General features: G+C 40.4%; 2 protein-coding genes across 4 annotated transcripts; both read left to right on the top strand.

Annotated features, from left to right (window-relative positions):
• Window positions 1-24353: 24353 nt before the first annotated feature.
• On the top strand, window positions 24354-125012 carry ANKRD17 (ankyrin repeat domain 17). Of its 3 annotated transcripts, none has more exons than XM_026653336.2 (34): window positions 24354-24475; window positions 57356-57509; window positions 58092-58248; window positions 62761-62908; window positions 63420-63567; window positions 66308-66541; window positions 69212-69306; window positions 74054-74291; window positions 74864-75055; window positions 75704-75813; window positions 77697-77784; window positions 79214-79341; window positions 80106-80249; window positions 81195-81297; window positions 82876-83631; window positions 91251-91396; window positions 93749-93860; window positions 94090-94235; window positions 96147-96289; window positions 99225-99438; window positions 100829-101004; window positions 101909-102071; window positions 104325-104420; window positions 106650-106766; window positions 107898-108069; window positions 109063-109510; window positions 110407-110562; window positions 110824-110973; window positions 111499-113153; window positions 116090-116287; window positions 117575-117823; window positions 121057-121232; window positions 121810-121974; window positions 123621-125012. In XM_026653336.2, the coding sequence occupies exons 1-34, from the start codon at window positions 24422-24424 to the stop codon at window positions 123678-123680; spliced, it is 7491 nt and encodes a 2496-aa protein (XP_026509121.1). In that variant the 5' UTR covers window positions 24354-24421; the 3' UTR covers window positions 123681-125012. The 3 variants fall into 3 exon arrangements, with proteins under 3 accessions (XP_026509121.1, XP_024052565.2, XP_026509122.1); XM_024196797.3 differs by having other exon boundaries at window positions 91248-91396; XM_026653337.2 differs by lacking the exon at window positions 82876-83631 and having other exon boundaries at window positions 91248-91396.
• A 7165-nt stretch (window positions 125013-132177) lies between these two features.
• On the top strand, window positions 132178-146003 carry LOC112104482 (cytochrome c oxidase assembly protein COX18, mitochondrial). The gene is made up of 6 exons (XM_026653297.2): window positions 132178-132561; window positions 136746-136846; window positions 137852-138015; window positions 139755-139876; window positions 141712-141819; window positions 143438-146003. The coding sequence occupies exons 1-6, from the start codon at window positions 132250-132252 to the stop codon at window positions 143609-143611; spliced, it is 981 nt and encodes a 326-aa protein (XP_026509082.1). The 5' UTR covers window positions 132178-132249; the 3' UTR covers window positions 143612-146003.
• The last annotated feature ends 77930 nt before the right edge of the window (window positions 146004-223933 follow it).

Raw genomic sequence — 223933 nt, 5'->3', positions numbered from 1 at the left:
TATTAGAATTCATGACTATTAAATTTCAAAAATTTAAAGTATTCTTATATTCTTTAATTCAGTGATGGCTCTTAAGCATTTTCCTGCCTGCTGAAATATTTCCTTTTTAATCCCATTGGAATCTTGATTTTTTTCCCCCTCTCCTGCCAAAAAACTTTTTTTTTTGTACCCAAACAAATTTCTAATTTATTAAAGGAGATTTAAATATTATGGGTGGGATTTTCGAAAGCGCTCAGGGTTGGCCTGACTCTGTTCCAACCGTTCAGTGGAAACAGAGTTGGGCTAAGTGTCGTCTTGATGACAGGCGTAATCATTTTTAAAATTTAAGTTGTACAAGATAATTAGTAAAACAACTATCAGGAAAAAAAATTACTGTTCAGCTGCTGCTTTTATTGAACTAATGTTGGAGTGCGTGAGACAATTCTGAAAAGGTAGGTAACAAATTGGAAACGGCTTTTTTTTCTCAGAGCTGTTGAACTTTATAGCTTCTTAAGGTAAAGTGTCTTTTGTATTTATGGAGAAGCTCTAAAATTTTAAATCAATGTTTATTGGGATAAGTAAATTGTTCAGTTCGAAAGTCACAACATTTTTCAGTCTCACAGCTACAAAGACCACATCCTTGTTATGCAATCACAGCTGGCAGAGGAAGTGCAGTGGCAAAGGGAAGAGGCAGCAGAAAAATTAGACCAATGGTAACGTGTTCAATCCTGGAGAAAAGTCTGTTCACTGTGTGCCTGTCATGTCACTCCACTGAAATGACAAAGGAGAATAGTTATAAGACACTCAAAAGTATTAACATGCTGTTTTCAAGCAAATGAAAAGGATGGTCTTGTGGTTAAGGCCCTGGACTGGGACTCCAGCAACTGGATGTAATTACCAGCTGTCCTTCAGATTCCATGTGTGACCCTGAGCAAGTCACTTAATGTTTCTCAGTTCCCCACATGTAAAATGAGAACGGTTATAATAACTTTCTCTCAAGTTAGATTGTAAATACTTTGGAGCAGGGACCCTTTTATTGTGCAGGTATACGTTGCCTAGCACCACAGGTCCCTGATTTTGGCTAGGGTCTCAAAGTACTATCATAATACAAATACTAATGAGTGAGTGGGATCGAAGTATGTTCTAAAGGCATTTTTACTTAAATTTAATGGTCCCCAGATACATGAACATATGACCTCTGCCTGTTTCAATCACCAACCGAAGTGGTGATGGGCATAACCGTGTGCAGATATTTTTCTGAAGCAGCAACTGAATAAAAAATTTTCAGAATGATAGTGGTAAATTTTCATAAGAGCCTCTTTCAAGCGTCCATTTGTGCATGTCCAAAACGGTTTATGCCGGCATGTGATTATTTTTGACAAGTGCAAAATTATTTGAGGGCACTCCTAAAACAGGCATGAGTGGGTGCACTTTAATGAAAGTTATACTGGTACATAAGAAATTGTACCCGCAGAACCCATCGGGTTCTGTGTCTGTACATCTGCGAAGTGCAGACATGTATATTCGCACAGACTCGGCAACACCTGGAAACAAGAGGCGAGTTCTTTAACAGAAATGACTGGAATGTCTGTTGTACTCCATAATTTTTAATAGGTCCTTCCTTATTCTGGAAATACGCAGCTTAGTTCTGTCTCTGCAGACATTGTTTCACTATATTAATTTATGACCAGAAAACCTGTTGCCTGATAATTCTGTTCTTCAGCAACTTTTAGTGGTTTCGGTAGGCAGTACTTGACTTTTTTTTGTTTTTATAATTTTGATGAATAATATCCGTTTATTTTTAAGCTTTTAATTTTTTTATCAAATTAAATTTAAACAGTTGCGTAAAACTATGAGGTTTAAGTTTTTTATTTTTTTTATTTTTATCAATTTACATTTTCAAAGTTGCAGGATTTATGGGGGGCAGACAAAAATTATTTAATGAAAGTAGAAATTGAGATTCAGAAAGTTAAAACTTTAACAGTTAAAACACAAATTGTGTTTTATTGATTATTATTGATGGAAATATTTTTAATCAGTTTGTGTGTATACAGTAAAATCAACATTTACTAATATTTTACTGTTAAATATAATCTCTCCAAGCCTACTTAAAACCTAACGTATATAAATGCATTTTATAGTGTTGTTTGTAATGAATGTTCTTGAATAAGCATTTGAGGTTAACTCAACAATGTTTGATACTGTAACATAAGAACACAGATAATGTGCATGTATTATGTTATAGTACTGTGACTCTAAATCCGAATGTATTTTTTTTTAAACAGAGCCTGTCTCGTTACATTAAAATCTGAATAAAGATAATTTACTAAAAGTTACAGCAAAGGTCCTCTTCCTCTGATGGTAATAGTGAATTGTTCTTAATACAGAAACAGTTCTGTTCCACAGTATGATGTGATCCTTCCAAAAATATTGAAATGCTTAACCACTTCAGTGTGAGCAGCATGTGCTCTAATATCTATCCTGTCTACAAAAATGAGACCTCTTTTATATGTGCTGTTAAGTAGACTCTATCTGCCTTTTGTTATCATAAGTAGTAAATATTTAGTACAGGCCCGGTATCTTTTATTTCAACACCTCAGAATTCTACCTCACTGGAATACAAGTAGCCTCTGTCAGGCCGTACCTGTTTTGCTTACTTCAATTTTATAAGAAAAGTGAGAAGAGAAATTAAGTTCCACACTGCACAGTGTTACTTTTTTTTTTAAAGGGAGTTTAAAAGCAAAGGCATGAGTGGGTGATCTAGCCATAGGCTTTGTAGCTCTTTCAGAACATCCCTTTGAATGGATGAAAACATTGGAGCTGAGATCTTAACCTAGAAAACAGCTTCCCTTCTAGTGACAGGATCAACCAAAAGTGGGAGATCTCCAAGTTTTAATTCTAGGTCCTGTCTCTGGTGTTAAAAGAAAATGAAATTGAACCTATAATCTTTAAGGTTCTTTAAAACCCAGTTATCAGAGGATTTCATACTCCTAGAGTGTGTATTGGGGGAGAGAGTGGTATGGGACTGGAATTGCCAAGACTGGTGTTAAAAAGGGTTGTATGTCGAACTTTGAAAATCTTAACCTGGTGTTCAGTACAATAATCAAGACACAGTGTACTCTGCTAAACTGCACTGAACTTTTCTTGTAAGGTTCCTAGATTCTGCTGTATTTTGGAAATTATTTCAGGCTGTCTGTGAGCTCTGGATGTCAACCCTGCATAATGTCACTCAGCTTATCGTTTCGATATCTTTCCAATCATGAGGTCAAAATATTTCCTTTAATGAAACCTGAGAGTCTGGAGCACGTATCTGCAGCAGAGTGTGATTTCGGTGACAACGTTGCTATCCATAGAACAGTGGAGTACACAGTAATACTCATTAGAAGTACTTACACATTGAGGCTTCTGTGGAAACATAAATTTACTTCCTCATAATACCATGTGAGATAAGTAGTGTTGCTATTTTTTTTACGGATGGAGAAAATGGAGGCATGAAGTTAAATAACATCAAATTTGCTCAGTCACTGAGCAGAGCCTGGATTAGAATTTGAGCATTTGAAGCCCCTAATCTGATGATCAGTTAATTGGATCATGGTGGCTCTTAAGGTATGTCTATGGTTACGGTGGCATGTAGCCTGTAGACACGGCACGTCCAGCTAGCGTGTGTATAAATTCGGGCATAGATGGTGAGGTGCTGCTTCGGCAAGTAAACTAGAGACACGCCAGAATTTAAGGGTGCATGGCTCTCTTCGTGCCCCAGGCAGTGCTTATCGTATCTACACGGCTTGCTGACGGAGCCTTTCCTCACCACAGTGAAAGGCTCTGGTGGTGGGAGTGGCAGTGGGGAAAGGCTCTGGCAGTTACCCTGATAGAGCACTACCCTGCAGCTTCCCCATGCCAGAACTAACCTGAGTAAGGGGAGAGGCTCTCAGAGAGCAGAGGAAAAGCAGGTGCATTCACTGAGGAGAAAAGATAAGCTATCCTCTTGTAGTAGATTAGAGTATTTTTTGCCTTAAATACCATATTTTCCCCCCACCCCGGGCACAAATTCATGCAAACAAAAGCCACCCTTACAGATGCAAGAAAGATTTGTGTTGTTTGAAGGTATTATATAGCTGAAGGGCAGGTCTACACTTAAAACGCTGTAGTTAAGTGAAGATGCTACTGTGCTGATGGGAGAGTTTCTCCCATCAGTGTAGTTAATCCACCTCTGGAAAAGGCGGTAGCTACAGCAATGGGAGAAGTCCTCCTGTTGACATAGTGCTGTCTACACCGGGGGTTAGGTTGGTATTCATAGATTCATAGATTCATAGATTCTAGGACTGGAAGGGACCTCGAGAGGTCATCGAGTCCAGTCCCCTGCCCGCATGGCAGGACCAAATACTGTCTAGACCATCCCTGATAGACATTTATCTAACCTACTCTTAAATATCTCCAGAGATGGAGATTCCACAACTTCCCTAGGCAATTTATTCCAGTGTTTAACCACCCTGACAGTTAGGAACTTTTTCCTAATGTCCAACCTAGACCTCCCTTGCTGCAGTTTAAGCCCATTGCTTCTTGTTCTATCCTCAGAGGCTAAGGTGAACAAGTTTTCTCCCTCCTCCTTATGACACCCTTTTAGATACCTGAAAACTGCTATCATGTCCCCTCTCAGTCTTCTCTTTTCCAAACTAAACAAACCCAATTCTTTCAGCCTTGCTTCATAGGTCATGTTCTCAAGACCTTTAATCATTCTTGTTGCTCTTTTCTGGACCCTTTCCAATTTCTCCACATCTTTCTTGAAATGCGGTGCCCAGAACTGGACACAATACTCCAGCTGAGGCCTAACCAGAGCAGAGTAGAGCGGAAGAATGACTTCTCGTGTCTTGCTCACAACACACCTGTTAATACATCCCAGAATCACGTTTGCTTTTTTTGCAACAGCATCACACTGTTGACTCATATTTAGCTTGTGGTCCACTATAACCCCTAGATCCCTTTCTGCCGTACTCCTTCCTAGACAGTCTCTTCCCATTCTGTATGTGTGAAACTGATTTTTTCTTCCTAAGTGGAGCACTTTGCATTTGTCTTTGTTAAACTTCATCCTGTTTAACTCAGACCATTTCTCCAATTTGTCCAGATCATTTTGAATTATGACCCTGTCCTCCAAAGCAGTTGCAATCCCTCCCAGTTTGGTATCATCCGCAAACTTAATAATCGTACTTTCTATACCAATATCTAAGTCGTTAATGAAGATATTGAACAGAGCCGGTCCCAAAACAGACCCCTGCGGAACCCCACTCGTTATGCCTTTCCAGCAGGATTGGGAACCATTAATAACAACTCTCTGAGTACGGTTATCCAGCCAGTTATGCACCCACCTTATAGTAGCCCCATCTAAATTGTATTTGCCTAGTTTGTCGATAAGAATATCATGCGAGACCGTATCAAATGCCTTACTAAAGTCTAGGTATACCACATCCACAGCTTCTCCCTTATCCACAAGACTCGTTATCCTATCGAAGAAAGCTATCAGATTGGTTTGACATGATTTGTTCTTTACAAATCCATGCTGGCTGTTCCCTATCACCTTACCACCTTCCAAGTGTTTGCAGATGATTTCCTTAATTACTTGCTCCATTATCTTCCCTGGCACAGAAGTTAAACTAACTGGTCTGTAGTTTCCTGGGTTGTTTTTATTTCCCTTTTTATAGATGGGCACTATATTTGCCTTTTTCCAGTCTTCTGGAATCTCTCCCGTCTCCCCTGATTTTCCAAAGATAATAGCTAGAGGCTCAGATACCTCCTCTATTAGCTCCTTGAGTATTCTAGGATGCATTTCATCAGGCCCTGGTGACTTGCAGGCATCTAACTTTTCTAAGTGATTTTTAACTTGTTCTTTTTTTATTTTATCTGCTAAACCTACCCCCTTCCCATTAGCATTCACTAGGATAGGCATTCCTTCAGACTTCTCGGTGAAGACCGAAACAAAGAAGTCATTAAGCATCTCTGCCATTTCCAAGTTTCCTGTTACTGTTTCTCCCTCTTCACTAAGCAGTGGGCCTACCCTGTCTTTGGTCTTCCTTTTTCTTCTAATGTATTGATAAAAAGTCTTCTTGTTCCCCTTTATTCCCTTAGCTAGTTTGAGCTCATTTTGTGCCTTTGCCTTTCTAATCTTGCCCCTGCATTCCTGTGTTGTTTGCCTATATTCATCCTTTGTAATCTGTCCTAGTTTCCATTTTTTATATGACTCCTTTTTATTTTTTAGATCATGCAAGATCTCGTGGTTAAGCCAAGGTGGTCTTTTGCCACATTTTCTATCTTTCCTAACCAGCGGAATAGCTTGCTTTTGGGCCCTTAATAGTGTCCCTTTGAAAAACTGCCAGCTCTCCTCAGTTGTTTTTCCCCTCAGTCTTGATTCCCATGGGACCTTACCTATCAGCTCTCTGAGCTTACCAAAATCCGCCTTCCTGAAATCCATTGTCTCTATTTTGCTGTTCTCCCTTCTACCCTTCCTTAGAATTGCAAACTCTATGATTTCATGATCACTTTCACCCAAGCTGCCTTCTACTTTCAAATTCTCAACGAGTTCCTCCCTATTTGTTAAAATCAAGTCTAGAACAGCTTCACCCCTAGTAGCTTTTTCAACCTTCTGAAATAAAAAGTTGTCTGCAATGCAGTCCAAGAATTTGTTGGATAGTCTGTGCCCCGCTGTGTTATTTTCCCAACATATATCCGGATAGTTGAAGTCCCCCATCACCACCAAATCTTGGGCTTTGGATGATTTTGTTAGTTGTTTAAAAAAAGCCTCATCCACCTCTTCCACCTGGTTAGGTGGCCTGTAGTAGACTCCTAGCATGACATCACCCTTGTTTTTTACCCCTTTTAGCCTAACCCAGAGACTCTCAACACTTCCGTCTCCTATGTCCATCTCTACCTCAGTCCAAGTGTGTACATTTTTAATATATAAGGCAACACCTCCTCCCTTTTTCCCCTGTCTATCCTTCCTGAGCAAGCTGTATCCATCCACACCAACATTCCAATCATGTGTATTATCCCACCAAGTTTCAGTGATGCCAACAATGTCATAGTTGTATTTATTTATTAGCACTTCCAGTTCTTCCTGCTTATTACCCATACTTCTCGCATTTGTATATAGGCATCTAAGATACTGGTTTGATCTTTCCTCCCGGTTTTGTCCTGACCCTCCTTTCTCTCTGCCAATATAGCCCACACTTCCTCTCGTCTCCGACCCATCTCCCAGGTCTCCATGTTCCCCACTTACCTGCGGGCTTTGCTCACCTGTCCCCGTCGAACCTAGTTTAAAGCCCTCCTCACTAGGTTAGCCAGTCTGTGTCCAAATAGGGTCTTTCCCCTCCTCGAAAGGTGAACACCATCTCTGCCTAGCAGTCCTTCCTCAAATAGCATCCCGTGGTCTAGGAAGCCAAAGCCCTCCTGGCGACACCATCTTCGCAGCCAGGCATTCACCTCCATGATGCATCTGTCTCTGCCCGGGCCCCTACCTTTGACAGGAAGAATCGAAGAGAATACCACCTGCGCTCCAAACTCCTTCACCCGTACTCCCAGAGCCCTGTAGTCACTCTTGATCCGCTCAGTGTCACACCGCGCAGTATCATTTGTGCCCACATGGATGAGTAGCATGGGGTAGTAGTCAGAGGGCTGGATAATCCTCGACAATGCCTCCGTAACGTCTCGGATACGGGCTCCCGGCAGGCAGCATACCTCCCGAGATGAAATGTCAGGGCGACAGATGGGCGCCTCCGTCCCCCTCAGCAGAGAGTCTCCGACCACCACTACCCTACGTTTCCTATTCGCAGTGGTGGCAGCAGACCTCCCAGCCTTAGGGGTACGAGGCTTCTCCTCCTTTACTGTAGGGGGTGATGCCTTCTTTCCTGTATCAAGAAGAGCATAACGGTTACCTATTACCACAGCGGGAGGGTTCGGAGCAGGGGTGGAGCACTGCCTGCTGCCAGAAGTAACCAGCTGCCAGTGTCCACCCTGAGCCATCTCCTCCTCCACCAGTGGTGTATCAGCAGTCCTGTGTCCTGGGACAGCTACCTCAGCTGTCTCCACATGGACACTGTCCAGGAATTGCTCGTGGATTCGGATGCTTCTCAACCTAGCCACCTCCTCCTGTAGCTCTCCCACCTGCTGCCTGAGAGATTCCACCAGCAGGCACCTTTCACATTGGATGGTCCCCTCAGCCTGGATAACAGTAAGTGGAAATTGCAAGTTACAGTCTCTGCAAAACCACACCAGGATCTGGGTAGAAGCATCCATGCTCAGGCGCTCTGTCTGGCTACAGGCGCAGGTGGAGGAGACAGAAGCAGTGCTGGCACAGGTGTTGCGGGTCTTCCTAACCATCGTAAGCCTCCCTCTGTCAAACTCCCGTCTGCAGCCCCCTGTCCGCTGAAAGGGTTGTTTAAGCAAGAAGTTTAAAGTTTTAAAGGGAATAAAGGGAAAACAGATAGAACCGGCAAGGGACCCTCACCCCTTCCCACTCCCCTTCCCAACTCCCTTGCGAAACTCCCTGTTAGCAGCCCCTGGTCGCTTGTGCGCTGCTTTATAAAGCCCTGGCCTGTATGAATGCCCCGCCCACTGAGTAAGGCTCAGCCAATTACCAGAGGCTTCCTGGTTTCAAACCTTCCTTTGAAGCTCACAGCTTCCAACTGTCAGCCACAGCACACGGTCCTTCAAACAACCAAACAAACAAACAGACTGCCAAACACAAGCTCAGCACACAGCAAGTAACCCCCAAACACAAACAAACACACACTGCAGACAGTCACTTACCCCAAAAGGGTGCTGTATTGCTCCTCCTTCACCTGGAGAACTCCCTTGCGAAACTCCCTGTTAGCAGCCCCTGTTCGCAAACGCTGGTATAACTGTGTTAATCCACACCTCTGAGCGACACCTGATGTAAGTATATAGTGTACACATGGCCTCACTAAATGTGGTGTGCCCCTTTACCTTGCATATATTTCTCTGGGGTTTGCCTAAAGGAAGGTTATTGTTGCAAGCTGGTTGTGATAAATAGAAAATGTAGAAAAAAGAAGGTAGATTTTTATTAAGGGTATGTATCTTGAGACATTTGATTTGTACATTTATTTTATATAGACTGAAAACTCTTTGGGGCAGTGGCTGTCTGTAAACTGTAGCTTTGGGGCAGTATTGCAATATAAAAAATCCCAAGTTCTAACCTGTTTAAAGCTGTTCTTCAGGGGTATGTTCTGTTGTTTATTTTGCTTTCTTGTACACAAAAAGGAACTGCCAATTTTGTAACCCCTCAGCAAGAGAGTGGTCCCTCATTTTTTAGAAGAGGAGTTGTCCTTTGCTTTACTTTCATTAAGATAAAATACTGAGTAGTGCAGTTGATGTCAGAATATATTTTATAGAGTTATTATATGGTAAAACATAAGGTTGGCTGAACTTGAAAAGCCTTACGCGCAACTCAGCGGCGTTTCTGTCTGTAACGTGATAACTTTCAAAGGTTGTGTGTGATATATTCAGAACTTTCAGGAAATGTTCGAGGAATCAGTGGCCAGAACCCATATGATTTTTGGGGAAAATCAGAAAGCCAGAGTGAGGAAGAGGGACACGTGGAGCTGTTGATAGCTGTTTCGCATAGTCACAGCTTCAAGTACCTCTGTAATTGTCTATAGATCAAATTGGTTGATGGTGCCCTTTAATGGCTTCCAGCATAACAATACTTCATGTCATCTCTGCCCCTCTTCCAAATAAAGTTTAACATGTTGATACCCTGAGTGACTTGTCTCTGACAAGGTAATGGTGGGGGGAGGGAAGAAGGAATGGGGTATGCATGCATGCATGCAGCTCCTATCATGGAGGGGTGGTATTGGGCATCCTGGTATGATGGAAGGGGGTCACAGAGACCCTGGCATGGAGGGAAGGGAATAGGAGGGCCCACAGAGTCCCTGGCATTGGGGATGTTGCATGGAGTCTCTGGAATGGAGGGAGATTGGGAGAGTAGGACATGGAATGGAGCAATGCAAGGAGCCCTTGGAGCATGCAATAACCTCGGTCCGCTGAAGCTATCAAGTGAGTGAACCCCTAGTGTAAAGTAAAACACTCAATTCTGAAGCATTTTTACCATTGTAAGGCTGCTTTTCATGTTGCGGGTCCCTGATTCAGAAGACTTGGGAAGATTTAATGCCAAGGATTGTCAGTTTGAGCTAGTACACTCAACATAGACGTAAGAATTTATTCCATCCCAGGTAGAGAGGGATCTATTGAAATGAAATGCAACGAGGATGTTCAGTTTGCCCTGCCTTTGAACCCCTGGAAAAGGTATCAGACTGAGTGCCTTTGCCATGAGCATAAATCCTTTGTCAATGGATTCTAGTAAAAACAGTGCCAAATACAGTAGGGCAAATTCAGACTTGGGGACAGATGCCGCCGCCTCCTCCTCCTTCTTAGTTTGCATTTCTGCATTTTCTATCTGTAGTCCAATTTCTCTGTAGTGATATAGAGCTGTACTCTGGCTCTTGGCTACGCTAGAATTATCATACAATACCTCAAAGTAATGGATTCTTTTGTGTGGTTTTATCAGAATGTTATAGACTTGGTTATTTAAGTATTTCAGAAACTGCTCTTTAGCTGAATAGAACTACAGGAATTCTGGATCTGAGGCTCTTTGAAGGAAGAGAGATTGAGTTTACACTAAACTCAGGAGTCAACACAATATTTGGCTTTGGCTGTAATTCTCAATACAAATCCTACTGTCTTGTTTCCAACCCATTGTTCTCTTATCTGCTGCAAAGCTATTCTTCCACAGCCGAAGCATTCCAGTAGAACACAGCAACTAGCAAGAAGACATGGAATGTTCTAACTTGTTAATTTTCAAGCTGCATTTTCAACTGAGATCAATAGATATATTTGACTTCCAAAGAAAGAGACAGTACCTCATATTTACTATAGAAAGTGTGAAGGGTTGATAAAGGGCATTTTGCTAACTGTAACTGATCTCTGAAGGCGTGGTTAATACTCACTAAGGGAAGAATCATGGTAATCATCTGCCACATTTTCTCACTGTCTACTTTTGCAGTGGAATTGGGTTAGCAGGAAACATTTAAAGAGTAGATTGCCAGTGTTTTCCTTGGCAAGTGTAGATTAGCTGTTGTGAATTGTCAGGGAAAAGCATATTAGTAATCTATCAGCCTATTATCAAGAGCCATGTTTGAACATGGTTCCCGTTGCTTCCATTTCAAATTTCTCGAAAGACAAGTCTGTTTTTATGTAAGAGAGCAGACTTTTATAGGCATATTCATGTATTGTCAAAGAAGGGGCACACAACTGGACAAGAAAAAGTATATTAAGGAATAGTTTTAGAGTAAAAATATTGAATACGAGATGAATGAAAATCTCAGCATAAGTTTTATGTAACTATTTAAAGTGCATACACAGCATGGAATGAAACGGGTACATCTAGGTAAATAATAAAACATGTAGAAATTAAAATTTTCATGCTTGAGTTAGCCCATTTGAACAGGCTGTTTTGAAGGTCATTTTCAATCCTTTTCATAGCGTTTTTCAAAATAAATGATTATCTGAGCATTCAGAAGTTTGTTTCCATACAGACAAGAGGAGTGGGATGAAATAAAGGAGGGGGCGAGACTGTGAGCACATACTAAACTATGAGTAGGGTATAGATAAGACGGTGAAGAGGAAGTTAAAAGTAGCAGACGTAGGTGGCTAAAAAGTTAAGTTGATTTGTCTGGGAAAGTGCAATGGGGGCATTAAGATGTATTGATCACAAGACTAGTGATCAAGTTACTGTGTGGTAAGATGGGAGCAAGATATATTGCCGTTTTGGTAAATTTATACTTTGTTTCCCATGTCCTTGGTTTTTGTGTGTGTGTGTGTGTGTGTGTGTGTGTGTGTGTGTGCGTGTGTGCGCGCGTCTCAAAGGCACCCAAACTTTAGATAGGTGTCAGTTGTTGTGGTGTTTGTACCAGATTGAAATCTGAATAACTGGTGAAAGGAAAATTGGCTCAGTTATTGTTACTAACATCAATAACAGTAACCAGCTGAAAATAAAATGGTGGGGTGAAATTCAGACTGGGAGGTATCAAAGTCCCCGCTGTAATATGGAGAGACTCGGAAGGCACTCTTCTGGAGTCCATTCTTGCTGAGGTTAGAGGCAGTTGCTTTGCAGCACTTGGGGCTGGGTGACTTCATATTCCACCCAAGTAATGCTTGCAGGGGTTATGTGTGACATGAATAATGATATCCTGTAGCACGTAATTTACCCTTTGGTAAAGGTAAGGGAAATTTTCTGACAAATGCCTGTACATTTAATGGTAGAGATAAAATATAACTAGTTTCCTTCCTGAACTTGCTCTTGACTAAGAATCTAGGTTCTTTTTAAAATATATTCAAATAAACAGTTGTTAAGTTTACTAACTTGAAATCAGTCAAAATTAATCTTATATATCCCTCCCACAGAATCGTTTCATGTGTACAAAGCCACTAAGCACGGGACTGGGTGGGTTTCAGGAGATGCAGGTTTCATTCTGGCTCTTGACTTGTTCTGATGTTTTACAAGTGCTGTTTGGTCATTCAGACTTGTGTCCACTTAAACTAGTAGTGTGAAATAAACAAATTGTTAAGAGAGCCCTAGGTTGGGGGAATTGTTGTTTTTGATGCTTGAGGTATACTAAAAACTTATTCCATATTTCTTCTTCTTTTTGCTGTATGAAGCACTGTCCTGCCTTTTTAGTAGTTTGCATTCTATGCTGCCTACTAAAATGGTGACACACAAGTTCATGCTAATGCAGCTATAAAACTTATGTCAGACACCTGAGTGGGCTCCCAGCATATTCTTCCATCTCTATCAACCACCAGGCATGCTGCACTCCACTGGCATTTCCTCTGTTTGGACAGTAAAAATCAGGTGTGCAGTTGTTTAAGAAACAAAACTATAGAATTAATTTAGAGACTGGTTTACATTTTTAATTATAAATTTTATTGAAATTAACATACATTCGCTTTCCCCTCCTCCATACAATAATTTTAAAATGAAGTGTGATTTTTAAATTCTGGAAATCATGTATAGCAGGGGTCGGCAACCTTTCAGAAGTGGTGTGCCGAGTCTTCATTTATTCACTCTAATTTAAGGTTTCACGTGCCAGCAATACATTTTAATGTTTTTAGAAGGTCTCTTTCTATAAGTCTCTAATATATAACTAAGCTACTGTTGTATGTAAAGTAAATAAGGTTTTTAAAATGTTTAAGAAGCTTCATTTAAAATTAAATTAAAATGCAAAGCCCCCCAGACCAGTGGCCAGGACCCGGGCAGTGTGAGTGCCACTGAAAATCAGCTCGCATGCCGCCTTTGGCACCTGTGCCATAGGTTGCGTACCCCTGATGTATAGATACATAAACTGGAGCAGAATAAACTATTGGCATCTAAGAAGGAAATGGTCTTTAAAAAAAAAAAAAAAGTCATAAAACATCATCACACTCAAACACATTTTCACATACTGAAGAAGTTGTAATCTGTCTTGTTACTGTTTGTGACCAGTACTGCTTGATCAGCTGTGAATAGATGACATAATCTGCTGTCCAGTGTGCTTTTGTGGTATAAGAGTGGGAATTGTCTGATCAATTGTTAATAAAATGCTTACTTTTCAGAGCCCCTGTATCTCTCTACTTCAAGTACAAACCTAGAGCGATAACACTTCTGATAATGGAAGATTGAAATAGAAACTAAACCTTTTTTGAAACAGTTGACCAGATATGTTTAATGCTCAGACCTCACCATATGGTCTTAACAGATAAAATAACAAACTACTGTTTCTTCCTTCCACCTGTTCAGTTCCCTGATGCCCAGTAATTTTCCGTTCAGCGATATACTAATTTGTTTTTTCAGTTTTTGTTCAGACATTCTACTAAATTTGTTTCCTGACCCGCCTTCTCCAAAAGCGCCTCCTTTTACCTGTCTCACTGAGAAATCTCATGAATAAAGACTTTCTGAAGTTAATAGGATAGGCATGGTTCAGATGAGTGTGCATGTGTTTGCAGTTTCCTTATTTTATGGAGCTTATGTTGTGACCTGCTTAGTGGCAAGAGGCTGATTTTTCTTAAAGAATGGATAACAGCAGATGAGATGACTGAATAAATACAATAGTAGAAATTATCCTTCATAGATAAGGGGAAATACAGTAAGGTAACTTACAAGAGTGATGAGATTTCCTTCTCCAAAACATCTTGATCAAACCGCTTTTTTTACATTCTACCAATATTAGAACAGACTAGTTACAAAAATAACCATTAAATTTGGACTTGGAAATTAAGACTAAAAGTACTCAAGTTTACCTTTGCGGAAGGAATTGAGTTCCTTTATTTCCTTCTCTATGCTTAGTTAAAAGCAAACTGCAAAGACTATGTAAAGTTTTTTAAAAAACTAAATGATTAAAAAGCAGAAGCAAGTTTTTAACTAGTCACTCATTTCTTGTGGTTCTGATACTGTGGGTTTTTTTTTTTTTTTTTTTTGTCTTGGGAACAGAAGTGTGGAACAAAACTTGAGCGTTTTGCGCAGGGACACCATAAAATATTGAAGTGGATACCCAGTTTTGCCAAATAAGACATACAAAAATTAAAGAATTCATGATTTATTTTCTCCTTTAACATAGGTGACTAGTTGATAATGTTTATTCCTAATGTGGGATAATTCTGTTTTTTCATAAAGGCCTAAGGAGTGGTTAGTGTTGCAAGTTTGAATTCTTCCTCTCTAGACTTATGAATTAACTTAGTTGCTAGTTAAAGCTACGTTTAACCTATATTAGTGTTTAAATAAAACTACACATCCTGTGAATTACTTGAATAGCCTTTTAAGTGGCATTTGTGCACTGAGTATTTTGAAATGAACCTGTACATTTTTGGAAATTGTCATTTAACATGTTCATACCTTTGTACTGAAAATAGGTGGTAAGTAAACAAGAAACTTTCTTTAAAAAAAGTGCAGATATACATAAATGTAGATTTAAATCAATATGTCATTAAATTCCAATCCTGCAAGTGAATCTGAAGTCGGTAGGATTTTGCTTGGGTCCAGAGATTTCTGTGTAGATCAGCTTGCAAGATTGGGGCCTTAGATTATTACAAAAATGTAATAATGGTTTAATCTGTGCAGTTCACTTAAAGATGGAAAATAATGAATCTTGCTTCTTCCCAAGCATAAGGACTAGCATACAAATCGAGAGGTGGGGGAGGAATCAGGACTTGCTTTAGTGAGCAAGGAAATAGAATGCTAATCATTGTCTGCTTTTAACGAGCAGTTGGCTACTAAGAAACTACAAGACTTTGGCTAATTCCAGTTTTAGGCTTTTTGTGTTTGAATTCTATACATATTTTGAAATTATTTTTGGCTATAACTACAAATCAATGTTTTTCTTTACCATGCGTTTCTCACATAGCTAAAATCAAAACTTGCCCTCAATCTGAGTAATATTTGCTTGTTTTAGATTACAGCATAGCTTTCTATTTTGAAGGAGGATATGGACAGAGATCTTAAATAACTGGAACACTGTATTGTTCTTCCTTGAAATACTCTAACAATAAATAGGGACTGGAACCTGTTGAATCCAGGTGCATTCTGTATATAAAACGCTTCTGAAGTGGTGGTGTTGAAGGTAGCTTAGAAACAAGGAAACTGAAAACACTGTTTGGTTAAAATCTAAAACTTTTATGGGTAATAATTGAATCAACTAGCAAGTCTATGGAAAATTAATTAGTGAACTTTCACTCTATGCATCTGAAGAAGTGAGGTTTTTACCCACGAAAGCTTATGCCCAAATAAATCTGTTCGTCTTTAAGGTGCCACCAGACTCCTTGTTGTTTTTGTAGATACAGACTAACACGGCTATCCCCTGATAATTAGTGAACTGTATATCTAGTTCGTGATAAATACAATAATGCAACATTAGGGTTGAGAATTTCAATTCCAAGCTAAGAAATTTAGAGGGTAAAGGATTTTTGCTTTTTTTAAAATTATGATCAGCGCTCTATGGATAATGGGTTTGTGGTCAAATTGTCTGTCTACTTTTTGAACAAGTTATTGAATAATTTTACTTCGGATTCTAAAATGTTGTTTGAAAAAATCTGTAGGCCATAAGATTATGAAGTCTGCCTTTAGCATCAGAGTTTATGAACCATGTGTAAACTGTTGTGGAAAAGTCTGTCTGAATCTGCAGATCTCTCACTGCTACTGTTATGGGATAAGTGTTAGCTTCTTTCGTTCATCTGAGCTTGGTGTCTCTGAAAACTACTGATATTTAAAGTGCAGTTCTCGTAAGTGATTAAGAAGACGCCATTTTTATATAAGCAACAGATCTGTGTTTTAGAATCCTTTCTACTTCTCACTGACAAAAATAAGTTTTACAGGTTTTATTCTTGTTTAGTTCTTCAGAGCCAGCACAGCGAAGCCTATTCCTGTTTATGCAGCATCCTTTGAATTGTTTAGAATTCCAGTTATTTACAGCAATAAAAACAACGGGGATTCACAGATTCCACTTTGGGGACAATTTTGCTTCCTGGTTTTAAGTGTTAACAATTTTAAAAAAGTTGATTTTAGCAGAAACATCAATATAATGTGCTTATCCATCATGGAATATTGAGACACATATGGGGTATGGTGCAGTGGGGTAGCTAGTGGACAATGAAATGTTTATGGTGGCCCTGCCACAAAACATTTATTTCTGCCCCATCCACAAAGAGTGGAGTAATAAGAGAGGCTATGTATCCCTTCTCTGATGTCTAAAGCCTCCCATGCTTTTCTGGGTTCCAAAAGCTGCAGCTGTCAAAACGTCCTGGTTTTCCTGTAACGTCTACAATGCAGTCTTGTATATCAGTACAAAAACTTGTGGTCTATTGACAGACACATTTGGAGCAATGTAAATTGAATCAACTATCAAACTACACAGTGTATTATGTACTAACTTTCATATTTAGTTCAGTTAAAAATATTACCTAAATAAGCCTCAGTTTCCAGTTTTCTGTGATGAAAGGTCACAAAGTCTTTTATAATAGCAGCACCCAGAAGTCCAAAGCTGGATTGGATCGCCGTTGTGCTGTATGCTGCACAAGTATGTGGGTCTTGCCACAGATATTGGGTCCAGGGTGCTCCAGAATATATGGATTTTGATCAGAATTGGGTCTTCCCTTCTGTGCTCACAAAAGGAGGTGGTGTTACTGGGATGCAGCTTGCAGGGGCTTGAAGGGAGGGAAGCAAACAAGCTAACATTGAAGAACCAGAGATCCAATTCCTCTACACTGGGGACTGAATGTGTAAAATGTTGTTTGTAAAGTGGCTGTGGCTGCGGTAGCCTCAAGAAAGATACGGAGACTTTCTGACAGATTGCAGTTTATCCCTTGCATACATCCCAGGAGGAGTGGGCATCCCTGTCCCTCTCTGACTTCCTTGTTCTTATCCATTTAAAATGTTACTAAATGAGGGACTACCGAGAGAGAGCTGGACGGGGCTAAGAGGTGGTGAGGAAGGTCCCTACTGCATAGCATAATTTTAATAAACTGTATGACAGTGACTTTGACTAGCATTCAATATTGCTAATACTATAAGAGGGATTCAATTTTATGCATTTGGGTTTTGCACAAAGGAGTTGTATCAAGTTGCTTTGTAGCAAAACACATTTTTATAAGATGCTTGAACGTTCTCCTAAACCAATTGATATTGTGTGATCACACAGACTTGTTACAGTTCTACTGAAATACTGTGCGTTTAAAGCTGCCCTAAAACGATATTTTGCAGTAAAACTTGTTTGTGGAAAATGGAACTTGGTGTGTTTCATGTTTCATGATTATTTTACTTAATGTGATAAAGTAAGGCTATATGGAAGAAAGTGAAAGATGGCATATGGTCAGTTGTTGTGTTTTTTTAATGAGGATACTGGTCTACAGAATATTGGCATGGACTACAGTTGCAGTCTGTGTGACTTTGAAATGAGCAGTTTTAGCAAATACTTAGTGTATTTGTGATATTAGTATAAATTTGACTTAATCATTAAAATCCATGCCCCATGTCCCCACCACTTGAATTTTGTAGATTGTCCATCACATACATGTGCGGGGGAATGTTTATGTAAAGTCTGGATTCTGCAGAGCACTGAAGGTGATCTGCATGTTGTCTTACAGAATTCCTGTTTTTCTCCTTTTACAGGGATATTACTATCCGTGATCTTTCAAGGGATGACTTCAGACTCTCAAATCTATGCCTTGCTTTCCCTTTGCCTGGGAAAATGATAGTCTTTTGCAAGGAAGCCTGGTCTGTAAGGACAGATAATATAGGACTGGTGTGTTTTACAGGGAATACTGTGTAAAATTGAAAACGTTACTCATGGTTTCTCTAAAATGTAATTCACTTTTTTCTACTTCATGAAAATTTCTACAGTGTATTGGGATAGCATGTGCCTGATTTTCAGCAGAAGCTATTTATGTTGCCCGTTTAGGTGTTCATCAGTTCTACTTAAGGTGTCCAGGAGACCATGCAGGCAGAAGCCCATTCTGGAATCTTTGAAAAAGGAAGTATGCCAAGTTGGTTGCTCTGGCTTTCCACTTAAGGCACGATCTTGGATCTGATCTCCAGGATGCGTACATAAAAGAAACCTAAATGCCAGAGGCAGCTGGCAGTCCCAAAAGCCTTGACTTAAGCTCAGTATTCCTCAATTACATCATGGAATTTTTACTATAATGATTGTGATGACAACAGCTCTCCAGAGGGAGGGATGGGCTGTGATGCATAAACATCTGGTTATTTTAAATAAACTACTGCAAAGCCAGCAGTTTACAGGCTCTTCCAAATTTCTAATTTATGTGGACTGATAATGAGCTTTCTCTCCTTGTCACAATTCTACACACACGATGCAGTTTGGTTCCTTTAATAGGAAGTGCTTGTGACCCAATAAAAGGATTATTAATAGGAAAGAATTCCATAGAGAATAGCTTTTCCCTAGTGCTTCTAGAGGACACACATAAACAGAGCTTGAATTATTTACCCAAAACCCTTTAGTGAAAAATACCTGCACCCCCAGACTGACAGCCATATCCCCTACGATTTAAAGGAATAAAACAGTGGTGTACTGTTTTGTGTACTGTATTTTAAGTTGACATTAATGAGCTTCCTATTGTTTTTTGAATAGCAGAAAAGATAATTTAATATATTTGACAAAATCCACTAGTGTTAATATAATTGCTGAATGTTTAACTAACTGAACAGCTGGCAGAATACAAAAGTGTTCATCGAATAAGTTATTTGATGAATAGCAATAAAATTCCTCAAGTAATATAGTGGCAGAGTACGATTTGACCAGCCCTACTTCATTTACTTTTTCTACCTTTTCCTTTTCCATTTTTACTCCACTGTTTCTGCCTTACATCTCCCCAGTTTGATTTTTTTTTCACCGCTTCCCTTCTGCCCCCTCCAAACAAACCCTTTGCTTAACTTCTTTTCTAACTTATCCCATCAATCTCTCGCCCATTTATCTCCACACACCCATACATAGTTCTGGAAATTACCCAACACCTGTAAGGCAGAAGATAGATGTACTAGCTTTCAGATGGAGAAGTTGTCCCACGCTATTCAGCGGCAATGACCATGTAAGAAACCAAAAACCACTATTTCCAGCTGCTAGGTTTTCAGTAAGGTGCTATCTCTTGGATCTTTCTTTGTGGACTCTTTTATCTTTCATATCTGTTTCTAACTACTAGATGTCTATTTAAAGCTCCTCTCCCTACCCAACTCTCTCTGCCTCCTGGAAGAAAAAGATAATTCTTTTCCCCCACTGCTCCATTAAAGAGCATCCTGACTTCTACAGACTAGAGAACCACTGCACATCTCATAATCTCCTAGCTGCTGCGATGGGGTGTGTGTGTGAGGTTTTATGCACTCCTCAACTCAGCTTTCTGCCTGCTGTGTAGTGGGGAGGAATGTTGAAAATTCCTCCAGCTTTCATTTTTGAATTACCACACCACCAGTAATTTGATTCTTATCAGTTTCACTGCTGCTCACCAAGATCTGGAAAACAGCAGTGAAAACTGACACAGGTCAGTTTCCGGTTTTCTGTAATGTGGTTGAAGATCTGAGCAGCAGCGGAGGCCCTAGAGTTGTTTGCAGACTTGAAGACAGTATTGCATTGGTTTAATATTGGTTTTTATTCAGAAGTTATTCTGCATAGCCGTGTGGGTGAGAAACTTTTATTTTAAATGAAAATTTAGATTCTGCAGAATGTGATGACACTTGTGAAAATTTCCTGCTCTTTATAGGTGAGTGGATTTTTCAAGCCACTTCATGCAAGTTCTTAAGATGTCAGTGACACAAGGGTAGTTAATAGTGCCATCACATCTGTGGATGAGAAGCCAGTAATGATAGTCTTCCTTTAGCATTGGTCGCCCAGTTTCCTGAGCAGCAGGAATACCAGGTACCATTGTTTAATCTCTTTTGATGGTTGGAGGAAGGTTCTAACTAGAGGGAATAGAACTGGTGGAACCAGAGTGGCTGCATATACTAGTAGATGCCAGCCTCACCACTGGAGATACCTGTGTAAGCATTGTGCTGGTGTGATGATTCTGGAGGTAAGCAGAGATGGAGACTCTAATAAATACTAGCCAGAGTCAAGGAACAAGATCAGGAAGCATCAGCGCAACAAGGTCCAAGATGAGGAACGTTTAAATGGGAGATACTCCTTGACTGAATTCCAGGAGCAAAACATTCTTTTGGAAACTGAAAGATTTCCACATCATAAAGAATGGAAAGCAATGAGTTAATAAACATGGGATTCATCCACAGTAAGAGATCACGTATTCTAAACTCCTTTATCTTGTGGTAGTTGATGGGGGTATGTAGAACACTCACTCAGTTGAGTAGAATAAGTTGTTCCCCACTCCCTACCTCCCCATACTGCAATCCTTGACAGCAGAAAACAGTCACAGCTCTGCTCTACACATAGATTCCCTAACAAAAGCCTTTTAGTTTAAGATCAGAAGGGACTGCTCAAATCATTTGGCCCAGGGTTCACAAACTTCACTTCACTGCGACCCCCTTCTGACAACAAAAATTACTTCACGACCCCAGGAGGGTGGACCGAAGGCTGAGCCCGCCCAAGCCCCACTGCCCCAGGTGTGTGATGGGGGGCAAAGCCTGAGCCCCACCACTCTGGGCAGGAGGGCCAAAGCTGAAGCTCAAGGGCTTCAGCCCCAGGTAGGAGGCCTGCAACCTGAGCCCCGCCACCCAGGGCTGAAGCCCTCGGGCTTTGGCTCTGGCCCTGGGCAATGGTGCTTGGGCTTCAGCCCCAGGCCCCAGCAGTCTAAGCCAGCCCTGGCAACCCCATTCAGAGGGGGTCGTGACTCTCTTTGGGGTCATGACCTGCAGTTTGAGAACCTCTGATCTAGTCTAACCTCCTGCATAACACAGGTAATAAAATTTCACCTGCAATTCCTGTAACAGATAATTTTTTTACTGTATAAGTGAACACTGTCAAGCCCCAATAACTTGTGATTGAACTAGAGCACATTTTTTAGAAAGATATCCCATCTCAATTTAAAAAACTCAGTGATGGGAGAATTTACCACTATCTGTGGTTAATTTTCTTTCTTCCAGTTAGAATATTTCTAACTTCATTTTCCAGTCATTAGGTTTTGTTAGACCGACTTAAAGATCTCTTGAAAATAAGAGCTTCTCCCTGTGAAGGTAGTTATAGATGTGATAGTCACCTCTTTTGATTAAACTAGTGAGCTCATTAAGTCTCTCATTAAATGTTAGTGGATTTTTTCCCAACTTCTAATAATTTTTGCAGTTCTTTTCTGAACTATATCCAAATTTTCAACATGCTTTAAAAACTACGGATGTTGGAACTGGACATAGTGAGCTCACAAATACCTTATAAAATAGGGCCCTACAAAATTCATGGTCCATTGTGGTCAATTTCACAGTCATATGATTTTAAAAGTCGTAAATTTCATTATTTCAGCTATTTAAATCTGAAATTTCACTGTGTTGTATTTGTAGGGGTCCTGACCCAAAAAGGAGTCGTGGGAAGGTCGCAAGTTGATTGTAGGTGGGTTGCAGTATTGTTACCCTTACTTCTGTGCTGCTGCTGGCGATGGTGCTGCCTTCAGAGCTGGGCAGCTGGAGAGCAGCGGCTGCTGGCAGGGAGCCCAGCTCTAAAGGCAGAGCCACTGCCAGCAGCAGCACAGAAGGAAGGATGGCACAATATGGTGTTGCCACATTTACTTCTGCAATGCTGCCTGTAGAGCTGAGCCCTCAGTCAGCAGCCACCGCTCTCCTACTGCCCAGCTCTGAAGGCAACTCAGACGTAAGGGTGGCAAAACCATGACCCCCCTACAATAACCTTGTGACCCTCCCCCTGCAACACCCTTTTGGTTCAGGACCCCCAATTTGAAAAATGCTGGTCTCCCCCAGGAAATCTGTATAGTACAGGGTAAAAGCACACAAAAAAACAGATCAGATTTCAGAGTCCTTGACTAGTTTTTCATGGCTGTGAATTTGGTAGGGCCCTACATATACAGAGGAGAGGTAATATTACCTTGATCCACAGTTCTAAGAAAAACACAAAAAAGCAGATTTTGTTAGAAATTCTACTTTATATTAATAACCTCAAAACAGTATGCAAATCACACAAACAACCTTAACGCTGCCTCTGTAGCAACACCCTGAGAACAACCAGAAACTGAGTCAGCCTCATATATCCATTACACAGATTCATTCTTTCTTTGAAGATGAATGGAATGCATGTAGCTATGTTTCTTAGAACTGGCTAAACTTGTTGGCCCAAGGTATATTTCAGTTCTGTAATGGGTCATGAGTGAATGAGAAGCTTAGTGGCAGTAGTTCGGTCTGGTGTGTGGGAAACCAAGATACACTTGTTAGTCTTTCGCTAACAAAAAGAGCCAGACACTAGCAGTCCCCTGGCAATGTTTTTGTAGCCGTACCATCCACACCTTTGTACCTTATTCCTTGCTCTCTCTTTGTCCACCTCTTAGGTTTCCTAGTCTTAATTTTCCACGCTTCCATTTCCTTTTCTTTTTTCTCATTTAGACCTCAACATGGTCCTAGCTGTGCACACATGCTCTCACCTCTGCCCCTCCACTGGCCCACCACATTGGTTCTCACAGTGTAGTTGCTCCAACTGTGGGGAGAGGATTTAGACCACCCGGAGACCCCAGCAGGTGCCACTGCAGTGGCTAGACTTGGTATTCAAGTAGAGACTAACTTCTCCAGGGGGACCTGGTACACTGGCTGAGAGAATGGTCTGAAAGCCCCATTGGGGACTACACAAGTGTTGGGGTGGCATGGAAAGCGGGGAGGGGAGAGGGTCCCATGCGAATCCATCTGAAATAGGCTGTGCAGTCTCTGCACTGGCTAAGAAACAGCAGCAATTCCTAAAGCATCCAAAAGCACATTGCTGTGCAATAGCCCGGCATAGCAACATCCTGAGGTAGAGCTGGGCAAACAAGCTGATGTTGGGGAGCAGGCGATGTGCTCATTTCAGCCTAGTTAGAGGGGGCAGCTTATTGTCCTGTTGTTGCTCAACATCTCTGCTGGATCAGTGTCTAGTGTTGAGACTACAGAAAACTTTATTCAGTTTTTAGAAGAAAGTGTTTATAGGTTTAGATTAGAGAATTTTTAGCAGGAGAAACTTGCAAGCAGCCCCATCTCTTGGGACTTTTGTAAGGAGAGAAGAAGCTGATCTATAGGGAAAAAAATACTGAATTCTGAGCCATGCTTGGGAAATGAATTTAAAAATTCTGTTCAGACAAAAACAAGAATGAAACTCAGTCTATTGAATTTTAGCTCAGAAGTCTTCCTACAAAGGTCAGAAGGTAGGAAGACTTTAAACTCCTAATACATTGAATATGAATCAGGGTGATTGCTTGCTCCATACTTTACTAAAGATTCATTCTAATTTTATTATGTTGGGATTTCCTGAGCCTGGTGTTAATGTCTCAGTAAGCACTGTACTGATACAGCATCTATTCTACTCTATAAACTTTTGCTCCAGATAAATTTCTGTGCTACAAAACTGCAACCCCTTAGGTTTAGTGAATTTAGGAAAGCTGACGGGTTGGATTTCCTCTATAAAAAAGTTGAATTCATCTGAAACATACATGCTTTCAAGATAGCGTTGTAAAATAAGGTGCCTTGCTTACTTCCTTTGATTAGGTTATTTATCTGAAGGGTACTTCCAGAAGAGGGCTGCTGTGACTTTAAACATCATATTCAGTCACCCCTGCTCAGTTGGTAGGTGCCTGGTTTGCAAGCAGTAAAGCCTCTTTCAGGCATGTATTAGAACATTCCATTTCCTGTTCCCTTGCTGACACAGAGGAGTGTTCCTGCTGGCAGTGATCTAATCATAGTGCAGTAAGAAACATGGCAGTTTGATAAAACATGGTGGAGACAGAGGCTGAGATGGAAGCATATGTTCTAGAAGACATCCTTGAGGTAGGAGTTGATTTACAAACTGCAATGAAATTGAAAGCCAGAAGAAAGAAATCTATCAACGGGAATATGCTTACGAATTACTCAGTTGAGGGAGGAGGGGAAGAGAAGTTATGCATTTAAGCAAGGCACACAGTCCTTGTTCTGTGAGATGTGCTGCTCAGATGGCTACTAAATTAGCTGAGAATTAGTATGTCATTTGTTTGATTATAAATTATAAGTTGGGGGTGCATGGTAGAGAGGAATAAAAGAAAGAACCTCAGACTTCATAAAACGCCTGCGTGCTTGTGACCTTTAGATTAACTCATTAAAAGGTGGGGTCTGCAAAGCAGCTTGCAAAGGCTTTAGTATCCTATGTCTTACACAATTAATTTACATAAAGTCCTGAAAGTGCTTATATTTTGCTGGTTAAAGAAGCTGCTTGTTTTGTTTGTATCTATTATAAATTATTAAATGATGAGAATTGCTAAATTGCTATATATACTTTGGTCCAGATTGGAAATAGTTATCTGGCTAAATACAATACTTTTTTTTGTTTCTAAAGAGAATCAGGATATTTATAAATCCTGAAATGCTAAATTTTGGTGATTTCCTTATCAGAGCATGAAAATATATAATTTGATATTTTACTGTTTTAAAGGATCACAATTGTTAATCTGATTCATTCTTCCTTTGTGTGTATCTCTAAAGAGAAACTATATTTATGTTTTCTGTCTGTTACTGAGTAAATGTTGATCAGTTGAATTTTATGCAATCTAAAGATGAAGGGAAGAAAAAACCATTTCTGGTTTAATTGGTCTAGGTTAGAATACGATATTGAGTTATTGCAGATTTTTAAATACCAGTTAGATTTGCAGATCTGTTTTGTAGACTAATAACTCCAAGGAAGGCCAAGGATGTGATTGATTATTTTCCCTTTAACATGTGTGGTACCGGTGTTGAGAATTCTCAATTACTATAATGCTGCTGTGGGAGGGGTTGGGGGAAAGAGGGAGGAGAGAGGCCTCCTGCGCATTATAAAGTGCTGCATGATCAATGAGCATTTTCTGGAGCCCTTGTGTGTGCTTGGAGCTGACATTGCAGTAAGATTCTTATAGCTTCTAGCTGTTCTGCAGAATGAAAACTGATTGTGCTGTGATTCTTTTATTTCATCATTATTTCAATCCACTCTTGAATTGAATATGCAATAGAGATACTTAATTTCTACTACTGCTTTCTCTCTCCACCATTGAAAATATTTGTGGCCTCGTTCTATTTGACTTTCTTTATAAAGAACTAGATTCTATTTCATTAAGTAAATGACAACTCCCTTTTCTAGCTGTATCTCCAAAATGCTAATTAAATCTTCCTAGCAATACCCATGTGTTAGCTTTTCACTGCTCCTATATTTGTTTTTACGTTTAGATTAAGCCTGATGTTTTAAGCAATATATTCCTTGGTAATTTATAGAATATGAAAGTGAGTAGGAATAATAGTTCAGATTAATCTTTTTTTGATTCCGTAATTCCAGCTTTGTAAGCAAAAATGCATTAAAATAGCCTTTTATCCTTACTCTGGATATTTTCAAAAGTTCAGTACACTCAAGAGTTCTATCAATAATGTACATTTTCTAAATATTTGGACCTTTGGGTGATGTTTATTTTTGGCTTAAAAGGATTTCAATTTATATTCATGAAAACATTTGGTATCAATGTTAAACTAGTTCTGGAAATTATAATGAGGTTAACTCCATTGTTGCCAGACTACACACACATCTCCATAATAATTTTAATGGATCATAAATTCAAATGAAAAGATATCTGGACTCGTGCATTTCCCGGACAACTGATACATTGAAAGGGGCTAACTTTTTTTTCCTATTACGTATAAAATATTTTTGCTTAAAATGTGTCATTTGCTTTCTTTGTTAGAGGTAGGGAAGATGAATGTGTGAACTATAATGTGCCTGATCAAACACATTATGTCTTCTCCATAATTAAGCTAAATATTTAAGTGCATATGTATCATGTGAACCAAAGAGGAATATATATCTGTATGCATTAAAGATTAAGTGGATTACTGAGAGGTATTTAAATAAAAATCAAAACTGTGCTGTATCCATAAAGTAAAATGTTGTAATTATACACATATATTAGATGAGTGTATCAAGTTATTTACTTTGCATAAATTCATTGTGCCCCTCTTTTTTGGTAATGAAACAAATCCTGTTGATATGCTTTGACCCAGTTTCTCACTGATTTTTTTAATCAGCTTTGGCGAGCTTAAATCATAACGCTTCAAAGTTACTGTGTTTGTCCAGAATTACTTGTGTATAGATACTTTTAAACTTTATACTGAGTTTGTAATAGTTCATTTGGAAATGCTATGTCAATATGAAATGCTTCTTTCAGTAAATGTTTTTTATAAATTTTAAGTATCTTTTTCTGGTGCTCATTCTCTACTCAAGTTCAACAAACTAAAAATCATAAACTCATTAATGAACCTCATTGTATTATTTCAGGAATTAGATTGGCTATGAATAATCTTTTTTTATATATTTTTATTTGAATTATAAGATGGTACTACAATTTTTTTAAGACTGATTTTAGTTCTAGGAGAAATTGGAATTTTTTATATTTAATCATTTTCTTTAGTAAGCAAGTATTTTTAGCTATATCTTTGAAGGTATAGAATTTCAGTTCTGCGGGAGAACTGATTTCTACCTCTGTATTAATAAAATGTGTTATATGTAAGAATTTGTTATTGAACCTTTCCTATTTTTAAAGCATCATTTACTGTAGGAGAAACCTGAAATTTTACTTGTTTCATATTTGCTCACACATGATACGGAGTTGAAAAATTCAAAGATCCTACTAAGTTTGGGTGAATAACAGTCCTGGGGTGAAAGTTTGCCTGACATAAATTTAGTGCTATCCTATTGAAGTCATTGAGGTTACATGGGGATAAATCAGGGCAGAATTTGCACATTGGTCTACATGTAAAATGTCTAAGGATCCATACTTTGTGAAATTTCAGTCCCATGATAAATATGCTGCTTTCTCAAACTCTTACTATTAATTATTAAAGATGATGGGAATTTTCAGATTTGGCATATTTTAAAACATGAATCTATTGCTTGTTTTTCATAACTTATTACTAGGGCTGTCGATTAATAGCAGTTAACTCACGCAATTAACTCAAAAAAATTGATCACGATTAATCGCAGTTTTAATCGCACTGTTAAACAATAGAATGCCAATTGAAATTTATTACATATTTTGGATGTTTTTCTACATTTTCATCTATATAGTACTCTGTATTGTAATTTTAATTACAAATATTTGCACTGTAAAAATGATAAAAGAAATAGTATTTTTCAATTCACCTCATACAAGTACTGTAGTGCAATCTCTGTCATGAAAGTGCAACTTGCAAAGTAGATTTTTTTGTTACATAACTGCACTCAAAAACAAAACAATGTAAAACTTTAGCGCCTACAAGTCCACTCAGTCCTACTTCTTGTTTAGCCAATCGCTAAGACAAGTTTGTTCACGTTTACAGGAGATAATGCTGCCTTCTTCTTATTTACAATGTCACCAGAAAGTGGGAACAGGCGTTCGCATGGCACTTTTGTAGCCGGTGTTGCAAGGTATTTACGTGCCAGATATGCTAAACATTCGTATGCCCCTTCATGCTTTGGACATCATTCCAGAGGACATGCTAATGATGATCATTAAAAAAATAGTGCGTTAATTAAATTTGTGACTGAACTCCCTGGGGGAAAATAGTATGTCTCATGCTCTGTTTTATCCACATTCTGCCAAATATTTCATATTATAGCAATCTTGGATGATGACCCAGCACATGTTCTTCATTTTAAGAACACTTTCACTGCAGATTTGACAAAACGTAAAGAAGGTACCAATGTGAGATTTCTAAAGGTAGCTACAGCACTGGACCCAAGGTTTAAGAATCTGAAATGCCTTCCAAAATCTGAGAGGGACGAGGTGTGGAGCATGCTTTCAGAAGTCTTAAAAGAGCAACACTCCGATGCGGAAGCTATAGAACCTGAACCACCAAAAAAGAAAATTAACCTTCTCCCAATTGGCAACTGACTCAGATAATGAAAATGAACATGCTTCGGTCTGCTCTGCTTTGGATGGTTATCGAGCAGAACCCATCATCGGCATGGATGCATGTCCTCTGGAATGGTGGTTGAAGCATGAAGGGACATATGAATCTTTAGCGCATCTGGCATGTAAATATCTTGTGACGCCGGCTAAAACAGTGCCATGAGAATGCCTGTTATCACTTTCAGGTGACATTGTAAACAAGAAGCGGGTAGCATTATTTCCTGCAAATGTAAACAAACTTGTTTGTCTGAGTGATTGGCTGAACAAGAAGTAGGACTGAGTGGACTTGTAGGCTCTAAAATTTTACCTTGTTTTATTTTTGAATGCGGTTTTTTGTACATATTTCTACATTTGTAAGTTCAACTTTCATGATAAAGAGATTGCAATATAGTATTTGTATTAGGTGAATTGAAAAATACTATTTTTTTACAGTGCAAATACTTGTAATCAAAAATAAATATAAAGTGAGCACTGTACACTTCGTATTCTGTGTTGTAATTGAAATCAATGTATTTGAAAATGTAGAAAACATCCAAAGTATTTAAGTGGTATTCTATTGTTTAACAGTGCGATTAATTGCGATTAATTTTCTTAATCGCTTGACAGCCCTACTTATTACTAATCAGCACATGAAAGTTTGTGTTTAAATAGGTTCTATCAGATACTGCAATGGCCTTTGTGGCACTTATTTCGGGCAATAAACTGATGTCAGAATCAGGGTAAGTGCCTCACTGCGACATTGAGTGGGTTGTTTAGAGGAGTGGTGAGGGCAGCATTTTTTTACCCTAAACCAAATAGGTAATGATAGTAAAGGAAATACTGACCAAGCAAATCTTAGTATGCATTTCAAGCCTTGTTCCACTGTGAAATATCCCCTTGACTATATTGATTAAAGAATCTTGTGGTATGCAAAGTCTGTTCCTTGTTTTTTGTGCTTTTGTCTGCTCATTTCTCTAAACTGTTTATGGGCAAGGTTGTTTCAAATAGAATCCTGATTAACATTTTTTTCCCCTCCTGTGGTTTAATGAAGCTCTTGTAACCAGTCATTACTTCTGCTTCTGAATCATTTGTAGTTTTAGATAGGGTTTTAAATTTCAGCTGCAATATTTTGGATATGCTGTGCTGAAGGGAATATTTTGGTATCATGCTTTTCTTTAAAGATACCATGCTCACAGGGTTTTTAGCCTGGGAGCACAAGATCCCACTGTAAGACAGGGGCCCTGTCCCAACTGGGCGGCCAGGACCTGGTAGAGAGAATCCCAGGGAGCGATATCTTTAAAGAAGCAAAATAGTAGGTAACTTTTTTTCCCTCACAGCTACAAGAACTCTTTTTATGCAAAATAAACTAGAATTTTAGTCTAACGTGGATGTGCTGCAACCTTGACTCAGATTTGGATATAGTTGCTTAGCTCTGAGGCCAGGTCTACACTACAAAGTTTTGCCATTAGAGTGATGTTGGTTAGGAATGTACAAAAAATTACGCCCTGACCTGACATAGCTGTCAGCAAAAAACCCTGTGTAGACACATCGTATGCTAACAATGACTCTTTTGCCACTATAGCTAAATCATTAAGGGAGATGGTTTAAGTATGCAGGCAAAAGAACTCTTGCTGGTATACGTTGTCCCTCTGCTAGTGGGCTTTGCTGATATAGCAATACTGGAAAAGCCTTTTTAGTGTAGACTAGCCCCAAACTGCAGCAAGCTCAGTATCCTTTCAGGCAGCAAGGAAGAGGTCATTTAGAAAGCCATTATAGGAAGAGTGATCTTGTGGTCTATACTGGTCTGAGACTTGGGAGACCTGGGTTCTCTTCCTGACTAGGATTCAGACTTTCTAAATCATTTTCAGTCTAAGCGACGTGCTCATATTTTCAAAAACAGGTGCTGGAAGCTTAGCTCCTGAATCTCTATGTAGCCACCTACCAAAATCCCTGTTTTTCAAAAGCACTAAGTTCGAAGCAGTTCCCATTGACTGTGCTAGGTTCTCAGCACCCTTGAAAATCAGGTCACTGGCTTAGGCCTTCTCTAAACACAAACTTTCACTGGTTCAACTGAATTAAATTGATCTGGGTGAAGTGCAACTTTTTATGTGTAAACACTCTTATTTTGATTTAAGTGCCTTGGACCTTGTCTACACACGCTTTGCACAGGTTTAACTAAATTGCTTTAGCCAGTGGAAGCTACTGTGTGGACTGCTGTTTTGGTGGCTTATTTCAGTTTCACTTAAACCTTGGCTTGAGCTGAACCATAACAAAGCACTTCTTCAAGTGTTGGTCCCTGTGTGTATTCCACTGTGCGATAGGCCTGCACTCCATGTGCCTGAGACTAGAAGACTCTTGTTAGGAGTGTCCATTGGGTCTGTGCCTGTACTCTTTCGCTTCTTATGCTTTGAACCGAGGCTATAAGGGGTGGTTTGGACCAGCCACCTCTCCAGTTCCTTCTTACCTCCATGTGGTCTGAGATGGAACGCTCCAATGTCCTCAGAGCTCTTCTTTAGACTTCATCTGTACACAGTTTAAAATAGTTTCTTATTAGATAGTTTTGGCTGTTTTAGTTTAGACAGTAAGCAACTAGGGAGTCCTTCCCTGCCCCCTTCTGGGGTTACTTCTCCTCACACACACCTTTTTTCCTGGCATGGACATCAAACTATGCCCAGGATACTGGGATAAAAAGCTGTGTCTCCTGCTCAAGAGCTTTTCCGTGATGTCCACCAGAGGTTCTCGTACTGCCTGGGTGAAGTGTGCAACTCTGACAAGTGTAGTATCTGCCATTTCTTTCCCAGCCACACCTGCCAGGCATGAGAGTTAAGGCTTAGGAAACATCTAATGGAGTGGCAGATGAGACCCCAGTTTGACCTAGACTGGGCAGCACCCTCATCCTCACCCATGCCCCACCATTATGCAACAGATTGCCTTTTGTATAGCAAACTAGGTGTTGATGAGCCATAGTTTGGAGTCCCAAACCAGCCTGACTGTTTTGAGGCTGTAGAATCTAGCCTGTGCCCTGTGCCACCATGGTGAGCCTTCTAAAAGTTTTAATATAGAATAAAGGCCAAACTGCTTGATCACCTTGTACCTAGTGGAATGATAGTTAAGTGAGGGATGGGGAGCATTTTATGCTACTTTGGATGTAAAATGTATGGTATGACCATACAAAGGAGAAAAAGTAAACCGCTCGCTGTAACAGAGCTTTAAAAAAAACAAAACAAAACAACCCTTGAGTTTTGTAAATGTGCATTAAGCTTACAACATTAAATTTACTTTTGATCACTCAGAATTTAAAACAGATTTTAATTTCTGTATTCGCAGTTGTCACTTGTACCTCTTTATTTCTGTATTAACAATTTGTAGCATCCTATTTCCCTTTTGTTTTCCTTTTTTCCCTTCTACTCTCAAATGAACAGATCCTTTTCAGATCCTCTTTTTAGAGTTCTTTGGGTTTTATTCTTTTAAAAACTTTTTCCTATTAAATATCAGCCCTGGCTGCTGATGTGCCCAAGCATTTGTTCTTTCTCTCTGCAGTTCCTATATGTACTGTCAGCCAGTTTCACAATTTGTATGGGAACAGTTTCTTTTCCTAATCCTGGCAAATACTCTAGCAGTGGTGTATTAAGTCCATGATCAAATGGATTGAAGGGCTGGGCCATAATCATGACCAATCCCTGCCCCCAAATTATTCAGTATTAAGTTAATAGGGCTCTTAAGTTTTGTGTAGCATCTCTGGAATTTATTCATAGCTTCAAAGGCCGGAAGGGACCATTGTGATCATCTAGTCTGACCTCCCATTTAACACGGGTCGTAACGTCCCCCAAATTTTGTTGGTTTAGAAACCCTCACATTTTAAATAGCGCTCTTTTCTCCAACTTCCATTTTACCCAGCAACTTAATTTGATACAATGTTTACATCATTATGTTGACAGATGTTTGTACAGCACTTTGAACATATAAAGAGCTGTGCATTTAGCAGTATACAATGACATTAATAAGTTGGTTGTCAGCTGAGACTGAAGTAGAAATGGACTTTATATCCTAATGCACAGTCAAGCTAAGGCTGGATACATTGCATGTATCGCATTTTATTTTGAATCAAAGTGATGATTGCATAAATAATTGTCATCCAATGGCCAGGCATGCTATAGCTTTCCTTTGGTTAAAGTAACGAGTCTCGCTCATGTCACAGCTACAGTGCTACTTTGTTGAGCAGGATGAGTTTGTTCTGAGGTCTTTTTTTTCCCCCCAAGAGCAATCTGGACTTCAATTTTTCAAACAAATATGATGCTTACAAATGTAGAGTTGAAAAATTAGTCTGAGGGGGAGGGGAGTAGAAGTTGTGGTGCCTGACTTGAAATTTACTTGACATTTACTAGCAGGAGGGACTAATCCTACTAGTTATAGGTAGTCAATAGCAATCATGTTCTCCTTTCTCCAGCCCCCTCTGATACCTCCAGCTCCCAGAAAAGGAGGGAGCTAGGATTTCTGCCCGTATACTTTTCCTGGTCCTTGCTTGGAGGCTCATGATTTCATAAATGTCTGGCTAGTAGTTGTCTACGCATAAAATTAAATCTTTACCCCTGCAAGCTGCTGGAAGGGAGAAAAAAAAATCGTATGACCTCTTACACATCCGCCAGAACCTTCTGATTACAACACCACCTCAGAGTTTACAGGTTGGCGTGAGTGGTCGTGTTTCTGGTACTTTACGCCACTACTAAAGCCACCTGGCTGGCTTGCAGGGGGTTTGGTTCTTTACCACTCCTTCCCCAGCTTTCATTTTGAGCCCTCCCTCTCCCCCCAAGAAGTAACTCCCTATGACTGCCTCTGTTGCCTTGATCACAGCTTTCCTCTGTCCTCAGTGACAGTAGGGAATTGACAAGATACTTGACAGATTCACTGAAGCTTGCAAGACTCTGAAAAGTGTCCCCGATATTAATTTTGATCTCTTGCTGCTTGACAAAAACGAGGGGAAACAAACTGGAGCAGTCTGCCTGCAGACTCCTAGGGGATATATTGCATGGGTTTGCAATTGGTTTATGTTGGCAAAGTTTTTGTGACTCTAAGGATTTTTGGAACACTGGTCCAGATTTTCAGGAAGGATTGATTCTCATTTTTGCCTAAGCCTAGACACCCCCACCCCTTTTTTTTTTAATAAGACCTGGTGGGTATTGAGCACTTTTAAAAATAATTCCCCAACTCTTTTAGTTTAACAGGAATGATCTGCAGAAACTCAAGGTTTAGGTCCATTCATCTCATAAAAGCAAGTTTCTGTCACTGGGGTAACTACATTTTCCAAGCGCTGCAGCTGTCTGTCTCAAGGTCAAGCTGCTGATGCTGTCCATCAGCACATCTGGATTTCTCTTTGTCTAACCTGGAGCTGAAATAAAAACTGGTTCTCTGCCTCAATTTACTTGTAATCATCAAATAGCAGTACTTTTGTGCTTTAATTAGATAAGTGTATACATATATAATTAGCCATGTGTCCTTTTCCTGAGGATTTTATGGGTTTCACCTGGCAAAGTGAAGCCAGAGGTGGAATTTCTTGAAGAAGATTGGACAAGCATATCGGCTGCTTTAGCCATTTGGTGGCATTTTTGAGGTGGGAAAGTTGTCTGTTTTTATCAGTCTTGGAGAAACTCCCTGCTGTGAGCGTTTATGGTGTAGAAAGTCTTGGGGAGAGTTTATAAACTTTGATAAGACGCAATCTGAAATAGTTTTTTCATGAACCCATTGTTGCTTTCCACTATATAGTAGATATAATATTGATTTTTTTTTCCTTTGGGTAAAACAAAGCTTTTCTAGTGGAAAATTTGTTTTGTGGGCTTGGTTACTTTACTTTAAAGCAACAACTATATTTTCCTAATGTCTGTGACTGGTATCTGACAAGTTGCATTATAAATCTAGAATAGTTACCATTAATAAGCGTTAATAGTTCTGGATGACTGCATTTTTACTTGCGCTACAGTATAAGCACAATCTTCTGTTTTCCTCTCTCAAATCTACTATATTATTTCTTGGCTCTCCTGTCAGGAGAAGTGTACAGGGCTTTTATGTACCTTAATTTATTTTAACAATTTCTGTTTTATCTTTGCAAACTTTAATTACATCTTTCAAACTTCTAAGGAAACAGGCATTTAAGTTCCCTTCTTACTTTAGCTCAGGCAGCTGCCATTTTTCCTACATACATTGACCATCTTTTCAGCTCTCTTCCTCTCTGGAATGTGCTGGCTGTGTATACTAAAAGGAAGTGACATGCTAAAAAATTGTAAACCATATAGTCAAAACCCTCTCTGTTTTATTGCCATAACATCAGAACATTTGGGAAGAAAGTCTGGGGTAGCTGGCTACTTAAATTAGCAATTGTTTTTGCTGTTTGCGGGGATAGTGGATGGTGAGTGCTTTAACCACAGCCTGAAGCAATAGTGCAAAACCGGTTACTAGCTTTTAACATATCTGTAGTAATAGATAATTTAGACAACAAACATTTGAGTATTCAGTGTGGATCTCCCTGTGCCTCCTTGTGTTCCCGTGGGAGGGCATTAATGGATAATGTGGCAGTGACTCTTCCCCAGTTCCCTCTTATTGCCTGTGGTAGCAAGATGGAAACTGGGGAGTGTCTGACCACTAGTTTCTAGTTCTGGATAAAATCTAGTTTCTCTCATCTTCCCCACCCCCTCACAAACTCTTCTGACTGTTTGACATGTGACCACTGTGATCTGTGTTGGCCTGACTGGGCTGAGTATTAACCGTTATACCTCCCTGTACCACAGACTTCAAGCCTGTCCAACCTGTTATGGGCTAATTTTCTTGAAAGATTGACACAGCAGGTGTCTCCACTGTCTAGGAGAGGAATGTATACTGAGCAGATGTTTGGTATGCTTATCCTTCTCTGCACGAATGCAGAAGATGCAAAGCTGAAACGCCATCTTCTGGAACAGTCCATGAACAGCTCATCAGATGCTGAGGAGATGAGCTCCAGAATTCTGCTAGTGGACAAATCCACATCATCCAGCGCTCTGTTTAGTAGACAAGCAACACTGAAGATTAGCATGGAGAACATGGCCGCAAAACAGATCTCAGCATGAACAGTATTGAAGTTGGCACCAACACCTCAGGTGCCTAAGTCTGGCACCGAGGGGGTCCACGCCAAACACAGAAATGGAGCTCAGTGTCCTCCCATAAGGAAAGACATTTTAAAGCCTCTGGAGAGAAATCCACCAGGCCCTGAGGCATGGCACTGAGGGCTGGAGAGAAGGAGCAACCACAGCTGACCCTCTGACACAGACCCTGGCTCCGGTGATGCATGCCTAGTCATCTACACCTACTGCAGAGGATTAGCCTAGGAGAGAACTGGGACAGTCATCAGTGTCAAAGCACCTACTGGTACAAGTTCTGCTACTGAAAGTGGCAAACCTTTTCTGTCTTGCCCTAGAGGAAGTCTACTTCTTATCACTGGGGCATACGTTCTTTCAGTAGAGAACCCTTTCCTCTGAGGTGTGTGGTCAACACCACAGAGAAATCTGTTTTCAGGTGGGGATTCTTGTCAGTTTGTTGCTCACGGGATTCTGAATAACAGCTGTGAACAAACTATCCTTGCCATTGTCTTTCTGCTGCTTAGAAAGCATTGAGCAGGAGAAGGTGTCGGCAGACTCAGGGAAAGTGCACCACATTGGTTCACATTTGGAAACCATAAGCAATTTTTTTCCTAGCCCACAGAAGGAATCTATTTTTCTGCCCAAGATATAGACATAGATCTTGTTTGTACCTTGAACCTCTCTGTGCTCCTCCTGAATTCTGTTGGAGCCCCCTTGCCTTGATACAATCATGGCACATCTAGGCTCTCAAGCCTATGAGAGAAATCTGTGGAATTCCTTGTCACTGCTGGATCAGATAGAGCTGTTCCTTAAGTGTATGAGGGGAGGGGGCACTAGAGCAGTGTTTCTCAGCGACCGGTCTGTGGACCGGCGCTGGTCCCTGAGATCTCCTTGATGTAGTTTAGGAAGATAGCAAGCCAGTCTCTGGCATCAAAAGGGTTGAGAAAAATGGCACTAGAGAGGCCTTGACTTGCTTAGGAGTCCCTGGAAGCAGCTTCAAAAATATCTTTTAACTTGGAGCTATACAAGAGAGGTTCTTACACAAGCCTAATAGCTCTTACCTCCCAGGGGTTGGAAGGGTTTTACTTTCTCATCCTACCGCATAGGTAGGTTATTCAGATCTGCAGTACCTTTGACCAGGAATTCACTGAAGAAAATCTGACCCTCAGACACTTCTGTAACAAGAAAATCCTAGAGATCTGTCTCCCAGGACTATCTCAGTGTCTCTCTTAATTTGGAATAATGGAGAAGGCAGGGTGAGCGCATGACTGTTGCAGTCTGTGTAATACCAAAAAGAACAAACTTTTTCTTTTGACATCTTTTAAATATATGTTTAGGCACACATTGTGTTCTAGTGGATAAGGCACTGGAATGGCAGTCAAGAGGCCTGTGTTCTAATCCTGGTTGTACCACTAACTTGCTCTGACCTTGTGCAAGTCATTTCATCTGTCTCTTTCCCTTCCACTTTTTGGCTTGGCTAGTAAGGCCTCTGCTGTACACTTGAAAGTTGTACCTGTATTACTGTTTAAGTGGTGTGATTTACCAAAACAATTAAACAAGTATAGCCTCTTTTCCTTCCCATATGAGAATAAGCTATACTGGTAAAAACACTTTATATCAGGGTAACTTTGTCAACCCTAGGAGGATTGTACGGCTTTAACTATACCAAGGCCATGTCTACACTAGAGAGCTTACAAGCGGCACTACTGTACCAATGCAGCTTCGCCCCATTAATATCTCCCGTGTAGCCGCTCTATCTGAATGGGAGAGAGCTCTCCCATTGACATAAGTAAGCACCCCAAACGAGCAGCAATAGCTATATGGGCAGGAGAGCCTTTCCCGCCAACGTAGCACTGTTCACACTGGCGCTTCTGTTGGTGTAACCTGTGTCGCTTATGGGGGTGGTTTTTTTTCACACCCCTGGGCTAAATTATACCAACAAAAGTGCTAGTGTAGACATAGCCTGATATAGCTAAAGCAATGAAACTTTATGTATAGAGCAGCTGTTAGATTGTAAGCACTTTCAGGACACAGATGAGCTCTCACTGTGTGTAGAGTACTTAGCACATTAGAATTCTAGTCTTGGTTGGGGCCTCTAGGGCCTACTGCAGTATCAATGATAGTGTATGAGTTTGTAAGCCTTTCTTTCACTTACAAAATTAAATCAGGGCCTAAAACCTGGGAAGGGCAGAACTTGGAGAATAACTTTATCGCATGACTTTAGGAGTGCTGTAGAAGCATGAATGAGGCCCTGGAAGGAGGAGTTGTGGTCAGTTACAAACCCTGTAGTCACTTTCAGGGACAGGGCGGAATGTGGACAAGCTGACTAGGCCACTGGGTGATCAGCTGACTTATACCAGTATATCATAGGACAGCTAGAAAATATTAACTCTATCTATATCAGGAACTTGGAATCAGAAAACCTTAATGTCTTAAATGCTTATGCCCTCTGAATGGAAGCTTTCCAGGTCTCTGTGCTGCTGGAAATTGCCCCATGGAAATCTGAGTATGCTCTGAGTTTAAAGATAAGTGAGGAAATATCTGTACCATAATAAACAGGCATATTAAGACGGGAAAAAACACATGTGGGAGGAGTAAAGGGACAAAGAGAACATTTCCCCATCCTCAAGGAATGAGGCGTTGAAGGTTTGGGCTCACCTGAGAGAACTTACTTTTACCCATAGGAATCAAAGCACCTGTCTTCCACCTCTGGATGAGGAGAATTTACTGAGTTAAGCAGCTTTCTTGTACAGACTTTGCTGAACCCGCTTCTGGATCTCTAAGGTTATGTCCTCACTACCAAAAAAAGGTGTTTTCTACACTGAGATAATCTCAAAGTAAAATCCAAGTGGGGACAAGGCTCTGTAGTTTTAACCTTCATGTAGCTGTAGAGGTCAGCCTTATACATTGAGGTTAAAACTTCAGTGTTTTGTCTTCATTAGGATATTACATTGAGGTAACTAATTCAAAGTAACTATATTGATGTAAAAACAACTATTTTCACTGCCTAAAGATGCAGGGACAGGAAGTTTCTGGAGACAGTGTGACAATGTTCTCCCGTAACTATCATCAAGCACGTCTCTTAGCTGTAGCAATGTAAAGAAAGAGTAGGAAACAACAATATTCTATAAGAAAAGTAGTTGCGCATGAAGGATAGTGCTCAGGGAAAGTTAGGCAATCTCTGATTGTTCTAAACAACCCCATACTCTCATTTATGGGAGTTAAATGTCTTAATCCATTACAGGAAAGCCTCAGGGAGTGACACAGAAAATGCCTGCTCGAAGAGCTGCAAAGATTCCATGATAATTCCTCTTAAAGGAGGGCTGTATCAGGAGGCGAATTTAGAAAACAGGGTTAATCAAAATAGGGAACATTGTTTCAGACTGAGGCCTGATCTACACTTAAAATTTAGATAAACATGGCTGCAGCACTCAGCGGTGTGAAAAATCCACATCCCCAAGTTCTGTACTATGTTGACTAAACTCCTGGTGCAGGCACAGCTAGGTGGATGAAAGAGTGCTTCTGTCAATCTAGCTACCATCGCTCGGGGAGGCAGTGTTCCTCCAGCAACGGAAGAACAATTTCTGTCATTGAGGGCTATGTCTACACAGCTGGGTTGATGGCAGCATAGCTACAGCAACGTCCCGTAGTGTAGACATGGTCTTAATGTGTAGGCTTTGACAGAGGAAACCAACTTAAGCTAAACTGAAATCGGGCACTTCCTGAAATAAGTGTGTGCCCAGAACAGTCTTGTACCAAAATAACTCAGTGCAAGTTTGTGTGAAGACCCTGCCTTAGATAGACCACTGATAAAGCGGTCAGTTTACGTAGCAGCGTGCTCTGTTTATGCATTAGAGAATTTATCCATTAAACCTATCCATGCAGTATATGATCAAGGCCAGAGGCACCGACAGGGAAACCTGGATGGAGGTAGGGGAGAGAAGCTGCTTGGAAAGCTTTCTTTTTATTTTTCCTTTTTTCCCCTCCTCCCTGAGCTCACTTTTCCAAAGTTACTCACAAGCTTTGTCTTTGTCTGTAAGGTAGGATGAGGGAGGCACAACACCACTAATGTTAGTCCCTTTTAAGTAAGCCACAGTGGACTAAAGAGCTCTTTTGGGGCAATAACAGCCTTCACAGGAATAATGGTCTTAACTGAAGAGATCTTGTAGGTCCACCTTATAAAGATGGAGTCAAATCTATTGTGCTTTTCTATAGGGATTTTATGCAATTTAACATAGCCGTTCAGAGTGGACTCTTCCTTCTACTGAGCCATTCAGTACTCACTACCTGCTCCAAAGAGTTAAGTGTTCTTTCTAATGGGGAACCTTGGCAGGTGTGTCTCAGGCCTTGAGATTTGTTTCTCTTTTGTATAACCAGCACCTTAAGTGTAATCAAAATCTGAGTGTCAAAAGATTTGGATTCTGAGTCTCCAGGAGTCCAAGGAAGAAGATTCACACACTGCCGAGGAGGAGGCAGAGACCTTTAGTTTTTAGATCTTTGGGGAGCTTTGTTGTTGTTTGTTCACTAGAAGGGAAGCCCCGGGAGGACAGAGAAGAATCCAAAAAGCCATTTGTGTCTGTTAGGAGGGGCTTATTCCCAGGATACTGTAGTATATCTGAATCAAGTGTCTAGTTAGCTAGAGGAGTCTCAGGCTCCCTCCAAGAATAATCCTTATAATAGCTGTAAGGAGCTGGTCACGGACTGTAATATGACCACACAAACACTCATTTAAGCAACATAAATCTCCAAGCAGACGAGTGCTGCTTGACAGGACAGGTCTGAGAAGCCAGGGTTACTGGAGTCCAAATGTGTTGCTGGATTTGGGTGACCAGTGCAGAGGATGAGGGCAGCAAGTTCACAGGTGCTAGGTAGATCCCCTTCAACTAGTCTGGCCACATGCCTTATATTTGTCCGTGTTTGTGCTAGACTTTACTCTGTAGAGAGCTGACTGGTCACTTCAGGTAATGAAGGCTGCATGAGGAGATTAAGTCTATCCACGTAACATCCCTCCCTGATCAGCAGAGACCTCAGATTGGGCCGTCTCCTGATGTTTTCAAGTAGCATAGCATGTCTCCATCAACGTTAACATTCTGGCTGCAATGTTAATCCTGTGGACCGTGGTCCAGGTAAGGACTGCGGGTAGGGAGTGGAGGAAAGGGAGCAGGATAGTAGAGAAAGGAAAACTCCCAGCAAAACCCAAGGGCTCACAGCCTGACTTCTCCAGCTTGGCACACAAGTAACAGATTTGCTGTGATGCCTTCCAGGGCTCATTTAGGGAGCAGTTTGAACACCAGAACTAAGAATGTTAGCAGCAAAAAGGGCCTAGGTGGGTGTGGTTAACCTGTCAATCAAGCTCCAGGCTAGCAGATTCTTTTGTTACTGGAAGTACTGTATATTGTCTTATATTCAAATTGTCCATCTCAAACTAAAGCTTACATTCTGCAGAAATTGGTTATTTTGGCAAGCCCAAAGACAGTTTGCTATGATGTTTCCTAATCACCATATAGCCCTATTTCAAGCCCTATAATAATTATAAAATCTTTCTCTCAGATTTATGTTTTCTGACTTACCCATAACTAGGGCCCTACCAAATTCATGGCCATGAAAAATGTGTCATGGACTGTGAAATCCGGTGTCCCACTGTGAAAACTGGTGTTTTGTGTGCTTTTATCCTATACTGTACAGGTTTCACAGGGGAGAGACCAGCGTTTCTCAAATTGGGGTCCTGACCTAAAAGGAAGTTGCGAGGGGGGGGGGGGGGGGTCGCAAGGTTATTTTAGGGAGGGTATTGCCACCCTTACTTCTGCGCTGCCTTCAGAGTTGGGTGTTCGGAGAGCGGCAGCTGTTGGCCAGGCACCCCGCCAGCATCCGCTCAGAAGTAAGGGTGGCAATACCATACAATGCCACCCTTACTTCTGCACTGCTGCTGCTGGTGGCCCTGCCTTCAGAGCTGGGCTCTTGGGCAGCAGCTACCACTCTCCAGATGCCCAGCTCTGAAGGCAGGGCTGCCTCCAGAAACAGCACAGAAGTAAGTGTAGCAGTACCGCAACCTCTCCTACAATAACCTTGCAACCCCCCCTTCCTCCCCCACACACAATGCCTTGTTGAGTCAGGACCCCTACAATTACAACACTGTGAAATTTCAGATTTAAATAGCTGAAATCATGAAATTTACAATTTTAAAAATCCTATGACTCTGAAATTGATCAAAATGGACCGTGAATTTGGTAGGGCCCTACCCATGACATTGATTTAAATTGCATATACCAGGTTTGTAAATCTGTACTGATACAGGATTGGAGTGTAAGCATATTAAATAAAACTTACTTCTCCTAAAAGCGTAGTCCAAATTTTCATTCAAAGGGATGATGGGAGGCAGTTTGAGGGGAAAAAATAATCTTGCAAGGGTTCAGCAGTTTCCTAAGAGTAACATCATCCTGTTGGGCACGTGGGATCCTTCATTGTATTCTTTGTCCCCATAAATATGAAGGTGGGGCTGGGGAACTGTCTGCCCGGTTTAAGGAGTGTCTTACTAATTATCTGTGTATTTGGACAAATATTTCTTAACTGCAAAAGTAACTTCAGCAAGAAAGCTTCATGTGTCATGTATGGACAAGCAAATAATTGTCTCACACGAGCACCAGGATATACTAAGCTTTTAGAATTTTTTGGATCATCCTGGTAAATTGATGCCAGAAGCTTGGCTTCATTTCATTGGTGCTGCTGTCTCTCTCACGGAATAAGAGCTGCAGCATGTCAGACTAGATGGGTGGTGTATTTGAGATGCAGAAACAATTGTTAGAATACAGCTATTTTTCCTCACGACTTGACCACCTGTGTAGCTGTTGGTATCTTTTTCCTTGTACTCAATGGAGAGGAGAGATTTGTGTGCATACACACCAACACTTTCTTTTTATATTCAGTAGAAACGGTGACACTGCAGTAATAATGCAGGTGTCCCTGCAGCAGGAGGGCTGTTGGTGCCAGCCATTGATGCAGTGTTATACCACTTCAGCATCACAGTCTGACCCTCCTGCTTTCCCCTTCTCTGTCAGCAATGAGAAAAAATATGCATTTTGGAGTATATCAGCGAAATAGATTAGTAATATGCAAAAAAAAAAACCCCATCTCACACTTGTTAAGAATTTTATACCAGCACAGTTCCTGCTTGCCGGATCTTAGAAGTGTGTGAATAAGAAAATTTAGCCTGTCATGTTTTAACAGAACAGGTGTGAATTGCGATCGTACTTATTTTTCCATTGTCATGAATTCCAAGTAACATGAAAACAAATATACCACTTTACCGTACATGAAATGGTCAGCATTGCAGGACTTTTGTGGATGGTTCTGCAGTGTTGTTGCTGTTATGGTGCCAGCTGCTGTGCTAAGAAAAATGGATTGGGCTGGGATAAAGAAGGATCCCATGTTATTGAACTATACTGCTCTGACCTTTAAAGAACTGTAAGACTGAAACAGGCCAGATTTTCTGCTGGTATAAATGCATGCTGCATCTGTTTCCACCAGCCAAGAATTTGGCCCTGTAACTTTATAGATTTTTTAAAATAATCAAGCTTGCATAACAAGAATTCATCATCCTGTATCTTTACAATAAACTTCACAAAAGAAGTAGCAATAGTTTTTGGCTCTGCCTGTACTATATAATTCTAAAGGTCGCAAAGGTTTAAATGATTTTTTATGACCATTTTAATATTTGCATCAGTAATTTTTTTTAAATGAAGGTTTAGCTTTGTGTTAAGACGATGTATTTGAAAATTTGTATTAAAGTTATAACCATCTATTGTAGATTTCTAAAAATATATAATCTAAGTTAAAACAAAGGAGAGAGGATACGTACAAATTTAGGTATTATGACTTCATTATAGGGAAAAATTAAACTTTGTTGCATTGGGTGTATTCACACTTATTTCAGAACATCATTAAACAGAACACTCAATCTTGGCATTCAACAGTCCAAATAGTTTTATTCCTTAACTCTTTGCTGATGTGACGAGTTTGATATTGGAATGGTAAGAACTCTGGGTCCAATAACTTCAAAGGGTTACATCTGAATTGAGATAGTATAGATATGGAATTCCTCTTTGGCATGGAAAAAATAAGTGTCTCTGTGGAGAGAAATTCTTCTTCCCCCTTCGCCAGCCTGATGGGTATCTGAAACATGAAAAAAAGTAATTGAAGTATAGCCCCATGAATAATGAGCATACAACTACATTTGAGATACTTACTGTCTCTTGATACAATTTTTTTTGCCTTTGTAATTAAAAGGTGGATATAGAGGGTGAAAGTTATACTTAAAGTGGTAGTCAGTTAAATTAATATATGCTATCATGGGATCATGCACCATAATGGGGACTAATAAGGTTTTAGTTGGGATAAAACATGGGCTTTGTTGTGCTAAAATATATTAAATGAAATAGGACAGTGGTCCCCAAACTGTGGGCTACGGAGGAATGTTCGGAGGGAGGGCACAGTGAGGCCTGGGCCAGCTTTCCCCCCCCCCCCACCACGACAGCAGGGAGGGAGTGTGACCCAGCCCCACTTGGCCCCCAGCTCCACTCCAGCTGCAGCTTGGCTCCCAGGCCGTGGCTCCCAACTGTGGTTCCCAGGGGAGGGGGCCCGCAGGTTCCATTACGGGTGAGGGAGCAGGGCGCAATGGGAAAAAGTTTGGGGACCACTGAACTAGGACTACACAATGTTTGTCATAACAGGATTTTACTTTCTATGGCTTGGTAAGGAATTTATTTATCAAATAGGATTTGACAACATGCCTAATGGTATCCTAGAATTGACCTATGTTTTTATTCAAATTATGAAGAATTTGAATTAGGTTTACTTGAGATTATGCAGGCAAATAGAACTAACTTATACTTATGAAATATATATTTGAACCATCCTATATTTCCATGAAATTTAATCATAAGGTACTGAGTACTGAAATGTTTACCTTTGGATGATTATTGAATGGGATAATTTCCCCCTGAGATTCTTTGCCAGAATTATGTCAGCTTTCACATTACATTGCTGTATTTTGATCCACTTTCTTCCATGAATCCCATGAGATACACCTTTAAGTGTTAGATAGCTATATAAATAGTTCAAAATGAACTTTTTTTGAATTAAAGATTTCATTGTATAGTCTTCCTGAATTTGGCTTTTATTTCTCACAAGCAGAAATTGAATGTTTTATTCTTAGACAAATTTTTATATATTATGAGATAGTAGAAAGTAGAAAAATGTTCTGATTGTACAGGAATACATTTCATCTGTATGAAGTCAGTGCTACTAATGAACAACTGCAAAATTAGGCTTTTAAAATAAATTGGAATCCTTGGTTAGATACAATAATATAAAATACTATTTTTTTTTATTTACAATTACTCTCTCTGTTTGTAAAATCGGAGTCCTGCAACATCTGGTAAGAAGTTCCATGTTCTTGACAGTGACTTCCAGAGCAGGTCTGTTCAGTGTACTGACAAGATTTTGTAACTTGCCAGTCCTGCATACTCAACCTAAAAGCTGGAGGTTAAAGTTCATTATCTCCTATTCATACATCATCCCTAATGAATTCTGCAGGTTAGATTCTGCTTTTGTTTACACCTGTGCAACTCCGTAGTCTTCTGCTGATGCTTTCAGTCCTGTGCAACTCTGGGCATAATTAACAATATGCTAGGAAGGAACTTGCAGGTGTCGTACTAGCATTGGTTTCAGCTTGGGTATCCCCTCTCCTGCCCACACATATAAACTGGTCTACCCTTTACCTGCGGTTCCATGTCCTCCTTACCCTTAAAGGCAATCCTGCAGTTGTGTGTTTCATGAGTCCTATAAATCTTCTCTGGCCAACTGTAGAGTGCAGGCTGTGAATAACTTACAATCTTTAAGGGGAAATCAGGGACTAATAATAAATGTACACTGTTGGATGCTTTTCTTTCCGACAAAAAGGTTCTAGAAACATTTTTGTTCTGAAAGTTTACGTTATTTTTGACATAAGTTCCCAGTGCCTGGAGGAGAAGGGGAATGACCACGAGCCTAATTCAAAGGCCAACTTCACTGTTTCACTAGGTGAGTTACTTAGCTAGTGTTTATCATAGTTAGTAACTAGCAATTTTGTTTCTATTCTGGATTACAGATTGACAAGTAACTTCTTCCTACTGGAACTTTAAGGGAAAAGTTAAAACTTTAAGACACAAATGAAAAATTCTTAATTTTTGCTAAGAAATGTGAATCATTACAGTGTTTAACAATTTTGACACTACTTTGGAAAAACAAGCAATGTCTTTAGCAACCTTTCTGAAAGGACACTGCTGTATTGCTTCCATTATTTGTTTCTAAACTGAAATGGCATATTGTTAAGGCCCTTTGTTTTCAGTTTTTATTTTATTTAATTTTTCTCAGGAATATTATCAGTGTGTATTATTATAAAACAGGTGCAAATTGATGCAAAAACTATTCATAATTTTTCTGTGTAAATATTGGGGTTTATTTTGGTAGACAGAAGGACAGGGGAGGTGTATTCAGTCAATTAGTGCTTTGATTAATGGAATTCAATGTGGTTTGCTGCAGAACTAAAACAGAACTCAAAACACAATACCACCTCTGAGTTTAAGAAAACAATACATCTCTAATCGCCAAATAAAACTTTTCATTTGAATAAACAGTTTTCCTGTTGTAGACTTAGAACTCTTAGCCTATAAATATTTACATTTAATAATTGGGCCACACCATTTGCAGAGCATACACTCCACTTCATCTTTTTCTCCTGTTTTTGTTTTTTAAAACTTTTGAATACTTCCTTGTGTTCTGAAACGTATTCTGATACGTTTTTCATTTTCTTCCCTTTTTAGTGTGTCAAATCTTTAAACCGTTATCTGCTAACAGCTTGAAATGTGCATGTGGTGGGCGTGAGATTCATCAGTACGTTCAGATGTGCACACACTTCAGAGCTTGTGTGCATGCCTGTTTGTTGTGTGTATCTTCTACACCAGCGTTTCTCAGATGCGACCACTGTGGCCACGTGTGGCCACCAAGGGCTTTTCTTGTGGCCACAGTCTCCTGGGCTATGATTTGGGGGGAGGGAGCAAAGCAGAAACCCTTCCTCCTCCCTCTTGCTCCTGGGTGCACCGCCTTGGTGTTGATTTCTGGGGCTGCCAGCAGGGGTTGAGCCCTGCCCCCCCCTCTGGAGACATCTGGGGCACAACGCTGGAGGAGCAGGCAGCCAGTGAGTTCCCCATCTTCGCAGGAGTGTGGGGCCCAGACTTTGGGCTTCAGCCCTGGGGTGGTGGGGTGGCAGGCTCTGGCTGCGGGGCTTCAGGCTCCAGTCATGCGGCTTCGGTCTCAGTCCCACCGCTGCCTCCCCTGACCCTCCCCTTCCCCCATCCAGGGTTTAATTTGTCCCCAGGCTTGGCAGGGCTGAGTAAGTCTGCTGTGAATAGTAATACTTGTATGTTTTGTTAATACCACTTTTCACAACACACTTACTAGTTAGCAATAAATAAAGGACAATGATTTGGACATGTATATGTGCATATTTATTTGTTTTTCCTAAAGCTAATTAAGTATTTTAGGAAATAGTGTGAGAGCGGCACCAGCAAGAGTTGATGGCTGCACTCTGAGGCCATCAAATAAGTTGTCCTGAGAACCCCTGTTTTAGACTAATACATAGTCTTATTTCAACAGAGCTTTGCATATACACACAGAGTAACGTATTATTATAATACATATAGCTCATGCGATGTACTGTGTTTTCCTAATGAAACAAGTTTTTTTATCTTTTTGAATGATAGAAAAGTAGGGTGAAAATCGGGGAGAAAAAAATACTACTTGTAAAACGCAGGATTTTTTCGGTAAAAATAGTTTTAAACTGAAAACGAAGGGGTGTACATATTCTCAAGGTACATATTCTTGCTTGGTGCTGTAAAAAGTAAAGCATGAGTAAGTTAACTAGGCTTCATTTGATCCCTCAAGCTACTTGCATTTGTCAGAGAGAACGATATCCAAAGTCCATAGACTGATCACATTTTAATTCCCGCTAAGAGAACTGTTTGCGACACTTTAAACAATTGCCACTAATTAAACAAACTGTCCCTTTCAGGCCAAAAATTCCTGTGCAGTCACCTCAAGGAAAATACAGTAAATTTCATATTCTCGTTTCAAAGGCTTTAATTCAGCACTGTCTTGGTAGGTAGGTGTGGAAATTACTTTTACAACTGGTTTTAAGATTTTAAAATATAAATAAGGATTTTTTAAAATATGAATGAGTCTTTGTGTAACTATTAGATGGTAGTCTTCTGTTATCTGCCACTTTTCTTGTTGTAAACACTGCTTGAAGCACAGCTGGAAATTTGCACAGTATTAGTTTGTGTTGCACACATCAACGTGTAGCATGATAAGACAGTTGAGCAAGTTCACTAGTGACGTGCAGGTGAGAAATTGCTTTGGTTTCTAAATTACAGCATTTTGCTGATGAACTATAAGAATGAGCACTTTTTCTTTCCCATTCCCCAGCTTTCAGATTTCTGCTTTGTATTACAAAATTTTGTTATGCAATCTTGCTACTTCCAGTGAAATGGAGTCAGTGCCCTGCTGATGATAGTCTGCTTAAAAGCTGTGCCGTAACAACCAACTGACTAGTCTCGAAAGAATAAGATATTAAGGATTTGTGCTAGCAAAACCAGTCACTGAGACGTGGAGATGTATGCAAATAACGGAGAATCTAGTTTAAGAAAACATTTTTCAGTTCTCTGCTTTATATAAAAATGACTTGTTTTTGTTTATGCCTACTGTGTGCCATTATAATTGCACTCCTGTGATGGAGAACTTTGCAAGACAGATGCATAAACTGTGCCATGGCTGCTCTGTGGATTGATGAGCAGAGCTATTTATGGAAACTGTGTTCTGACTATATGGATGTTACAGAAGTTATTTAGAATAGGCTTCTGTGGATTTGGACGGTGGGGCTATATATATTGGAATGTCTGATAGTGGTGTTACTGTCATTGCTAACTTCAGAAATTATTCCTCAGTAAAAAGTGTGATAAATTAACTGATCTCAGTAATTTTTGTTTTTGTCCCCCAAACTTTATGTTGTGGAACTAACTGTCATTGTACATGACCCTGTGTGGAGGCAAAATGTAAAAACATTGCTCACTGAGTATATTAAACATTTCAGAAAAGAACAAAATTAAAATATGACCATGTATTAATTTACAGCACCCAAAATTATGCTAGGTGCTCAGAGTACAAAAAAGATTTGGTCCCTGCCTTAAGAACTCTTCTCTAATTTCAGATATGATGCAATAAGAGTAGGAAGGAGGATGGGAGACGCTGTATGATCATTCATTTACTCATCGGAAGCACATGCACAGTGTAGTTACACGTCTTAAAATTTATGACACAGGTATAGTACTGCCAAGTATAAAGGCTGATTAGGAGCTACTAGCATGTTTTTTTCCATGCTGAATGGTCTGTAGTTTTGGACAGCAGGTATTATCTAACTTCAAGGTTCAAATAGGGGATCCATAATTTCAGACTCAGTGGGGTAGTATTATCTAATTTAATTTCTAGATGCCAGCTTAGCTGGTTTTGCAACCATTTGGGGCTTTGATTTTGGGAGCAATACTATTATTTCGTCTGTAAAATCAACATTGTTTCCATAACAGTCATTCGTGCCTCTTAATGATGGCATTCTGGAACCAGCTAGAACAGTCTGGTGTACCCCTGCCACTGGTGCCCCTTTTCCTGTGGGGGCAGAAAAATGCTATTTTGTCTCAGGCATGAGGGTGGATTTTCTTTTTTCTCATAATGCTTCCAGTTCTTTGGATATCTAGACGAGAACACCCTAGATCTACTCCAGTCAATAAAGAGGTTAAAAACTCTATTGGGAAGGAAGCTCTTCTAGTCTTCAGTTCAGAGAAGCCAATTACCAAGCTCCGATGGCCAAGTATAATCACCTGAACTATTCTACATTCATGGACTTTGTTGACAAGCTTCTGCAAGAGGATAGAGACAAATTTCAGGCTCTCATTGAGGAAACCAAGTTGGTTGCCAGGACCACTCTTCAGTCAGCAGTGGATGCAGCAGATATATCTTGTAGGACAAGGGCTACTGCCATTGTAATGTACCTTGAACCTTGGCTTCATGCTTCAAGGTTTCCCAGGGAGGTCTGTAACAATTGTGGAGGATCTGCCCATCAATGAAACTCTCATGCTTAACCAGAAGACAGATGAGCCTTTACATACTTTAAAGGCCTTCAGGGTCACTCTCTGATCCCTAGGGAGATATATACTTGTCCCGAAGAGAAAGTTCTACATGATGTCATACAAGCTAAGACTGATGGCTCAATAGTTTTACCACTCCCGACCTTGTGAGCCACCCATAAAAGGCAACAGGTTCATTTTCCCTTCACCTTCTGCAGAAACATCATCGTCCCAATCCCAGCCTCCATTGAAATGATATTTTTGATGGGAGTTGGAGAGTGCAAACCAATGATGCCAACACTTACGGATTCCCACATACCCTTTGGAGGTCGTCTAACACTCTTCCCACACTAGGAATGCAGAAACAGACAGGTGGGTTCTAAATATCATCCATTCTGGCTGTGCGATCGAATTTCCCTCCCTGCCCCCACCAAGCCCCCCCCAGAATTTTCAGGGCCATTCTCACAAAAAGATTCTCAAACGAGAAGTAGAATCCTCCTTGCAGCGAGGAGTAATAGAATGGGTACCTCTTCAGCACCAAGGAAAGGGCTTTTTACTCACCTTACTTACTAGTATCCAGAAAGAAGGATGGAGGGAGGCCATCCTCAACCTCTGCTGTCTCAACCGCTTTATTCGCAAGCAGCAATTTTGCATGGTTACACTGGCATTTTATAATCCAATCCCTAGAAAAGGGTTTGTGGTTTACAGCTCTCAGTAGGAAGGACGTGTATTTTCACTTGGACATTCACCACACACTCAGATGCTTTCTCAGATTCAAAGTTGTGCCTGACCATTTTCAATACAGAGTACTCCTGTTCGGGCTTGTTACCCCCAGGTTCTTTACCAAGGTCTCTTTGGTAGTAGCAGCCCATATCAGATGTCTTGGCTTCACCTTTTTCCCCTGTCATGACTACTTGCTTCTCATTGCCAAGCCACGTCAAGATGCCTACAAATCAGCTTTGTCAGTGCGCCAACTCGTGTCTTTCCTAGGAAAGAGAAATTTGGAAAAGTCTGCCCTCGTTCCAGCACAGACTTTAGATTTCATCAGCATGTCCCTAAATTCAGTCACAGTGAGGGCTTATCTGCTACAGATTCCAAATAACGGCCTCATAGATCAGGTCATGAGGAACCTTCGAACACCAATCAGAATTCCTTTCTCTCAGGGGACATAAGGCGTTATGTATTTGTCATGCCATTGGCCAGACTCCATATCTGTTGCTTGCAAGTGTGGCTTCAAATAGTGTTCTCACCAAGCAGACAGTCCATGCATACCATAACTGTGCCCACACCAAGGTAACCTCCTCTCTACTGTTGATGGAGGGATCAAGATGTGCATGAGCGTGCCACTCCTCTTCCCCTCACCAGACAGGATGATTATTACGGAAGCATCCCTTTTAGGCTGGGAGGCTCCCTCAGACAACCGCTCCACGTAGGGCACTTAGACGTCCCAAGATCAGGATGGGATTGTGGGCAGCCTGGAAAGCTTAGAGAGGTTTTCTTTGATTTATTAAAGGTCACTGTGTCCTCCTCATATTGTGTAATATGAGGACAATATTTTATGTCAACAAGCAAGGAGGAACAATAGCTATTCTTCTGTGCACAGAAGCAGTCACCTTATGGAATTGGTGCACCAGCAATCAAATGACCCTGTTGGCTGTTTACCTTCCTGGGGATCAGAATATGCTGATGGACTCCCTCAGCAGACACTTTATCGACGACAACTGAGAGTTACGTGACTCTGTGGTAGACAGTATTTTTGTTATGTGGGGAACTCTCAAAAGGGGCCTGCTTGTGTCTCAGATGAACAGAAAGTGCAACATATACTGCTCCAGAGGGGCCCTAGAACTTCGCTCTCAGGTCTAGACTGCACCCCTGTTCGTGAAAGCGCACAGTGAGAGGTGGTCACTGCCTGCCTTATCACCATGGGTGCCTCACAATGCTTTGCTGTTGTGGCTTCCAAGCTGGGCCACTCACAACCAGCCTTCAGGTTACACCTTGTGTCTGTGTTCTAGACAGCCCTGGTTCAGCAGTTATGACCCCAGCTGCCTGTCTACAGCCCCATAGCCCCTCTCTTGTTTCCACCAGCCTTGGTTACTACTTGCAGGGGGACCCCTGCCCACTCCCAGTCCTGAATTTCCCCAAAACCATGCGTTCTGCAATGTCCAGTCCTCTCCTGGACAATTCCGAGAAATATGATTCATTTGCTCCTTTTAAGGAGACAAACACAGTTTACCGCATTAAGTGGAGCTGGCATTCACATTAGCACGAACACAGCATTGTTGGTTTAGATTAATAGTAAAATGAGTTTATTAACAAAAGAAGATAGGATTTTAAATGAGTTCAAGTATAAGAGAGTTTAGAAAGGGTTACAAGCAAATAAAAGTGAACACACACGTCAAAAATTTAATCTAGCAAGTTTTGGTTCAAGGCTTCCAGCAAGATAGTGACTAAGGGTATATCTCCACTAGCAACATTAAAGCGCTGCAGTGCAGTGGCAGTGCTTTAATGTGGCTGTGTAGTCGCGGCACCAGTGCTGTAAAAAACCACCCCCACGAGGGGTGCACTGTCTACACTGCCACTTTACACTGCTGAAACTTGCAGCACTTGGGTGTGTTTTTTCACACCCCTAAGCGAGGAAGTTGCAGCGTTGTAAAGTGGCAGGATAGACAAGGCCTAACTCTCTCCTTGGTCTTGATTTTTCCAGAGGCCTATATGTTCTTGAGCCTTTGTCTTCTTAGATGAAAGAAAACTTGCCTGTCTCTGCAAGGTTCTCTGCCTCTTTCTTTTATAATCCATTAACTGTTTGAAGTGGTAGCATACCTGTCAAAGTAAAGTTTATTCAAACAGTGAGGAAGGTGACATGGAATTTGGTGAAAGAGGCTCCATGCTCCTTCCCCCTTCCCCGCCATTTGTGTTTGCTGAAATGCAAATTGGTCTGTTCCCTGCCATTTCCACCCTTTCTGTCATGATGATCCTGCTTACTATTTATATGTCAAATGAGGTAAACACATATTCCTTTGTTTAGGATAGACATGTTTAACAACTTGTTCCTGGACAGGGCTGTCTGTTTTGAGCACGTATTAATAACATCATACAGGGGGACTTTGACTTTGCATATAATGTTGCTACATACATTTCACCATGATATTATTGTCCAGCAAGTTATTAGTTTTCGAGTGATACCTCACAAGGCCTATTTTATACAAAGATTACTACAGTAGTGTTTAGGGAGTGAACACAATGGTGCTTTGGGTCACAGTGACGCTCTCCTTTTTCCATAGTCATATCATCTGAACTATGCCTTCCCGCCCTTCCCACTCCTACCTGGGGTCTTACAGAAAATTCATCAAGACCAGGCACGAGACATCCTCATCGCCCCCAACAGGCCCAGACAATATTGGTTCCCAAGTCCTCTGCGTATGTCATCTTGGTTGCCAATCAACATTCAGTCCTTTTCCAATTTCCTGACCCAGGGGAAAGGTAGAATCAAGCATCCCAAGCACTCCATCAGAGGGCTTGGGTTTTGGATGGGTGTCAAATCTACAACATCCTTGTTTTGAAGCTCTCTGAAATCTGCAAAGCTTTCTTACTAATTGCAGAAAAGATTCCACTAGAAAATTCTAGGCAGCCAAGTGGAAGTGTTTCTCTGTCTGGACACAGCCTCTAGTGATGTAAGTTTCTGTTATGGCTATTGCCTTATTCTGGACTATCTTCTTTCCCTCGAAACAACAGTGAGTCTTCCCATCAACTCTTTATGGATCCATCTGGCACCAATCCATGCATACCACCCACCGGCATGTGGTAACTTAATTCTCGCTCGCTCACTGATTACCAGATTCTGTAAGAGTCAACTCAGAACCTTTCCACCAGTAAGGAAGTCTACTCCTCAGTGGGATTTAAATTTTGTTCTTCTGGTGCTCACTAAGTCTCCCATCAAACCACTAACTACATGTTCCACGTGTCTCCTATCTGTGCAGGTTGCATTCCTGATCACAATGATTTCAGCCAGGAGAGTCGGTGAGCTTGGAGCATTGATGGTGGACCCTCCTGTGCTATTTTATATAGAAACAAAGTTTCGTGTTTACATCCAAAGTTCACCCCAGAGTAGTTTGAGTTTCACCTGAACCAGTCAATTCACTTACCTGTGTTCCCCCTCCAGCCGCAAAAGCACTTGCATCTGAAAAAATGAGGAGACTTCATTCTCTCTATGCAACGAGCCCTGTCCTTTTACCTGCAAAGAACAAAGGCAATCAGAAAATCTCCCAATTTATTGCCATAGCTGAAAGTGTTTGAGGTCAAGCTGTTTCCTCTCATAGGATCTCTATCTTACTCTTACTCTTACTGTATCTTACTCTTCTATAAGTGGTCTAATTTTCCTTCCCCTCCTGGGGTCAGAGCTCATTCTACAAGTGCACAAGTGGTGTCAATGGCATCGCTTCAAGAAATACCTTTTCTTGACATTTGCAGAGCATCTATGTGGAGTTCCATCCACACGTTTGTGAGACCTGCTTTAGTTCAAGCCAGTTATCCCCCATTCTGTATTTGGTCATTCGATTTTTCTTCCCTAAGCACCCAACATTTGTCTATGCTGAATTTCATTTTGTCATCTATCGCCCAGTTCTCCCAATTTATCAATATCCCTCTGAGTTTTTGGAGGATACAGCTAAGTATTGCAAACCCTCTCCTGCCCAAGCTTTGTGTCATCTGCACACTTGATCAGTATGTTCTCTATCCCTACATCCAGGTCATTAACTCTTTTTATGGTAAACAATTGAATTGGGATGTGTTATTTAGCATCTTTATTAAAGTAGCTCTTGGGCCACACACCATCGGGTAAAGGGCATTCGTTCTTTTAGACTAGGAAGTACAGCAGTGGAGGAGTTGTTGGGAAGTAGAAATGAGGACCCGGCTGGGGGAGCCTCACTTCCTGAAAACAAATAGGAAGCTAACAGAAATTTATACACATGTTTTATGAGTGATTTATAACAGAACAATAGACCTATGTGAAATTATTTGTGCAAGATATGTCACCTTTCCTGGAGTATTTGGCCTTTTATATTTTGTAAAGAAAATTAAAGGTAATGGAAACCTGCAACCATGTGAGAGTATAACGCAAGTTATTAATAAATCGGAGTTTAATTGAGTTTAGTGCCATGACTACTTGTAACTTGTCTGTTAGTCGACTTCATTATTTTGTTTAAAGAATCTGTGTAACCTGTCTTTAAAAAAATGTCAATATTGGACTATTTCCAGCCTATTTGAGGGCAGCAGCCAGAGGGCTTTTTAAACCTTCAGACTATCCTCAATTTTTATGTGCTGGGCATAAAAATAGCTTTGATGAAATGATATTCTAGATTTAATCAGAAAGCGCGCGCGGGGGGGGGGTAGGCATCTAATGTCAAACTTTTAAATTTCAGAACATTTAAAACTTCAAAGCTTTTCTACCCAAATAGCTCTTTCCTCTGCAAAAGGTAACTGGGACACAGCATCCTGTTAGTCAGCATGGTATTTTTCACTCTTGTGTCAACAAATCCAAGTATAGTCCAGATGTTCCAGTGCAGTGGATGTTTTTGGCTTTTAGAGCTATGTTTCATTTGAATTTTGTAATCAGAAATCCATAACACATTCATTAAAGGCTGAAAATATAATGTGCATGGTCTGGACAGAGACCAAGATGATATTTGTACCCCATTTGTCTTGGGTAAATGTAGTAGGCAGTACCTATGAGAGAGAGAGATGTATTTATATGCATCTTCATAGGAGTAAGCTTTAAGGTAACAACCTTTTTTGTTTCCGTTCTGCATTACATTCAGTTCAGTGAATTACTTTGATCAGCAGCCACAAATATACATTTTTAGGGACCATCTTTTTGTTCTCTGTTTGTGCAGGACCTAGCACAACCGTCCTTGAATAGTGTCCCTAGGCACTACAGTAGTTAGTTAGTATCTGTTTCAGTGATGTTTGTTTAAAAGGGCTTAAATCTATTTTACTACTCCTAAACTAGTCTCGGGGTCCGCTTTTGTAAATATGATAAAAGTTAGTGCAAGTGCAAAACAGATTGTCGTGTCGCTTCTTTCAGAATGCAGATATCTCCTGTGTAATGCATCTTATAAAAAAAAATCTAATTGAGATCTATCCAAGCTATTTCCTAATACCATTAGAGTATTCATTGACCCTATAATCAAACAAGAGGGAAACAATGACTGAAAGTCAGAATAATTTCTTTTAGTATATAAATTAACAGAACTCTTAAAGTAATTTTAAAGGGAAAATGTGCTCACTTTGTACTTAAGTTTTTCCTCCATAGTTAAAATGGTTGCAAAAAATACTGTCTTTAATCGGGGGGGAAACAGTTGACCTAGATTGATTAGTGAAAATGAGCTGTTTTAATTCACAGTGTGTATTGAAAAGAGCAGAAATCTGGATACAAAATAATTATTTTGAACATTCAGCGGTGTTATTCAAAACCTTTCAGCGTCCCATCAATAAAACAGTAGGATTTGTGCAGGTAGTGCACTCATGCTAAATAAGCTCTCCTGTATTTAGTAGAACCATCAGCAATTAAATGGTAATGCTGGCCCTCCAGTGATCATAATAAGGCTTCAGAATTCTCACTCCAGTGAGATAAATAGTGAAGCTCACACTTAGTACAATGGTCTGGCACATTTGGACAACAGTTTGATTTACATTATAAGGGCTACCATTGCAGTCAAAAGTGGTAGACATCTCCGGTCTGATTTTTCCTCCCCAGACGTTTTGAACACCTACACTTCTCATAGAAGGAAGTGCTCAGTACCTCTGAAAACCAGACCACTTTTAAAAGTCATATTCCATTCTGTGTAACCGCAAAATCTGGAGAAGACCTTACAACCCTTGAATTTGTGTTTTTTGTTGTTGTTGTTTTTGTTTTAATATCTCCATATTCTTATCTGGATATTAACCCTATTCCATTAGTTTGTTGCACTGTATAGCATACAGTCTTTAAAAATATAGCTTTCAGATATCTCAGAAATATACAGTAACTTCTGTGGGAATTCATGACTAATACTAGTTGTAGTTCTGAGGAGGTAAAATCTAGTCTAAAATGTTACTTGATGTTTTTATCTCCATGTAAATTTCTCCAGCATTTATACTTTGGGTCACAACTTTTAATGCTAATTAAGACTTAAGCCTAAAACAATTTAATGTAAAGTTGCATCTGCTGGTTACCAATTGCAGAGCAATGTTTAGAGTTTTTAATTTATGAAATATATTGTGTAGAATTTTGAGAAGTGTTCAGGATTTTCCTTCCATGGAAGGAAAACTCGTAGTAACCTCAGAGGGAACAGAATTATGCCAACACAAGTGCTTCTGAAAATCTTATTTGCAAGAAAATCACTGCACCTTTTGATTTTAAAAAAAATGCATGAATGGACTTTAAAATTACAGAATTAAGGATTGGAATTTTATTAAGGCTAATGTGTTCTTCTTTCTTTCCAGGTGGAGTCATTCATTTTGGATCAGGATGATTTGGAAAATCCGATGTTGGAGACTGCTTCCAAATTGCTTTTATCTAGTACTGCTGATGGTGCTGACTTGAGGACAGTAGACCCAGAAACCCAGGCTAGATTAGAAGCTTTACTTGAAGCTGCAGGTAAGTACTCATGTCTCTTAAGGGCTCAGTCCTGCCACCTTTATTCCTGAGACCATAATGGGGCTGCTTGCATAAGTACTAATCCTCATGTGTAAGTGTGGCAGTCTTGGGGCTAATGCAGTGTGAACTTTCAGTGGTGTGAAAATTATTTTGCAGGGGGGGTGGGCCTAATTAAAATACATACCTTTCCAAAAGCATTTAATAATGCAGGAAAAGAAATGTCCTGATATCATTCTCTGTGGACTCCAGAACTCCACCTTATTTTATTGTAATATCCTATGAATATGATGCTAGTAAAGCTCAATTAATTTCCCCACCTCCCATTTCTTAATTATTCCCAACGTGCAAGGCCACACTTCAGACTGAGAATGAGTGAAAGTACTCTGTCTGAACTATAGAGCTGGCTTTTTCCTTTTGTTTCTGTAGTTGTCCTGGTTAAGGCTCCTCCTTTCTAGGTCTTTAACCATCAGTATTGGAATGGTTTCTGCTAACATATTGTATGGACTGAATTTACACTTTCTTTGTTACTTTTGTTTTTCTTTTTCGGTGTACGTATCCACTTGTCCTAAATTGGAATGAAAGGAATAGGTAAATTATCCACCGCTGACGGTAAAGCATTTGCAGATCCCGAGGTGCTTCGTAGACTGACTTCCTCGGTCAGCTGTGCGTTGGATGAAGCTGCTGCTGCACTTACCCGAATGAGAGCGGAAAGCACAGCAAATGCAGGGCAGACGGACAAGTAAATAGATCTTTTGCATTTTTTTCCCCTGCCACTTAAAACACATTCTTTATTGCTGTCCCCTTTCTTTTGCTATACAACAATGACATAGTTGTTGAGATTGAACTGGCTTCAGATTGTCAATTCTGAGCATATACTTTGGACTTTTTATTTAATCCATTTGGCATTAAATGCTTTCCAGGTGGGAAATGCAAAATGCTTTTGCATGGGGTACTGGGAATTTAGGGACATCAGTACTAAAAGGGTTAACGCATTCAAGAAAAATTCTTATTTCACTATCTTAGACATAATTTCAAATGTCAAACAAAATCTAGTAGGCTCAGAGCCTACTACGGTAGTGTACTTTCCTCTTCAAATTTCTTCAGGAGATGATGACTCCTGAAACCAGTGGAAGAATTTAAATATTTTTTTTCTGTTGCCCACTTCCTTATTTTTATTTGTTTTTTAAAAGAAAGCAGTTAATATAAATGGTGTTGAAGTAGTTTTAGGAAAATATCTAATTTGAGGGTTGAGGAACAAATAAGATCAAGTCCCTTCTATGGACTTCTTAAGTTAAGGTAGGAAGGGTGTGGTCCTATGGTTAGGGCAGTGGAGTGGGACTTGGGAAGTGACTTGAGATCTCCGCTCTGCCATACTTCTTGTGGAACCTTGGACAGGTCCCTTAATCTTCTGCTTATACGTTACACCCCTGTCTCACACTTAGTCGTCTTTATTTAGAATACAAGCTCTTCAGGGTTGGGACTATGTCTTTTTGGGTGTTTGTACATCCTCTAGCATGATGCAGTCATGGTGTTGGTTGGGGCCTCAAGGCACTACTGAAATACATATATAATGGCAAAAAACTCAGTAGTGCCTCAGTATGCCCCATTAACAAACATTACCTTTACTCTGCCAACCCCACAGTTACTGAAATGTACAAGCTCTTCACCTCCTTTTAGGAGCCATTCATTGTCACCCACAAGATTCTAACTAATACTATTAAAGGACAGGAGGGGAGTTGTCACCTTCCCTCTAGCCTCTTTGAGCAACGTCTCAATACGCACATAGTCAGATTGGCCCTTGACACTATAAGATTCCAGAGCTTCCAGGTCCTCACATACACACTCTCACACTAGGATATGTCTACACTGCAGTTAACCCGTCGCTGGCCCATGTCAGTTCACTCAGGCTCATGGGATTTGGGCTAAAGAGGCTGTTTTATTGTGGTGTAGGTGCTCAGGCTGGGGTCCTATTTCTGGAACCCAGGACCCTGTCCTCTTGTGGGCTACGCTGCAATTACAGTCCTTTAGCCTACGCCCTGTGAGCCCGGGTCAGCTGACACAGCCAGCCACGAGTGTCTAATTGCAGTGTAGACATACCCTTAGCCAACTTCTTAGAAAGACTCACAGGTACAATTTAAGAACCATTTCACAGCCTTTTGCACCTCCCTTGTGCTTACTCACCAGATATCTCAAACCTACACTTTCACTTAACCATCATTAAAGCATTAGTTCTCTCATATTCTATCTCACAGCTGACAAGATCCTTAGTAATAAAAGCTGTATGCCCTGCTGCTTACACAACCTACACAATTCTGCATTGAAACGATGCATACTGGATCCTAAAGGTACACATGCAGCTCTTCCTTTTTGCTCTTACATGTTGAAAGGTGCAAACTACAGATTTCCTCATATAATCACAGCTCTGTAACACGCCTCAAAATATTCCACTCTGTTCCTTGTATCACAAACACACCTTGATTGAGCAGGCACAACTGCTGCCCCCATCTGACACACTCGCTGCACTGGAGTGTATGCACATAGTTCCCATTGGCTACTGCCATGTCCAGGGGAATGGAGGGAAAGTGGCACGGGCAACCTTTGTAATGTTTTGTCCTTTTAATAGTGTTAGTTGGAATCCTGTGGGTGAGAATGGGTCCTAAAAGGAGGTGAAGCGCTTATACATTTCAGCAACTGTGGGATAGGTAAAGTAACATTGTGTGTGCTAACGGGACATATTGGGGCCTCCAGGGCAGATTGGCAGAGGCCCTGGAGTTTTTTTCGCCTTCCTCTGCAGCGTGGAGCATGGGGCACTGGTCACTTGCTGGAGGATTCTCTGCACCTTGAGGTCTTTAAACCACAATTTGAGGACTTCAGTAACTCAGACATAGGTTAGGGATTTGTTACAGGAGTGGGTGGGTGAGATTCTGTGGCCTGCGTTGTGCAGGAAGTCAGACTAGATGATCATAATGGTCCCTTCTGACCTTAAAGTCTATGAGTCTATGAGCACAGCTGAAAGAGGGCAGCGTTAAGATTGCCTGGGCAACCTTAACTGTGCATTTGCTGTTTTTTTCAGAAACTTGAGTTTTGCTCAACTCAGCATTCTGGAATGTGATGTCATATCACCAGGCAACCTTAATTCTGCGTCAAAGTAGTCTTTTGCCATTGAATTTCCTGTTTTGGGGTGGTGGTTTTTTATTTTGTTTTTTTTTTAAGGAAGAGATATGTTGTTGCTAGGAGTTAGTAGTCATTTAGGCGGTTATACATATCATGTCTTGCAGTTTGCATACCGACCCAGCCCCTCACCACAATCAGCTGGGCCCACCAGCCTTGCGTCAGCACCCCACTGCAGCCATGCCCTTGATCCAGTCATTGGGGTTCCCCTGTCCAGCTTTCCCCCAGCTTGTAGTGCGGGGGTCTGGGTACAATAGTGAACGCATCTACCTGAAGTCTTCACTTCCTGATATACAGACATTTCTGTTGACATTATTTCTCCCCCTCTTTTAACCCGACTCACGTGTTGTGCCTGGAATGAAGGACAACTATGTTACAATGGGGTGGTGGTGGTCCTGGTCATGTTTCTGAGGGTTGGAAGGTAGCAAGGCCAGCAAGAGAAATCACCCAGGGTTTCTGTTCCAAAATATTGACAGTTTTATGTTTGAGAGAAAAATCCTCTGACCCCTGTCCAATAGATACACCCCATCTCCAAGAAACAGTAAGGTGTCAGAGCTAGTAAGGTTTCTATGCCATACTGTATGCATTTTCCAATCAGTCGTGTATCCTCCAATTTCCCGATTGAGGTTCTTTCAGTATTTACTTATAGCTTTCATATTGTTGTAGCAAATATTCAGATGCCCAACCAAATCAGAGAAAACTGTGTCAACTCCTGGACACACATCTTTGTGGTCCAGATCTGCTTTTATTGATTGTATGAGGTGTATGTCAGGAATAAAGCCTGGATAGTTTCTGCCTGAATAAATCATCACAGTGCTTGGTAGATGACAACCTCATCAGCAGAGACCCTAGTTTTCCGTCATAAACCCCTCCCCCCAAATTCTCTGATTAAAAAAACCACAAAAATCTGCATTTTTCTGCAATTTAAATGAAACGCTGAACTTTAGTTTCCCTAGCCACACTATACAGTGGGACCCTGTTTATCCAATCCAGCTGGTACCAGGGCCAGGTTGGATAAGCAAAAATTCACATAATCTGGAGAATGGGCAAAGAACTTCAGCCCCAGGAGGGTGAGGCTGAAACTCTCCAGATTATCTGAATTTTTGCTTATCCGATTTGGTCCCAATTAGATTGGATAAACGGGGTTTCACTGTACTTAAACATATGATTTTATTTTTTCACAAAATGTAAAAACTAAAGATTCTCTATAAAAATGCGTATTCCGTGTTTTTCGGTGGCAAACGGATTTCTAGGATCCCTGCTCATAAGTTACCTCTGCTCACTGCAGAGTAGGCAAAACATGATGCCAGTGCAAGCCAGCTCTTTTCACCCAAATCAGCCTTTTAGTCAGCAATCCTCATATCATGGTGTACTGCTTCCTCTCCTGCAAATTTCTTCCTGCTTGCTTATCACCCAACCTTACTTCCCTTTTCCCCCCCCTTCACTCCTCCCTTCCCCCAAAGTCTTATGTCAGGCTCCTTCTCACCTGATATAACACGAACTTTGGTTAGACTGGCTGCTAGCTAGTCTGCCATGGCCACACAAACCTCCCATAAAATGAAAGCGTTATAGCAGAGACAACTTGTAGCTAACAATGTAAGTTATTAAATTTTTATTGCACAGAGGTATAAATGTTCAGATTAGAAACATCAGTCGCAGGGTTCACCTGGGGCAATGGTCTGACCTATGACCGTACACTGCTGCTATTTCATCACCCAGACTTTCCCTTGTTTCTATTTATATATAGGAAGTTTGATAAACTAAAATGCTACATGATGGGCTTGAAAATGTTTGTACTGGATTCTGTTTTGTACTGGATTCTAACTGCTCATGAGAGTTCTGATTTTTCAAAGGACATGTTTATACTGTATTTCAACCTTCATTTTCGTTATGGTTTCCTGTGTTTTTTCCATCACGCTTTTCTTGTGTTTGTCTGTCTTGTATTGACTGCATCATGATGACCGGTCAGGTTTGTATCTGAAAAGAACATAGTACTTTTACTCTACTCACATAGGTATTTCTTTACTGCTTAAAGTGTAGTTACAATTTCATTTTCTGAAGATGTGATTTACCTTACTAGCCGCAGTTTGGCAGAAGCTTGTTCAGAAGGAGATGTAAATGCTGTGCGAAAGTTGCTAATTGAAGGGAGAAGTGTGAATGAGCACACAGAAGAAGGGGAAAGTCTCCTTTGTTTAGCCTGCTCAGCTGGATACTATGAGCTTGCACAGGTTAGTTTCCAATGCTGTCTTTTACACAGTATATAAAGTACTGTACTGGTGTATCACTATCTGGCCTTTGTGGTGTTACAGAGCCCAAGTAACATTTCAGTTACTTATATTTTCAACAGATGAAAGCTGTGCTTCATTAGAAAAAATTTGCATTGCTAACAGGCACTTTGTATATACGGACGCCCCCCCGACTTACGCAATCGTTCCGTTCCGGAAAGCCTAGCGTAACTCGAATTTTGCATAAGTTGGAAATGTATACCTGTACATTACGCAAAAATTTCCGCAACTCGAAAATCCTATTTCTGCCTTATGGAACTTTTTCCGTAAGTGCGAGTTTGCGTAAGTCAGGTCTTGCGTAACCCGGGGAGCGTCTGTGTAGCATTTGAAATAAGCTCTTACAAGACACAATGAGTTCACAAAATGGGATTGTATATAGAATTTAATTTTAAGCTCTATGACAATTTGGGCATTTGTCATCTTACAATAACACTTATTGCCCGTTCTGCCAAAGGTTCTTCTGGCGATGCATGCTAACGTAGAAGACCGAGGTATTAAAGGAGACATAACACCTTTAATGGCTGCTGCTAATGGCGGGCACGTCAAAATTGTGAAGTTGCTGCTAGCTCATGGTGCTGATGTCAATGCACAGTCATCAACAGGTAATAAATGTGCCATGATGAAGAGTGAATGTCTGAGTTTTGTGTCACAGAAACTCTTACCTTCTTTGTGTCTTTGTGCATCTGATGTCCTGGTGAGTGGGTTGTTTGTTTTCCCCCCTCCAGTGTGTTTGCCTGTTGCTTTCATATTTCTTTGAGAAATGAAAAATATTAATTGATTCCAGACATATGTTCAGTATTGCTAGTCTGAATCAAACAGGAAGTTGAAGTTTACATTTGCCTTTTTCACTTTTGCAGTAACTGTTACTCCATCTTCATTTGCAAGTGGTGATAAAGTTCATTCCTGCCCAAATAGTAGACTATAGACCACAATGTGTACAGTTAAAAAAATACAAAAAATCCTGAGTGAAACAACACATACCATGATTTTCAGGTGCCATGTGTCAGTTTCAGAGCAAGTTGCACCTGTTTTTTCCCCTCCATGGTCCACCAAGGACATCCAGTTTAGGCTTGTGGCTCCTAGCATCTCACTCTCTTCCCCCCGGACGTTTCAAGACTGCATAGCTCCCTGCCTCATTGAGATTGCCTAAAAAGGTCAGCACTTGTGCTTTGCTTTCTCTGTTGCTCTCTCTCTCTCTGGACTATGACCAGAGCATTGCCCGCAGTTATAAGTTACTACACAGCTCCTTCTAAGCAAACACATTCATTCTTAAGAGCATTACAGAGAAGACATTTAAAACAATAAAAGAACCTACACAGAAACTAAAAAGCTTACCAGAGGTCACTCCCAATCCAACGTAGGGCTGTGATAGGCTTTAGTTCTTCAAAACCCACAGCTGGGTTTCCCCTATGATTATAAATGCTTTTGTCTTAGATCCAGAACAGAAACTGGGCAAATCAGTCATTTCTTTAAACAGCCCAGGCCTTTGATCTTGGCCTCCTGTGACTGGCAACCAGGAGACAATGACCTTCTTGTCTGAGTAACTTCAAAAGGCTGGGTATTTGCATACCTGGATTTAGGAATTTGCATTAACTTCTTCCTTAGGGGTTCCCCAGGAAATCCATTTACACTTACTGTCCCAAAAGTCCGTACCTGTCTGGCACATTTTCAATATACTCTATTGAACTCCCAGGTCGCTCATCTGTCACTTTCCCCCCCAAGGTTACATACAGTCTCAGTCTACAATAATATATAAACTTAATACAATAAGGTCTTAGGGCAATTTTCTCAAAAATATCCTTGAATCTGTCACACCTTGAAAATCTCCAAAGGGTTGTAAGTGGCAGAAATTTTGATAGTTTTCATGGGTTTGGGACCCATACCATGAGTTATGTGACTGCCTGGACCTTTAGAGCATTGCAGGAGCTATGGGTGTAATCCTGGCTCTGTTGAAGTTAAGGATAGCTCTCCTTTTGACTTCAACAGAGCCAGGATTCACCCTATAATTCTAGACTGTGGACAGCTGCAGTTGTATGCCACTTGACAGACTACAGCTATATTATCATGAATACAAATTAGATGATTGGTATTTGCTGTATTAAGCAGATAATGAAATTGAACATCTATCTGGAGACATACCTTTGCTATACATTTAACTTACCAACTGTTTTTATTTTAATATTTGGAGAGGCTTGGAAATCACTAGATATTTCTAATTGCATGAGCACTCTACATAAAAAAAAAAGTATAGGCATAGTTTTTTGTGGCTATTGATCCATTTGACATTGTATAATGATCTTTTTCCTAAAGGTATGTAGAAGATGTTAGGTGTTTGGAAACCCAAATCAGTGAATAGTTTCAAAAGTGAAATTTCCTTAGCAATGAAATAAATTGAAGCACAAATCTTCTATGAAGACAATAACAAAGACATTATACTATTCTGAGCATAATTCAGATAGTTTGTTACTGACTATTTATTTGCTTTGTTGCAAATGATTGCTTACTTGAATTCTGGCAGAGATTAGCTGGACAAGGGGTGATTGAGAAGGTTTTTTTGCAGTTTCTTTTGCCAGATTATTTTATTTCGTGTATAATCTGTTTCAGTGTATAACTTCATAAATTTTGTTTTTAATTCTGTATTTTAGAGAAACTACTTTTGGGTAACTGCAAGTGTCCTTGCCAGTCCTGCTTGTCAGAAAGTAGAGTAGCAGTATCACTCCCGTTTTTAAAAAAAAAAAAAAAAAAGAGGAGGGTGGAGGGAGGATGTTCATGTTGATATATTATCTGTGATTCATAAAAGAATGAGAACAAGTATATGTAATGAAAATATGCTGTTTCCAGCTCTGGATACTAAAAATTAACTCTTTGGGAATAAGTCTTGAAATCGTCTTACCTAAGGCAGTTCACTCCATTCCTTAATTGATCTAACATCTGCTTTCCTTTGTGCAGAGTAGTATCACTACACTGAAACTGAAAATAACACATTCTTCACACCTCCCATTAAATTATCAGTGTGGAGATGGGTCATGCCAGAAGTTGCAGATTCACGTGGAGAAAAATGGGAGTGATTTCATTCCCTCCCCCCCAATCAGGTCATTAGACACCATTTATAGTTCAGGGTTTTAGTGTCTCAGCATTGTTATACATGTGAAAAGTTGTTTTTAATTGTACTGTTTCTTGAGCCATAACCTGAAAATGTTATAACCATTTTTTTAAATATCAGTGTTAAATTAAGTATTGAAATGGGGTCTGAGGGTAAGTGGGATGTAGAAACAATTCCTGTTGCCAAAACAAAATATCTGAATAACTTTTGGTTTTGTTTCTTCTCTCTTCTGGTACTAGGCAACACAGCACTTACATACGCCTGTGCTGGGGGCTATGTAGATGTTGTGAAGGTGCTGTTAGAATCAGGCGCTAGCATTGAGGACCACAATGAAAATGGTCACACTCCACTTATGGAAGCAGGAAGTGCTGGACATGTGGAAGTAGCCAGAGTGCTGTTAGAAAACGGAGCAGGAATCAATACACATTCCAATGAATTTAAGGAGAGTGCACTTACATTGGCTTGTTACAAAGGTACAGTATCAGTATTAAAGCCTTTACTTTTTTTTGTAGAAGTTTTCCTAAAAAAACTTTACTTTCCTTAACAAACGTTAGTATTCAACCTAAAATTATTAATTAAATGGTTACAGATAGGTATAGATTTTGCAATTCATTAAGGACCAGCATCTGATCCTTTAACCCTGATTTAGTACCTTCCATTAAAATCAGTGGGCCCATTTATGGAGTGAGATGCTATTCAATGTAAGTGTATCGGAATCTGGTCCTAATTTTATATCTCTTATTTACATGAGGTTTTAAATCTTATTAGGTCAGTAAAATAACCAGTAAAAGTGCAAACTTTCATGAAGAAATGCTGTTAACTGAAAATCAGGGGAATGATTTATTTACTGCGCACTACAAAAAAAAAAAGTGTCTAGCTTCTGAAAATAAGCTGCTTGTTGAACAAAATATGAAAAACATTTCTACAAGTGCTTGAGGATTAAGCCCTTATTTGGAGAAAACAATATTGGGGAACCAAAATATTTTGTAACAGTTTATTATAATTGCTCTGGACAAAGTCCACTATAATTCAGTGAAACATGTAGAAAAGACCCTTAATACCTTTATATATAGTGCTTTTAATCTGTAGATCTCAAAGCACTGTCCAAAGGTCAGTATTATTATCCCTATTTTATAGATGGGGAAGTGACTTGTCCAGGCCAGTGGCACAGCCAGGAAGAGAACTCAGGTCTTCCGAGTCCCGTTCCAGTGCCTTATCCACTGGAGAACACTGCCTCCCTTTTAGGCAACTGTCTATATTAGATCACCCAAACCTATAGAATGCAAGTCTTGTTTACGTCTGTTAGAAGGCCACAGCTGTTAAATAAACTAATTTGTCCCTCAAATGGTCACTTAAGGCAGGTTTCACTGAAGTAGTTATGATGGATCTGTGCTCTCTGTTTAGAGTCCGGTCCGTAGTCTTCGTACTTACGTGGTTACATCAGCATAGTAGCTGAGCACGGAGTTATTTGGCTGATTATGTTAATTTTGTTCTAATATTCTTGATTAAATTTTTCTGATTGTTCCTGTTGCATTTTTCTGTTACCCTGGGTAATGGGATGTAGTTTTTGATGGTGTTTAGAAAAGAGTAAGTAGTAATGGAGTCTTCTGAAAATGAATTATAACAGAGCAATATGATTGGATTTTGAATCCTGATCTGTGAGCTTTGGAAGCAGAGTAAAAAGCAAACAGCGCAAGTTGGTACTTGCACAGCTCCTCACTCTTTTGCATAGGAAAGAACTTGGAGTTCAAAGTGACTGTGTTCAAAGTGCTCCTTCAGTCTTGTATTCCTTTCTTTCTTGGAGGTGCTGAACTCTTTTTGGCTTTCTAATTTGCTTCCAGATCTCGTGCCTGAGGCTTGAAAACCTGTGTGTGACTCTTACCACTAATTTTTATTGCTGTCTTGGCTTGCAGGATTCCCCCCCCCTCCCCCATTAACTACTAAAAAGTTGAAAATGGATTGTATCACAGGTACAGGCCCAGCTGTCCCTTTGGACCCCTCTCTGAGTGAAACCTCTTCAGGTGTTAGCCCCTTGTTTCACCTCTCCTGGGGTGAAATCCCTCAATGCTCCCACTCTTATAAAAGGTCCTGGGCTACTGTTTATTGTATAGCAATTGTGATTTCTTAGCAAGTCAGACTGGGCTCAGCCCCTGCAAGTCTTCCCTTTGGGGTCACTGGTACATAGATTGACAAGACAGCTTTCTTAAAACAAAATATTGTTTAATCTTTAACAGTAGGAACACAGAAACATGAGAGAGGATTTTGAAAACTGTTTATACACATCTGTCACCCATGGATTACCATCCCCTGGAAATTTAGGAAGGCCCAACCATTTCAAACCCCCTCCGGAGGGCCTGTGTGTGTATCAGCCTGTTCCTTCCCTGCAGGCCCAAACAACTGTGTCCCTCCTTCTGGAGAATGAGTTAATTGGTAATGTTCCTTTGAACTTTAGGCTCCCAGCTGTGTACTTTGGCTGGAGCTGGAAAGTAGCCATCTGCTCAGATAATCTCAGGTATTTTCTCTTAACTTGTTGACCTATTTACCAGGAGGTTATTCATCTAGAGACGTTGTGCTGCCTTTCTGCTGGTTTCCTAAGACTCTGCTATTAAACTAAATCCACCTCTGCATACAATGAATTAATCCCATACAGTCATACAATAAATATTTTCCATAAACTGGTCCCATACAGTATTCATAAATAAATGGACAGCAGCCTTTTTCACAGAATGCTTACAGTTAAAGTTAGGGTTAAACCAGTTAGTTTAGTATTCTTTCTGGACAGTATCTGAAGTCCCTATAAAGCTATATGAAATTTGTGCTATTAATTTAACATTCTTGTAGCATATCACATGGAATACTGCACTTGTACACGATTTTAGTGATTAGATAATGTGGGCTGTGATGTTTACAGTAAAAGTCTGATTTTTACCCTGGCTAAAAATATGGGAGGTGGAAGTGGTGATTTCCAAAGTAATTTTCTTTGTTTATGATATTGTAACCGAGTCCTGCGTTGTTTAACTGCGTATGTTAAAACTTTTCTGTTCTGCTGTGTTTCAGTCTATGAACACACACACACAAAACAGAGGAATGTGACTTGTTGAACAGGTTTTGAGGTTTTTATTAATTATGTATTTTCAATTTAGGCCATTTAGAAATGGTGAGGTTTCTTCTGGAGGCAGGTGCAGACCAGGAGCATAAAACAGATGAAATGCATACTGCTTTAATGGAGGCTTGTATGGTAAGAAACAAATACATTGCTATAGCATGGAAGCATATTTAGCATTTCTCCAGTTGCTGGAGAAGAGCCACAAAATGACGATCCTCTTGTCTATTTGGTACACAATCTAATTTAAATTATATACGTCCATTCATTGTGCCTCATTATTTTTATCCCCCCATACTCAACAGAGGGTAAAGAAAACATGGTTTAAGACAATACTTTTCTAAAGCAGAATGATCTAAATTAGCACTCATTTTATGCTTCACAATAGTCATATGTTGTACTGGGTGACACTCTTGTCTGCTGTGGTAGCACCTGTTTGGCCATGTTCCAATAAAATTTTTTAGAATTTGGTTATTTCTGAGGCCTCTGCAAAGTCATCTTGAAATAAGTGAGTAGTATTTTACTACACTTGATTCACAGGCTCATATCTTAATTACAGTCACTCTGACTTGAAAGAAGAGCTTTGAACTTAAAGGTAACCTTCAAATCTTCTCGGAAACCCTAAACTGTAATAATATCAACTGAATGCTCTCAGTGGTCACGTTCAAATGTGCATTTAACAGATAAGTTTAAAATGTACATGTTCTTACATTTTAAACTTATATGCTGAATGTGTGTCTTCGCCTGGTTACTGAAGGCATTCAGCACATGCTACTACCGTTCAGAGAAGCTTGTTTAAAAAAAAAAAAAACTTGCCATGTGTAGACTTTCCATTTTCCATGTGTTCCTCTTCCAGCTTCTTTCCAGCAAAAAGTGTTGCTCTAGATCACATGACTCCATAGCCATTTAAAAATAATCTGTCATGACAGTGATAGTAGGTGAGATCTCATAGGCGGCTACAGCCCTTCAAAGTTAGTTTGATTAAAAAAATAAATGAGATGTGGGTGATCATCCATTTCACACTGTATTTTATTTTTGTCAACTTTTTTGGCAACAACTACAGTTGTCCATCATCCAAGTGATAGCAATGAAAGTCATATCACACACAGGCTTGGTCTAACCTAGTGTTGGTTGTGGTTTGTTGTCTTATGACCCATACAATTCGCAGTATTAATTGTTCAGCTGCCTCTGTCCAAGAGAAGATTACCGTTCTTTCCCTCAAGCGTCATCTTTGTCCATGTTGGAGTCTGGAGGTTTGGGTCTCTTGCATGACAATTTAACAAACAATCTGTTTGGTAGCATATAATTCATATTAATAATAATATTTGTTATGTATCTCATTCACCATGTAAAATATTGATGGATTTATTTGAATTCTTTCACTTTTTTGATTAAATTTAGAGTAGCTATCCGGGCAGGTTTAGTTCCAGCAAACCTGGGTCTTTTTCAAAATCTTTCCATTTACTTATCCTGTTGCAACTCCAGAGATTCAATGTATAATCTTCAACATGCAGCTCACCTATCCCAAGTCTAATGACCTGTACGCTGCAGGAATTTAGCCCCATAGAGTGATGGGTGTGGGCAGATGCACATAATAACTCTGTACATGGAAGGAGTTATTGGAATGTTGTATCAAGGTTTCCTACTAAATAGTAATAAGGAAGCAATTGCTTGTGGCTGTTTTCCCCTCCCTTTTCTCTAAATTATAGCTGTTTTCTTTTCTTTGTACTGTATCATGACTCTCCACTCCCTCTTAAACAGAGAAACTGACAAAATTTCCAAGAAATTTTTTCAGTTTCATTATGTTTCTCACATGCAAATGAAGAATAGAATCAAAGCAGAGAAAGTATAGCTTAAACTTCAGCATCTAGTGTATAGCAAAAGTTAACTTCCTTGCCCATTCTGAGTGTTAGTTACTTACCTCTTTGAATTTGTCCACTGGCTTCTCCTGTTACATCAAATTCAAGCTTTTTATCTTCTTGAAAACTCAGTATAACTAAATAAGCTTTATATAGCCATCTCAGCTTATGAAGTCTTGCCTCTCTTAATATCGCACCCCCCAACCCGCTAGCCTCCTCTCCTGTGTTGAATGGTTTTGTTAGTTTCTGACATAAACATCTCCGTGCTTTTTCTAGACCTCCCTTCTGTAAAGGGAATTTTCATGAACTCATTCTCAAGGGCCTTACTTCTCTCTACTGTTATGTCCCTTTCAGAGACCCAGTTCTACTATGAATGTACTTTAAATACTCTTCCCCCCCCCCTTTTTTTTAACATAATGCGTGTTTCCCATCTCTGCCTACTCTCTGTTCATCCTTAGATTGTGAACTTCTTGGACAGGAACTGATTTTGTCTGTTGGAAAGCAACTAGCATGTAAAGTGGGGGCAAGGGGGTGTTGTAAATAATGTGTGTGCGCTTGATGTAAGAAATCCTTTCATATTCTAAATCTGTCAGTCTGAAGATGATTGTAAAATGATGCCCCTAATCCTCATTGAAGTCTTAGTTTAGTCTTCCTTTTCCTGAAATAACTATAAAGACTACAAACCTGGGCGGGATTATATCTACTTAAGCAATTTTGCAAGTGATTGAATTGATGAGTGGGTGCTCAAATTTTTTAATTAATTTCTACAAGACTTAAAGGATGTAGGCAGTTCATTTTTGTTTTTGAGATACTGATGCTAAATATTGAGAAGACAGAGCAATTAGATGGATGCTTACTGTGTGATTTCACATAAAAATGAAAAATAATAAAATGGGTAATAGACCCAAAAAAGTAAAAACTGAAATAATCAGGATATTTTGGGAGAAAAGATTGTTCTTAGGTAAGATTATTGTATAGTAAGAAACTTACAAACAGACACAATATGCTGTCTGGCTAGGCAAAAATCTGATAACCTTCCTACTTAAAGGTTCACTCATTGAAAGGTCTTATACCCATTTCTAAATGGGAAGTGTTATGTATGGTTTTCCTGAATGATTTACGATAACTAAGGCAGCTACTATCTGTCAAGACTCCAGCCTATAAATTAAGATAAAGCCAAAAAGGCATCTGTGATGAGTGGATTTCCGAAGGCATATAGTCCTTTCCAGTTCTGTACATAGTAAACCTCAAAAATGGACCATATTACCCTATGGGTTTAGGAGAACAGATGATAGAAGTAGAGGTGATTTCTGTGGTGTTGCTTCTTTTTTTTTTTTTAACACCCCATTTCCACCACTCTCAGGCCTTCCTCTGAAAAAATGGATATGTGTGGCTAGCTCAAATGCCTTGAGGATTTGGGTTGGTGGTTGCTTGCTTCTGTCCTATTCTTCCCTCTCTTGTAACTGAATTCCAAGAGGCCTCAGAAGGAGGGATACAGCTTTTCAAATTGAGAATTTCTTTTTCTTGCCTTCTTCTGGAACTAAATTTCCTCTGTCATTGAGAATAAGTATCCATGTCACACTTGCCCCAAGTGGTCTGCTCTTAAGGGGAAAAAAACACCAAAAACTTCAGAGTCTGCATTTTGGTATTTACTCTTTTGTCCAGCAGAGTCTGCATTTTGGTATTTACTAAGGGGCTGGCAAGGGGAGGGGAAATTGATATTGTGGCCTGTTTTGCTGCCTATGATCTATAAAAGAATGTCTACATGGATTTTTTTTGTTTTTATTTTTAACCTGGTTAAAATTTCAGGTCCTATCTTGCCTGGAAGACTGAGTGGATATCTAGTGAAATGACATCACAGGAGCCAAGAGAATGCAAGCTGAGCGATTGAGAGGAGAAGTGATTTTTAATCACTGTTTAAAATTTTATTTTTTTTTTGATTGAATGAACGACGTACGTTTTGGAGAACGGGAATTTTTTAAAGATAAAACACCTCTGCCCCTTTAAAGCGAGAGCTTAGTAACATACATCTTGAGACCCCAACAAATCTTGCAGCAAAACCTGGGAGGACCAGCTATTATATTCCTCATATATCTTAATTTTTTTAAATTAAACAATAAAATACACGCTTTCATGTCTACCTATATAAAAAAGAGCACCCAAGTTCAACGTTATCCACTGGCAAGATGACTAAGAATGTCTTACAGTAGCTTAGGAAGAAGCAAGAATTTTTTTTTTTTTACTCAGCCTGCAGCAGGCTGTATTATAGTAGTAATTTTATGGTGAAATTTGTGGTGGCGTCTATTTCTTTCCACGAAGGCGCTTGTTTGGATAATACGATGAATATTTTGACAGAAAAGTAAATTTTTTTAGGATGAGATCAGAATTGCGTTAGAACCTTGCTAACTTGTTTCTTCTTTTTATTTCATTTTTTGATAATTCACAAGGTACTAGTGAATTCTGGTACGAATGAAATCAAAGTTAATGAATCCTCATTACCACACTTCTGTATTAAATTGTTACTCAAAAGTTGGGTGAAGAAAACCTTTATTGTTTGAATTAGTGTAGTTTAGTGAAGTGCTATAGATGTCAACATGGTTTTTTTTTTAAACATGCATATGCTGTATTAAGTTCACTAATTTGTGAACCACACACTTAACTTTTGGGCGGGCTACATAATGTAGCAATATCTCGACATTTGAGGCTTTGAGTATTCTTGAAAATACTTCAGGTTTGATCTTGCTCCCATTGATGTTAATGGGAATCTTAACTCCCTTCATCTGTTTTAGCTATTTGGATTTTCAAAAATGTCTAAGGGTGTTAGAAGACCATTGAAGTTCAGTAGGATTTGTGCACCTAGTTCCCTTAGACTCTGTTGTAAATCCCAACCATAAAATGCATTGGGTCTGACTGGAATATACATAAACTGAAGTATGATCTTTAAGCCAAGTTCTAGGTGTCAGGGCAAAACTTGTGTTGCCTGTATTTGTGCTTTGTTCATCTTGTGTTTTTTGCATTCTTAGGATGGCCATGTGGAAGTTGCTAGGTTACTTCTTGACAGTGGTGCTCAAGTGAACATGCCTGCTGACTCGTTTGAGTCTCCATTAACGTTGGCAGCCTGTGGTGGACATGTAGAGCTGGCAGCATTATTAATTGAACGTGGGGCTAACTTGGAGGAGGTAAATGATGAAGGATATACACCACTAATGGAAGCAGCCAGAGAAGGTCATGAAGAGATGGTGGCATTATTGTTAGGTCAAGGTAACTACAACAGTGTGTCTACTCAGTAGATTTGAAAGTACTATATGGGCATCTAGAAATATGAATGTCAATGTATAATTTAAAAAACTAGTTACAGCACTATTTTTTTTCATTTTTTTCCTATTCAAATAGTCTTTCTCCCAGATGCAACATCCTGACCTTTTTAACAAAAAAAAAATAATCCTTAAATAAATTCAGATTAATCAGTGAGAAGTAAATGAGCAACTGGTAATCTGAAAATGTATTTTACAGAATAGCATTACATACTAATTAACCAATATATGTAATTTAGGTTCTTCAAGTTGGCCTTTGCATAGATCCACTTGGAGAATATGCTTCTGGAATCTTACAGAAAAAAGAGTGCTCACTGAGCTCACATGAGCAATCTCTGCTAGTCGGAGACAGTTATAATTATGTGGGTTTCAAATTACTTCAGGAATTTTCTTTGAAACAGAGTAGTCAAATCAGCTTTACATTTTACATGTCTCATTAAAGAAATTAACTTTTTAATATTTGTTTCAATAACTAACTTGATCTTGGTGGTGGTGGGGGGTTGTTTTTTGTTTTGGAAGGAGCAAACATCAATGCTCAAACAGAGGAGACTCAGGAAACTGCCCTAACGTTAGCTTGCTGTGGAGGTTTTCTGGAGGTTGCTGATTTTCTTATTAAGGCAGGAGCTGATATAGAGCTTGGATGTTCCACACCTCTAATGGAAGCTGCTCAAGAGGGTCATTTGGAGCTAGTTAAATATTTACTAGCTGCAGGTATGGAGTCATTTTTTTGTTCTGCTTAGTTGGGTTCTACAAGTTTGTTTACTTGGATAGGGTACGTGTGCCCATGTTGATAAACCTTCATTAGTAACAGTATGAAGTTAGACTCTGTAGATACTCTGTAGTGATTTATGTAACTGTTCTAGACCATTTAATATTTTGGATATATGTTTACCACTGGAGAGTAATAAGTAGTTCAAACTTCAGTTCTGAGGGGACTTGTGTCTTTAGTGATTCATTTCAGAGTATGGCTGATAAAATCTTTAAAGGAATATTTTAATCAACTTTTTATTGAATGATGAAGAAACTGTTACAGAGCTTTACAATCTGTTCTGTTAAGGAACATAGAGAGATTTGTATCAGGGGGTAGCCGTGTTAGTCTGTATCTACAAAAACAACAAGGAGTCTGGTGGCACCTTAAAGACTAACAGATTTATTTGGGCATAAGCTTTCGTGAGTAAAAACCTCACTTCATCGGATGCATCCGAAGAAGTGAGGTTTTTACTCACAAAAGCTTATGCCCAAATAAATCTGTTAGTCTTTAAGGTGCCACCAGACTCCTTGTTGTTTTTTAATAGAGAGATTTGGTTATTTTTAGACTATTGTTTTAAAGCTTACATGTTCATTAATGCTGCTTTTCAGGGGCTAATGTGCATGCAACAACAGCAACAGGTGACACAGCACTGACATATGCATGTGAAAATGGCCATACTGATGTAGCAGATGTCTTACTTCAGGCAGGTGCAGATTTGGTAAGGAATTAACTTTTAGATGATAATTATAAATCAGAAATAAAAAATAAAGTGAGCACTGGATGTTAATTGCTGAAAACTTGTTTTTTAAATTCTCCTTTTCTTTATTTTACTTTAAATATGTTCTCTCAATGCAGTGATTCTTTCCAGTTCGATATAAAATAATTATTTCATTATCTAAAAGAAATTCTCAAAATGCTTTAGTCCAGTCGTCACCAACCTGTCGATCGTGATCGACTGGTTGATCCTGGAGCCTCTGCCAGTCCATCTGGGCTCGGGCAGGCTACCTGCTTGCTGTGGCCCCACGCCGCTCCTGGAAGCGGCTGGCTGCTAGCGTGTCTCTGCGGCCCCTGGGAGGAGGGCGGGGAGGTGGCTCCTAGCGCTGCCCCAGTACTGTCCCCGCAGCTCCCATTGGCTGGGAACCGGCCAATGAGAGTTGCAGGGGCGGCACTTGCAGGCATGGGCAGCGCACAGAGACCCGCTGCCTCTCTTGCCCTCAGGGGACGCAGAGACATGCCAGCAGCCAGCCGCTTTCGGGAGTGGCGTGGGGCCACGGCAGGCAGGCAGCCTGCCTGCCTGCCTGAGCCCTGATGCGCCACCGGCCGGGAGCCACCTGTGGTAAGTGCCTCCTGGCCAGAGCCTACACCTCGCATCCCCTCCCACACCCCAACCCTCTGCCCCAACCTGGAGCCCCCTCCTGCACCAGACTCCCTCCCAGAACCCTCACCTCCTTCTGGACCAAACTCCCTCCCAGAGCCCACACCCCTCACCCTCTCCTGCACACCTGCCCCAGGCTCAGCCAATGCACACCCCACAGTTGAGAATGTTGCACTGAAGGATTTTGGATCTATAAACCACAAATGACACTAATAAAAAGTAAAACTCATGAAATGTCCAGTGGATTCTAGGAGACTAGGTGCAGAGTGACCATATGACCCCTGCACCCAAACTCCCTCCCGAATTTGCACCCCTCACTCTTGCACCCCCGGAGCTCCCCCCCACACTACGAACCCTTCGGCCCCAGCCCAGAGCCTGCACCCCCTCCCGCATCCCAACCCCCTGCCCCAGCCCGGTGAAAGTGAGTGAGGGTGGGGGAGAGTGAGTGACAGGGAGGAGGGAATGAAGTGAGCGGGGCGGGGTAGATCCTGGGTTGATCTTAAGTTCAAAAAGTGATCTTGTGCATAAAAAGGTTGGAGATCACTGCTTTAGTCTGACTTACCATGGCTGACTTCCAAAGCTGTTCCAACCCCTTAAAAGTAGCCTGAACAGAAAAATACTGCTGCTGTGTCATTTATATGAAGCATTTCAAATGAAAATGCAGAAATGATCCACTCCATATTCGGGTTAATACCAGAAAACAGCTGGTTCTGTTATGCTAGAAGTGAAAAACCTTATTCCCCCCCCTCCCCCCACCCCTTCAATAGCATCTATTAAACTGTATTTAGGTAATGGAATAAAGATGATTTGAGGTAAACAGAGACATTGTCCATGTTCAGCATCTGTTGAGAATGCCTGTATAGCATTATAATAATGCCACATAAAATGAAGTTAACTGTTAAGCTTATTAATAAGGAAACGCTTTTCTTAAAAGCCCCAAAAAATTAAAAATGGGCTTTACAATCTGAACATTTTAATACTTCACACTTACACTTCTCATCCGAGGCTCTCAAAGCTCTTTACAAAGGTGGGTTGGTATTATCCCTGTTCTACAGATATCAAGATAAGTCAGTTAGTTTGTGGATATTATTGGGTTATTAAACATCAAAATGCAGTCATTTGTGACCATAATAATATTTCAGTTGAAAAAGTGCAGGCTGGATTTAGATCCCTTTAGAAACTTGCCCCTTTATAATCTTGTAAGCCTGTTTTCATATTTTGTCTAGGAACATGAATCAGAAGGTGGAAGAACTCCTTTAATGAAAGCTGCAAGAGCAGGTCATGTTTGCACTGTTCAGTTCTTGATTAGCAAAGGTGAGTTCATGAAGTTTTTCTTTTCTGCTTTTATAAGAATTATGACTTGAAGACAACAGTGTATGTAATGGATATTCTATTTAGATTTCCAATAATTTAAATATAGGTGCTAGTACTAGGATAACTTTTTTATGCTTAATTTTATATATAATGTAATTATGGTTCTGGACATCATTTATCTTAACCATGCCCCTTCTTGCAACGCAGGCAGTGCATGAAAAACTTCACTGTATGTTGTGATGTACTGATATTGAGTTGCTGCTCATATGTTTGATGTATTTTTTTATTAAATAGAAGATATGATCCATTTGATCCTCCTGATTGTCCATACAATTGACATATTGTATATAAAACTGACAGTGTTTCTTATAAGAACATGGAATGATTATAGGACTTATAATGACATTGTAGTCTTGCTTCCAACTACATTAAAGTTATTTTAATCACTCTACCTTGACTTAGAATATTTAAGCCATTAGGCTATGGAGCTAGGACGTCCAAACTTGGTAACCTAAAGTGAGGTACCTGATACTTAAACAGTGCTGGTCACCTGCAGTTCCCATTAAGTTCTTTGGGAGCTGTGGTACGGCTTAGGAACTCTGAAATTTAGACCCCTTCTTTAGGCTCTAGTGTTTTATTTGCATTGAAGATAGTGGAAGCTAATGGGTGCTCAACGCTTTTAAAAATCAAGTGCCTAAATATTGATTTAGGAGTCTTAATTTTAGCAATGGCATATGTGGTCATTCTTGCTCCTTAGTAACCCCACTTCCATCTCCCAAGCAGCTACAGTTACAAGTTTTCCTCTCCTCCTCGTGTGGAACCTGACTGGCCTGCTGTCCCTAATCCTGCCCCATTATCATCCCTTCGCAGATGTGAATGGGAGAAAGCACAGTTGGAATTAATCACTGCTTGCCAGTGACTAGGAAGGGCTTCTGCAGCATGTCAGTCATAAAGTGAGGCACTTTGACAACAAAATTGCTGACAGATCTTGAATAACAGCATCACATATACAATCACATTAGGTCCATGCATGTAATATAGACATATTCACATTCTTGGTTGGGAATGTTAATATTTATGCTATCTTCCCTGTATTATTTAGTAAAAGTAACATTTTTGTATCCATTATGTAGCTGATAAGACTTTTGTGTTAATGATTATATTTTCATATTATCAAATTTGCTGTATACAGTACTATAATATGTAATAGTGCGTCTGTTCCTAACATTTCTGGCCATCAAATACGTTTGAAGTTGATTTATGCATTTAATTATTTTTAAAGCTGCTGTTTCATATTAGTCTAATATATATGGAATTAAGTATTGATTCCAAAACAGAAATGGGTGAAAGACAAGTGTTACAGTTCATCCTTTTTATGAAGTGATTTCTTCCCCCACCATCCTTCTTTCTTCCCCCTCCTACACCGAAGGAGCAAATGTGAATAGGACCACAGCTAACAATGATCATACAGTATTGTCGCTGGCCTGTGCTGGAGGTCACTTGGCAGTTGTGGAATTACTGCTAGCTCACGGAGCTGATCCTACACACCGACTGAAGGTATGTATTTTTAGCATGTGTATTTTCTCCTTGTCTTTTGAACTAATCTTCTGGTTACTGTTCGAAATAAGTGTAGGGGCTGACGAAATAAACTGACATACATGTAATGAAAGTTTATAGCAATCACTCTCAAAATTAAAAATTGAGATAGTGCTAAATGAAATCCTTATCGTCCAAGAGAACCCTTGCCACTAAGGGCTTGTCTACGCTACCGCCTAAGTTGATGTTAGTTATGTCTCTCAGGGGTGTGAAAAAACCACTCCCTTGAGCAATGTAACTTACATCAACTTAGACGTTCTTCTGCTGACCTACTTCCGCCTCTCGTTGAGGTGGAGTAATTACGTCGACGGGAGAGTGCTCTCCCATCGACGCAATGTGTCTTCACCAGACATGATGAATCGGTGCAGCGGCTCTGATTTAGCGCGGTAGTGTAGGCAAGCCCTAAGTGTATAGCACTGTTTGAGGGAGAGTGAGTGTGTTATCCACAGGAAGTCATGAATTCTTGCACCAAGAAATTAGACTGAGTTTACTATGTAATTTTCATAGTTTCAGAATGTTAATGCCTTTGTGTTTTAAGATACTCTTGTAAAAATGTTTAATTGTGTCTTACAAATTGTTAAAAACGCACAAAATTATCAGTGAGCCTGTCAACATGCCTTTTCAATATATGATGTAGAGATGTGTCTCTAAGCTAACAAAATAATTTAATGTTTCTCATACACCTGGTTTTCTAAAGTAGTGTGCTCCTTTTTTTTTCTCTTTAGGATGGTTCAACTATGTTGATAGAGGCAGCTAAAGGTGGTCATACTAGTGTGGTTTGCTACCTGCTGGATTATCCAAATAACTTGCTTTCTGCTCCTGCACCTGATGCCACCCAGCTGACCCCACCATCCCATGATTTAAATAGGGTAAGATGCAAGAGCTAATACAGGGTGTGATTTCATTTTTCTGTGTGTTCATACTTAGTTTGTTGAAAGTTAAGGTACTAAAATATGCACTAAATAAGTTATGAAAAATATCTGGAAACATAGGTTTAGCACATTTTGTAGGTTACTAGATGAGCTTTTTTGAAAAGATGCCACAATTTGAAGTGCAAACTGAAAATCCTTTGGTAGCATTACTGGGTAATTCTTTGCCTTTTTCCTCTCAATTTGTCAATTTTACTGAAAAAACAATGAGGAAGAAAATCTCAACAATCGAAAACACTTCAGTAAGAAGTGCTCTTTTAACCTTCATTTGCAGCCAACTGTGGCTTAAATTTGCACTGCAGATTTAGTATGGGTTACCACGTTCATGGTGTTTAAATGGTTAGACTGTTTGTTGTTTATACTAAGGCCATGTCTACACGACCCCTTAGGTCGACAAAACTTATGTTGCTCAGGGGTGTGAAAAAACATCCCATAGCGACATAAATTTCATCGGCATAAGTGCTCGTGTGCACAGTGCTATGTCGGCGGGAGAGTGTCTCCTGCCAACATAGCTACATCTGATTGTTTAGGTGGTTTTATGATGTCTACAGAGAGCTCTCGCCTGTTGGCATAGAGCGGCTACATGAGCGATCTTACAGCGGCACAGCTGTATCAGTACAGCTATGCCACTGTAAGCTTGCTAGTGTAGACATGGCCTAGGAATGTAAAGTGCTTAGGACCCATATTAATAATAGTCTGGAACTGTTAACAACTATTGGCACTGATCTCAACACTTCAAAAGGTGTTCAACAGTATTTTATATATGTTATGCATGCCATTTTTGTAACAGTGACAATTTATTAACTAGATGTTATACTTCAATAAATATTAAGCATATAGGAAGAAAAGAAAAGAAATGTAATCTATTAGTGTCCAATGTTTTAGGCTCCTCGTGTACCAGTGCAGGCACTGCCCATGGTCGTCCCACCCCAGGAGCCTGACAAACCCCCTGCCAATGTCGCCACAACCCTTCCCATCAGAAATAAAGGTCAGTTGTAGCTTTGCAGCTTACTTTAAAAAATCCTGTCTAGGTAGAAGATTTAGGGTTGCTTTAATTTTATTTTAGTTGACAAGTTCCTGTAGACAATAATTGTTTCTGGAATCAGTCAAGGGAATTAATTTAATTTTTGTAAGGACTGTTTTCACCCACATTAAAGACTAAATATCCATTTAACTTCTTTAAATTGGAATTTTTCAAGAAATCTGCCTCTCTAAAAATATTACGTAATGTGTGGTTTTGCTAGATTAATGTGAAATGTAGGTTGTCAACCAGTATCTAATAGTAAAAACTTTGAAAGAATTGTCATTGATCACAGTTATCAGCAATATTGTAGTTGGTTTGGAATTTACATCTCCTTAAGATAGTAGTCTAGGTACAGGTTTGACTATATTTAAAAGCAGAATTTCTTGATTTTGTGCTGTAAAATGTGAGTTGGGTCCTCTTTGCAAAGTAGTTGAACTCAGTGTAAATTTGGTGTCCATTTTGGACACGTTATCTAAAAATTTTTGCTGCACTTTTACATAAAGGATCTCCAGAATATTTTTTCTATCAAGGACCACCAGTAGTTCACATGTGTTTGTGTGTGTGTATAATAAAATATATACTGTGTATATGCTTGTAATACTTTACAATTTAAGTTCTGCTGGAAGAAAATGGGTACTTCCTCAGTTAGAAATACCGGGTTTTAATTTCCCTTCCATTCTGAACTATTAATCACTTTTCCTTATAACATTTAGATGGTACAGTGTTGGCTTAATCACTATGGACTTGTTCACTATAAATCTGTTGGACTACACAGAGCACTGTCCTTTCTTACGTGAAGACTGAATTCTTTCCCTCTCCTGATCAGGGAGTTGGGTCGAACATACGCAAATTCATGTCTTCTGATTGGACATCTATTGTGTTTAGGTGTTCCACATAGAACATATTAATTCGTATTTTAATGCTTTAATATTGGGTCTAGTACTGAATGTCAAGTAGATAAAGCTGGACTCCCAGTGTGAAGGGATTAAATATTCCTAATTAGATTAGCACCTTTTTAAAACTACCAAGTCAGATTTACAAAGCAGATTCTTAAAACAAACAAAACCAAAAACCTTACCCATCAAATAACAGTTTGGCTTGGTTTCTTGCCTTTTTCCATACATTTCTGACTTGATACCATCTCAAAACACAAAATAGCAGGTCTAGGGCTAGTATCTCCTTCCTTTTCTTTTTTTGTATATCTAATCATGCCACTTGCATACCACACATCTTGAGGCAATCATTTTCTATTCAGACATTTAACTATTGTTGGAACAAATATCTTAAAAATAATGTACAGAACTGTTCTACATTATGTATAGTAATCCACTGTTAGATTTTCAGGCTAGCCTCTGATATGATTATCATAACGTGCAAGATATGGTTTTCTTCATAAGGTCTTACTGTACACTTTCACCTTCTATGGGTACAGTACCTTGGTGCGTAACTGTTGGCCATTAAATGTCCAAACAGTAGCTCTGTAATGAGGATGCCATTCATGTGCACTTCCATTGGTTCTGAGGGGGTTTCTTTTTCACACAGCTGCTTCTAAACAAAAGTCCAGCAGCCATTTGCCAGCAAACAACCAGGATGTACAGGGTTACATCACCAATCAGTCTCCAGAGAGCATTGTAGAAGAGGCTCAGGGCAAGTTAACAGAGCTTGAGCAGAGGATAAAAGAAGCCATAGAAAAAAATGCTCAACTGCAGTCCTTGGAATTGGCACATGCTGATCAGCTTACCAAGGAGAAGATTGAGGAATTGAACAAAACGAGAGAGGAACAAATTCAGAAGAAACAAAAGATTTTGGAGGAACTGCAGAAAGTAGAACGGGAGTTACAACTGAAAACGCAGCAGCAGCTAAAAAAGCAATATCTAGAGGTTAAAGCGCAAAGAATTCAGCTTCAGCAGCAGCAGCAACAGCAGTCTTGCCAGCATCTGGGACTACTGACTCCTGTTGGGGTTGGAGAACAACTTTCAGAGGGGGACTATGCACGATTACAGCAGGTGGACCCCATCTTGCTCAAGGATGATCCTCAGCAAACTGCTGCGCAGATGGGCTTTGCACCTATTCAGCCTCTGGCGATGCCACAAGCTTTGCCTCTGGCAACAGGTTCCCTACCTCCAGGGTCCATCGCAAATCTTACAGAACTTCAAGGTGTTATAGTTGGACAGCCAGTGTTGGGCCAAGCACAGCTGGCAGGGCTGGGGCAAGGAATTCTGACAGAAACTCAGCAAGGGTTAATGGTAGCCAGCCCTGCTCAGACCCTCAATGACACACTGGATGACATCATGGCAGGTGGGTTTATATTGTTATGAGCAGGTATAATTTATGATTTGCTTACACCTAGTAGAGGGTATATCAACTTTCTTTTTTCTTTTTTTGGTTTGGTTCTAACTACCACAACAATGAACGGTTTTTATATACTGATCCTTGTCCTTAGGGCTTTAGAATAATAGTTAATTTTCAGTAATCTTAAGTAAACATTTTTAGTTTGAAGGATTGACTTCTCATTTGAGGTTTTGCTACCCACTGCCCGTTTGACAGGTTGGTATGCTGTATGTACAAAATGCCATCTTATTTTGCATAGTTGCTTTGGCCACAATTGAAACTATGGTACTATTACAGCCCCATTTCCAGATGTGGAGAACCAGCCTGACAATATTGTTCTTCAGTGCTTGTATCTGTTTATTAAGAAATAGTTTTAATATTTGGAATAGGCCTTCTATCAAGTAGCATACTCCAAGCAAGACCATCTGGAATAGACATTCTGCATTTGATTTTAGAATTAGAACTGCCATAGTTAAATTTAAATTATTTAGGAATTGAGCCATAAGTAGGAATAAATTTTAAATAAACCTATATGTATTGTTAAGAAATACACAGATTAAAATTGCTTTACCTTTATCTATGCAAACACATTTAAATTTTCCAAATCTACGAGAATAATCCAGTATTAAGACATTTCATACAGATTAGATTTTTCTTGGCGTACTAAACAGTACACTAAGAATAAAATAGGGTTTAGATACAACTGGAAGTATGGAAGGCTAGCAGTGCTGATTTCCTTATAGCATGTTTTGCATCCTAATTATATTTCATTTGCTACTCCCCTTGTTAATTATACAACTTGTCAGTGGAATATTAGTTTTCAATCTATTCCTTTATTACCGTAAACCTGTGTATCCATTGAATCTTTTAAATTATCTTGTGGGAGGTCAACATATATTAAAACTTTATTATAAGTACAGATTTATTAAGAAAAATATTAATTACATGGTGCTAATTATCGTGATGTGCCATTTGAGAAGCATGACAGTGGAGGTAATCTAGGATATCTCAGTCTACAGGAGTAAAGTTATGTTGTACCAACATATTGCAGAAATTATAGTAGCGTTATCCTGTAGGGAAGTGAAGAAACAGTATTTGGGAATGTTTTTAAATATTCAGGACAACATTTTCAAACCTGGGTGCCTTTAGAAAATCAGTGTGCTGTTCAGGAGCTTAACTTAGGCATCCAGGTTTGAAAATATCAGTAGGCAAAAGTTAAACTGAACACTCAAGAGACTATTTCTCTCCTTCCGTCCTGATGAGAAAATGGAGATGTGAAGATTTCCCTTATTTGGATACACTGGGATACCTAATACCAGCTGGTGCATCTGTCAGATAAAATGGTTACAACTTTTAAGCTGTAATTACATGTAATTACACATACTGAATTTAAATAGAACTTAAATTTAGTTTACATTTTAAAATCTATTATGATATATAATTACATGTAACTCCATTTAAATATTGAGGATTTGTGATTCTATTTTGGGGGTGCACTATCTGAACATTTCCTTTTATGAAAGGCTAGATTTATTTACAATTTACATCTGAATCAAATATTTTTCACATTCATCAGTCCCAATTCTACAAGCTGTGTGTTTGCAATATCCAATGAAATCTGAGAGAGTTGCATGTGTGGAAGGTTTTCAGGATTAGACTGAAGTTTGTATAAATTAAATTTCAGAGTACTGAACCACTAATGTAAAAAGAACCCATTTTTATTTGTAAATAGGGAATGTAGTACAAATAGGTAAACTTCAAAAATGCTGTACAATTTAAGTTGCAAAGTCTGAATTCAAGCTGCCACAATACTGGAGATTAATTTGGCTCAATACAATACCCAGCAAACTAGAACATGTTTGCTGTGTATCCCAGAGACTTCATGGTGTCTCTTCATGGAATGTTTGACTGACTAAGACTCAGGGATAGTGTCACTTGAGTTACACCAGAAATTAATTTGGCTCACCATGTCTGACATTTGTCTCATCAAATGGAAAGTCACTGGTTTTTCACCTTGATTACTTAAGTTTGAACCAACTGAAAATGGAACCACTTTTATAACGTCAACTGATAAAATGACTTTTAAAAGTTCCCCTTTTTGAATGAGAAATTAAAACTAAGGTAGCAATGGAAAAAAATCAGAGGTACCCACAGCTATCAGTGGCAATTGTTGAGTCTTCAGCATTTCTCAGGAGTAGACTAGAAATAACGGAATATGTAGTTGATTTTAAAAATGACAAATGTTAAAAACAAATTATTTGAAAATTAGTTTTTACTTGTCTACTAACGCCTGAGGTCAGGGTTCTTGTTCATCCTGCAAGAGTTTTATGACAAGGCAAGGAAGGACATCTCCCTGCTTCCACTTGAGATGTTGATGTCATTATCTCTCATGCTGTTCTGATGAATCTTGAGTTCAGATCCTGATAAATAAGAATCATTTCAGTTTATTTATAAATAAACACATTTTAAATATTAAGGCTATAGATGCAATCTATTAATTCAATAGCATGTAAATACTATAAATGTATATTTTTAATAAACAAGCATTTCAATTTGTCAGTACCTCTTTTTAATTTGTTACACCTTCTCCCTGCCTTCTGCTACTGGGAGATGTTTGCACTCAGATTTCTTGCAGTTTTCCATATTGAGGGTTGCCTTCAACACCTTTGAAAAGAGAAGAAAATTAACACGTTGTACATGACTTCTAGTCAAGGGTTTCAAAACTTTTTACAAACAATAAATTTAAGCTTGACAAAACATCCTTATGAGATCATTAAGTTGCATTTACAGTTCACAAATGGCTAAATTGGGTCATAGGAAAGGATAAATGATTTGACAGACACTACACAGTAAGTAAGTACCCTAGATTAGAATATAATGTCAAAATCCTGAGATTTCTTCTAAACTTCTAGAAATGCTCACAGAGGTATGTACTCCCATTGGAAGGAGCAAATTACTGCAATAGCATTTTAACTTACTTACGCTATCAGTATTATAAATAATATACAGATATCTGTATTATTCTTGGTATATATTGATGGCGTGCTCTGGGAGTTGCTGTGTAAACACAACTTAATTACACTTGTATTGGTCCGTTGACTAAAAGGTATGGACTTCCTGCATGAAAAGAAATTTATGTAATGTGATCTGTTTTACCTTTTACACTGGAAAACTGCATGAAAAAGCCCCTGAAAAGAACTAATATAAATGTAAAATAAGGAACATTTATGTGTTATGGAGTCTCAGGCTCCATGTGATAGATCTGTTAATATTTAGGAGTGGTATTGTATTTGTCAATTCATAGTCACAACATGCCTTCTAGTTACTATTTCAGGGCATATTGTGACTATGTAATTGTGTGCACAGATCCATTAAAAATGGATTCTAGGAACATCTTTTTTTAATCTTAAATTCAGAAAGCTTGACTCTTCTACTAGAATATTTGGAAAAACCTGAAATGCAAAAAACAAATTAGTCACATTAAGATCTTAAATTTTTTTAAAATCCATTTGAGAAAAAGAGAACGAAAATCTGGCTGTCAGTCTTGCATCTCAAATTACAGCAGTGCAGCATGAAAGAATGTCTCTACCCGTTCTAAGTTGGCATTGCAAGGGACATTCACTGCACAAGAATAGCATTGTGGGCCCGGTAATGAGAACACCACTAAGAAAATTACTACTGTTCAGCATAGTGTAAAAAATTTCAAAACTTGGAAGAAACTAAATGAATAGTATGATCATTCTTCAATACAAAAAGAGTCCCCATTCTTGCTAAATTTAAAAAGTGCATAGCATTATCCCCTGAGTCAAGAGGGACAGATAATATTAGCTATTTAAAGAAATAAACTTTGACATTTCTCAAATATGAGCACATGTTTTTAAAATGTCAGGCTTACCTTCCAAATGAGCTATTTGGTAAGAGCCTATCGCTCTAAAACAGATTTTTATCTTACACAACCTTCACTCGACTTACTTATACTTGTGAACTTTTTTCTTTTTTCCTTCTCTCCTGCAATATTTGGAGTGCTTATCTTACAAGTGTACAACTTGGTGTTTTTGTGGGGAAAACATGTCAAGTATAAGGAACGTCCCTTTAAGTCCGGAGGAAATCTAAGATCTGGAAAAGGAGTCCAATGTAAAGATTAGTTAAGTAGACCTCCTAATGGCAGTACACAGGAAAATCAAATATAAAATCGAAATACTGCCATGTCTTCAGTCTTCATTGCAAATAAAATTGTCAAGAGCACCAAAGTGCTGCTTTCAAAAGTGATTTAAGAACCTAACTTTCAAAGTAACTTTGAAAAGTAACTTTTGAAAATCAGATTTAATGCTTTTGAAAATTTAATCCTACATCTCAACAGGAGAAAAAAGTGTGTGTGGCCCTACAGCCAAATCTACATACCAAGTGCTCCTAATTTCAATGTGATTTGAAAGAAAATCACTTCATTTCCCTGACATCCAGTAGTAGATGTTCACCTAACTACTGAAACAGATATCTGTACTTCACCACATCACAGTCAGAAAATTTAAAAAAGAGGCAGCGTGGGTAGGGAATTCATTTTGTTTTGCTTGCTCATGATAGATGACCGAATGTGCCCTGATGTTAATAAAACTCTTCATTAAAATAGTTAATTTAAAAATACTTCTTAACTTTAGTAAAGTGGGCCGAGTACTCATGTTACTGTTGTGAAGATAGTACGAAGACATTGTAGTTTATTGAATGCTTCTTAGTCTTTGTTAGAACACTTTAGATGAACGATTTTTGTTGGTTGCCTTTGGGGTATGCACTTGAATGACAATTTCAACCTGATCAGGAGCTTTCCCAGCACCCAGAGTACCACCCTCATGATTGTTAGACCTAAAAATTAACATATCTTTACCTTTTGTCTCATTTAGTAAATATACTGTACGGATATGAACCATATATTTTTCTCAGTTAATTGCTGCAGCAGATTTAAAATAATAATGTAAGAATTGTAAACCAACATGCATATTCATGGTGTACTGTGTTAGCATGCGTATAAACCGTTCATTTATGAACTCTTATCGTAAAGTTTCTTGTGGGAAGAGGGGTGTTGGTTTTTCTACATTTTTTTTTCTCACTGCAGCAACAATAGTGTGAAAAATGGTACATGGCTTAAATTAGAAACAATTGAATATAATAATTCTCCACATGGGTCCATTTTTAGGCCTAACAACCTTGGTGGTGTCAGTTGTAATAGTTAACGTGCCTTTTTTCTTGTAGTGGGTCACAATACTAATTTCTTATGTCTTTGAAAATCTCATAACTTGGAACTGGTTTTTTAAAGAGGAAATTATGGTTCTTAATGACCCTTTAAAAACTTTTATGGTAATGGTATTACATTCAGCATTGGAAGCTTTCTGGTTCTGGTGCCTGGATTACTCACTTCTCATTGATTCCCATCATCTTGCAGCCAGCTTGAGTACTCAATCTCTTGTAACTTTACCATGTGCCCCCAGTGTCACTGAACAGAAAAGATGGTTCATTTATAAAATGTTGATATGGTGGGAATCAAACTTTTTTCCAAGATGTCTTTAACTTTTTAGGAATTAAAATACTTTGTGCTGCTTGAAAAGTTCTGTTCTTTAAATCCATAAAAGGTAGTAAATTCAGAGTTTAGGGTTCTTGTTTTTTTGCTGGCTTTTAGAAAAATTCAGTATCTGACCCACATGTACTCTGATATAATGAACAAAAAATGGAGCAAGAGATCTAACTCTGAATTTCCTGTTTTTTGTTCTAAATCAAACCACAGCTATTCCTTTTTTTAGGTAACACCTTTATATAACAGGGATAATGAACCTGAGCTGCTTTTAAGTTTAAAAAAAAAAAAAGAATCCTGGTGAACATGAATACCTTGGGCTGAAACCTTTGGATATGATGTTCCCTGAACAAGAATTCCTTGAAACCACAACTCTTGTTGATATTATCTTTAATTTGAAATCAATCATATGGTGCACCTCAACTTTGGGCCAAATCATCTTGGGTTCAAGTCTTGTGCCAGTAATTGACTCCATACCCAGTGATAACTTTGTAATGAAGTACTAAGGGAGACAGTTTTCCTCTTCATTAAAGATGCCCGTTGCCATTCTTTAGCTATTTAGGTGAAAATTAAAGAATGAATAATTAGATGGCTTTGGGACTGGCACAGACTTCCACCTCTAAGTCATGAGTAAAACTTGGTTTGATAGTGACCAGAAGTCATTATTATCTGGTAAGATTGTTCATTGGGTCTGTATGAAATAAGTTGGTGGTTACCATTTGTTGCTATCATAATTGACATTTGCTGTCTCCCTTGTTGGCAGTTTCATCTAGAAGGCCAAGAATTGAGTTAGTACAGAGAGTAAACATTGGCCTCTTTGGACTGAGGCTCAGTCAGGTTGGTGGGATGCTGTGGTGAAAGTTGCATTGCTGCTGCCCACAACGTTACTGCTGAATAAAGGACTTCAGTGTGCAGGGCTGGTGATCTGGCACCTCTCCCAATTATTAAACCTACTTCAAAGAACAAATTTTAAAACATTAGAAACTTTAAGAGTAGGGGTTGCTATATATTCCTGCATAGCTACTCCATTGTATGTAGTAAAGGAACACTATCAATTTGAAAAATGCATTTCTCTAAATTTTGTAATTACTGGAGCTACAAATAACACCTAAGATTATTCAAAAAAATACTTAATTTTTTTTTCAAATCCTTTACTTTGCGCATTTGACAGCACTTCGTATATCTTCATTTACATAGCTCTCCTGTATAATCAGTGAGGTTCTAAAGACCCTCACTAACATCAAAAAGGAAAGCAGGAAAATCCATTAATTCCTTTAAAAATGTATACACAGAACATATGATTTTAAAGGATGCTTTACCAGAAACTGGAACAGCTTGAATGCAAAAGGTTATTTAGGAAAATATTGCATTCAAAATGCTAATTATGCCATTTTGATATGATGTAGCAAAAATAGTATTTATTGATGGTTTTCTTTTTTTCTTTGCCAGAACTTTTAATCAATACCATTGGCAAAATGATTTTTATAAAAATGTTCAACTTCCCCCCCCCCATGTAACATAGTTGTTCATATTTGATCAATTCTGATTGATCAGGCGCTTCCACATTATCATTGTTGCTATTTTGCATTAATACCTTGTGATTGGAATAGGAACTCCAGGACCCATAGTTAGCCAAAATATATAGCTTTAAGTACCTAGTTATTCTGAGTGTGCTCCAGTCTCCTTTTAATGACATGGAATTTTTGAGTCAGTTAATCATATACCTCTTTGAATAAAGTGATCAGGAAAAGTGCTCTCTTTTTCCAGAGGTGGCTTTCAGAAAATGCCGCAAACCTAACATTCACACATTTCTCATACCGTCTATTTCTTAAATTAGTTTTTAAGTTCTCAGAGTTGTTAAGGCCAACGAATTAGAGGTTTAAATGTGATATATTTTCAAAATACAATGATTTATTAAGAAGCATTCAAGATTTTTCTGGTATTTCATTGTCCACTTGTTGTGATGTTACAGATCTGAAGAATAAATTTTACCTTTACTAAATGTAGTCATTCTGTTTAACAGCAGTGAGTGGAAGAGCATCTGCAATGTCAAACACTCCTACCCATAGCATTGCAACTTCTGTCTCCCAACCTCAGACGCCAGCTCCAAGTCCTATCATTTCTCCTTCAGCCATGCTACCAATCTACCCTGCCATAGATATTGATGCACAGGTAAGCCTGAAATGAGTGCAGCATAATTGTGGTGGTGAAGGTATTTGCTTCTACATAATGAATGAATCACCATCAGTAAACAGTTCAGATTTATATTTAGTTGCGTTCTAGATTATTTGGTGGAATATTTAAAATCCTGCATAATCCAACAGGACAATTGCAATGTGTTCTCATCTGGGCTACAGAACAGGTGGGAAAAAACACAGGCATTTTGTTCGGTGACTGATCATTTAGTTTTCACTTTCTCTTGTTTGTGCGATACTAAGTGATAAATTTTCTGATGAAATATCTTTCATTATCTAACAGGTATTTGAATCTTACCCCAAGATATTTTTCATCAGCTTTCTGCCAGTCAGCAGGCAAAATAACTCTCCACAACCCGTCAGCCTGGTTTCTAGGTTGGCAGGGTCAGTGCAAATCAACATAACCTTCTCTCCGTAATTGTCTGGGATCCACTGGTAACCTTGTGTTAACTTTGTGGCATTCCCAGTACTTGCTAGCTTGGGTAACAGAAGACAGAACTTGGTACCAAACTTCAGTTCTCTCTGCCCTATGCTGCATTGTTCTGCTACATGTCAGCCAGGAACTGGTTTTTAATGTCTTAGAAGGATTTGCTCTCAGAGTAGAAATTAAAACAAACAAAAAAAGAGAGAACGAGATGGCTGCTGCCTTTATAAAGTGTTCCATCTAAAAGTCTTGTCACAATCTCAGTAAAAGATTGCATCAAACGCCACAGCTTTTCCTTTTTCGCACATATACACCGTTGAATGAGCTGATAATTCTTTAACCAGGCACTGGAAGGATTTGATGAAACATACATCACTCCATCGTATGGGCCTGACAGGTAATGTCATAATCAATGAGTGCATCATACCAAGATGGTAGATAATTAGAAATAACAGGAAATATAGAAGTGGTTACTTGGAGACAGTGGATGCATTCTACAAAAATCAGAACATTTTAAAAGCAGGAGCATGAAAAATTTAAATTTAAAAGAACCGCTTGTATCTTTTAATCCTGCTCCCATAACCCACTTAGTTTACCAGTGATCAAAATGTAGGGTCTATTGTGAGCTCATTATGTGGAGTTATAAATACCGCAGTGGTTCTGTAATTCTAGCAGTTGATGGACTTCCTCAGAAGAGTGATCACTTAAGCTCACTGCAGGGGTCTGAATGTTTCCTGGGGACCAGAGTTTGAGAAGTATTGCAATAAAGGATTTGTTTTTTTAGTGAAAAGTAGTTCATTTGAAGAAATGAAAGTCTTCACAGTGTGTCAATACTTTGAGTCTGGCAGCATAGCTTACTTCACCTCTCCTTGCTCCTAGGACTGCAGTTGTTTAGCATAATGTTCTAAGCCAAGTTAAAAATGTCAACAGTTATGGATGGCATATTTCTGGGAAGTGTCAACTTTTTGAGTTCTTACCTTCCTATTAATAAGGAAACATGGGAACTTTTTGTGCTGAATTAAAGACATTTGGGCCAAGATTTCACTCTCTGCTGGCGGAAATGGAGGAGGGCAATTTAAAGCCTCTCAAGTCATCCTTTTTCTGGGTCTTAAAATCAAGGAAACCTCCCACCTTCCAAAAAAGTTACAGGGACCTACATAGGCCTGGATTTCAAAAATTTAAATACAAAATTGGAAACATGTTTTTTCATTTTTCAAGCACTAGGCCTAGTTAATCCATTCTCTTATTAACTAGAAATCAAAATTGACTTACCTATCAACTTTATCCTTATTCTTTTTGTCAAACACTTACTTCAGCCCCCATGTTTCCCTTCACAACCTTTCTATTGTGTTTATCAATAATGTTAGCACTGCTCCAGAAATAAATCCTGCCAATTCATTTGTGCTCCCTCTGTTTGGCTTACCAGCTGCTAAGGCCTAATGCTGTAGTTCCTTCAGAAACACTAGCTATAAGGATGAGAATTAATTTTTATTTGTAGATTTGCTATAGGGGGTAAAAATTAAAAATAAAATCCATGCATTTCTTAGACGGCAACGATTTTTAATGCCTCTTGTATTTTGAGTGTAAATTGCAGGACTGGCATTATGACTTTTAGAGATTAAACAGTTTATCAGAAAATATATGATATATCTCAGTTCTTGAAGGTGCTTATTAAATCTCTATTTAAAGAGCTGACTTCAGAAGCTTATCTAATTTGAGGATGATTATAGTTAGTTTCACAAGAAAAACATCTATAGAGTTATTTAAAACATTTCTTGGGCTTTTAAAAGATTTGTCTTGTAAAGGAGGTACATTTAAATCTTCATGCAGTAATGACCATGGAATTTTAAAATGAAGGAAAATGTATTTTACTGTTTTGAAGTATGTGTAATTTTTTTCTTTTAGACGGAGAGTAATCATGACACCGCATTGACACTTGCATGTGCTGGTGGCCACGAAGAATTAGTACAAACGCTGCTAGAGAGAGGAGCTAACATTGAGCATAGGGACAAAAAAGGTAGGAATCTCAGTATATTGGTATATGTGGGTTCCGTTTAGAGTGAACTCCAGTATCTTACAATGTAGCAAAACAATTACATGCTTAGAACCTGGCATTACGTACAGTTTTACATTTATTTTAGACTTTATTTGTGGTGACCCAACTTTCTTTTTATTGCTATAACTAAAGTTGTTAATGATTTAAAAATAGATGAAGAGATATTCAAACATTCTTTATTCTGTTTCAGGATTTACTCCGCTTATTTTGGCTGCAACAGCTGGTCATGTTGGTGTTGTCGAAATCTTGTTGGACAATGGTGCAGATATTGAAGCCCAATCTGAGAGAACCAAGGACACGCCGTTGTCTTTGGCTTGTTCAGGGGGAAGACAAGAGGTGAAGTGAAATTTACCCATGTATAAAGGCACCCTTACTGTAGAAGCAGGTTGTAAGTTACATGGTTTAGATTAAGAGCAAATTTATTTTCCCTAGTATGGGCAACAAATATGCCTAGACTTCCACAGCACCCCAACTTTAAAGGACTGTTGCTATTAAACTATATATATTGATGAACTGCAAACTCACTGAGGATTGGTTATGTATTATAATATGAATATAAGAAATAATCCAGTATTTAGCAGCAAGCTAGACCTACGTTCAAGAGCAAGGCTCCTTGGTTTCTGTGACATTTTGATTTAGAATTCTGAGATACCTTTACATTTTAAAAAGCTAAATTGTATTGAATTAAATCTGAAAGTGAATAACGCAGTCATTCACAGTTCCTTTGTTTATGTTCTTGTGTTCAAATAGTCTGTGTTGCCTCCAATTTTCAGTGTGCTAGAGTTGCGTGTTGACAATGCACAAATGTATTGTAGAAGTTGTCTTAGAACGTGGGAAGTTTTGACAGTTGGGATTTTTGGCACCCAGTAGATAACTGATGCTTTTCATGTCAGGAAGAGCCCACATTTCCCCTTGACCCCTCACCTCGTTGGTCTGAGGTGACTCGACATTTGCAAGAAGGGGTTTGAAAACAGATTCCCATATCAGCAAACCACTAGACAGTAGTCAGCTCTCCCCATCCCAGCTCTCCACTGCTACATCAAATAGCAACAGATAACCACTTTAACTGAATGTTTCTGCTCTTTGGGTATGCCTGCTGAAGAATAATTAGTACCCATATTGTATGAGTGTTACGTCTGCCCCAATTCTAAATCGCTGTAGACAGGTAAATATTTTTAACATTATCTTGAATAGTGAATAGTTCAGGACATATTGGTTAAAATGTCTGAGACCATTTGTCTTAGCAGTTGCTGTAATTGTGAGAAGCAGCAATACTGGGTGTATTGTTAATGTCCATATTTAGCTAATTAAAATCAATTTTGTAAAAGGAACTGCCCCAGAATTAAATCTCTTGCACCAGAGTGCTACAGAAACCAGGAACCTTCCTGCAGAATGTAAGTCCACCTTTCTACAGAATATGCAGGGCTTGACCACTTGATTACAAATGAACGGGTAAGGAAGCCACACCTGTAAGAAAGAAGTAGTTTGTATTCCCCCCCCCACACACACACACACACTATACCTCTTCTGTTAAGAGTTACAATAACCAATAACGGTTGCTTCAGTGCAGAAGCAGAGAAACAATTCTATACTGCTTCTGAGAGTTTTGTGCAGTGGAGTAGCTGGGGAAAATAGGGAGAAGGCACACCACTGATTTCTAGGTCCCACCTCAGCACCCTGACTGAAAATGATGAATGTTTGTTTAGTATATTCAGCTAAAGATCTACTCATAATCCAAAAGTGGGATGATCAGAGAGCAAGAGTGCTTCACTGTCGGGATGGAGAAAATTGTATAGCATGGGTAGCTGAAGTACTCTTAAATCATTGTGATTTACTGGGCTTATATAACTGGAGATGGACACTGTAGTTTTTTCCACAGAGTAAAGACATTTCCTTTGCACAATGTCATTACGTACTGGGTTTTTTTCTTCTCAAATTTGTAATTACCCAAGCCAGAAACTATTTTATTGTCAACTTTGGGGAGTGATATATTTTATTAACATTTTTTAATTTTATTGCCATGAAATTTAGGAGAAGTAATTGCAACCGTAATATGTTTTTCTGAGGCTAGGGGCATGGTGTTGAAGAGTTCAAGTTCTTTCTTTTTAAAAGGATTGCTTTCAATACAGAGACCTGTTTTTTCTAGACATGTCTTTTTGGTGTATTCAGACATTTAGAACATGTTCTCCAGTTAGGTTTTCAATTTTAAGGAGAGAATCAAAAGTAATTTATTTTGTAACATTGCAGGTGGTGGAGCTGCTGCTAGCTCGAGGGGCAAACAAAGAGCACAGGAACGTTTCTGATTACACACCTCTAAGTCTAGCTGCTTCTGGTGGCTATGTGAACATCATCAAAATCCTACTAAATGCTGGTGCAGAAATCAATTCTAGGCAAGTTCTCTTTTTCATCTCTCCTCCCCTGCTTTTATAGTTGCTTGTTAAATCTAAAATAAAAGTTCACTTTGGTGATTGTATGAAACAAAAACTCATTCCCAAAGCTTTTAATCTTGATACAATATTTAAAGAAATGTACGGTTTACATTGCTTTAGTTTTTGCCCAGTTTTAGACAGGAACAGTTCAAGTATGCTTTTTGAAGACCCATACCATTTTAACTCCTGTTCCTTTCTCCCCCTTCCTTCAAGCATCTCTCCATGAGTTTGGTAGCAAAACTTAGCACTCCTTTCTGGGTTATGGTGAAAATCCTCCTACTGACTTTGATCCATCTGCTAGCTGAGTATAGATACTTTTGAAACAAGAAACAATCACTCACCTAGACAGCATCTCCTTTCTTATTCTCCCCCCCCACACACTTTCCCTTTCTCCAGCCCAGTTACCAAAAATTTTATTTAAAAAATTATTTTATAATATGTAGAAGTTACTGTATGTAGAAGAATATTCTCTTTTGCTCACCAATCTGATAGTTCAAAAGACAGTAGGCTCTTTGTAAATAAAGTTTTTCTAATAGTTTTAGCATGTAAATATTTCTGTCTGACCTTATTTCTGTTTGCAGCCATATTGCTGTAGCATGACTTTGTCTGGGACACTGAGCAAAGGAGACAAATATCAAAGCTTTAAAGCAGGATGGGAAATTGTTCACAATTGAAATTTTAAAAAATATAAACAGTACCATTTTTCTTTCACAAGGATTTATAGTAGTTAAAGTCTCAAATATCGGACTCCCATGCTTTGTGTCATAAAGTCACTTTCTCTCCCATACTGAAGCCCACGAATCTGTTCCAGTGAGTCTTCATCCTACTTGTAGCATTGGAGGGTGGAACAAGATCTGCCATTCACTGGCAGGAAGTGGTGTGCGGCCCAGCCTCTGATGACCCCAGACAGTTCTCATTCTGCCTTCAGGCAAGGGGGTCAATGTGAATCATGAGTTAGCCTGGGATACCAGAGCCCTGGGTTCTGATCCTGGCTCTGACACTGCTGGGTGACCTCTGACAAGACACTTCACCTTTTTGTGCCTGTAAGATGGGGTTAATGATACTGACCTGCCTTGCAGGCAAGCAACTCCAGACGTTCCTGCTGCAGAGGAGACACTGAAACCATGACCACCATGGGGGGGAGGGATAGCTCAGTGGTTTGAGCATTGGCCTGCTAAACCCAGGGTTGTGAGTTCAATCCTTGAGGGGGCCATTTAGGGATCTGGGGCAAAAAAAATAGTTGGGGATTGGTCCTGCTTTGAGCAGGGAGTTGGACTAGATGATCTCCTGAGGTCCCTTCCAACCCTGATATTCTATGAGTCTATGCTTAGTTCAGTCCCAGAGTACTTAGAGCTGTCAAGCAGAATCAGCTTGGCCAAAATATATATAAACTCGGTGCCCTGTACTCCTGCTCATCTTCTTGGAGTACAGCATGGCAACTAAGTCCAGAAAGACCAAGCTACTCTGGTCTGCACTGACTGCTTCCTGGATAGATATTTTTGTGTTTTGTGCAGTCAGGAATCAGGCCTACTGCAGAAAATCTCTCTGGGACATAGTTTGCCTCGGGACATCCAGGTATTTGGGAAAGGTCCACTCCACGCTGCTAACCTCAAGAGATTTCCCACGTGAGGTACACAAAAACATAATTGACATAACTGACATTCAAATGCAGTGGTCTAGGGACCGTGGCTCTTCACGTGGCCGCACTATCCTGTTTTAGAATTCCAGCATTCTATAGAAACATAGTACTATAGCTTTCGTATGGTTTAAAATAGTCCTTCAGAGAGCTCCAGACTTACATTAAACACAGTATACCATCTTACGAATCAAATTGCCTCTTCATGCATTAGCATCCTATGTTAAATGGAGAGAAAACCACAGAATATTTCAGTGGTGACTAATGTGTTTTTTTCTATGGCGTCTTCAAAGCAAAAAGTGTTTATCACTAATGTCGGAGTACTCTTCCTGAAGAGCGGTAGAGGCCTTATATCTCATGAGATCATCTCCCAGGGGGTCACATGGTCATCACTTAGTATGTCCTTACAGCTTTCCAAATTGAACACTCGCTCCTTTGAGAGAAAGGTGCTCCCAATTTTAGTCTTCCGGTAGTAGAGAATGGCCTTAATAATAGATTTATAGAGTTGTAACATCACTTTCTCCCTCCCTAGATGTACCCAGTGATTAAAATCAGTGGAACAGACCTGTGGACCTTCATATGAGAGAATGAGAAAATGTATCCATCCTTACCTGAAAACTACTTTTCTCTTAGTAATAAGATCAACAGATATGGCCTCCCTTTGGCAGATTTTCAGTAACATGCTGAGAAGTGTGTTATGGCTTTTGGGTCAGTCAGTATGTTTCAAAGTTTGTTATGCTCTGCAGTACATTACTGTAATATCCATCTTGAGTTAGCAGGGCTGGTTCTGCTTCCAGTGCTGCAGGTAGATTAGAGCTCTACTGTAACAGATTTGTGACCTCATTACTCAGAAAAAGGAAACTTTCAGGTTTAGTATGGATACACTTTTTTCTATTTTGAGCTGCATTTCTGCTAGTAGTAATAAGCTCAGAATTACCAATGGTAACTAATCTTTCTTTTCAAAATGTTTGTAATTTCTTTCATGGTGAAAAAGTACATGACCCTGATCTTTAGATTGCATGACTCAACAAAATGCTTAGCTTTGCTAAAAAGTAATTTCCTCATAAGACAACTAATACTCTAAAAGGAGAGTACATAATACCTACAAATGCAAACATTATAGAAGATCTTGCTTTTATCAGCCTTCCCAAACTAGAAGTTATTCAAGTTGAAGAACTTTCCTTTTTCACATTCTAATTTTCCTATCACCCTTTTCAAAGATAATGAAAATTAAAATTGTTCGTTTGTTTTTCCCCCCAGAACTGGTAGCAAACTGGGCATTTCTCCTTTAATGTTGGCAGCTATGAATGGGCACACTGCTGCTGTTAAGCTATTGTTGGACATGGGCTCTGATATTAATGCCCAGATAGAGACCAATAGGAATACTGCCTTGACTTTGGCCTGTTTCCAAGGAAGAACTGAAGTAGTTAGTCTACTGCTTGACAGAAAAGCAAATGTCGAGCATAGAGCTAAGGTAAGGAACTGGATGAGATATGTGTCTTTCAGCTAAGCAGATTTATACTAAGAACTTAGTTCTATGTTTCACGTGACTTTTTCCCCCTTGGAAGTTAACTAAAGAGGGAAAGTAAGTGTTTCCTATGTAGTAACTATATGATTATAGATTGTGCACACGCCTATTGAAACCAACGAGGAAGAGGCTGAGTTTCAATAGAGCTATTTAAAAGAAAAGAAATATCTTTGTTTTAAGGTTACTGTTGGTTTACACACAGACATACACCCATTGTGTGTACAGTACATAAAAACATTTGTTTTAGCTTCTGGAGCTTTATTTAATCTTCAAATAATGACAAGCATCAGAATGATGATAAATCTTACACTTCATCATTTTATATTAAATTTCTTGAGACCTTCATATTTTTAAAAATTAAAAGCTGATCTTAACCCAAGCTATGTTCGTTGGCTGAATCTCTACAGTCTGCCTGGCTTCCACAGCCATGAAGGTGAAATGGAATCCGGAGGTGTGCACCCCGTAAACGAGGCTGTACAGCAATTCTGCAGCCATCAAATCCCTTCCCCTGCCAGGGACAGAGTTTGTGACTTCACTTAGCATTTCCTCTCCTTGCCAGATTTGACAGCCATTGGGGTGGAGGATGACAGTAGAGAAAAGCCTTTTCAGCTGACAGTCAATATTCCAGCCAGCTACGTCAGTTGACCTACCATGTAGTGTCCCTGACAGACAGCATTAAAATGGAGCTGTCAACCAAGGAATGAAGATAGGTCTGATCAGGTCAATGGTTGCCTCCCTTCCCTCTGCCCACTAAATGGAACATAAGTTAAGAGTTAAACTCACAGGATCTGCTTCTATACCAGCTGTTAGAATAGGATTTCTCCCCTCCAAGACTTGTCTGGCTATCTCCCTCCCCACCCAGTAGACCCCATACAGGTGTTGCTGCAGTTGAGGTTTTCCCTCCCCATGCAGAAACCTGTTTACATGAGCTCCACAGCAGAACATCCCTTCTTTGCTACCTGCTCCTCATGCCCAAACCGGTACAAGATTTGGTTGGGCTACTGTAAAAAGCCTAGTAACATGATAGCCAGGGGCTTCTCCACCTCTTGGTGCTGCAAAGCGCAGGTCCAGGATTTATCCCCAAAAGCATGTTTAGTCTCCAAAATATAACGCAGTGCGTGCACGGTCCACACTCTTGGCCAGCAGCAGGTGATTTTGTTTTTTCCTTTTAAATGTTGGTAACGGTTTATATAAACGTGGCTTGTAAGGTAGTGATGGAAATGCATCTGTTTGAACTTAAACTTATTGCTGCAAGCTGACGTTATTCCTGGCTTTTATTTAAAAAAAAAATTAAAACCAAAAACTAACTCTTATTCCCCCTGCTTACTCAACCTAGACTGGTCTCACGCCATTAATGGAAGCTGCCTCGGGTGGGTATGCAGAGGTAGGCAGAGTTCTTCTGGACAAAGGTGCAGATGTTAATGCTCCTCCAGTACCCTCATCGAGAGATACAGCTTTAACCATAGCAGCAGACAAAGGGCACTACAAGTTCTGTGAGCTTCTCATTAGCAGGTACCATATTTGAAGCTATGCCGTTAAAGGGTCTTGAATGCTGATTGTCTTGCTTTTATCAGAGGGGTAGCCGTGTTAGTCTGTATCCACAAAAACAACGAGGAGTCCGGTAGCACCTTAAAGACTAACAGATTTATTTGGGCATAAGCTTTTGTGAGTAAAAAACCCACTTCATCAGATGTCTCCATGCATCTGAAGAAGTGGGTTTTTTACCCACGAAAGCTTATGCCCAAATAAATCCCTTAGCCTTTAAGGGGCCACTGGACTCCTCGTTGTTTTTGTCTTGCCTTTCTATATTTCACAGGAGATGTAACATTTAGTAATTTTAGCTTACACTTTGTATTCGACCCAAACATGTATTTTCTTCCTCACCAGGCTTAGACCTAAGAATCAGATCAGGGATCTCAATATTTCCTTGCATCCTCATTGTAGAAGGATGTATCTTTTGAACCCGCCATCTTGTAATATTCACTGTTACTGTGAATATGCTCCCATTAGCAGCCATTTCCAAGGTAGATACCAATGCACGTTCATGAATAGACCAGCAGAAGGCATATAGAAACAGCTGTCAGCAAGCCCCTCCTATAAGCCTGACCACGACTTGAGATACACCTGCAGTTAGAAACAAAGGTTCAGAGATAGCTCCTGAGTCTGGATTTCTGGCATGCTCTCAGGTTACCATACTGCTTGTGTATTGTAAATGTTTATATCATTATAATGATTCAGAAGGTCAAAAAACAATTTTAGAAACTCGAGCATCTCCATGCCAAACATATATAAAATACAGTATTTTAATGCTAAAAGGTTAGTTGAAATAGGTAATGACCTAATTATACAGGTCCTGTGTATTGTTTATTCTCAAAGCATGATTCAATTTTTGATCAAAACAATTTGCTTTTTTTAGGGGAGCTCACATTGATGTACGGAATAAGAAGGGGAATACTCCACTATGGCTTGCAGCAAATGGTGGGCATCTCGATGTTGTCCAGCTACTGGTACAAGCTGGAGCAGATGTGGATGCTGCTGATAACAGAAAGATAACGCCTCTTATGGCAGCCTTTCGAAAGGTAGAATGGATTTTTTTCTTTCTTTCTTTCTTCCTTCCTTCCTTATTCAGATATTTCTTTGTAAATTTAACTGTGCGATGGTAATCAGAACATGGGTACATTAGATCTACTAAATCTCTTCTTTAATTATCACAATATTTAAAAGAGTAAATGAAAAACTTACATAAATATTTTGAGGGTCTGATTTGAACCCACAAAAACAGGTATTTGCATCACCTATGCAACGTTATGCTTTGCCAACATGTCGCAGAAACATTCATGGGAAAGAGTTAGTCTTAGCTATCCGGTTCTTTGGGACTGTGACCATGTGCTCCAGTCACCATTAGGATGATGCCTCCTCCTGGCCGTTCTGAGGAATAGCTCACCAGGTTGACACCTCTCCTTGTGGTTGTAAGATGTCCCTCCACACCCTCTTTGTCTGCAGCTCTCTCTTGCTCCAAGAACTGCTCTGGCCTTTTCATCATTCAGCCCCTGGCTAGGCCATTATTATGGTTTCCTTTTTTGGGGGGAAAATCTCTTCTCCACAAACACGCTCAGGCAGTCTTCCTGTGCACTGCCTGTGCCACTTTCCCAGTAGCTGATTAGGGAACCCAGGCCCGCCATCTACTCCAGGTTCCAGCTCAGGGACCCTCTAACCAGTGGTCAAGGTTTGTTCCTGTCTAGACCTTACTGCCTTTTCCTGAGCCCTGTCCTCTTCCTGACCTTCCCACTCTCTGGGTTTGCCAGCCCAAACATATCTCCCTTTGCCCAGGGAGTGACTGCAGACTTTCCCAGCAGCCCCTTCTGCTTCCAATTTCCTTTTGTAGAATCCCCACCTGTCCTTTGCAGGTGAGCGTCTCTCTAATTAGCAGTTTCCAGCCTAAATCTCCCCCATTTTCAGCCTAATTAGCTGATTGGGCCTACCTGGCCTAAATCAGCTTTTATAGGGCCAGTATGGGGAGCACACCCCATCACAAGGACCCAGTGTGACATGAGTAAACTATTACTTTGTAAATATTAGTATACAAAATTGCATTTTAAATGATTGGTTACTGCCAGAAGTAGAGTATATGGACACCTATGGAACTGGAAAGGTGTGAAGGCAAACGTTTGATCCCTTGGATCTCTCATGAGCAAGAGAAGGCTTGGCAGTAATACATTATTAGTGAGGTATAAGCCAAGTTTGAACTATTAAATATCTGTTCTATTGGTATTGCATAGGTTTGCTGGAATTGCTCAGTAGAGAAGGGTGTCATGAACCCTGCTCTTCAGTTGATGTTGGTAAATGAAAGCTTAGTGGCTAATACCATCTATGACTTGATTATTGATGAAGCCTCTGGTTTGGATGACTTTTCAGGACCTCATTAGCCAAGATATTGCATGCAAGGTACTCAGTTCCAGCATGAATCAAGGGAGGGTTACTGAGGCTGTTTTGCATATGATCTTAATAGTAGGAGACCTCTCTCCCCAAGATGATATGTAATAAAAAATGAATCTAGTGATGAAAGTCCCAGGATAGACTGCTCTCTTTGCAGAAACATGTATACCACCAGTGGATTTGTTCCCTAAATCAGTCAGTAAGCAACCAGTCAATCTCTAAGCTACTCTATATCACCAACTGCTATCAAGTTAAAATGATTAAAATTGCATTGTTCATTTGTTACAAGATAAATATTGTAATTAACCATTGTACTTGGTTTGAAATTAAGCATCTTGACTTTGCCTCCGTGTTTTTCTCCCATTGACGATGTTCTATTCCATCCTATTGATGATATAGCACATTGAACTGTATAGATAAAAGATTTTGAATTATGAAAACTTGACTACTGTACATGTGATGCAAATAGCATTTTTCAAAGATAACTAGTATACATTTTTCAAAAGAAACCACTTCTCCACAATAAATACCCACACATTTTAAAATCAAGGGTTTTCTTCTTGATCATGGAGAAGAGAGTGAGAAGTGTCTGAAATGGGAAAAAAACATTGAATTTGACATTCCAAAACCAAAAATACTTGAATAATTTAGGTAACTTTTTAACTAAAAAGATGTGTGAAGGAGAGGAAAGGAGTGGAGCATCTCCAGACTTGAGAAATTGGGTATTAATTAATATTTGAAAGAGTTTGGAAGGGTAGATGCCTGATGCCTCAGTAACAGAGCTATTGATTAATACAAGATATTCCAGAGACAGCCATGTTTGACAAATGTATAGTGCTTTAAAAGAGCGATTAATTTGCTATGAAATAACCTGATGTTTGAAATTAAATTTTCAGGGTCATGTAAAGGTGGTGCGCTATCTAGTGAAAGAAGTAAACCAGTTTCCATCCGATTCAGAATGTATGCGATACATAGCAACGATTACTGACAAGGTAAGGGCATTGTTGTAGTGTGGCTACTCTTAGCAAGATTTTGGTAAGACTGAAAAGTATTGCTAAAAGAATAGTTCTAAGTGTGAATAATCAAGGTTGGAGTAGAATTTACCGTGAACATCTGCTTGACTGGCAAAGCAAGTATACCATGATTTTCAAAATAAATGTGTTTTATTTTGGTAAAAATTGAAAATCCAAATACTGTAACAGTAGTACAAATTACAGTAAATGGTTGTGAAAATGGCAGTAAAAGCAACTTGCCAATAATTACTTGCTAATTTTCAGTTAGTTTCCCAGACACTTGCTCAGATCAGTGAAGTTCTACTGCATTTTTAAATATTATTACAGAAGGCAACTTTGTTTTTCTTTTCCATAAAAATAAATATAACATTCTAACATTTCCAATGTGACATTTGATTATATTCATATAACTCCAGTGAAGCTCCTAAAGTCTTCCATTCTTAAACATAGTTGAAAGATTGTTCTCCTGATGGTGATTAAATGCAGTAAACAAACAGTAATATATTATCCATTGCTGCTTTATAAGCAAGCATTCCTTTTATGCTGTTCAGTATTTTTGGGATCCAATGCTGTTCTGAGCTTGAACTAAATATCTGAAGTTGACACTTGCTGTTGAGTAAGTGAATTGCTGTTGGATTGAATTGCTATCCATTTGTCTTGCATAAATGGCCTCCCAGTTTCCATAATATTAAGTAATTGCTTCTCAGGGGATTGGTAATATCTTTTGAGCCTCTCACCTGCTGTGAAAGTTCTATCTCTTGCATTGTTCATCTCTGGTCCAGGTTGGTATGGGCAAATGGCATCAGGTATCAAAAGGAATAAGGCATCAGCAGGAAGTAGATCATGAGAAAAGTAGAGCGGTGGTAGTACAGAGTGTTTCCACTGTATCCCTGATTCCCTGCACCATCATCACACTCCCTGCAAAATCTCCTCCCTGAAGTTCAGGCTGTGCAGTGTTGGAGGATGACATGAGTGAGGAGACAGCACTCTCCATGGCACTTCTTCCCCCCATCCCCTCACCTCACCGGCAAAGTTCTGTGAGTTTGCAAGAATTTAATGCCATTCATCCAAATATTGATATGGCCCACATCACAATGTATCTGAGAACTTCCCAAGGACTTCCTTCTTAGCGTGGAGAGAGAGAGAGAATGTTGCTGGGTTATTTGGTTAGAGCTGTGACATCTACTTTCCTTCCCAACTTTCTTTTATCATTTTATTGTTACTTCAGCTTCCCAATCCCTTTTCCCCCTTTCTGTTTCATCAGCCTGTTTTATCCTGTTCAGCAGCCTTCGGTTTTAAACTCTCCGGGGCAAGGACTGTCTCCTCTGTTGGACAACACCGTGCCCAGCGCAGTTGGCACCCAATTAGGGATACTAGGCTTTATTGTAATATAGTATGTATAAGGAAGGGGGAATGGAGGAACTTGCGGAAGGAAAGTTAAGCAGGAGTTGGGTACTGCATTTAGACCTGAACATTATGAACTTAGTAGTTATCCCTTGAGTCAAATAGTTCCAGAACCTTGGTTCAGCTTCTGTGACAGTTCTACAAGTGAGGGCACGTGTCCACATTTATCATTTTTACTAACCAAATTCCTGATAGACTCAGCAAGGAAGCCAGTAATTGAGCAGAAGTAGAAACTGAACTACTCTTTCAAGCATGTGGCTGTCCATCCAAGCCAAAATTGAGGCACATAAGTGGAGTAGTGTGGAAAAGCTTTGCTGGCCTTGTTCCACCTATTCTGTGGATAAATAGAGAGTTTCAGTCTCCAGAGCTTTAAGAAATCTTTTGTAAGCATTAAATTAAAAAAACAAGAGAAAACACTATTCCTTTTTCTGATGGTACTCTAAATATCACCACAAAACTCCCCTTTGTTGACAGTTGAGTAGCTGTGGTTCTGTGTGTGTCAGACTGCTTCTTTCATAATAAAAGATTCTGTAGTTTCCACAGCATGTTAGCAGTTAAAAGACCAGTAATTAAAATAATAAAATATTTTAAAAATGCTTTGTACCAATATGCCTCCAATACAAAATACCAATATTCTTCACATTTTTTCTTTAAAACCTTTTAAAAATGATTGATTTATACAACTAATTGAGCAAATCTGTAAATCTCGTATCATTTGGAAAATATAAGTTTATCAACAAATACAATACATATTACAGAATTTTATGTTTTCAGACAGAAGATTGATTTACTTTGTCATTTTAGGAGATGTTAAAGAAATGCCACCTTTGTATGGAATCAATAGTACAAGCCAAAGATAGACAGGCTGCTGAAGCAAACAAAAACGCAAGCATTCTTTTAGAAGAGCTGGATTTAGAGAAGGTAAGGAGTCCCCTTTCTTTTCAAGTTTCATTTCTGTGACCAAAATGTCTCCACCATCAGAAGAAACTATACAAGATCTGGGCCTGAATTAAAAACAAACACACACGCGCTCTCGCTCTCTCTCGGGCTAGAGGTGTGTGGAAATATTTACCACAAAGAGGGACCCAGTGAATGTTTAGCCACCATAAAATCCACCTTTTAGGTGGCCAAAACTTCACTGATGTTTCTTTGGCAGTGAAAGTGCTTCAGACAGCTATTCCGGATAGATTATTTTTTCTGTTAGAACTCCAAAATAATCTGTGCAAATATAAGAAAAGATAATTATATATGATTGATTATTTTATATATATATATACAAACTATAATTATCTTAAATCATTCATAGATAGATAGATATAAAATATGATTTTAAGGTAATTATAGTTTGTAGATGGCACACAGTAACAGAAAACCTGTTGCACAGTATTTATTGTCTGAGTATGCTTTACCTCCTGCATATCAAGTTTAAAAGAATATCATTAAAGAAATGCTTATGTATGGACACTGTTTCTTGGTATAAGCATTTCCCAAAAAGATTAATATAAAGCAGAAAGTTATTTTGTACAAACTGAGCTTACTGAAGAGTCTGTACCTGGTGACATTAGCACAAATATATTTGATCTAAAATCTGTATTAATTTGAGCTTCTAGTGCCACATTAGTTGCAGCATTTTTAATAAGCATATATTTTACCATCTCACTCTAATTGAAAATGGTTTATCTTCATTCTTTTTGGTAAGTTTCATGCATTCTTGATTTGGCTTGTGCTTCATATGCACATGCTCTATAGGTACGCTTGAAGATTAAAATATAGGGCAAAATTCTCCTCTCCGCTGCAATATGTATTGTTTATATTTGCAGAGTTAAATGTACAATCGAGATCCATAGTGCAGGTCAGAGTGGAAAATATTGGCCTTTTGATGTCTAAACATAATTTAACTAATTAAATTAGATGTTTGATTTTCACAGTTGCAAATTGTAATGTAAAAAAGAAGTAATCTTGAAGCATTCACATTGCTCCCGAACATGGTGCACGGTTCCTCTTTATCAACTTGCAGTACTCTCATACTGCTAAAATGTTCTTGACTTACAGCTGAGGGAAGAAAGCAGGAGGCTGGCTTTGGCTGCCAAAAGAGAAAAAAGAAAAGAGAAACGGAGAAAGAAAAAGGAAGAACAAAGAAGAAAACTAGAAGAAATAGAAGCTAAAAATAAAGAGAATTTTGAACTACAAGCTGCTCAAGAGAAGGAAAAGCTGAAAGCTGAAGGTAGTCTTATTGCTGTTTCCCATAGATTTAATCTTTTCCCATAATTTTTTACTCCCAGTATGATTACAGCTTTTTTTATCAGTACTTTGATATAAGGTTTCATGTAGTCCATCCATATTTGCTATATCTAACATGACTTTTAAATTTTACTAAACATAGGAATCGCTATACTGGATCAGACCAGTGGTCTATCTAGGCAGCATGCAGTCTCTGACAGTGGCCATAACCAACTGCTTCAGAAGCAACTATGGGATAACCTGTCCACAGTGAAACTTTCCTCCTAGCCCCCGGTACATAGTGGTTGGCTTTGTCGAGAAGCTAGAGTTTATATCCTTTCCAGAGCTCTTGTGGTTTTTAATATTTACTATAACTCTCCCACTATTCTTGTTATCTGAATAATGTCAAATCCTTTGGGCTCTGATACCTTGTAGCAATGCGTTCCAAAGGATAATTGAGTTTTGTATGGGAAGGTATTTCCTTTTATCAGTTTTGAATTTGCCACTTTTTGGTTTCATTGAATGTCCCCTTGTTCCGGTATCCTGAAAAGTGGTAAATAGAAATTACCAATCTAACTTCTCTACACATTATTTTGTATGCTTGTATCATGTCCCCTGCTATTAGTCTCTTCTCAAAGGCAAACAATAAACCCAGTCTTTTCAGTTTCTCTTTGTGAGAGTTTTTCCATACCCTTAATCATTTTTGTGAGCACTCTTGGAACTCCCTGTATCCTTTAGGAGATGCAGTTACCAGAACTGAATGCAATATGAAGGCGTACCATTAGCTTATATAATGGCACTATAACAATTTCTGCATTATTTTTACGTAACTGTCTTAGCAGTTATTGGCTTATGATTATCCCATGGAGTCATTCAAGACTGTTACTAAACTTTAGTAGTAAATTGCCTGATTTGCTAGGTGTGACTTGAAAAACAAAAATATCCCGGAATTGCAAATTTCCTCATGCTGTAGTAATTTTTTTTGATTCTTAATCAGATGAGCCTGAGGTCCTAATGGAGCCTCCTAGTGCCACCACTACAACCACCATAGGTATATCTGCAACTTGGACCACTTTAGCAGGTTCCCATGGGAAAAGGAACAATACCATCACCACAACCAGCTCCAAGAGGAAAAGCAGGAAAAACAAAATGAACCCAGATAATGTTCAGATTCTATTTGATGATCAACTCCCACTCACCTATGGTCAACCAGAAAAAGCCAACGGCGAGTCGAAGAGTAGCAGTACCAGTGAAAGTGGCGACAGCGACAACATGAGGATTTCCAGCTGTAGTGACGAAAGCAGCAATAGCAACAGCAGCCACAAAAGTGACAGTCGTTCTTCCACAGCCGCCGCTAACGCTCTGAGCAACAAGAAACAGCCGTCGGTGCTGGTCACTTTCCCGAAGGAGGAGAGGAAAGCCATGTCTGGCAAATCATCAATGAAGTAAGTTATCGTGGCCATACGTAATAACTCCCATGGCAAAATAATTGGAACTTCCTGCTGAAGATGATTTTCAAGACCTATTTTTAATAGCCTTGTTAGAGTCTTGTAAATTATAAGAATAAAAATAGATAAGAGCACAAATGTCCTTGCTTTTCTATTTATATGAATATAAATATTGTATGAGGAGACAAAACATTTTTGGATCATGAATTATATTAAAACAGTGGGCTGAGGCATGAAGCCTACCCACAAATCTTTAGCTATATGTGGTTTCCCAGACAGAAGCATTTCAGTTAGTTCAGAGTTGGTATAGTCAGTGTTTTTTAGCAACAGGTGTCATGACTAGCGGCTAGTCTTTTAGCAATGCCAGCAAGTGAAAGGGGGGGAGTATTTTAGCCTAGGTTTCAGGTACAGTGCTGCTGAGTTCAAGTGGCACCTAATCCAGTGGATATTACATTGGTGGTTTTAAAAGTTCAAATGGTTTCTAGATGCATTCCAAAATGCCATATACACAAATTCATACTGGTTGGTTAATCTAAGTAGTTTATTGCTCTGCATCTTCCTCAGATGCGGTGAACCTGTTTCTAGCTTTCAGCAGAAGGGGGTGGGGGGGGGGGGGAAATAGCAAAACCAAATTCGCTAGTAGTTAGCTGCTAAAATACCGTTAAGATATTTTACTGCATATGTATATCAACTATATTTAATGAATGATCACTTGTGCTTAGTGTACTTAGTATCTGGGCAGAAATGTGCTAACTCAAGTTATGATTTTCTAATGCTGGTGCTCCTAACAAGCTTAGTGCCCAAAGGCTAAAGAAAAATGGCCACATGGTGTGTGTCTTGCACTGAGTTTGAAGAAATAATTTCTCTAAATGCAACAAATTATTTTTTTAAAGGTTGTCTGAGGTTATCAGTGAAGTAACCAGCAACTCCTTGTCCACTTGCACAAAATCTGGACCTTCTCCCCATTCTTCTCCAAATGGAAAATTAACCATAGCTAGCCCGAAACGTGGTCAGAAGAGGGAAGAAGGATGGAAGGAGGTTGTAAGAAGGTATGTGTGCATATACAAAGTCAAACATGCCAGTAGTTTTACGCCTTTTATGTATCTTTTTTGACAGAACATTTTTATTTCATTGTTCCCCATCTTGCAGTTAAAATGAATGTATTAGTTTGAGAGTAGAAGTGATAAATTTCTCCTCTTAAACACCAACTCAGGATCTGTCTCAAACTTCATATCTTCCTGCTAATCCTCACCTTATTTCAGATCATCAAAACTTCTCCAGTTGACTTAATACTTTTTTCTTCTGTATAGATCAAAGAAGGTTTCTGTCCCATCAACAGTAATTTCCAGAGTCATTGGAAGAGGAGGATGTAACATCAATGCTATCCGGGAGTTCACTGGAGCACATATAGACATCGACAAACAGAAAGACAAGACAGGGGACAGAATAATAACAATCAGGTAAAAAGTTTGTTTGGCATTGTTTACTACTTTTTGAAAGAATAATTTCTATACAGTAAATGGGAAGAATGAATTTTAAAGAGTAGTCTTTGGTTTAATAGACCACTTTTCTTGCAGGATTTCTAAGTGAGCAACAATTTTAAAGATATATCATTTGAGAAGCATAATTGATGCTACTATTCCGTTTGTGCTTTAGAACCAAAAGAATGTTTTCATGCAGAATAGGGAAAATTGGTTCTGTTCTGTAGTTATGGGCAGAAAGTAAGGAGAGAGAAACTATTTTTTGTGGACTATGCAATGCCTTTGTTGCTTAGGACACTGGTATTTCAGCCTTTAGCTTCATGTGTAAAGAATTTAAAACATCTAGTTTCCTTTAACATAAAATATCTTACTGTGAATTTATCTATAATAGAGTGGTTGACAACCTCAAAGCATACATTTGGGCTACATAGTGTAAAAGTTCAGGGTAAAAATTAAATCAGAATAACTATACTTTTCCTCCCTCCCTTTTACTCTTTATTACAGGGGTGGGACAGAATCAACAAGACAAGCAACACAGTTGATCAATGCTCTTATTAAGGATCCAGATAAGGAAATTGATGAACTTATTCCAAAGAATCGTTTGAAAAGTTCTGCTGCAAATTCCAAAATAGGGTCGTCAACACCCGCTGCCACTACAGCCGTTAACAATTCACTAATGGGAATCAAAGTGACCACTGTAGCTGTTCAATCAACATCTCAAACAGCCACAGCACTCACTGTGCCTGCAGTTTCTTCAGCACCCACACACAAAACTGTCAAGAACCCAGTGAATAACGTGCGGCCTGGTTTTCCAGTCTCTCTTCCATTAGCATATCCTCCTCCACAGTTTGCACATGCTTTACTTGCTGCTCAGACTTTCCAACAAATCCGTCCACCTCGGTTGCCCATGACCCACTTTGGAGGTACTTTTCCACCAGCTCAGTCTACCTGGGGTCCTTTTCCTGTTAGGCCTTTGAGCCCTGCAAGAGCTACTAACTCACCTAAACCTCACATGGTGCCTCGCCATAACAGTCAGAACAGCAGTGGTTCTCAGGTGAATTCAACAAGTTCTCTGACTACTAGTCCAACAGCTACAACAAGTTCAACAGCCTCTGCTGTGCCTGTTTCATCTACAAATGGCAGTCCCAGTTCACCGTCAGTCAGAAGGCAGCTTTTTGTTACAGTTGTGAAAACGTCTAATGCCACCACAACTACAATCACAACCACAGCTAGTAACAACAGTACAGCACCTACAAATGCCACATATCCCATCCCTACTGCCAAAGAACACTACCCTGTCTCATCCCCATCATCCCCTTCACCACCAGCTCAGCCAGTAGCGGTTTCTAGAAACAGTCCTTCAGACTGTGTAACAACCTCTCCGAATAAAGGGGCATCTTCCTCTGACCAGGAAGCAGCTAGTCCACCAGTAGTGGAAACAAGTAATTCAGCCAGCAGTGTGCAGCTGAGTGCTAGTTCTGTTGGGAGTTCCTCAGTGCACCCCGCTCACCAGCAATCTCCAGGATCTCTTTCTCAAGAAGCAAGACCTCCTCCCCAGCAACCTCAGGTTCCTCTACCAGATCCTAGAATGGTTGTGCCTCCAAATTTAGCAGCAGCAACAAGTTCATCTGCCCCAGTGGTAGGTTCGACAAATGCCCCCATGACCTATCCCTTGTCTCAGACATCAATGGGATCTACTCAACCTCCAGCTAAAATGGAAACCCCTGCTATCAAACCACCTGCCCATGGAACAAATACTGCTCACAAGTCTCCAGCTCCCGTGCAGAATTGTTCTGTTGCAGTCCATAATGTAAATCACATTAAAAGGCCCCACAGTGTTCCTTCTTCAGTGCAGCTTCCTTCTACCTTAAGTACACAAACTGTTTCTCAAAATTCAGCCCATCCAGCAAACAAATCTATGGGTACTAACTTCAGTGCTACTTTGCCTTTTGGGCCCTTTAGCACATTGTTTGAGAACAGTTCCACTTCTGCTCATGCCTTCTGGGGTGGATCTGTAGTTTCATCTCAGACAACACCAGAGTCCATTCTATCAGGAAAGTCTTCGTTTTTGCCAAACTCAGAACCCTTGCATCAGTCTGATACTTCCAAAGCCCCAGGTTTTAGGCCACCGTTACAAAGGCCAGCTCCAAGTCCCTCAGGTAAGTGTGTGTGTGTGTGTGTGTGGTGCCCTCAGTAATATGTCCCTCAGCTGAATGCCTGCACTTTGGAACACTTAATATTTTCTGCCTATTCTTTTAGGGTTCTTTATACTAAATGAATTGTGTATTCCGTAATTCATCTGCTCTTGAAATCACAGTTCCACTACAAGGGACAGATTCAAGTACAAGATTTCATTTTTAACCCGAATTATGTTTCTAGCCCTTACAAGGATACCTTCTGAATGTAAACTAATGGACTCCTGTCTTCGTGAGTGTGTATGCAGCCTGACACACCATCTCTGAGAGATGGGAACTGCCCTATTCATCTCATTTGAAGTACTGCATGTAAAACCCAGAGTTGACAGTTGAAATGTTAGCATGTTAAAATTATCAACACTGAAACTGTTAACAGAATCCTCCATCTACCACAACTTCTGAGGTATCAAAAGGCTCAGTTGTCACTGCCTATCTGACAAAACCTCCCTCTTTATCCCTTGCCAACTTCTGTAGTGTAGTCCTGCATAGCCAATATATAAATCCATAGCATATTGAAACTTTAGGACAGAGTTTAAAATGAATGTAAAATCAGAATATATAAAACAAGGGATACTTCACTAATTTTTATGATTCATTTTCATATTAATTCAACAAAAATCTCCATTTTTGAATGCACGTGATTCTGCAGGAGAATTTCCAGTCTGCTGCACTCATGCAGGGTTTTGTCACAGAATTCCGAGCAGCAACTTGCTATGGAGTACATAGAGCTTTTTTGTACTTCGACTCTGTCCAGTGTGTAGGGACTCATGATGTGGATTTTGTATGTAGTGTTTTGCCTTCAAGAGAAAAGTATAGCAATGACTTCCTAAAGAAGTGAAGAACAGTTGTAAATTTTGATCTGTTTGTTTATTAATATCAAAGAATTGAGAGAGGCCGTTTATTTTTTACATTGTAACCTATTCATGTGCATTAGTTAACTTCAGTTGATTTTGAAATAATTTTAGAGAGTTCGGTCGTCTTCAAATATCTGGCAATATGTAGAGGCCTTGTTATCAGTTCCTGTTGAATAGCAAGGGGTATTTTAGTGAGACAGAACTGAGTTGCATTTATATCAGTAGGGTTCCATGTATTGAAGTTACCTTTTTGCTGAATAGTTGTGCTCAGAATGTCAGCTTTTGTGTGTTTTAAAAAAAATCTAGCTCTCTTAGCTGTGAAGATAACTTTGAAAATGTGCCGCTAAAGAAAAGTGATGCATTGATATCTTCTTGTGTTAGCAGAGGGTCTAAGACTATAGCACTTAAGCGGTTTGGACTGCCCAGTTCATTTCAATCGGGACAGTGATGCCAGGGACTTTGGCATATTTCCAAGATCCCATGGAATTCAGTATTTTTGTCACAGAATTTGCCATTTTGTTGTGCTAGCCATCTGGCACTTTGTCTCCCTATTGGGTCTGGCTGGAGTTGCAGCTTGTTTGCCAGCTTTCCTAACAGGGAGTTAATTGGATGATAAGGAATGTGGTCCCTCATTGTTCCATGAAGTCAAGTAGCAGAGTTCAGGGAGCCAGAGTTAGAGTCTAACTTGCAGCTAGGGACTGGGGAGAAGTGTGAAGTGGTCTATCCATACTCTGTGGAGAATTGTATAGCTGCTGGCACCTGGGGAATCAAGGTGATACAAGCTCCCCTCTTGCTGGCACACATGGAAGTGGGGGAAGGAGGCTCTGAGCCAGGTCTCTTGGACAGTGTTGCAATAGTTGAAGCTCAAGGGGATAGGCGTGCTGGAGAACACAACAAAAAACTACTCCTTCTTTCTTGCCACTTCTCTGTTTGGGGTCGGTGACTTTTATAGCCTTCTTCCAGAATGCAAGATGCTTTGCCAGGCCATGCTGCAGATTGGAGTCTGAGGTCTGCTGACAGCCAGTCCATGAGCTATATTATTTCATAGCTATAATAAATTAATTTGATGACATGGCTTCATGTTGATCGCAGAACATATATTAAATATTTCCTTAATAAAGAAAGAAAAGGGGAGTGGAGAAATACTTTGTGAATTTTAAACACGATCACAACTTTACCTTCCCTGTGCCAGATGGTCTGCATTACTTACTAGAAAATCATTTTTCTAGTCCCAAATGATATAAATTAGAAAGATTTATGGATCTGGAAAATGCTAGATTGTTACGCTGGTAGCTAGTTATAGGATTATTTACAGTCTAGTTATTGCATTCACTTAAACTCCAGACCTCCACATAAAAATCAAGCATAATTTTTAAATGTTACTTATGTCTTTAAATATAAAATATGATTTGTATTAAGTCTCTCACAACAAAAAGTATGAAAGATTTCCAAACTGACAGTCTGTCTGTCTCTCTCTCCTCCCCCACTCCCTCCATTTACTGGCTAACTCCCTTCAGGTCTTTACTTTCACATTTTCTCTTCAACTGCTATTTTCCAATCATTTTTCTTCCCCTGAAAATTTTCCTGCATTATTTTACTTTCAGGTTTTCCCCTTTGAAAAGTTTTTTATTTTTTTGAAAGGAGGGTGGGCTTTTACTTTCTTACTACTTATTTGTATCCAGCTTCAGTACTGATGCATACTTATTTTCTCATTCACTCATTTATTTTAGTTGTTTTAAACCTTTCAGAATTACTTAATTCCTCACTCCTTCCTCTCTCTCTCACACTCACACACTCACACACACACACACCCCATTTCCAAAGTTTTTTACTACTCACTTCTCTTGCTCTCCTATTTGTACTTGTGTGAATGGAGAGAACAGCTAAAAAGACTTGGCTAATTAACCAAAATGTCAAATAATTGTGATGGATGAAGAAATTAATTTGATGCAAATGTTTTCCCACTGTCCTCATCTCCTACTTACACAGATGTTAATTAGAACCATCTTTCAGTGAGGACTTACCCTCTGCCAATTTCTTTCATAGGTATTGTCAGTATGGATTCACCGTATGCTTCTGTAACACCTTCTTCTGCACATTTGGGTAACTTTGCCTCAAACCTTTCGGGCGGTCAGATATATGCACCTGGGCCACCCCTGGGCGGAGCACCTTCAGCTGCTAATTTTAACAGACAGCATTTTTCCCCACTTAGTTTATTGCCTCCATGTTCATCAGCATCAAATGGTGAGTTCTTCTCAGTAGGAAACTAGTGAGAAATTATTGTAAAGGCAACCTATTCTGTCAAATTCTACCTAGTCTATGTAGCTTCCTAATGAATAAACTTGATATTTTTGGCTAAGCTTTTTCCTAGGGTTTTTTGTTTCATTGTTGTTAAAGTCCGTATCTGTTTGAAGATGGATTTTGAAACTATATTTTACAGAATGAATTGTCCTGGAAGAAATCTGTTAAATGAAAGATTTGATCTCAACAGATGCATTAGGGCTGCTCAATAATCCTCTCTGAGGTTCCTTTTAGATGTTGGGATTTTTTTCAAGTTCTAGCCCTTTTGGTTGAGAAGATACTCTTCCAAAAGTGAACCAACTGTCACTGATGTGATAGTGTATTCATAAATCCTACCAACAAATAGTGTTTCTTTTATGATTGATTGATTGTTTTTAGAACCCTTTAAAATAACCACTAAATAGATTTGGAGAGTGACTGTTTTCTGTAAATTTTGATATCTTCATCTATAATTGTGACTTTTACAGTTTTTGCTGTAACACAGCCATGATGTGTTATGATAGAAAACTAATTTTAAATTTAAAGATAACTCATTCCATTATATTTAAGGAAGAAAGTTAAAGGTTAAACCACTGGCAATACAGTATTAAAATCTGAAGTCCTCTTATTAGGACTTTTGCAGGCTAAATGAGATGCAGATGTTTTGAAAAGAACCCATTAATTTATTTAAGATATGCTTCAGAATCTAACCCTTTCTAATTGCCAATCTTTATTGATAATGCCTAAAATAATCTTTTTAACAGTATCTTTATAAACAATTGTATAGACTCTAGAGTAGTAAACTACTTACAATAATTGTTTCACATAAGCCACCAAACAGTCAACAAGTGATAAAGGCTTGAGCTGTATTTTGAACCAGTGATCTGGAGGTAAAACACTTCAGATTATCATAATATGCCTGCTGCGTCTCCTGAATCATCTACTTCCAAAAGCTTGGTTTTTTTTGTTTTTTTTTTACAGGTTAGTGTTGGTATATGTGAACAGAACTATATGAGTGGAAAGCAACAAAGAGTCCTGTGGCACCTTATAGACTAACAGTCTGTTTGTCTATAAGGTGCCACAGGACTCTTTGTCGCTTTTTACAGATCCAGACTTTGTCGCTTTTTACATGGCTACCCCTCTGATACTTGACTGTATGAGTGGAAATTCATTTTATCATCTCAAACTAGGTCTAGCAAAGATACTAAATATACATACACACTTCTGTAATTTTTCAATTATTTTCTGTAGAATCTCCTGCCCAATCAGTGTCATCTGGAGTTAGAGCACCATCTCCTACCCCTTCAACAGTGTCCTTGGGGTCAGAAAAGCCCAGCAATGCGTCTCAGGACAGAAAGGTTCCTGTTCCAATTGGGACTGAACGTTCTGCACGTATTAGACAAACTGGAACTTCTACTCCATCCGTTATTGGGAGCAATTTAGCCACTCCAGTGGGGCATAGTGGCATCTGGTCCTTTGAAGGGATAGGTGGCAATCAAGGTATGAAATATTGTCTAACAAGCATCCTTATGCATGCAATTTTTTATAGTCTTATTGCTTTTCTTAATAACCATGCTTTAGAACTGAGAGGCATTGTATAAATTGAATTCCGCAGAATTTACATTTGCTCATTTATAAATTCATTTCCAATTCTCAGAACTGGGTCTTCTGTCTGCTCTGTCCAATTTGAAGTTGTGTCCTAAACGGTAGTGGAGAACCTTTGGTTGTGAAGCTTTGCTGCTTGTGACATTTGTTGTTGCTGTTATAATTGCACAAAGCCATAAATAACAAAGCAGGTAGGTTCCACCCTGCCCGGGATGAACTAGATAATCTAGCTGTAATTTTTACGATTACTCCTGCAACCGGCCTAGAAGAGCAGTATTAATGGGCTTTGAATGGACTCTCATCCAAAACTCTCGTTGAGGAAGATTGTTGCAATACAGGACGTTAAGTGAGGAAATGCATGGGATAGTTGTCTCTTGAGGATGAAGATTACTCCTCTGGAGACTGTCATAACCTTTTTTCAGTTTTGCTTCTTTTATGGAGTTTGCTGTTCTGTATATTAGGAACTGTGAAACTTTCTGTTCAGATTCAGAGAGTTTAAGGCCAGACGGGACCATCAGATGATCTAGTTTGACCTGGATATCACACGCCATTACATCGAACCCAGTTACCCCTATGTTGAACCAAATAACTTGTTTGGCTAAAGCATATCTTCTCTTGGTGGTTAGTTCCAGTGGTTAATCAACCTCACTGTTAAAAATTTGTGCCTAACTTCTTATTTTAATTTGTCTGGTATCCGCTACCAGCTGCTGGTTCTTGTTATACCTTTTGCTGTTGGATTAAAGAAAGAGCCCTTTAGTACCTGTATTTTCTCCCTGTGAAGGCATGTGTACTCTGCAATCAAGAAACCTCTGTCTTCTTTTTGATGTGCTAAACAGGTTGAGCTCCTGAAGCCTCTCGCTAAGAGAGCATTTTCTCCAGCCCCCAAATAATTTCTGTGGCTCTTTTCTGTACCCTTCCCAATGTTTCCACATCTTTCTTAAAATGTGGCCACCAGAACTGTATGTGGCACTGCTGAGACCAACACTGGAATGCTATATACAGATGTAAAATCACCTCCCTATTCCTACACACTGCTCCCCTGTTTATACCTCTGAGGATCTCATTAGCTCTTTGTGCCATAGTGTTGGACTGGAAGCTCCTGTTGAGTAGCTTGTCCATTGTGAACCTTGTATCATTTTTAGTCACTACTTTCCAGGATACAGTCCTCCATCCTGTAAGTAGGGTAGAGCCTTCATTCCTTGTTTCTAGATGTATACTTTTACATTTGGCTGTTTTAAAATGCATTTTGTTTGAATGGGCCCAGCTTATCAAGCGATCCAGATCGCTCTATATGACTGCCCTGTCTTCCTCATTACTTACCACTCTGCCTATCTTTGTCATCCACAAATTTTATTAGCAATCATTTTATATTTGCTTCTACATCATTAGTGAAAAAGTTTAATAGTATTGGGCCTAGTGCTAATAATACCTGTGGACCTGCACTAAAATTACCCTCATTCAGTGGTGATTCCTGTTTAAAAACTTTTTGATCAGTCATTTATCTAGATCTTAATCTATTTAACGTGTGCTCTATTGATATTGTATAGTACTAATTTTATAATCAGAATGTCATGCAGTACTAAGTCAAACATCTTACAAAAGACAAAGTATTTATATCTACACAGTGACCTGAATCAAACTTCTTGTCTCCTTAAAGAATGTAATCAAGTTTCATAAGACCTATTTTCCATAAAATTGTGGTATTTATAGCATGAATTGTATTCCTGCCCTTTAATTCTTTATCAGATCACTCCCATTTCATCTTTTCCATTATTTTGTCCAGGACTGATTAGCCAGCTTATAGTTCTCTAGTCATTCCACTTTCCCTTTTTGAATATTGGCACATTATTAGCACTCTTTTCCAGTCTTCTGAAATTTCCCGTGTATTCTAAGATTTATTAAAAATTAACATCGGCAGGCCTGGGATCGTCTCAGCCAACTCTTTTCAGATTCTTGATTTTATTATCTGCTCCTGCTGGTTTAAAGAAGTTTATCCCTAGTAGATGTTGTCTACCATCCTTAGTTATTAATTCTCTGGCCAGTAGTCACACATTTTTATGTGGTATGAGTACACTTCTGCTTTGTAACCGAAATATTTATTGAACACTTGTGCCTTTTCTGTATCATTAACAATTTTACAATCTTCATCTCGCATTGGATCCTGTACCATTTGTTAAGATTTCTTTTATTTCTAAAACACTTCAAAAACTCATTGTTGTCCTCAGCCCTGCCAGCCAGAGATCTTTCCTTGATATCTTTAGTATCCCTTAAATATTATGAAAGGCAGAAAACTATTATCAACTATTTCCCCTCTTTTCCATTTGTAAATATATTACTTTTTAATTTCTGATTGGTGCTTTCACCTTGCCACTGAACAAGGATGGGCTTTTAGGTAAAGTCCTCTTTCTTGATTGTGTAATCATGACTTTTGGCAGTCTGATAAACTGTTCTGTAAGACCTGCCACTTCTTAACATTTTTCTAAGTTTTTCTTCCCAATCAATTTTGCTCATAATTTTTCTTAGCTTTAGGAAATTAGCCTTTTTGAAATATTGTCTGTCTCTGTTACCGGTTGAGAGTGTCCTCTGTTTTCCCATATTGAATGTAATCAGTTCATGATCACTGGTCCCTAGGTAACCACCAACTTCCAAGTGGCCTGCCTCTTCATGTTACCACTTGTGGATGCATCATCTTGTTTGCCTGTGAGCTTCAGGAATCTTTTGATAAAGGCAACTCTTTTGACAAGCGCCCATTTGTAGTATCGAACAGTCAAACTGAGGTTATAAGAAACCATGCAGTCCTCAATTTCCACTGTACAAGAGCTATAAGGGGCAGGTATCAGTATCCATAACTTGAAGGAGAAAATATTGTGGACGTTATTTCTTGACTAGAAGTAATTTTTCAACATCCTCCATTAAGTGGGATTTCTTCGAGTGATTGTCCACACAGATGTCATTCTTGGTATATATGTGCCTCAGAAGTATAGTCTGAGTGGACAACCAAGGTTTCTGTAGGGCAAGGGACTATTCTTGTTGCGGAAATGCTTTAATGCAGAGGACTTTAGTCTTAGCTGCCCATACAAGTTTATTAATATCAATATAATAATTGATTGTACTTGTTTCTTTGCTAGATAAAGTAGATTGGTGTCACAGTGGAATGGGAAGTCATATGATCCACAGGCCAATGTCTGATCCAGGAGTGTTTTCACATCAAGCGATGGAGCGAGACAGTACAGGAATTGTAACCCCTTCCGGTACATTCCATCAGCATGTTCCTGCAGGATATATGGATTTTCCTAAAGTCGGGGTAACAATCCTAATGTTTCTGGCATCCACCTTAGTATAGGAATTTCAGTATTTCTGTGTTGTTTCTTAAGACAAGTAGACATTTTATAGCAGTGGTTCTCAAACTTTTGTACTGGTGACCCCTTTCACATAGCAAGCCTCTGAGTGCGACCCCCCTTATAAATTAAAAACACTTTTTAATATATTTAACACCCTTATAAATGCTGGAGGTGACGCAGGGTTTGGGGTGGAGGCTGGCAGCTCGTGACCCCCCATGTAATAACCTCGCGACCCCCTGAGGGGTCCTGACCCCCCATTTGAGAACCCCTGTTTTATAGTACTGTCCAGTCAAAACAGTCTGAGCTGTGTATGTTAGAGTATTATTGATCTTTATTTTTCTCCAGAACAGTTGCAAGATACTACTAATCTGATACTAAAAAGTAAATGTACATCAGATAGGAAAAATGTTTAAAACCTTACTCTTTGAAATAATACAAATGTAGGAAATTTCTAAAATGTAAAGTGATAATTTCTATTGCTACTTGACATGTGTGTGTCTCTATATATACATGTTGATTCTTAACTTTTTCCCCCTGAAGGGTATGCCTTTCTCTGTGTATGGGAATGCAATGATTCCTCCTGTAGCACCCATCGCAGATGGTACTGGAGGTCCTATATTTAATGGACCTCATGCTGCTGACCCATCTTGGAACTCATTGATAAAGATGGTTTCAAATTCCACAGAAAACAATGGCCCTCAAACGGTAATATTGTGATTTTTTTTTATTATTATTATTATTATTATTCCTGACTTATCTTCAACATAATCAGATACAAAAACAAATCATTCCCCAGGAGTATAATGCAAAACATAAAAACTTCTGTATTTCTAGTCTTTCTGATTTTTCTAATTTAAATCTGATTTCCCCGTACTAATTACAACTGCAGCACCTAATGCACTTATATGTAACAAGTGTAAAATAAAGTTCACTTACTTTTTAAAAATAAGCAGAGTCATTGATGGCTTGTCAACATGGGGAAGTTGTTCCAGAATAAGGTAGGGTGTGAATTTAAGCATAATAGCTATTCCAGAATAAGTGTATCCACATGGGCAGCTATTGGAGAATAGCTATTAGAGTTAATTTCCTCATGTAGACAAGCCCTTATAGTAACTGTTTCAAGTGTTACATTACCTCTTTTGTTAAATGTGTTAAATAATGTTGGTGGGCTACTACAGAGGTACTAGAAGTGATATAGATGTGATAGAACTGATAAGTCACCTTTCCGGGAAGTGTTGTTTATTCACTGCTGCATATAATTTATGATTTTCTTAGTGGGAGGTGAGACTGTCACAGCATTAGACCTGGAGCATTATGCTTTTGAGCCGTATTGCCTTCACTAGTGCTAAGAGTGCCCAGGGAGAGAGTTGGCCCTTCCTACATCAGTTTAACCATTGCCCCACCATCAAGCTCTGTCCCAGTGTTACCCCTTTTGAGATCTCTAGCACTGCTGGCTGCACAAGTTGCCTCATTCTGCTGAATTATGGAAGTTCATTGTATGAGTGCAGTTGAGGGAGAGGGTTCCCTGTATGCTTTCTCCTCTTCCAGCCAAATCCAACTATATACCTAACGGTATAAACGCGCTTGCTTATATATTAAACTCTGTTAAAGTATTTATCAGTTATACCCAAATAGATTTTACTTTGTTACATGTAGTATTTGTAAGGTTTCTCCAGCAGTGAACGTGGTACTAGATATTGAAAAAACAATTCATAACAATAATAATTTTTTTAGTTCACTGAACTTTTCAAAAGCTGAAGTGAAACCGTTTATAATTCCCCAAATCATGATGCTTTACACCTTGACCTTGTAACTGATTCTGCTTGCATGATCCCCTGCATGCATGCAGAAACCGAACTGACTTCAGCAGGCACAGCATTAACAGATCCAGTGGCAGGTTTGGGGCCTTAGTTATTATTCCCCATGATCCTAGGAGGCTGGATTTCCTGATATACAGCTAATATAAATGTTACCGTATAGTATATCAGGGTGGAATGACACATTGTCATTCTGTGGCATGATAGTTTATTTTTTTATTGAAAAATTGCTGGGGGGGAAATGTTCTACCTAGTACTGAAGGGAATGTGTAGGTAGGGGAGAAGCACAGGCAGGAAGATGAAACTGATGAAAATAATCTCTGCACACCTCAGCTCTTAGGTATTACAAGAGGAAAACACATTTAAGAAAATAACTTGGTGTAGTTTATTAATAGATGCAACCATTACAGAAGTGAAAAGTGAAGGCAGGCACTCTAAATTATATTGTAAACATCTTAGCTAAGCCTAAAATTCTTAAATGTTCTAAAGCATCCTTGTAATACATCATTAGTAACACACCCTCTTCTTTTGCAGGTGTGGACTGGAACTTGGACACCTCACATGAACAGTGTGCATATGAACCAACTTGGCTGAGTGGGATCAACTTGTTAGCCTGGAGATTGCTTTTTATTCAGAGGAAAACACAAATGGCCGTTTAATATGCTCCCAAATCATTCTACTGATGTGCTTGACTGAAGTGTGTAGGCTTTTTGCAGAAGAACTTACTAACTGACCTTTTTCTGTGAACATTGTGACCACCCATTCCCCACCATCATATGTTTCAACTTAGTTAGCCTTTACTCTTCTTTTTTTAACATAACTTTCTGTTGAAACTGTTCTTTGGCTGGTTGGTTTTAGTACTGTAAACTGCTTCTGAGCAAACACAGAAATTTAGCAAAATTATGTAAACTTGATCCTGAAGTTTTAGAATGGCAAATAAATGTACAATTGTTTACATAACAGAAATGGCTAAGCAGAAAGTAAATTTCAATATGTCAGTATAGAGGCTCTACTTTATGTAGACTTAAATTAATGTGAGATATGTACCTTCATATTCAGAAATCTGGATGTTTCCTTCATACATTAAACTATTAATAAGCATAACTTTTCTACTTGTGTAATTTAAGTACAGTATAAAAGTGGGAATTATCAGTGGGTTTTCCCAATTATATACGTTGGATTTTTGAAAAGTCATACATCTGTTTATTTTTCTCTTGTAACCAGATACGTATTAAAAGTAAGTTTCCATTTTCTTCTACGCAGGGTTTTCAATAAAAAAAGAAAAAGCTCTTGAGATTATGCCTTCTGGCACTTCCAGAACTGTCTCCGTGCTAACACCAGTAGAGTTCCCCAGTGAATACTAGTGAACGTGCCATCCTGCAGCAGTCTGTTACAAATGACTCTTGCAGATGGGTGGATGCAGTGAGGTATGTTTAGTTCTCTGACCATTCTAAGTGCATCTATCTAGTTCCTCCCAGTCACCAGAGAAGAAAAATGTGTGACTGTTTTTGGCCGTTGGAGTAAAAGTAAGCACACCCACTGGCACTTAGTAGTAGAGATTCATTAATGAAACTGCCTCCAAACCAAGGCTTATTTTTCAAGAATTAGTGGCTTAATTAGAGCAGGCGATGTTTTATTCTGAACGGTGCATCTGCCTGATCAAAGTTAATTTTGAACATTCCAAAATGAAATTTCTGTGTAAATGATAATCTTTCCTAGCTTTTATCATGTTTTGCTTTTAAAGTTTCCTGGCGTGAAAACACCAGTATGCTCTGCAAAGGAACATCAACAAACTGTAGAGCAGTGGTTCTCAAACTTTGGTGCTGGTGACCCCTTTCAGAAAGGAAGCCTCCGAGTGTGACCCCACCTATAAATTAAACACTTTTTATATATTTAACACCATTATAAATGCTGGAGGCAAAGCGGGGTTTGGGGTGGAGGTTGACAGCTTGCGACCCCCCATGTAATAACCTCGTGACCCCCGAGGGGTCCCGACCCCCAGTTTGAGAACCCCTGCTGTAGAGCAAGTTCAGAAGTACTGTAAGGCAAGCCTTTGACAGCTTGAAACAAAGCTATTTTAACCCAAGATCCCAGTTTATAACACAAATGACTGTGTATGTGTGATATACAGTATAACCAAATTTATCAACTAGATCTACAAATCAACTGTAGTATTGTGGGAACAAATCCAACATGGTCTATCATTTGCTTTTTGAAATAGAAGAATGTTAAAAGGTAAATCTTTTTAAGGTACAATGTCAATCAAATCCACCCTTTTATATGGTGAGTTAGAGTCCTGACAAACTTTAGATAAATCTTAATTGAATGAATATCCCAAATTAATTAGATTAATTCTGTTTGTTGGCTATAAAACTGGATTTTTAAACTGCTGTTTCATAACTTACTATGATTACTCTCGTAAAGCCAGAAGGAAAAATGATTTTTCCAAAGCTATTATACAGCCTTTTAAATACTGAGATGCTACGTTTGAGATGTCCAGAAGTTCATGAATACCAGTGTCTGTATACATGCCCCAAGGTGGTGCTCTAAATCTAAGTAAACTCATTTTTCCAGTTGTCTGTGATTCCTCCTTCCGAAATCTAATGTATGAAGAATTGGTTGGATCAGAATGGATACTTAACTGAACAGCTGTTAATAAAAAACAATTTAAATTCAATTTCAGCACTTTACTATGAGTGGGGAATAATGCTATTAAGGTATTTTATATAACGTTTACCACTCTCCTATAACTTTATGATTAATGCTTCTCCAGTGCTAACGGATTATTTTTACTCTTTTGAAATAATCCTTCTGAGGAGTAAATACTGCTCAATATTTATTACAACAAAATGTATTCTGTGGGTCAAAAAAACTGAGTTTCTTAGGATGTGATTTCTTATAAAGCTGTCTGTATTTTGTTGACTTGAAAACAAAACTGTAGACACCGGAACATAGGCTGGAATGCCCCATGTTTCGTTTGTGGGATCAGGCTTGTTAAATAAAATACTGGGGGTTTTAGAAGTCTGTACTAGGAACATTTTTTCAGATACATTTTTTATATTTCAAATGTAATGCCTTTTATTTGACCAATAAAAAAAGGAACATACTCTTTTGAGACCTGGCAGGTCTTCCCTATCTTTTTTTAAATACATATGCATAGATTATTGGAGTGTGTATATGCAGAATACTTTATTCATTTTTCTGTTAATTAAGGAATGGCATAACTCAAGAAATATGAGCCATGAGTTAGTTCACTCCTTAAGCCCCAGGATGATAAATATCCCAGTACCTTGTGTAATCTGTTTGTCACTCAATGATAAATTATTGTAATCTAGTTACCGTGAAACCTGTCAGATGCCTTTACATTGAATAGGTATTTCATAAAAATGCAATGCTAGCTCTTAGTTTAAACTATCTTCTCCCTTCATTGTAAAGGATAATAATTTTATAGTGTGAACAGAGAAATTTCAAAACTGATATGATGGATATCAAAATTTCTGCCTACTGTGTACAAATGGTATTCTGCACTGGTTTTGATACTTACCAGCTCCTTAAACACCGAATTCACTACCCTGCAATTAAAAAACAGCAGCTGGCCTGTGCCAGGTGAATTGGGCTAAGGGGCTATTTATTTGTGGTGTAGATGTTCAGGCTCGCTCTGTAGCCTGAGCTCTGGGACCCTCCCTCCTTGCAGGGTCCCAGAGCCAAACATTTACATCGCAATTAAACAGCCCCTTAGCCTGAGCACCACAAGCCTGAGCCTGGCATAGGCCAGCCAGGGTGCCTAACCGCAGTGTAGACATACCCTTAGTCATTTTGTCTCCATAAATCCAGGACCAAGGAAACTAAGTTAAAAGATAAATGTATAAAGCAAGATGCTAAACTTCTGAGGTTCGCTAAAACTAAAATCTTACAATAGTCAAATTTCATTTGGGGGCAGGAAAGAGAAATCAAAATCAGTCCACTGGATTGATTTTAGACTTTTATTTTTGTGTATCAAAAATCACTGACTGAGCTTTCTTTTAATCTCACATCACAGAATACTTGAAACTATCTGCAATTTGTTTTGACCTACAAACAAAAATAGCTTGTTCTTGAACCAGGACTATTTCTAAGTAGTTAAAATACAAGAACAAAACATTTATAGCACTTGTACATTCACTGTGATGCAGGAGTTCTGGGCTCCACTTGCATAAAGCTAGTGGATGTCCGTATGCATTAGCCATAACAATTTTTTAATTTGCTATCTTCAGTGTTAAGTTCCTGATGATGATCTTCTGTTCTTACAGATCTACATTGCCAGGGAGGGGATCAATAGTAGCTATCAGAACTTGTTTTTTTGAGTATCATTGGAAGTAAAATTTCTCCCTTGAAAATACATTATATGGATTATTCCATACCAGACCATAGAAAGAGTATATGATTTGGGTTGAAATACTTAAATATTTTCCATTGGGTAATGTGGCTGATCATCCATCATGAGTGACTTAAAGATTTCACTATGTAAAAACAGTTTATAGAAGTTCTCTAATTCTTTGGGATTAAAAAAAATTACAGCAGATACTGCTATAGAAATCTAGCATCAACCTTGGCACAGCTCCGTATCAGGTAAGGTTAGAGAGTTAAATCACCACTAAAACACTCATAAAGAGAAAGATTTCACTTTTGCAGTGAAGTTAAACCTTGACATATGGATCAAGCATATGAGTCAACTTCCAGGACAAATTAAAATTTAATAACCAACATTTTTAGCAATTTCTTGGTCTGTAGTTACCCACAACAGACTTGACATAAAAGGAACAAATTTAATCTTTACAGTTATTTGCCAGACAAATGAAGCTGTAGTAGGACACCTACATTGCATTTGTGACATCTAGGTGATTAAATGAAGCAAATGACAAAAGACTACTGGAAATGAACAAGGTGAGGCAATATTAGCACTTAGAGACCTAATTAAGTTATCTATGACATGATTTGCAAGCTACTTAACATGGTTTCCCTTTTTCTTAAACAGCTAATTAAAGATATACACTATCAGAGGCCAACTGAATGGTAAAAAGCTTAGTAAAGGGGAACAGAGCCTTTTCATTCCTAAATTAGTGGTTTAAATCTGGACCTATTTGGTAATGACTAAAATACATTAGCATAGGCCAATCCACTCCTGTTGAAGTAAATGGTAATCTTTCCACTGATCTGAAAGAGAGCTGGATCAGGTCTAACCTTTGAGGCATGTGAAATGAGTTGGTCAGTTCCTCATGATTGAGTGGGCCCATCAGTATACACCTTTTTGGCACTCTCAGCAGATAAGCTAAGGGTTTTAATTTGCTTTAAATGTTAGTTTTGAATTTCAGGGCAGTAGGTCAGGTGATGTAACTTCTGGATACTGCAGTGCTGTGTATGGAAATACCTAGGATGGGTGTGTGTGATTTACCTGCAGCAGCTCGCAGAGCCATGGTGTTTGTAATTTCTGGGTACCCCATCAGGACAGTTTTGATTATGTTCTGTGCAAGGTGGAAATTGACTGGCCTCTGTGTAGACTACTTCTGCCTGCCATCTTTTGCAGCCCAGGGTTTCCCCACAATTCTGGACATCTTGGCTGCTCTCCTCTCTATAGCATGCAGATAGATCAGTGTTTTGGTGCTGCATGGTCTGCCCATGCCCCCTCTGATCCTGCTTGCTGCTAGAGTCTTCATCTCTGCAGCAGCAGACAGTGGCGGTTTTTTTCCTCCTGCCCTTATTCCCACTGTTTTAACTTTTCTGCCCAGTTTTTTGGGTTAGTGAGAGCTGTTCTCCCTCCTTGGCATTCTTCTTCCTCCCAGGTCGGTTAACCCTCCCTGAGCCTCCACTGCAGCATCTCCCTGCTGGCTCCTCTGTCCCTTACAGCATGGCAGAACAGCCAAGAAAGCACAGAGTTGATCTGAGTGGTGCTCTATATCTGAGGCAGCATTTCCAGATTCAGCAGATGTCAGGCTGTGCCCAGCCTTCTGTCCCTAAATCCGTGGGGACCCAAGGCTGCAACTCAGGCAAGTCCCTACCCACCAAGGCAGCTGTGACTCCAATGGGAGGAAAAATAGGCCACGAACCCCAGTGCAGAGAAGAGAGAGGCTCCAAAAGTGAGGAGCACCCTGACTACTCAACTCTAGAGGTAAGTCCCACGGGACCTCTACAGAACGAAGAGAGGAAGCTTGCGAGGCCACGTCATTCCACCCCCCAAATCTTAAAGTGGGTCCGGAGCACCCTAGGGAAAGAAGCAGGGTTTCTAATCAGCTCCCAACCTGCCCAGGAGTGCTCTGACAAGTTCCCCATTCCCTATGGAATGGGACCCAGTGGGGAGGATTCTGAGACAGACCTCTTGAGAGGGCTCCAGGCCTTAAGGAAGGCAAGCTGCAACAAACCTCCCCAAAGTCACAGCAGGGCTTCTCCACTCCCAAAGCATGCTAAAAGCTTTTTTTAAAAAAAATCTAAACAGGGAAAGTAAAAGCGCATACAACCCAGGAGATGAGTCCTTTTCTGCCTCCTCCACTGAAGAAGGCAAGCTGCCTGGTTCTAAAACCAGAGTAGGCTCCTGGGTGTAAGCTTCAGAGAAAGTTTCTTCCCTCAAAATCCTCCACTTAGGCTGTCTTACCCCTTCACTCCTTTGAGAAAGTGATGAATGGAACAAGCCTGGTAAGGGCAGGCATATTAACAAGAGTGACCTCAGCCTTTCTTAACATTCAAAAACCAAAGGGCTCTATTGCTGAGACATCAAAGGTCACTGTCACTGTAGCATTCCTCGCCAGGGATATAGTTATTCCCTCACGAGGAGAGTTCTATCCTAAAGAACCCTTGGATAGAAAGATGCAGGCCACTCTGAACAAGGGCTTCGAAGCCTCTTCCACCAACCTCTGAGCATTTCTGGCAGCTACCTACTTTCCAAGAGCATCTATTTCCTAGCAGGAATATCTCAAAGCTCTTTAGGATAGAGATCATCCTACCTTGGGCTCCACTTTAAGGAGTCACTAGCAACAGCGTTTGCATGAGCCATAGCTTCCAGCCCAGTAGCCATGCACTGCCTATGGTTCACTCCCTGGAAGGTGGCTACTCACTCTATGCAGGTCCTGTGCTCAGCCAAGTTTACAGGCTCCCTCCTTTTTGAAGAAAACATGGATAAAGTGGTGGCTAACTGGATTTTGCCACATTGTCTCTCCTTTCCCCATTAAGGTCCCCCAGGAGAGGATATAAACCGGCCTTCAGAGAGGTGCTCTTTTTGCTCCTCATCCTCAGAGGTACCAGCAAAGCCACAATAGATTCCTCCAGGGAAAACAGTGGATTGAAAGTCTAGAGAGACCTCAGTCTCCCTGCCTGCCCTCTCCCCATCCACTTTGACACATCACATCGGCCTCCACCCAGAGCTAAAGCTGGGGTCAAAATCTCCCATTTCCTAAAAAAATGGTTTTCATTGACCATGCCCAAGTGACTCAGGGAACAGTGACCCCATAAAACACAATCTGATCCAGAAGGAAATCTCATTTTGTGGATATGGGAGTGATAGAATACCTTCCCTCAGAAGAAAGGTTCTGCAGGTTCTACATCTTCATTATGCAACAGTGAGGGTAGGGAGGGGGTGCATCAGAGTCATTCTTGACCTCAAAAGGCTCAACAAGTGTATGAAGAAAACAAAGTTTGAGATGGAGACCATGGTCTTTACAGTGTCTTCCCTGTCCCAGGGGCTTCCTGACTGCAGTAGATCTAGTGGAATCTTATCACCATATCCCTATCAGACCATGCCACTACAGACTTCTGAGGTTTGCATACAGCAGGAGACATATCAGTTCCTAACACTCCCATTTGGCCTGTCCTTGGCCCCTGGGGTTTTTACCAAGATGTTGGTACTGGTAAGCGCCAGACAGGTCACAGGGAACTCACCTGTATCCCCTCCCGGACAACATCCTGCTCAGAGCTCCATCACCGTCAGCAGTGCTCAAGGCTACTACTTGGATGTGGAATCTCCTCCATGTGCACGGCTTCATCATCAGTGCCAAGAAAAGTTGTTTGCTTTTACCCAGGAATTTATTTTCTTGCTCCAGAGCCAGAGGAGGCATTATGCCTCCAACTGCAAGGACTCCTAGTGGTGTGCATAGGGATCGCTCCACGGGCACAAGCACGCAGCCGATGTCTTCAAAGCTTGCATATGAAAGATGCAGGACTCCCCACAGCCCATGAAAAATCAAGGATGGGTTCTAGCACAGGTGTTCAACTCCTTATAACAGTGGTCAGTCCATGACAGGGTCCACAAAGGCCTGCTGCTCTGCCTTGCAAATCCTTTAGGCCTTGTAACGCCTACCAAGGGCCTCTGGAGCAAGGAGGAAAAGGCTCACAGCATAAACCTATCGCTGAGAGCAATCAGGTTAGCTCTGCAACGGTTCCAGCCTCGACCCGGGGGGCGGGAACTATATCCTGGTTCAATCAGACACTAAGACTACAGCTGGGTACTTAAACAACCACCAGGGAGCACGAGGAAACAATGGGACTACCAAGGGGAGCAGAACCGTTCCTGCTTTCCCTGGGACTCCGCGACCCGCATCAAAGGGCACCTGAAGCAAAAGGCAGAGCAAGGGAGGCAGACCCCCGATCCGCGAGGACAGATGCCCTGTCCCACAGGTGGCCTCAGGGCCCCATTGCCACAAAACGAGAGCAGAGAACAAGACTGAGCCCACCGCATTGGCCACCGCGACCTCGGTTCTCACACCCGCCACGGGCGCCCCCGCTCCAGCATCACCCAGACCCGAAATCGCTTCAAAGCCCACACCCGCCTCCCCCCCTTGCTGGCCCCCTCCCGTCCCCCCCCCCCCCCCCTCCAACGTGTGTGTGTGGGGGGGGAGGGTCGGGGTCTGATTCGGCGCAAGACCTGCCCTAATCCAACATGGCGCCTCTCCCAACCTCCCGCAGCTGCGCGCGCGGACGAGGAGGGGGCGCTCTAGGCCGCGGTCTCTCCCTCTCGGTGGCTGGCTGGCCGGCCGGAAGCTACTGCCGCGTTCCTTCCGGGTTGAGAGACGGAGAGTTCGGGGCGCGCGCGCAGGAGGAGGACCGGTCGGGTCGCGTCGCTCCCCTCCCCCGCCCCTTCCCCAACCTGCCGGCCGCGTGGACTCTGGCCGCGCGGGGCGCGCGCTCGGCCGTTGCCGGGATGTGGTGTTGGCGGCGCGCGGGGCAGGAGCTGCAGAGGCCCCTCCGCGAGCGGCTCCTGCTGTCGCCCGGCTGGGGGTCACGCGCTGGGGCCGCCGCCGCCGCCGCCTCCTCCCTGCCCAGCGCGAGCCCGGGCGGTTTGTACGAGGCGCTGGCCCAGTCGGCCCCCGTGTACTGGGCGGAGAGCGGGCTGGCGGCGCTGCAGGCGGGCACCGGCCTGCCCTGGTGGCTCAGTATCGTGTGTGCCGGCGCCGCCCTGCGCACCGGCCTCACCCTGCCGCTGGCCGCGCACCAGGGCCACCTCCTGGCCAAGGTGGGTCCGAGATCCGCGGGGGCCCCCCGGTCCCATCTTCCCCGGTCCCGTGCGGGCACCTCGGGGCGCGGGGGGAGGTGGTGTGCCCTGCCCACGAGCCGCCCCTTCGCCTGTCACCCTCCCCGCTCGTGCTAGCCCTGTGGCGGCAACTGCTTGGCCACGAGTCAACCCACCCGCCGCGACCCCCTCACGCGAGCCCCTCCCCCCTCGCTTGGCCCGCCCCTCCCCCCTCACGCGAGCCCCTCCCCCCTCACGCGAGTCCCATCCCAGGCAGGTGTTTGTCCAACCTGCTCTGAAAAACCCTCCAGTGATGGACATTCCACCACCTCCCTGGGCAGCTTATTCCACTGCTTAACCCCCCTGACATCCTAATGTCCAACCTAAACCATCCTGGCTGCAATGTAAGCCCATTGCTTCTTGTCCTGTCCTCAGAGGTTAAGGAGAACAATGTTTCTCCCTCCTCCTTGGTCTATGTCTTACTGTCGTACCTAGCCAGAAAACAGAGGATAAGAGCGATGGGCTCGTGCAGTGCCCTCGCCACCGCCTTTGCAAGTAAGGCGCTTGGCAACCTGTGTAGCCAAGGAAACTAGCCCGAGAGTTTCTTAATGGCTGCTGGCTTCATGCCTGGCGGTACCCTGTCCTTACAGAGCTGTGTGGCTCTGGTGCAGACCAGCCAGTCAGTTGTCATGTGCCCCACTATGCTGCAGTGTCACATTATTTGTTGGGAGAGTGTAACTAAAGTAGTGATGTAGCATTGTAATCTAATGTGATCTCTGCTCCCTCTCAGGAACAATATTCAGAGGTAAGACTGACGTAGCTTAGACATTGTTAACACATATGGTGCTCTCTGTGGTTGTGTCTACATTAATTTTAACGAAATATTCCCCCCAGTGCTACCACTCAGCTGCCTTGGTGGATGCCCTTTTGTAGACAAGAGTTCAGCAGCTTCTAAATACTAGATATGCTGCCTCATGAATTATTCCACACATAATACAGTCTAATCCATTTTATTCTACAGCATTTATTATGTATATGTAATATGTTCTAGCATGAAATGCTGTGTACGTGTAAAACTAAAATGTACAATTAGAAAAGGTTTAAACTGTGTAGTACACGTAATTGCTACTCTATGAAGAATCACAACTCGTTATGTTTAATTTTCTTATTGTGTAAAAATGAAAACCTAGTTAAGTATCTCCACTGTTGGATATGTTTTTGGTAAGCCATTAGGATGATGTGAATCATTTACACAACTTTTTCAGCACCACTGATGTTCCCCATAGATCCTGCAAACCAACCAAGTGCTGGCTTGTTAAAATATTTTGTAGAACCTAACAGAATCACAGCAAAAGTGTTGCAGGTGAAGCCTTTTGAATCACAGGATAATATACCTTTTGATATTGCACTAAAGAGAGTAGACAGTGTATCAGCTGTAGTGTTGGCGATAAAATGCTTCACTGCTAAAGAATTGCAGAATCCTTTGCAACACTAGAATTAAAACAGCCATGTTTTATTTGAGTAAAGAGGCTGTATTTAACCAGTCTTGCTTTTATTCTTTGTGTTCCTGTCTACAAGATGTGAGAGGATACTTTTCCCTCCTTTGTAAAGTATTTCAGGATCTCAGGATAAAAAAGCACCGTGAAAATGCCAAGTATTTTATTAGTTTCAATTTAATATAAGAGGCAATTGCTTTGTAATAGTGCACTTAGAATGCAAAAAGTAATGCCAAAAACAGCTGCTGGAAGGTTACAGCCAGTAGTGGTTCAGCTAATATGGACCACTGGCAAAGAATGCAGTAAAATTTTCTGTAGCTATTGCTTGTAATGTTGCAGAATTAACAGACTCAGCCTAACACAGTCCTTTGTGGTACACTGATCTCTGGTTAGGTAGGTAGGTTTGTTTGGTTGTTTGTTATTCACTCGGCAGTAAATATCAATAGCACATCCTTTGTGACCGCAACACTCCTTATTTAGTTGGGAATTTACACTTTCAAAGCACTGGATAAGGGTGAAGTATTACTAAAACTCAGCTATTAATGTGCCTTTCTCAGGAGAGTCCAAAATAGTAAGAGCAGAAGTGTGACAGGAAATCCAGCCCAGGAAATCTTTTTCCTGTTTCCATTTTGCTACTGGTAAGGGAAAAGTGAGGCTTGAGAAAATGGACAGAAAATGGTAGTTTTGATTTCACCATACAGAATCAGTTCAGGCATAACTCTTTTTTTCCTTGTTTTTTGGACAATTAAAGTAACTTTAAACTGGTGCTGTTAGTTATTGGCACTACATGTGTGTCTACACACTGAACCAGTTATAATGCAGGTGTGGCAGAGACCATTTTATACCAACCACAAATTCAGAGGAAGTAATCCTCTAGTGTGGTTTTGTAAAAGAGATGTTGTGTAGTAATACATCTGAATGGTAGCAATCCATTTTGACCTTGCTAGCTAGTTGTCACATGGTTCTCCATATCAAAATAAGTATGGTATGTTGTGGCCATCTTTTTTACTTTTTAAAAAGCTATTGAGTAATAGAGATGAATCATGCCACCTGTGATATTGTCCTTGTATCCTATAAAGCTCTCTGTAGCATTTGTGTGTTTTGCCTTACATAAGAATGGCCGTACTGGGTCAGACCAAAGGTCCATCTAGCCCAGTATTCTGTCTACTGACAGTGGCCAATGCCAGGTGCTCCAGAGGGAGTGAACCTAGCAGGTAATGATCAAGTGATCTCTTTCCTGCCATCCATCTCCACCCTCTGACAAACAAAGAGTCTAGGGACACCATCCCTTACCCATCCTGGCTAATAGCCATTAATGGACTTAACCTCCATGAATTTATCCAGTTCTCTTTTAAACGCTGTTATAGTCCTAGCCTTCACAACCTCCTCAGGCAAGGAGTTCCACAAGTTGACTGTGCGCTGCGTGAAGAAGAACTTCCTTTTATTTGTTTTAAACCTGCTGCCTATTAATTTCATTTGATGACCCCTAGTTCTTGTATTATGGGAATAAGTAAATAACTTTTCCTTATCTACTTTCTCCACATCCCTCATGATTTTATATACTTCTATCATATCCCCCCTTAGTCTCCTCTTTTCCAAGCTGAAAAGTCCTAGCCTCTTTAATCTCTCCTCGTATGGGACCCGTTCCAAACCCCTAATCATTTTAGTTGCCCTTCTCTGAACCTTTTCTAGTGCTAGTATATCTTTTTTGAGATGAGGAGACCACATCTGTATGCAGTATTCGAGATGTGGGCGTACCATCGATTTATATAAGAGCAATAATATATTCTCCTTCTTGTTCTCTATCCTCTTTTTAATGATTCCTAACATCCTGTTTGCTTTTTTGACCGCCTCTGCACACTACGTGGACATCTTCAGAGAACTATCCATGATGACTCCAAGATCTTTTTCCTGATTCGTTGTAGCTAAATTAGCCCCCATCATATTGTATGTATAGTTGGGGTTATTTTTTCCAATGTGCATTACTTTACATTTATCCACATTAAATTTCATTTGCCATTTTGTTGCCCAATCACTTAGTTTTGTGAGATCTTTTTGAAGTTCTTCACAGTCTGCTTTGGTCTTAACTATCTTGAGCAGTTTAGTATCATCTTGTTCACAATCAGGAGTCCATAGAGAACAAATATATTAATTTCATGTTTAGGCACAAATATTACAAATTCTCTTACCAATACTTCTTCATACTTGTATCTTGCCATATTGACTGCAAAAATATCAAACTCCATTTTCAGTGCTACATCCTGGGGCCTGATCCTATTGAATTAAATGAGATTTTTGCTATAGACTTAGTGGCTGCAGAATCATACCTTATAAGGCTGTTCAAAACATGGGTGAGGGGATTCCACCATGTGTTTTTGTATAACAATTGTGTACAGACCCTTTTATATACTTAAAAACCTATAATAAATTATAATATGCAACCAACACTTGTACTTATGTTTTTTATCACCTGGTAAGATTGATGTTTCATTTGTTGTTTTTGTTAGAAATACTTAGGCATTCTCACTCAAGTTCCTCAAAAGCCCAATATATATAGAGGCAGGAAACACCCACAGATGCATGCATTTCACTTTACAGTACACATACAAGATGATATGGGGTAGAGAGACTGGTTGCAGATGGAACTCTTTAATTTTGCTGTATAATCATTTCTTTCTTTTCTTTAGCTAGCTGGAAAATTTGCAGCCTGAAATAGAAAACCTAGCTAAGCGTCTTCGCTATGAAGTTTCAATTCGTGGGAAGCAACTGGGTTGGTCTGAAAAAGTTGCTAGGTAAGATAACAATTGTACAGTATCTTACAAATCCACTTGGGCTGAAAATAAGAGGCATATATAAAGATGATGGCAATATGTATATATAAAAAGGCTCTACAAATCTGACACTAAAATCATGGATTCTGGCTTACTATTTTTATATAAAACTTTTCTGTGTTATTTACATAGACATTTAGGGAATGTGCTCATTTGAAGCACTGAATCTGTGATGGACTAAAACTTATAAGGCCAATTCCTGTTTCCACTGAAGTGAGTCTGGGTTTAATTGTTGACTTCAGTGGGACCAAGATTTGACACATAGCTATGGTTTCTAAATCTTTGTTAGGAGTGGATGGCAGGACCTGGCTGTGTCAGCTTTACTACATCCAGTGATTTCCTCATGCAAGGGGGAGGCTCAGTGGTTTGAGCATTGGCCTGCTAAACCCAGGATTGTGAGTTCAATCCGTAAGGGGGTCATTTAGGGATCTGGGGCAAAAATCTGTCTGGGGATTGGTCCTGCTTTGAGCAGGGGGTTGGACTAGATGACCTCCTGAGGTCCCTTCCAACCCTGATATTCTATGATTTGAAGAGGAATCCCCAGCTGTCCTGGTATGGTAGCTCTATCTCCTTTGCAGTGTCAGAGTGATGTAAATGGGACTGAGTGCAGTCTGAGGATCTGGCCTGTGGTCTGTACACTGAGGACCTTGTAGTCTTAAATCAGATAAATACAACACACAGAATAAGACATCGAACAGTATTGCTAGGAAACAGAGATGGAGAAGATGTTAACATTAGAAGCCCACAGAAAAGAAAAGGGTTTGAAGGGTGAGATTGGAGGTGATTGGCAGACAACAAATGGAAGGCTCTCAGCTCATAAAGGGAGAACTCCCTGGTTTGACTTCATTCACCTGGTACTCCAGTGCAATATTTGAAATGAACTAAGTGTGATATGCAACCTGTGGTTTATTATTTCAGAATTTGAAAAGTTATATTACAAGGAGTTTTGTTTTGTTTTCTAATCAGGTTCCATTTCAGGAAGAATATGGGAAGAATTGTTTCAGAATTGTATATTCGAGACAACTGCCACCCCTTCAAGGCTAGTCTGTTGATGTGGATACAGATTCCAGTGTGGGTGTTTGTTTCCATAGCTTTGCGTAACTGCAGTGTAGGTGCAGCAGACTCAGAAGGTGATCATTCCGAACAGTTGTATTGAAAATATACATCTGTTTTAATAAATACACTTCTCCAGTTACAATTTTTACAAACATGGTTTGGTTTTAAATTTAAGAATTTGAGTTGTTGAGTTTGAGATGTAAGATTGTTGAAAAAATAGCCCAAACATAGCTAAGTGACTAATATGAATAATACTGTATTTGTAAGACTTTTGATTAGGCATGTCATAGATGCTGTGCCACTCGTCCATGTAATCCAGAAGCCTACCTCTTGCCTGTTCCCATACTTTTTGCACCCCAGATTGTTCTGGTAGATCAGGAACTCAGTGCAGCCATAGCCACAAAATAACCTTTCTGTTCACTCAGAGAGTTCATTTGCCAGTAGTGCCTATAAGGGTATTTCTACACTGCACTATAGTGCAGCTCTGAGCTGAAAGAGCAAAGTGGGATGCGTGGGATGATCAGTTAACAGCAGTGCTGGAATTTGAGCTCTAGGAACAATCTAAAATCTGTTGGGTATGCTCCTTGGGCACTAAATTATTTTGTGTGCTTTGCAAGCCAAAGTAATAGAAGTCATACTTAATATGTAAAGATACTAACGCAACAGTATGCTTAAAATTAAACTGTGGGGTTTTCTCTCATTATAAAGCCTTAACTTTAGATAAAATAAAATGCGTTCATCAAGATGGTATTTTATTTTATCCTATCTGCAATATTGGTGTTTTGACCGTTTAAAGAGTAGATTATGATATGCAGGATTAACCCAACATATGATGCTTTTGTGTTGATTCAAATGCCATGATATCTTGTATTCCAAGTCTAACAAAGTACTTTGGTCGCTGCGGGTTCCTGCACTGGTGAATATTGTGTCTTTAATGGCATCCCCCATATGAGAGAGACTTTTGAACTTTAGTAGGCAGATTTTAAAAATAATTGTAATGCTCCTGTTCCTCTGGCACATGACATTGTTTAAATTGCTAAATATTATTGGGCTAAATAACTTGTCATTTAGCCCAATAAAGTTTAGCTACTATTAGGAAAATTGTTTGTTATAAAAATTTTTCGGTTAGGGACAGAAGATTCAGAACAAGTTATTTTTCATCATCTGTTTGCACCAAATCCTGTCAGCCTGCAGTTCTCACTAATAATTTCCTTTTCTTGTTAGATGGCAGACTGCCTTCACTTTTAATCTTTTGGATTAAAAGCTTTTTTTAAAAAGACATCATTATATAAATAAAGAGAAACTAATAATTCGTGTTTGCAAAGTGAATTTCCAACTGATGCTTTGTAAGAACCAGTTTTTTAAGTCAGTGATAAATACAACATTCTCTCAAATCCACTTTGGATTTCTTTGATTTGGAATTCTTTGATTTCTATATGTCCTTTATATCACATAGTGGATTTTGTCTTGTAATCATTTCACAGTCTATAGGTAGGTACAGTTTTCAAATGTCCAAATGTATGTTTGATAGTAAGTGTGAGTAAGACTTAAATGTGAGTTTATGCTGCTACCTGGCAGGGGAAGGAGCTTTCCTACTTGGGATTTATATATTTCATTACATCAGTTCCTTGCCCTGGTTCTGAGGGAAAGGAAGGATTAAAATTGCCAGTTGGCACCAAAAAAAAAAAAATGCATTGCCACAGAGTAACAAAAATGTTTACTTTGAAAGTCCAATTTAAAAGCAAAGTTATGCATAATTTTGACTGACCTTGAGGAGAATGACGTACTAAATATATATATGTATTTTAAACAGTCCTTGCAGTTCAGGAACAGCTGTCGACAGGTGGAACCCTGTGGTTTACAGACCTTACTGTACCAGATACTACATGGATTTTGCCAGTCTCACTTGGGCTCCTCAATTTGCTGATAGTGGAGGTATGTTGCTGGTGAATGTTGGACCATTGTGAAAATTATAATTCTTTCTATAAAGTTAGGACTGGTTCACGACTACCTTACAAAGTGTAAAAATACCGTGGCAGCTTCTGATTATAAATATGCACCTTAATTCATGGTCTAGAAGGGAAAAACTGCATAATTGTTTCAAGGTTGAAGTTGTATGGGTCCTGCACATTGTAATTGCTGATAAATTCTAATGTGCCATTTCAGAAACTGCTTTTATGTAGCTTAACCTCAGAAAAGTTTACTCTTCACTCCAGAGTGATTCCTGTGAGAATACTTTAATTAGCCTATTGCATTTTATTAACACTGCAGCTTGTAAAGGTTAAGGTTTTGGTGTGTGACTAATACATTCCCGTGGGCTGCATTTACCAGCGGCTTTCTTTTCCATGTTAGAATGACGTAGTTCCACTTTTAATGTATTGTAAGTGATGATTGTGGGTACAGTAGGTATGATTCTAAATGAGCTGAAAACTTGATAAAAGCAAACGACTTAAAATATTAAGTTAAAATAGTAATTGAGAAAATGTGCTTTATTGTTATTTTAAGAAAGCAAAGGGATTGAGAGACTGGAACCTCTTATAGACATCATCAAGATTAGCCAGTGCATCTCAGCCCTTAACTATTTGAACCCATTTTCCAAATGAACAAGTAGGTTTATTTCCACTCCTGAGAAGTATGCTGTCCCAACATTGAGAACTCACATTGTACTGTAAAAAAATTACATTCATCACTTTAAAAATAGAAAGTAAAGAGATTTCTCTTTCATAATTAAAACTAGTAAACATTGCATAGTACATGTGTTTGAGAAGACATGTTAAAAAGTGTAAAATCAAGAATATTTTACTAATTTTGAACTCAAGCTTTTTTTATACATTTGTTACATCATAAACAAGAATATGTCCTACACGTACAACAGAAGTTCACAGATATTGGGGCACTACACACGCAAATCTGTGGTCTCTTTTTCGGCATCCTTGATGAGTCCAAAGATGCTCCTTCATTGTGTGGGGAGGCAAGATCAAACAGAAAATAAAATGACAATTGAAAGGAAAGAAAAGTGGCTTACACATTAAACCAGGCCTCATTATAAATTCTTGTTGATATACTGAAATTTTTGGAATAAGAATGAGAATGTTAATGAATATTAAAAATAAAATATGTAGAGGAGTCTGGATTCCCCATGTTCTTGCTCTTTTGCAAATCTCTGCAGAAATAGTTACTGTTTAGTCTCTCTCTGTTATAAATCACAGTCCTCCTCATTGCCTTCATGTGTCTGGATTTCATTCTTGTTCTGTTTTATTTTTTCCAAGTAATGTGGATTAGGACAGTTTTGCAAAATGAAAGTCAAGGTTTGACTATACACGTTCTGCTTCCGTTCAATTATTCATTAAGTAGGTTGGGGATAATGGTCCATCTCTTCTCAGTAGCCATCTCTCAGAGGACTGTGCTTGAGGATCAGGTGTTGGAGGCTTATTCAATGTGCAAAAGCTATTCTCCTGTGAAATAATGTGCTCTTAAAATGTTTTAGATGGATGACTCTTAGTCTTGGTATAAAATCTGCCAGGAAAGGATTGAGTATTGACTGTAAGGCACCAAACAAATTAAAGGAAGGAATTTATCAATGTTTTAAATTTACTTGATTTGAGCTTCCCAATAATTGAAAAGAATGTGAAAAAAATATTTGGGTGTAACAAACCTGTTCTAACATTGACTGTGCATTTTTAACTTCCCTTGTATTAAAAAAAAAAGTTTTTCTCTGGTTTGTGTGTGTGTGTTTGTTTTTTTTTTTTTTTTTTTTTTTGCCTCTTCAGATCTTTGCTCTGCGAAAACTTGAACTGTCCAGGTTCCAGAAGTACATTACCAACTTCATTCGAGGACTGTCAATACTGATGATTCCTATTGCTGCAACTGTACCTTCAGTAAGTACAAAACATAATCGTGTGTAGTAGGTGAGAGACTGCATTAGTCATGTCTGTGTTGGCCAGACTTGATTCATGGTGCTCTAAGTGCAGCCCAAGTGCACGGTCTATATTGCGGACCATAGTTGATATTATACTTCATACTATTTTAATAGCAGCGACTTCACTCAAGTAGTAGTGTGTGCAGGATTTGTAATCTATAAGGGTCACCATTCAATACTGCATATGGGAAAGGTGCTGTTTACACTTACATTACATTAGATGCAGCCTCTAGGGTCTTCCGAAAGTGTTATGTGCATCGTTACAAGCGCTGCACGTTTCATAATATGTAAGACACAGTAACAAGTAACCTCTTCCAAGGAGCTTACAATCTATAAGACAGACATAGATAAGACAAGATAGGCTGGGAGATCCACGGAAGCAGTTGACTTCAAATGTTAAACAAACAAATCATAGGATATCCGGGTTGGAAGGGACCTCAGCAGGTCATCTAGTCCAACCCCCTGCTCAAAGCAGGATCAATCCCCAGACAGATTTTTGCTACAAGGACTGAACTCACAACCCTGGGTTTAGCAGGCCAATGCTCAATGTGATGTGGCTAGAGTTTTTTGGGCCCCCTGGAAGTAATACTGGAACTGAGTGGTGTTCATTGCATGGAAGGGAGGACACAAAGTAGTTAAGACTGGCATCACTATAGAAAAGAGGTTGATAGAGAAAATAGAAACAAGACCAAGCTGTCAGTGGAATGGGTTTTTTAAAATTTGGTTTTGTTTTAATTATTTTGTATATAATGTGTATTTTTCTGATTACACTGTTAGAATCCAACAAAACTATTCTGTTAACTAGCCTATTGACAGTAGGTTGATCTAAATCCTACTATGCAAACTTTTACTGGAACGAATGAGATTTTTACATGGTGTTCATACTATGGTACATGTTCAATATGTATTTAAAAAAAAAATAAAAGTAGGTGCTTTCTAGTATTTTTGCCAAATATTAAAGAGAGAGAGCCCACAAACTCATTGTTTGTAACATCATTTTTTAAAAGTTGAGTATTAGAAAATATCTGGAGTTGGTCTATATTTGGGTTGACCTTGTGAATTGAAAGGCAAACCATGTTCATGTAACTAGAGACAGATGGCGTTGCATAAAAGGTTTATTTACTATAAGATCTGAACAACCTATAATTTAGATTTGCAGAATTTTCCGTGAGAGAATCTTGAAAATGTTTTTAGAGTAGATTTGTATGTGAAGAAATGCATGTTTAATTGTGTGTTTGAAGTGGTTAAGAGATTCTTGTACACCGTTGTTGAGCTTATCAAGCCTATTTAGACTAAAACAGGAAAAAAGGTGAAATGTGAATTTAAAACATTGGGTCTTGTAGTTTTGTCAAATTTTAGCATGGATCATATTTTTACAGTAGAGTTCAAAAACCCTGAAAAATAGGGTTTGTAATGGAAGCATTGCTTAACCGTAACTATTTATTTAAGGGTGAATATGTAGGAGAGTTGACTTTCTTAATAAGAAATAATTATTGTAGTTTGTGAAAAGCTACTGGAATTGCAGTGCTTTTATTGCCTTTTGGGTTGCTGAATGCTGTGTTCCTGTCTCCTTGCAGTCCATGGCTTTGTACTGGTTATCCTCCAGCTTCATGGGACTCTCACACAACCTGCTACTGCGCTCTCCAACTTTTCGTCGACTGTGCCACATACCAAGGACCAAGTCTGACTCAGACACTCCTTATAGGGATATAGTCTCTGCCTTTTATACTAAGTACTTTTTAAAAAAGTGATTCATTTTGCATTGGTGGAAGAACTACCCTATACAGGCAACTTGAGTAATTCATAAGTCATATTGTATTGAAATGTACCTATTTAATATGGGGCAAGTCTATGCTACCACGCTACATCAGCGCAGTTGCACTGATGCAGCTGCACTGCTGTAGCTCACCTGGTGAAGAAACGCTATGCTGACGGGAGGGCATCTCCCACCGACATAGCGCGGTGTGGACACTACTTTAAGTCAATGTCACTCTACGTCGCTCATGGGTGTGAAAAAGCCATCCCCTGAGCGACGAAAGTTACATCAACTGACGCAGTAGTGTATCCAAGCCCAGAGTGTCTCCTTGAAAGAGAATGTGAAAGGCTGTCGTTGGAACTGTATTTTTCCTAATAAAACAGTGGCTGTCTCTGACAAGAAGTGGAGTGGGTAATTGTACTAACTTCTTGGCGCAGTGCAAAATTGTTGGGATTTTTTTAGTTCATGTGGTGTTTTGTATGTTGGGTGTCCAACTAATAGCAGCTTCTTTCCTTTATTGGTAATACAGGATGAAGATAGATGTTAAAATTGTGGCTGATGTAGCTCTGCTATTTACACTGAATCTGATTTTAACTACAGGCTAGCGAACAACGATGTAGCTTTATTTGAAGACTGAATGGGTCACTGGGTTGGTAATGGTGTGCTAGGTCTCCTCTCTCAGACGCTTGTTCTGGTCCCAGGTTCAGATTCAGTAGTTGACCACATGTAGTCAATCTACTGGCCCATGGGAAAGTTCTATGGACAACTGACATGGTGTTTTTGTGAAACTACAAAGGTGGATTAATTGCCCACTCGTTTGCAGTGTCAGCCAACTAATCTGAAACAAGCTAGGAATCCATGGATTTACACAGCATGAGAAAGGTTCACTGCTACTATCCAGGAGAACAGGTGTAGAACTTTGTCTCAGGATACAAGGGTTCTGTTCTTGGCTCTCATGTTGAGCTTGTATAAGTTACTTCATCTCTCCATATTTTAGTTTCCCCATGTATAAAATGGGGATAATGATACTTATCCTGCTTTGTTTAAAAAAAAAAAAAAAAGGCATCATGTGAAAGAGCGTATTATTCTGGCAGTTGTCATAGGCACTGGTCTCACTTTTGTATAGAACTATGTCACACAGCTCTACAAGACCAAAAAACCATTGTTTTGTATGTCATGTACACACTGTGGAATGTGTTTAAGTTCAGTGTCCATAAAGGAATTAATTACTACAACATAAAATTGAAATGAAATGATTATTTTAATGGAATGCAAAAAGGTGCGGATATGGGAAGCCAGTTCAAATAATGTATTAAATACACAGTATCAAATGTAGAAAATGTTGGGGCTACTCACTGCACACATTGAAAGAATACATAACCATACATAGTCTTTCTGACAGCTGTCTGCACTCTCACCCTCCTCCTTTGCAGGTTCTTGCCTTGATTTGCTTTAATCATACGTCAGTAGGCAGTTGTGCCTTTATTCTGATGGGTCCGACAAGTTAAACTCCCTTTCCATTGAAGTTTCACAGCCATCTCCCAAAAATGAGATTTTTATTCTTCTAACCAGATGCATTTTAAAAAGGCCACTCTTGGATCCATGCTTGTTACCTTTCCCTCCCATTCCTTCTCCCTGTTTGTATCAGACCTCGTTGTTTGGCCTAATCTTTCCAGTTTGTTTGTGTCTTTTAGTGTAGATCATGATTAGCCCCCCAAGAACAGAGCTTAGAGGGAGGAATTTGTTTTATAAATACTTTTTAAATGACCAAAGGCTGGATTCAGCTCTTATTGAAATCAGTGGAATGGCGCTCATTGAATTCAATGTTGGTTTTGACCCTACATTCACAACTACTGAAACCAGAACAAGAAGCAGCATATTGCTTGTAATCTTGCTTTCAGTGTTTGTCATACCATTGGGACAAATTCATCCCTGTTGAATTCTTATGATCAGTGTTGTATTTGGCCCATTAAACTTTAACAAACAGAATCTCAAACTAAGTTCTGTAGGGAAGAAATGCCTGCTGTCTCTGTGGTTAGAGACAAGTGGGTGGACCTGGTGGAGAAGAGAGGAGTAAGTAGGGTCCCAGGCAGGTATAGAGAAGAGAAACAAGCTGACTGTTCGATACTCCTTAGCCAATGCTGAGGAGAACGGGGCGCTGTGGTGGTTTTGGCTGTTTCTCAGATAGCACAGAAGTGCAGCTGTTGCTCCACCAACTGACTGAAAAGCCTCCTGCCACAGACAGCTGTGGATGGTGTTAATCCAGGATTTGGCAGGTAAGTAGTGAAGATTTTTTCAAATACTTTGTTTAAAAATGTAAATGTTTAATTGTTAATCTTGGAGTTATTAATCCCTACTCGCCCACACCAGAATTGACACAAACATTCAATGTGCATTTAGCATACATCAGGGGTCGGCAACGTTTGGCATGCGGCTCGCCAGGGTAAGCACCCTATTCAGCACAAAGTGGCCCATTCTTCAAACACATCCTCGTTTTTTTTTTAAGTCTCTTGAACTAGGTAGATATACTATATGGCCAAACAAGGCAATGATGACACAAAAGCAGATGTGTCTGTTTCCAATACATCCACAAACATAACCTAGCTGTACCACTTGTGTCTGTATTTCTATTCTCAGTGTGAATGGAGATGCACTAAATTGCTGGACCCAATCCATCACTTACACCCACTTTGCTGGGCATGCAATATAAGGTGTGAGAAATACTTCTCCCCTTCCCTGACACCTGTGGAAAACACACTACACCGCTACCTCGATATAATGCTGTCCTCGGGAGCCAAAAAATCTTACCGTGTTATAGGTGAAACCGCGTTCTATTGAACTTGCTTTGATCCACCGGAGTGCGCAGCCCCAACCGCCCGGAGCACTGCTTTATCGCGTTGTATCCGAATTCGTGTTATATCAGGTCGCGTTATATCGAGGTAGAGGTGTACTTTTCCAGAGATCCAGTCACAGCTAGTAAAACTACTTCCAACACAGAAATGGAGAGCATCTTGAGGACTACATACACAACACTGCGGACTAGTGTAATCCAAGGGAAAATGCAGTCCTAGAGTTGGTCTGGGATGCTCAAATGCAACCCTAGAGTTTTCAGCAAGGTCCTGTTTAGTCTAATTTTTCAGTTGCACTTACAAAAATGAAAATGAGATTTGTCTATGGGCAGATTGAATTGGCTCAGGCAGTGTCTGAACTCCCAGTTGTTTTCTTTCCGTCACTAGATTGCAACTTTTACTACCAGTTTATTGTTTATTCAGTGACACAGCTTTAAAAATATAAGCTGTAACATTGAGTTATTTACTCAACCTAAAGATTTTATATAGGTACAGTTATAAAAATTACATTGGATTATATATTCTAACATATAGGTCTAAATCCTGAACTCATTTCTCATTTTATTTACTACTTTAGGGCTAGTGTGCAGTACAAAAAACCAGACACGCTCCCTGCCTCTATTAGATTAGTCAGAGATCCCAATCCTGCAAATACGCACCTATTTAAGCGTAAGCATTATGGAACTAGTCATATAGTTACCCAGGTAAGTGCAGGCTTGAGGACTAAGATTTGATCCATTTTTTAATAGTACTTTTAAATATCGTAACCCACTTTACAATGTAACTTGCTTAAGTCTTGTTGGGTAGAAAAATGAGGCAGTGAAAAGAAATGAAATATTGGTCTTGGCACCATATAAAATAGAAAAGAAGAAATAGAATGGTTTGTCCAACATTGCTTACAGGGTTTATTTCTCCTCGAACTGAAGTCAATGGGAGATTTTCCATTGACTAGAATTGGAGCAAGACCTACCCTATCACAAGCGTGCAAACTCTTATTCACATACATAGTATCATTGATCTCATGGTACTGCTAAGTTCTTGGCCTAAGATGAGTGAGTTTTTAGGGAAGGGTCAGATAAAACTAGAGATTCATAATTAAGTGTGAATAAAACAAAGGGAGAGAATCGAAAACCGATTAAAGGCTCTTACACGATCTGTGAGTAGACTGGAGCTCATTGCCACAGGATGTCATTGAGACCAAGAACTTTGCAAAATTCAAAGAGGGATTGAACATTTACATGGATAAGAATATTTCGAGTAAGCAAATGAAAATATTGCTTACCCAACTTTGCAAAATGCTTAGAGAGCTATAATTGAAGAGCACTATATATCTGCAAAGTATAATTGTAGTGTACTTTTTCCTTGCTTCTTACCTTCTGTTAAAATGCAGAAAGTTTCACAGAAGAAGCCTTATATCCCATGTATTAGTTTCAGGAGAAGCTGGGAATCAATTTAAGTACAAGAGAGTGTTAAGTATTAAATGCATTCTATCACATTCAGAGGAAGAGAAAAGGAAACATGGTATTGCCTGTAGGTGGCACCTAGGGACTAAAAATACTTTTATAGTTTTATATTATTACAGGGTCAGCAGCAATACTACCGAGGCTGCTGGCTGTATTATGGAAAGTCTGTTTCAGAACCTGAATTGCATTTTGAGGGTGCTACCATGGAAACCACCACTGTTTATCTATGTTCTCTCTCAAATAGTGGGTGCACTTGCTGTATTTGCACAGCTGAATGTAAGAGTGGGAAATTCCTTTGTGTACAGTAACATTACTTCTGTCCATTGGAAATAAGTTGAGAAGATTTCCCTAATATATATATTTTTGTATGTTAACTTGAAATTAATATTCAACTAAGGCAATGACATTGGGCAAAATCTGACTGGTTCAGGTTCAAACTGAAAACCCATTCCCCTTTTTGCACAATTAAAATAATTTTTGATGTTAGGCCAGATTCATTCAACACTCCATAGCCCTACTTTCAGAGGAGGTTCCTGCTCTTAGGTTCCTAATGGTCCATTGGGTCTTCCTCTTGTGTTCAGCTTACCCTGACATGGCTTACCCTGGGCATCTTTGAAATGCAAGCACACAGCAATTCCTTCGAGTTGCTGTTTGTTTATCCCAGCTGGCATCTTGCTATGTTATATATTGTACCATCAGTCATTTTATGCCTCCTTTGGGGGCAATAGCGTTCCACTTCATGCGTCAACCCCAGATGTCATTTGACATTTAGTCACAGCATAGAGATACCATGAAATTAGGCCCCACTTTTTTACCATTCAGCTGAACAAGTTTTACTGTATCAGGGGATCTTTTAAGGACTGCATGCAAATCCAAAGTGTTAATGGACTTCCACAGCAGGGAAATTTGGAGGCAGTTAGCATCCATCACCTGCTTCTGTGCCTGCATCATGCAAACGAGCCAGTCTTTCATGAAGATTGGGACTGTCCTTCCTCAGAACCACAGGAGGAAGGGAAGATACAACATATTCAACTGGTACGTGAAAGCCTCAAGGAAGGGGGGAAACAGGCCACTGTCTTCACCTGTTCTGCAGTGTCAGCAGGAACAGCTGTGGTAAACCTATGGAGCAATGCCAGGTTTATGTGACTTTTATGGAAGGATTCTGGGAAGAGATTATCCTCCATCTTCATGGCAGTAATGTAAAGACAGAGGTCTAGAGTCCTGAACAGCTGGGCAAAGCATATGTACTATTAATTTAATGGGCAGTTTGCAGAGGAGTGGTGTGGGTTTTGTTTGTTTTTTGCACTATTGAGATCTAGATCTGATTTAACAGAAATCAGTTTTGGAGAAGATTTATAAGCAGTTGTGATTATCTGTGGATCCATAAATTTCTTCAATCTGAAACGGATACCATACATTTGGTAGCAGGTCAGCGGTCCATTTAGTGTTGCCAATGTTAAGTGATCAAATCTGGCCCTCAGAAATTCCCAGTTGTTCTCGTAGAGAAAGTAAATTCTCAATGTTCGACTATATTTCAGAAAGCTCTGTATACACCATGTGGGGGAGAAGGGTAGCTGTATATTTGTAAAATTGCAGAGGTTTTGTACATACTAAAAGTTTTAAGTAGTGCTTGTACAACTGTTCATTACTTAACAAATACAAATGCACTGAAAATTGTAATATGTAATACATTATGTAAAATTGTAATAAAATTGTGTATTAAGATTCATCTTGTCCTTATCTGAAATGTTGACCCAAGCTGTAAATACAGGAGGACTGTCTACAGTTGTGTGTCATTTTCAAACGTGCAGGAATCCGAAGGAATGAAAGTGTGACAGATTTCTATTTTCACGTGCTGCTTTGGAGCTGACCCACTTGTTCAGCATCTAGTCTATTTTCTCCTTAAATTTACTGCATCTGGGCAGTGTGACGGCTTAATGTTTGTCAGGAGTTTCTATAACTTCAGTTATATAGGACGTATCCAGCCCATCTTGGCTTTTGCTAAACTGCCTGTATTGGTGAGGCACAAAGTTACAGCTTCTCCCCTCCTCGCTCTGTTGAACAGACATTGGATTTTGATCACACTGGTTTTGCACCATGGGAGAGAGGCAAGTCAACACTATTTGTTTCAGCACTGCCTCCCAACAATGCAGTTGACAACTCCAGCACTTCTTTTTGGGGGCCCAATATTGTTTCGGTTGCAGTAAATGACAACACTACCATTGACTTTAATGGGAGTTGGATCAGGCACTTTATTATTTGTATTACCATCGGGCCTGGAAGCCCGAGATCAGGAGATTTGGTCTCCTGCTTTGGTTCCTGACTGCTCTAAACTGACTTCTTTTTCAGGAGTGACTGTGGGAAGTTAGTGTGCTCTCAGGTGGAGCTTGAGGAAAATGGAGGCTTATTTTACGTCTTAACAGGACTTCCATGATCCCACAGAGCTGTGGAGAGTTCCTGAAGAACTTACCCAAGCCTGTGAAAGAAATTCTGTAGCCAGTCAGCAACAGTGCTTTGTACAGTAAATAAGGACCATAACTGTTATACAGGCACATTTATTGCAGTAGAATTTTTGGTAGCCACCATTAAACCTGAACAGCATTTAATTAGTTCAGTAGTAGATACAGTATTGTTGCACAGGCTGTCATACTGTAAGGACAAGACAGTACTCTCTCAGGTTTTCAGTAACTTAACTGTCCCCAACAGTTATAGCTGGGGCTATAATCTAATATTTGATTTAGGCTCAGTATTGAGTTTACATGGTAATCTTCAATAACTGCCCTTCTGCCTGGGTTTAGAGTTATTTGAAAGTGAAAATAAGTTGTTTTGCTTGAAAACCCTTGTTTTTTTGCTCCTGGATACTCCAAAACATTTTGTTGGATTTACTGGAGTAATTAGGCATGCTGCAGGCCAGAAAGAGAATGACTACATATTCCAGTGCACTGGGAGATCCAGGGTCTAGTCCCCCTGCTCCAGTGACTTTCATTATTTAGCCACAGTGGAACAGCTTTGACAGGAGAGATGGAGGGAGCACTGTATCAAAATATCCTAAGAGGTGGGAGACACCTCTTCAACTCCTTTCTCCCCCACTGGGGGAGAAGGTGTATTGAACCTGGCTCTCCTACATCCTAGGCAAGTGCTCTAACCACTGAGCTACAAGGTGGGTGTCATTATTCTCTTCTATTTCTGCTCTGGCTAGGTTTTAAATGGGACCCTATCTGGCAATCTTTGAGCATGCCTACTGGATCCTGCTCACATGCGACTTAGGCTGCCAAACACCTATCTTTCCCTGGTTTGGGAACCAGGGGTATGTGTACCTCTGGTTGAGAACCACTGCTCTAGACTTTTGCTACCTCATAGGTGATCACAGGTAAATTTTCAGGTTCTTTTTTTCCTTAAAGCTAAATGGGACCTAATCAGTCCTATAGCTAGAGTTAGGAAGTGGCAGAAATGGGAGGCGGGTAAGCAGAAGTTCTTTTTCTTTTTTATTGACGTTTTTGAGTTAATACAAAAGGCCCAGTTTTGGAAGGCATGCACACAAGTACATGATCCATTTTACCCCTACCTGACTTGTGCACCCCTCATGTCCCATACATGTGTACAATCAGGAATACCTATCCCCATGGACATTCCATACTTTCCTGTACACATGTGGTGTTGTGGATGCTCAAAACTGTGAAGTTTACAAGTTAATAGGGTTTTTTCCTCTGACAATCCTGGGCTTGGAAAATCATACTTTGTTGGATGTTCGCTATTAAAAATGATGGTCAAAATATATAGTAATGTAGCTGACAACATACGTCACTTTGCCAGTGTAACAGAATGTATAGACAAGTCAACTTAATGTGTCAGACCCACACATGCACTTTAATAGAGAGGAAAATATCCCATACCATCTTCTAGAGCTGCTGTATGCTACTACTTAATTCCATTATATTTTCTCTCTGATTCATAGAAATGGTACTACCACACACACACACACACACCCCCACACACACATTTTGAATCAGTTCTCAAAACAACAGTACCAATTTTAAGCGATTATTTATTCATTTCTTTGTATGACCATAGCACCTAGGAGCCCTAATCTTGGACCAGGACCCCTTTGTGCTAGGTGCTGTGCAAACAGAACAAAAAGATGGTTCCAGCCCCAAGAGCTTACAATCTAATTAATAAGTCCTCACTCATGCAGGCAGTATGTTATAGTATCATTTCCTTGAGATGGCTCTGTCCATAGGCCAGGGTATATTTGTAGCGGAACATGTAGTCTTCATCTCCCTTAAAAAAGGAACTACACGGCATATACAAAAAGTATTATTTATTGTATTACAGTCGTACCTATTGGGACCCATTGTGCTGGGCATTGTACATAGACATAGTAAGAGATAATCCAGATTGTAATTTCTTTCAGTCTAAACTAAAACAAAGAGTGGGAGGGGGAACAGAGGCACAGGGAAGGGAAGTGACTTGTTGAAAGCCAGCCAGGTGGATCAGTGGCAGAATTGGGAATAAAGCCCAGGTCTCCTGATTCCCAGGACAGTGCCCTATCCCTTAGACTATAATTATATTACATTATGAGCTGATTTTGCAAGCTGATCTCATGTCTCTGAGTAAAATGTCTCCTGTGAATAAGGCAAGCAGGATTTGATTTCAGGTGCTAAAGTCAGAAAGACTGTTGCCATGTATATTGAAGCCATAGTAAGCAACAGTGTGTATGGTATTCTTTGCTATACCTTCTTTGAGGAAGGTGGGTTTCTGGTGCACTTAGCAATATGATTGGTTGCATTTTGTTTTTACTATTCTCTCCTGTATTCTGCTGATGTGTGCATATCATTGATTTTATTCAAATGATGGTCAGATGTAAATGACCAAAAATGTATCTTACAACAGAGAATATTTGTTTTGTATCATGTTGATGAGAAGACAAAGTTCCAGTGTTCAGGAAACTCTAAATGAAACTCTTCATTTTCAACTTTCTTCTGCTTATTGGCTTGAACCATCACATGGAAAATGAGATCATTAGCATCGCATCCAAGATGCAAACATCAGTATAATATAACACCATTTACAAGGCACAGGAGGGGAGAGCTGGCAGCAGCCACTGAATTTGAAATGTGTTGTCAGTCCATCCAGACTGGGTCCCTGATTGTTTTTCATGGAGCTTTGGTGAGGAACCTGTATTTTTAACTCAAAGCTGAGATACCGTACATTGCTGGGATGGTTTCCTGGCATTTCAAGCCAGTGATTTCAGGAAAAATAGGCTGCTTCGCACTTTTGTACGTAGCCCTTGTACACAAGAGGGCACTTGTGCTACGGTTATGTGGAGTTAGATGCCAGACTGTCATGGCTCTAAAGATGTGAGTCGGGCAGACTTCAAGACCTAAAACCTTTTTTCCTTTTCTGTCTTTCATCTTGGTGCTGTTTCAGAACTTAATCAGCCTGCTCTTTTGCAGTGTAAACACCTCTTCCACCTCGTTGCTGTATCCCTTTGAAGTAACCCCGAGTTTAACACTGCTGATCTTTACAAGAATGGGAAAACTTACTAGTTGATCCATCCCTTATGGCTAGAGATGCCAAATGGAAATTGTCAGGTGTCAGGACAATCCCTCTTCTTGCTTAATTGTATTTGCAAAGCTCTCTGTCTTTGCAGCGACATGCCAGCAGGGAGGAGGAGAACTCTAGGTTTGTTGTGGGTTTTTTTTTTATTATTATTGAAGCTGTTGGACTCACTGTATTTAATTGATCTCTGTTAATTCTAATAATAAATAGAATATTTCTAGTTCCCTCAAAGCTCAGCAGAACACAGAGCAGCAGCTGTCCACCGGAGCTGCATTTATTACTTTATTTGTAAAGCTTGAAGGATCACAAGGCTGTATTCTCTAAAAGGAGAGATGGAATAAACCAGTGGGGAATTTGCACCACATAAAAGGTGTCTGAGAGAATGTCTATCCTTTTCTTACTGAAGGGTGGAGGAGTACCTTTTGGGGACAGTTTATCACAGTGTGTTTCTAAAAGGAAACAAAGCTAGCTCTGGGGCAAGCATTGCTATTCTCTCTCTAGCTTCCAAAGTGTGATGTTTCAACCCCAGGTTTGAAATGCTGCAATGTGGGGTTTCAGCACCACCCAGCACCCACATGCTAAACCCAACAACCAAAACTAAAACAAAGTATTACAGCCCACATACATAATGGTAAGGATTGTGGTATGATTATGTGGGAGAGGGATGCAATGTCATTTAGTGGGGCAAATTACTCAGATAAAATCTGAAGACAATCACACTACAGCCAATGCATACTGTAGATGAATATGAATTTTACTTTAGGCGGAGATTTACAAAAAGAGCCTGAGGGAGTTAGGTTCCCAACTCTCATTGCATTTGAATGGGAGTTGGGCACGTATACCCTTAGGCCACTTTGAAAATCCTAGCCTTGTTTTTTGCATTTAGCTCTAGTTCCCTGGGACTGAATAAGGTACATATTTATCTTATATATACCATACCAAATGTATCTCAATATGTGTTCGGGTTAGTAATACAGTTAATGCAATTCTACACTACAGCTATGGAGTTATATAATACATTAGTTTCTTTTAGCATAGTTTTTTTTAATGTGTAATTTAGGTTGTATAGTCAAGCACTCAAAAGTTGGGAAATACTAGATTTATGATTTCTCACCATAGTAAGGTTGCAACGTTAATTCTGCCCCATTGCATTTCCATCCCGTGCACTGAATGAGATGGGGCTTGTGGGGAAAAATAGTATGTGATCATGTAGTTAAAGATTGTGTCATAATGCATAAACACAACAGGGCTGAATTAAGGCTACCCATACAACTGCAAATGTGTCATTTCCTAACCTCTGAGTGCGCAACTTTGCAACCTGAATAATGTTCTTTTAACAGAGTTTATGTAATATAATTCCCTAGGTTTATTTTAAAGGAAAGAAGTAAAAATATTACAGCACAGTCTGCTGCTGCTTGAGTTATAGGACTAGCTACATTAGCTGGCAGCAGAAGGCTGTTATCCCCAAGGATAGACTGCTGGTCAGAGGGGTGGTCAGCTGTGGGGTCCAGCCAGCTCTCCATTTTGCCCCACTTCCCCAGAAGCTCCATGTGGTACCCTGGTTGGGATGGGAAGAGAATGGGCTGTATCCTATAATTTTCCCTGGAGAATCAACAGACTGTGAGTTGGACTGCAGCCCATCCAGGGCCCCTCTAAAGGGAGAGAGACCAGAGTCTCGACTGGGAACTACCTGTATGGTTGATCATTTTTGCATGCTTGCTTGCTGCCACTGAGTTGTTTGAAATGGGGAGAAGTATCCAGAAGGGCTTGGCCAGAAGGCTGAGAACCCATCACCGCCAGAATGCTACAAAGCACCCCCCGCTGCAGTGACCGACCTGAGTGAGTACACATCCCCACAACACTACGAGGGGGTGTTCTGTTAGAACTGGATCCTTGACAGACCCCCAGTAACTTAGGTAATATTTCCTTGCATTTGAGAAAATAAACACTAGTCTTCAGCTACTTTTCTCTGCAAAGGTGTAATATCAAGGCTAGAGGAGTAAAGTGCTGTCATAGGATGCTGACCTCCTGCTGACAAAAAGAAAAACTGAACAAATGGCTCCAGTCTCCCACTTAAAGCAATCATCTTATATCATAGTTTATACGGCCAGAAGAGACCATTGTGACCATCTAGTCTGACCTCCGGTATAAAACAGACCATTGGAATTCCCTGACTTAATTCCTGTTTGAACAAGAGCACATCTTTTAGAAAAACATCCAATCTTGATTCAAAAATTTTCAATAAGAGAATCCACCACAACACTTGGTAAGTTGTTCCAATGATTACTGTCACTGTTAAGATTTTGCACCTTATTTTTAGCCTGAATTTGTCTAGCTTCAATTTCCGTGCATTGGATCTTGTTTATACCTTCATCTTAGATTGAACAGCTTTCTCTTACCAAATTTCTATTCCCTATGTGGGTACTTACAGATTGATCAAGTTAACCTGTAACCTTCTCTTTGATAAACTAAATAGATTGAAGCTCCTTGAGGCTGTCACTATAAGGCATGTTTTCCAATCCCTTTATCATTCTCGTGGCTCTTCTCTGAACCCTCTCTAAGCTTTCAACATCCTTCCTGAACTGTGGATACGAGTACCAGACACAGAATTCCAGCAGCCATTGTATCCATGCCAAATACAGAGATAATATAACGTCTCTACCCAAGATTCCCCTATTTATGTGTCCAAGGATTGCATTCGCTCTTTTGGCCACACCGTTGCACTGGGATCTCGTGTTCAGCTGATTATCTACCTTGACCCGTAAGACTTTTTCAGAGTCGCTGCTTCCCAGGGATAGAGTCCTGTATCCTGCAAGTATGGCCTACATTCTTTTTTCCTAGAGGTATAACTTCATATTTTTCCATATTAAAAGGTATATTGTTTGCTTGCTCCAAGCTTACCAAGTGATCCAGATTGCTTTGTATCAATGACCTGTCCTCTTCATTATTTACCACTCTCAATCTTTGTGTCCTCTGCAAACTTTGTGGGTAATGATTTTATTTTCTTCCAGGTCCTTGTTACAAATGTTAAATAGTGTAGGGGCAAGAATGGATTCTGCAGAGATCCCACTTGAAACACTCTGTTCTATTATGATGACATTTTTGAGATTTATCAGTTAGCCAGTTTTGAATCCATTTAATGTGTGCCATGTTGATTTTTATATTGTTCTAGTTTCTTAATGCAAATGTCATCTGGTACCATGACAGATGCCTTACAGAAGTTTAAGTACATTTCCCAGTGTTCCAAAACTTATTGAAAATCAACCTTAACAGTCCAGAAAGCTCCTCAGCAAGTTCTTGCAAAACTCCTGGATGCAAGTTAAAAAGACCATCTGATTTTAAAATGTCTACCTTTAGTATCTGCTGTTGAACATCCTCCTGAGTTGTTACTGGAATGAAAAATATTTCATCATCATATGTGATATGATTATATCATCTGGCAATACATAACAGATATTTAATGAACGCCTCTCTCTTTTTTGCATTACTACTGACAGTTCTACTATTTCCCTCTAATAATGGACCAGTATCATTGTTAGGCTTCCCTCTGTTCCTAACCTACGTAGTAAATGCCTTCTAATTGTCCTTTACTGTTGCTCTTGAACACAACGTTCTTGAAAAACCAGGCATTTTTGTGATATTTGAAAGTGGCCTGGTGACAATGGGGATGACTTATTCTGTATGAAGTCCCCTGTGCCTTATTCAGGATGGAGGAATTAGCTTAGGAGCTTTCCTGCTTCATTTTGTCTGAAAGACAGGGTAGTCAGCTGTTTTCAGTTTGTCTTTCTGCAAACAATGCCTAGAAGGGATTTTAATTCTTGAGACAGCCCTTTATACATGTTTGCATTTATTAAACTGGCTGGGATAGTCCTGCTATTTATTATTATTATTTCTTAGTGCATTTAGTACGTGTGACGCTTGCTGAGTAGACAGCCCCAGAGTCTAGTGTTCTTTCTCCATGGAACAGGTACAAGACAGGCAAGATTCTTATTTTATTTATTTACTTAGATCCATAAAACCTAAGCAAGAGATTCATCCCACGTTCTGAGCACTCTTAACATGTTCATCTCATGCCAACAGCCCATATCCAAATACAAATGTGCCCCTGCAGACATAGTCATAACAAAATCCCCCCACAGAAGGCACAATGACAATAAAATCCTTCCATCTCTCAGCCTGCCCCCTTACAAAGTGCCTGGGAAAAATGATGCTTCTTGCAGCATGCCCTGAAGGTTAATAAATCCAGGCTTTGTTAGACCCAAGGGGGGAGGGGAGCAGGTTCCCATCCTGAGAACGCTTTTCCCCATGCGCCCTTCTTCTATACCAAAGGGACTCCAGTTCAACCAGCTCTCTTGTTTTGGTCTGACATAGTGGCAGAAGTGATCTCTCAGGCAGCCAGGTCCCAGACCATTTAGAGCTTTATAGGCTAACCAACATGAACTCCAGCTAGAAACTGATTGGCAGCCAGTGCAGACCCTGGAGCACTGGTTGCAGTGCAAGATTTCTCATGTTGTCCTGCAGGGACTGCCAGCGCCTCTACGTGTGTGAGGGTAGTTTATACCATGATGATTAAGTCCTGGCTTCGTGGCTGAAGTTGCTAGTTGTGGTGGTGATTTTATGATGTGGACACCTGTGTATTGGAAAATGGGCCGAGACCTCCAAAAGCCCCTCAGAGAGGTAATGTTTTTTCCTAGTCATTGGATTGGAATTGAATTGATGACTAGAGGTGAAAGTTTCAGTAGCCCAATACCCTTTTCCTGGGCCATTTTGGGGGAAGCAGTGAGTCACAGGTACATGGAACACTGGATTATATTTGTATTTACCACAGCTACATCTCTTTAAAACATCACAAGGAGCAGGGAAGGGAGGAGGTGCAGGGTATTTTACAACATTAGGTGCTTCTTAATCTATTAGATTCTGAGCTCTTTGGAGCAGACAGTCTTTAGCTCTATCTTATATTGCATCAAGCACATTGTGGAGCGAAAAAACCCAAATGTTCATTTAAAAACAAACAAAACTCCATACAAACAAATAATATTTCAGATAGGTCTCTTCCATCCCTTGAGAGAAATTTGGCCTTGCTCCCAATTCTAGAAGCTTCTTCCCTTCCTCACCAAATATTTTCCATTACCTTTTTCATAAGGTTTGAGGTCTCGCTTTTGTTCTGAAGAACTTTAGCAATAAGGAGCAGGAACTTCTCCTGAGGTGGAGTAGAACCTGCTTGAAAGAACTCTGCTTATGGTGAAGTAGAATGACTGCTCCCGATAGTGTCAATGCACTAATAGTAGTTGTAGTCAGGATAGAAAGCAGAATCCACTGGTCTTGGCCTTGGAGATAGAGCAGTGATTCTCAAACTTTTGTACTGGTGACCCCTTTCACATAGCAAGCCTCTGAGTGCGACCCCCCCTTATACATTAAAAATACCTTTTTATATATTTAACACCATTATAAATGCTGGAGACAAAGTGGGGTTTGGGGTGGAGGCTGACAGTTCCCGACCCCCCACATAATCTCACGACCCCCTGAGGGGTCCCGACCCCCAGTTTGAGAACCCCTGAGATAGAGCATCTATAGACTCATAGACTCATAGACTTTAAGGTCAGAAGGGACCAATATGGTCATCTAGTCTGACCTCCCGCATGATGCAGGCCATATATTGGAGCTGTTTACTGGTGCAGCCAACTGAGTCTTCGTTTACCTGCCAGAATACTGCAGTAGCACATTCTTGTGGCAGTGTTACAGGAAACGCATCACAATATTGATAATCTGCAGTGAAAAGAGGATTGTTACTCAGCTGTCACCATTCAGCCCTTACGTCTTTTCACCTTTCTCTCTGGTTGGCTTGGCAGGCCTGCAACAGCTGCCTCCTCAAGGGCTGACAGCTCTACCCAGAGGCTCAGCAGGGGAGAATTTCTCTAGCCCAACTGATGTTTTTGTTAGGGAGAGCCTTTCCCAGTTGCTGATGGCGTGGGGTTTTCTATAGGTAGATGTAAGAAAAACTGAATATTCCCAGAAGAGAGAGAATCAATTCAACTCCCTGGTGATCTAATGCCGTTAGTTTTATGGAGGTGACACCTCTTACATCCATCAGTGAACAGTAAAACTTTACCCGCTTTGTTTTTGTTTTTGGATGTTGTTCATGGAGTGTGGCTGAGATCCTGCTACAGTATCATGTGTTTTGATTTTTGGTGTTATGAGACCAGAGCTCAAATGCAGTAAATGTAGATGCCAGATGGATTGAAAAGTAATGTTGATGGGTGCCACACACACCCTAATGGGAAGAAGATTGTTAGACAAATCTATACTTCAGTAACAGTTCTGGGGACTGAAGTGCTCTCAGCATGGGCAGCCAGACTGAGCTTCTCCATACAGCTTTGCCTGTATGCCTCCCTCTTTTCAGGAGAAGTGGAGAGAACAGAGCTTAGTTTCCATGCCTATTCAGTCCCCTACCTCTCTGCTGAGACTAACATCATGGATGAAAATTGTGATAGTTGCACTCCTGGGTTTTTTTAATCTGAGCATACGTCTACTAGGAACTAGCAATCCTGGCTTTTTTGAATTGGGGCAACATTCTAGATAAAGATTGGGCTGAGATTTCCAGAGGGCTCAACTCCCAATGAGAGCTGAGCACCTAACTTCCTTAGGGCTGGTCTACACTGGGGGGGGAGGGGGAGGGGGAGGAGGGGAGTCGATCTAAGATACGCAACTTCAGGTACGTGAATAGCGTAGCTGAAGTCGAAGTATCTTAGATCGATTTACCTTGGGTCCTCACGGTGCGGGATCGACGGCCGCGGTTCCCCCGTCGACTCCGCTACCACCGCTCGCTTTGGTGGAGTTCCGGAGTCGACGGGGAGCGCTTTCGGGGATCGATATATCGTGTCTTAACGAGACGCGATATATCGATCTCCGATAAATCGATCGCTACCCGCCGGTACGGCGGGTAATCTGGACGTACCCTTAGAATCATAGAATCATAGAATATCAGGGTTGGAAGGGACCTCAGGAGGTCATCTAGTCCAACCCCCTGCTCAAAGCAGGACCAATTCCCAACTAAATCATCCCAGCCAGGGCTTTGTCAAGCCGGACCTTAAAAACCTCCAAGGAAGGAGACTCTACCACCTCCCTAGGTAACGCATTCCAGTGCTTCACCACCCTCCTAGTGAAATAGTGTTTCCTAATATCCAACCTAGACCTCCCCCACTGCAACGTGAGACCATTGCTTCTTGTTCTGTCATCTGCCACCATTGAGAACAGCCGAGTTCCATCCTCTTTGGAACCCCCCTTCAGGTAGTTGTAGGCTGCTATCAAATCCCCCCTCATTCTTCTCTTCTGGAGACTAAACAATCCCAGTTCCCTCAGCCTCTCCTCATAAGTCATGCACTCAACACAAAACTCACTACTATACTAGTGGACACAGCTGATGGACATTTTCCAAATTTTATTGGAGGGGTAGAGTTTTTTCCCTGTAATCCTTTAATAATAAATTGTTATCAAAAGAAAGCTGTGATGAAGAGAGAAGACATGTTTTTTATCCTGAAGGTGGTGAATTAGGTAAGCCAAAGACAATTGTTTTTGTGTGGAGTATGCAGTGTTAGTGGCAGCATATTGCTTTCCTTGTAGAAATGCTTTCTGAATTAAAAAGGATGATTTTTCTTTTCTGGGACTGCTTATAGATGATCCTTCACTTCTTTCCCTTCAGTTCACACTCCGTTTGTGGCTTCACATCACAGAACTTCATTAGGCTAAGGAGAGCTGGTCAGGACTTTCTTCAGATCCCACCACTGCCGGTACAAATCAGCTGAGGTGTCACTGAAAGCTACTCAGGGTCCTTCTACTCAGTCTATGCTGAGAATGTGCCCCTTGTAGAAAAAAGGATTCTTCTGAGGGTCATATAGTAAGAGAGGCAGTGTGATCCAGTGGCTGGGGACTAGAGTGGGAGCCAGGACACTGGGATTCCAGTCCTGGCTCTGCCACTGACCTATGGCGTGGCCTTAGGCAAGTCACTTCACCTCTGTTTTCCCTCCCACTCTTTGTCTATGTTGTCTATTTAAGCTCTTGGGAGTAGAGACTGTCTCTTTCATGTCTGTACAGCACCTGGCACAATGGGGTCTTGATCTCAGGGTCTGTAACACAAGCAGTGTAATGAGGAAATCTTTTATCTTGTGATAGGCTCTCTAGAGAACCACTTGCTGAGTTAAGCCATGGAAGGTTCCGTGAGGAGCTTTGACTTCATTTCATTTTACTCATCCACTACCTTAAATGGCCTTTTGGAGTTGAGAGGAGAGTTTTGCCCTGCAGTGGCTGAGTGTTTATGGTTACAATGACCTGAACATCTGTGGTTATGTGTTAAAGACCTGTTAGTCATATTTTAAAATGTTTTTGAAAGGTTTTAATATGTGGTATAACATCATCATTAGTTTGTAATTTACCATTCTCAGGTTCGTGTTCATTCGTTACAATAATCTTACTAGAGAAAGGACTGAGCCAAAACCGCAGACACAAATACTCCCTCTACTTGAGAGAGTCTGGATTCAGATCCAAAGGAGGTAAACCGTGTCCCTTCCTAGGGCAACTGATGTTTGGGTTAAAACAAAGGTGATTTTTTTGTGATTTACTTTGTGTTTTCTAAGGGGTCTCTGCGAATGGAGAACAGTGAGTGAGGGCTTGCTTCCAACAGGAGCGATTTATGCCCCTTTATTTAGGGAAAGGGGATGTGTCCCCTCAGAGAATAAGGGGGCATGAATTGTGGTCAAGGGTGTGGCTGTATAAGGAGATGGCTGATTTACAACTTATGGGGGTGAGAAGCACCTGGTTTTCTGAGTTAATGGCTTTTCATTTTGTTCTTCTTTTTTTTCCTGAAGCTGGCCAGCCACCACCTCTCTCACTTTTTCTTGCCAGAGTATTCTGTCAACTATAAACTGTCTTCCCCTCACAAACTGGAGGAAAGGGGTAGGGTAAGGAGAGAAGTTGCTATATTTATCAATCCAAGTGTGGGGCTAAAGATATGTCTGGGAGCTTATAGTCCACTAGTTTGAAAGGGAAGGATGGTAGCCAGAAACGGTTGATTTGTAGAAAATGTCAGGCAGAACAGCACCACTTCTAGTACCTCAGGTTTTGTTAATGTCTGGGTTGTTTTTTTTTTTCCTTCTGACTGATGGGAGAAAAGGGGTGTGATCTGTCAACCTGGAGAGGGTGAGGTGCTTTGCCTTTGTAGCATTGGTTGAAAACAACTGCCAGAGTCGGTCTCTGTATCAAAGATGCTGTTTGGCTTGTGTCCCTTCTGGTTAAAGGGAGTGCATTTAATGAAGATTGATTTAATAAACTGACATGGCAACTGGTTTGGCTGTTTGGTTGGGCTTCCAATCTCATTCTCAAATAATTCCTTAGCACCTCCCCGGATGCCATTGTGATGTCAAGCTTGGGGGATTTTAAAGGCAGTTATTAGCCCAGCTGGTATTCCAGAGTCTCCTGTGGCCGCAAGTGCCCATACATAGAGATGCTTTCTGGGGGCCTGACAGCGTCTAACTTATCCTCCTTTCACCAACATGCCACATCATGTAGGGCCCAAAGAGGGAAGGGGAATTTACATTGTGGTGTTGGAGTTGCAGCCCCCATTGGCGGGAACGGCGAACCGCGGCCAGTGGGAGCTGTGATCGGCCGAACCTGCAGACGCTGCAGGTAAACAAACCGTCCCGGCCCCCCAGCGGATTTCCCTGACGGGCCGCGTGCCAAAGGTTGCCGATCCCTGGTGTATAGTTAGTAAGCACAGATCTTCTGACCCCTATTTCTATGCCTTAACCACAACATCATCCAATGAACACTCTGTACATGCAAGCATGCCCAAGCTTTTCATGCCAGCTCCTGCATTCATAGCTCCATTATGAAATAGTTGTATATCCTGGAAATTGCAAATGAACATGCCAACCATCCTGCCATACTTCAGGATAGCTATAGCTAGTGCTGGCCCCACTAGGAGCTCTTTAAATAGGGTTAGGAATTACCTAGTCCTGGTCTACAACTATGGCTTCTGAAAAGTTTGGCCTTTTGCTGTGCATATGGTCATAGCAAGTGTTCTATGTGTGCTTCGCAAGCCAAAAGGCCTCCCCCGATTTCTACCAGGATTTCTCCCCCCTTTATACTTGGATTAATACCTGTATTATCATTAGGTAATATTTTTTTTAAGTCTCACTAACGATTTTCTTATGTTTGTATCTCTATAAACCCAGATTTGAAACTTTTATATTCAAAGAAATTCTTCGCAAAATCCGTTTTGCACAGATGGTCAGTCATGTTGCCAGGGGGGATCTTAAAACAAACAATTATGGAGTTAAAAATGTGTGTTGGAGGTGGGTATGAGGGGAGACTGTGCTATTGTAGCTTTGTAGTTAATCTGGAAACTATTCCAGCTAGTACTGTTCGTAAAAGCAGCTTCCAAGAACAGCTCTTAGAAAAGGAGCCAGGGTGTTTGGTACTTGCAGCGCTCTCTATGACAGAAAATACTTCAGCTGAAAGAAGCGTGGGGACTGCTCTAAAATGCCACGGAGACGCTGCCTGTCAAGTTGCTGCAGGTGTGATTTGATTTAATTCCTAACCCCCTCTTCCCCCAACCGCCGCAGTCTTAGAGCTGACCAGAGAACCTGAAACAAAAACAGAAGATATATCTATGTGCTGTAGATCATTTGTTTACTCTTCCGCAGCTGTTGAATTGTTTAGATGGTCCAGGAAGGTACAACTAGGTGTTCAGATATCACATCAATGGCTGCGGTATAATAACCTATATAGATTTAATAGACTTAAGTCATGGAATGAAATTAAGCATAAGAAACGTGTTATGGAAGTGCTATATAAAGACGTATCAGTATACATGTGTATATGTAGATAGCTGGTTAATATGAAGAGTGCCATATACTGGCATGAATTATATGCAGCATTGTTCATTAGTTCAGAAGTTCAGTAAAGTTGCTGATGTGTGCTGCAAATGGCTTCCTGAGTCAGTTCTAGTTAAGATGATCAGGAAATACTTACAAACAGTGACACCTGTTTCCCTGTGGAGTAGTCTGCCATGGAAAGACAGAGAAATCCCAATATGATGGTTTCTTGTCGTAACCTTATTGTTTTTACAGTGGAGAAACAGGTACTGTGCAGTTCACAATACCAGCAGAAAAACAAGTCTCTTCCCCAAAGAGTTCATAATCTAAATGTAGCCAGAGCATAAGTGGAGGTGACAAACAGTAGGAAGGAGAAGGCTGCAGCAATAAAATCACAGCGTAGGCAGGTGTTCAATTAAGTATCTTCTTTAAAAATGTACTGTAGGTAACAAACCAAACAGGAATGTACCAAATGGCCTAGTAGGTCCTTTCCATCCCCAACACACATGGGGCAACTCTACCCTCAATTAGACGGGCAATGTGTGACTACTGTGGATTTCTAGTGTACCACTAACTTCGGCCAGACTCTATGATTCTGTGACAGTGGGGTTCGCCAATATGTATTTTACAGAATAACTCACTGTGGTTAACTATACTGGGATAGGATATGCTTTATACCACCTGAAGAAATTGTCATCTGTAACTAAACAGAATTTCTATTTTTATTCATTAAACTCAGCAAGTTCCTTTGAGTCTTGTTGCTGGTCACTTAAGCACCCAAGCCTTGTCTGTGTCCTGAGCCATCTATGACTGAGATTGACTGTGTCACTCACAGTACGCTATGCACTTACTACACTCGCACCAGGAATGGAGGCAGCAAGGTTAGATTGTGAATCTCAGCCTATTATGTAGGGGAAAGAGGGGGTGGGTTTGCCAGCCACTGAGGCCCTTATATTTGGCACCTATGGAAAATCCAAGTAACCAGAAAGAATGACTCAAGCTAGTATGATCCAGGTTGGAAGAAAACTGAGATTCAGGAATTCAGTTTTGAATATATATATTCCTCAAAAGGATTCAAATTAAAATTGAGTCACTTTAACTCAGCCAATTGTTTTACATAGTTGACCTAGACAGATGGAAATCATACTGAGCATAATTACAGATTTAGGTAAGACAGGAAACATACGTTCATTAGGAAGTGAGAGTCAGAGGGCTATGCTGTAAAAATGTGATGTTGTCTAATCTTAATCAGCTAATAATCTCTTTAAACAGGAGCTACTGCAGGCAGATAAAATTCTCTTCTGTGTGAGTACCTTGACTGTTAGACTGCTGGTAGGGTGAAAGAGAAACTTGAACTATATTTATGGCTTCAGATATGAGCCCTCTCTTATCTATAGATGGTTCTGATATTTGTATCCAAGCTATAGGAAAATATCTTATTCCAGGTGAGAACCAACTTCCTGGAAATGTATTTAATGTCTATTTGCAATACTGGAAATGGGACAGTGTTGCCATTACAAGGACTAAACTTCTTAAAAATTAGTTTGATATTGGAAGCTGGTAAGGAATAAACTTTTAGAGGCTAAATTTTCAAAGTCGCCTAAGTCTGGCCTCTAATTTGTGAGACCAACTATTGAGGCCTATGTTTTTGGGTGCTTGAGACCTCTTGTTTGTGCATGCCAGTATCATTTGTGCTTGCAAATCAAGCAGCATGACATCTAGCTGCACAGACCACAGCTTTGGAGTAGAGCCCTGCGGGGATACAAAATTTGTATCCGTATCTGATCTGCGAACATAAAGCAGATATCTGCAGATTTGCAGGGCTCTACTTCGGGGAACCCTAAAATAGAGGAACCCAAAACTAGAGGCATCTTTTGAAAATTTAGTCCTTGGTGCCTAAATATCACACACTCTTTTTCAAATTTAAGACCCATCCTTGGGTCAGAGTCCAAATGAATTTACCCAGATCATTTTTTCCTTCTTGCCTCTATGGGTTTCATTGGCAATCAAACCATCTTTCTACATCGTTCTTTACACATAAATCCCTTTGTTTTTTCTATGCCCTTCTCTTGCTACCCAATGTAAATGCTCACTAACTTCCCATCCAGGAACTGTATTTCCCCCTCCTTATACATGTTCTGAAGGCTTGATTTATCAATTATTAAATTCAGTACTATGCACTATTGACAGTCTGCAGCTTGAATACTTTTGTGGCTTCCTCATTTCTAGGAATTGCACAAATAAATCGCAGTCCAGGATTACAAATAAATGAATAGTTCTGGTGCAGGTAACCCTCACACCAGAGTAAATTAGGAGCAAATCAATGAAGTTAACCCGAAAGTAAAAATAGCAAGAGATCAGAATCAGGCACTAATTACAATACTAGGCTAAGAATAGTCTTTCTCATTCCCATTTTCTCAAAGTGGTGCCTTTTTCAAAGATGAGGTGTTTTTTATACTCCAATCACTGTGATATTCATGGTTTTTATTTAGTTATAGCCTCCATTAGTGATTGTTCCAGTCAATGCAACTACGTCCCTTTCATTCCATAACATAACCCCAAACTGATAGGATAATGATAGCCTCTCTATGCTAGCATTTTCCCCCATCACACCCTATTATTGGAGGCAGGTGCTAGATTTATTTGTTTAGAGACATCCAGAAATATAAGATTTTCATAGTATGTCATAGATAACGCAACATTCAAATGACTATATAGGAAAATTTGCTAAATTGATACAATGTGACATTTCTTCTCTTACAGATACAGAGTGGCTTAACTGTGTTTAGCAGAAGCCTAGAGGAAATTGGGGCACAGGTGGCTTAAAACTCCCCCTAAGTTCTGGGCATCAACCCAGTCCCCACCGAAAAAGTCTGCTAATAGGCAACAGACACTGTTCCAGCAGCCAGGATCAGCTGGGTGCAGGGAGCATGTCACTTTCCCCTGCTACTCCATGGGAGGGTAAAAAGGAAGATGACTTATGAGCACGAACAGTATAAGAGAATCCAGCACACAGACTATGATAGCATGGAGCTTTCCTGTATTTGTTTTCCCAGAGCAGCTCCCCCCCCCATCGTTAGGAAGAAGGGAATGGTACTGAAAATAGAACACTGTTCTTGTGGCTTTGGAGTGTGCACCTACCACCTTGTGCTGTCATTGTGTCACAGGCTATTCATGTCAAACGTGGGACAACTCGGTTCTTGGATGGGAGACCTTCATGGAAAACCCAGGTGCTGGAGGAAGCTATGTTGATGACTCAGTAGGTGACCACCTCCTCTGAGTCAGTGGTGAGACAAAGTCCCAACACACCGATCAGGAGCCAGTGCTGTCTTGAGTCAGATAGAAAATCAAGGACCTGATCATTCACGACCATTAAAAGTTCTCTGGTACTTTTAAGAAGAGTAGAGATGATTAACTCTGGTGACCTGGCCAAATTCTAATTGGTGGTATTTCCTTCTGCCTTCCTAATAGTCCCCATGCAGTTTCCATGGGATGAATTATTATTCTTAGGGTGGCAAATAATACAAAACATAGAGACATTGCAAACCCAGTTGCATTCCCAAGCAAAGGGATGTTTAACAGAACTGCATTTTCACTAAATTGTCCTTAGCTTTGTGTATAATTGCTTCTTACCTACTGTTCTCACTTCCTGATCTGAAGACAAGGTGGTAGGCTTCCTGACTGAGCCAATTCCATAGCCATTGTTCCAGCAACTACATGTTGTACAAGGTGTATGGGTCTTTGTGTGTCCCTTGGCTGGCTCCATCCTTCCAAAAGACTCTGGGTGAAATCCTGGCCCCACTGAAGCCAATAGGGGCTTTGCCATTGACTTCAACTTGGTCAGGATTTCACCATCAGTCTTTTTCCCTTTCCACCAACACAAGGGTTGGAACTGGAAGTCAGTTGTCATTCTTTTGGAGCTGCTGTACCGGGCTTTTAATAGAATAACATTGGACTTGCCATGCTGAATCAACCATTGGTTCGTTGAACCTTCTCTTCTGTTTCCAGCAGGGGCCAATAGCTGAAAATGGCAGGTAATGTATGAAGCTTTCTGCCAGTGGTGTAGTCATGTACATGGGTTGGGTAGGGTGTAGGTGAATTCTCACCTAAAACATGAGCTTTGATTGCCATTATCTTAGCATGTATAATTGAAGATATTAATTCAGATGAATAGCTCTGCACAAATTAGGACATTCTTCAACCATTATTTTCTGGTGACTTGAAATTAAAGAAACGGGAATATAATCCTTGTGCCAGTTATTTATCAGATTTTTTTAGATGGGGGCCCCAAAAGCTATGCACTTAAATTCACGTTTAGGGTCTCATCAAAGTGCTCTGATTTTCAGAGGTGCTGAATACTCACCACTTCCACTGATTTTTATTATAGTGAGAACTGTAGGTGTTTGGCACCTCTGAAAATCACAAAAACATGAAAGTAGCTATACTGGATAAGACCAGTGGTTCATCTGCTCTAACTGGTAGTTAGTACCAGTAGCTGTTTATTTAGGTGCCTGAGCATGGCTTTAGGTGTCTAACTTTAAGCATCCACCCCTGGAAAATTCTGGCCTAAATGCTGTGCAGCAAGTGAAGCACATCACTGCAAACACTTGAGGAAAAAAAATGCAAAAGTCGCTCTCTCAGGTCTTGGAAAGAAATAACATGGATCTGAAGCTTAAAACTTCAGTAAGCAGCTCATCTTACTTAATTTATCTCTACAAATGATTGGATATGGATGGTATGTTATTCAGGCATGGCCAACCATAAGTGTCTGAGTTCCTGTGCTGACACTCAGTATTTCTCTTTCTTTCAGCAGCCATGATCTCCTAGGCCCTGGCAATGGCTGTACCTGTAAGAGTCTAGGAAGAAGCATGCTGGCACTCAATCGGAGCTGATAGCTTGCCCAATGAAAGGAACAAAACCCTGGCTCCTTGGCTATTTAGGGACTGATCCTCTGTGGAGCTAAACGTCCTGAATTTGCACTGTCTCTATGAGAGTTGAGGGTGCAGTATCTGATGCACATAGATACGGCACACTGGGGCATAGGTGAGTATTTCCTGCTAGCTTAGAGCATTTATATTCCTCCCATAAGACACCCAAATGGCTGCTTTAAACAACTAACACTACTTTCTGTACCCTGCAGGATTTTGTCCTTAGAGGATCAGGATTGAGAAAAGCAGTTTGACAGATAGGACAGAAATATGCTTGTCCTTTTGTAAGCCAAGCAACCTGCCAACTGTCATTCATTGGGAGGAGTTGGGGGGCAGGGGGATTCTGCATTCAGCTATTTCATTTTTAAAGTAGAAAGATCCACAGCACCTAATAGCTCATGCTGACGCTCACTTATGGTTTTATTGGCAATATTATCATTATTGTTAAGAGTAGCTCGCTTGGCTCATTTAAAAGCCCTCTGTATTTTCTGAGCTTGTTCCATGGCTTTATCATAGGCTGATGAAAAAGGAAACAAATGTCAGTTTCATAAAAGGGAGATAATTAAATGGACAGTTTGCTGCCCTAATGGAAGGAGCTGATCGCATACCCAGGGGACAGACTATTAGTTCGAGGAGGGGGGAGGGGAGATGCAACAGATCAGCTTTCAGTTCAGAGCCTGATCCAGTTCTGACCCTGCCTAACAATCAGGAGCCTGATTTTCAAAGAGAGCTAAACATGGGGCCGCTGAAAATCTGGTTGCTTTAAGGTGTGTCAAATTAGGCACCCAAAACAACTCATTTTTGAAAAGCTTGGCCACATGTATGAGCAAAGAACAGTGCTCTTCAGTAAGAGCAGCTGCTGAACGGTCCCAGGCCCAGATACCTGTATGTAGGGCATAGCCAAATATCCCTTCCCTGGTATTTGAAAAACAGCAACAACAAAACAACCAAACAAAACATGTTTTGAGGCATCGGCTATTTGAAGGACGATCGACACCCCCTAGCCCCACAGCTATTGGATTCTGCAATCCTCACTCACATGAGTAGTCCCATTGCATTAAACCCCTCCTGCACCCTGAACCCCTCATTTCTGGAGTGAGCGGGGGGGGGGACGACTCAGAGAAGGGGATGGGGCAGGGGGTGGGACAGAGGTGTTCAGTTCTGTGCCATTAGAAAGCTGATAACCCTATTTGCTACCCCAGAGGCGGTTCATTTTTTACTGTGACCTGGCTGGAGGGCCGAGCCACTGAAGACCCATCAACCAAGGTCAACAACCTACAGGGGGTGCCAAGACGGGGAAAAAGACTGCAGTACAGCATGCAGCAGGTGCTCAAGAGGTGAGTGCCCCCCGTTATACACTCTCATGGGGGGTTTCTTTTTTTGGTTGATCTTAACTATATGTATAAGAAAATAAAGGAGAAAGAGACTGCAGTTAAGAATTCCTGCCTTCGAAGTCACAATGCAATGTGATATATTGAATGGTTAGAAGTGGTACATGTGCCATGACACAGTAGTTGAGTGTCTGCAGTCAGCATTTCCTTTTGGAATCTTTTTTTTGAGCAATTGACATGCAGTTCATATTTCTGTTCACAAATAGACAGAGCAAATATGCTAATGAGTTCCAAGTGGGGACTGCATGCTCCAGTTCTCATGAGTTGAGCGTCATTTTTCCGTGTTATTGTTTTCTGATACAAGTCCTTAAATTGACTACACATGTTTGGTTATTTGAACTCTTCAGAAATTCGATTGCCTGTAATATTAGCATTTAACCCTCTGTTACCATTCAGATACATGAATCTCACTATAAAAATACTAATTTAAATAGCTAAAATATAATTGATCAGTAAACAGGTGTTATAACTACTTTTAAAAATATATATAATTGTTTGCCAGGCAACAACAACAAAAAAAGAGGCTTGGTTCTGATCTCATTTTAAAGGGAAGATATGCAAAATCTCCTAAGAAATTTAGGAACGTAAGTCTCACTGAAAGTCAATAGGACTTGTGCTCCTAAATCGTTTAGGCTCTTTAGAAAAGCTCCCCCTATGTAGGTATAACTCTGTTTACATTAGTGGAGTTACTTCTTAGCACCTGGTGTAAATGAGAACAGAATCAGACTCACACGTAAGCATAAGAGGCTGTGTTGGCTTCAGGGTAGCTACGCCAAAGATGAATTTGCTTTCAAGGGCAAACGTTCTCCTTTAGCAAGAAGGTTCACTATTTAAAACAAGAAAACAGTAAGAGGCAAATGTTTGGGTAGTGCAATTCTTCAGGACATGAACCGCTTTATTTAAAAGAAATCCCTGCAGTTACTTCTATATGCTGGCTCCAAAAAAAGGCATATCAGTATGGCACCTATCACTGACTCTTAGACATTGGTAAATTAAACTTTTCATGTGAAAATCACTGAATTTAATCTCCTTTGAGCAGGGGCGGCTCTATGTTTTTTGCCGCCCCAAGCACGGCAGTCAGGCGGCCTTCGACGGCATGCCTGCGGGCGGTCCGCAGTCACGCGGATTCGGTGGCGTTTCTGCGGGTGATCTGCCAGTCCCGCGGCTTCGGCGTACCCGCTGCCGAATTGCCGCCGAAACCACGGGACCGGTGGACCTCCCGCAGGCACGCTGCCGAAGGCTGCCTGACTGCCACCCTCACAGCGACCGGCAGGCCGCTTGCTGCGCTGGTGCCAGGAGCCGCTCCTGCCTGTGAGGAATGTAAAAGGTAACCCCACAGCAATTAAGTGACTTGTCTCAAGGTGTCCTGAGGGTGTTTACAAAATGCCTTTGTGTGGTGGCAGCATATCTGAGAAAACGGGATTTGTGTATATCCTTACCTAGATGATTGGTTAATAAAATTGTAATAGAGGGAAGATGTCCTGTTTTGTGGAACAAATGTTTACTTTTTGCCTGTCTGGGATTATGCATAAATTGGGAAAAAATTATCCTAAATCCAGCTAAAAGGATTGTTTTCATAGGGGCCACGTTAAACTTGACTGTAGGAAAAGCCTTTCCCCCAGAAGAAAGGTTTATAAAATAAAATTGTCTAAAATTCTGTAGTCCCCACAACAGTCAATTATCTCTGCCCCCCACCCCGCTTTTCTGGTTATTGGGTCTTCTAGCATCAGCCACATCAGTGACCCCACACACTCTTCAGATGAGACCTGCAACACTACCAAGAAATAACAAACCAGCCTTGGACAATATGCATAGCAAATTGGTAATTCTACACGTGTCAACAATACCGATGTGGTGGGCATGCTCTAAATGTACTTAATGAAGGTCTCCCTATGCCATCAGTCTCCCTATGCCATCAGTAATACTTACCGCTGGTGCATCTACACTGGGATAGGGGGGCCTATTTAAACATCAGTTTATTAGTCAGAGTTCACTAGATATCAAAAGAAAAGAATCTACATATCAGTGTCTTACAACTGAGAGCAATCAGATTGTCTCTAAAGTCATTTTGCTTTAGGTGGTGACAGAGACAAGGTGGGTTAGGTAATATCTTTTATTGGACCAACGTCTGTTGGTGAGAGAGACAAGCTTTTGAGTTTACACACAGCTCTTCAGCATTATTATCTAAACCAAAAAGTTGGACTCATTCCCTACATTTGAGCATAGAGGCAAGGTGTCTTTGGGTTAGGATATAGAACAAGATGTTCACCCAATAACAATTCATATATTGGGGGAACAAAATACCCTTGCAGATCATTTGAGCAGGTCACCCTCTCAAATTCACGAGTGCTCTTTGCAAGACATATTGGTAACATACATCTTCAATTTGTGGAGAATCCTGTAATAGATCTCGTTCCATCCAGCAGCAACAGGAAGTGTCAAAAATTTTGCAGGGAAAGGCAGGACTCAGTATCAGATACACTTCTTATAAAGTGGGTGGGGTCAAGGCTTAATGTATACATTTTTCTCCCCATTTTTCCTTTCATTCAAAGAGTTTATTTTTTAAAAGACCCATTTAGGGTAATTTTAATAGCACCAGCATCGATCAGACTTAATTCACCTGTCCAGAGAGTTAATAAACCTCTACCATTAGTAGTAGACTTGTTGACACAACAAGGCTGGTCTGTCACCTTGAACTTCAGTCTCTCCATCTAACAGCATGGGGAATAAGACTCTGGGATTGCTAGAAAAGTCTTGTTCATTAGAGAAGCAAAATGTACTGATAAATTCAAGGAAAGAGAAAAGGCGGCTGGGCCTTCCTCAGAAGACAGCTCACAATAAAGACAGGGAGATTGGCCTGTTGATGGAAGGGATCCTTCAGGGTGTATCTGGCAAAAACTGAAAGCTGAAAATACCTAGGAATATATCAATAAACATAGGACAGGGATACACTAGTTGCTGTGTTCTCCTGCTGCAATGATGAAGCTTAGACTTTCGATAACAAGTCAGCCCTCTGCCCTCACTACTGTTCATGTCTCTGAGGAGGCTGGCAGGTAAAGGTGTGAGGGGTGGTGGAGAGAAGGATGTGACAATAGCTGGCTTGGGGGAGAGAAATGTTTGTTCCCTCAGTGCATCCCTCATTTTGCAGTTGTGTCCCACATCTTGGCATTAGGAGGCTAGGTGATATGATAGGAGATGTAGGCCAATCAGTTGTTTCCAGCAGAATTTCCACTATCACTTAATGAGAGCATATTCACCCATTTCAGAAATGACCACTGCAACACATGTACCCAAGAGCCTATGTGGCAAGGGCTCCTTCATAGCAGCGGGCAAGCTGGTTGATTTGAGTCCTCTGAAACTTTGGCTATAGTGCAACCTGCACTGAACCAAACCGAGGTTCTGAAATTTGGATGAAGGCGTTGGTATTTCAGCAGAGGCACTAGGAAACCAGAGACTGCCAAAGAGGTCAGTTTAAGAGGAGACTTGTCCCCTATTTACTCTTCTGAGATCATGTGGGCACTCATTAGCTTTCAACAACTTCAAGTCACTGGGCTGTGGATTGGATTAAAACTGGTGTTCTAGTGGAGAGAGGCTGTGTATAGTCCATTGTGCTGTCCACTTTGTGCCATTTCATGAGCTCATAAAATGCATGGATTGATATACACTGGGAGTTGTAGGAACTAATGGATACAACTTAGAAACATATATCAGTCTAGACTAGACAAATCTTTCAAAGAGCAGGGCTAATTACTGTAAACATCTCTCTATAAAATGAAGCAGTCTTCCTGCATTCGTATAATTTCTGTTACAGTGTTTTGCAAGCTAAATTCAAAGGGTCATGGTGTTGGTAGCAGCACTGGGTACCTTTTGCTGATGGTTTCTGCCATCTAAAAGATGCTGAATTGCTAAAACTGGGGCATGCACAGGATAGTCAGTATAGAAGGTAAATTCTGGGACTATACTCCCAAGTTTTTGGCCTGACCCATTCTCCTCAGTAACTTTTTTTGTTGCTACACATTGCACAAGTCCAACTAATTTAAGCTTGGATGGCTTTTTGTGCAGAAGGAGTGATTGACTGCCAATTAAACACAGAAACCATCACTGTAGATCTAGTCATGTTCAATGTAGCCAGCAGTTGGCTACAGGAATCTTTCCCCCATTTTGGCCTCTATCCTGAAGTATTCCTTTATCATCCAAACCATGTTGTACTGTGTAGGTCAGGAGAAGGACACATTCTGTACTCTGTCCTGAACATCTACTTTAACCATTGCTATCACTTTAATATGCTTTTTCTCCAGATACTGTGTTAGAGCAATATCAGTGTTCATGAGGGTACAAGTTGAACTCAACTGAGTCGAGCAATCAAGGCTAATGATCCTATGGTGGCTTCGGGGCTGGGATGGCTCTTCCTCTGCACATGTCGATGGCAGAGTGAAAACTGTTCTTGAACTAATAAACAATAGTATTAGACTTGGAAATGCTGGTTTGCATCTCAGTTGCAATGCACTATTCCATGGAAGCAATTCTCGGCTCTGTAGGTCTTCCTGCACAGAAGTAACGATAACCAGACTGCCGACAGAGAGAAATGCACAGTACACAGTGTTCCCTGCTTGAACTGCCTCTGTGCTCAGGCCACACCTGCAAGTCCTGTCTGGTAAAAATTATGGAGACACATCATATGTGGATAGGGTCCCATCTAGGCTGCCATTGGCCTTAACACTGCTCTTATAAATTTTTTCCACTGAGAGTTTTAATTCCATTCAGGGAACTTCTTAAAAGCAAATAAGTGTGGACCATTTTTTAGTTTATGTAGTGTTCTACAGTTTCCTGCAGGATTCCTTTCTGCTGTACAACATGGTGTTATGTCTATTCAGCTCTAAAGTGTGTGTCTATTTTAGGGTGTCTTATCTATGACCACATTATACTACTGATTTTTGTGGGGAAACTTCCCATTGATGTCCATGAGAGTTCTGTGAATGGATCAAGGATGACATATGGAACTTCATCTTTATTGCTATACTTACATGGGAGTTAGGGTTGCTACCACACAAATAAGGTCCCATCTATATCACAGTTTGTTAACCTGGCTATGCCTTCTGTTTTAAGTAGGTTACAAGACATGGTTAAGATCCCATGCATGCTACAAACTTGAATTGCATGAGCTGAAACGTAAGGTAAACTACAAGTGGTAACCAGGGCAATAAAGTAGATGATCTGGTGGTCCCTTCTGGCCTTAAACTTTGACTCTATATAGAGTGAATATTAATTCTAAGGCCTTGCCTATACTGGAAAGTTTTACCATTTGTATGGGTATATTTATATCAGTAAACCCCTGTGTGAATATATTCCAGTATATGAGTGGGGTTTTTTCAGTTTAGCATAACCCCCTTCCCAAAGAACATAAGCTAAACTGAAAAGTCAGATTTATCCCAGAATAAGTATGTCTGTACTGGGGCTTAGTGGGGAGAGTTATACTGGTATACCTATATTAGTTTGAATTCACACTTTAAATTATACTGAAAAATTTCCCCATGTAACAAAGTCTAAAGCACTGACAAACACATTACTACTCTTACCATAAGGGGCACTGACATTCCTGTTGCCTCTTTCCCTCCCTCCCCCCAAGAATATGATGCCTCTTGCCTGTGATATTCTCATGTGCAGCGGGAATGAGACCACATTCATCCAGAAACAAACATGATCAAATGAAATTCTTTTCAGGTAGGAGTGATGACTGTGTTGTGACCCTTCACACTAATGCCTGTACATTACAAAATTATGACAGCAGGAGGAACAGAAGTACCCTCCATATGTAGAATATTATGCCCCTCTGTTTCTCCAGAGTGGATTGTTCTCTTGCAGCGGTAACGTATATGGCCTGGCCTGTTAAACTAAGCAAGTATGCTGCCGTTTTCCACAGTGGAGTGAAGATATTCAAGGGAATATCCAAGGATTTGGTTTAGATATTGTAAAGAACCCTTACAACACATTCAATGGAACACCTGGGGATTTGGTTTAGATATTGTAAACACAATCTATCTATGTGGTGTCCATCACTGTAATATCTAACAAACATCAATACATTTCTCCTCTCAGCATCCCTGTAAAGTAAGGAAGTAAAGGAGGAACTTTGGCACAGAGAAAATAAGTGACTTTCCAAAAGTTATTGAATTGGTCTCCTGCTCCTTAGCCACAAGACCATACTATGGACACTAGATACCAAGAAGTGTTTGGGATAAAGCACAGCAAGTAGAACTGGGTGAACTGTTAGCAGTAAGCCATTTATTTAAAGTTAACCCCTTTTCCTATTCATGAACTATCCATGAACACATTAGAGAAACAAGATGGGTGAGGTAACATCTTTTCTTGGACCAACTTCTGTTGGTGAGAGACAAGCTTTTGGGTTTACACACAGCTTTTCAGGTCATGAACAGGTTGTCATTTTAATGAATGTACTGATTATTGACAATGGTGAATGTTTTATATAAAACATTTCAGTCTATGGATTGCTTGTGAACTCTCTGCTGCAGCCATTGCTTAAAGCATTTGCTGTGCGCAATTTGTTAGTCATACTGTAGGTTTGGTCATCTGAGCTACATGGTATTGTTTCTGCCTCCTCCAGGGGTTACTCCCAAATGCACAAAAAGCTTTCAAGAGGATGTCACAAATACTCATACATGCATGTGTGACAGATTCAGTAGAACCTCAGAGTTACGAGCAACTTCCATTCCTGAGGTGTTCGTAACTCTGAACAAAACGTTATGGTTGTTCTTTCAAAAGTTTACAATTGAACATTGACTTAATATAGCTTTGAAACCTTACTATGCAGAAGAAAATTGCTACTTTCCCTTTATTATTTTAGTAGTTGACATTTAACACAGTACTGTACTGTATTTGCCTTTTCTTTTTTTTTTTTTTGGTCGCTGCTGCTGCTGCCTGATTGTGTTATTCTGGTTCCAAATGAGGTGTGTGGTTGACTGGTCAGTTCATAACTCTGAGGTTCTACTTTATTGCAACCTCATGTGGTATCTTTAGGGATCCTATTGCATTAAACTTATTAATATTTTATGTATCTTTGTGGACTAGGGACCATATTCTACTCCATGGGGAAGGATTACCGCAACTCCTCTAGGAACTAAAAACAGTGGGGGTTGATTACTGCAGTCCCTGGGATTGTGAACAGCTCCAGAGAAGTACCGCCTCCTGGGGTGGTTTGCGTATACTGGTTCATACAGGTCCAGAGGCCAAGGAGACAGGGCTTTTGGGATAAAAGGGCCAGCATGAACTGAGAAGGGGCTCCCAACCTTGCTGAAGGGTTGGAAAGACTATAACCTGCTAGGGTCGCCACAGGACCAGCAAAATGTGGATAATACTTGTATCGAACAGTGGAATTCTGAATATTAATTCCTTAATGCTTGTAAAGTACTCTGATACTGTGGTGTTGAATGCAGTAGAAAAGTGCGTGTGGACATTCTGCATGCTCTCAGCTCTACCTTTAATTGCCCTATGGGCAAATCAATTAAGCACTGAATTTCAGTTTTCTCATTGCTAAAATGGGAGCCTCTCCAGGCAGCGAAGCAAAAAACAGGTTTATGCTGTTAAAGATGCAAATTAAATCTGGAAATGGATCCACTTGTGGTTTTGGATGCAAAACTGCAGAGCCCAGTTCAGGTCTGGGACCTTGAATTCAGCCATTCTCCCTTCAAATAATTAATGAGGAGCTAGATTGGAGGGTCTCAGGATCTGTCACTAATAACTTCTATACTGTTACACAGCTCACCTAATAAAGAGACTAGCAATACAATCAAAAGGCCACAAATCTAAAACTGATCAAATGAAATGCTGTTTTATACAACACAGTTAGCCTGTGGAACTCACTGCTACAAGATGTCATTGAAGCAAAGAGCTTAGGGGCATTCAGAAAAACCAATCTGTTTTAAAACATCCATAGTTGTTTACAATGAGAAATAGGCATATTAACCCTCGTGGTTTACAACATAAGCCAGCCACTAAATGCTTAGGATTAGATGGAAATTTCTCCAATGGACAGATTACTACCCATTTTGGGATCTCTTTGAGCTTCTACTGATGCATTTGTTATGGGCCACCATTGTAGACAGGACAGTTGACTACATGGCCCACCATTGGAATGGTCCAGTACGTTAATTCCTTGGTTTTTCCTAGTGACTTTAGCTAAACTGACTTTTGTGTGTAGACATTCCTAGGATCAGAATTTGACCCTTTTTGGGTGTTGTTAGAAAAAGCTACGGTTACCTTCCAAGAACAGGGTGTGGTGAAGGCTATCCTTCTTAATTATGATCCTCTGAAAGCAACATTGTAAGTGAGCAAATTCATGTGTTCTAAGACAATATTAATTTGCATCTTTCACCCTGCACATGCAAGACTAGACTAGATATTGGTGACAGTGCAAAGGGGGTCATTGCTTCTAGGATTCAGCTTATCTGTGAAATGGACTAGTGACGGATGTAATGGGACTTGTTTATGGACGTCACACGGATGCATGTGCTGTGACTCGAATGAATTGTTGTTTAGGTATGTATAACTGAATGTATCTGGGGGCAAGGTGTTCATTATATTTATGCCTTCTGGGGTGATTAATATAACTCCTGTTCATTTTACTGTTACTGAAACTTGTGTACCCATATATTTCATCTCCAATAACATGTGCATCAGTGAGAACAGCATTCCAGGACAGACAGGTGTACATGAGTACACCAGAACTACTAATGTGCATGCAGGTAGTTATAAAGCAGCAGTGTCTGTACACATTTACATCCACGTCAGTGGAATGTGTTTCTCTCCCCCCCCCCCCATCATACACAACTGATTTACTTCACTTATAATAGATTATCTCTCTATGGCTTCTGGACTGCATACTACATTTGTCCATAGCTGCTCCCATAGATACCATCAGCTGTCACTACCTTTGTAATATAAATAACAGCTGTCTTTTGCATTTGATCCAACTGCTTGGTTTATGAGCGATAAGTGACTGTCCAGGATTTGGATAAACATGCTCTTTCCTTTTATGGAACATCTATCAATGAAACCACACCCACTGGTTGTGGCTCAGGTTTTATGTTTACAAGGAGGATAGGGTGTAGTTTACTCTTCACTGTTCTAAGGTAAATTTTGGAGTCTCTTTCTGCTCTGCAGTGTCTTTACTCCAGTTGGAGTAAAACTCTAAAAGTAGATTGAGATCTTTCTGAAGAGGAAGAAGTGCTATCTGCTCCTGACTCGATGATGCCCAGTTTTCTATTAGTAGCATTGTGCTGGCCACTTGCTGTAGGACTCTGGTGCATTGGCATGCTACACCCTTAATCCAGCACTGAGAAGGAATACCTTATGCTGTATACCATATGCTCTAAAGCAGTGGTTCTCAACCTGTGGCCCAATCAGCACAGAGCTGCAGCCCATGTGACATCCTCAGGGCCATACAGATAATATTGGATGTGGCCCACAATGGTAAATAGGTTGAGAAACACTGCTCTAAGGGTACTGCTAGAAACAATCAGTAAATGTTAGTTTGCCATTCCTAACGTTGGAGATTTCTCTTCAAGCTCTTTCAAGGAGGAAAAATCTGATGCACTCAGCTAAAAGTTTTATTTGCTATGGGAATTTGCTTTGGCTAATACAGTTTTTAAGACGTGTTGGTTCATTCAAAGGTCGAGGAACATTTATGTAAGGAGTCTTCAATAACATTCCTTTAACTTGGCAAGTTGAGAGAGCCCTGATGCCAGTTTTTTCCCTCTTTTGAGTATTAAATTTTTGTGTGGATCCTTTTGACTTCCAACCAAACAGTGAAATTGTTTTCAAAATATGAAGCTATCATGTAAAGGTAAAGAATCGCGCATTATAAATATTTCCTTTGAGTTTCCCCTGCCTCATCAGGTTGACATCAAGCCCAGCACTCCATCCTAGCTTTGTTTTGTTTAAAGAGTTGTCTTAGCTTGCTCAGCCCCACTGATCAACTTAGTTATGATATTCACACATCCAGGCATGCTGGAGATAGAACATGTAAGAATAGGCATTTCATTCATTCTATCTAGCTGCTCCCCCACACTGAAGAGGCCCCTGTACTTTGCTTTCTGCTGTATTCATCCCACCCTGTTGACCTGAGCAAATGCTCAAAGCAGTCACCACCCTTAAATTCACAAAAACCACATCTGGGTGAATTCTAGACCAATAACATCAGGTTAGGAAACAGTTGAGCTGGATTCACTCATTTTTTTTAACATTTAAAAATTGTTCTGCCATACAGCAGGGTAATTTGATGGGTCATTTAACTGTCACCTCGTCTGAGTTTAAGCAATAGGAAAAGCAGACACTCTCCACTAAGTCCTAATGATGAGCCACTTCTTTAAATGTAAACCCTCTCCCCGCACTCAGGATGCAATTATTCCTATTGCTCTCACGAACTTCACATGGTTTTTTGAAGAGTTGAGGAAGGGAGAAAATGGGGGCAAGCGATCATATTGCTGAAAAGACTAATGAATAACCAAATGCATTTCAGCTATTGCAGGAGCACGTGCAATATTCTGGCTGACACAAGGCCCTTACCTTGAAATATGCCATTTCCCTAAGGATGGAACTATATTGCTGCTTTTATTATCCCATTATCTTAACAGTTCCCGAAGTAGCCAAATATTAACTCTGGTTTATAAAAACAAACGTGTTTCATTATGAAATGACATGCATGACATAACCTTGCTTGTAATAATATTGCAGTGCCAAACTCCCAGAAGTAGCAGCAATAAAGGTCTCTCTCGCCCACATTCTTTCTCTCACTTGCCTTTCTGCCCCTCAGGTATATTCTGTTATCTGTGAATTTAATAGAAAATCTGCCTGGTGAGACCGAATTGCTATTATAATCCCAGCACAAGAAAAATATCCATACAGTGACCTGCTTCAGGAAACGCTAAGGCCTTCTAGGATGACGAGGCAGGAAAGCAGAGGAGGCTAGTTTTTTTTGACTTGTCATGAATAAACCTGATCAGGAGTTCTAGAACAGCGGTTCTCAAACTGAGGGTCTCAAACTGAGTTTACTACGTGGGGGGTCCTGAGCTGTCAGCCTCCACCCCCAAATCTCGCTTCACCTCCAGCATTTATAATAATAGTATTAAATATAAAAAAGTGTTTTGAATTTATAAGAGGAGTCACACTCAGAATCTTGCTGTGTGGAAGGGGTCACCAATACAAAAGTTTGAGAACTTGTTCTAGAAGGAAAGAGAAAAGGGCAGGGCGTCAAATGCACTCTTGATTGTTGTGGGTATTTAGGAGTCCAGGAGCAGGTAAAAGTTTGATAAGACACCAAGACGGTAAACTTCATTAAAAAGATGCATCACTGTACCCTCGGTCAATGGTGCAGATGCCACCTCTACTTCATAGCCCATACATGGAGAATCACTCCAAGCCTCTTCCCACTAGATCTGATACAAACCCCAGTCTTGCCTAGACACTGGGAAAATAGATTGGTAGGCCTGTCTGGGTCCAGTGAAAGTAATGTAGGGCTTAGTGTCATCCACACACTGATGAGACATTGATGCAGCCCAAACTGTCTCATTTCTCCCAGTGGCATCACATACACGTTGAACAGGAGGGGTGACAGAGCAGAGCCTTGTTTATTTATTTAGCATGTGCATAGTCGTCTAGTCAAGCATTGGCATCTTCGGTGGCATGATGCAGTTCTTCTAGGCCACCGCTGAACTAGTCAGCAGGCATTCATCGACAATGTGCATCATCGTCTGTGTTGCACCGCAGCTGTACAGAGGGCTGTCACGAAGGCCCCAGTGATACTGGTTGGCTGCAGAGACCTTTCCCCGGTCCGGAACCTGTTCAACAGGAACCATTAGCAGGTCAAAACCAGGCGGGCAAACTGCGGGGTCAGTGACAAGGGACTGGTTAGGGAATAATAACTGATATCCATTCCTCTTGTCAGAGTATTTCTGCCCTAACAGCCTGCCATGGTGGATGAGACCATAATGGGCGACGTGACGGCAAACGTGCAGCTGGTGGTTTAAAAAGGTCATTGTGCAGTGGCAGGCTTGAGTTGGCGCATACTTTCTCCAGTAACTTGCCAGTGGCAATCTCTCGTCTGATATGAGGAGGAGCAATATTGCTCAGAACTGGAAGTCATGGGAGTGGGGTCAGACGCAGGGTGCCGGAGATGATGCGCATGGTGGCATGTAACTGTGTATCCACCAATTTGGTATGTGACGATCGACTCCAAACTGGTGCGCAATACTCCGCCACCAAATACAAGGTGCAAGAGCTGATGTCCGCAAAGTTGGAGTATGAGCACCGCATGACGAACCTGCCAGTTTGCTAAGAAGATTGTTGCACGTCTTAACTTTAGCTGCTGTCTTTTTCAGTTGGGCATGGTAACTCTGTGTGCGGTCTAAGGTCACACCTAGATAGACCGGTTCTACTTCATGCTTCACCTTCTGACCATTCAGATAAACATTCAGTTCTCGGGTTGCGCTGGCATGATGAAGATGGAACAAACTGGAGACTGTTTTTATGATGCTTGGCTGGAGGTGCCAAGTCTTACAGTAGTCAGCTAACTTTTTATCATGTCCCAGTTTAAGATGTTATCAAGCTCGTGAAACATCCGGGCCTGGGTACCGCAACAGATGTCGTCTGCGTAAATGAACTTTCGTGACTCTGTTGTTGGCAGGTCATTGATGTAAAGCAGGGGTCGGCAACCTTTCAGAAGCGGTGTGCCAAGTCTTCATTTATTCACTTTAATTTAAGGTTTCACGTGCCGGTAATACATTTTAATGTTTTTTAGAAAGTCTCTTTCTATAAGTCTATATATTATATAACTAAACTATTGTTGTATTGTAAAATAAACAAGGTTTTCAAAATGTTTAAGAAGCTTAGTTTAAAATTAAATTAAAATGTTGATCTTATGCAGCTGGCCTGCTCAGCCCGCTGCTGGTCTGGGGTTCTGTTCACCTAGGCCGGCAGCGGGCTGAGCGGGGCCTGCAGCTGGGACACCAGCTGGCAAGGGTCCGGCAGCCAGAACCCCAGACTGGCAGCGGGCTGTGCGGGGCCAGTGGCCGGGACCCCAGACCAGCAGTGGGCTGAGCGACTCAGCCTGCTGCCGCTCAGGGGTTCCATCCACCGGCTCCTGCCAGCCGGGATCCCAGCTGATGGACCCGCTCAGCCCGCTGCCAGTCTGGGGTCCCGGCCCTGTCCACATACAGTGGGTACCTACCTTCTCCCTGGTTCTGGCCCGTTCTCTTCCTCTCTCTCTGCACTGAGCTGAGGGTGGGAGTGCACTGAGCACAGGGCTGGGGGTGAAGGAGCAGGCTGGGGGTTGAGGTGTAGGGTCTGGCCAGGAGCTAGAATGAGGGAGGGGGCTCAGGGTTGGGGCAGGAAGTTTGGAGGTGGAGCGCTTACCTGGGCAGCTCCCATTTGGTGCGAGGGGTGCAGGTGGGAATGTGGGGGTGGGGGGGTACAAGAGCTCCCGTTTGGTGCTCAGGGTGAGGATGTGGGGGATGCAAGTCAGGATGTGGGGGGTGCATGGGATGTGGGGGGGGCTGGGTATGGGGGGGTGCAAGAGTTGGCAGAGGGCTGGGGGCATGAGGGGGATGCAGGTGTCAGGGCAGAGGGCTGGGTGTGTTTGAGGGGGGGTCAGGGCAGGGGACTGGGGATGTGGGCTGGGGGTCGTGGGGTGCTCACGGCAGGGGGCTGGAGGGGATATGCCCCTATTCCACCACCACCCCTTTCCCAAGGCCCTGCCCCCGCTTCTTCTCTGCCTGAGCAGGGAGCACGCTGACTCCACTCCTCCCCCAACCCCTCCCTCGCAAGGGCCATCAGCTGATCGGCTGGCAGGGAGGGACGGAGAGGAGGAGGAGGGACAGGAACCCAGCACACTGCAGGAAGAGGCAGGGGAGCCAGCAGGACCAAGCTTCTGCCCCTTCCCCCGCGGGAGGGGGTGGGGGGCGGAGAAGAGCAGGGGCAGGGGGCAGAAGCTTGGTCCTGCTGGCTCCCCTGCCTCTTCCCGCAGTGTGCTGGGTTCCTGCCCCTCCTCCTCTCCGACGTACATAGCAGAGGGGCATTGCCTTGTGAGGCAGGCTAGTCCTCGCCCACAGACAACCTGCCAACCTTAAGCATATTCTCACCAGCAGCCACACACCGCACCATAGTTACTCTAACTCAGGAACCAATCCATGCAACAAACCTCGATGCCAACTTTGCCCACATATTTACACCAGTGACACCATCACAGGACCTAACCAGATCAGCCACAACATCACCGGTTCATTCACTTGCACGTCCACCAATGTAATATACGCCATCATGTGCCAGCAGTGCCCCTCTGCTATGTACATCGGCCAAACTGGACAATCCCTACATAAAAGGATAAATGGACACAAGTCAGATATTAGGAATGGCAATATACAAAAACCTGTAGGAGAACACTTCAACCTCCCTGGACACACAATAGCAGATTTAAAGGTAGCCGTCCTGCAGCAAAAAAAACTTCAGGACCAGACTCCAAAGAGAAACTACTGAACTTCAGTTCATTTGCAAATTTGACACCATCAGCTCAGGATTAAACAAAGACTGTGAATGGCTAGCCAACTGCAAAAGCAGTTTCTCCTCCCTTGGTGTTCACACCTCAACTGCTAGAAGAGGGCCTCACCCTCCCTGATTGATATAACCTCGTTATCTCCAGACTGATTCTTGCCTGAATATTTATACCTGCCTCTGGAAATTTCCACCACATGCGTCTGACGAAAGCTTATGCTCCAATACGTCTGTTAGTCTATAAGGTGCCACAGGACTCTTTGTTGCTTTTTACAGATCCAGACTAACACAGCTACCCCTCTGATATTTCTGTATGCAAGAAATACTGCATGCGGATGGCTGAAGGAATTTATACATAGTGTTGTTTTTAAGTGCTGATATTAAAATACACTTGGCCAATTAAATCCCTGATGTAACTATACTGAAGCTGCTGGAATTCCACCTGGAATGAATTTGGCTCATTATTAGGTACCTATGACTGTTCAGCCAAACATATCGCTCGATTGGCTGAACATTCTGACACCTCTTTTTGTGCAAAGAGATGTCATCTCATTTAATGGGAAGTCCCAGTAGTCAGCTCCATTTTCATTGTTGGGAAGGAAGCATTTTGACTTTAAATATAAAATAATACAAAAACTTGCTAATACGTAATGATTTATTTACAAGATTTACTCTGCCTTGTATCTTCTTTTGGAATTATGAAGTGTTTGCTTACAATTTGTGTAATTCCAAGAACTACTAGACCACAGTTTGCAGTACTTGACGATATAAGCCAGACTGCTCACTTGGTTAAACATTCCAGTGCTTCCTTTTTAAAGATGCTGCTTCACATTGCAGTAATTGTCTGTCTCTCCCTTTGTTGTAGGGATTGGCAAACCTTGCGGAATTTAAAGTTTTGCAAACATTTCAAACAGCTTTTGAGGTTCATAAAATTAACATAGTTCATGAACTAAATGTAATCCAAACACATAGGACCAGATCCTCAGCTGGTGGAAACTGGGCCAGTTCCACTGAAGTCAATTTGTATGCAGTTCTTGAACCTCTCCCTGAAGCAGCTACCAGCCACTGTGTTGGAGTCAGCATATTGGACTAGATGGGTCTGATCCAGTACTCCAATTCTTAGCCTGGCAATAGTGGTGGTCTCTATAATATGCTATGTACATTTTCTGTGGTCTTTCTGTATTTATATTTTCTTTACTCCCTATTTCATTCTGTTTCTTCATTGGACTTTTTAAATCTTTGCTCAGCAGAATGTGACTCTAATAACATTAGTTAAGAACATAAGAACAGCCATACTGGGTCAGACCAAAGGTCCATCCAGCCTAGGATCTTGTCTTCCAACAGTGGCCAATGCCAGATTATTCAGAGGAAGTGAACAGGACAGGACAATTATTGAGTGATCCATTCTCTGTTGTCCAGTCTCAGCTTCTAGCAGTCAGAGGTTTGGGACACCCAAAGCATGTGTGCCCGAACATCTTGGCTAATAGCCATTGATGCACCCATTTTCCAGGAATTTATTTCGTTCTTTTTTTTAACCCAGTTATACTTTTGGCCTTTACAACATCCTCTGGCAAGAAGTTCCATAGGTTGACTATGTGTTTTGTGAAGAACTACTTCCTTATGTTTTTTTTTAAACCTGATGCCTATTAATTTAATTTGGAGACCCCAATTTGTGTGTTATGTGAAGAGGTAAATAACACTTCCTTATTTACTTTCTCCACAAAATTCATGATTTTATAGACCTCTCTAATATCCCCCCTCAGTCGTCTCTTTTCCAAGATGAAAAGTCCCACTCTTTTTAATCTCTCAACCCTGTTCCATATCCCTAATCATTTTTCTTGCCCTTCTCTATACTTTTTCCCAATTCTCATTTATCTTTTTTTGAGCTAGGGTGACAAGAACTGCACACAATATTCAAGGTGAGGGTGTACTATGGATTTATATATATATTTTTTAAATGGATATATCCTATCTCCTAGAGCTGGAAGGGACCTTGAAAGGTCATCAAGTCCAGCCCCCTGTCTTCACTAGCAGGACCAAGTACTGATTTTGCCCCAGATCCCTGAGTGGCCCCCTCAAGGATTGAGCTCACAACCCTGGGTTTAGCAGGCCAATGCTCAAACCACTGAGCTATCCCTCTCCCCCAATAATGGCATGATATTTTCTATCTTTTATCTATCCCTTTCTTAATAGTGCCTAGCATTCTGTGTCACATTAGTTGTTTGCTAATGGAAATCTCAAACCCACAGTGTGTGAAATTAAGAGAAGTGGGTTTGCCCACCTTAAAGTATTACTGTTCATGGGAATGGTTTTCTTTTTAAACAATTGGTCAGTTTAAAATGAAGAGAATATATACATTGGTGGGTTCTTTGTAATCTACTAAAATAGTTGCCCCTGTTTATTTCATTGGTGCTTTTGTTCTCACCCTGCTGATGTGGTGATGCTCTCACCAAAGGCTAGAAACCATTAGGAAATCTTATTACTTACTGTATTAAATACATCTGGCAAAAGAGGAGAAAAAGAGAGAATGAAAGAGATTTGACATAGAGGAAAGAAATATTATTAGCCCACAAGTAAAGGGATATCTTATGCACAGGATGTACAGAAGGCAATAAACTGCTGGGCTTTTTTACTCTGTCATTTGAAGGAATGTCATGAAATGTGTTAGTCATTATGAAGAAAGACCCTTGGCTCCTGTTGGATGCTCCATTTGTGTCTTATCTTTAACAAAAATCTGTGGTGGTAGTGCTGATCTGTTAGTGATTTCCTGCCTGTGAAGGGAAAAATTATAATTTTTAATTGTAGCGTATGGAAAACCCCTGTTGATATGGCATGTTTCATTAGTTTGCAAATCCAAGTTTTATTCCACAGAGTTTAACAGTAATTTTTCAGTCCCAGAATATTTGCTAATTATCTTTCCCACAAATCCCTTACTGATTTTACTGGCGAGACATCAGTCCGTACAGAATGGGAGTTCACCTTTGGACTATGTCAAAATATTATTTCATATATCATATCATATATAATAGCTTAGAGCTACTGTATAATAAAACAGCCTGTGAGATCAGAAATTTGTAATCTCCTTTCCATAATTTCAAGCCATTTTGTTGGACAAAGCAGCTAGTAGATAATTTTCTTACAGGAATGTGTTACTTTAAGAAAAAGGGACCAAATTCTTCTCACCTACACCAAATCTAGAATGCAAATGTAGAATAAGTAAACTGAAATCAATTAACAGCTTAATTGATTTCAGTGGGGTTACCAGATGTAATCCAGTGTAATAAATAGCAGAAGGTGGTCTGATAGTTTTATCCATCCGAACTTTGCTGTACTATGGAGACGGTGGTAGCCTGTCCAGAGTTTAAGGGTGAAACTTGCATTGCAAATCCAAATTTGGTGTCATGCTGTAATAAAATCCTCAATGTTCACTTCCACTTTAAATTTTGCACGTGTTCTATGGCTGGCAGACAGTCTTTTGTGAAACTTGGAGCTAACGTGGGCAAACCATTTTAATGAGAGTTGGAGGTGGAAAATATGTTAATTGTGTTTTTAAAGATTCTTATAATGCTGCTTGTTTAAGCCACATTTTATCTCAAATATGACTTGACTTGTCCTGGAAGATCTTGCTGATTAATAAAGTGCATGGGACCAATTTAGAGATGGGGAATGGCATGTTTAAGGAAGTTATTCACCAGTGAATAACAGAAGTCAGAACAGTCCATTGGGTTCAGGTGGCATTTGAAAGGGTGCCAAATGAAAGATGCTTTCATGTCAAATAAATATATATGTACTGAGATATTTTCCTTTCAACCTTCGTATGAAACCTATTAGGCAGTTTCTCACTTTTAAGTTAAAAAAAGATGAGTGCATAATATCCCAATCATCCAGCCTCAGTGAAGCTTTTTGTGGATTTGGGCTGTCTCTGGTGTATGTAACCAGTCAAAACAGGTTTACTTAGTTTCATTACAAAAGGCTCACAGATCTCTGCCTCCACTGTTATATGAAAAATAGCCTGTTAGGCCCTGTTCTATGAGGGCTTGCTGTGGTCGCTGTCCACTTGTGTGTTTCCCTGGCTTCTTTGATTTCTCCCATTCATTTTAGTGGATCAACTCTGGTTTTCTTTGTACAGTTTCATGGTTGGGAGGTGAGGGATAACAAACACCTGTAGTCAGTGTGAAGTCAGTAATCTTTAGTCTGGCACTAGACTCTAAGAGAACCTCCCCAAGATTTCACTAGAGCATGTCTCTAGTTTTACTCCTGACAGAGTTTTGCGCCCTTTGCAAAAGAAATGTGTGGGGGGACACGCGCCTCTTCCCAGGCAGCGTGTCTGTTCCAGCATGCCTGGAGCAGCCTCAGACACACATCACTGCAGAGGCAGGGGGACTGGGCATGTGTGCCTATGGAGGAAGACGTTGATCACCGTCAGCGGGGCAGAGCTGGCCAACAAGTGAGAGAGACTTTGTTCCCCTCACTTGCTACTGCGGCTCGCCGGGCGTAGAGGGGGATAGGTCTTCTTATCATGCATCAGGAAGGCTCTGTCTCCAAGGCAGAAATGTAGCAGCCTGCTTGCTAGTTAACTGATCTCATTCTCTGAGGCAGAAATGTAGCTGCCTGCCTGCCTAGTAACATATCTGTCGATTCCTGAGAATTGAAGAAACACTTACTTAAATATTAGTATCATGTTATTGAAAATTGTTTGTTTTTAAATGAAAGAAAATAGATTTTGTAAAAAATAAAACACCACATTTTGTTAATGTTGCTGTTGATGGTTAATTGATCTCATTCTCTGAGACAGAAATGTAGCAGCCTGCCTGTGTAGTAACATTGTTAATGTTTCTATTGTTAGTTAACTGTTCCCATTCTCAATGAATTCCCCCAGGAGCATAAAATCTATAAAAGTTTTACCTACGTTGCTAGAGTGATGTAAAGCCTTATAAATAACAGTAAGGGAATCAGCTATGAAGATCTATTTGCTTTCTCACTTTTTTCCTGTTCCAAAGTGGCACAATGGGATTAGATTACAGTTTAGGATTTATTTTACTTAACCATTTAAAAAAAAGACTTTGAGGGCAAATAAAACATTTACCAAACAGTCAATAAAATGTCAGGACAATCAGAACAAACCACTTCCCAAAGTACCCAGCCAGGTCCAGGACAATGATTAGTATGACTGTATGACTTTGACTTTCATGTGTGAAAGTCTGAGGAATTTAAAACAACGTTCTACTTTTTGTTTTTTTGCTGTGTGGTGTTCTGTATTGTAATTTAAATGAAAATCCAGGATTATAACTGGAATGCAAGGTATTAGTATTTGTAACTTAACATTCATGTGTTTAGGAAATGCTGAATAGTTATTGTGAGGTTTTTTTCTGTATTGTAGTTTAAATAACTTACCAACACAATTGAAACTGGTGTGATTATACTGCATTATTTTGACAAATAAAATTTGCAGAATTTTGCAGAATTTTAAGGTTTTTGGTGCAGAATCCCCCCAGGAGTATAGTTTGAAGCCTGAGTTTGCTGCCCAAAAGAGTGCGCCATTGGCCAGGGGACAGTGGATGGGAGGTGTTACATGTAGTAATTAAAAGGCTGTTTCTTCACTTAGAAGTCCTGTCCCTGTGCCAGCATTGAGGTATCTGGTGACATTCCATTACATACTAATACCTCTCTATTGGAGCACTGAGTTTGCATCCTGAAGGCATTGAATAATGGATGAATGGAAAACTCGGAGTTCTCAGCACTTCCATTTGTCAACAAGGAAAGCTGTATTGCAACAGGCAGCAATGAAAAATTCAGCTTCTCATCTGAATTTGAAGCTGTTTTCTATGAGTCTTCCTTTCACTCTCAAAGTTCCTCCTTCTCTATTGCAAGAACTTCAAATTCTATCTCATCTTCTGAATCCATTGACTAATAAAAAGTGGTCACATATATACCAATTGTTAACTCTCAGCTCAATGATGAATTATTTTTCAGATTGGACAAAGCGAGCATTATTAATCAGTACTATCAAAAGCTAGCATTATTAATGAACTTTTATTCATATTTAAAGTGTGATTTTAATGTTGGTGGAAGGTGCTAGGTTGACATCCTATCTGCAGGTCAGGAATATCAGGGACAGCCAAAGCTTCCTCTTAAATCCTATCGACCTACCTCAACCCCGATTTAGAAGGATGCAAGGGGTCTAATCTCTGTGCCCATTCAATTCATGGCATTGGCTAATGCTGCCAATGAGAGTGCTTATTAGTGTCAGGTGGGGTGGTTTGCCAGCTAGGAAGTGGACTTGAGTTATCAAAAGGCTGTATTTCACATCCATTAGTGATTTTGATCACTACCACCCTACAACAGATTTGGTCTATTGATTTAGAGGCGAAATCTTCCATCTCTAAACATTCGAACGAAACTACAGTACATTAATAAATTTTGATTTTTTTTTAAATAATCCACTTTCATTGCATACTAGAATGAAGTAAATGTTGGCTGCTTTTACTGGTTTATATTAAAATATATATTGTTAAATAGACTTTCTCCAAATTCTCCTGAAAAGATTTCAACCTTGAGGCTTTGCATGTCTTCTTCTATCCTGGAGTAAATTTTTCCAACTGCTTCTTATATACATGAAAACTGGGGTTTGTGATGTGAATGGTGCTATTGTAATGGTTATATAGAGTGGTAACACTTATTAAGGGCACCGTTATTGGGCATTAACAACACAGCACTGTTGACACATGCAGCATTGAGTTAGTCTGACTGCAAGCATTGGTTCCAGTGGAAACAGTGGCCTATGGCAACTCAGTTTCCTCAAGATCTTTCCAGATGCAATAATAGAAGCAGGTCTCCATTGTGTGCAGGTGGAGTAAAAATGAGTGAAATATTCTGTCATCTGGCAAAGTGGATGGAAAATTGCATTTTGTGGGTTTTGCAGAAGAAAATGGAAAGAAAGAGAAAAAGGTTAGCTTTTTAGTAACCGTATCCCACTATCTTTTAAATATGTTAAATGCCAACTCATGGTCTGATTTTAAAAACTCCCTACGGTTACTCCAGGTTTGCAGTCAGCTTTGGTCATTACTAGGGGAATGAAGTATCTGGAAGAAGGTTTTTGTTTTCTTTTAAGTGTCCTACTAAATATCTAAGCTGAAGATACAATTTACCCATGAACAAGTGAAGGGCAAATCTCAGAAGGCTTTTGTACGCTCTGTTCCAGTGAGAATCTGAAAGTTCAGACACTTACACAACTTTATTCAAGTATCAGAGAGGTAGCCGTGTTAGTCTGGATCTGTAAAAAGCAACAGAGAGTCCTGTGGCACCTTTAAGACTAACAGATGTATTGGAGCATAAGCTTTCGTGGGTGAATGCCCACTTCATCGGATGCACCCGACGAAGTGGGCATTCACCCACGAAAGCTTATGCTCCAATACGTCTGTTAGTCTTAAAGGTGCCACAGGACTCTCTGTAACTTTATTCAAATTATTCAGACCTGTTACATCTTCAAAACGAGGTGGGAAATCTATTGAGAACAAGTTTCTGCAGAGAGATCCATGAGTTTCTGCTTTTAGTTGGGTCAGAAATACTATGAGTTACAGCTTTTCTTTTGGGGAGTTTTGGTGTCTCCAAAATTCACTTCTGGTCTGAGTCACAATCTTGAAGCTCAGAGGTGTTGAAAAATAAAAAAAAACATTGAAGAAAAACTATACCAGCATTTTTAGAACCTTTAAATGATTGGTTTTACATATGGTTCCCTTTGGGTAAAGGTCAGGGGGGTTTATTTTACACAAGCCAATTTATAAAGCACTTCCATACCCAAGACAGCAGGTCATTCCCTACATCAGATTAAACACTCGCCCTCGATATAGCTGGACATAATGTCTAAGCCTATGAGCTGCTGCTCTTAATTGCAAAATAGCTGTTCTCTTTGCTACAAAAGGATTGATCCTGCATATAATTCCTCCAAAGTAATCTTTACTAAGATAAGTAAGGATTGCAGGTTCAAGCACAGAATCCCTGTGAGGCCAGTATCCAGTTTAACTCAACATTTTATAAACCTGCATCTGGTTAACTTTGAATAGGCCATAAACATTGAAAGTGCTGTAAAAGAATCACCTTCTGTTATAGTCACAAACATAAGCAGACATACAAACATATACATTTATATAAATAATGGTCAATTTGAAATTGCATTTTTTCTTTCACAGAAAGTAAGGTTATTTTATGTTTAAGAATGTAAGCATTTTGCAGTTCATCATGAAGCAATTTGCCTTTATCCCAAGTCTCTGACTTACAGTAAGTCTTCCAAACCATTCCAAAATTTTTTCTAACCTTTGTTAGAACATTTAGTGAACGTGGCCTGCAGAGGTGGTTGCCTCAGCCAGAAAAGGTATTTTGGTCCCTCCACAGTGCAGCGTTTTACTACTCTCCAGAAAGAAAAAACTAACTAAATTAAATTCTAAATTAAACTCAGGCAAATAGAGTACAATTATTGTTTTGTCAATTACAATTTTTATTTGCAGCATCCACATGTTGCTATTAAAGGGATTCTTTACATATGATGCAATTCATGGGCACTACTAAAACTGAAATTAATATTTTGTTGAGGAGCATGAACTGTCAAGCAATAAGTAAATAAATATATAGAGGCTAGTTTATAACAACCTAACTCCTTTGACTTCAATGGAGATATGCAGAATAAAATTACTCAAGGATCCGGCCCATAAATTGGAATGGAAAATTTAAGGAACCATATCAAAGAAAGGAAAGCTTGAAATAAATCAATGTAAAGAAGAATGCCTTTAAACATTGAAGGGAGAACAGAAAATAAGAGACATTTTTATATGTGGTGATGCCATGTATAAAGGTTTTATCAGCAAGCATTTGGAATACTGGCAAGTGTGAAAACTAGAAATCAGTTTTGCAGATCACCTAAAATAACCATTTAAACATCTAAAAATGACATAAAACATTTGTTCTATACCTAAAATTGTCAGAAGAGAAGTTCAAGAAGTTTGAAAGTCCTTTACTGAGCACTTAAAGTAAATTCAGTAATTTTGCCTAGTAGAATAATATATTAGTTTCTAGTCCTTTCATTTATGTATTCACACTGTATATTTTGTAGACTATATATTGCGTATGATTTAAAAAAAAATAAAAGTAATGAACGCAATGTTAAAAAGTGTCACATTTGGAGTTGAACATATAGTGACCGTGCAGGGTTAGATGTGAGTGCTAGAGCTCACTGGAAAATCACCCTTTCCTAAAAGGATAAAACCCACAATTTCTAGCCCTCGGGGATAAGGGAAAATGGACTTTGGAGATGTGGTATTTTTACAGCTAGAAAAGCTGTCAGTGGCAAAAGGATCGAATCTTGCCCATCCTCAGCCTTGGGCTGGTGTAAATTTGGAGAGGGAATTGACATCTTGTGGGGCAAAGGAAGAATAATTTTGCTAAAAAATTGATATATTTTTTAAAATGACAGTTGCTTGAATCTGGTTAGAGGTTTAGAATTTCAGAATAAACCCTAGTGGGATTAGTGGGCAGAGGACAGGTGAAGTGGTGATTAGTGCATGATAAATGTATCTCATAAATATTACCTCCACCTATGTAGTGTGTCTGTATCATTATTTGCTGAATGGTGGCCTTTCTTGGAACTTCTGCCTTTGAAAGGATAAGCGTCTAGGAATGACTATCACATAATGTGAGTTAGATTCACGGGGCCACGTTATGGTTTCTACCCCCGGGAAGAAAGGGATTCAATAACTGTTCCTCTCTCATATTCTTGTAAACATTCAGTTACCCTTCCTGAGCCCCATCCTTGCTTGGGTAAAACTCCCACTTATTTTTAGTGAGAGTTCTGCCTCTGTGAAGACTGAAAGATTTCATTCTGTGTGTTTGTGTGCTCCATTTGTTAACTAAGGGTGAAATTTACCCTAGCGCAGAGGGTGCCAATTAAATATGTATAATGGAATTCCCGTTTGAGGCTGGAAATTTCGGAGCCTAAGGGAGGAAGAAATCTCCCAAACTGATGAAAATATTCCCTATGTGTAAAGTGCATGATTGCAGCCAGAACGTTTGTTCCTCCCCTCCCCCCCGCCAGTGGGTTAAACAGATTTCATTTAAAGTGGAAATGGAGGTGAGAATCCAAATATAATAAATCCAGGGCAGAAACATAAGATGACTGATAAATGGGCTGTTCGATGAATAATGATTATATGGTGGATATCCACAGGCCACTGGAATTGTATGTACAGAAAAACCAAGAAAACCGGAGGTAGAGTGAGTGTGTGTGTGTATCCGTGTGTCCGTGTCCATGTCCATCCTTTGGAAGGAGAGGTTCGTTTACATTGACATGCTGTATGGCACCTTTTCTGCACTGTACTACTTATGTAAAATGGCTGAAATGTACATTTGTGATCTAATTGTTAAGTTAGTAAATTTACTTAAAAGGGTTAGTGAAAATTTGTGAATGGGATTGACTACTAAAAGCAGAATTTACTGTTCCCTCTCAGTAACAAGGCCCAGTGATATTAATCTGTTTTGGCAGATCAGAGGGAAAATGTGTACAGAATGGCATTTATTATTCTCCAAGCAGCTGTGAAACAGGATAAAACAAGTGATGAGACCTATAGTTTCAAGTTTTATCTCTCTTCCTGCTTGTAAAAGGGTGGTGTTGAGTAGCAAATACTTCTTACTGAAACTTTGGAAGCTGTTCAACTGGAATGCTAGTTAGGGCCTGGGTTAGGGGAGGGAGAGATGGGAGAGCTTTAAAAGTCTGACTTTTAAAGTGACTGTCACAAACCTTGATTCAAATGAGAGACAACCCCAAACTACTATGACACTTCACAACATAAGAGCAGCCATACTGGGTCATCTAGCCCAGTATCCTGTCTTCTGACAGTGGCCAATGCCAGGTGCTTCAGAGGGAATGAACAGAACAGGTTATCATCAAGTGATCAATCCCCTGTCGCCTATTCCCAGACTCTGGCAAACGGAGGCGAGGGACACTTCAGAGGATGGTTTTGCATCCTTGCCCATCCTGGGTAATAGCCATTGATGGACCTATCCTCTGTGAACTTATATAGTTCTTTTTTTAACCTTGTTATAGTCTTGGCCTTCACAACATCCTCTGGCGAAGAGTTCCACAGGTTGACTGTGTGTTGTGAGTTTTAAACCTGCTGCCTATTAATTTCATTTGGTGACCCCTAGTTCTTGTGTTATGAGAAGGAGTAAATAATACTTCCTTATTTACTTTCTCTGCACCAGTCATGATTTTATAGACCTCTATCATGTCCCCCATTAGTCTCTTTTCCAAGCTGAAAAGGCCCAGTCTTATTAATCTCTCCTCATATGGAAGCTGTTCCATACTCCTAATCGTTTTTTCCCCCCTTTTCTGCACCTTTTCCAATTACAATATATCTTTTTATGAGAGGGGGAGAACAGATCTGCATGCAATGTTCAAGATGTGGGCGTACCATGGATTTATAGAGGCAATATGATATTTTCTGTTTTATTATCTATCCCTTTCCTAATGATTCCCAACATTCTGTTTGCTTTTTTGACGGCTGCTGCGCATTGAGTGGATGTTTTCAGAGAACTATCCACAAGGACTCCATGATCTCTTTCTTGAGTGATAACAGCTAATTTAGACCCATCATTTTGTATGTATAGTTGGGATTATGTTTTCCAATGTGCATTACTTCACAAACTTTTTCTAGCTCACCGGGGTTGTGTGCCTCCTTCTGAGTGTGCTTAAAGGGTGATCATGCTTCACACAGGTGAAGTTGGAAATACAACCCCCAATCTGCAGCCAGGGTGTGGAATTTCAGGGTAGGCCTCCCCTTTGTCCACAGCTGTTAGTGTAGCACATAGACTGCAGTATCATCTACAGCCCTTCTGTGGCACTTGAGTGGCTTGTTAGGGCCACTAGATTTACCTAAATGTGGATCCTAGGACCCCTTCCCTAGTTCACCCGCATTGTCAACTTCCGTGCCAGTCTATGTAAAGCCAGCACAGAAGGACCAACTCTGGCAAACAAGCGATGTGGAGGCCCCATTTGCCTGGCTGGTATTTTTGGGTGTCTCCCATGTAACCACGTTACAGAGCTTAAATGATGCGGAGCATCTTGCATTGTCAAGTCCCATCAGAATAAATGTTACCCCAAATGCTTTAATATTCCTGGGTTCTGTACTGAACTGGAGAAGATGGATGCTATTGAAATTTTGCTCCCTGAGTTTTTCAGTTCTTTTGTGTGTTTGTGTGTCTTGTATTTCTAGTTATTGCATCCATGGATTTAAAGACTTTTTACTGTTTTACATTCTCTACGTATATGCTTAAAGATTTGACAGAGTGTTTTCTTCTTCTAAGGTCAACAAACTGCATAACGATGAATTTTAACATTGTTTGTGGGAACAGTCTAAGGTATCTACTTTAGTATTAGGAATCGCAAGTGTATCGGCACTTAGGAAATCCTGACTACTGAGGGTAATGGAGAGTAGCGGCTCAGAAGAGTGATGGGAAAAGTAGAAAAAATGTTTTCATAGAAATGTAGGACTGGATAGGACCTCGATAGGTTATCTAGACCTAGTCCCTGCACTGAGGCAGGGCTAAGTAACATCTAGGTCATCCCTGAAAGGGTGTTTGTCTAACCTCTTCTTAAAAACCTCCAGTGAAGGAGATTCCACAACCTCCCTAGGTAATTTGTTCCTGTGCTTAACTACCCTGACAGTTACAAGTTTGTCCTAATGTCTAACCTAAATCTCCCTTACTGCAATTTAAGCCCATTACTTCTTGTCCTGTCCTCTGTGGCAGGGGTGAAAGTGGGCCGGGATGGCGTACCGGTAAGAAGTCGGTATCGGCCTGTATGCAGCCCACATGAAAGCGCTGCCACAGCAGCGCGTTAACGTCCCTGCCCCTTTTGCCTCCCCCGTCGGCAGTCCTGCCGGTAGGGTCCGTACCATCAGGGCCGCCGACGAGATGGGGAGTGACGTTAACGTCCCTGCCACCAACGGGAGTGAGAAAAAGGAGTAGCTGCCCCAGGGCAGGCGATTTAAAAGGCAGCAGCAGTTGGAGCCCCAGGCCCTTTAAATCGCTGCTGGAGCCCCGGGCAGCATGGATGGGCTGGCTGGGGGACGCTGACCCCCAGCTCCGCCCTTTCCGCCTGAGGCCCCGCCCCTTCTGGGGGGGGAGAGCCGTCCCCGTACCGATAAGTCTTTGGACTTACTTTCACCCCTGCTCAGTGAATAAGAAGAACAATATTCACCTTCCTCTTTATAATAACCTTTTGCATACTTGAAGACTGTTATCATGTTCCCCCCCTCAGTCTTCTCTCCTCCAGACTAAACAAACCCAATTTTTTCAATCTTTCCTCACAGGTCATGTTTGTCCACATCTTTCCTGAACTGTGGTGCCCAGGACACAATATTCCAGTTGAGGCCTTATCAGTGCTGAGTGGAATGGAACAATTACTTGTCATGTGTTGCTTACAATAGTCCTGCTAATACATCCTGGGAACAATGTTCACTTTTTTGTGTGTGTGGAACATTATTACATTGTTGACTCATATTTAGCTTGTGATCCGATCCACTATAACCCCCAGATCCTTTTCTTTAGCACTCCTTCCTAGGCAGTCATTTCCCATTTTGTATTTGTGCAATTGATTATTCCTTCCTAAGTGTAGTATTTTGCATTTGTCCTTATTTATTTCAGACCATTTCTCCAGTTTGGCGAGATCATTTTGAATTCTAATCCTGTCCTCCAAAGTGCTTGCAACCTCTCCCAGTTTGGTATCATCTGCAGACTTTCTAAGTGTACTCTCTATGCCATATCCAAATCATTTATGAAGATATTGAATAGAACCAGACTCAATATGACCTCCAGGTCGAATGTAAACCATTGATAACTACTGAGTGTGCTTTTCCAATCACTTGGTCACCCACGTTATAGTAACTTCATCTAGATTATATTTCTATAGTTTGTTTATGAGAAGTTCATGTGAGACAATATCAAAAAGCCTTACTAAAGTTGTGATCTATAGCATCTTCTGCTTCCCCTCCTATTCACAAGGCTTGTTACCCTGTCAAAGAAGCATATTAGGTTAGTTTGACATAATTTGTTCTTAACAAATCCCTGATGACTGTTACTTATTAACTTATTTTCTTCTTGGTGTTTACACACTGATTGTTTAATTCTTTGCTCCATTATCTTTCCGGTACCGAAGTTAAACTGACTGGTGCATAATTCTCTGGGTTGTCCTTATTCTCCTTTTTAAAGATAGGTATTATATTTGCCCTTTTCCAGTGTTCTGATATCTCTCCTACCTTCCATGAGCTCTCAAAGATAATCGCTAAGGGCTCTGAAATCTCTTCAACTAGTTCCTTAAGTATTCTAGGATGTATTTCATGGGACCCTGCTAATTTGAAGACATGTAACTTGTCTAAGTAATTCTTAACTTGTTCTTTTCGTATTTTAGCCTCAGATCCAACCCCATTGATGCTGATGTTTGCTCTGTTAGTCATCCAATCACTGCTAACTTTTTGGTGAAAACTGAAACAAAAAAGGAACACTTCAGCCATTGCCGAGTTTTCTGTTCTTGTCTTTCCCTCCACATTGAGTAATCAGTTTTCCTGCCTTTGAAATTGGCTAACAGATAGGGACAAAGAATCATATTTTTTTCTTTTTCACCTGAATACAACAGTTCTTGTGAAAAATCAGTGGATTTATGTCCTCCTGCTTTCATCTTTACATGCCTCCAAAGCCCCTGGATTTTTCTTCGGAAGGAAGGATCATCTTACTGCTCCCTTCACCATGAACTTCACAGTAGATAAAGCATTTCATACTCTATTGAAATGTAGCCAACACTGGGGTGGAACATCATGGCATTTTTAACAGCGCACAACAATGCTAGATTTAGCCCTAGTTTAAGAGGGTGTAATCTCAATTAACATGAAAACAGGAGAACATAAATCTTTTAGACAGTTGCCCTGTCTGTCTCTTGCTCATTCATATTTCTGCCTGCCTATAAACTTCCCTTCTGGTAGCATTTCAAACCTGTATAATTGTAGTAAAAGCTTATTAATGCATGATTTTGGCGGGGAGGGTTTCTTTGAGTATGACCATAATCCTAGACAACTAATACAAGGGTATTTACACTTACAAAGGTGTAAACTGTTTGCATCAAAGGTAATGAGGCAGACTTATGTGGAAAAGCAGTATCGAGTGGCATTCTGACCCTTCTCCAGTCCTATATAACAGCCCTTAAACAGGCTGGTCAGTCAGTGAAGTTGCACCAACTTGAACCAGAGCTGTTTAGGGCAGGAAATGAAGAATAGAAGGGGCTAGATCCTTAGCTGGTAAAAATCAGTGTGACTGTGTTGTTTTGAATGGAACAAAGCCAAATAACACCAGCTGAGGATCTAGTACAATATCTGTATAAAAACCACAAAGGGAATTAGGTAAGCAAAACTGAACTGTCCAAGTTGGAATCTGGCTGGGATGTTGGAGTCAACACCCACCTACTCTTGCAAAAGGTGGCGTATGATCTCTGATGACTGCATTTGGTCAGGATCTTGGCTTTATGTCTCATCCAAACACCAGAGAAGTAAATGTTGGTCTGTTGCAGAAAAATACACCAGGGTTGGTAAATGTTTCCAAATCTAACAAGTGTTTTTTTTGTTTTTTTTTAAACATAAGCAGATTCCGAAGAATAACACTGGAGAACTATTTATTGGTCTAACCTTTAAAATTATATCCTGACAATTATTAATTTCATTGGTATTTATTGTACTAACTCTAGTCATGAGGCAGTCATTGGTATTAACTATCTCATTACTCTATGAATATACCTCCAACTAAGCCACTGTTGTGTGGCCTTAAATTCCATAGAAAAGGATGACAAGGCATTAAAATGGCCTGCCTCCTGAATACAGGATATATTTGCAGCTGATAGTGCTGGCTAATGATTACTGTTGAGGACAGAATATGCGCTAGTTCTTGTGTAAAGTAATCATGCCCCTTTTCAGGTACTGGCAGGTTTGTACTGCCCATGTCCAGGTGGTAGCAATCCTTCTATACTACCATACTCTCCTGTGTCTTCTCTGCCATGAGTGGCTTCTATCTGTTAGCCCCACATGCACTGCTTCTTGTGTGCTGGCTTTGTCTACCTTACTACTTTGCACACCTGTGTAGAGAAGGGCAGGGTTTATCCCAAAGACTATAACGTTCCTCCTCTGATTGGATCGATCCTGTTCCCATTGAATTTACATAATTTTACAATTAACAGGCAACAGTTTGACCCATTTTCTAGAGTGGTTTCCAGAACTGCATTAATGTAGCTAACTCTAAATAGTAATACAAATTCAGTATTGGTGCACATTGTGTTAATGAAAATGGTGTAGATGTTTGAGACAAACTGTAAAACAGTTTTTTTTCTTTGTAATATCCATCTTTAATTTAGAGGCATCTGTGCCTGAAAGCCTTCACAAAAACTGACTCAAAACATAATTTATAATGAACAGAGCAATATACTTAATTAGATCCCAGAGGAGTAATATAGTCTAAAAACCCCAACAAGCATAAAAAACTACCCAATTCAAACAAACATGGGGATAGAAACAAGTGGGAAAACAAAAACTTGCTCTTACTTCTGAAGGATGCCATTGATGTATTTCTGATGCTAAGGGAAAGAGAATTCCTTGAGTCTTCACGGGGGACGCCCTGACTTTCATCCTCTGAAGAATATACCATCGGATGGTTAACAGTTCCATCTCTGCCAGTCTCAGTTGTTATGGTGAGCTACAGGGCAACAGTTGACCCACAAGAAAAAAAGATTCTTGGTTATTTGGTCAATACCATTGACTTCAATGGGAGCAAGATCATGCCTGTAACATTTTCTTTTTCAAGCCTTCAAAGCATTCCAAAATAAAAGCTTGTTCATAGGAGGAGCTGACTGCTGCCAATGTGATGATTAATAAAAGGCCAGATTCTTCCCCCTCTTCCTCCTTCATGTTGAGTAGAACCTTACTTTTCAAGGAATCCTATTGATTTGTTTGGGACTACTTGCATAGTAAGGTACCATTCAATGTGAGTTAGGGTAGCAGAATCTGACCCTTAAGTAATCTTCACAACACTCCTGTGACCTACTGTATGTATTGTCACTCGCATTTTACAGTTTGGTAAACTGAGGCCCAAAGGGGTTAAGAAGCTTCCTCAGTAGCAGAGTTGGGAATAAAACGCCAAAGTTCTCTGTCCACTAAACAAAGCTTCATCTCTAAATCTCTAATTCCTAGAACTGGAAGCAAATTAGCTGGTGCCTTGATGCTATACGTTGCCATCATTTGAAATAGGGCTTGCGAAAAGTTAGTGGATGCTATAATTTGAACTGTTGTCGATGAAGTGCAAATCCTTTGTAAACTTTTGAGTTGCATGAAACCTTTTTGTTTACCTTAAAGCATTTTCCCCCTAAAGCATTGTTTTTCAAGGAAAGTGTAGTTTAGGGGGGAAAAGTAGACACCACTTTGAAAGTTGCCTTTCATTTAGAACTCTCTAAATGAACACATAATAAAATAAATTCAATAGCACAGATCTCAAGTTTTTCCAGAACTAAATGTAATTTGTAACTCCAGGAATTATGTATTCTGTTTTAAAAGCCCTACCGCACAGGGATTTTATGAGGATAAATGCATTAAGGATTGTGAAGTGCTTTGAGATCTACTGATGAAAAGAGCTAAATAAGAGTCAGTAATTATTATTCTGCTCCCATTGAAGTTAATGGCAAAACTCCCATTAACTTCAGTTGCAATCAGAATCAAGCCCTAAAACTTAGAATCCATGGTGTTAATAAATTAAATAAACTGAATTTATCCAAAAAAATTTATTGGAATTCAACAACCTAGAGCAGTGTTTCCCAAAGTTGGGACGCCGCTTGTGTAGGGAAAGCCCCTGGCAGGCCGGGCCGAGGGACGTACTGGCCGCTGCTTCCAGCAGCTCCCATTGGCCTGGAGCAGCGAATCGTGGCCAGTGGGAGCCGCGATCGGCCAAACCTGCGGACACGGCAGGTAAACAAACCGGCCCGGCCCGCCAGGGGCTTTCCCTATACAAGCGGTGTCCCAAGTTTGGGAAACACTGACCTAGAGGCATGCAAGCAGCTAAAACAAACAAGGCAGATTGTTTTCCTATTTTAATTTATATCCTTTTTACTATAAATGTCTTTAAGTGCTTTCATTTGTCTAAAATTCACTGGATGTGATGAAAATTGGTGACAATTAGTGGTAACTTCAAAAGTACACTTTTAGTGTGGGCTCACCCTGAGTCCACTGGCTTGAAAAATTATGCCCTTTCCAGGAGCATCCTTATTTTCAAAATGTGGAATTCTATTAGAACCAGTGTAGAAACTTTGAAACTGGTGAGATTCCTTTAGGATGTCCTCTGGTCTACCATCAATTTCTTTACCTTCCTTTGGATTCACTGAAGTAAACTATCATCAGACCCCTTGTTTATACATGTGACTTCTAGGTTTACAATTCCCCTACAATCACAGTATGGGGCTGTCAGTCAACTATTAACAGTTTCTCATCCACATCAGTACTTCAGTGGTTTCTTGCAAGTGTTAAGTTACCCAAGATCTCAAATCCAAACATTTTAATAATGAGAAACCAATTAAAAGAAACCCTCCAGAACTGCAGACCAAAAGTTATTGGCAAAGGATACTATCTGGCCTCTCTTACATTTATGGGTACCAGTAAAATCTTTAAAAATGAAGAAGAAATTAATGAAAGAAAAAATTTGGCCTAGGAGTCTGGTGTGGAACCAACATTTCGTAGATATGTACAAATTCTTTCAAAGAAGCATTTGGAGAAGGTCTTTACAACTTTTTTTTTACTGTTTTTTCTTCATCCATTGCACTGCCAAAATAAATTAGTGCAGGCTTGGATAGTCATTCTCATCAACCTAAGTGACCTTTAAATTCCTTGACATGAGCATCATGTCCCAAGAAAGACAGTCTGGATTCAGTAGGTGATCCAGACAATCCTTTGAAGCACAGTGGCTCTAGCTTTCTTATGGTATTTTAAACAGACACTTTTTTAAAAGCTTCAGCCCAAGGCCGCACCTCCCATAGCTCAAGCATTTCACATTTCTCTGCTGTGGATAGCTAGTGGGAAGTGTGTATATGTGGCAGAGGGGTGGAATAGAGTATATACTTGCTTGAAGACATCTTGCATGCCACAAATGACAAACTCCTAATTTGGAGTACAGTGGTTGCACCTTTGGTAGTGATTTATAGATGGGACAAGAAAAATGTTCATATGGTACCATATGCATAACTTAAGATGGCTTATATTGTACAAGATTACTGTTATAAGAGTGGCCATACCAGAGCAGACAATAGCCCATCTGGCTTGGCATCCTGTCTCTTACAGAGGCCTGTGCAGTATGCCTCAGAGGAAGTTGTAAATCCCCCATAATGTACTTAATTGTGTAAATACTATATCAGCCAAATGGTTGGGGGCATACGGGATTCTTTCTGATTCCAGCTGGTGATCAGTTTATGCCCTGAATGATAATTGTTGATATCCCTTAAAATTTTATACAAGCTTCTTTAATTGCAGTTGATACTCTTTTGATAGAACTTCTTATGTTTATATTTTGCAGACTTTAATCAGATATGAGGGGAAAATCCTATACATGTTCCATCTGTTTTTTGAAACGAAGTAACCTATTTGCCTCAGTTGTCCAGTTCACTCTTCCACGGTTCCTGTAAACTTGCCTCAGCCACCTCTAAACTGATCCTCTCTCACATAGCACTAAGATTTGAATCTTTTCATCTATAATGAATGAAGTCCCATTATGCCTAAGAAGATTGACCCCAATCCTCTTGCATATGACACAAAACACCTCTCCATCTGTACAAATTTCTGTAAAGTAATACTTCCCTTCCTTCTCAGTAGTCTGTAATACTCTCCTCCATGATGAGATGGGAGAATTTCATGAGCTGCACTCAGCTCATGGTTAAAATTAACATCCATCATTAGAGTAGAGTTTCCTTGATTGGCTGCTCAATTCCAGAGAGCTCCAAAGAAAAAGAAAAAAGGGGGCTTTGGATGGCCCTTTGTTGGTCTACACAGACTCTCTCTCCAAGCTTTTCTCTGACAGATGCATTCCATAAGCCAGAAGAGACCTGCATAATTGCAATTGATTATCTTGTGCTTCAGTGCTGGCATTCCCATACAGAAGCAAAGCATTGATCTCCCCTTGGTAATTTTCTTATGCTCTCACTTCCCTGTTTCTTTGGCTTCCTTCCAATCCAGGCTCAGCAACAGCTGTGACCAAATGTTTTTTTGTATTAAGCATATGTTGTAAAGCTATTGGACTATATCCCATTTTGGACATCTAAATGTGCTGATCACATCCTTCTGTTCCAGATTATTAATCAGCATGCCTGGTTATGGGATATACTGGTGGTAGGTCATGGATGAGCAAACAGAATTACTTGTCCCCCTATATGCTTCCTTTGCCTGCTCTTAGGCAATTCATCTGTGTAATTTAAAAACAGTACACAGCGTCTTCTCTGGCCCAAAGTAATGATAAATTAGACAAATCTAAACACCCAGAGATTCTGGAACTTACTGGTGAACACATTGGAAAAACAAGACCAAAGTTACTGAGAGTAGCACTGATAACACTCACTCCAAACTTGTCTCAGATCAAAAGGAAGTGAACTCAGTGACAACCATATCCTAAGTCTTGTAACACTTAACAAGCAGGGTTCCAGCTGTTTAAAATAGATCAAAGATGTAAGCGAAAATCTGGATTTCCACATCCTGGAAACTCACTTGGGGTGCTGAGATGATGTGGCCACACTGTCCATGAGCCTGCCATGTGGCAATCTGTATCACAGAACATATAAGCTATGGTTTAGTTTAGCAGTAGCACTTATACAAACTGGTACCTGCAGGGCCGGCGCTTCCACTAGGCGACCCTAGGCGGTCGCCTTAGGCGGCAGGATTTGGGGGCCGGCATTTTGCTGCCCTCGGCGGAAATTCAGCGGCGGGGGGTCCTTCCGCTCCAGATCTTCGGCAGAAATTCGGCGGCGGGTCCTTCACTCGCTCTGGGACCCGCCGCCGAAGTGCCCCGAAGACACGGAGCGGAAGGACCCCCGCCACCGAAGACCCCAGGCCCCCTGAATGCTCAGAGGAGGAGCGCTGCCGCCTAGGGCGGCAAAAACCCTGGCGCCACTCCTGGGTACCTGGGAAGGAACTTCATCGTCTGGCATCTGTCGCTCACACCCTTGTCTCCACAGCAAAATGATTGACTGAAGACAACGCTTACTAGGTGTTGCAAACTCAGTCTTGAATCAAATTATAATATTTACCTCCTGTTGTAAATTGGTTGTGAACAAACCTTGACTCTGTTTTACTTCTCCACTTTCCTAGGCCACCAGCCTCTACTGATGTGCCTTATTTTGCTTTCTTACCCCAACTAAGAGTTATCATTTCACGCACTGTCCCCTCCTTTTCTCTCGGATCTGTTTTCAATTGCTAAAAGGCCTGATGTGGACTTCAGTGGGCTTTGAATCAGGCCCAAAGACCCTAGCTATCCTGGTATACAGCATGGATTTTATCATGGCCTTTCTTTGTCATGCTACTAGTAAACCTGAGACCCACTTGGCACTGTAAATTCTCTGATGAAAACCAGTATGCTTCCAGTCCCACATAATATGGGTTTGTATGGTAGATGCATGCAAACCTCTTCAGTAATGCATCCCAGCCACCCAGCAGGGAAATTATGATGGGACATGTAGTGTGAGGACATGTAGTGTGCCTTAAGCACTACATAGAGAAATCTCTGACCAGAAGTCCCCCTGTTTGTTAAATTCGTCCTGCAACACATTGTGGTCCTGTCGGGTAATTGTGGAGGGGCAAGAACTCTATAAGCACTCCACAGGCCTCTCTGTATCAACTGCTTTACCACTCCTTGCACACACAAATCTTACTTGGGTCCCTATCTTTTCCCCAACCCTCCTAAAAATACACTGGCTGTTTCAATAAATGACATTCCTTTCAGTTGTTACGGAACCTAATGGTATCTCTTCCATCTCTGTGAAGTCTTTCAATTATCTAATCAGTTATATTCCTAATGGAAAATGGGTGCCAGGGATTCTTTGCACATAGTGTTTTCAGCGCTTACCCCTTCTCTCCAGTCCAATCGTGAGGGTGTCTTCTCCGCTTCTAGTGATGGAAATTGTCTGCATTTTCCCAGCATGTGTTGCATCCATGCAATGTACAAAAGCAATGTTGGTCCATTAGGACAACAAGAAACTTTGCCAGATTTTTGACTTGATGGGCTAACTTGTTGTAATTTTCTCTACAACATTGTTCTCAGACTGAAAAATAATCCTTTTATCTGCAAAAACTGAGCCCCAACTCTGGTTGCTACTAGGACTGGGGAAAATTCCAGGCATCTCATGTTCTTTGTTAATTCCAGCAGTCCCCAGTGAGTCAGTTATTTCTCAGGGAAAACATGCTTCAGTGGAAATTAAATGCTGTAATACTATTGTACATTTACGTAGCAGCTTTAATTCTGAAGGATCCCAAAGTGCTTTACCAACTAATGTACTGGGTTATGTATCCTCAGTTGGTGTCAATTGCTGTACTCCATTAATTTTAAAAGGAGCTACACCAATTTACACGAGCCGAGGATCTGATCCATTATTTCTATACCTATTCACTACAACAGCTGCTAGGTGTCAGGGCTAAAATGTCCCTATTTTGTAAAAAGTGCAATGGGATTCTTAATGATCCAACGTGGTGAATACTTCAGTTTTACATCCTATCCAAAAGCCAGCTATTTCCCATTGACTTTAATAGATGTTTCGGGTATCCAGCACCTTTTAAAATGAGGCCCTAAGAGTCTCAAATCGAGTGCCCAAAAGAGTGGGGCACCCAAAATTAAAGGCCATCTTTGACCTTTGAAAGCAGATTAAGCTAAACCAGAACAAGGCACTTTTATTCTGGAATAAGAGTGTCCACAGATGGAGTTTTATTCTAGAACAGTCCTTAGAAACTAGTTCAAAGCCAGGCATGGATTTAGTGGCAGAACCAGGACTAGGACACTGGAGAGTCAAACTCCAGGTCTGTGCTCAGACAGCTAGATTACACTGCCTCCTGCTGGCAGCACCAGGTAATATGTTCTACTTGTAACAGTGCAATGAGTATGGGCACAAAAAATGCCTTTTCCTTCAGTTGTGCTGACTGCTTTTCATTTGCTAGCCTGCATTTTAAATGTTGGTGCTTGCTTTTAAATCTCTGTCCTACTTATTCTGTGGTGCCTTACACATGTTTTAGATGATGGACATCAGGAACCTAGTGGTTCTACTTTGAAAAAGTCACTGTTAAAATGGCATTTGGGGCTTATATGTTTAGTGTCTTAATAACTTCTGTATCAAATGTGCTCAGTTTACATATTAAAAGATGTTTTCTTCCTAGTTGCCAGCTCTGCAAACTCAACCTGAGATTCCAGTATCAAGATGGTGTTTTTCATTCTTATACATCATTCTTAACACAGATTCTGCAGGCCAGATTCCAACCTTAAAGACACCCGTTCAGCCCAATTGTCTTCAAATCATGACCCTCAGTAACACCCGTGCAACCTGATTGCTTTCAGTGAGGTTGCAAAAGTGCATCTGATTAGAACTTAGTAAACAATGCTGCTACTGATGCACAAGTAAGTAGGAATAGAATCCTGCTCACTTATTCTCTTAGCTGTGTGGATATATAGGGCTAAAAGGAGTAGAAAGCAACAAATATGTATCTTTGTTACTAATGCCAGCAGATATGATTCTGAATACACAAAAGGACCAGACCTGCTGGGTAAGAAGAACAGTCACTTTTCGGGGCAGAATGATGCTGTAAGGCCCCTGTCCAACAAAGCACTTCAGCACCAACTTAGCGTTAAGCACCTGAGTAGTCCTATTGACTTCGCTAAATGCTTAAGAGCATTGCTGGCTTGGGGTCCAAAGTGCCAGCATATGTAAGGGCCTTCCTTTCAGCAACCTGGCATATTGCTACGCCTCATTATGTGCCCAAAACCCTGGTATCAACCCAGCCTTGATTCCATACCCAGATTTGAATGGGTAATTCAAATACTTGATGAAAATATGTGAAATCAAGGCACAGGTGGAGCTGGTGCCTCATTCTCAATAGATTCCCCTGAAAATGGAAGGATCCAGACAGGATGATGATTGTGGAGGTTATGAGCATCCTGTGATTCTGTTTTTGAGCCAAGGCGTAACCACCACTCATTTAACCATGGTTGGAACTTTACCCTCCTGAAAGCAAAATTCTCCACTCTCACACCCGCTAGTTCTGAACTCTGTCCTGCTCTCTCCTTCCCTGTGGAGCTTCTATTTGATGTCACTAGAAGTTGTGCACAAAATGGGGGCGGGGAAGGCAGACTAATAGGAGACAAGTTCTGCTATGTGAATGTTATAGGGAATTTTTATCTTTTTTTCCTTTGGAGGTAACCAGTTCAATGGTTACCATTCTGTTTGCTACTTGTCAGCATTACTGTGTGATTTGGGCAAATAATGTAAGACTTAGGAGGGCTACTGATGAAGCAAATATTGTTAGAGATGATGTATAGGGGGAGTGATACATTTAGTTTGTTTGTGTTTCATGCCAATTTAGGACTAGTATATGTTATGGGATTGCAGGTTATTTCAATATATTGATTCACCTAGAGCATACAGAAAGGTGCCTCTTGTCATTTCATACATCTAATGAAACGATTGCCTTGACAAAATTTTTAGGTATGTTTATCCTGAGCCTGGGCCATACCAATATGATACACAACAGTTAAAAACTTACAGCAAAATATGGCTCCAATCTCTGAAGACTTGAATGCATGACTGTTTATCATTTAAACACTTTTATGCATTCAGTTGTAAGATTTGCAAGGACTGGCAACCTACAAAAAAAGTATTTGTTTTATGTGGAAACTCAGCTGCTCTAAGAATCAGCTAAAGCAAAGCTGGAAAATATGATGATGATGATGATGATGATATTTTCCTAACAAAGATTAAATAGGGCTGGCCCAGGTGGCACGATGCTTAGTGCATAATTCACAGAACAAAGTACATGCTGCTAACTTGTTAGGGACCTGCTGTGGCTGCAAATCAGAGGCGACTGGGGTGGGCATAGTTCTGATTTTAGGAGTATGTCCATACGTGCACTCGTTGGTATTGAGTTAAGGAATGATTGTCACAATCAAATTCAAAGACACAAAACAGAAGTGCAAACTGATAGGCACCCACACAAATGTTTAAAAGATGCAGACTGTTCTCTAGTCCATGTGGTTAAAATCCCAGCCAACAATTTGCAAAGTACCCTCTAAGTAAACAGTGCAGTTACTTACAAGCTAAGGCTGCTGGCAGTGTTTACTTACTCCATCTTTTTTTTACATTCAGAATGGTGGTATTTAGGCAATTGCAAACTGGATACATAATAGCATTCACCATAAAGCTATATAGACATTTGGGGATCTGATCCTGCTTTCCTTATTCAGGCAAAAGCTCAACTGAAGTCAATGGGTGTTTTATCTGAGGACTGCTGGATCATGTTCTTCATAGATTCAAAGGCCAGAAGAGATAATTGTGATCATCTGATCTAATCTCATCTATAACATAGGCCATAGAACTTCCCCAAAATAATCCTAGGGCAGATCTTTTAGAAAAACGTCCAATTTTGATTTAAAAATTGTCAGTGATGGAGACACCTTCTGCACCTGAATCCAAAGCACACATTGAGGGGCAAATTCTGTGCTGAGACAAATGGGCAAAACTGCATTGATGTCAATGTAGGGGTGTCTGTTTATATCAGCAGAGTTTGACCCTTGCAATGTAATTCCTTCAACTCTGCTGTAGGGCGAAGCAGATGCATGGTATAGCTCTATGTCCTCTCTTATTACTCAGAAGCTAATTTTTGCGTGCTACAGTTGAGCGACTTCTATACAACACTTTGTTTTTATTTTATTTGGCCCAAACCAGGAAGGAGTTTGCTTTGTATATGGAGAGCCATATGACAGAGAGACATGCTGGCTACCATCCTTTGCAAATATCCTGCTTGTCTTTGCTAAAATCACACACCCAGTTTACCCAATAAAAGGCCCTTTTTATCCTAGGCATTGCAAACATACACAAGCCATAAGCAGCTCTTTCTGATATTTGTTCTAGATGAGGAGCTCACAGAGCTTGCTCCACAGGCCGAATGCAGCCTGCGGCATTGTAAAATGTTGCCTGTTCCTCTCTTCTGTTCTGTTAAGGTTCTTATGCTGTCCCCCTTGCCATAGTAATGGAGCACTTTCTAGTGATGCACTAAGTAACATGGTTAGCACTTGTCACATATGATTAACTGTTTGTGATGTTGCACTCTATATGATTTTATGAAAATATGCTAGTGAGTGTGAATATAATGTAACTGGAATATGCTTCATGTAAAAGGTCTCTTGTAAGGTATCATTAAAAGCTTATAATCTGCGGAGTGTGGTCATCCTATTTCCATAAATATATCACTCTTGTATCTGAAACTAGAAATATGAAATATAACTCTGAGGTCCTATTGTAGTTATGCAAAGTGTGGGCCATTAATGGTGGTTTGGAATCTTGATGGCTCCCATCAACCAGGACAATTGACTGTGGATGGCTCTGTTTGCTTGCAAGCTTTCCTGTGAGTCAGGCTGAGAGGAATAAGGGCTTGGAGTCTTATAGTGACATGATCATGTCACCTGAACTGAAATCCATCTTTAACCTGGTGCTTTTCCATTTAGAAGGAGGGGTGGGAACCCAGAGAGAGAGGGACAAAGGATTCCCGCCTTGTGCAAAAGATATATAAGGGGGTGGAACAGAACAAAGGGGGTACAATCATGAGAAATCCCCTAGCTACCACCTGAGCTGGAACAAGGGCTGTACCAGGGGAAAGGATTGGGCCCAGACTGAAAGGTGTCCAGTCTGTGATAGAAGCTTATTGAAACATCTGAGGGTGAGATTTTATCTGTATTTATTTTTCTTACTGTATTAGGTTTAGACTTGCGTGTTTTATTTTGTTTTGTTTGGTAATTTACTTTGTTCTGTCTGTTATTACTTGGAACCACTTAAATCCTACTTTTTGTAGTTAATAAAATCACTTTTTACTTATTAATTAACCCAGAATATGTATTAATACCTGGGGGGGGGCAAACAGCTGTGCATATCTCTCTATCAGTGTTATAGAGGGCGAACAATTTATGAGTTTATACTGTATAAGCTTTATACAGGGTAAAATGGATTTATTTGGGGTTTGGACCCCATTGGGAGCTGGGCATCTGAGTGATGGAGACAGGAACACTTCTTAAGCTGTTTTCAATTAAGCTTGCAGCTTTTGGGGGCATGGGTCAGACCTGGGCATGGGTTTGTAGCAGGCTAGCATGTCTGGCTCAAACAGGCAAGGTTCTGGAGTCCCAAGCTGGCAGGGAAAATGGATTAGAAGTAATCTCAGCACATCAGTTGGCAGTCCCAAGGGGTTTTCTGTGATCTAACCTGACACTGTTCTTCTCTGGTTCTCTGCCACATCAGCTTAACCACCAAGCGCTTACTAATCTAGGGAGATATGAGCAAGTACAATCCTTTGCAAATGAGTGAGGTTTGTGAATTGTCAGTTGGAGACTGACCCTTCCCTTGATGTTGTAAGGCCCTGAAACAGGGTACTCAAATTTACCACTATTTTTCCAGATGTGGCAAGGGATAGGCTGTCCTCCGGAGCTCTCTTGGGACCACGAGAATGAAGAGTGGCTGTGGGAGCAAAGAGGAGGCTGATGGAGGTGCCATACTTGGGCAGGGCCTTTGGAAAGGTAGCTGACTCATTGCTTTCTCTTTCTCAGCAGGAAGCTCTTAGGTGTGCTCCTGCCACCACCACACTTTGTGCTATCATGGCTGGCCTCAGTGCTGCAGAGGAGAGGGGTGTGGTTGGTGAGCAGCCAACTTTGTAGTTGTACGATCTTGGGGTTCATTAAATAACAAACCAGTGAATGAGAGAGGAATAAAACTTTAATAAAACAAACTGGAGAGCGTCGCTGGTGAACTGCTGCACACGGCTATGCAGTGTACCTTCACCCCCGCCCTCTGCACATCTCCAAATCACAGTCTTTCATAAACATATCTATACAGTAGTCACAGCTATAGGGATATGATGTGGTTACAATAGCAGCTCTGCCCACTCTCCTTCTCTTTCAAATGAAGAGTTCATATAAAGGATGTCCAACACTATCGTTGAGGGTATACTCATAGCTACTTTCACCTGTAGTCCGGGGGGATTGATTTAAATCGTTATTAAAATCAGCAGCAGGAAACCTTGCTTTAAATAATAATTTTAATTGTGTTTTGGATTTATACTTCTTAGTTAGTTTCTTAAAGAAAGTTTCATTCTCATTGGTTGGTAACCATTAAAAGATGTTGATTGGCAACTAAATATAGCCTTTACACTAAATTTAGTGCTTCTTTTTGTTAATCAGGATGATACACTAACACATTTATTTAAGCAACTATATAGCTTAAGTTACCTTTATTCAGATTCTTAATCTTTACATTTTTATTATGTTAGAAAATGGTGAATGACACATTTCTTATTTACTAGATTAATTTTTAAATGTGATCTGTGTCAAGAATTATTTGGATGCAAATTCAAATAAAATTAAAATGCACAAAAACAGCTTTAAAAATGTAAATAAAACTACCTTATATGTGCTGGATGCTACCTTAATGTGCAGGTAAGAAGAAAAAATTTATCAAAATGAACACTTTTTAAACAAAGGAAGTGTTATCTGTAACTAGTGAATTGAACTGATTGTTTCTGGTTAAGATGTCTTTAGAATTAGTAGATCTCATCTTCTCACACCTAGTTTGTTTTTCTTTTCCACTCTATGAATACAATCTTTCTTGTGTTTTCCACTCTTAGATGGTTTCTTAGCTTTGGATGAACTTTAGTCATTGAACTGAATAAACTGAAATATTCTCTTAGCATTTCAACAAACTCTAGCTCCAGGTGCATAGCCAGTGAGTTCGGTCAGCTCAGTAGTTTAACTTTTATTAAAGTTTGGCAGCAAACATGTACTGCTTGATATTATTTTTTAATATTTAGCTTAAATTATTTTAATAGATGGTAATATGTTTAGGCTTGAACATAGGTTGCAAAGTTCAAATTTAATTTTAATTTTTAAACTTGTATTTAATTTAAATAAAAATATCTTATTTAAATAAAAATATCTTATTTAAATTAAAAAAAACTGTAAAAAATATTGTTTTAAATCGTCAGCTTTTATTCACATTGCCTGAAGTACAAGTGTTGGGAATGATTCTGAGGCATATCCCTAGGGATAAGTTTGGCCCTAACTGTTGTTTAAATTGGGATTAAAAGGGAAAATGATGGAAATAGTAGAAGAGGAGAAGCATTTCTGAGGTCATTTCCCAAGGCATCCAGCTGCAAATGTTAACAGAGTTTGCACACACTCTGATGCTCCAAGCTCTTTGCTTATAAAGTCACCTCTGAGATGTGCTCAGTTTTCTTTGGGTTAAACTCTATAAAAATGAATCTATGAACAGGTTTTACAATATAGTCCTCTCAATAAGATGCCATTATATTAGCTTTGAACACCCTGTAGCCTCTGTCTGTAGGAATCAAACTTCCCTTATGGAGTCCTGTGGAAAAGCCCTATAAAACGTAATAGAAATTGATAAACTTTTCTGGAAGTTTTAAGAACCACCCTCTAGAATTTAATAGGAAATGATATCTTTGGTGTAGAATTCTGTAGGATGGTTTTAAAAATAGAATCTCATTCACTATTAAATTCAACAGGGTTTGGATAATTTCTGTAGAAATCTATTATATTCCAGTAAACTCCTATTGCTTTCATCCCTGTTAAATTATATAGGATTTTTCCATAAGGGTCTAGACAAGTCAGTAAATGCATATTTTTAACCAAACGATTTTGGTTATTTTAAAACACACTCTGATTTTCATGATATACAAATGATGGTAGTAAATGTCTAACCTTAAAGTAGCTGAGGTATAATTCCAGAACATCACAAATTTAGAAAAAAGTGAAAAACAGCCAATTACATATTTTCAGTTCCTTGTACAGTATGTTCATTTTGCCTAAAGACCATGAAAGCAAACCAAGATAAAAGGATTGTGGTGACCCATGAAAGAATCCATTAGAGGTGCTGGGTTTTGTAGAACACTTTGTGATGGTGTTAACAGAGCTGGCCAAAGGACAAGAAAAATGTTATGAAATTTTTTTGAAATATCAGAGTTTCGCATAATTCAGAATAAGCCCATTTTCTGATTTGTCTGACAATTTTGCCTTTTTAACCAACTCTATCAAAATCACAGTAGAAACTTTTCATTTACCAAAAAGCATATTTTCTTACTGAAAACCAAGTTTTTGATAAGCAGCAAAACCAAAAATCAATAAACATTTTGAAAACAATTTGACAATTTCAGTTAAAATGTCATGGAAAATGTTGTGAAAAATAAAACCAGAAAATGTTGTTTGCAATGTTAGAGTAGCTGTGCTGATCCCAGGATATTAGAGAGACAAGGTAATATCTACTCTGTGTAGCTCAAAGGCTTGACTCTTTCACTAGTAGAAGTTGGTCCAATAAAAGTTATAACCTTACATATCTTGTCTCTCTGATATCCTGGGACCAACACAGCCACAACTACACTGCAAGCAATATTTTCTGGTTTTTCTTTTCACAACATTTTCCATGACATTTTAACTGAAATTGTCAAAATAGTTATTGGTTTTTGTTTGTTTTTGTTTGGGGTTTTTTTTTTGCTTATCAAAAACTTGGTTTTCAGTAGGAAAGGTGCATTTCAAATTTTTTCCAAAAAGTTTTGTCCTTTTTTAAAGAAAAACCATTTGCCAATGGAAACAAAAATTGACTAGCTGTAATTATCTGTATTATTTGGTCAGATCCTTCACTGCATTTAACTCTTTTGGTTTTGGGTCTTTTGGTTTTTTGTTTTTGTTTTGTTTTGTTTTACTGTTCATACATATAAGGAAAGAAATCTCTGCCTTAAAGAGTCATCATCTAAGTGGCGTTGATTTGACAAATTTATGTAGCAATTTTTGCAAGTCTCAAAGTGTTTTGACTAATGATAAGTTATTTAAACAAAAGGATCACGTTACCTCATGAACTACCTAATTGCAGCCATCTCTGAGGTGGAACTTAGCAGCCATTAGGATGCCAGCGGCAGCCCTGCACTCTATTTTAGGGGCCATCAGTGAAGAAAAGCTTTCCCAGTGCAGTAACAGGGATGTCTATATACTTGGAATTTAGTTACTCCTGTTGGAATATGGCCATGGTCATTTTCATGGTCTCTAGATTCATGAAAAGTGACATGGCGTTTTTAATTATCACAGTTAGTCATGGGTTGATGTCCCATCACAAATATGGTTGACATGGTTTCTCGAACAGCACACTGTGCCTTACTGCAGTCCTGGGATTTTTATTTAATTCTGACTCAGAGGAAAAAGCTAAATCACCAGCACCACTTCCTGTAGCCCTTAATTATTTTGTTGTTGGTTTCCCATCTATTGTGCTAGAGAGCATAGAGGTGGCTCCTGTCAGCTGAGATGTAAGTGTGAGGTCTCCAGTGCTTAATTTGTAATGAAAGTGGTGCTGGGGCTCAAGCAATTTTTTTACATTCATAACTGATGCAGCAAGCCCAGAGTTGCTGGGGCTATAAACTGCCAAGCCTAGAGGTGCCGGGGCTCAGACCTGGCAAACGCTGGCACAAATAAAACACTGGAGGTCTCCCATGCAAGCGTATCTCTTTGTTAAAGGATGGGCAAATATGGAAGTGTGGGCTGAGTCTGACTTTGGATTCATTTCCTCTGCAGTTTGGCTGAATGCACTGCATGGATGAGCCAAATCCAAACTCAAAACTATCTGTATTTCACTGACACATCCCGACAAGTTACTGGATGCTGCACTGAGTTGTTTACACAGCGCTGTAAATCTTAATGTAACTGCCAAGAAATGCTTTTAACTTGCTTTCTCCTGGTGCTCAAAGGAGGACACAAAATAATTAGAGATCAGGATCAAGAAAGGAAAATAAATAAAGGTTTTATTGGGTATATAATGAGCCCCAATATGCTGGTCTCTTCTTCTGCTAGGGTGTTGTACCTTGAGCAGTTCAGGCAGAATCAAAAAGAAGCCTTTTAACATTCCTGTGGTGGGAAGAACACCTCAATAGCCCAACACTGTGGCATTTAACTTCAGAAAGGGGAACTATGCAAAAATAAGGGAGTTAGTTAGGCAGGTAAACTGGGCCATGCCGCGCCTCCCTGGAGCCCTCCTCACGCGGCCCTGCCCCAGTTTACCTGCCTGCTGCTTGTTTCAGGCTTCCCGCGAACATCTCATTCGCGAGAAGCAGGGGAGGGGGAGGAGAAGGGGTGCAGAGCGTTCAGGGGAGGAGGGGGAAGTGAGCTGGGGCCGGGGGCGGGGTGGACAGCTGCCGAAGCTTTTGTTAAATTTAAAAGCCCTTTTAGAACCGGTTGTCCCGGAACAACCGGTTCTAAAAGGTCTTCAAAATTTAACAACTGGTTCTTGCGAACCGGTGGGAACCGGCTCCAGCTCACCACTGGTTAGGTTCACTCCCTCTGGGACACCTGGCATTGGCCACTGTCGGTAGATAGGATACTGGGCTGGATGGACCTTTGGTCTGACCCAGAACGGCCGTTCTTATGTTCTTTCTGTCTCCCTGGAAGTGACAACACTCCAGTTAAGAAAAGATGTTTTCAGGTGACTCAATCTGTAGAAGTTCAGACTTCAGGGTATTTTAGTAGTTTAAAAAATGAACAAGCCACATATTACGGACATCTGGGTCCTCCCCCCGCAATGACCGTGGAATATTCCTTTAGTAGTTACACTACATGCAGCAGAATCTCTTTTCAAGTGTTAGAATAATCAGCCAGTCTAGATATCTGAGTGGCTGAAAAGTTTGTAAATGGTTTATAATTCCTTTAATTAAAACACTCCAGGGTCGTAAGGACATCAGCATTTGGACTTAGTGCACTGAGAAGAAGATTCACAAGCAACTAAAGATATTGATGTAGAGAGCAAGAATTTACACACACCACAAACGGAAATACTTTGACCTAGATGGCAATAACACTTTATAGCCCATACAAAATTCTTCTGAAGTATCCCAGTAAAAATTCTTTCCAGTTGTGCTTTTGGAATATGTCAGCGATCTATTGGTTCATATAATAGGATATGTTAACTCAGTTAAATCCAGTTATTAAAATGGGATTAGATGAAACTCTACCTGGAAGATTGCAACATACCGCCTTGTTTGTGTTGATAATCAGACAGTTCTGGGGTTTCAAGGTTAATTTTAAATGACACATATAATGTAAATAGACAGTTATGTAAAAAAAAAGAAGAAAAGAGGTTTCAGATGTCACAATCTGCTGTATTCCAGGAAAACTGGCCAAGACTCCAGAGAAGTGAACCAACTAGCAGAAAGTATTAAAAATTATAAATGTTTATAGAATTTTTATTTTATTATACTTCCATCCTATGGATTTAATACAATATTTTCCACACCTAACACAATATAGTCCTTTCAGGCGTTATCTGTTTGGTCACTGATTATTTGACTTTGGTAGAAACTGAAGGGAGGACCCCCATTATCAAGCTACAGCGTAGTATCTCTATGAAACGTGCACTGCATATCTCAGCAAGCTGTGCTATGTGAAAGATCGATTCTATAGCGCATGCTGTTCCCACATTACCAGAAAATGTGTTAGAGCATTGATGTTCTCCACTGTGCAACACTGAGGCCTGGTCTACACTATGGGGTTAGGTCGAAGTTAGCCGCATTAGGTCGATTTAAAAATGACTGTATTCACACAACCAACCCCGTTCTGTCGACTTAAAGGGCTCTTAAAATTGACTTCTGTATTTCTCCCCGGTGAGGAGAGTAGCGCTAAAATCAACCTTGCTGGGTCGAATTTGGGGTAGTGCGGACGCAAATCAACAGTATTGGCTTCCGGGAGCTATCCCAGAGTGCTCCATTGTGACCGCTCTGGACAGCACTTTGAACTCCGATGCACTAGCCAGGTACACAGGAAAAGCCCTGGGAACTTTTGAATTTCATGTCCTGTTTGGTCAGCGTGGTGAGCTCAGCAGCACAGGTGACCATGCAGTCCCAGAATCGGAAACGAGCTCCAGCATGGACCGAAAGGGAGACACTGGATCTGATTGCTGTATGGGGAGAAGAATCTGTGCAGGGAGAATTCGGATCCAAAAGAAGAAATGCAAATATATTTGCCAAAATCTCACAGAGCATGTTGGACAGAGGCTACACCAGGGACACACAGCAGTGCTGCGTGAAAGTTAAGGAGCTCAGGCAAGCCTACCACAAGACAAAGGAGGCAAGTGGTCACTCCAGGTCAGAGCCCCATACATGCCGCTTCTATGAACAGCTGCATGGCATTCTAGAGGGGGACCCTACCACTATCCCACCACTGTCCGTGGACACCTACAAGGGGGTAGTCTCACGGAACATGGAGGAGGATTTTGCGGATGAGGAAGAGGAGGAGGAGGAGGAGAATGCGCAGCAGGCAAGTGGTGAATCTGTTCTCCCCGGCAGCCAGGACCTTTTCATCACCCTGGAGCCAATGCCCTCCCAAGGCGGGATCCCCAACCCTGAAGCCGGAGAAGGCACCACTGGTGAGTGCACATTTGTAACTACACTACAGATTTAAAAGCAATTGTGTTCATGGTCACCTGGTTGAAATAGGGGAATTTTTGTAATGGAACAGTAAAAGGACCCCGTTCATGCTGGGCTGTTTGCGCTTGGCTAAAAGGGATCATCCCGGAGAATAGCCAAGTGGCTGGGGAAGGGGAGAAGGGATCATCCCAGAGAATAGCCACGTGGTGGGGTGGGTGTAGGTGTGTGTTGCACATCTACCCGAATACTGCAGCCCCTCCTTTTAAATGTGAAACCCAACCCATTGCTTGCTCTGGGAAAGGGGGGCGATGCAGTTTGAAAACATTCCCACATGTTATGAAGGCGTAAGAAGCAAACCCAATTTTACTCTCCCTTTTTATCTCCACACAGGTGCAAATGTTTCTACGCTCCCCCTATCATCTCCATCTCTGCAGTTATCGCAGATTAGAAGGCGAAAAAAACGCACTCGCGATTACATGTTTTCCGAGCTGATTCAGTCCTCCCACACTGACAGGGCACAGCTTAATGCATGGAGGCATTCAGTGGCAGAGGCCAGGAAAGAATTGAGTGAGCGCGAAGAGCGGAGGCAGGATGCGATGCTGAGGATAATGGGAGAGCAAACAGACATGCTGAAGTGTCTGGTGGGGGAGCAAATGGACATGATGAAGCGTGTCTTGGAGCTGCAAGAAAGCCAACAAGAGCACAGACCCCCCCCCCCGCTGCATCCACTGTATAACCGCCAACCCGCCTCCCCATGTTCCATAGCCTCCTCACCCAGATGCCCAAGAACGTGTGGGGGGGGGGGGAGTGGGGCGGAGGCTCTGGGCACCCAGCCACTCCACTCCAGAGGATGGCCCAAGCACAAGCACAGAAGGTTGTCATTCAAGCAGTTTGATTTTTAGTTTGGCTACAATAAACAATGTGGTCTTGTCCTTCCCTCCTCCCCCACCCCATCCGGGCTACCTTGTCCGCTATCTAATTTTTTTTTTAATTATTAAAGAAAGAATGCATGGTTTCAAAACAATAGCTACTTTATTTCAAAGGGGGGAGGGTGGTTGGCTTACAGGGAATTAAAATCAACAAAGGGGGTGGGTTTGCATCAAGGAGAAACACACACAACTATCACAAAGAAGCCTGGCCAGTCATGAAACTGGTTTTCAAAGCCTCTCTGATGCGCAGCGCGCCTAGCTGTGCTCTTCTAATCGCCCTGGTGTCTGGCTGCTCATAATTGGACACCAGGCGATTTGCCTCAGCCTCCCACCCCGCCATAAACATCTCCCCCTTACTCTCACAGGTATTATGGAGCACACAGCAAGCAGTACTAACAATGGGCATGTTGGTTGCACTGAGGTCTAACCTAGTCAGCAAACACCACCAGTGAGCTTTTAAACGTCCAAAGGCACATTCTACCACCATTCTGCACTTGCTCAGCCTATAGTTGAACTGCTCCTTACTACTGTCCAGGCTGCCTGTGTACGGCTTCATGAGCCATGGGAGCAAGGGATAGGCTGGGTCCCCAAGGATAACTATTGGCATTTCAACATCCCCAACAGTAATTTTCTGGTCTGGGAAGTAAGTCCCTTCTTGCAGCTACTCAAACAGCCCGGAGTTCCTAAATATGCGAGCGTCATGCACCTTTCCTGGCCATCCCACGTTGATGTTGGTGAAACGTCCCTGGTGATCCACCAGTGCTTGCAGCACCATTGAGAAGTACCCCTTGCGGTTTACATACTGGTTGACAAGGTGGTCCGGTGCTAAGATGGGGATATGCGTTCCGTCTATGGCCCCACCACAGTTAGGGAACCCCATTGCAGCAAAGCCATCCACTATGACCTGCACATTTCCCAGAGTCACTACCCTTGATAACAGAATGTCAACGATTGCATTGGCTACTTGGATCACAGCAGCCCCCACAGTAGACTTGCCCACTCCAAATTGATTTCGGACTGACCGGTAGCAGTCTGGTGTTGCAAGCTTCCACAAGGCTATCGCCACTCACTTCTCAGCTGTCAGGGCAGCTCTCATCTTGGTATTCCTGCACTTCAGGGTGGGGGAAAGCAACTCTCAGAGATCCAGGAAAGTGGCCTTATGCATGCGAAAGTTTCGCAGCCACTGTGAAACATCCCATACCTGCAACACTCTGCGGTCCCACCAGTCTGTGCTTGTTTGCCTGGCTCAGAATCGGTGTTCCACTGTATCAACCAGCCCCACTGCCACCATGATGTCCCAATTGCCACAGCTTGTGCTTTCAGGATCCTCTATGTCCATGTCCTCATCAAAATCCTCCTCGTGCTGGCGTCTCTTAGCCCGGTTCTGCTTATACTCCAGGATAATGCACGAGGTGTTTACAATGCTTACAACAGCAGCGGTGACGGTGAGCTGAGCGGGCTCCATGCTTGCCGTGGTATGGCGTCTGCAGGAGAGCAGAGTTGCAGCGGAAGCGGTGAGTAACGACGGTTAGCACTGCGCAGATTTCAGACAACTTGGAGAAATTTGCTATTGAGACTGAGCTCATTTACAAGAGCAGGAGAGCAGAGTTGCAGCGGAAGTGGTGGATCACAACAGTTAGCAGTCCTCCTGCACCATCTGCTGACAGCAGCACCCAGGACACAACAGCAGCGGTGATGGTGAGCTGAGCTGAGCAGGCTCCATGCTTGCTGTGGTATGGCGTCCGCATGGAAAAAAGGCGCGAAACGATTGTCTGATGTTGCTTTCACAGAGGGAGGAGCGACTGACGATATGTACCCAAAACCACCCGCGACAAAGTTTTTGCCCCATCGGGCATTGGGAGCTTAACCCAGAATTCCAATGGGCGGCGCAGACTGCGGGAACTGTGAGATAGCTACCCACAGTGCACCCCTCTGTAAGTCGATGCTAGCCATGGTAGTGAGGACGCACTCCACCGACTTAATGCGCTCAGTGTGGACATACGCAATTGACTGTATAAAATTGATTTCTAAAAATTGACTCCTATAAAATCGACCTAATTTCGTAATGTAGACATACCTTGAGAATATGAAGGAGGAGGGGGAAAGAGATGTACTAGTAATACCTCGGCAGAGATACCACAGACCAAATATGCCACACATTTCTTATAGTCAAATCAAATGCTTTTCAAAACATAGCTTCTATTCTACCTGTTGTTTGGATTATAACTGGTGCCTTCCTTATGTGGAAGCAAGGTAGGGGACAACGAAGAAAAATAAAGTTTTTTTTGTTTTGCGGGGTGGGGGTAAAGTTCAACTTAACCTTTTAATAGCTAACTTAAACTGTAAAGTTGAGGAATAGGCACTCTTGGATAGAAAATAATCAATCTAAATGCGACAGTGAAATCAGGTGAAGAACAGTAAATGCACATCCAAGAGCCAATTACTTGGGAGTCTTGTCTAGTGATTAGAACATGGAGGCTGAGCTTTAGGATTCCTGGGTTCTCTAGTCTCATCTCTCCCCAATTCGTTGTATGATGCTGGGCAAGTCAGTTGGGGCCAAATCCGGTCCCTATCATACAGCCCAAGTAACAGGGTATGTTACAGTACAAAGCTGTCCCCATTCTTATATTCAGGACCATACCTCTCCATCAAAAATAATGGGGAAAGGACATAACATCCAGTTATGAACATAGGTGTTCTTATGATACAAACAGGTGATAAAAACATACAGGAGAAGACTTGGAAGTGGCCATCTAATTCTTTTTACCATCTGCTGAGAGTATACTTCCTGCCTCCTCCTCCTGACTGTTTATGCACATAACAGCAAAACTGTCAAGTGATAAATCAGCAGCTGAAGATTCAAATGTAAATAGAGAAGGCGTGTTTCCTAACCTGATTATTTTTACACCAGGCACAGTACCATAACTTTACCAGTCCTGTGGGACTTCAAAGTGGTTATCAAATTTGGAAAAAGTAACAGAGGGTCCTGTGGCACCTTTAAGACTAACAGAAGTATT

Source organism: Terrapene carolina, unplaced genomic scaffold (assembly GCF_002925995.2).
Source record: "Terrapene carolina triunguis isolate 2854851 unplaced genomic scaffold, T_m_triunguis-2.0 Scaffold136, whole genome shotgun sequence".
In the NCBI taxonomy this organism is placed as follows: domain Eukaryota; kingdom Metazoa; phylum Chordata; order Testudines; family Emydidae; genus Terrapene; species Terrapene triunguis.
The sequence above is the reverse complement of the archived record's forward strand: the minus strand, read 5'-3'. Positions and strand labels throughout refer to the sequence as shown.

Excerpts from the sequence above, each read along its gene's own strand:
- ANKRD17 (XM_024196797.3), top strand. The coding sequence starts at position 24,422 with ATGGTGGAGACAGAGGCTGAGATGGAAGCATATGTTCTAGAAGACATC. Across the intron at positions 99,439-100,828 it reads ATGTCGAGCATAGAGCTAAG|ACTGGTCTCACGCCATTAAT; the intron begins GTAAGGAACTGG and ends TACTCAACCTAG. Across the intron at positions 102,072-104,324 it reads TTATGGCAGCCTTTCGAAAG|GGTCATGTAAAGGTGGTGCG; the intron begins GTAGAATGGATT and ends TTAAATTTTCAG.
- LOC112104482 (XM_026653297.2), top strand. The coding sequence starts at position 132,250 with ATGTGGTGTTGGCGGCGCGCGGGGCAGGAGCTGCAGAGGCCCCTCCGC. Across the intron at positions 138,016-139,754 it reads AGGTGCAGCAGACTCAGAAG|TCCTTGCAGTTCAGGAACAG; the intron begins GTGATCATTCCG and ends TATTTTAAACAG. Across the intron at positions 141,820-143,437 it reads TTGCTGCAACTGTACCTTCA|TCCATGGCTTTGTACTGGTT; the intron begins GTAAGTACAAAA and ends GTCTCCTTGCAG.